This window comes from Rhinoderma darwinii, chromosome 12 (genome assembly GCF_050947455.1).
Source record: "Rhinoderma darwinii isolate aRhiDar2 chromosome 12, aRhiDar2.hap1, whole genome shotgun sequence".
NCBI classification, from domain to species: Eukaryota; Metazoa; Chordata; class Amphibia; order Anura; family Rhinodermatidae; genus Rhinoderma; species Rhinoderma darwinii.
In genome coordinates this window covers 76,168,317-76,456,674 of record NC_134698.1, presented here as the reverse complement: position 1 = coordinate 76,456,674, position 288,358 = coordinate 76,168,317, and the positions used below count along the sequence as shown (strand labels likewise).

Here is a 288,358-nt window from a genome sequence, read left to right as displayed (position 1 = left end):
GGTCCAGGCACCTGGGCCATGCACAGACCGTGAAAACCACGGTCGAGTGCATGGGCCCTTTGGAATGAATGTGGCCGCAATTCTCCCGTGCATTATGAATATTTTCTTTTACATGTGAATGTATGAAACTTTATATTATATCATATTAGGGGATCCAACTTCTTCACCTTCCAGCAGCGTGTAGATCTCCCTTTCCCTGCCTATAGGCTCTTTTTAAATGTTCAAAAACATCCAACGTCCCCCCAAAAACACTCTCCAGTTTAATGCAGTAAATACAGGAGAGAGGAGGGAGATGCAGCTGCAGTTTCTCACGGTTTTCGTGAAAAAGCATGCTGGGGTAGGTGGAGCAGTAGCAGATGGAGACAATTGATTGGGTGCGCAGAGGGGGAAGAACTGATTATCTTGTGATCTGAGTAGTCGTTGCTCCCAATGCAAAATCTTTAACCAGACCCCCCAACTATCATTCCTCATTTAGAGCACCCCTTTTCGATTATGTGGCAAAGAAGCTAATGGACCCAGGTGCGACTGTAACCTTAGTTATGCCCCTGCTTGTGATGCCGCTGTAGTGTCAACATAGCCCATCGAAGGGTCACTTGCCCTATTCAGGGACAGTTGCAGTCAGTTTACAGTCATTGTGAGCAATGCTAACGAGTTAAAACCAGACGACCTCTTATTGTACTCAAAGGCAGCGCTGTATTGTCCTGTACATCTTTATTTGCATGCCCTGCTGGGAGTTGTAGTTTTGCCATGTCTCCCAACAGTCTGGTTTCTCGCCAAATTATCCCGCAAAGCGGGTCTTGGATGGGCGGGGCTTATGCAAATGTCCACCATAATGGGCGTCTCTGGGAGGAGTCCTGTGAATTCATGAATTGATCAGGGCGGGGATCCAAGTGTTCGGAGTTATGGTTTTGCAACAGCAGTAAAGCCACAGGTATAAGACCACTACCCTAGATAGTAGAGGCCCGCGAGTGATTTGCCCCTTCTGGAATAAAGCCCTAAATATAAATATGCAGGTTTACACTCCCTTTCTTTTACTAGCTCTGGTATTCTATTCATGAACCATGAAGCTCAGGATGAGCGGTGCTATCAGCCCTATGCCGAGAGGAAAAAGAAAGAGTTTAAATAGTGAATATAGTCTATAAAATTAAAGAAATATCCAGAGTATCCAATGGGTTTGCAATGTACTGGAGCCTCCGGGAATTCTGCTTGTAAATTTTACAAGAGCACACTGCCCTCCAGTGGCTGTTTGGTTCTCCGGCAATATGTCAGTACAGTTCATTTACTAGAAATCAAGTTCATTTTAACATATTTGTAGGGCACCTGGAACCCCCACTATCGGCTGTTTTGTTTAGACGCATATTTCTATTAGGGACCCCCATCTATGGTAATACATAGATGGCGGTCCCTAGTAGGGATTCACTCTAACATCCATATTCTTAACGGGCAGCTCACCTCTGGGACCCCTGCCGATCCCATAAATGTAGGGACAGAGGTCCCTACAGCATTTGTTATTCACAGCAGCCTGCTATGCAGGGAAATGCAACACAACTTCACATCCTAGCAGTGTGTCATCACTTCCTTCAGTGCGAAATTCAGAAGCAAAATTCTTGTATATTGGGTCAATATATTCTAGTCAGATGCACATTTACTGTGTCTTATCCTAGATCGGTAGTCTGTAAACTGTAGCTCTCCAGCTGTTGGGGGACTACAAGTCCTAGATTCCATCTGTCAGCATGCAGGGAATTGCGCTACCCCCCCCCAAAAAAATCTGCAGACCACTGTGACGATCTCGAAGTAAATGTGCTCTCTCCTCCACCTATTGGTCATGAATGGTGCTGCAGGTTCTTCTGGCTTGTGAGATTCCCAGCACCTATATTTTGGCCCTCAAAAATGCCTATGAATTTGTTGGAAGGTGGAGAAATGTTAACATCTGTGTATGCTCCCTGTACAAGAGTGGACACCGTAATATCCGTAATAATCATCATTCGGCTCCTAATCTAATCCAGGATGATAGTAAGTGGTGCCGGCTCCTTATTGTCCATCATAACTTACTTACAGATTCTCTACATAATGTAAATTGCATTTTTGTTTGCTGATTGATCCCTGAGAGGAAATTATATTTTATATCTCCAAGTATTTCTCAGAGCTAGAAATTATAATTATATATTTTTTTGTTTTGTTACTGACTGCACGACCATAAAGTCGAAATCGCAATAATCCTCATGCACATGTCATCTGTTCTTTCACTTGATAAAACGATTCTGATAAATCTTTGTGAGAAAACTGTATGAAACTTAGACTATGTACACCCTAGAAAATAATTTTTATAAAATAAAACAGTCAGTGATTGGTGCAACTTTGTAATTACTTTTTGTTCAAAATGATTTTTACTTTTTGAGATACAGCTGCTTTCTATCCTGTATACAGGGCAGCTGTATCTTGCTCTGAGACCTGAATCCGTCAGGTCAGTGGCACTGACGGGTCCAGTAAGGCTGGGTTCACACGTGGCGGAATTTCACTTGAATTCCGCTGCGGACACTCCGCAGCGTTAATCCGCAGCGGAGCCGTTTCTCCATTGACTTCCACTTAAATTTAGAAGTGTTCGTTTAGACGATGCGTAAAATTCCGCTGCGGAGCATAAGCTGCGGAGCGGAATTTGGTGTCCGCAGCATGCTCTGTCTGTTGCGGAGCAGTGGCGGACTCATGGCGGAATTTCTCCATTGACTTCAATGGAGATTCTAAATTCCGCAATGAAGTCCGCAGCTGTCATGCACATGTTATGTGTGCTGCGGATGCGTCTTTCTTTTTAACATGACATTTCTTCATTCTGGCTGGACCTATGTATTTCTAGGTCTACAGCCAGACTGAGGAAGTCAATGGGGCTCCCGGAATTACGGGAGCGTTGCTAGGAGACGTCAGTAAATAGTCACTGTCCAGGGTGCTGAAAGAGTTAAGCGATCGGCAGTAACTGTTTCTGCACCCGGGACAGTGACTACCGATCCCAATATACAGCAACCTGTCAAAAAAATAGAAGTTCATACTTACCGAGAACTCCCTGCTTCTGTCTCCAGTCCGGCTTCCCAGGATGACGTTTCAGTCTAAGTGACGGCTGCAGCCAATCACAGGCTAATAACAGGCTGCAGCGGTCACATGGACTGCCGCGTCATCCAGGGAGGTAGGGCTGGATGCCGAAAGAGGGACGCGTCACCAAGACAACGGCCGGTAAGTATGAAATTCGTTTACTTTCACTAGGGAAAGTGCTGTCCCTTCTCTCTATCCTGCACTGATAGAGAGAAGGGAAGCACTTTTTCCGCAGTCCGCAGCAGCTAGTCCGCATCAATTTACTGCACATTTTGGGCAGATCCGCAGCCGTAATCCGCAACCCGGATTAGGTGCGGCATTGATGCGGACAGTTGCGGAGGAAATCCGCCACGTGGGGGCATGCCCTAAAAGCGAGAAACGCAGGATCGAGCTGTTACCGATCACATCCAAGTTATGTACCCGCTGTCCTGACAGATTCAGGATTCAGCGCTAGATACAGATGCTCTGTATGCAGGATACAAAGCAGCTGTATCTAAAAAAATAAATGTAAAAAGTAATTAGAAATTCGCACCAAACACACCGATGCAGTTTTACAATTTTCAAAGGTGTACATAGCTTTTTCTGACAGTTTTCACCTGGTGGTTGCTTTTTCCAGAACACCCAAAAAAGTAAATGGAAGTTACGGAAACGATGTAGCAAAGCGCGCTCTGTTGTTAATGGAAAACCCGGCCACCTCGTCGGTCAGTGGCTGGAGCCCAGAGGTAGTGGCAGAAGATAGGACAGGGGTCAGAGGGCCCCGTTCTAGAGATAGGTGCGGGTCCCAAAGAGACCCGCATCTAGCGGACATTTATGGCATAACCGATGGATATGCCATTTATGTTTGAGATGGGAATACCCCTTTAATAATAAATTTATGATTTGGAAACTATATATATATATGTAAAAATAGATGGGTACATTTAGGTCATGACCACATTCCGATTCAAGCTTTTTATGACCGTGGCAATGTGCAGTCCTTTTGAAAATTTCGAAAAGGTGTATAACATTCCCCGTGGTTTGTTTTATCAATATCTTCAACTTAGACACTTATTACAATCAATGAAGTTCCCTGCTAAGCCCCTCAATCTCTCGCCCTTTCATACGTTTTTATTTCAGTGGCAGGGGGACGATAAAGGACTTTCTTGTAGCTTTGATCTGCTCTTGAATAAAGATGTCTCGGGAAAGTCTGCTAATATGTTGAAACGGGAACGAGAGTTGGGGGATGTGTTTTCGGTTGAACAATGGATGAAAGCCTCTGGGTGGATTCTCCGACCCTCTAGTTGTATTAATCATATTGAGCTCATACGGAAAATTCACCTTAGATGGTATCTGGCGACGTCTAGATTCGCTCACTTCTTAACTGGTAGTTCCAATATTTGTTGGAGGGGTTGTGGTTCTATTGGATCCACTCTACACATGTGGACTGTTCAACGATTAAAGTTCTGTGGGCAGAAGTCTTTCATTTAATTCTAGATCTCACTGGTGTATCTATTCCATATAAACCACAACTGGCAGTCCTTGACCGTGGAGGATGTTCCTTCCGTCTTTAGGGTACTGGTGCATCACATTTTCATAGCCACTAGACTGGCCATAGCCAAATCCTGGAAATCTCACATCTCGCCTTCTCTATCAGAAGTAATTAATAGGGTAAACGTTAATTGTCATCATGAAACTCTTTTATTGTAAAACACTTCCAACCATAGTAAGAAGATTTGGATGGACTCAAAGTATTATCTGTTATGTCATGCTTCACTAATTATTTTATAATTGCTATTTTTGGTACAGCACTGTTATATGTTTGTGCATGTAGAATGTGTTTCTTTATGATGTTTTACATGTACTTTATGCACTACTTTCTGATGGGTTCATGTTCTATGAAGCAAAGTTCTGTTTTGAACTGTTGAAAAAAGTTCAAAATCTTAATAAAAACGTATTGATTTAAAAAAAAAAAATAACAATTCTGTCTGTACCACTAGAGGGAGCTCACTGTATACTGTTAATACATTAAACTGAATGATAAAGCAGTGTGCAGTAAGCTCCCTCTAGTGGTGGCTACAGATACCTAGATTTTCTCATTTAACTCTCTGAGCAGGGGATCTGGAGCTGTGTACTAGAAAATCAGAGCTTCAACCACTATAAAGATTTATTAAGAAATTCAGCACCAAATACTGGACTTAAAAAAACAAAAACAAATGTGGTTAAAAGATCAGCATTCACGTTAGTGGTTGTCAAGGATTAGAAAAAATGCTTTTTTTCCAGAAACTGCGCCACGCCAAGTTGGCATTCAAATAATCGTCATTTTTTTTTCTAGCCAGAATGCACTAAATAGCAATTCCGCATTTTTTGTCATTTTTGCTATTCGCCGGTCAACCTAATGCATTAACTTTATTGAATGGGTTTTTACGGAGATATTAAATATATTTATGCTGGCTTATATATTCCTATATGCCAGCACGTTATGCTTGTCCATAATAAAAAAAAAAGCGTATTTTGCAAGAGATTTACAAGCGAAGACGTTGCAGATTTTCAAATTCTGCACCGAAAATCTGCTACAATTTACAGTGCAAAATATGTGGATGGGGTTTTTGCTGACTCCCTCCCTCCCTCCCTCCTGATGCCGAAATACCGCAGATTTTCACCACGTATTTCACCCTATGGGCTACATGCTCACGTTGCAGAATTTGATGTGGAAAATCTGCATTAAAACCGCAGATAGACGCAGGTAATTCTGCAGGTAAAATCCGCACTAAATATGACATTTTTTCTATGAAGATTTTACATTTTGTTGCGGAAACAGGTGCAGATTTTATGCTGCGGATTTTGGTTCATTATAAACTTGTCAGATACATTTTTGAGACAAAACCGCAAGATAAATTGACAAGCGGTGGATGTTAAAATCCGCACCGCAGATCGATTTACGTGCAGAATAATTCCACAAGTGTAGATGAGATTATTTGAAAATCTCATTTACTTTGCTGGTACTGTATTACGCTGCGGATCTGCAAATCGGCATGTTATACGCATTGTGTGCAATGCAGCAGGAAGAAATCCGCAACTAAATCCGCAGGTGCATCACTATTCAGGGGACTTCTGGTTGTTCTAGGATTTTTTGCTGTATCTGTCAGTACAATGAACATGTATTAGACAATACGTGGGTGAATTTCTTTGCTTGCATGAAAACTTGTCTGAGCGTCCGTAGTGAATGATCTAGTCGGCCATACAGGGTCAGATCCTTGAGGCCGTGGACCGAGCGGCCGCAATATCTGTATAATTGTGACAAGTTCCTGCTGTCTGGGGTTAGTCAGAGCATCTGGATCTATTCCGCTTGTTAATTATTTTTAAGATAAAAACATCTGCCGCATGTTCGATAATGACCTTGAAAGTCTTATAATTGGACATTGGGGTCATTTGGGAGTCACGGCCTCATTCACTTGAATGGGCTCTGCTGCAGTTCCTTCACAGCGGGTGGCTGGAGAGCCTTCATTCTCAGGATCTGTGGGGGTCCCAGAAGAATCAGAAAGTGATGACATATCCTAGCGACGTTGGGAATATCCCTTTAAGTACACCCCAGTATTATAAATGACACATGGTAGGTGGGGGGGGGGGGCACTGTTACAGATATTGCTTTGGGGGCCCAGGAGTCTCTAATTACGCCTCTGGAAACAGCTAAGCAACGTGATGGAGAATGCCACACGCATCTGATGAGAACTTTCCTCCACTTTACCTCCCTTTGCGGCAATGCCCCATTGTCCCAATCAGTGGGGGTCCCGATAGTGGTGCCAATGCCGTAAATGTCTATTGTTGGAATACCCCTTTAAACATTAGAAGTTCATACAATGTGCACACTTTCTAATATACTTACAGCCAGAAGTGCATACACAATATTTCCTGCAGAAGTTTAGCCAGTTTTGGACAATCCCTTGGTCTTCTGGTACTGGGCTAGTTTATTTCTAGCTCCAGGTATGTTTACTAGCTACAGATGTAGCAGGGCTGAGTTGGTGAACTAACCCGTTGATATAAAGAAGTTATCTGGTTCAGAAAACCCACTTTCAAATATTATTAAGACTTATTGTGAATTAATAGGGGAGGTTTCCCCGTTCAGAATCGTCTATTAGCTACAGTGGAGAGCGGCTACAAAGAGCGTCTCTCACCCTGGAGGACCCAGCATGTCCATGCATTACACAGACAACACGTATTTTCTCATTTTACCCTCTGGTGACGCTGCACGGGAGTCGAACCGTTGCTGACCGTTTCCCCCACAGATCACAGCTGATTGTTGGAGTCCCAGCTGATTGTTGGAGTCCCAGCGGCACCATGTGACCAGCTTATTGTTGGGGGTCCCTTCTAACAAAAGAGGATAATCCAAAGTGGAAAACCCCTTTAAATAATAATTATGAACCCATCTATATATGTTCTTTGGTTTCATTCCCCATGTAATAACAATTCTGAAACCTATTTAATAAGAACTCAACATTATGCGATTCCTTCATTATTCCGCCTAGAAATGTGTGAACAAATTGACAACTGGGTGTTACCATTCCCCTTGTCAAAGGGGCGTGTCCTTACAGTCTCATTCTGTCAGCACTGATTGGACAATGTCAGTCTGTGTAGGGACACACCCCCAACTGGTAATAACCATTTGTCAATTTATTCATTCGCTTCTAGGAGGAATAACAGAGGAACGGCACAAAGTAGAGTACTAACAAATGATGCTCCAGAATTATTTCATAGGGAATATTAATTATTTACTAAAACAGACGTGTCAGGAGAGGTGAAAGGTCCTCTTTAAATCCACTCCACACTGAAAAAGTTGAAAGCTTTAGCTGCATGCTGGTCAGAAGAGAACACGTTAATTAACTCTTTCAGTTTTTAGCCTTTTATTGCAAGCGTTTCCTGGAAGCTGCTGTCCTGTTCCCTGTAACTTCTTGTTTTCAAATGACTAAAAGTAAGTGAGATGGGAGGCAGAAAAACCCCAATGGTCTCTGTGGTAGGAGTAGAAGATTATACATCAATATAAGCTCCACCAAACTGTGTTTTCAGCATCTGGATGGAGTCCCCCTTTAAGTAATTTATATATAGTTTCTGCAACTTGTTATTGCCGGAATTATCTTATGTGTTTCGGTCTAATGTTTTTCTTGAGTGAGCTGTTTAGCATTCTAGGTAGTGAACGGAAAAGAAATTAGAGTTCCTCCATACCAGCTTGCTTGACTTTCATAGACTTGTGTCCTACTGGTTACGTTCGAGTAAGCATCAGGCACCACGGGATATACGAAAGCCTTCCCAGTCAAATATACGATTGTAAGTCCAGTTACGAACAAGTCGAAAATGGACTTCATGTTCTTCTTTCCATTTAGCTTGTTCTTCATTGGCCTGGAAAGAGCGGTGACTTTACCCAGGAGACCAGTAGCGAACGGCAGAGAGCTCGGTAAACCATAGTCATCTCCTGGACGATTCTGCTTGAAGAGCTGCTCTCCTCAACCAACTTTATCTACCGGTCCCTGAGAGCCCCTTTAATTGCGGAGCAGGATGATGTACAGCGAGGGGTTAACCAAGAACACTAACAACACAGTGTGCATAAGCAGATCAAGAGCTGTTTGCTCAATGACGTTATGTGAATATGTGATTTGATAGTGGGAATGAGTATCGGGAATGTATTTGTTAGTGTCTGTGCAGCCCGTAAAGGAGAGCCAATCAGTTAAAAAAAAAAAAAAAAAGTGCCGAAACGGGAATTAACCTTATCTACTGGTTCAAACCATCGATTTCCTGGTGTTTCTTGGCCGCTCCACGTTCCCACGATCAGGACCATTTGTGGGCGGCACAGTCCCATTGTCACTCACTCCACCATGCGCGCTCCTGATAATTCTGTATGTTTCGGGGGAAAACCCGCAACACGAAAGCAAAAACGCCTAGCAGTGCGAAATACGCTGCAGATTTTCTGCAATTAAATCAGGAAAATCTGCAGTATTTACACCAAGTGCAAACTTATTAGAACTTCGCTCTGAGATCACATGGAGCTAAACTGCTGTCTGTTTCCAAGGGCAACCAGCAGAATTTTGAAAGCAGTTATATATACATAGTAGCTTACTTTCCTTGACTTAGTTTTTCAAACACATACTCCTGATTCCGGTACCCCTGTCTCCGCAGGCCAGAGGTTGTGGTTTTGGGACGTGGTTAATGTATTTGAGTGTGGAGGGAGGAGCTTATACATAAATGTTATGTCTGACAAGCTTGTTGACTGTTTCCACCGTGTTTGGGCACATACTTTTAGCCATTGTCCTCAAGAGTTAGGTGTTTGTGATGGTTAATTGTTCTTGGATACACAGTCCGAAGTCTTGTGTACTTTGGCAAACTTACTTTCCCCATTTATCTTAATCTTCAGTCTTCCTTGTTACAAATCGGGTAGCTTCCTGAAAGTTTATCTTGCGGTGTGCTAAGTTTCCCAACTTCTGTATTAAAGACCAAAGCCAAAGGTGTAACTGTAGGGGTCGCAATTGCGACCGGGCCCCGAAGCCACGGGGGGTCTTTGGTCCCCCGCACCACTTCAATGAAAAGTTACTATAGCAACTAGGGCCCATATAATAAACTACACGGGCCTCGTTCCTATAGTTACTGACATTACTTGCATTCCTCCTTCCGGAGCGCAGCGTCGGTCCTGACGTCACAACGCTATTCGCTGCGCACATCTCGACCCTGCATGAGTCAGGACCTCCACTGTGGTCGAAGAGGAGGGTAAGTTTAATACCACTGTCTGCTGGAGCTGATGGGTCATGGTCCGACCCCCGCCAATAAGCTGTTTTGAAGGGGGTGCAGCGTTCGTACGAGCGCTACTTCGCCTTTATTCCGGTCACTTTTTCACACTGAATCGCCGACAGACGTGTCAGCGATTCACAGTGTGAGCAAGTAAGGGAAATGAAGGGGAAGCAGCGCTCGTACGAACGCTTCAAAATCGCTGATTGTCGGGGGTCCCAGGAGTCAGACCCCGACCCATCAGCTATTGATGGCCTGAGGATAATTTTAAAAGTTGAATTTAAAAGCTTCTGCATGCTGGGAGTTGTAGTTTTGCAGCAGCTGGAGAGCCCCAAGTTAAAAACTCCTGTGGAATGAGGCATTTTAAACTAAAAACTCTAGGGTGCGAAGAACTCTTATACAACTTCCAGAACCAGAGATTGGGCAGACTATTACCTGTAACTAATGGTCTCCAAAGACAAAATAATTATTGGGCTAGGTATTGTTCCAAGGAACATCCTCCCGAATGTATTGGTAGGGCAACTCTATAATATATATATGGACATAGAAGAAATAGAGTCTGTAGCCAATATATTATCGGAAAATGTCAATACAAAACTTTATTAAATATACACGATGACAAAACATTTAAAAAGGTATGTATAACTGGAGAAACTCAATAAAAAATGACAGAGACACATCAGGAGAGCCAGAGTTTATGTATTAAGCCCTTATTATATAGGTTTACAGTAGGACTAACACTGGTATAACATATGGTAGTTTAGTCTTAATGCATATAATGATACTATTAAGGGACATAAATGGTCCAGAAAAAAAGGATCAAGTGATGAAAAAAGTGTATCTAAACCATACCCTAAAATACAGGAATAGCCAGGATAGTCTTACCCATAGAAAGTCCTTGGCTGGGTCCCGATGGTCACTGTGTGCGCCCCCGTGACCATCGGGACCCAGCCAAGGACTTTCTATGGGTAAGACTATCCTGGCTATTCCTGTATTTTAGGGTATGGTTTAGATACACTTTTTTCATCACTTGATCCTTTTTTTCTGGACCATTTATGTCCCTTAATAGTATCATTATATGCATTAAGACTAAACTACCATATGTTATACCAGTGTTAGTCCTACTGTAAACCTATATAATAAGGGCTTAATACATAAACTCTGGCTCTCCTGATGTGTCTGTCATTTTTTATTGACTTTCTCCTGTTATACATACCTTTTTAAATGTTTTGTCATCGTGTATATTTAATAAAGTTTTGTATTGACATTTTCCGATAATATATTGGCTACAGACTCTGTTTCTTCTATGTCCATAGACTATTACCTGTGCCTGTCATCCAGCTGAACAAGTCTTATGGGAGGAGCATTGTGGGTAGAACCCAGTCTGTCCGCTGCTGGCAGCCAATCGGCTGTGTCCTGTGCTTGGCATCCAGCTGAACAGAACTTTTGGGAGGAGCATTGTGAGGAGAAACGGTCGTCAGTACTAATCTGGTGCATCTATGATTAGAATAGGAAAGGAAGGGGTTGATCTTGTTTTTCGATATGTTTTCTCATGTTCTAATTTTTGTGTCTAGGTTACTTTTGTTGCTTTTTATTACAGTCACTAAGGCCTCGTACACCCGACCGTAGTGTTTACTGTCCGCAAATACGGATCTGTAGTCATCCGCAAGTCAACTGCATATCTGGCACGCTGTCCACAAATACGGTTCAGAAAACATCCGTATTTACGGATCTGCAAAAAAAACCTGAGGCTACAAATTATGTCACCAACGTCCTAACCCCTTGAAAGGTGACTTGATCGCTCAGGTGCTATTTTCTTTGGGAATCCCCTGCCATCGCATGTCAATGCTTCCGCACTTATGTACGGCTACAGATGCACATCTGTAGCCGTTGGCAATTTTGCACGCGCTCATGGTCTTTTACGGGCGAGTCCGTGCTGCAATTCCAGACAGGAATAGGACATGTTCTAGGTTTTGCGGATCATTTCTATGGCCCGGACACAAATCCATAGACATACGGAAAGATGTCCGTGGCCAATAGAAATGAATGGGTCCGCAGATTATCCATAATTATGGATAAAAATCGGTTGTGTGCTTGGAGCCTCAGACTCCCCTTCTGCAGCTGTACTCTATTGCTTCAGAAAATAGATTGAAGTAGGATCATTAGTGAGCGAGGATAGAACGGCAGCAGAAGAGGAGCTCATCATGTGAGTGCCAGTAACCTGTCCATTCGTTTAGTAATAGTATAGACCGGGATTAATGTAACAGCGGTGATGTCATGTTGTGAATAAAGAAATGGAGTCCGGTAGGAAGCCACAGGCTGATAATAGAAGGTACAAGGCTCCCAGCAGCATATAATATTTTAGGAGAGGCGTCTGCTGATTTGGTTGGTGTACTGTGTCTTCCCCAAAGTTGTGCTGCCAGTCATATCAGTAGGTATTCATTCAAGGGATTGTCTTAATATCTCATGGAAATGTAGTCTCGTCTCCTGGCCTTCTCTTTACAAGTCGTAATTATATGGTGATTGTTGAGGAAGGTCCCGGCAGGGCACTAGGTCAATATTTGTATTATTGCACAGTCTGCAGAACTCAACAAAACTTAAACTCTGAAACAAAAGTACATAAATTAGCCTAGCACTTTTTTTTAAATTTATTTATTTATTTTTATATATAATATATATATATATATATAACACATATCATATTTTTTTGGCTCTAATTGCTGGATGTTTGCTTTATCTACTTAAAGCGCCATGAGACAGTGGTACTTTAGCTACAGGGATCTATGAGATGTTAGGGTTAGTTAGAACAGGTGCAGAGCCAGAGTAAGCCACTCGCTCAGTCCTCTTAAGAGGGTAGGTGGGCCATACTTCTGGAGGAGAGCCGCTAGAACGGCCAGAATTGGAGAAGTGCCTCTGGGCCCTCCTCCAGATGCATAGCCCACATGGCTTGGTTGACTGAGCGAGTGGCTTAAAGCACTTCGGTTCTGGGGTATGTACATCGAGCGCTCTGCTTAGGACCCTCTTCGACAAACCTGAGTAAAGATCTACTGAAGAGAGCCACTCCCATTATTACCAGAAAGGGGCGCCATGTAATACTACAAATGAGCCGCCACCAGACGCTTTCTATGGAAATAGCAACTGAACCCCGGGGGTTAGAGGAGCCGCACCTGTGGCAATGAACTTTATATATTCAGTATAGGGTTATAGATTGACATGTTTTATTAGTGCTTGTTGGCATCTATTTTGTTATCCAGGTAGTGATAAACAGGTGAGATTTCCTTAGTCCTAGTAAACTGGGCTTATCTCTTACCTCCAGACTGTGTTTCCTGTCAATTAGTCTGTGATATCTGCCATGATTACCATGAATGATGTTCCCGGTGAGATCACGTGTAACCACCACTTTGCATTACAATTTTGGTGTTTTTGTTTTGTTTTTAGAAAGGGTGGATCTATGTATACCAAAGGACCATGAACATGGAGTTACCAGAATCAAAAGGTTTCATCGCTGTTGATAAAAGGAAGGTTTTAGAGCTTACTCCTTTTTATTTACCTTGCTATGTCTGGGTGTAGGTTATAAAAGAGTTCTCCAACTGACTGCACAAAAAAAGTTACTATGGACGACTACTCATTTATCTTGGTTTATCATGACCCATGTTATTCTTCTTCCCATTTCGTACCATGCTATGGATGTTCCTATTCTTTTTTCTCGCTATACTCTACTTTGCCCCCAAGAACATGAAAATCCCCTTTTAATGGGATTTAAAGGGGTTGTCCACCGAATAGGTCATTAGTCTATCATCAGTGCTGGTCCAACACCCGGGCCCCGCACCGATAAGCCACTCCGGTGGACACCGGATGTTATGGCACATTATGCTATGTACGGTGGCGAAAGCAGTTGGCTCCGTACATAGCATAGCGGCCGTGCTGCAGAACTGCAGCTCTGCTCCTATTCACTTGAATACTGCAGCTCGGCCGCTATTCCATGGCCGGAGCCAGCTGCTTCCGGCATGTACGTCCGGTGTAAGGAGGCCACTGGAGCATCTGACCAGTGCGGGGTCCAGGTGGCAGATCCCCACAGATCATGGACTGATGACCTATCCGGGGGATAGGTGATCAGTTGTCCGGTAGTGGACAACATCTTTAAAGTAAAACTAACCCAACACGCTTATGGTGGGTCCGTCTGACTAATGTGTATGAGGGTGTTCTGACCCTCCCCCCCCCCCCCTCACTGACGGCAGATGTCAGGGGAAAGAAGATTCAGGCAAGTTGGATTTCAACATGCCCATTTTTTTTTATTCCAGTATGGTCTGGTAACGGCTTATTCCTCGCTATCCATTGGAATAAACATGTGTGTTTATGGTGGAGTCAGCAGAAAGATTATTCTGCCGACATCTCAAGTATATGTCACCTTTAGTTCTATTCAAAATGCCTCAATTTATATTTGAATGGTTAGAACTTCACTAGACTTCCTCCACAGGTCGTCTCCAGACCCCAAAAATAAGTACTTATCCTGTCATTCGCAATTAACATGTGGGTCCCAGCCACCATCCTCCACTATTGGGTCCCAGCCAGGTCTCAAAGTTTTATCAGCAGATGTGAATATATGCTACCAGCATCACAACATAAGGGACAATGCCGGATCTCCACAGGAATCTAGACATCTGTCATAGTCACATAGTCATCTGGACAAACTAATGGTCATTTGGAGTCATTCCTTATCCCTATCACTCAATGCTTCACTCATCCACCACTGACGTTTTAGGATCCTGCACAATCTACACACTCGAAGGTTAAAACCTTGAAGAAAATAGTAGAGCTGAAAATGCAACCCTTAAAAGATAACTAAGCTTTCAGAAAACTTCTGACATGTCAGAAGTTTTGATTGGTGGGGGTCCAATCACTGAGACCACCACCGATCGCTAAAACGAAGCTGCAGAAGCGCTTGAGTGAGCGCTGATCCACTTGGTTTCTGATCGGCTTTTCACGGAAAGCCGAGCAGTTTGTGTACGGACTCGATAGAAAGTCTGTGAACCCGTACACCAACTGCTCGGCTATCCGAGAAAAGCAGATCAGAAACCAAGTGGCCCAGCGCTCACCCCACCACTTCTGCCACTATGTCACTATAAAATATTATACGTTTTTTAAAAGTTTAGTTCTCCTTAAAACACTATTTTGAGGTCCTTAGAGACTCCTATAGTATGCAGAAAAAAATGCTTGTCTGACTTGGATGTGATATCCAGGTGTATAGCTATAAGGGGGTGCAGAGGTAGCAGTCGCCTCAGGGCCCTGGTGCCGAAAGGGGCCCAAAGACTCCTCTGCCGGATAAGAAGATGATAGCATTATAAATGGCACATGGTAGATGGGGGCCCTGTTAGAAATTTTGCATGGGGGCCCAGACGCTTCAGGTCAAAGTTCCTATTCTCCCTAAGTGGAAGAAAACATTACAAATATACCAATAGACACAAGACTATACAGGATAGTTGCTAATACAAATACACCAGCCACATGGATGGCTTCCAGATCCGTCTTACACAGTTATTGATGCAGATCGAAGTGAAAATTATGGGTGCAAATAGAGCTGTACTGAAGTGCTCCTTGAGCTTCCGTATTTCCGGGCCTCTGAACTTAGTAGACTTTATAGAGATCTCCGATATTTTATTTGGTGGTTTGTAGAATTTTAAATTTTTTTTCATTTTACATTTGCAATTTTGCTTTTTACTGTACCTTCATATCTAAAAAATTAATATCTAAGAAATTGTGACGTACCATAGCATGCCGTATTCTGTAGCTACTTTCCACTAGAAACATTGCTCCGGAGGCACATAGAGGGTCCGTGTTACAAAATAGGGTTTCGGTGTGCCACTGTACAGGGTCTGTTCACACAGCTTTCATGTGGATCTACCACTCTTGTCCATGGTTGTCTGGTTTTCAAATAGATCAGACTGAGCTGCAATAATACCAGTCACCGCCAGTAGACCAGAGTGGCGCTGTTTTTGAATAAAAAGCAGATTCTTTTTTCCAATCTCATACAATCCCTTCAAGTGGCCATAGGGAGAAATTGCAAAATCTAGTAGTGTAGTGCAGTTGTAATTTGTTAGAAATTGAGGAATCTTATGCGTTTAAAGTGTAACTAAACCCTTGAAAAACTTTTGACATGTTGGAAGTTTTGATTGGTGGAACTCTTACCGATCGCTAATACGAAGCGGCAAAAGTGCTCAGGTGAGCGCTGTGCCACTTCTTTTTTGACCGGCTTTCTTTGGAGCGTTGTATGGGCTTAATAGAGTCTTTGAGTCCGTATACTGCTCGCTTGACTTTCTGAGGAAAGGCGATCAGAGATAAAGCGGCACAGTGCTGACTTGATCGCTTCTGCCGCTTCATTTTAGTGATGGTGGGGGTCTCCAGTGCTTGGCCCACCACCGATCAAATCTTCTGATATGTCACATGTTTTTTAAAAGTTTAGTTACCCTTTAAAGACACTTGCCCAGTTTCGGTGGTAAATGTGTAACTGCACGGCCTTGGACAGTGCCGCGTTACCGAGTAGTCCTCGTTTCTTTATGATCCGACTCTTATTCAGTGTTTGGTCAGATGAGACTTGCACGCTTCTTACTTTCTTTTATATATGAGGGCAGGCATCTTTGTAATATTTTAAATTGGGTTATTACAGCCAATAAAGTTTTATGATGCTTTTATTCAGAACTGGGGCTTCAGTCTAGTGTTGTGCAACGATCCAAATCACAAGCGCACCAGTGATGTTTCTACAACACCGCTAGAAGAGCATGAAGAATTCTCTTCTAAAGAGTACACCCCCTGCCTCATTTACTTCTTATACAAATACAATCTGCTCACATGGAGACACCTATGACCAAATCAAAGTTCAACTTTAACCGGTTAAGGACTAGGCTGTTTTACAGCTAAATGACCAGAGCAAATTTCACAATTTTGCTATGCGCTTCTTTAGATGACTATAACGCTGCAGGTGAATAAAGTTCATCTTTGAATTTTACACTCTTTTTAAAGGACAGATAGGGCTTTGTTTTAGTGGCATTTGTTAGTATATATCATTTTTATTTTTTTCTCTAAAGTGGGCAAAATTGGAAAAAAATGCAAGAATTTAGCAAATGCGTCAGTTTAGGCTAGCATTTTTCACACACGGTATAGTCCACGGACAAAATTCATCTCCTTTCACGTTCTTCCACTTCTCCCGTGCATGGGGATACCAAATATGTGTGCCTTATTTGCTGTGCGGGCATGTGCCAGGGCTTGGCATAAAAGGAGGCTTTTTGGCCTTTTCGGTCCAGGAATTTTGCATTTGATTTTATAGCCGCATACTGTTTTCTGGGGGGCCTAATGCTGCTGAAACATTAGAAACACCCCATAAATGACTTCATTCACACAAGTAGACCCCACAAGGTTTCCTTCAAGGGGTTTATCATATTTTTAGCCAGTCCAGTTTTCTTCTGAAAGTTTCTTGAATAAGATGGAACAAAATAAAATCAGCACTTTTTTAGCAAATGCGTCAGTTTAGGCTAGTATTTTTCACACACGGTATAGACCACGGCCAAAATTAATCTCCGTTCACATTCTGCCACTTCTCCCGTGCACGGGGATACCAAATATGTGGCCTTATTTATCACATAGAGATGTAGGAGGGCGGAGGATAGAAGAAGATTATTTCACATATCGCTTTTTTTCAAAGCTGGTTTTACAAAACTCAACAGAGTTTCTATAACACGTCCAAAATATCTGCTCTTGAAGCAGAAATCCCAAAATATTCATCTAGGGGTATAATGGGAATTTATTTTTTGGGGTTTTCTAAAATAAGAAATTGCAGGTTAATGCAAATGGACTCTCCAGCAGATGAACTTTAGAAAACATCAAACATGACATCCACCCCCCACCCATTCCCTCCCTCAGCCTTGGAGTAAAATCATGGGAAAAATAAAAACGTAATGTAGGGCAAATATATTTTCAACAAATTAACTAAAATCTAATAATTCAGAACAGTGTGGTATTTTTTAAAACATGGCTCAATGCACAGGCCTGGTTGCGAGGGACATGAGGGACAGAAATATCGGGAATCTTTGCGGTGCCCGTCTTTTCTGCAGACGCGGCACTTTTTCTGGGGGTTGCTTCTGGTTGCTGTTGGGGGAATCCGACTGATGAAGTGTCTTTCAGTCAGTCGCGTGACATCCTCAGACTGGGGGCATTCTCGGGTGTCCTGAACATCAAAAATGAGGCCTTCAATAATTTTTTCCTGGAAATCCAGGTATGTGTCTCTGCCTCTGTTTTTTTTTGTAGAGCACAAATGAATTGTGGATTGCCACCTGTAACAAATAAATGGCCACCTTTTTGTACCAGGTTTTAGTTTTGCGTTTTACTAAATAGGGCTGTAAAACCTGGTCGCTTAAATCCACCCCCCCCCCCATGTACTTGTTATATTCGGACACGCTCACTGGTTTGTGCTTGTCCGATGTTGCCCCTCTTTCCCTCACTGCCACTGTTCCTGCGGTATGAATCGTGCTTAGCACATACACGTCTTTGCGATCCCTGAACTTGACCGCCAGCAATTCTTCAGATGCATAAGCACAGGAGTCCCCCTTTACCATGCGCTTCCCCACTAATTGCTGTGGAAAACCAATTCGGTTTTTGCGCATGGTACCACATGCCCCAGTCCTTGCAGCATGCAAATGCCTAAACAGGGGCACACTCGAATAAAAATGATCACAGTACAGGTGGTACCCCTTGTGAAGCAGAGGCTGCATTATCTCCCACACGATCTTACTGCTGGTGGAAAGATCAGGGGGGCATCCAGGAACATTTATTGTGCGGTCCCGCCCTTCATAAATTCTGAAGGCGGTGGTATATCCTGACCCGCTTTCACACAATTTGTAGAGCTTAACGCCATATCTTGCCCTTTTGGAAGGTAGATATTGGCGAAAGCTAAGTCTGCCATGAAAGTTGAGGAGGGATTCGTCCACACTTACATTCTGCTCAGGGGTGTAGAGTTGCAGAAATAAATTATTCAGGGAATTTATTAGCGGTCTTATTTTGAACAACCGATCCCGGTTTGCATCGGTACTTGTGGGGGCCTGTGCGTTGTCATTGAAGTGGAGGAACCTCATTATTGTCTCATAACGAGACCTGGGCATTACTGCAGAATATACTGGGGTGGCTTGGGCGGGTCTTGTTGACCAGTAAGACCTAATGGAGGGCTTTTTGACAATACCCATATTTAGGGTGAGCCCCAAAATTTTTTTTAATTCCTGCAAATTGGTGGGCGTCCAATCTCTGGCATGGGTGGATGAAGGTTTCTGCCTTATATATTGCGTGGCATATAAATTTGTTTCGTGGACAATCTGATTTAGGATGTCGTCCGTTATAAATAAATGGAAGTAATCCATTTGGACAAAATTTGTATTGTCCACGGTTATGCCAGGAGTGGCCGTAAATCCGTGGATTCTAGGCCCAAAAGATGGGGCAGGTGCCCATACAAGAGCCTGGACTGGAGGGACCAGGCTGTCCCGTGCTACAGCGCTACTTGGCCCTGCGCTTTCATGTTCTGCAGTTTCGACTGCATCAGGGACAACGTCCCCTGAAGATGAACCTGAAGTGACGCTGTCATCGTCACTACCTAAAACAGGTTCCATCTCGGACGCCATCTCTGATGCGGTCTCCGACTCCGACCACAGCATGGCGTATGCCTCCTCGGCGCTAAACAACTTCCTCGCCATAACGTAACTAACACTAACTAAACAAATTTTTTTTTTTTTTTAATAAAACACACAAACTAACTGCTATATATATCTACACTACCGCTAACAAAAAAATAAACCGCTATTGCTATATATATTATATATATGTGGATATATATATAATTATATACTCCCTACCTGCCTATTCTAATAGAATAAAAGAAAGAAAGGTAGATAGATAGAAAAAAAGATAGATGGATAGATAGATTGTATAGATAGATAGAAATCTATCTATACAGAGAATGTTTTAGAGTGTAACTGTATTTTTTTGTAACTGTAACTGTAATCTTCTGGCAGCAATTCTCCCGAGTCTCTTCTTCTCCTCAAACTGAAACAATGTTTGAGGAGAAGAAAAGAGGCAGGAGATTTACTGCCAGAAAAGTCAAAATAAAACAAATGTGGTCGCTGTGATAGGTTTTCACAGCGATCACATGTTCAGGGACCATCAGATTGGTCCCTGATACTCTGCCCAGTGCCCAGAGCTGTTGGTAACAGCGTGGGCACAGGGCTGTGTGCACGCGATCGCGTGCACACTGTTTTATAAGCAGGAATGCATGTGATCGCTGTGATTGGTTGTCACAGCGACCACATGTTCAGGGACCATCAGATTGGTCCCTGATACTCTGCCCAGTGCCCAGAGCTGTTGGTAACAGCGAGGGCACAGGGCTGTGTGCACGCGATCGCGTGCACACTGTTTTCTATGCAGAAATGCATGTGATCGCTGTGATTGGTTGTCACAGCGATCACATGTTCAGGGGCCAAAAGATTGACCCCTGACATTCTGCCCAGTGCCCATGGCTGTTAGCAACAGCCAGGGCATAGAGCTGTGTGCACGCGATCCCGCGTGCACAGTCTCTGAAGTGCGGCCGTATATATACTATACGCCGGACTTTAGAGACCCTGACCGCTGGCCGTATATTTACGGCCAGCGGTCGGGAACCTGTTAACTTGGTCATAAACCAGCCTAATAGATCTTTCAGTCGAAAAAAAGAAAGGAGCTAGAGAGCGAGCCGTCTGACTGATTTAACTGTGAACGGCTTTCCGCATCTCGCAATGTACTGCAAATTTTTATTTATAATGAACAATTGTAATAGTATTTTTTAGCACGTAATACAACCAATCCAAAAAAAAGTAAAATAAAAAATAGCCTCAAAGATGTCCATAGCCTGTAATGGTCTGGCTTGTTATCCACGGCAGTCTACTGCAATAATGTAAGCCTATACGCTTTTGGTTAAATTACACCGATTTTGGGAGCTATGGACCAATTTCACTATGCCAAGCATTGAGGTCACCGTGGGCCGCAGCTGCTGTCGGTCCTGATAGTTGAAGGGTCCACACACATGCAGGAACGTCATTCCTTTTCATGGGTATAATCAGGACGGTGGATGTCTGCGATCTAGCACTACTATATGGGTTCTCCTCTGATATGACACGACATCCCAAGATGATGATAGCTACAGTTTACTCTACTATGAACTTGTTGGTGACGGCCAATCTGGAGGTCACCCTGTTCTAATATTTATGGGACAACATGTGGACTTAAAGGGGTTTTCTAAGCAAATCTCATTTTGGGTGACTTTTAATATGTAAGTCAGTGCTGCTCCGGTGGGCAAATGCGCCATACTGCCCCGTTCCACCGTTCTCTTCAGTCACATAGCCACCAAGTGCCGGTTTGAGTAGACTGAAATGGGCGGGCCATGAAACACAACCTGCCCAAAACCCTCCCTCTCTTTCTCTCCAAGGTGACGCCAAAACTTCTCCCTCTTCTCCGTGGCGGACACGTGGTTGTTACCACTGACTACCAATGTAGAGGAGTGGTTAAGCGAATCACATGACTGCGGGTGAGAACGGGTCAGAACAACGCATCTGGCTGCTGGAGCATTGATCTATATGTAAGTAGTCCTGACTTACAATATTTGCCCGGAAAACCCCTTTAAGGTGGCCAAGCACGTAGATTAATGCCGACCAAACTTGCCGATTTTGGCAGGATCGGCCAACCATCTAATGTGTATGGGGGCCTCCTGACTATCCCTGGATGGCAGATGTTTGGAGAGAAGGATTGGGCTGTTGGATTTAAACATACCCGATCTTGTTGTTCTCAGGAGGAATAAGTCGTCACCAGAGGTGTCCGGCAGCTGCTTATCTTCCTCTATTCATTCAGAATACATGCATACCCAGCTGAGCTTGTGTATGGGGAATATTGTGAGGAATAGCTGTTGGCTGAACGAGCATTCAGCGACCACTATCTAATGTACAGGGTGGGCCATTTATATGGATGCACCTAAATAAAATGGGAATGGTTGGTGATATTAACTTCCTGTTTGTGGCACATTAGTATATGGGAGGGGGGAAACTTTTCAAGCTGGGTGTTGACCATGGCGGCCATTTTGAAGTCTGACATTTTGTATCCAACTTTAGTTTTTTCAATGGGAAGAGGGTCATGTGACACATCAGACTTATCGAGAATTTCACAAGAAAAACAATGGTGTGCTTGGTTTTAACGTTACTTTATTCTTTCATGAGTTATTTACAAGTTTCTAGAGGAATAAAAGAAAGAACGGGTGCTTTCCAGGCGCTACCGATCGGGGTGATCATCCGTAAAACGTAAAATCCAATTTCCTCAAGGATGAAATGGTACTAAAAAAGGATTTATTGCAGGTATATAACACAACAGTAAACTGTTTCACAGCGAACTGTTTCGAAACCGGACCGGTTTCTTCCTCAGGTAGCATATAAATGAGTAGATGGGTGGGGTGTCGGTTAAATAACTGACTTAAAGGTCAGTTTGAGGCAAGAACTACCGGGTCGGGTGTACAGGTCAAAAGCTGAAACAAACGTATCAAACAATACACATGATTATACAAATAATTATAAACATTTAAATAAAAATATCTATTAAAACAGTGTCTGCATTGTATTAAAACTTGATTTAACTTCGAAGGATAGCTAACAATTAAAAAGAATCCTATATTAATCAGGTTAAAAATGTATATGTGTATATTTTTATATCTTAAAAAATTCTGTATAAGTTGCTAAAATGAATAAAAATCTCTTGAAAAAAGCTTCAATAGTTTTCTTATCATTTGGGATCTCTATATAGTGTAAAAAATTGTTTATTTAAAAAATTGTTTATTTCACAACCGTGGTTATCATAGAGGGAACTTAACTTACAAATGGAGTATCATCTTATTTTTTGTTTATTAGTCGTTTCTAAGGATTGTGCTAGAGGGTAAATTCCCCTTTTGCTCATTTTATTCTGTTTTTATATTTAATAATAATATAGATTCGTAGGTGTTAAACTGAGAAGATTTCTGTGTATATTCTATGCATATATATATATACATTTTCGTGTGCGTTTTTCTTATAATTGTGCTGTTTTCTTAAAAAAATGATAATATTGAATCTTTTCCCCCTCTAGTATTGATGTTACTTTCCAAATTTTTTCTTTGAAACGAAGTAATCATATTTTGTAATTTTTGACGATATATGATCTCTTTTTTAATGCGATCTTTGCCGGTTTTTAAGAAATATATTATAACATTTAACAAATTTATTGGTTGTTTAGATACAATGGACCTCATCTAAAGTGAATTTGTTTTATTAAATTATGATCTCTGTAATTTCATTCAGACCTTCATGTTTTAGGGGCTTGAGTTTGTATATCCAATAAATTTCCCTTTTACAGAGTGAATCGAATCTATCCACTCGGCTTTCATTTATGTATTCAATGGGTGTGATATTAAAACATTTAAAATCATCATTGTGAAATAGAGTACAATGTTTGGAGATACTATGTAGAAGGAATTTTTTTTCTACAATTGGAACGATGCTTATTTAACCGACAGTGTAAAGGTTGTATGGTTCTTCCCACATATTGGAGACCACAAGTACAGTTGATGAGATATAGGACATAATTTGATTGACAGTTTAGATGTGTTTCAATTTGATACTCATTTTTCGTTTGGTTTGATCGAAAAATGTCTGTAGTGGGTATGCTGGAGCAGCATAAACATCTCTTTTTTCCACATTTGGAACTCCCTTTTATATATAGACATGAATTCATAGTGTTTTGTTGAAATATCTTTTGTTTCTCAGCAAAATTAATCCTACTTGGTGCCAAAATGTTCTTGACAGTTTTTGCTCTCTTAAAAGTGATCATCGGTTTCGTTGGTAGACTGTTTTTTAGGAAGGGGTCAATATGTAGAATGTGCCAGTGTCTATTCATAATGTCTTTTATATTTTTGTGTGCTGCATTATATTTGGTTATAAAGTTGAAAGAAAAAATGTTTTTTTGTTTTTCTTTCACTTTTTTTTATATCTATTGTATCCCTCATTTTAGTTACATTTGATATTGTGTCATTGGGAGGTAAACATTCCTCTTGGCTTAAAATCATTGTTTTTTTATATGCATCTGAGAGAAGTGTCTGTGGGTAATTTTTTTCTTTAAATCGTTTTTGCAAAATGCGGCTCCGTTTGTTAAAATCTTTATTTAATGTACAGTTTTTTCTAATTCTCTTGTACTGACTATATGGTATATTTTTTAACCACTTGTGGTAATGACTGCTCTTATAGTCTAGGTAGCTATTGCTATCAACTTTTTTGAAATGTGTGCGGGTAATAATTTTGCTTGCTGTTTTTGCTATTGTGAGATCTAAAAAAATCAATTTCAGTTGATTTGTATATTAAAAGTGAATTTTATCCCCCAGGTATTATTATTTAGTGTCTGACAGAAATCAGTTGCTGTTGTAAAATCACCTTCCCAAATCAGGAACAGATCGTCTATGTATCTTCTAAATAGTAAAATATTAGTATTTGCCCATGGATGTTGCCAAATGTGTTCTTCCTCAAACATTCCCATGAAAATATTTGCATAGCTAGGTGCCCCCATAGCTGTACCTTTTATTTGGTGATATAATTTCTGGTTAAATGTAAAAATATAATTTTTTAGGATAAATTCCATACTCTTACAAAAAAAATTGGTTTGTGCAGATAATAATTCGGTATCCCTCTCTAGTCTTATTTTCAGTTTTTCCAGGCCTAGTGTATGTTCAATGTTGCTATACAGTGCGGTCACATCTAAAGTAATAAATAATAAGTTGTCTCTAGTTGAAATTTTATTTAGATCTCCTATTAATTGTGTTGAATCTTTAACAAAACTTGGAAATTCCATCACATATTTTTGTAAAATTAGATCCAGATAATGAGAAAGATGGCAAGTGGGAGATTGCATACCTGATATAATCGGTCTCCCTGGGGGATTGGTTGGATTTTTGTGTCTTTTTGGCAAGTGATAGAAAAAAGGCATATTGGTATTTACTGGGATCAGATAATTTTTTTCATTTTTGTTAAGAATGTGATTGGAAAAAGCTTGGTTAACCATGATTTTATGATCTTCCATAATTGTCAGTAGTGGATTATCTGTAAGATTAATATAATAATTCTTGTCTGATAGAATTTTCATGGCTTCTGCATGATAATCTGTGATATTTTGTACTACTGTCCCCCCTCCCTTGTCTGCTGATCTAATGACTATTTGGTCATTACAACACTTTGAACACATTTTATAAGTGGTCAGAAACTTGTAAATAACTCATGAAAGAATAAAGTAACGTTAAAACCAAGCACACCATTGTTTTTCTTGTGAAATTCTCGATAAGTTTGATGTGTCACATGACCCTCTTCCCATTGAAAAAACTAAAGTTGGATACAAAATGGCCGACTTCAAAATGGCCGCCATGGTCAACACCCAGCTTGAAAAGTTTCCCCCCTCCCATATACTAATGTGCCACAAACAGGAAGTTAATATCACCAACCAGTCCCATTTTATTTAGGTGTATCCATATAAATGGCCCACCCTGTATATGGACAGCCAAGGACCTGAAAAACATGAGACCTCCTGCTCAAGGACATGGCCCAGAAGAATTATAGATGGAGCTAGATAGATGTGGTAGGGTTTGGTTAAATTCTACATTAGTTCCCGCATGTATTATTTTTGATTTCGGTAGTAACTTTATTCGGTATTCTGCAAAGTTCTGCAAAAAGCCCATGAATACTACCTATGGCCCATAGGCCCGAACTTAGAGAACCCGACGTGCACCTTGTAACCATATCATGAGCTGGAGGTTCATGTCTTGTGATGTAGGTATCTTATAATCATCTATGATGGGTAATTACCCCCGTAAGAATCAGCACAACATAGTGGAGACTTTATGATTGAATGGCATCATTGGACATATATTTAGTTGTGTTCATGCAATTGCCATATAGTATATGAGTAAGTTACATAGTATTATTTTCCTGTATTACCATGCACAGTGGTATTGACCAAGGACTAACCTTTCCTGGGGCCCATTTACTTGGTTGTATCTGAAGTCCATGTTCACTACTGGGATTGGATCTTAGCAGAGGGGAAAATCTATTCCCAAAGGGATCCTTACCAGTTTTTGGTAAAAAGAGTCAATATGGAGAGTTGAAATGACTTGTTCTAGTAACCGGGCCACTTTATATTGTTCTTGTATTAAAACCTTCATACTTTATACTTTTTATTATAACCAAAAACCTTCCAACCCCCTCCATCCTGTAGAGATAACCAGATACATCTGCTATTATCTCCTTTTTATCTACTCATCATACCACTCACTATTCTCTGTCTTACCACAGTAACCATTATCTACTACTACTACTCTCACTTCCCACCTCTCTATAACTACTGATAACCAGCCCACTTGTCTTTTAAAGTAGTTGTACAGAATAATAAAAAAACAACATGGCTGCTCTCTTCCAAAAACAGTGCCACACCTATCCACAGGTTGTGTGTGGTATTGCAGTTTAGCTCCATTCGTTTTAAAGAAACTGAACTGCAATACCAGAAGCAACCCATGGGCATGGGTGGCATTGTTTTTGGAAGAAACCAGCCACGTTTTTGTAATCCTGTACAACTCCTTTGACCTCTTAAAATCTAACAGACGTCTTTATGCTTATTGAAAGTGTTGAACTTGCCCATTGGGGTAAATCGTCTGGGGTCCAATGGTCTAATATATTCTTATTATGTATAGCCGTGTCTCTTGTCTCGCTGCCAATCACAAAGCAGGATAGGGCTGTCTTTAATAAATAGAGTGACTGTCATCATCTTGTATTGAACAGAAGTTTTCAGCCTAAAGCACTAGATAACCGGGATGGGCCTGGGTACCAAACCCCTTGACACCAGGGACTAGAGTAGTAAACCAATGGCCTCCAAGGACTATTGCAAACAACCACACAAGAGGTATCGGCACTCAAGTGAAGGATCTATTGTCAAGGAAACTTTCTATGATTAGCCCGATGGCTTGTAGAGAATGAGCTCCTCTGTTGTGTCTCTGTGCTCCGGCCTCCACCATATTCTTCGCACCCCATATTGTATCTGATTCATCATCTTGACTAACATTTATATATATTATATCCAATATTCACACTTTCGTTATAATTAGAATTCACACGTTTGCCTATATTTCACAGATATATACGGTGAATATACCGGTTTTCTATCATTCCTCATGTCGTAACTGTTGAATCCTATTACAACATTTTTTCGCGTTCCATCATTTCACCAGATGGAGCTTCCTGGACAAATGTCCTCATTGTTTGTCATGAATCAAGAATGCGTGTACCCGGCTTGCAATATCTTGGCAGCATTCATTGCTTTTCAGTAGATTTATTTATTGTAAATACGTTCGAGAACAGAGCACATCCTCAATGAAAGACCTTCAGCCACCGTGTAAGTCAATTTTTAAAATCTTGGCTACCGCAGTTCACTTTTAGTGGTCTCGTCTAGCAGTTGGATCTGCCCGTTGCTTGTAGAGTGAATTCTGCTGCAAATACTATGTACATGAGTGTGAAATCTGGATGTCCTGCAGATGATAAAAATCCATGGATCCACTATTGAATTCATTGAGAGAAATCTCAAGACTATAAGGTCGGCATACTCGTTCTTCCCTTCTGAGAAGGCACCAATGTAGGCTCTGACCTGGGGAGGAGAAGATGAAGACTGGTTAATAGGGTCACCTATTGGAAAGAATTTCTTTAGAAATATATTGATATTAAATAAATCTAACTAGTATTGTCAATAATTACAAATTTTGATATTTTAGGAAGAATTTCCCTTGACCATAGATAGATACAACCAAGTTGCCAGTAAATATGTGTTCCTCAGTAAAAAAAAAATTCCCTTTACATTTTATGAAACCCTGTTTCTTAGATCTAACTGTTTTTATGACATCTGGATGCCAGTCAATATGGCCATTTACATCCCCCCCACAGAAGAAGTCAACCGTTCCTTCCTACAATGGGTCTACCTGCCTAGTTATACAGTGATATATCCCATGTCTCCATATTGATCCCTCACCAGTCAGATTGGCCATTCATGAAACTGGGAAGGCAGGTAATTCCACATGTAGCTGTAATTGTGGTTTTCAACCTGCTGTGACAGAAATGCATGTGACTGCCCATATATTTGGTAAGAGTCGGCCGATTTGAGCCATTTCAGATGCCCATCGTTAGGAAAATGTACATGAAAAATCACTCGCGGTGGCTGACGTTCGACTCCTGTCTGCCAAAAACATGATCTGCCAGGTTTCAAAATTTCGGCCGAAACTACAGGTGTATGGCATGATCTGCCGAATTCGGCTGATCCTTTGCCACATTGCGCCAGTCCCAGGGAGTCCGTTTCTTTTTTTTTTTTTTTTTTTAAGCACTCCCTCATCGGCCAGTTTAGTCAGTCCTGCTGTTGTTAGGATCATTTATTCGGATGGTCAATCATTATCTTGTGAGTTTAACTGGCTTAAACATAACTAAAGACTACTCATCAGCTTCAATATGGACTTGAGAAAACTAATTTAGATAAATTAAGTCAAATGGAGGGGTCCTTCTCCTCTATTAGCCAGAGCGGAAAGCAGCTTGCTGTGGAGGACCTAGCACGTCTTTGCATTACGCGGACGGCCTATTGATTTGAATGGGAGCTGTGTAATACTTAATTTCCCCTGCAGTAGTGCTGTAGGAAAAAGGACCACTTGTTTTCGTGTTTCCTTACCGATAGCTGATTGCTAGGGGTCCGAATAATGTAAGCTGTGATCAGCTTCTTGTTAGGGACCTTTCTAACAAAAATGAGAAGGCCCAAAGAGGGCAACCCCTTAGAGTAGGGGTTAAGATGCCCTAGCAAACAAAAGGTAGTAGGGTTATGTGTGGAGGAATGAAAGTGGGGCAGTTAAAAGCTTGTGATCAATATTTTAAGAAACTATCCCAAGCCATATCGGCCATAGAATTATGTTCACGTCACGTAGACTTGTGTGGGTTGAGGGAGACCCACTTGGCTATCAAATCAAAGGGCCAGTGAGCCATTTGGCGGAAGCAGAAAATACTATCGATACCCTTTATAATACAAGTGCAACAACCATGATATTGACACCCAAATAGGAGTTATCTCTCAATTCAATGAGTTTAATGGACAGATTATATTACCCAGTCCTGTACTAAAATTTATGGTTTGCTTTTAGGAGGAAAAAGAATGGATGAAAAGCTGCCAAAAAGTGACATTGCTGTGTTCTTCCAAACAAAACAAAATTCAATACAAGAATAACTCCATTCATCAGTAATGTTGGAACAAGCTCCAATAACATGTTTTGTAATACATTATCGAATTTCTCAACTGCAGGTGAGAGGTGAAGAGATGTTAACAATGAATGTACATTATTAGCATGAAAGATCAGGATCGATCATTTGTAGGATTGAGGGTGTTTTTTTGGCTATTCTTTCATATGTGTCTCTTTAATTTCCCATGAATTTCTATGTAGTTCTATTTTACACTGGATAACCTTTCCTTTATTGGCTTGGGTATGTTTGTAAATACATTTTTTTGCGCATATTTAAGTGTCAGAGCCATAACGAAGAGGGTTTTATGGAGTGCCCTATCAGTCACATTTTTGTAATACTTATGTGGCATTTTTTTCTCATTAAAGGGGTTGTCTCCTCAGAGAACTCCCCTTTCCAAACAGAGCCACCGTGGCGATCAGCTGATCACTTCAGGCACGGCGCCCAGGACCCCTTAGCTGATTTTGCCAGGGTAAGCTGTGTCAAATGTAAAATTACATGGCACCACTCAGATGACAGACCAGCTCTCCCACTATGGACCCCCCTCTATGACATCCATTTGCCCTAATAGAACATATTGGCAGTGGTTGTCTCCATGAGGCAACCCTATTAATGGACAACTACTTCTCTAACTGAGGACCCATTGGCAATCTGCCTCGGGTCCGGCAGCTGTAACACCCGGTGATCAACTATCATCACCAGATGCTCTGGCCCCCTGCATGTTTTTTTACAGCAGTGGCCGCTGCAGTAAATATGTTGTATTATAAGGCACCCATACAATAAAACGGGTGACCATGAAATATAAGGTTGCGCCAGAGCGTTGAGTTTCTGCAGTGGTTCTCCACTTCAGCTGTTAGATGTCTGATGATCTCCATGTGCCCGAATAGGGCCAACCTTCTAGAAGACCAGACTTTGGAGGGCTTAGCCTGACTACATATTACATCTTTGCCCATTCATTTGAATGGGTACCATGTAATACTGCATTTGCCCTGCAGGAAAAGTGGGGCCTGGGCTCTTGCTGGGGAGGCTTTATTTGAGTTGAAGGCCATGTAAACCTTTTGAAGGCCAATTTTTTTTCTTTTTTTTTTTTTAAAAAAAAAACCCCATAAAACAGGTCAGTGTTTTTGGAGTAACTTTATAATTCGTTTTTAATAAAAATTTGTTTTACATTTTGAGATACAGCTTCTCTGTATTCTATATACAGAGCAGCTGTATGTAGCGCTAAATCCTGTTCCTGTCAGGTCCACGGGACTGACGGGTTCAGTGACACCTGTGATCTATCACATCTAAGATCATAACTGTGATAGATTAGATATGATAGATTACAGGTGGATCCTGTGTGTCAGGGACATGCTGGACCCGCTGACACTGAACCCGTCAGGTCCGCAGGACTGACGGATTCAGGATTAGCGAACGATACAGTTGCTCAGTATAGAGAATAGAGAGCAGCTGTATCTCAAAAAGTAAAAATAATTTTTAATAAAAACGAATTATAACGTTACACCAAACAAACTGACTGACCCGTTTATTATTATAAAAAAAAAAAAATACCTGTAAAGGATCTGCCAGGCACAACTTCTGTGTATACGCCTATAGGTAATCGGTCTGCACCTGAGTCTATGTCTCTGAGACTGACTCCATCTTCCACCACTCAGGGTGGCAGGCTTAGGAGCGGGAGAGCCTATCGCAGCTTCGCCAGACGGAGCTAGCTCCCGCCCTCTGTCTATTTATACCTGCCTTTCCTGTTCCTCCTTTGCTTGTGATTCTTCTCGTGTGGTTTCCTGGCCCAGCTACAGCTTCTACTATTTGATCCTGCTCCATACTGACCCTGGCTTGCTGACTACTCTCCTGCTCTGGGTTTGGTACCTCGTTCCCTCCTGGTTTGACTTGGCTCGTTCACCACTCTTGTTGCTCACGGTATTGCCGTGGGCAACTGCCCCATTTCCCTCAGCCTTGTGTACCCTCGTCTGTTTGTCTCGTGCACTTACTGAGCGTAGGGACCGCCGCCCAGTTGTACCCCGTCGCCTAGGGCGGGTCGTTGCAAGTAGGCAGCGACAGAGTGGCGGGTAGATTAGGGCTCACTTGTCCGTTTCCCTACCCCCATCATTACATAATCACAAGCCTAGAATCTGCCCGGAGGCTTAACTTGAGACAAGCTCGATGGGCGCTATTTTTTACCAGATTCAACTTTTTGGTTACCTATAGGGCTGGGTCTAAAAATATTAAGGCTGATGCACTGTCGCGTAGCTTCATGGCCAGCCCTCCTTCGGAGGAAGATCCTGCTTGTATTTTGCCTCCTGGTATAATCATTTCTTCTATCGATTCTGATTTAGTCTCTGAAATTGCGGCTGATCAAGGTTCAGCTCCCGGGAACCTTCCTGAGGACAAGCTGTTTGTTCCCCTGCAATTCCGGCTAAGGGTACTTAGGGAAAATCATGACTCCGCACTATCTGGTCATCCAGGCATCCTGGGTACCAAACACCTCATTGCCAGAAACTATTGGTGGCCTGGGTTGCCTAAAGACGTTAAGGCCTACGTCGCCGCTTGTGAGGTTTGTGCTAGGTCCAAGACTCCCAGGTCCCGACCAGCGGGCTTACTACGTTCTTTGCCCATTCCCCAGAGACCTTGGACCCATATCTCCATGGATTTTATCACCGATTTGCCTCCATCTCAAGGCAAGTCGGTGGTGTTAGTTGTAGTAGACCGCTTCAGTAAAATGTGCCACTTTGTGCCCCTCAAGAAACTACCCAATGCCAAGACGTTAGCCAACTTGTTTGTCAAACACATCCTGCGTCTCCATGGGGTCCCTGTCAATATTGTTTCGGACAGAGGGGTACAATTTGTTTCATTGTTTTGGAGAGCCTTCTGTAAAAAGTTGGAGATTGATCTGTCCTTCTCCTCTGCCTTCCATCCTGAAACTAATGGCCAAACTGAGAGGACTAATCAATCCCTAGAACAATATTTAAGGTGTTTTATCTCTTACTGTCAATATGATTGGGTCTCATTCATTCCCCTCGCCGAATTTTCCCTTAATAACCGGGTCAGTAACTCGTCAGGGGTCTCCCCCTTTTTCTGTAATTTTGGGTTTAATCCACGGTTCTCCTCCGTTTCACCTGGTAGTTCCAACAATCCCGAGGTAGAGGTCGTTCATCGGGAACTGTGCACAGTCTGGGCCCAGGTTCAGAAGAACCTAGAGGTGTCCCAGAGCGTACAAAAAACTCAGGCTGATAGAAGACGTTCTGCTAACCCCTTGTTTATGGTCGGGGATCTGGTGTGGTTATTGTCTAGGAACTTGCGCCTTAAGGTCCCGTCCAAGAAGTTTGCTCCCCGGTTTATTGGGCCGTATAAGGTCATTGAAGTCCTCAATCCTGTCTCCTTCCGACTGGAGTTGCCCCCATCTTTTCGAATACACGACGTGTTTCATGCCTCCCTCCTTAAACGCTGCTCCCCGTCCTTGGCTCCCTCGAGGAAACCTCCTGTTCCCGTTCTCACCCCTGAGGGGGTGGAATTCGAGGTGGCCAAGATTGGGGACAGCAAGATGGTCCAAGGCTCCCTCCAGTACTTGGTCCATTGGAGAGGATACGGGCCTGAGGAGAGGATTTGGGTACCCGCACGGGATGTTCACGCTAGGGTATTGGTCAGGAAGTTCCACCTTCGTTTCCCCAATAAACCAGGTCCACTTAGAAAGGGTCCGGTGGCCCCTCATAAAAGGGGGGTACTGTAAAGGATCTGCCAGGCACAACTTCTGTGTATACGCCCATAGGTAATCAGTCTGCACCTGAGTCCATGTCTCTGAGACTGACTCCATCTTCCACCACTCAGGATGGCAGGCTTAGGAGCGGGAGAGCCTATCGCAGCCTGGCCAGATGGAGCTAGCTCCCGCCCTCTGTCTATTTATACCTGCCTTTCCTGTTCCTCCTTTGCTTGTGATTCTTCTCGTGTGGTTTCCTGGCCCAGCTACAGCTTCTACTATTTGATCCTGCTCCATACCGACCCTGGCTTACTGACTACTCTCCTGCTCTGGGTTTGGTACCTCGTTCCCTCCTGGTTTGACTCGTTCACCACTCTTGTTGCTCACGGTGTTGCCGTGGGCAACTGCCCCATTTCCCTCAGCCTTGTGTACCCTTGTCTGTTTGTCTCGTGCACTTACTGAGCGTAGGGACCGCCGCCCAGTTGTACCCCGTCGCCTAGGTCGGGTCGGTGCAAGTAGGCAGGGACAGAGTGGCGGGTAGATTAGGGCTTACTTGTCCGTTTCCCTACCCCCATCATTACAATACCCTTCAAAGGTGTACATAGCCTTTAAGTTACAATCTAAGCTCCATAGTGTTGCAGGGCAGCGAGTCATTTCCCCCCTGTGAGTTGATGCTAGAAGAGCATAGTACAAACTCCAGCTGGCCATACACATGAGAACTGTGGGCCGAATGCTCGTTCGGCTGACTATTTTGCCTGACTCCACCATAAACAAGCACTCTTGGACTCGGTGTGAAATCTCACATGCCCGATCCTTCTTTTCCCTCATCTTCCATCAGGGGAATAGTCAAAAGGCCTCCATACACCCTAGATAGTTGACCGATCCTCCTAACTTTTATTTAATGTGTATGGCCAGCTTTACAACTTACAACTGAGTGTCGGCTAGAAAGGTAGTAGGTTACATTTTCAGTATCTATCGTGAATTGGGCGAAGGAACGTGCAGAAAAAATGATGGCTACAGTCAGATTTGTTTGATCGGTCCCATATAGGACGGTAGGACCCAGCGGTAAATCTCATTATTAAAGACACATAGTTTAAGGCAGCGACCCATGATCTTTTTCAGCTTGGGAACCAGATTTTGACTGGGAATTGAAACTGGATATGAGCCAGACACACGTTCAGAAAAAGAAATAAATCTGATTTCATGATTTATTTAGCCAGCTGCCCCTATGGGTTAAAGGGCCCGTCTCCAGATTTTTGTATTCTGATTTCTTAAAGTTTAGCTTAGTTTAGACTTTCTATTGAGTCTGTACACCGATACATTAATTTCCGGAAAAAGCCGAACAGACATGAAGCTTCTGAACACTCACACGAGCGCTTCAGCTGCTTTGTTCTAGCGATCGGTGGGTGTCTCAGTGCTCGGACCCCCACCAATCCAAACTTCTGACATGTCACTATGACATGTCAGAAATTAGTCAAACGTTTAGCTACACTTACATTTTCTGCAGCTTGAAACCACGTGCCAGGGTGAAGTCACTTTGTACTTTCCAAAGAAGGTGTTTCTGTGGTTTTAACGGCTTTCACAATATATTTACTGTAAGTACACTTAAAATAGTTATTTTTATGTGGTTAACATTCATCTGAGTTGGCACTGACAGAGTTAACAACGTAACTGAAGAGATTCACAGAGAATGTAATCTTCAGGGAAACATTCAATTTGTGTCAATGTGCCAATTAACATTAGCAAAAACTAACTAGTTGCTCGGTGGTATTACAGGGGTCTCATTCTATTGGGAAATGCTGCGCAGACCCACTCAGACCGTCTGGAAAGCTCATTGGTGTGTCTGAAGTATTCGCTAATGAAGAATTACAAAAGAGAAACTCTGGAGTTCCCTTTTAACATATTAAGGCAACCTTTGCTCTCAATATGTAAATGGCTGTGAAGTTGTCAGAGCCCCACCCCTATTTTAAAGGGGTCCTGTTGAGGAACTGGTACACAAAGTCAGAACAGGGTGTATACTAGAAAGTTGCACCCCCATCTTCATAGAATAAAAACCCTTTAACCCTTGGGGTAGTAACTAAAAGTTTAGCTTGCTAGTCAACATCTGAATGAGGTGACTATGGTAACCTTCTACAGTGCAATCTATACAAAGTTGATTATGTGCATTGGGCAAGCAAAGATGGCTACCAGTCCGCATCACCAGATCAGGGAGTATGTCATTTTTTTTTTCCTTTTGTCCCCAACTCTCCATTAAACATGTCTTCTTGGCTCGATTGGGCAGACATGTTATTTCTATGAAAGGATTAAAAAGCAGCTTCATATAGTTCCAATGCCGCTTATCTCCTGGAAATCCATAGGATTGGATGTGTTGAAACTCAATTTGTCTGTACCCTATGGATCCACATAAAACCGCTTAAACATATTCTTACCCCCAGGCTCCACTATTATTATTTTCAGCCAGTCAGTTGGACTGTACTCTATGCAGCTTAGTAATAAATTACACCTCTACAGATTAAATATCACTCCAATATCTTGGTATGCATTAAAGGGACATTTATGGCATAACCAAAGGATGTGGCATAAATGTCCGATAGATATGGGTCCCACCTCTGGGACCCCCACCTATCTCTAGAACGGGGCCCCCTAAACACAATTCTACCTTGCTCGCCTCTCGCTGCTTCCCAACCACTTCTTGATTAGATTGTGGGGAGTTACGGAAACAGCAAAGTTCGCCGTGGGCTATTTCCGTAACTCTAGTTCACTTCTATGGGAGTTACAGAAACAGCATAGCTTAGTGAGCTCGGCTGTTTCCATAACTCCTGACCACCTAATCAAGAAGTGGCTGGGAAGCAGAACTAGCCAAGCATTGTAGAGCGGAGTTTAGGGGGCCCTATTCTAAACATAGGTGAGGGTCCCATAGGTGGGACCCAAATCTATCGGACATTTATGGCATATCCTGTGGATATGCCATAAATGTCCAAGATGGGAATACACCTAAAATATTTAAAACACTTTAAAGGCCCCCAATTATAAAATGGGTTGTCATGTGCAGGATGGAGATGGCCATGCCATCTAGAGATCTACCTCCTGGTGAGGTTCTTGGTTTCGACTATAGGACGTCCTTGTATCCCAATGTTACTAAGGACACATACCCTAAAGGTCATTTTAAAGGGGATCTGCCAGTGGTCCGGGTATGTTGGGAGGACATTCTACCCATACACAAAGGAAAAAGAACAATACAGAGACATAACTTGAAGGTCCTGGCCCCCAATACAAGATCTGTAACAGGGTCCCCCACCTACCATGTGCTATTTATAATACTGGTCTCTTCTTATATAAAATATAGGTCTTTAGACGCCCCCAGGTCCCAGGTGTGACTGCTACCTCTGCACCCCTATAGCTATACAATGACTTACAGATGCTTACTTCGGGGTTATGTTTTAACCATATCCAGCTGCCGCTTCCATTCTCCCAGGAGAGGGTAAAACATTTTAAGTTAAGTTAATTCCCCTACAGAGACAGGCATGTCTCTGAAGGGGAATTAACTTCTTGACTTAAAAAAATCATACCCTCTCCTGGGAGAATGGAAACCCCTTTTTTCTTCTTAGACAGGGCAGTAAATGGGGGGTAAGGAGCCTCCTGACCATTTATGACCAACCACTTTCTCTTATTAACGTTACATGGCAAACATTCTGGAACATTGGCGAGATCCTTGGATTTTACACGACCATTAATGTCGATTTTCCGTAGAAACTTGGCATATTAAAAGCCTATAAACTGGCATCATTGTCCTTCTGGTTTCTTGCTAACTGCATTGCTTGTCTTACGATTCCCAAGTAGAGCCCTCCCTATAAATCAACAATCCCAATATACAAGTGTAAACCTCACTTCTGATAAGATGCATTAGCAGATGGATGTTCTTAGTCTGAGGTCGGCGGTGTGGTATCTAGTAGATCAATAGTTCTGGAAGATGAAAATTGGTAATTCTTCGTAATGTTTCAGACAATTTACAGTAGCATTAAGTTTCTTAAGATTCATTATCTGCGGGCTTTTATGGTTCTCTGATTTACTGGCAGCTACTTAGCATTTTACTGCACGGTTTTAGTGTACTTTTACCAAATTGTACAAAATCTGTGTGTCTACAATTCTCTATTGCAAATACAGGACACTACAACTCTCAACATGACCCGCCCACTGGACTTGACCATAATACAATTCTATTATACTCTATACATAGAACACTACAGCCCCCAACATGACCCGACCTCTGAACATGTGCTTTATACTATACAACCCCCAACATGAGCCGACCTCTGAACATGAGCACTATACTATTCTATTATACCCTATACGTAGAACACTACAACCCCCAACATGACCCGACCTCTGAACATGTGCTTTATACTATACAACCCCCAACATGAGCCGACCTCTGAACATGAGCACTATACTATTCTATTATACCCTATACGTAGAACACTACAACCCCCAACATGACCCGACCACTGGACATGAGCATTATACCCTATACGTAGAACACTACAACCCCCAACATGACCCGACCACTGGACATGAACATTATACAATTCTATTATACCCTATACGTAGAACACTACAACCCCCAACGTGACCCGACCTCTGAACATGAGCATTATACTATTCTATTATACCCTATACGTAGAACACTACAACCCCCAACATGACCCGACCTCTGAACATGAGCATTATACTATTCTATTATACCCTATACGTAGAACACTACAACCCCCAACATGACCCAACCACTTTGCTAATTCTGCATTTTGGAGTATTTGATGACTAAGGCGGCATATTATAGACAGCTGTGTCTGGGGCCTGGAGCTGTTGATGAGTCCCTAACATGTCTCTTCTGTCTCTGTATATTGTTTTTAGAAGTCATTAGGAAAATTAGACTGCTGCAGTGCCAAGATAACTACCAGGTGGTACATAGATGCCTACCAGCAATACAGGCGGTTTAATTTGTAGTGCACTTTATTTTTGGCTGGTAGCCAAAATATTTTTTTATCTCTCCGAAACTTAGAGGTCGTCCAACTCTTGTTAGTTGAGAACGGACTGCGTGAGGGATCGTCTGTAATCTGTGGGGGATCACGTTAGCAAGTGTTGAATTTACCTGCAGCACAGCCACAGGGGAAATGAAGCATTACACCGTTTTAAAATGAGGCCATCTATGTGATGCATGATATGCTGGGTTCCTCCAGAGGTAGAGATACCTTTTTTTGTCGCTATTCTGTGCTTTGGCTGATAGAGGGGGATCCTGAACAGGAGACCCTTTCTCATTAAAACCGTATTCCCTGGTATGGTATTAGAAATTGGGTTTTCTAAACCAGACCACACCTTTAAAGTACATTACCGTCAACCATTACCTGTATGACCACATGGATTCTATACCACAAAAAAAGAATCCCTGAAGCGTTTCCTTCATTAACAACGAAAATGCTGGACGGTACTTTTTATCGCTATAATAGAATGACGTGTAATGTAAATGACCCGTAATGTCCAGATTATTGGCATAATATCCGTCATTGCATCCAGATGTTTTCAATTACGCTGACGTCTTGGCTTTTCTTAGGAATGGCCCCACCTTACAACCTCACAAAGGGCTAAATCAATGTTATGAAAGCAACGGAGCGCAAAACACATAAAAAAAGGCTGAAACCTCCGATCTGGTTTCTCTGGATTTCTGGTATAGAATTTCACACAATCAGTACGGACGTGTCTGTGTTTATTTTGGCAGTTTATGACCTATTGAGCTGCGTCACTTTAATATCTTAATTACATTTTTATGCATAGTGATGTGTGTCTAAATTGTTAGTAATAGTGCCGCCATGAACACCGTGACGTCTTGAATGCAATAGATTAAAAACAGGAAAAAAAATACATTTCAATGCGCTTTCTGCTGTGTTGTCCCAAATTTAGCCTAATTTGGCAATAAACCATGACATGACCGCTACATGTGAATATACCCGTATGGAGCATGGGACATAGAAGATGTCAACGGTCTCAACTTTCTTGAGGGAAGGGATCGCTTGGGGGCATTCTCTTCACTAAAGTTGTACCTGAGCTGGGGCGCCTGCATGGCTGAGCTGTACATTATAACCCTGGAGCACACCGGCACCTGCAGAGTGAGTGGGGGGGAGGGCACATGTCCCCAAATAAAAGGCCACAGCAGACGATCGTTCATATGCGGGGAGCCCCTTAATAGGGACAGCCTATGGAGGGAGCGGGGTGGGGAGAAAGGGGGGCGGCGGCTCATGGACTCCGCTGGGTGCTGGCCACTGATCTTGCCCTCATGAATGTCAAATGCCTCAACACAGTGTTTGTCGAGAGATCTAAGGACTTTGTGTGCCGGGTCCTGAAGGATCTGATGTGACCATTGCAACTGCTGCGACGCCTATAGCTACGTCCCCCGGGGCACTGAAAAGTTCATGCACTTTCTCTGTAAATATCTTGTAGGACACATTAAAAGGGTTATCTGAGATGTCTTTTTCCAGAAAAAGCGCCACCCTTTTTCATGGATTTGTCTGGTATTTCAGCATTCCTTTAAATCAACCCGAGCTGCAATACCAGACACAGCCCATAAAAGATGGGGGGCGCTGTTTCTGGGGAAAAAAACAAAATTATTTTTCTTTTTTCTAATCCCAGACAATCCCTTTTATTCCCAAATTAGATTATTTGTCTAATTCTACAGAAATAATACTTTATCACTGATATGTTTGCATATATCTATCTTGTAAGATACTTTTATTATAAAGCTAAAAATAAAAACGTCCTATAAAATTAGCCAAGAAATGAAATGTCGGGAACCGCAAGGAATCGAGAATACAATCTAAAAATATTCTAGAGAATTGGCGCCTACACAGAACCCAAAAAAATGTGACTAATATCCAAGACTTTTATTCCTTCTCTCTTTTGCTTCATCTGGTGTAACTTATCTCACATATTTGTGTCTGAGTTCACTTATTGTTACTTTTCAATACTCTTAAAGGGCACATACACATCAGATGAAAGTTAGGCGAACCTGCCGATGTGGGTTTCCCGGCTCTCCCCCGACGTCAGGAGAAAGAAGGATTGGGTTAATTGGATTTTGACATTCCCGATCCCTTGTCTAACATTTGCGTTTTCCCCCAAACTCCATTGAAATAAACATGCAGGCTTGGCCGAGCAGAACGTGCATGTTAACGGTGGAGTCTAGATCAATTACATTTCATACCAAGTCCCCGAGATTATAAGATGCAATGACTGATGGATACTGCACTACTTTAAGGGCCCATTCACACCTGAGTTGGAGGCTCCGTTACTGATCTGGCCGGAAATACCGGAAACCATAGGGCAGCATGTTGGGGTATTGTTTCCGGTAAAACCATACGCACGCTGAAGGAACCCATTAAAGTCAATGGGTTCTGTCTGGCGCCATTGGTGTCCATCATACAACAGAAAGGGAAAAATGGTACTGTGACCAGAGCCTTAGCGGATTACCAACTGTGGGTCACAGACACCCCTTTACCCCCATGCCGAACTTGGAGATAATTTTCCATGCAGGCCACTGCAGCATAATAATAGACCATCCATTGGAGGAGTGTAGCCCTATTTATATACACATACCTATAGAGGCTGCTATATGGGTGGTATGCATACACAAAATAATGTATGCATCACGCCCATAGAGTACCCCATATGAACCGAATGTAAACAAATAGTACCCCATAAACAATGGTGGTCCCTGCAGTCAGCACTCTGATATTACAATTACAGATCATGTTTATTCAAGTGATTAAGACTGAGCTGCAATACCAGACGCAACCATTAACAAGACTGGTGCTGTTTCTGGAGAAAAATAAGCAGACCCTTTTTTCCCCAAATCTGGACTACCCCTTTATTGGAGATGCCCTATTCTTTCCTCCCCCCATGTGGTTTCCATCTACAGATTTGTATTATTGAGTTCACTGTTATATGTTCTCTTCTTGTAGAGTAGCTTTGTTACATTTCTCAGGGCAATGAAATAAACAGATCTTATATTTGAGGACAGAAATAAGAAAAATTCATGAACTTGATGGACCTGAACATTATGGGAAGTGACTGCAGAAGCCCTACTACAAACGAATGATTTGATTTATATCCCTTATATATATATGGTGGCCTTATATCCCATATATATATTCTTGCACTCCACCCACTCTGCCCTGGGTGATTTTAATTAGTTTAATGCTGGTTCCTACCATCCCCAGGTATATATGTAGGCTTAGTCCCAGTTCTGGGTGTATTGCAGCGTAGTTTCCCACAGAGGTCGCCTTGTCGTGGCAGGTGGGCAAACACTTTTTGATCAAAATGTGCACTAAGAACCTCCCTATTTGTAAGTAGATTTAGCTTTGGTGCATATTTATTTATATTTAGTGGTTTAGGTGGCATTAGTGTTCACAGCGTGCTGTCCCCATTTCTTTTTCTGCTATATATATAGTGGTCCTCCCCCTCCTCTTGCCTCGAATGACAGGTACCCAAAAGTGCTGTTACCTTCTCACATTCTTACAAAAAATTTTGAGTTAACCCTTACAATATATGCTTAGTTTCCGATACATTATCCCTTTCCGATACATTATCCCAGGGGTGCAAAGTTTATAGATGCACCCGTGTCTTAGTGATTGAGGGGACCGAGGTTCCCCCGTCTGCTACATAAGAGGACACCACTATAGTAAATGTCACGTGATAGCTGGCGGGGAGGGTATCCTAGAACAGATTCTTTATTAAAGTCTCTTGTATTTTACCCTTATCCTCCGTTGAGTGATGGGAGTTTCTCATCCCACCAGGAGTCACCAATGACCTAACCAACTCCTCAGTCTCTGTATGTATCTTAGGAACACACCTGCATTGTGCTGGGCTTGGGGTATTGGGATAATCTTTAAAATTTGTTTTGTTTGGTTACCTAAAATTAGGGGCAGATGATGGGTGAACCCCAGGAAAGTATCATGTAGCGGTGGGAGATCTAGTTAATTTCTATCCAAATGTAATTTTTGAAAGGGGTTTTCCAGGATTAAGCAACTTTTGGTTCCTCAGTTGAGATCTTCAAGACCATGATTGTATGGATGGTGTTCGTGTACGCACATATATCTACACGTTGCTGTATATACACATTTGTACAATGCCCATCTACAGTGCTTTATGGAAGTCAACCTCTGCAGACGCAGCCCCAAGGAGCATTACTGTAGGAGGTGCAGAGGCTGCAGTGGCACTCGGGTCTTGATGTCTGACGGGTTCCAAAGGGCAATCGGCCAAATATTAGTTAGGGGACCCCATTAAAGATTTTGCATCACGACCCAGGAACTTCATTCTATACCTGTGGTGGCCCCAAAGATCTCAGCTGGAGAACAACATTTCAGTCACTGTCAACCATAAAGCTATTTGGTAATCCCGTAGAACCCCTTTTAAAGAACGTTATCCAGCTATATGCACACAATACACACATACAACTATGCTCCCGGTCAGGAAACCACTTTGATGTCACAATGAATATTTTGCCGTGTAACCGCAGAAGAAACTTGCACAACAATTTGCATATACATTTGGCAGATGTGAATACGTACAGTTAAAGGAAGGGAGCAAACCGAAAAAAGGATTGTCATGACTGCCAAGAGGATTAGGTGATCTAGCGCCTCCATGCCGCACTGCTTAACAAATTCTACCTTGGGTCCAACTTTGATGGAATTCCTCTGGTTCTGAATTTGATACATCTCATAAAGTCGTCTCATGGTACCCACATTGCAGATGATGATGGCTACCACCAATAGTCCCATAAGTGTACCATACAGTAAAGAATAAGCAATGACCTTAGGCTCTGAGCCCTCCACAGACATTTGTATGAAACACCAAGTTCCCGGACAATACTGTTCAAATTTCCCAATACCGAAGAATGGCAAAGAGCAAAAGACCGCGCTGAAGACATACACAACAAGCGGGACCAGCACGGCAAATTTTTTTGTGATGTACATATGGTAAAAGAACGGATGTGCCAAAGCAATCCAACAATCCAGAGCCATGGCCAGAAGAATAAGCATTGGGGCCAAGCCAAAGAAAATCATGAAGAAGCTAAAGACATTACATAAGGTCCGGTCTTCAACCATCTCCACCAGGGTTTGGTTTTTGGAGTAAGCAGCGGACACCATGGGGCTCACCAGACATTTTCCCAGCAGGTTGGTCACGGTCAGACCAGTGACCAAGATATAAAATACTGAGGTTTTTTTCCTTGAGCGTAACTTGTGTTGCCATAGGATGTAGATGGCGATGACATTTCCTAGTAGACCGGCAGAAAACAGCAAGGAGCTGGGTATCACCGAATAATCACCTTGGATGGCACGGCTATTAGAACATGGGTATAGCTCCATGTGAAGATTCAGTATGAAGCTAAAACTTGTCCAGCAGTCAGAAGCCGACGTCCATGAGATATGAACTCCTGATTTGTCTGAAACTTGCTTTTCTTTAAATGTGGTTCAGCTCCCAGGATATCTAGAAGAGGCGGAGAGCAACAATTGACATGTAAAATAAAGAAGTCATGAAAAGGCGTATCCTATTCCGCTCTCACTGGACGCATGCCAACAAAGTAGAGTTTACCAAGAGGAAGTGTTATAAATCTAACCAGACGTATTTTCTTGAGCACTCTGAAAACCGTAATATCGGATCACGATGCTTCAGACCCTAATGACATGATGAGATTGCTATGCTGGTGGTTTCTGAAGGCAGATAATGTATTTAGAGACCAATATAGTATAATAGAAGAGGAGTTTTGGCATTTCCAAGAGGGATATTCATCACTAACCGGGTTCTTTCTTTCTTAATGGCTGTAATGATGTTATCTGAGGCTGCTTGAGATGCTCACGAGGAGCTCAGTATGACAGGTGCACCCAGATAATCCTATAAATACCTTTATCAAATCACTGCCTGCCTCCCACGTACCCCTGTATAAATAGGAGTACCCTCATATATCAGGGACAGCATTATGGCGCACCTCTGCCTTGCAGAACTGAGATTCTGGGCTCAAATCCAACCTGCATGGGGTTTGTAGGTTCTCCTTGTGTTTGGGTACGCCGGTTTTCTCTCACACTCCAAAAACATACTGATATAGGTAAGACCGGCTCCCGACGTATATGCTCAACGTATCCGTAGGGCTCCATGACACCGACGGATGTCAAGCGTGTCCTTTTGGTCTCCCTCAGGCTGGTGTATGTTGTACGTTTTTATAGGTATGAAATAGCGTAGTAACTACGCTATTCCATATAACGGTATGCCGCCCAAAAAAAAACCATACTGCGTGGTATGTTTTTTTCTGTATGGGAACCTACGGCATGACGTATGGCAAACCACATTAGATTGTGAGCTCATTGGGTAAAGGGACTGATGTGAGTGATAATCTCTGTACGTCGCTGTGGCAGCTGTATGTAGGCAAATGGTAAACTGTGAGGGCCCCTATTACCATGGGCCCCATAGCTGTCGCATACCCTGCATCTAAAATGAAGGTACGTCTACACAGGCAAAGTTTGGCCGGTGCATTGATAGCCGATCAACGAGACCGCTCGTTGATCGGCGCTCTTTTGCGCCTTTCACAAGGATCGTTATTCCGATCGCTCGTCCCCATATGTTATTAATTATACTTTTTTAAAACCATATGATCGGCAGATGAACAAGCGTTTACTCGTTCATCTGCTGATCGCTGCCCTGTTTCTTTCTTAGCCCTAGTTCTGATAAATCTATGCCTTTTTGTTTCAATTGTTCAGCATTTTGCAATATGTCTGCTTGCTGTCATTAAATGGGAACATTCTTGTTTATATCCAGAGGCTGAAAACATGTACAGACCTAATTACAGCTGAGGGTCTGTTACATTTGTATCCAGTCTAAATAATTCTGTATGATCTAATTACATCAGCAGCACAAATATCTCTCTTTTCCTGATAGTTTGCTACAGTGTATCAGTGTAGGTAAAATGTATCAGACTGCAGTCCAGGTTGTAAAGCTTGCAGAGGATTGTCTAGACTGGATACAATTGTGATGTGCCGAGCTGACAGAAGTATTCGGTCACTACAGATTTTCAGTTTGGGGATGTAAACAAGAATGCTTGCGCTCACTTACAGCAAGCTGAGATTTTGAAATGGGGTTAAATAGAAGCACCATGTATACAAAGTGTATACTTTGTTATACAAACATTTTTTTTAGATAAAACTAGAAAAACCTTTTAAAGCAGTGGTCCCCAACCTGTGTGTCTCTCCAGCTGTTGCAAAACTACAACTCCCAGCATGCCCTGACCGTATGCAGCAATAAGGGAATGCTGGGAGTTTTTTTAAGTTTTGCAACAGCTGTAGAGCCACAGGTTGGAGAACACAGTTTTGAAGAGTAACTAAATACTATACAATCCCAGTATCAAAATGTCCCATTTCATCTGTAACTTTGTGTTTTGCTGGTGAACTGCTAAGGAAATGCTGTTTCCTTTTGATAACCGGTCAGAAAGCAAACATTTATTTTTTATTGCTCAAATGCCTCTAAAATGGAAAAAAAACCATTAAGGAACTTCAGAAATTGAGAAAAAATCTCTTACCCTTTTGTGTATTCAGCTTCTATGCAGATCTGTGTGTCTCCATGGTTACAGACAGCAAGCAAACTCTGCGTAGTCTGATCCTGGAGTCTTGTGCTACTCTTCACCCTCTGCCACCTCTACTTCTTACTAACCGACAGACAGGAGAAGAAACGGCAGAGGGAAGAAAGTAACACTAGACTTGCAGGATCAGACTACACAGGGTTTGTTTGTAGTCTGTAACCATGGAGACACAAAGATCTGCATAGAAGCTGTATACACAAATTCAGATTTTTCGTCAAGGCTTTGCAAAGTCTTTTTTTTAATTTTAGAAGCATGGCGTAATTAAAAAAAGAAAAGAAAAAAAGCTTCAAATGTATACATACGTATAAGGAAAAAGTTCCAGGAAAAAATTTGACCTAATTTCAACCCTCTGTAGCTGCCACATTGTGTACATATGAGGCGCGCTTATTTCCTATTTATAGGAGAAGTCTCTAAAGCTGCTTCATGCATTTTCCAGAAAATAGACTTTTATGGCATGTCGCGTCCCTTATTTTTATGGAAGCTGACTGCGCGTGTCACGCCACCTCTCTATTGAATTCAATGGAAACCTATGGCAAAGATCCAGCCGCCCCGCTAGTGTAAGGGTTTATGCACACTACAGTATTTAGGGTCTTCCTTAGAGTTGTGCCAGCTTTGTGGTCGCACGGGGCACATCACCGCTCACTACGGAGGGGGGCACAACTGACCCTGTTGGCCTGGGCACCCAGAGCTTGCACCCCCAATCCCACACTTGGTGCCCAAACCTTTGAAAAGGCGGCTACAGTACATTCCCTAGTTTATTAATTGGGCATATCGGTGTTATTTGGCCACTGTATAATTGTATTATTTGGGCACTACATGGTACACATGTACGCTTGCTGGGGGAGAATATCTCCATAGTGCGGTGCCATAGATATTCCATACAGGCACTGTGCCTATGTCGCTGCCATGTCCATGAGGACGAATCCTCCCAAATTGTTTCCAAATATCATCAACACCATCCGGTTATAAACGACTTCCCCTCTACCGCCATTGTTTTATATCTATATTATGCTTTGCGTTGTGCCTATTTGTATCTCATCCTTCTTCATTGGAAGATATTCATTCATTTTCATAATGTGTTATATAAAAATCAGTGTTTTGTTTTTTTGTAGCCTTTTTCTGTTGTTGGGCCGGTTTCATTCATAGGAAGCTACATCGTTGTAATCTATGTTTGCCAAGTGTCATTCCACGCCTGCCGTTCCTGATATTTCCTTGTTATTTGCGTACTTCGTTGCTATGGTCTTCCATGAATTTGCGTTATGAGGCCTATTTTTTATTTTCCGGTGAATATTTATTTTAATTAGGTTCTGTGTACATTCACGCCTGTAAACTAGATAGTGTCAAAATGACCTTCATTTATAGTCCAGGTGATCTGCGTCCATCCAGTTTATAGAAAGCTGATAATCTGGTTTCCGGGCCAAGACAAATAATAATCAGTATATAATTTTAAAAAATGTAGGAACTTTCTTATGTACTATATTTTTTGTGTTAATGTTTTTTATGTGTTTCAAATTCTTTATATTCAAGATCTATGCTTGCTGTCAGTGAATGAGAAGACAATTGTTTATATGCAGAGGCAGAATCCCTGTACAAAACATAATACGTCTCACGGTTGTATGCAATTTAAAAGTAAACAGATGGTCGTGCGGAGTCCACCAGAGCAGTAGTAACTCTTTGCAGCAGCTCTTTCTCGCTCTATGACGTCTATGCTCCCTAATAGATCATATAGACAAGGGTTATTCAATTGGGACATGGCTGCTTTCTTCCAGAAACGGAGCAAAACCTGTCCATGGGTTGTGTCTGGTATTGCAGCTCTGCTTCATTAAAGGGTATGGAGCTGAGCTGCAGTACCAGGCACAACCTCTGAAGAGCTGTGGCGCTGTTTTTGGAAGAAAGCAGCCATGTTTTTTATCTAATACTGGACAACCCCTTTAAATGCGCCCAACCTTAAAATTATACTAACTTTCTCCCCACTGTTCCGGAAATGTGGGGGGGGGGGTGACTACGTCAAATGTGTGGCTCCTTAACCACGACTGCAAGCGTATTAAGTATATTATTTTTTGAGCTTACGGTGGCAGAATTGAATAGCGTTATTATTTAGATACATTTTATTGAAGTGTTTTTTTGGGCAACATACGGTATGGCACTTGATTTGTACATGGTATGACATTATAAGATATTTGGGGAAAGGGGGGCACCAATATAGGGCACTGAACAGGGCACCATCCAACGTAAGGCTGCCCCAGTCTCTAGGGGCCCATATAACGGACAGTATATTTTTCTATGGGGCACAATATTCTCCCTGGATGCAACTATGTACGAGTCCTTATAAACCGGAGGCACGCAGAGGTACAGTACGGTCCCCCATATCTATAGGCACCCTATTACATTTCTGTGATACGGCCTGGTGCATGAGGCCTAGAAGAGAGACTTTCATTATTTCCCATAGCAGCCAATCACCATGCAGCTTTTTCAGAGCAGAAATGAAAGCTGAACTCTGGTTGGTTGCTATAGGCAACGGGACAGTTTTGATAAATGAGGCCTGTTCATTTTCTCCCTAAAAGTCCTGGAAATACAAGAACCCACACAGGGCGCAGCTGAGGAGAAAGCGTCTATGTCATAAACAGGAAAAGATACAGTTGTAAGAGATCATGAACGTCACTGCGATTATATGCCACGAAGCATATGAGGCCTCATGGGATCATTCATTGGGTGCGTTCCTGCGGATAGATTTGTGTTTTATTTGCGCCTTTCGCGTCAAAAGTGAGAACGTATCCCAGGAAATGTTTTCCCGTTCTGTATGGCAACCCTTATCTATTTGCCCTATTACCTTATATGGATGCAATGGGGGGGGGGGGCCCCTATTATCCTTATCAAGAGCCGATGCGAAGAGAAGCTTTACCTCTGGAGGACCGGATCGCAATGGTCCGTATGTACAGCTTTATTTTCCATACTGCTCATATATTGGGGGGGATATTATGTATTACAGACCAATGATGGTCAATAGAATACAATAGAAGAATAGAAAAAAGTGCGGGAGTAAATTTAGTAAAATTTGCGAAAACTTTCTTTTATTGAATTAGATAACTTCAAATTTATAACGTTTACTAGAGTCACTCAGGCTTCTTTTTAGGCCTTGTTCACACACAACGGAATGTTGACGCTGATTCCGAAGCGTGTCACAAGTGACATGTTGGTGGGGCTACAATGGGTACATTTCCTATCGATGTGAAGAACTACAGTTCCTAGTTCCTATGTTCTTCGAAAAGTAAGAGCACCTGGAGGTTTCCTCTCCCAATAAGGTAATTAAAGGGGTTCTCCACTTTGGACTATCCCTGGGTTCACATGTAGCAGTCAAAATGTTTTCTTGTTTTTTTTTCACGAATGCGGTAAATCCGCGCCGTTTGGCTGCAAAATGGTGAGGTGTTTTTTTCACCACAAATCGCACCAAAAACAGATTTTGCCTGCGTTATGAAAACCCAGTCCTAGAAGGGTCCATTGACCCCAGCGATCGGCTGTAATCTGTGAGGGAACCTGGCAGTATGTGTTCAATTTCTCTGCAGCGCCACCACAGGTAAAATTAAGCATTTCCCAATGCCCATTCATATCCATGTGTTGTCTGTGTATTTCAGGACAGGTCAGGTCCTCCAGAGAAAGAGACGCTCTGTGTAATCGCTCTCTACTTTGGCCAAGAGATGACGACCCCTCTCTATTAACTCAGAATTCCTTAATAGGGTGGATGACCGCGAGTTTTCTAAACTGGACAGAAGCTAGAACCCTGTAGATTACCAGGTGCCCTAAGCGGCCCCACCAGCTTTGATGCTTATTTGCCACGTCATAAATTCTCTTTCAGATTATTTACAGAAGGTCAGAGAACCTCTTTAGATATTGGTCAGAAGCAGAAATATGTACGTTGACGGGCAGATGTTTTCACAACTGTCTATTGTAGCTCTGGTTACAGTGTCGGCTATAGGATGTATTGTACAATAAACACACTGACCACAGGGGGGCAGCGTCTACTCAGAGATCAGCAAATCTTGATCCATTCTGTTCTCAATTGATTCGCTGTGAGTCTAAAACTCAGAGAATGTTCTTGGCAGGGCCAGCCTTATATTGTATAATGCCCTGTGCAGTACACTCGGTTGGCAACCCCACCAATAGGGTATACGGTCATACAGCGCACAAATAACTATACCATACAGTGCTGATTAGTAAGTGCCATAAAGCATGGTAGCCAAATATTCGAGATACACAATGGCCAAATAACACTTTTCATACAGTTGCCTAAATAACTATGCTAACCACCATGGCCTGCCGTAGAGTACCGAAGCAGCAGTGCCGCACAATGCCTACCACCATTTAGCTCCACAAATAATACCAACATACAATGACAAATAACTGCTCCATACATAAAGCGCTCTAATACCAGTGCTATACAATGTCTCTTTAATACTTCTATTTGAAGCGCCCCCTTCAGCAGGGGTGGCCGATAGACCCTGTACGATTACACAGATCGCCACCGTTAAGGCCGGCCCTGCATCTTGATAACTTACAGACCGTAGAACATTCGGTAGATGGAAGAGAGTAACACATGACTGCAGGATCACATTACACTGGTATGTAACCATGGAGACCTATAGGTCTGCATAGGAGCTGCATACACAAAACGGGAGGAGATTTTTAATTCAAGACTATTTTCTAAGTTGATTCATCTTTTTTAATGCACAAAAAGCTACTCATACCCTTGATTGACAAAACTTCCTCTTACTTCCATGGACATATGAAAGCCCGATAAGAAGAATTATTACTTTGCATGTGTTCTGCTGTGTAATTGTTAAGTGTCCAGTGCTTTTGTTGCATATTTTTAGCATTTCTCATATTTTGACCCCGATTGTTCTTACAGCTTCCGTCTTCAGTCTTCGTCTCGTTCTTGTCTCCTACTATTGAGATTTATAAGGACTAAATATCTACATTACGTGTCTATTCTTAGCTCCAGGTTTACTGTGGTCCGTATGTCACAATTGTAACTGTGGCTAAATTTATGGTTTATTTTCCCACCTCATTGTTCATTCCTTGGTCTCGGTTTTCCTCTGTTCTCGTCGTCTCCTCATGCACTTGAGACTTGTCTGAAAAATACTCTCTAGGATCTTGACTTGTGTATTGATTGAGATCCCTCCATTATCTTGATCAGTTCCTGGGCAGGCAGCTGCATAGAGACACACCTGGAATTGGCTACCTGAAATTATGTGTAAAGCCCCTTTTACACGGGCCAGTGATCGGGCAAACGAGCATTTGTATGAAAGCTCATTCCTGATGCAATGAAGAAAGACAAAAATGGTGTATCCAGCACACTAGCAAAAAAAAAAAATCTGCTTTATTTGGACATTTTTAAAAAAACAGAACAATTAAAATGAAAATCCCGGGACCATGCTTACGCGTTTCCAACCTCTGGGGTTCGAAACGCATAAGCGTGGTCCCGGGATTTTCATTTTAATTGTTCTGTTTTTTTAAAATGCCAAAATAAAGGCTATTTTTTATTTTTTTATTTTTTTTACTAGAGTGCTGGATACACCATTTTTGTCTTTCTTCATTGCCTTGTATACATGCTGTCGATTCAGGATTCTTCTTGGGATATTTTTGAGCACCTGTGTCATTGAAGACGTGGAATCAACGAACGCATGAACAAACGCGGTGAGCAAGCCTTTGTAATCACTTTTTTCGCTCATTCCCGATCATTGCTCTGTGCAAACAGGAAAACGATCAGCAGATGAACAAGCAAACTCTCGTTCATCCGCTGATCGTGTCGTTTATTCAGCTAAAAATATTATCGCTCGTCCCCATACATTACTGATCATAGCTCCATGTGAAAAGAGCAAATGAGTGCCGATCAACAAGCCGTCTCGTTGATCGGCGCTCCTTTTTACGGCCCATATTCGCCGGTGTAAAAGGGCCTTGACTAATGGTCACTTGAGGGGAGAGGGGACATTCCGGGTTTTGGGTGCTGCTTATTCGTTACATTGATCTCGACAAATGGAGAATCTCCTTTTAAATTGAACCTCTTCCATTATGGAGATTTTAAAACTGATTGGGCAGAACCAATTTTGTAGAAACTTTTTATTGAAAAAGATGGCGTCCGAGCCAAACGTCATATTTTTAAAACTGCTGCACCATTTCTACGGCACTTATAATTGTGTCTGAAAAAGCAGGAGGGCTTCAGGGTTGTCTGACTCTCTTCTACTTAGAAAAGTGTCGTAAAGCATTCCCGGGTCCACCCGGCTTTGTTTTAAGACTTTAGTAAATTCATCAAAATGGGTCAGGCCCTGTTGGTTAATCTGACGCACCCTGCACTGGGGCATGGAGTGCCAGTATAAATAAGTCTCCCCCATTATATAAACCTCACTATTTATTCAAAGGGTGCTGTTTATATCCATCTAGAATAAGCTCCCCCTAGTGGCGGCTGCAGGCAGATAGAATTTTAACATTTCATTCTAGGTCTATGCTGGGATTTGGAGTTCAGATCAGAAAAATGGAGCTCCGACCCCCATAAAGATATATTAAGAAGTTAATTGATACAGATTTTGGTCCTAAGCAAGAAATGATTCTTAGTTGGAGGTAACTTAATTTAAAGTAGGAAACTTTTTCTTACTGAAAATGTGCAGATGAATCAACGGCCTAAAATTCTATATGGAAGTTGTACTGCCCCGACCGCTTATTGTCTAGTTGGCTTGTATATTCAGTGGATATAATCCATTGCACATATTAATATACGTTTTATTGCTTTGGGGCTGTGTATAATTATAAAGTGTATGGGATTTTTATAAACGTGGCCCCTTTATAGAACCGCCACCTGACACAATGATCTATCGCTCTATACAGTAAACACGACACGTGATTTATGATCCTGTATCCCTCTCCTACTCTGCTGAGACCTTACAAGGCATTTCCAGTAGAAAACTTTCCATCTATCGCCGCAAAACGATCTGTCACCTACAGCATCATCGACATGAATATTTCAAGAATGTTCGCGAGACCTGGACCAGGAACGAATCTTCATGCCGAGCATCACACACAATCCTGTCAAAAGCTTCCTTGATGCTCACTTTGCTAACTTGATCCATTCACGCATAATATATCGTAAATTACGGAAATACTAAATTACGTTGCCCATATGCAGGTAATACCAGATCGTCTAGCACCCTCTTTACTAACGCTGGGACATTTCTTCGGTTAGTTGCTTGTAGTTTATAATCATCCTATCCTTGCTGTAATGAAAATCGGCTCTCCGTGCACTGACTTCCTACAATCAAAGCTGCAGTGTAAAGCATGGTAGAAATGGAGCTGCAGCCTGATCCCCTGATGAGATCAGATCAGCTTAGCTTAGACAAAAGTAAACATAATAGCTTAGACAGATGTGAACATAGAAGAGAGGAGGCCCAATAGCAAGGATCAAAACGCCCCCCCCCCCCATTATGGTGACTCGTTTCCCACCCAGGTCAGAAGGGCCTGTTGTTGATTTCCCCTCCACGCATTCCTTGGGCCAATTCCCCCTTCCTCGCTTGTTATAAGGACTGATTTGAGGAGGCTTTCTTCTCCCTGTAGTGAAGGGGATGGGACCAACCTGGGCTGGGGCACCTATGTCCAAGGGTCTCCTAGATCTTAGACTCGCAACTAAACTAGAACTATATATATAATCACTACCTCTTGGTGAGAACTCCCCCTGTTCTCACCAGGAGAATCTGGTGGCAAGTCACAGGGGTCCCCACAGGGGTCCCCCGTCTATTACATTGATATGCTCTAACATGGCATATGTTTAAGGGGTTGTCTAAAGTAGACAACCCCTTTAAGGCTTCATGCACACACGTGGTTGCATTTCCCTGCTGCATGGGTCAACTGTTCTTGGGGTCTGCTGTAGCTTTCAATGGTCTTTGGTGATAAAACCTGTAACCAGTAGCATAGCTATATAGCATGGCAAAGCAAAGGTCGCGACATATAACCCACTCCATCCTTGGCCACAACAAATATTTCAATGAGCCGGAGACCCCTCAATCCTGGATAGCAGGTACTGTGGCCACAAGGTGGAAGTCTCTCACCACTTATTATTGAAGAAAGAGTCGGGCACAAATCTTGTATCGGGGACTTGGACCGTAAAACTAATTCTCTGTTGTACGTGACAAGAAGAAACGATATAATTTGGACACTTGAATGAAACAGCAGGAAATATTTTCGAATTGGTGCCAATTTGCTTGTTGGGAATGTGAAGCAGAAGTGGAGGCCAAGCAGCGGCTGCTCTGAGATGAATTCTTCATTGTAATTTCTTGGTTTTCCCTTAACCTGCGACTATGCAGAACTGGAATAACCTTGGAGCAGATTACGACTATGTTAGGCCTCCGACACTCATAGGGCCGTGTGTTGTGGGATGTCCTATTAATACGCCATAAATCCATCCATCCTGACGACAGGAAGTTGTAACTCTCCTCCCTCTTCCGTCCTCACACAAGTTGTAACTCTCGGTTAGACATTGGCTCTTTCTTCTGCTCTGTGACTGTTTTATTGAAGGACTGCAGGTGATGTTCAGCTTCAGAGGTATCAGTAACAGCTGTTACCGGATCCGTCAACTGCAGAAACTCCTGAAGCCAAAGGCTGATGAATTGCAGAACCGCTCAGATTTGGATTTTATTTAGTGCAAGGCAAAGGGGCAATGCAAAATCTGTAACAGCCGCCCATAATGTGCCATTCATAATACTGATGTCTTTGGGCGTCCTCAGGCCCTAGGGTCAGGGTGCAACTACTTTATCTGTGATGCCCGGTACAGGGCTTTCATGATCCGATACTACTATAGGTTGAGCGATTTTACCAGAATAATCCACTTTTTCGTCTTTTATTTTTTTTTATTTTTTTTTGGGATGTGTGCAAACATTTTCTTTGGCACACAGCCTTCAGTGTTCTGTATTAAAGGGGTTTCCAGTCTTATGTAAATAAAGCTTAATCCTTGTATAATGAAAATTGTGCAACTTTTAATATACTTTCTCGCCATAATATAATTTCTCACCATTTCAAGAAGTCTGCTTGCTGTCAGAGAATGCGGTCATTCTTGTTTACATCCTGAAACTATAAACCTGTGTAGACCTAATACTTCTCACAGCTGAGGGTTTGCTACAACAGTTACCAGTCTAGGAATTCATCTGTGAGATAAACAGCCTGGACGTTTCCACCATATATAGTTTACATAGAGTTCATTAAAAATAATGGGCGACCATGTAATGCGTGGTTGTGTCGAGTCTATTATAGTGGAAGCCGTTCTTTGCGGCAGATCGCTGATCTGCTCCCCCCTTCTATGATGCCCATGTGCACTTAGGGCACATGGGTAGGTTATACAGATGGGGCAACTCCTTTAAGATTTAGATAATGCCTCAAAGATGCAACGTCCGTGGCATCATGGCCAATGCATCTACAGTTACACCCTCAGAAGTCCATAGACATGATCAATTGTGTTATAAAAGTTGGGCGACTGTAATCCCAACATAGGAGCGTGTACTGGAAATGGTGGTTTATATTATATACACAGTGAATGAAACCTTCCATGGTCCACCATGACTGATCTTCTCCTTCCACCACTTGTCTCATTTTCGATCTTGGTGACAGAAATGATTTGCTCCAGGATATAGGGGGTACATATGGATTTGTTCTGCGAGAAACATGTGCAACCGGTTTTATCCCTTTTAAATAGTCCACAATTTGGCAGGTATAGAAAACACGTGTCCGGTTCACAGGGCAGAATGAAACGTTTGAAGATGGGACATCAAATAGACAGTGTGAACATTTAGCTTCTCATGGAAGTGATTCACGGCTATTAGAACATCTGCTGACTGATTCCAATATGGAAAGAGGCACAAGGTCAAGGATACCTCCTCCCAGCCAAAAGTCATAAGAAAAGTTGCAGCATCACTGGAGGGTTTTCTTATAGGATTTATCGGATATTCACACGTCTCTATGTGGAACACATCTGGATCAATTTCACCCTATAATCTCTATATACAGTGGAAGCTTCCGAGAACAGCGGACGCCTAACAAATTAGGAATCCCCTCACAACGTTATGTGCCATGTGTCAAACCAGACCTGCCACTGAATGTCCATAGACCACCTGATCATCTCACAGTTGGGCGAGATTTGTGCTATGTACAGGCTTCCAATGTTGAATATTGCACCACCATGAGGTTTTCCGCCATGTTGGGGATTCGCCATGAAATTAATCTCGACCCTTTCCTTATTGAGTCTTGATGAGGTTTATGAGATGGTTCCTAGGTGGCCTGAGGACAGTCAGGCTCCTCACTTGCCAGAAGTTGTGGTAGGATATTTTTCTATCTACGACTGGCCTTGAGTTGGTTTCAAAACGACCATTTGATGGACCCAAACCAGCAACTCCTACATACAGATTTCATTGATGGGTTAAGGTCAATAGCCCCATATAGCTCTAGCTCACAAACAATAGGTGTGAGGAGGTTATTGCAGGTATTGGCCAGTTTATGGCGGCTGTTTAGGAGGTTCCAATAGTCCTCAGTGCCTTGTATGAAGAATGTCCTCCATTAAAGCCATCAGTCCTAATGACAGGTCTGTTGTATTAAGTGGTGTATCGTAAAGTCGTAATGAGTGTCTGGCTCCTCACGTGGGATGATAGAAGGTATTCCCCTACATTTTATGCTCTCCTAAAACCTTACTAAGTCCCTGGTCGCACCCATTGATCTGGAACTCAAAAATAGAAGTAATAATGAGTCCTATTAATTCCAATGGGATTTGCATGCACAGAAGTATAACTCCGAGTCGTAGCTTGGCTTTAGCTAGCTTTGTATTTAAATATCTTGGCACCCCCCTTGGAGCCCGGGGTACATGCCCGCCAGTCACCCTATTATAGTCTTTCAGTTTTGTAAACTAATTTGCTGCCAATGATGCTCATGGCAGAACGGGCCCTTACTTTGGGGCCTTGTGGTTAATTGTTACATGCCTGGACCACACATCTAGATGGTACCACTCACTTAGGCTCCTCTTACACGGCTCGACATGGGCCGTGCAAACGAGCGCCGATCAATGAGACAGCTCGTTGATCGTCGCTCGTTTGCTCCTTCCACAAGGAGCTATGAATAGGGACGAGCACCCGTTACTACGATCGCTCGTCCGCGTACATTTCCATCATGTTGGCAACGCATCTCCCTATTGCTGCCGACAACGATGATCGTTATTGCTGCATAGATGATACAATCAGCTGCTGAGTGAGCGTTTGCTCGTTCATCGGCTGATCGTTGCCATTGCAGAGCAATGATGGGGAAGAACATTCTACGAATGCTCGTTCGCCCGATAATTGGCCCGTGTAAAAGGGGTTTTAGCCGTAGATATGACACCATAAATTAGTGTCATTTGTCTGTAAGGTCGAAGCAGCCTCCTTTCATGTGATGTGACTGCGGATTAGGATTTGATTATTTATTTGACTCGTACTCTCGCTATCAGACCTGTCATGAGCATTGCAAGTATTTGATAAAGTGACAACCTCCCAGCGTGGTTTTTATTCTCCAGAAATATAAATATTTTAGTCCTGCATCCTTTTGGCTTGGCAGCCTGAGCGTAAAATACCAACTGGATTTTTCTGATGGAGATTAATCGCGATGCCCTTTGTATTTGATGGAAGTTGGGTTAGCCAAAGTTTAAGTGAGAACTTGGCGTTGGAGAGAAGTGGTTGTACAAGCTTCAGCTTGTTGAGTAAAAACAAACTCGCAAAGTTTTTTACCTCTCGTATCACTTGTGTCGCTGGGTCATGCAGCACTAAGAGTTATATTTCTATATGTGCAAAAGTGCGACTGATCTGCACCAGTACATAAGACACTCTTACTATCAATTCCCAAAATTAGTTTATTGGCAATGGTCTTTTTAAAAAATAGTGTGATACGATAATTCTGCAGGGTAAGAGGGGGTTAAACTTGCGACCACGGCCCTGCAGGCATCATCATCCAAACACAGGCTCCATTTATGACTATAAACTGCCAATGGGCCACTCATGCCAATGGGCCACTCATGGAGGCTGCCCACTGATATCAATGGACCAGCAGTGTAATGCGACCTCCACCTTTGTTGACTCCGAATGCCCTAAAAGCATAGTTGCCAACGGTATCAGAACTGTCCCTATTTTTAGGGGCAATCTGGCAATTTAATTTTTTTAACTTAGTTTTTTTTAAATCTGAAGTTATCTATCTAATTAATCTAATAGTAACGGCTGATCTCAATTACTCACCTCTTCTCACGGATCCTCTTCTGCGGGCCCGGCTCCTCTCTCTGGCCAGTATCGTGACAATATGTGCGTCAGCACTGGGAGAGAGGAGAGGTGAATCTGAAAGGTGTCTGATATGGGGTTTGAAAATTTAGGTGTAGTCTGGGTTATGGTCTAAGATCTAAATATTGGGGTCTGGTCTGGGGTCCTTATTTAGAGGTCTGAATTCTGGGGGCTGAATATTGGATTTGGGCCTGTGGTCTGAACATTGGGGTCTAGTCTTGGGTCTGAATTTTGACGTAGGGATAATTTTGGGGTCCAGTCTGGATTAAAGGGGTTATCCTGGATTAATAAAAACCTGTAATTTTAACAGCAAATAGTGTCTGAGATCACTGTTGTGATCAATCCCTCTATACTGTCCTCACTATAAGGTCCTTAAAGTGTGGACGCTATGCAGGGAATATTTGGGGAAAAATTTATATCCTGGCAATCCCCGCCCCATAAAAGCTGCACCCCATTAAACCACACCCTGTCAATGTCGAAGTTTCCCAGGAAAACATTTTCAAATTTTGGCAAATATGTAATAATAGTGCAGGGGACGTAAGCCACTAACCCCCTTAATAAAATTTCCCTACGTAAGCTCCAAACTGGAGTGTCATTTTATGGCTACATTTAGAAGTGTAGCTTTAAGTTCCTTTGTCCAAATGTAATATCTGTAACAGCCCCCCCCCCCCTGTCATTTGCCATTTATAATATTGGTGTATTCTTATGTGACAGAGAGGCCTTTGGGCTCCCTCAGGGTTCGGGTGTGACTGCACCCCCCCCCCCTATAGCTGTACCCCTGGCTGCATTCACATAGGTGTAATGTGAGAGCCCAATACTTGCCAAAAACAGGATGGAGTCCTGTCATGAAAATGCAAGAAAGCTAGATAAATTGGGCACTACGGCCCATTCGGCTGGAGGTAAACTAGCTGGTCTCCCTATGATACGTCAGGACAGTCATAACCTAGGCTGGATCAAGGTCTATGGACGCCTGAGGTGGGGGCACCTAGGTTTTTTGGAAAAAAGTAAAATTGACATGATCTTCACAAAACCAGGCTATAAGCGGAAGATAAAAATCGCAATAAATGACTTACAAGCCGTAGAACAATCAAAATAACTCATTCTTATTAGTTATGGTCTACGTCTACATTTATGGCCATATTGAATATTATGAATTTTATTCCCATTCCATAAGACACAGCAACGATGAACCTGTAAGTATATTGTGTGTCACAAACCAAACAAGCCGACCCCTCCAAATCTCGTGACTCGTGCCGGTTCCGGCATACACAGGAATGAGTCATATTGTTCTAGAAGTTTTAGTTCATGTGGTTTAGGATAATATACCCCATGCTGCACGTACGGCTATTATCAGTTGACTTTGAAGTTCTGTCACCAGCATGAAAGCTCCAGCATTCGGATGTCTTTGCGTGGCCAATTAAAGGGGCTCTACAATTTTGGACAATCCCTTCTAAAATTGCTATTTACAGCTTTGTTACCTAATAAGAGGACCCCTTAGGGATGTTGTCTTCAGGGATGGCAGATTAGGTCTGTCTATAGTAAACAATAGAGTTCCACAAGCTTTATTACTTGTCTGGTGGTGAGGAGTGTTCTCAGTTGGAGGTCCCATTTCCCGTCCGCTTCATATTATGGACCACCGCTTGTCTAAAATGTGACAATATGTTCCTCCATGACTTCTTTACCTGGGTGCTTGGCTAGACAACCGTGATTTTTGCAAGTCTTCAGGGTTAGACTGGAACTCCACTAGAGCTGCAGCTGATCCCAGGTTGTCCCCTGCGGCTCCTTCTCTAAAGCTGGCCATACGCCAGAGATATCTATGGGCCTCTTGAATATTTGCTGATCGCAGATGTTGGCGGAAAGTGGGATTTGTCATGTTGGATTTCAACATGCCCAATCCTATGTTGTCGCAGGAAAGGGCAGCCTTTTGTACCGGACTAATTTTATGGAAGGCAACTGGAGCCAAGGGATCCCCAAAGTATGTAAATGTTCACAGCCCTGAGCTACCAGGAACTTTGACATTTTCCCCTTCACTATTTAGGCATTCCATGGTGGTATAATTTGGCATTGTATGGCAGTATTGTGTGGGCATTGTATGAAAGCGGGTATAAACATTCAGGTAAGTAGTGAATATGCCGTTATTGGCATGGGTTGGGGGTGGCTATGGGGTGAGAAAGTAATATATGTAATTTTGTATGTACATTTTTCCATTTTCTCTAATAAAAAAAAAAAAAAGTAGTGCATATGTATCCATGCTTCATATATATGTTTTCGAATGAGAACAGCGGTCGTAAAGTGGTGAGCCAGGGGGCACTACTTTACTTGTTGCTCGTGCCCCATTTTCTAAAATGGTCCCTGCTTATTGTCCCTCCATCCTAAGTCTCCAGGGCCCGGATGCCTGTGTGTATCCCAGCTGTAGATCCATAGTTGAGCTAGATGGATATATATGAAGTAAGTTTCTGTCCTCTTGCCCCCTGTCTAGAAGTGCCAATTGGTAGTGTATGGGGGCATATATTTTCATGTTATGCCATACAATACATGCATTTGTTGCTGGGTGATTGAATTGAAATCCAAAGCAACTGCAGAATTTTCCTCAATTACCAGGTTGTTAGCGTCGCTGTGTAGAATGTCACCATGAAGAAGGAGGCCTGCATCTGTTTATACCCAAGCGAAGCTGCTCTTATAACAGTCCAGCCATTCACTGCGATAGTAATATACAGACAACTGTGGCAGCAGCTGGTACACATCTGTGATATATGTACTGAAGAATCAGATATCAGCAGGTTATTCCAAGACACTGGAGCAATCGTTTGTCCCATGATTTGCAAAATACACCCCATTTTTCTGTACAATCATTGGGCTCGCTCACATACTGGGTCAGACAACCCCTTTGGATATACTCTATTAGAACCTGTTGACATAATAGATAGGACTCTCCTGGTCAGGACTCCGCTCTGTTAGGAGGTGAGAGATGAATCATGCGTGGACACTTTTTGCCAGTGCCCATGTTGGGAGTTGTAGTTTTCCAATTAAGATCACTGCCTTACAGAGTAGTCCCCTCTGATCATGTGGAGGCTCCAGCAGCAGCAGCCTTAGCTTTCAGCTGCAGTTTGAAAAGGGGGTACCCTAAACATTACAGACCCTTTAAGCCAACCAAAAATCTTCTATATAATTGCTGGGAAAAATCTTATAGCAGTCAGAGAGTCAATTCTTCCTGTTACCTCCTACTCTCTTCTTACACTAACATGCATCTTTATTCTATAGGGTGGAGGAAGATGGGTGACTACTACAACCACTGTGACACGTCCTAAGCTTGAGGGAAGTGGGGTGTCATAATAGAAATGTGCAGGACCAGCCCTGTAGAACCAATAGAAATGGGCAGGACCAACCTTGTAGAACCAATAGAAATGGGCAGGACCAACCATGAAGAACCAATAGAAATGGCCAGGATCTACCCAAGCAAAGTCATGTTTTGCAAGACATCCACCCGCTATTGGTTGAGAGCCTGGCAACCCCTATAGACGATACATTATCAGCAGGTCCTGCTAACAAATATGTCTATTGCCAATTCTAGTATATTTAGGGAAGTACACTTATCCTGCCCCCAAATTCCCAGATCAAACCTTCAGTACATCAACTAGTATCCTGACTCTCATGACATTCCCTTTACGATAGCACTCCTTGGTGACCACGGCCATCAGACGGACACATGTATTTCAATGAGGCCGTTCACACGGCCGTTGTTTCAATGGAGCATGTGATGGGTCTGTAGAAAAATGATAGGACATGTCCAATTTTCACGCATCCCTCCATAGGCTCTAGACTATGGGAAACTGCAGTTTTTCATGTCCGAGGTTGCCCGCATTCGTGTGAATGTAGCCTTAGGACATAGAGCCCTCTCAGATCTAGAACGAAGACAGATGACTACTTTGTCTTTTTATGGTACCATACTGGTTCCACTTATTTCCCCTTGCTCCTCTGTTTTTGCTAGCATTCTCTTAATCTTAGGTCATGTTTGTTGGTAGATCCATCCAATTGGGGTGGGATCTGCTAATCTTCTAATGTCTATAGTCCACTTTACTCATGAGTGTCAGCAGATCCAACCACAATTGGGCAGATCTTCCAAAAAACGTCTTCAGTCTGTAACCATCTTATGTTCCTTCAGAGCGCACATACTTAAGTTACTTCCACCATTCTGTCCTAGTCAAGTGAAGGTGCCTGTGTCTCCCCCCCGCTGATATCAATTATGGGATATACGCACTTGATGGAGACACCCAACAGCTGTCGGAGATCTGTGCTTGGGGGCGAGAGAAGCCGGTGTCTGATGGCCTACAGAATCCATGCATAGAGCCCCTATAGCGGCAGCTGCAGCCTGTACAAGGCACTCTCTATGGAGGAAGACATGTTACAACAGTTTATGTCTTATCTGACAAACGTAAATAGCTTCTCTCTCTCCCCCTTTGTAAAGATCTGATTAAAAACCGTCTGCTGCCAACATCAGGTTTAATATGTTCTTTATGTAGTTGAGAAAAACCCAGGCTTTGAGGTTATGTCATAGGGGTGACAGCTGCTCCTATCCTGATGGAATTTATGTGATGCGGCCAACATTCCTTCTTCCTCCTCCTTATTTTACTCACAAATGTATTGGAAGTGTTACAAAATAAAAAATTGCAGCTTATTTCAGCAATATTCTACATTGTAGCTCAAACAGGCGACTCTATTGTTACCGCAGAGGAACCCAAACAGCGTCTCGTAGGGCTGGGGCCCCCTGCAAGGGCTATGCAGAAAAACACCCTGGCAATTATACTGTTATTATGGAAATACAATCGCTACAAAATGTTTCCTGTCATGGGAGTAGTTTGGAGGTAAAACCATTCTGTAAGCGTCCGATCACTGAATACTAAATGATGTGAACGCTGTTTTACAGTTTATATATAGAATTAATCTACATTAAAAAGTGGAGTAACTTTTTGAACACATGAACAAACAAATGTGTATTTTTGTGCATTCTGTAGCACGCCTACAATATAATATATGTTACTCTATTAGCGGATCAGTTTTACAACTTTGTGAATATATGACGTTACTTATTCTGTACTGATCCTGAATTACACCCTGTATTATACTCCAGAGCTGCACTCACTATTCTGCTGGTGGAGTCACTGTGTACATACATTACATTACTGATCCTGTACTGATCCTGAGTTACATCCTATATTATACTCCAGAGCTGCACTCACTATTCTGCTGGTGGAGTCACCGTGTACATACATTACATTACTTATCCTGTACTGCTCTGGAGTTACATCCTATATATACTCCAGAGCTGCAATCACTATTCTGCTGGTGGAATCACTGTGTACATACATTACATTACTTATCCTGTACTGATCCGGAGTTACATCCCGTATTATACTCCAGAGCTGCACTCACTATTCTGCTGGTGGAGTCACTGTGTAAATACATACATTACTTATCCTGTACTGATCCTGAGTTATATCTTGTATTATACTCCAGAGCTGCACTCACTATTCTGCTGGTGTACTCACTGTGTACATACATTACAGTACTTATCCTGTACTGATCCTGAGTTACATCCTGTATTATACTCCAGAGCTGCACTCACTATTCTGCTGGTGGAGTCACTGTGCACATACATTACATTACTTATCCTGTACTGATCCTGAGTTACATCCCGTATTATATTCCAGAGCTGCGCTCACTATTCTGCTGGTGGAGTCGCTGTGTACATACATTACTTATCCTGTACTGATCCTGAGTTACATCCTGTATTATACTCCAGAGCTGCACTCACTATTCTGCTGGTGGAGTCACTGTGTACATACATTACTTATCCTGTACTGATCCTGAGTTACATCCCGTATTATACTCCAGAGCTGCACTCACTATTCTGCTGGTGGAGTCACTGTGTACATACATACATTACTTATCCTGTACTGATCCTGAGTTATATCTTGTATTATACTCCAGAGCTGCACTCACTATTCTGCTGGTGTACTCACTGTGTACATACATTACAGTACTTATCCTGTACTGATCCTGAGTTACATCCTGTATTATACTCCAGAGCTGCACTCACTATTCTGCTGGTAGAGTCACTGTGCACATACATTACATTACTTATCCTGTACTGATCCTGAGTTACATCCCGTATTATATTCCAGAGCTGCGCTCACTATTCTGCTGGTGGAGTCGCTGTGTACATACATTACTTATCCTGTACTGATCCTGAGTTACATCCTGTATTATACTCCAGAGCTGCACTCACTATTCTGCTGGTGGAGTCACTGTGCACATACATTACATTACTTATCCTGTACTGATCCCGAGTTACATCCCGTATTATATTCCAGAGCTGCGCTCACTATTCTGCTGGTGGAGTCGCTGTGTACATACATTACTTATCCTGTACTGATCCTGAGTTACATCCCGTATTATATTCCAGAGCTGCACTGACTATTCTGCTGATGGACATACATTCGTTTTCTTGTACTGATCCTGTTGTAGCATGATTCTTTCCAAATGTCAGGATGAAGTGTCCTTATCTTGGTATTTGGGTTCGTGTCAGCTGTGTTTGTGCACAGACAATGTGCAGATCTGCAGTTACAATGCCCCTATAATTAATTGTGGACTTTCTGCTGGATAAAAGACCATATTTCTGTCTCCTCCGCTTGATATGGTGGTTGTCTTGTTTTGTCTGTGCTCCATAGACCCAACAGATTGTGTGGTGCGTTCCACAGGGCTTCATCTCTACAGGTTCCCAGGCTACTCCGCATTGCATGACTCTTTCCTATGAAAAGACCTCGAAAGTTAATGTCAGGCGGCTGTAATACAGCCACATATTATGGTCTGTATTATAGCTGTGAAAAGCTTTGGTGAACACATGCATGAGGGGGTGGAGGGTTCTGGGTCTTGCATTGTAATATAGACCCTAAAAGGCCATATTACATCTGTCTAAGTTTGGCTAAAGGTAGATCAGCTCTGTGCTTTTAACATTTGGGATGAGACTCCCAAACAATGTGAGCAGAGAGTTTCCAGAAAAAGAAAATTAAAGTGTAACTAAACGTTAAACATACTTCTAACATTTTATAAGTTTTGAATGGTCGGGGTCCGAGCACTGAGACCCCCACCAATCGCTCGTGTGAGTGCTCAGCCGCTTCGTTTCTGTTTGGCTTTTTCCGGAAAGCTGATGTAGCGGTGTATGGGCTCAATAGAAAGTCTATGAGCCCGTACTCCGATACAAAGGCTTTCCGAAAAAATCCGAACAGAAACGAAGCAGCTGAGCGCTAACACGTGCACTTCTGCCACTTCATTTTAGCAATTGGTGCTAATTGGTGGACCCCCACCAAACAAAACTTCTGACATGTCACTATGACATGTCAGAAGTTTGTTGAACGTTTAGTTACACTTTAAGTTCTGTTATTGATTTTGGTAGTAAAGACCGGAGAAATCCTGCACTTTGACATCTTACCCTCCTCATATTTTGTCTGTTAAGTAGTTTTCTGAACATAATGCTGTATGACTTACTAAAAGGATCTGACCCTTGAGACCCCCACGGAACCTGAGAATGGTCTGATTTTAGTTCTGAACCCAATGACGTGCATGGGTGACATGAATGACAGAGACTGAAGTGACATTTTCAGTATCTCCCTTCTGTGTCAATGGGGAGATACCTGGTTTCTTTTGGGAGCGAAATGAAGTAGAGGCACCAGCTGTTTAAGTCAGATCTCCATAGCATAGCTCTATAAAGGGGGACCTGGTGACATTAGATTTTATTGTGTTAGGGGAGGGTCCAACACTGAGCAAAAGTGTACTGATCCTGAGTTGGAGCCTGCATTATATTCCAGAGCTGCATTCACAATTCTGCTGGTGGAGTCACTGTGTACATACATTACATTACTTATCTTGTAGTGATCCGGAGTTCAATCCTGGATTATACTCCAGAGCTGCACTCACTATTCTGCTGGTGGAGTCACTGTGTACATACATTACATTACTTATCCTGTACTGATCCTGCGTTACATCCTGTATTATACTCCAGAGCTGCAATCACTATTCTGCTGGTGGAGTCACTGTGTACATACATGACATTACTTATCCTGTACTGATCCTGAGTTACATCCTGTATTATACTCCAGAGCTGCACTCACTATTCTGCTGGTGATGTCACTGTGTACATACATTATATTACTTACCCTGTACTGATACTGAGTTATATCCTGTATCATACTCCAGAGCTGCACTCACTATTCTGCTGGTGGAGTCACTGTGTACATACATGACATTACTTATCCTGTACTGATCCTGAGTTACATCCTGTATTATACTCCAGAGCTGCACTCACGATTCTGCTGGTGGAGTCACTGTGCACATGCATGACATTACTTATCTTGTACTGATCCTGAGTTACATCCTGTATTATACTCCAGAGCTGCACTCACTATTCTGCTGTATGTCATTGGAAACGTTCAGTAAGCTTGCTGACCGACACCCCCTATTGCTTAGTTGAGCTCCTATAATTCAGGGTGGCGGGGGTTGTTCATTTTTCCTACGTCAGATGACTGTACAGTGTCTGGTTTCCAGAACGCAAATCTCCAGAACAAGATTTTTGCAGACGCCGAACAGGCAGGGAATGTCCTATGTAACAAGTAATTAGCAAATACTTTCTAGGGTTTTTGTTGGACAGCCTGGAGCTAGGTATTGTACATCCATTATTGCGCACTGTTTATTTTATTGTTTTGACATAGATGTAAGAAACGAATTAGGGCGTTTTAAATAAACCGGGAGTAAAATAATCACTGTACGTACACACATATGGCGGGAAATTTAGTCTGGATACGTTCCAAGAAGCCATAAGATGTGACGGTTGGAGTCCGCATCAGTTCAGAGCGCCTCACCGCACAGAGATACGCTTATCCCTTGGACTTGTGCCCAGATTTGAGAGGAAATACCCATTTATGTCTTAAACAATGAAGATTTACAGGAGATTCACTGACCTCCACCACACGGCAGTGTACAGGATCATAACCGTATTGTACTGGGGTCACTATGACATAGTAACGACCCATAATTGCACAGCAGTGTAAGTTCATGTATGGAGCGCCTCTACTTCTATGGAAGGGAACTGCATAAATAGCAATTCCCTAATATAGGCTAGTAAAACCAGGGGAGCGGGGGGTGAATTCAGATACCCTGTGGCTTTTCTGTCAGCCTGCTGACAGACAGATGTTTTACGACAGCCTGTTCACTTGAATGGGACCACACACCTCCTCTCTCATATGTATGGCGCAATGGCTGTGTAAGCAATGAAAAACAGAAGGAGACGCAGTTTTTTGTTGGAGCACGGTGGCCACTTCATTGTGGTGATCGGCGGGGGTCCTGGAGCCATGTGCATGAATATTTGTTATCGGGGTTAGCCTTACGTTGTGCGGTGACTTCTGCGGACACCCTCCCCCCTCTGTTGTACGGTCATATTTGCATTACCATTGATTTAAATGGTTCTGCTTCTAGTCGACTACGCTATGAAGTCCGCAAAAAAAACGGAAACCTTACGGAACGGAGACAAACGGAAACCATTAGCAACGGAGGCATTACCATTGAAATCAATAGTAATACAAACGGAAAGCTATGGTTTCCATTCATGGCTTCCCCTGACGGAAAGGTCTGACGGAACCCATGAACGGAGCCCCGATGCAGATGTGAACGAAGGCCCAACGATACCGTAAGGTCCCTTATTATAAGTGTAATAAAGAATGGTGCCCAAATTGTTATATCGTACATTGGACAAATACAACTTTGCCTTAGGGATTGCCATTTTTTGCGGATATCGTGCAGTGTTATATCTCCCTTCAAGATGTTTCTTGGGACAATGGACGGACGTGACTACATCTCACCATTTGTTTAGTTACAGTGATTGTCCACAGATTCTCCCCATGATTGTCTATTATCAGTAACTACATGTGATATGATTGGCATCAGCTTCAGTCTGCACATCAACGAGAAGTTGTAAGAGTTCCTCATAGTTACATATATAATGTTGGCAGCTCTGCTATGAGGTTCTGCATCAGTTGCAGTTAGGGATTCCTCGTAGTTACATATATAATGTTGGCAGCTCTGCTATGAGGTTCTGCATCAGCTGTAGTTGGATTCCTCGTAGTTACATATATAATGTTGGCAGCTCTGCTGTGAGGTTCTGCATCAGCTGCAGTTGGGTTCCTCATAGTTACATATATAATGTTGGCAGCTCTGCTGTGAGGTTCTGCATCAGCTGCAGTTGGATTCCTAGTAGTTACATATATAATGTTGCCAGCTCTGCTGTGAGGTTCTGCATCAGCTGTAGCTGGTTTCCTAGTAGTTGCATATATAATGTTGGCAGCTTTGCTATGAGGTTCTGCATCAGCTGCAGTTGGATTCCTCATAGTTACATATATAATGTTGGCAGCTCTGCTATGAGGTTCTGCATCAGCTGCAGTTGGATTCCTCATAGTTACATATATAATGTTGGCAGCTCTGCTGTGAGGTTCTGCATCAGCTGCAGTTGGATTCCTCATAGTTACATATATAATGTTGCCAGCTCTGCTGTGAGGTTCTGCATCAGCTGCAGTTGGATTCCTCATAGTTACATATATAATGTTGGCAGCTCTGCTGTGAGGTTCTGCATCAGCTGCAGTTGGATTCCTCATAGTTACATATATAATGTTGGCAGCTCTGCTATGAGGTTCTGCATCAGCTGTAGTTGGATTCCTCATAGTTACATATATAATGTTGACAGCTCTGCTGTGAGGTTCCGCATCAGCTGCAGTTGGATTCCTCATAGTTACATATATAATGTTGGCAGCTCTGCTGTGAGGTTCTGCATCAGCTGCAGTTGGATTCCTCATAGTTACATATATAATGTTGGCAGCTCTGCTGTGAGGTTCTGCATCAGCTGTAGTTGGATTCCTCATAGTTACATATATAATGTTGGCAGCTCTGCTATGAGGTTCTGCATCAGCTGCAGTTGCATTCCTCGTAGTTACATATATAATGTTGGCAGCTCTGCTGTGAGGTTCTGCATCAGCTGCAGTTGGATTCCTCATAGTTACATATATAATGTTGGCAGCTCTGCTGTGAGGTTCTGCATCAGCTGCAGTTGGGTTCCTCATAGTTACATATATAATGTTGGCAGCTCTGCTATGAGGTTCTGCATCAGCTGTAGTTGGATTCCTCATAGTTACATATATAATGTTGGCAGCTCTGCTGTGAGGTTCTGCATCAGCTGCAGTTGGATTCCTCATAGTTACATATATAATGTTGGCAGCTCTGCTGTGAGGTTCTGCATCAGCTGCAGTAGGATTCCTCGTAGTTACATATATAATGTTGGCAGCTCTGCTGTGAGGTTCTGCATCAGCTGCAGTTGGGTTCCTCATAGTTACATATATAATGTTGGCAGCTCTGCTGTGAGGTTCTGCATCAGCTGCAGTTGGGTTCCTCATAGTTACATATATAATGTTGGCAGCTCTGCTGTGAGGTTCTGCATCAGTTCCCAGACTTTCCAGGCTGTACATCAATGATTGACTATAATAACCCATCCTGCTGGGAACTTTCCCAACCCCCCGGCTGCCATGCAGAGGGTGGGCAGGAGCTGACCAGCCAGCTGTTCTATGGACCCTCACCAGTCCCCCCTCTCCCCGCCCTGCTCCCCTCCCACCCTGAGAAGTGCTTGGGGTCGGATGTGGAAGGTCCCGGGTCAGAATTCCTTCAGTATAGTGGGGCGCGGTGCTGCATTCTCCTCCACTCATCATGCGGGCCAGGCTGCTCCCTCTGCTGCTGCACGGGCTCTGTCTGCTGGCCTGCACTGCTGCTATCTCCCGGCAGGAACTCTTCCCCTATGGGGAGCACAGGGGGGATCTGCTGCTGCCGGACGGGGACGACGAGACGTCCGAGGTGCTGCAGCTCTCACAGCCCATTCTCTTCTATGAGGCTGAACTGAAAGAGCTCTATGTAAGTATAACTGGGACTGTATAAAGGACTGTGTGACTGTGTAGAGGACTGTGTGACTGTGTAGAGGACTGTGTGACTGTATAGAGGACTGTGTGACTGTATAGAGGACTGTGTGACTGTATAGGGGACTGTGTGACTCTATAGAGGACTGTGTGCCTGTATAGAGGACTGTGTAGAGGACTGTGTGCCTGTATAGGGGAATGTGTGCCTTTATAGGGGACTGTGTGACTGTATAGGGGACTGTGTGACTGTATAGAGGACTGTGTGCCTTTTATAGGGGACTGTGGGCCTGTATAGAGGACTGTGTGCCTGTATAGAGGACTGTGTGCCTGTATAGAGGACTGTGTGCCTGTATAGGGGACTGTGTGCCTGTATAGGGAACAGTGTGACCATGGAGGTCAGTGTGAATATATAGAGGACTGTATAGAGTGCTGTATTACTATAGAGCACTGTATAGAGGACTGTCTTACTGTATGGAGAATGTATGTGACTGCTGGCAATGAAATGTATGGCTCTATAGAGGACAGAATAGGGGACTATATTGAGGAGTGTTACTGTATAGGACTGTACTACTGTATAGCGGACTGTATGAGGACATATATATATATATATATATATATATATTACTGTATAGAGGACTGCATTGCTGTATAGCAGACTGACTGTGTAGGTCCCTGTGATTTTGTATAGTGGATTGTATGGGTGCTTAGATATCAGTATTACTGTATGAGGAGATAGATCCCTGTATTACGGTATAGCGGACTGTATGAGTGTATAGATCTCTATAGATCCCTGGGTAAAGTATGAGTGTACTCTGTTGTAGAGCTGTATGAATGGATAGCATGCGATGCATGTCATTGTGTATACATTTACGTATCACGCAACATATAGATGAGGGGTATATATCGCTGTATAGAAGCCAGCGCATGTCACTATAAGTAGATTGAGGACGTGTTTCGCTGTATGAATGATTTGGCTGCACTACTATAAACATGTTTAGATAGCAGCGCCTGTTTTATTGTAATAATCTGTATGTTCTGTGTAGAATCCAGCGTAGTTCATTGTACATATATATAGACTGCAGCACTGTATGTGTGACTCACAGTATGTAAACCAGAACACATCAATGTCTATAATGCAGATCATCTCATCGTATGTCCGGAACGCAGTGCATGTCGCTATGAATGAATGTGAATACAATGCACAGACCTGTTTTCTCATATACGTCCCTCTGCGTTGCTCTATATGGAAGTGCTGCTCTCTATAGGAATGTATGTAATCCATCACACTGTGACTGTATGGGAGCCCACAATGCATCTCCTGTATAAAGATCACGTTCTAATTATTCGCTATGTAATGTACTCATGAAGTTTATTTATTCCTCTATAAGAATCTCTGTACAGTAATTCTATACATCTATAGACACTCTCACTCCCTATTGCTACAAGATCCTACTTTATTGCTCTGGGTTTAATAAGCCTGGTGCCCCCATAACACTTATATCAGCAACCGTGCCCCCCCAAAAATATGCAATGGTACCCCTAAAATAATCATAGAGGCCCCATGACTGTCATAGCTGTCACAGAGACCCCATAACTGACAGTGGCCAGGGAGCCCCCTTAACTGTGACAGTGACCAGGGAGCCCCCTTAACTGTGACAGTGGCCAGGGAGCCCCCTCAAATGTGACAGTGACCAGGGAGCCCCCTTAACTGTGACAGTGGCCAGGGAGCCCCCTTAACTGTGACAGTGGCCAGGGAGCCCCCTTAACGGTGACAGTGGCCAGGGAGCCCCCTTAACGGTGACAGTGGCCAGGGAGCCCCCTTAACTGTGACAGTGACCAGGGAGTCCCCTTAACTGTGACAGTGACCAGGGAGTCCCCTTAACTGTGACAGTGACCAGGGAGCCCCCTTAACTGTGACAGTGACCAGGGAGCCCCCTTAACTGTGACAGTGGCCAGGGAGCCCCCTTAACTGTGACAGTGACCAGGGAGCCCCCTCAAATGTGACAGTGGCCAGGGAGCCCCCATAACTGTGACAGTGGCCAGGGAGCCCCCTTAACTGTGACAGTGGCCAGGGAGCCCCCTTAACGGTGACAGTGGCCAGGGAGCCCCCTTAACTGTGACAGTGGCCAGGGAGCCCCCTTAACTGTGACAGTGACCAGGGAGCCCCCTTAACTGTGACAGTGACCAGGGAGTCCCCTTAACTGTGACAGTGACCAGGGAGCCCCCTTAACTGTGACAGTGGCCAGGGAGCCCCCTTAACTGTGACAGTGGCCAGGGAGCCCCCTTAACTGTGACAGTGACCAGGGAGCCCCCTCAAATGTGACAGTGGCCAGGGAGCCCCCATAACTGTGACCCTGTATAGAGCCTTTTATGATATTGCAGTATTGGTGTGCTGTGCCGGTATCAGTGGTGCCTATTGTTGTCTCCCATTCTTTGTGATTACACGGAGGCGCGCTCATCGGGCTCCACCACTGGCAGACGTCCATGTTTTATGCCTTGGGCTTGTTTTACTGCATCTTTCTCCCACTCTTATTCTTACACTATAGACGCTGTTTATAAAATGTTCTGCCTTTAGTAATATTTCTTGGATGCAGTAAAAAGAGGGAATGTTGTGTGTGGTCTCCTCGTATAGTAAAGTTATGCAGCATGTAGTCTCCTAGTTGTAAGACCATATATTTCATGGACGAGCGGAGTAAAGGCCGATTATTTTCACTCAAACACCTAGGATCCCAGGTTAATGCCGACTGACCATACTAACACTGCCGATGCCATATTGAGTCGAAGTCAATCGCTCGCTAGCCCTAGTTGTTCCTGCCAAATGGCATTCTGGCACATGGGGGAACAAGATCAATGGCACACTGGTTCTTGATATTGTCTAATGGCACAGTAGTGTTTGGGCTCTCCAAGCAGTGGCACAGTCAGGTTTGGGTTCCCAGGCCAATAACTTGCTGACACTTGGGGTCCCGGTGAAATGTGGAAAGCTGACACGCAGGGTCCCAGTCCAATAGACCGCACAGACACTCAGGGTCCCAGTCCAATAGACCGCACAGACACTCAGGGTCCCAGTCCAATAGACCGCACAGACACTCAGGGTCCCAGTCCAATAGACCGCACAGACACTCAGGGTCCCAGTCTTACGGCACGCTAACACTTGGGTTACCAGATCAATGGCACACAGGCTCTTGATGTTCCTGTACAAAGGCACACTGGCACTTTGGGCTCCCCAACAGTGGCACATTCAATTTTGGATTCCCAGGTCAATAAAATGCTGACCCTAACCCAGTAGATTGGGGCACGCTCACACTTGAGGTCCCAGGTCAATGGCACACTAACTCTTGATGTTCCTGTCCAATGGCACACTGGCATTTGGGCTCCCCAACAGTGACACAGTTAGTTTGGGGTTCCCAGGCTAACAACATGCTGACACTTGAGGCCCCAGCCCAATATGGCATTGACTTTTGGGGTCTCCGATTAGTGGCACGCGTACACTTGGGGGTTCCAGAACACTGCGGACGTGGACTTTATATATGTAAACCTGCTGTGTCCGGTATTCCAGGCAGGTTAATAATTCTATGAGCCGGGTCCTGGGACAGTCTGATCTTCTGCACACAATGAGAGTCTATGTAGTAATTGAATCACTCGCTGATTTAGCTCCAGTTTGGATTTTCCTGCATTACAATCTAGAAATGGAATTTTTAATTCTGGAAGGAGGGCACATTTCTACATGAATGATGCGGCGGGTTGTGTCTGTGTAATTACATCACAAGGACTCTCTGTCTTGTTTTCTGATCGTTTGTTGACATGGAGTTTGGTTTCTAAGGATTCCTAAATCCCACTCGATGAGAATCAAAGATGGTTGGACGAACGGAGTCATGTCGTTGTCTATGTCCAATATACAAGTCTTCCCGTCCTGCTAGTAAAATTGTCAAGTTTAGTAGAATTTGAGATTTAAGGGGGGAAAGCCATAATTAACCATTGGCCATGAGATTGACAACCTCAAAGAAGTTTGTCCTGCTTGGACTCTCAAGGTCTAACTTCCACCAAGGTTGTAGGCTATGGTCTACAGGACAACCACTGTGGTAGAAGGTCTCCCATTGAGAAGGTCATTGATGAGTAGAAGATGTCAATCATTCATGGTGCATTCTTCCCAAGCCAAGACATAGCAGAGCATTGATGACCGAGGTAAATTGATATCCGTGACCTCCACCGATGGAACTCATCCACCAAGTGGAAACCGCTCTCTGAAATTGTGACTCCACCGTGGCGATCTACTCCTCTCCAATTATTTACTTTTACCCAGGTCCTTAATATTCAAGAATTACCAAAAATTCTTCACTTTAGAAACCGTGTTGATGGACCATGAGTGCGTGTGTGTATTTTTTTTATTAATAGGGGGCACTGTTGGAGTGGTCATCATAGGAAAATTAGTGCTGCACACCTTTTACAGCAGCTGGGGTAAAGAAAAACGACCTGTATATTAGTAAATCAGAAGTTGAAGCAGCAGCCGACGTTTGGTAATTATGTTCCATTTACCTGCGGAGATATTGGCTTTTTGGTTGCAGCGGCCATTTTTACCAAAGGAAATGCATCCATTTCGGTTGTCCCCTATGAATTTTCTCCTCAGAAACTGATGGTTTTCTTATGTCAATGTATATTCTCAATAAGATTGCGTTAGTTTACCCTCTTTTAAAAATGACAAGCAAAACGGCCATCGCAACGTATCAGAAAAATGACAGTATCTCCGTAAAGAAAAGAAACATTATTACCGGTGTTTACTGCTGCTCTAATTTCTGACTTACTGATATACGGCCATTGCTACGCTTTAGGTGGAAATCCTCCTTATAATTTACAGTACAGTGAGCTGCCATACCACACACAACCTGTGGACAGGTGTGGCGCTGTTTTTGGAAGAAAGTCATGTTTTAATCCTGTGCAGCACCTCTAAAGCTTGTCCGCTCTCTCTCCAGCTGAATTACAGACGTCTGATTTTGGCACTAGACTATAGTACAATCTGTCCTTCCAAGGGCACAGTGCTCCAGAGCAGCCCCTCAATAACTGGAACAATGTGTTTAACATGTGGGAACTTAGAATTTTATTGTCTGTGTTTCTGCTTTATTTGTAAACACTACAAGAGAGGGAAAAATTGGAATACGAGAAAAAGTAGAATTAATCTCCACTCAAGCAGGAAAAAGTTCAGATGAGGAGACCATAAACCTCGGGTCTGATGAGTTGCATAGAAAATACTCTCTTAGCTGATCGTGTAGAATGTGCTAATGCTTGTGCTCTGTGTGTAAACAAGAATAGTTCCGTTCACAAATGGCAAGCAGAGATCTTGAAAATATAAGAAATTTAAACATAAAGTACATCAGAAAGTTGTATAACTTTCCATGATGCAATGATTCAGCTTTATTTACCGAACACAGGAAAGCCCCTTTAAACTCTTCAGATGGGTCATGAACTTGACGATGACTAATGTTTGTCCAGTAGGACTTTTCTGTTTGGATTTAGTAGCACAACATGTTTACATATCTCATGCTTACCTCCCCACCAGGGGGGATCGGGGAGCCGGTGACCCCCGATCTGGAGAGTGGAGCGGGTCCCAGACATAAATGTCTAAGCTGGGAATACCCCTTTAAAGTTTGATCGGTGGGGATCAGAACTGAGCCGCAGCCGCTGTGCCTGAATGAGGAGTTTACCGTACTCACTGGCGCCCTGTTCCTTCCACTGTTGGGCAGGGGTCCTGAGGGTTTTGGTTCTTTGCAAATCCCTTTAAGTCCGGACTTTACACATTGGGTAAATATTAGGGTACCCACACGGAGCGGATTTGTTAAGGATTTTCCGCAGCGTTTCTGCAGCAAAATCCGCACTTGTTACGTGTGGATTTAGCTGCCGATTTTCACCCCTTTAACATTCAAAAGGGGGAACATCCAGAACAGAATGATCCTACTGCAGATTTGCAAATCCACAGCATTCTCTGATTTCCGTTTGGAAAATGTTTAGCAGCATGTGGATGAGATTTTTTTTAAATCCGTCTTTGACTGCAAATTTTCCACTCGCAAATCCGGACGGAAAATCTGCACCAAATCCGCTACGTGTGCACGGGGCCTTATGCTGGTTTACTACTCTCCAAATCTGCACCAAAATCTGTGATGATATACTCCTGTGTTACATGCAGATTTTGGTGCAGATACAGCCGTGGATTTCGCCCATTGCTTTGCAATTAATCAAATCCACGATGAAAATCTGCGGCATTTCCACAACAGACCGGACATGCTACATATTTAAATATCCATTGCATGTCTAGAATCTACTGCAATGTAAGGGAATGGGGTTTTTAAAAAAATAATGGCACTGTACTTTGTTGCAGAATTCCAAAACAGATTCCGCAACTGAAATTCTGCGACAAATATGTGATGTGTGTTCCCGGCCTAATAGGGGAGGGGCTGTGACAACCCATATTGTTAAAAAAACAAAAAACTATAATCGCATTTGCAAAAATGTCCATCTCACACAAGGATGAATGTAGTGTAATGTGGCCACACAAGTAAACCAAAAGTAACCTGAGAAAATTTAGGGGAAATATGTTGTTAAAATGGACGGACTGTTTTAAGACTTTTCTTTTTTTTTTTTCATTTTTCAGGTAGGGACCAATGGAATCATCTCCCCTCAAGACTTCCCCCGGGAAACGCAGTATGTGGACGATGGCTTTCCCACCGATTTCCCGGTGATCGCCCCGTTCCTGTCTGATATAGACACAAGTAACGGCAGAGGGAAAATTTACTACCGACAGGACAATTCCCCCGAGGTTCTCAGTACTGCAGCCAGACAGATTGAACGAGGCTTCCCGGAGGCTGCCTTCTCACCTATCAATGTTGTCTTGGTGACCTGGGAGAACGTGGGACCCTACGAGGAGGTGACGAGACATTCCGAGTCTTCCAATAAGGTAAGTGTCGGAAACGACCAGAATCTACATTGAAATGTTTGTACATAAGAATCCTTGGTTGCTATGGATACACAGCCGAATAACTATAGTCTATTCAGGGAGGTTGTCCCGCATCAGTCACTAGAACCGCATTACTCAGGACTATTACTGGCTTTGGTACCGATAAATGTGGCTGTCCGGTCCCCTCGTCTTTTTAGATCTGCTCTGCTACATAAGTGACTGCATTGTTTATTGGGAATCCAGGGTAGTCCGAAATCCACCTTCTGTCTCATTATTGGCGCAGGCAGCTGTCTATTCCTTACATTCTGCGCTGCAGCTCTGCTTGTTCAGATCGGCTCCTGTGTATAAGCACAAGCCCACCACAAGCTCAATCGAAAGCCAGTTTGCACAAAGTTGATTTTCCTTACAGAAAGGATAGTATGATCAGGAATTACAAGAAAGTAAACCAAAAGTAAAAAAAGATCATCAAATAACCACTACACAATAAGGCAAATGAGCATCGGTAAAGTGGATCCTCCCTACGGGTCAGCTCACTCTGTTATAGGGATTTGCTCTCCGTTTCATCTTCTGGGTTAGGGGAAATTTCCTAGAGTTAAAAGGGGTTGTCTCATCAGGAAAATCCTGGCCCGATTATAGCATAAAGACGTCATAAAGGGGGGGGGTCTCCTGCTACAACCAACGTCTCTGACTCTCGCGGACTTGGGCCGTCTATTACATGGTCGGATATTTGTTTGAAAGGCCGACGTGTAATATTACAGACTCTGCAGGGGATGTTTCCGGCTGGCAATGGCTCCCCCCAGCAAAATCATCTGTTTGCCAGGGGTCTTGGGAGCCAGATATGCGCCTCTAAAGTTTGAGGAGGGTATTTGTTCCTATTTTTGGTCACCCAATGTTGAGTTCTTCTGGGAATGACTTGGTTGACACCATGGGCCATATCTTTATGATATGCCGCAGTCAATGTGCGGTCGTCTTTAATCTAACCCCTGCCTGTCTAGTGAATGTCTTCTGGCCACAAGACCTCACTTTATCCTTCCGATTGCATTTTTTTTTCAATGCCGGCATTTGACGTTCCTTACTACTTCGGGGAATTCGACCCTTTACAGTCTGTTATGAGCTCTTGTTGACTCAGCTGTAAGTGTCTCCATTGAAGCCTCAGATCTGGTTGGTGTGCCGTTATCCTAAAATCCCATAGGCAAACGTAAAGTGCAATACTACTGTTGCATGCAAATTTCCCAGCATGCTTTGTTTTGACAGATTCCATCTTGTTCCCATTTGCGCGGATTTAAATTGGCGGTCCCCCTGAGAGAGAGCCCGCAGTGAATATTTATACTGTCATTTCCAAACGGAGCACATACTCTGCTACATGTGTTACTGAAAGAGTCATTACAGTATTCCCCCCTACCAGGATCAAGTGCAGATCCTCCAGTGGGGGTAAATTTTCGAGATCACATTAAGTTTATTTGTACAAGGATTTTTCCTAAACTAATTAAAAAGGGTCTTTGTAGCTGCAGGAAAGTTTCGTGTGTTTTTAAAGAAAATACCAGTTTGAGGACAGTTGTTTAAACTGGGAAAAAAAAAAACCTTGTAAACCGGGTTCTATGGTATGAAAATGTTTAGCTTGTTAATGTGAGATCATGACACAGCTGCACGCATGATGTAGGAATAGGACGGTCCTCACATCTCATCCGACATATGGAAGACATTCTCTCACATAACCTGGTGAGCGTAGCTAATGGCGGCCATTCCAAATTATTGCCACTGGTCCGTCGCTGGAATGTTTGGGGGGCAGGGATGAGTAGATTTTGATCCGAAAGGGGTTGTCTGGTTTAGAAAAACCAATGGAAATTCAGAGTTAATAGAGGACGGTCTCCCATTCAGAAAAGTAGCTTCAAAGCGTATATTGCGCTCTGGAGGACCCTCCACTTCCGTGCATTACATGGACAGTCCATGGATTTAATTGAGAACTGTGTAATGCTTCATTTCACCTGTGGTGGCACTGTGGGGAAATTGAGCACTCACTATCAGATTCTGCCACAGATTACATAAACTCAAGGACCTTCTTACCCAGGCTACATAGTAGAGGGCTGGTCCTTCCATATGCTGACACTCTTGAATATCCATAGTCATAGATTTCTGGAAGGACACTTTCTTGGACCAAAGTTATGACCTCAAAGGTTGCTGCTGATTGGCTGTTCAAACATGTTTGGCATGCAAAACTTTTATATCCTATCTTAAAGATGTCCAATGAGAGAGAGGTTTGTGGTCAGTTCTAAATACATAAATAAATATATATATATATATATATATATATATATATATATATATATATATATATATACAGTGAAGGAAATAAGTATTTGATCCCTTGCTGATTTTGTAAGTTTGGCCGCTGTCAAAGACATGAACAGTCTAGAATTTTTAGGCTAGGTTAATTTTACCAGTGAGAGAGAGATTATATTTAAAAAAAAACAGAAAATCACATAGTCAAAATTATATATATTTATTTGCATTGTGCACAGAGAAATAAGTATTTGATCCCTTTGGCAAACAAGACTTAATACTTGGTGGCAAAACCCTTGTTGGCAAGCACAGCAGTCAGACGTTTTTTGTAGTTGATGATGAGGTTTGCACACATGTTAGATGGAATTTTGGCCCACTCCTCTTTGCAGATCATCTGTAAATCATTAAGATTTCGAGGCTGTCGCTTGGCAACTCGGATCTTCAGCTCCCTCCATAAGTTTTCGATGGGATTAAGGTCTGTAGACTGGCTAGGCCACTCCATGACCTTAATGTGCTTCTTTTTGAGCCACTCCTTTGTTGCCTTGGCTGTATGTTTCAGGTCATTGTCGTGCTGGAAGACCCAGCCACGAGCCATTTTTAATGTCCTGGGGGAGGGAAGGAGGTTATCACTCAGGATTTGACGGTACATGGCTCCATCCATTCTCCCATTGATGCGGTGAAGTAGTCCTGTGCCCTTAGCAGAGAAACACCCCCAAAACATAATGTTCCCACCTCCATGCTTGACAGTGGGGACGGTGTTCTTTGGGTCATAGGCAGCATTTCTCTTCCTCCAAACACGGCGAGTTGAGTTAATGCCAAAGAGCTCAATTTTAGTCTCATCTGAGCACAGCACCTTCTCCCAATCACTCTCAGAATCATCCAGATGTTCATTTGCAAACTTCAGACGGGCCTGTACATGTGCCTTCTTGAGCAGGGGGACCTTGCGGGCACTGCAGGATTTTAATCCATTACGGCATAATGTGTTACCAATGGTTTTCTTGGTGACTGTGGTCCCAGCTGCCTTGAGATCATTAACAAGTTCCCCCCGTGTAGTTTTCGGCTGAGCTCTCACCTTCCTCAGGATCAAGGATACCCCACGAGGTGAGATTTTGCATGGAGCCCCAGATCGATGTCGATTGCCAGTCATTTTGTATGTCTTCCATTTTCTTACTATTGCACCAACAGTTGTCTCCTTCTCACCCAGCATCTTACTTATGGTTTTGTAGCCCATTCCAGCCTTGTGCAGGTCTATGATCTTGTCCCTGACATCCTTAGAAAGCTCTTTGGTCTTGCCCATGTTGTAGAGGTTAGAGTCAGACTGATCATTGAGTCTGTGGACAGGAGTCTATTATACAGGTGACCATGTAAGAGCTGTCTATAATGCAGGCACCAAGTTGATTTGGAGCGTGTAACTGGTCTGGAGGAGGCTGAACTCTTAATGGTTGGTAGGGGGTCACATACTTATTTCTCTGTGCACAATGCAAATAAATATATATAATTTTGACAATGTGATTTTCTTTCTTTTTTTTATATATATAATCTATGTCTCACTGGTAAAATTAACCTAGCCTAAAAATTCTAGACTGTTCATGTCTTTGACAGTGGGCAAACTTACAAAATCAGCAAGGGATCAAATACTTATTTCCTTCACTGTATATATATATATATATATATATATATATATATATATATATATATATATATTATACACACATATACAAAGATGAGCGTCATGTTCTTCAGCATACACATAGTTTTTTTTTGGCTGACGTGTTTTCCTGCTGGGACGTATCCCTGAGATGCAGTAAACATAGGGGTAATGGACGGATGCACCTGACCATTGTCCAGAAATGGAGACATTGAGTCATAGTAAAATTGCCACCAAGGGACCCAACACGGAGAATATTCTTCCCTCCATCATTCCACTAGTTTATTGTTGCCAGGCTTGATGGCTTCAGACTATATAGTCTTTATCATAGATCCTCTCATGCCACAAAATGGTTCAACAGATGCATATAATTTTTTCCAGTTCTTCCACGAGTGACTGTATATCTTCATCCGACCATCACCACATCTTTTTTATATCCAGCAAAAGAAGAACCTACCATAGTGTAACATTTTTATTGATATTTGGCAAATTTTGGTAGTGATGTTTACCCACTCTCGGGAGTCATGTAGCCAATTGACCTAGAATTTTGAATTTTTAACGGACACCTAAATTTTTGGGTTGTTTTTCATTTATGACTTGGGAAGTTTTCCTTACCTGGCTGCTTATAAAAGTCGAATATTCTTTTGGAGTGGTCGAACTGGCTTCTAAAATCTCTGAGCTTTTGTCCACCCCCGTGGACTTTCTGCATTAGCAAATGGTGATAAGGAACGATATAATTCATGACCTTAATGTTTTAAAATCGGGCCAAAGAACGAGATTGATGGCTGCAAGTGGATCTGTGGGAACTCTTTCCTAAATATAAGATTCCCCACTATCATCCTCCTCGTTGTTTTGGATGACAACAGATCTTCCCTCCACAAATTTCCTAAGCATTCCTCCGCTACATTCACACGAGCGTGACAGATTTACCCGCGTAAAAACCGCTTGTAAATCTCCGCGCGCGTTGCGTTTTCTCATCAGTGTGCTTTGCGCATGGCATGTGTTTTTCACGCACTTGCAAGCACTTTTTTTTCCAATGTAATTGATGCGTGAAACACAGACCGCACACGGATGTGTGTCCATGTGCTGTCCTTAATTTTCACACACCCATTAACTTCAATGGGCGACTAGGTTCGTGACGACGCACCGATATAGGACATGCAGTGAGTTTAACGCAACGAACACTCGCTGTGTGAAAACCCAAGCATTTGTGAATAGCCCCATTGAAAACAATGGGTCCATGTGCTGCTCGCTGTTTCAACGCAACGCACACGGACGAGAATCGCGCTGGTCTGAATGAGCCCGAATACTGAGTGGGAAGGATTTCTACTCCGCTGTCCATCCCCGATATGGGATTCATTCAGATGTATCTGTAGGGGCATTGCTAGACTCTGATAACACCTTGGTGAACTGGTTGCCAGGGGATAGTATGCTGTACCTGAGGACAGGATGCAATTAAAAGAGGAAATGGTAGCCTGGGGCAAATGGCAACAGACCCCACATGCCTGGGCCTAAGGATTCAACCGATGTTGGAAAAAAACGCTATAGACCGTACAGTGTCTCCGGCAAATATCTTTTGACACCCTCAGAGGTGAACTCGATCCTTCCTGTTCCAGGTCAAAAAACTAAAAATTTTTGAAAAACTACTTTATATCGACATCTTCCGATGGTTGGAAGTTCAATATTGGTCTATACAATTAGTTCACGACCGACCGGCATTCTATGTTAGAGGGAGAACCCTTTCAAAATGCCCCTTTTTGCAAATGCAATTTTTGAAAATTTTGCAACGTCTTCAGAACTTTTCTTTTATGTCTTCCAAGTGTATTGTTCTATATGGAAGGATTATTTTTGAATACGAAGGGTGTGATAATCTGACCATGAGCTCTATTATATAGTCCAGATTATTTTAGCAGACTACACTGATGCAGGAAGGATGTTATTTTTTAGTGTCGGACCCCGTGTGAAACATCTATTTGCGGAGTTTTTGGCACTTTAACTAGCCCCTTCAAGCTCCTGGTGTTTAGGGCCAGTAGTGTCCTCACTAACGGAACTCTCCCTACGAACGCTCTTTGATCCATTGTTTGAGGGACTGTGCAAGCCGCTCAGCAGTTTAAAATAGTGCAACGACGTACTAATGAGGAGTACGGCCGCCTGCTCTACTCTGTTTGATTAAAATGAACATTTCCAAGAAGTATTTTGGCAGCAACATTCTTTTGGCCTACAATCGCCTTCCTGAGGGCTGCCAATTAAAGGGATGCATTTTTGTTCTGTGCTTGTTGCATCAGGACAGCCCATTCCCTAGGCAAATTTTTAAATAAACTTGCAGTGTTGGGGGTCTAAAATTTCACATATAATCAAAAGGCCTGGTTTACACACGGCTTTTTAAACCCTACTTGACTTTTTGCTTCAAGGATCAGTCCCAATCCTTACAAGGTTAAAAAAATATCTATTTGAGAATGACAGAAACAAAAACAAAAAGTAATTTTCTTTTCACAATAATTTAGTTACTAGGGGGCAGTATAGTGTCAGAGGTACTGTAATACCATCTTTTAATTGCTTATTTTTTTATATAGTTTTTTGTAACAAGTTCTTTTTATAGTCTTTGGGTGATTAGATGCGTTAAACGGATGCCTAAAAGTGGCAACCATCACCCATAGACTATAATCCGTATCCGATAGCTCTCCTGAGCTTTTCCCGGCGTGTACATAGAAACGTAGACCAAAAAAACGTGCTGTGAAGAAGCGTACTTGTGTGGCACTGTACAGTATATTTTTGTTTCAGTGGCCAACGTATGACACTGGTTTTTAGGCACCATCCTGTATAACCCTGATAATTCAGTCCCGAATAATATAGTTATTTGTGCCCTGCATAACCGTAAACACCTTTCAGAAGGGGTGCTAACAGACAGTACTGCATAGGGTACCATTTATAGAGATGGAGGCTTATTTTGCCCATCGTACATGACCTAATGCAAAAAGTAGTTGAAGACTAAGGCCTCTCATGCACACGACCGTAGCCATGTGTACGGCCCGTGATTGCTGCACGGACGGTCGCAGAGTGTCATCCGCTGGCCGTCCGCAAATCACGGACCGTGTACACATACATTTCAATGAGCCCAGACCGCAAATGTGGCCCGCAATATGACATGTCCGTTCTTTTTCCGGTCCGGGCTCCCGGCCAATGCACGGACCATGGAAACCACGGTCGTGTGCATGGGCCCATAGCAATAAATGGGTCCGCAATTCACCCACAGACTTTTGGGTGAATTGCGGACGCAAAAACAAGTTCGCTTTCATGAGGCCTTAAACACCTGATATTTCCCATTCAATTCAAAGGCATCGGTAGACCCATGGCTACCTTAAATTTTATAAGCTAACTTTTTTCAATGGCTCATGACTAAAATCTCTTTTTTGTTTCTGCAGTTTAACACATTCCAGGCTGTGCTGGCATACGATGAGTCTGACTCCTATGCCATATTCCTGTACCCTGAACATGGAGTCCAATTTTTTGGAACCAGGCCTAAGGAGTCATACAATGTCCACCTTGAGCTACCGGCCAGAGTGGGATTTAGCAGAGGAGATTCTGAAATGTTAAAAAGAGAAGCTCCTTTTTACAGCGTCACCAACAGTGAACAATCTGTGAAGAATCTATATCAGTAAGTGTGACCCTAATCCCATATCATTTTGGCCGCAAAATTATGCCCTACCTACTGGTAAATGTGGCCTACAAGAGACTATTCAATGTGACGTACTTTGTTGATTTACTGTCTGATAGTCTGGACAATCCATAGTCTTGTTGGTTCCAGACTATTGTATTCTTCTGGGAATATTTAAGTAGTTTGTGACGGGTGGGGTGGGCCGGCGATTTTCCAAATATAAATGGTTGTTTCTTCCTTTTCTTAGATCAAGTAATGTTGGTGTTCCAGGAGTTTGGGTTTTCCACATTGGTAGCATTTCGGAATTAGACAATGTAATACCAGCGAAAGTGATGAATGCTCATGCCCAAGAAAGGTTCATTCCACTGATCAACTCCCACAATGACTTTCCTGAACGTCGAGAACAAGAAAACGACTTAACTGGGGAGAACAACTATGACGAGAATTACGATGATGGGGACTACCCTACCGGCCAGACAACAGAGCAGCCTACAACAGATCACGCCAATGTCAACCGTGGATTCTTGGACATTGATGATCCCACCACATTAGTAACTGGCGTAGAGGAGGAAGAAGAGTCATTGCCCTACAATCGGTCCAACAACCATTTACCACCATCTCAAGAAGAGCCCAGCTGGACACCATACGGTAGAGTGGAGGAACCTGAAATCCAATCTTCAGTGAATAGACATCTTGGCAATGAACCGTCCTATGAGACCAGAGAATATCCACCTGAGCCAATAACAGAGGACAATACTGATGCGACACAAAATCCGCCGGTCGATCAACAGAATTCTGATGTCTACAGGAGAGGTCGTGTTTATGGATATGATGAGGATGGTGGATTTGACACTGATGGTAAGGCTCACCTCAAAGTACAAATGGCTCGTCTTCTACTTCATATCTTTTTCTTGGGGGGTTTTCTGCAATTTTATGATGATGACAAAACTCCAAGCTATTAGGGGTTCTTTCTTTTCGTCTAGCTGCTCACCAGATATGCACCCCACAATTGTCACTTATATAATTTTCCAGTTTTCCGAACATAATGAATATAATTGGGTCAAGGGATTTAATATAGCTTGTCCTTACACGTAGATGTAGATAATGTAACTGGAGGCACTATGGATGACGGGCAAGTAGCAAGTGCCCACGGGGTGTAGAAGTGGCCATCTTGAGTAGTATCTTAAGATCTTTAGTGTTTTCCTGTAGATATAGGTAAGTTTGAGGTATCTCGGTAAAGTAATGTCTAAGAGTTCAGACTTTTTGTTATCCAGGTAATTACAAAAAATTTAAAAATTTTATTTTCACCATGAAGAATATTCTTCATGGCCTTCATGCTTGCAATTAATGGCTTTTACAAAAAAAAAAATGTCCCACCCCACAGAATGGCTTCCTGCATTGTGAATACGAACATGTTCAATTCACTTTAACCGCGGGGGTCCGGTTGTTGCGGCCATAAGACGGGCGCTAAAATGCGACCACGTTACGGCCATCTGAATGTGGTCTAAGACTTTTTTAGATCTTTTTGTTTGATTTAATGGAAATGAATTGACCTTTTTCTTCCATTGTCACCATTTATAGTGCTTCCTTTTAACCCTGTGAGTAGAGAGACCTGCGAGAGGAAACTCGGTTATTGTTCACAATACGCCTACTGCACGGACTACGCTACGGGATTCTGCTGTCAGTGCCAGGATAATTACTACGGTAATGGAGTGCACTGCTTACCCAAAGGTAAGACTGTTGTGGTGTATGAGACCCTGCATGCTGGTAACCATTCATGGACCCGGTGGATATTTATTGAAGACCACCTTCTCATTAGGACCTAAACGGCAATCTGTTCTTTTGTTCATTTCCATAAGAGTGAATATGTCTGAGTACCTAAGTTTTTTTGTGGACAGACCCTACGGATCTCATGTCTATGGTGGCCAGGAGATTGTCCCCTGACATCTTCTGTTAACAGGGTTTACCCCCAAGATAAGGGGTGCCAGGGGTTTTTGACAATAGCTTCGCTCTTCTCTCACCAACCCGCACAGGCATGTCTAAGGTGGAGTTGAGGAAGATAGTTGTTGGGTTGGCCAATTGGTATTTCATGTGTATGGTCTGTGTAGAACCTTTATCACTTCATACAAAGGGGGGTGTTAAATTTATGTTACCTATATGTATAGGGAGGGTTGATATAATTGAACTTGGAGGATCTCTTAAGCTGGCCATAGATTTGAGATATTTATTGGCAAATCCAGACAATTTTGGTGGAATCTGCTAGCAAGCCAATGTCTATGGCCCACTGCGGGCATTAGATTGGTAGGATTGACTCAGGTTTTGTTTTACCGATAACTATTGTTTCCCCTGAGCTAAGCCGGCGCCACAGTCCTATTCAGGTGCTAACACTTAATTTCATGTTTTTTTTATCTTCTCAGGTGCTCCAAACCGAGTCAATGGTAAAGTAAGCGGAAACCTCCTTGTGGGACAAAGGCCCGTCAGCTTTGATGGCATTGACCTGCACGCGTACATAGTGGTGAATGACGGAAGAGCTTACACCGCCATTAGCCAGGTTCCGGAGCCTGCGTCCTGGTCACTGACTCCATTGACTGCCATTGGGGGACTTTTCGGTTGGCTCTTTGCACTCGAAAAACCCGGACATCAGAATGGTTTCAGTATAACTGGTGAGTTCATGACACATACATTACATACAATGTCCTATACATATAATAGAGATGGTAATGAATATAACGTGGGATGGCTCACACAGCAAGTGTTTACTTAATTATTATTTTTTTTAATGTTTCTTCAAAAATTACAGATATATATTTTTTTCATCACATCCGATAAACATACATTTTGTCAAGAGGGGTTTTTCGTAAATGGGCACACATATGCACATACGTATACATACGAATACACAAGTACATAAGTGAACACATGTACACACTTGTGCACATACATATATACACACACAAACACACACACACACACTCACACCTACATACGTACACTCACACCTACATACGTACACTCACACCTACATACGTACACTCACACCTACATACGTACACCCCTACATACGTACACCCCTACATACGTACACCCCTACATACGTACACACCAACATATACGTACACCCCAACATATACGTACACACCCCAACATATTTACGTACACACCAGCATATACGTACACACCAACATATACGTACATACCGCATATACGTACATACCTACACATACGTACAACTCCATACATACATACGTACACAGAGATACATACGTACACACATATATACTACGTACACTCTTATGTACATGCCTTAATATGTACACACCTACATTTGCATACATACATACATATGTACATACCTACGTACACACCTACATAGGTACACACCTTCATACGTACACACCTACATTTGTACAGACCCATACATACGTATGTGCACACATGCGAACACATATATATAAACACACGTACGTACACAAAGACATATATATGTATATTAGTGGAATTTCTTTATCTAGCACCTGATAATCCAGAAAGTCTGATAATCTGGCACTTGTTTCCAGCACAGACAGACCATATAATATCAGCTTTCACAAGACCTGAAGTAGGTGACTGAGCAGGGAGAACAAGTTTGGAAATTTTCAAATGATAGTAGCAGATTTCATATTGGTTCATTTAGTCAGGGTCTTTCTTCCTGAAGGTTCTCAACCCTTACAAGTGAATTTGATCTGCTTTTCTATGAATGATAAACCAGCACATAGCAGGTCCCACTGATGCTGGACTAAAGGACTGTTACATTGTGCATATACACATAGCACATATACTCACACACAAATACACACAAATGTAAAGTAAAGCGCTTTCACGAAGCATTCCCAAGTTGCAGTGAGAAGTGCGCCCCCCACTGCCTGATTTTGCTTACTGTATGTCTCAGCCTCCAGGGGGAATGTGCGACCCTTGACTGCTGTTATAGTTTTGGGACATGCTGCTCGTATCCAGGACACAGACCCCAGATGCTGAGTATTGTCAATGCTGCAGGAGGGGGATCTGCCCCTGTGACCCCTTCTGTCCGTTTTGCACATATTCCCATTATTAGTGGGGTCTGGCTATGATATGATGCTCTGACTTTTCTTGGTTCTTCTTCCTTTTCACATAGGAGCGAAATTTGTCCACAACATTGAAGCCGTATTTTCCCCAGGAGAAGAAGTCGTTCACATCACACAAGTTGCAGATGGTTTTGATACCGATAACTATATCCATTTAAGAACGACCATTAAAGGGAGAATTCCATTTATCCCCGAGAGCTCAACGGTCCAGATTAACCCTTACTATGAGATCTACCAGTACTCTGGTTCAGGTAATGCAGGATACCTGGTGCACCACGTCTGAACGATGCTTAGGTTGATAGGGAACATCCTGCAAAGCCTGGAGTAGCTGCGATCACCTGTTGTAATAAAGTGCCACCTCTCAGAAATCAATCACAATACAACTGTACAGCGCGGTATACGTTTTTTTAAACATGGGAGCCTATTGTATACGTCACAGGCATATGTTTAACATATACATCATTAACTTTTCAATAGCTTTTAATGATGTATATGTTCAACCGACACAATTATAGTCTAAGGGTGACGGATACGTTAAGCGAATGCCTAACCGTGGCATCTGTCACCCAAAGACTATAATGATATCTGTTTCAAGATGTCATGATCTCTCATGACTCCAGTTCACGTATGTTTAACGGATACCATTAAAGTCTATGGTGATGGATGACACTAATAAGCATCTGTCACAGCCTGTGTTTATCATATACATTGGAAGCTTTTTCCTGGCATTTATGTTCAAAGTATGGGCAAAACATGATGTGAACAGGGCCTTACTTACATGCATACATGGCAGACTTCTGTTGCGTTGGTAAAAGTGCCGGTAGGCCTTTATTTTTCTCGCTGACAGCTGATTGTATTAAAGCACATGTCGACCTTTGAACACCATTTTATAGTGAAATCACTGTGTACATACATTACATTACTTTCTCCTGTACTGATCCTGAGTTACATCCTGTATTATACTCCAGAGCTGCACTCACTATTCTGCTGGTGGAGTCACTGTGTACATACATTACATTACTTTCTCCTGTACTGATCCTGAGTTACATCCTGTATTATACTCCAGAGCTGCACTCACTATTCTGCTGGTGGAGTCACTGTGTACATACATTACGTTACTTTCTCCTGTACTGATCCTGAGTTACATCCTGTATTATACTCCAGAGCTGCACTCACTATTCTGCTGGTGGAGTCACTGTGTACATACATTACATTACTTATCCTGTACTGATCCTGAGTTACATCCTGTTATATACTCCAGAGCTGCACTCACTATTCTGCTGGTGGAGTTACTGTGTACATACATTACATTACTTATCCTGTACTGATCCTGAGTTACATCCTGTATTATACTCCAGAGCTGCACTCACTATTTTGCTGGTGTAGTCACTGTGTACATACATTACATTACTTTCTCCTGTACTGATCCTGAGTTACATCCTGTATTATACTCCAGAGCTGCACTCACTATTCTGCTGGTGGAGTCACTGTGTACATACATTCTATTACTTTCTCCTGTACTGATCCTGAGTTACATCCTGTATTATACTCCAGAGCTGCACTCACTATTCTGCTGGTGGAGTCACTGTGTACATACATTCTATTACTTTCTCCTGTACTGATCCTGAGTTACATCCTGTATTATACTCCAGAGCTGCACTCACTATTCTGCTGGTGGAGTCACTGTGTACATACATTCTATTACTTTCTCCTGTACTGATCCTGAGTTACATCCTGTATTATACTCCAGAGCTGCACTCACTACTCTGCTGGTGGAGTCACTGTGTACATACATTACATTACTTTCTCCTGTACTGATCCTGAGTTACATCCTGTATTTTACTCCAGAGCTGCATTCCAGAGCAATCTCTGTGCGGACACTAAGCATGCAGGGAATGCTGTTGAGTGCAGCTCTGGAGTATAAGATAGGCTGTAACTCATGAGCTACTTATGCCCTTTAATGACCGCATGGCTTGCCACAAATACCCCTCCTTACTATTCACCCTCTCTTGGTCACGTTTTTCTGGCTCCCTGATTGGCACTAATTTTGGCTCCTTTTATCCAGTTGTGACATCCACAGCATACCGGGAATATACTGTGACATCAGCCAATAATGAAGTCCAACAACTGTCGTACCGATTAAAGCAGAATATTACGTATCAGGACTGCGGCCACTCCCAGCGGTACCCACCCACCGCTCAGAAACTCGCTGTGGATCGCATGTTTGCCCTATACAATAAGGACGAGAAAGTTCTCAGATTCGCTATCACCAGTCACATCGGCTCAGTTCACGGTAAGTAAGAAAGTTCTAAGTTGGGCATTTCCATTCTGTTGTATACACAGGGCTCACCGTATCTAAAGCTTAAAGGAACACTCCAGGTAAAACTAATATAATGTGTTATGCCTAGTGGAGGGCCTGAGGGGGCGGGCCATAACACAGGCATTCTCTCTTTGGTGCTCTATGAATCTGTGTCATGCTCCGCCCCCTCAGGCCTTCCACTAAACATAACACATTGTATCAATTTTGCCTGGAGTGTTTCTTTAATCATTGTAAAATTAGAACTTTCTCATATACTTTGTGTTTCAATTCCATACCACTTTCAAGATCTCGGCTTGCTGTCAGTAAATCAAAACATTCTTGCTACATCCAGTGGCTGAAAACTGCCAAACAGACTTAGGACTAGGGCTACATAACGACTTTGGTTGCGCATATGCAATTTAATTTTGCATCAGTTTGCATCACGTTTTTCTTCGATTGCCTATGGTTTGTTTATTTTTCCCGTCCATAAAAAAAAAAACCCCAAAGAATATCCTGAATTTTCCCATTACACTGAAAACACCCCCAGAATGGTCACGCTATTTTTTATTGCTTATAGCACAGTGAGATATTTCTTCATGCGTATTTTTGGCTTCTGACCATGTTTTAATTCAGGGCCACACTGTTCCGGCTCTACTTCCTGGTTTCACTTTTCGGGTGTCTCCAGGCAACCTTCCGTGAAAAACGGAATGAATAACCCCCGCATGGGGTCTGTTTTTCACGCAGACCCATCTACTTCTACATGACTGCATGAAAAACTGACTAAGATAGGACATGCTGCGGGTTTTTTTTTTTATTTTTTTTTTTTTCATCACGGTTGGTTAGTCCATAAAAAAAAACCTGACGGGTGAATTGGCCTTTTAACTATAATGGGTCAGTGTTCAGTCCTGGTGTTCACCGTTCTACACCCGGACGTGAAAATCGTTCGTCTGAATGAGCTCTTATACAGTGGTTGGGTATGGTAAATAAAAAAAATTTAGAGAGTCTCAAGTGTCTCCCCTCCCGTCTTATGTTTGACCTTCAGATGTCCTTCAGTAAGTTTCCTCTGTTTTACATTGTGTCGTGTCTTGTCATCTTTGTTCTATTTCACTCCCTCAGCAGAATGTTTTTCACCGGCCTCTTTCTAGGCGCTCGTGTCCTCGGGGTGGGCGGAGAAGGGTCTCCTTAGCTTCTTTTTCATGCAACAAAGCCCCTTTTCTGTTCTTTAACTGCCTGAGTAATTTGGCGGCAGCTTTCGGGTCAGGAAGTCAAGCAACCTAATGTGCTCCATAAAGTCTCCTGAAGAGGGGCGACCACTATTCATTAGCCAAACACAAAGAGGAGCAAGATAAAGATCCCTTTGAGAATGTCACAAGTACAAAGCCGCCTGTAGGACGTTTTGGGGGAAATTACAAGCTTGTGAAAATCAATCTGCTGCCTTCATTTAGGGGCCTAAGGGGGGGGGGGGGTAAAGCCGCAGTAAATTAGTGTGGCGTTTCGGAATAGCAGCTTTAAGATCAGCAGTAGTGGCCAGTGAACAGTGTCAAAAGACTTAACAAGGCGCCGCACCTCCCACCTCGGAACTGGTAATGGTCTAGAGCTGACGGAGAACGCAGATGTGGCGAGAGAGAAGAACGTAATGGGAAAGCAAATACATAAAACACAACCATTGTATAATGAAAAGCTCAGCAACTTTCTAATACACTTTTTGTGTTTCAATCCACCTCTGTTTTCAATATCTCCGCTTGCTCTCAGTGAATGGAAGCATTCCTGTTTACAGTCCGAAGCTGAAAAGCTGCACAGACCTAATACTTCTCTCACAGTTGAGAGTTTAATATATATTCAGTCCAGATAATCTTCTGGGAGGTAAACACATCCATAGCACAAAGCTATAATGAAGGTCCCCCACAACATGGTCACCTAGAGATCAATGGTGGCCCGAGATTACTTCACCAGTGTCCTCTTCTCACAAGTATCGATGACCTATCAGAAAATCATTGTGATTGGACTTCCCCTTTAAAGCTAAAGCTTCCCCTTAGACATTACATCAGGGGTCGGCAACCTTCGGCACTCCAGCTGTTGTGAAACTACAATTCCCAGCATGCCCTAACAGCCTTTTGCTAGTATACAGGGAGTTGCAGTTTCACAAATGCTGGAGTGCAGTCCAATTTTTGAAAAAGAAAAAAATAATAACCCCTGACGGTAGGCGCTCCTGCATTTGTAGATTGAATTTCAACTGAATTCCCAGTCGGGACAAGACCTCAAATAGGAGTAAAAATGTTTTACTTTTTAAGAGACATACATGCTGTGTCATAAAATCGAAATAAAAGCTACGCGTTTCGACCCTGAACCAGGGTCTTCCTCAGGCTTGAAAGAACTGAAGAAGAATTCTTTCAAGCCTGAGGAAGACCCTGGTTCAAGGTCGAAACGTGTACCTTTTATTCAGATTTTATGACACAGCATGTATGTCTTTTAAAAATCGGGGGTGATTATTATTTTATTTTTCACAAATTGGACTGCATCTACATAGACTACCACTGATTACTCAGCTGCCGGTGTTCACCCAGAGGGCCAGCAGACTGCGCACACACGTAGTATTGAGGCTCCATCAGTTTAATTATAGAGTTGTGCCGACCATCTAGCACAACTCAAAAAGGTGAGTGAAAAATCAAATTTCAAGTACACTACTGTTGACCACACAACAACTACAGCAATACCCCAAGGAGCTGTGTCTTCTTTTTTCTTTCCACATCACTGCCACAAATGCTGGAGTGCTAAAGGTTGCGGACATCTGCATTAGATGTTAGTAAGTAGAACCCACAAAATTTTATAGGATCTGTTGACTGTCAAATATCTATAGGGGCCTCCAGGTGGACCCCAACATATATGGTCAGAGGAAGGTTGGGTTTTACCTTCTACCTGTCAAAGAGATTTAATTAACTTGAAGATAAGTGGTGCCACAGGTGTCTGCGATCCGCTTATCTCCTATTGCTGCTGTCGACCACTTGATTGACCGTTATCTGTCAACCCATTTTCAAGTTGTGGGTCCCCTACCAGGAAGCATTGGGGGTCTCACTGCTGGGAATAGTGGGTACAGTTAGAAATAGACTCAAAAAGCTGAATGGGAAGTTTTTCCTACAAATTAAACTATTTGCTATTTTACCGACAGATTCTTCTCAGGAGCCAACACCTGTCAGCCCCTGCTACGATGGAACCCATGTGTGCGACACGCGGGCCCAATGTCAGCCTACGTCAGGACTGAATTACACCTGTGTCTGTGCATCCGGATACCAGGGAGATGGCAGAGATTGCACTGGTAAGTCTGACTGCTCCGATCTCTGGCGATCACGCTGTATAATGAGTCAGATTGTATGACAAATTTCTAAATTGTGATCACGTTTTGGAGGTGTAAATCACTAGCTATCCTCAAAATGCCTCAATAGTGGTCTGAAAGTGGCTTCAAGAGATTATAAATGCATAGAGGGGGTCCCCTATTCCGGTTCTTCATCTAGTAGCCGGAGTGAAGAGCAGCTACAGAGAGCGTCTCTCACTCTGGAGGATCTGGCACGTCCATGTCCATTGATTTCAATAAGAACGGTGTAATGCTTCATTTCTCCTGTGGTGGCGCTGCAGGGGAATTGTACAGTTCCTGCCACGGATTATAGCTGATTGCTGGGGTTTCAGCAGCAGGACCACCCTCTGATCAGCTTATTGTCAGGGGACCCTTCTAACAACAAGGGATTGTCCGAAGCAGACATGCTCTTTTATACCAATAGTACAGCAATCATTCATGTTTTTATACAAGGTGAGTCTTTGGCTTTTTGTTAAATAGGTTTGCTCATTACAATTTTGTATGGCTTCTATCACTCCCATCATGCCTCAGGATGGAGAAGAAATGTTCTCTTTTTCCTGGGAGGAATATACTTGATATCAGCTTCCAAGAGAAGTGGGGGAAGCGGGAAACAAGTTTAATATCTTTACTTAACCAGCACGAATTAGTCTGTTAATCTGGCACCCAACAGTCCGGAAATCGTCCTGATCTGATTTGAGATATGCATAGTCCCATGCTGGTTCAGTAGGAAATTTCCTCGGAGGTTGAAGGTAGAGGTGGCAGGCGGCGGGTCAGGGGGTAGCACGGAGTTGGCACATACTGAATCGATGATCCAGCACTTGTTCTCAACCATGCTGGATTAATGGAATTGTACTAAAATGCTGCCCTATGGGAGAGAGAATTCATGTAGCTGGAGGTGCTCTTTACATTTAGTTCCCTGTTGCGCTGATTCTGAGATTTTCATAGATTTTTATAGCGCTGCCGGGGGACCGGAAGTCTAGTTACAAAGCCTTGTTTGATGACCATACGACTCTTCATCAAGTGACCGACCCCGCTGTACTCTATGTACAAGCAGGAGCAGTAGTAGAGCGAGTACATAGAGTATAGCGGGAACGGTCGGTCACATGATGAAGTCGTATCGTCATCAAAGAAGACTGTAAAAGTCTATGAAAATCTCAGGATCCGCGTGACGGGACCGAATGTATATTAGCGCGTGTGCTAATATACTGCAGAGACTACACGGATAATAATTTTTGGTCCCAACATAACCGTTTTTCAGCATTTTGCATAGTGCTATAGATCCTAATAAATTTCTTCTCCTGTCCGACCCTTCCAGCCACATGTGAATGTTTGTCCGCTTATAACGGAGCTTTGCACTTGTCTCCTGAAATCTCCCGGCTGTTTCCTATTTTACTCGACCAGATGGTTTTCTGGTAACAGGAAACCTTGATCACATAGAATGAAATCCCTCAGACCTCATCGTACAAATCTATCCTGTTCCTATGATTCCCACACCATGTACAGTGTGTCCAGAGCCGCTAATATGGGTCATATGGATCATACAAAGCCATCCAAGTTCTTATCCATGAGAAGATGTTACAGGAGCTGGTACAATATACAGTAAAAACATCAACATGAGCAGAAATCTTTGTTCCTAGAAAACCCCATTAGAGGCCCCAAACAATAGAGCAATGAAGCCCCCTCTTTTCCCCCTTTGCAATGGATCTTAGCTTTTCCACCCATTTAACAGTGACAGCCATAGTGAAAGCCACAACAGCCCCCATAACCGTGATGGTCACAGTGCCATTACTTAACAGTAAGAGCCACACTGCCCCTGTAACGGTAATGACAGCTGGCGATGATGCAATGGTGATGACCTATTGCCCCACAACAGTATCCGTGGCTGCGATGCCCCACAAAAGTGGTAGTGGCAGCAGGGCCACCATAACAGGGATGGCCATAGTTCCCCCTTCACAACAGTAATGACCACTGTGCCCATTAAATGGTGAAGGCTACCATGGTATCCGTTTAATGGTGATAGCGTCCACAATTTCCCCATAATAGAGCCAGAATATCCACTGGTCTATCTTGAGCTATGATTGGCTGATTACAATAAAAATGTCTCATTGGTTCGCACTTACTCATCAGACTCCACGTCTGAATACCTGGAGCTCAGGCCTGTGCATGTGGTGTGTTTAGAGAGGCTGAACTAAAGGGGATAGTGTGCTAGAGCTTAACAATTGTTCAATATTTGTCATTATTCTAGAACTCAACAATTGTCATTGTGCCATTCTTTTAGATGCAAACAAAAGCAATTGTGCCATTATTATAGAGCTCAACAATTGTTGAACAACAATACTCATTATGCTTCTAGATTTCAACAATGCTCATTGTGTCATTGTTCTAGATTTTAACAATGGTCATTGTTCCATATTTTAACAATGGTCATCGTTCTAGCTTTCAACAATACTTATTATGCCATTGTTCTAGATTTTAACAATGGTCATTGTCATTGTTCTACATTTCAACAATGCTCATTGTGTCATTGTTCTACATTTCAACAATGCTCATTGTGTCATTGTTCTAGATTTCAACAATGCTCATTGTGCCATTGTTCTAGATTTCAGCAATGGTCAATGTGCCATTCTAGATTTCAACAATTGTTCAACTATGGTCATTAATCTATTATTCTAAATTTAGACAATGGTAATGGTGCCATTGTTCTAGATCAGCAATGGTTATTGTGTCATTTTTCTAGATTTCAACAATGATCATAGTGCTAGATCAACAATGGTCATTGTGCCATTGTTCTGGATTTCAACAATGCTCATTGTGCAATTTTTTAGATTTCAACAATGGTCATTGTGACATTGTTCTAGATTTCAACAATGGTCATTGTGCCATTGTTCTAGATTTCAACAATGGCCATTGTTGTAGATTTCAACAATGGTCATTGTGCCATTGTTCTAGATTTCAACAATGGTCATTGTGCCATTGTTCTAGATTTCAACAATTGTTCAACAATGGTCATTGTTCCATTGTTCTAGATTTAGAAAATGGTCATTGTTCTAGATTTCAACAATGGATATTGTTCTAGATTTCAACAATGGGTATTGTTCTAGATTTCAACAATGGGTATTGTTCTAGATTTCAACAATGGGTATTGTTCTAGATTTCAACAATGGTCATTGCGCCATTGTTCTAGAGTTTGACAATTGTTCAATAATGGTCATTAATCTATTGTTCTAGATCAACAATGGTTATTGTGCCATTGTTATAGATTTCAACAATGCTCATTGTGTCATTGTTCTAGATCAACAATGGTTATGTTTGCCAGTGTTCTAGATTTCAACAATGGTCATTGGTCCATTGTTCTAGATTTCTAGTTTTCAACAATGCTCATTGTGTCATTGTTCTATAGTTCAACAATGCTCATTGTCATTGTTCTATAGTTCAACAATGCTCATTGTCATTGTTCTAGATTTCAACAATGATCGTGCCATTGTTCTAGATTGCAACAATTGTTCAACAATGGTCATCGTGCCATAGTTCTAGATTTTGAAAATGGACATTGTTCTAGATTTCAACAATGGGTATTGTGCTAGATTTCAATAATGGTCATTGTGCCATTGTTCTAGATTTCAACAATGGTCATTGGGCCATTGTTCTAGATTTCAACAATGGTCATTGGGCCATTGTTCTAGATTTCAACAATGGTCATTGGGCCATTGTTCTAGATTTCAACAATGGTCATTGGGCCATTGTTCTAGATTTCAACAATGGTCATTGTTCTAGATTTCAACAATGGTCATTGTTCTAGATTTCAACAATGGTCATTGTGCCATTGTTCTAGATTTCAACAATGGTCATTGTGCCGTTGTTCTAGATTTCAACAATGGTCATTGTGCCGTTGTTCTAGATTTCAACAATGCTCATTGTGTCGTTGTTCTAGATTTCAACAATGCTCATTGTGTCGTTGTTCTAGATTTCAACAATGTTCATTGTGTCGTTGTTCTAGATTTCAACAATGCTCATTATGTCATTGTTCTAGATCAACAATGGTTGTTTGCCAGTGTTCTAGATTTCAACAATGGTCATTGGGCCAGTGTTCTAGATTTCAACAATGGTCATTGGGCCATTGTTCTAGATTTCAACAATGGTCATTGGGCCATTGTTCTAGATTTCAACAATGGTCATTGGGCCATTGTTCTAGATTTCAACAATGGTCATTGGGCCATTGTTCTAGATTTCAACAATGGTCATTGGGCCATTGTTCTAGATTTCAACAATGGTCATTGGGCCATTGTTCTAGATTTCAACAATGGTCATTGGGCCATTGTTCTAGATTTCAACAATGGTCATTGGGCCATTGTTCTAGATTTCAACAATGGTCATTGGGCCATTGTTCTAGATTCAACAATGGTCAATGTGCCATTCTAGATTTCAACAATTGTTCAACTATGGTCATTAATCTATTATTCTAAATTTAGACAATGGTAATGGTGCCATTGTTCTAGATCAGCAATGGTTATTGTGTCATTTTTCTAGATTTCAACAATGATCATAGTGCTAGATCAACAATGGTCATTGTGCCATTGTTCTGGATTTCAACAATGCTCATTGTGCAATTTTTTAGATTTCAACAATGGTCATTGTGCCATTGTTGTAGATTTCAACAATGGTCATTGTGCCATTGTTCTAGATTTCAACAATGGTCATTGTGCCATTGTTCTAGATTTCAACAATTGTTCAACAATGGTCATTGTTCCATTGTTCTAGATTTAGAAAATGGTCATTGTTCTAGATTTCAACAATGGGTATTGTTCTAGATTTCAACAATGGGTATTGTTCTAGATTTCAACAATGGGTATTGTTCTAGATTTCAACAATGGGTATTGTTCTAGATTTCAACAATGGTCATTGCGCCATTGTTCTAGAGTTTGACAATTGTTCAACAATGGTCATTAATCTATTGTTCTAGATCAACAATGGTTATTGTGCCATTGTTATAGATTTCAACAATGCTCATTGTGTCATTGTTCTAGATCAACAATGGTTATGTTTGCCAGTGTTCTAGATTTCAACAATGGTCATTGGTCCATTGTTCTAGATTTCTAGTTTTCAACAATGCTCATTGTGTCATTGTTCTATAGTTCAACAATGCTCATTGTCATTGTTCTATAGTTCAACAATGCTCATTGTCATTGTTCTAGATTTCAACAATGATCGTGCCATTGTTCTAGATTGCAACAATTGTTCAACAATGGTCATCGTGCCATAGTTCTAGATTTTGAAAATGGACATTGTTCTAGATTTCAACAATGGGTATTGTGCTAGATTTCAACAATGGTCATTGTGCCATTGTTCTAGATTTCAACAATGGTCATTGGGCCATTGTTCTAGATTTCAACAATGGTCATTGGGCCATTGTTCTAGATTTCAACAATGGTCATTGGGCCATTGTTCTAGATTTAGAAAATGGGCATTGTTCTAGATTTCAACAATGGGTATTGTTCTAGAGTTCAACAATGGGTATTGTTCTAGAGTTCAACAATGGGTATTGTTCTATATTTCAACAATGGTCATTGCGCCATTGTTCTAGATTTCAACAATGGTCATTGGGCCATTGTTCTAGATTTCAACAATGGTCATTGGGCCATTGTTCTAGATTTCAACAATGGTCATTGGGCCATTGTTCTAGATTTCAACAATGGTCATTGGGCCATTGTTCTAGATTTCAACAATGGTCATTGGGCCATTGTTCTAGATTTCAACAATGGTCATTGGGCCATTGTTCTAGATTTCAACAATGGTCATTGGGCCATTGTTCTAGATTTCAACAATGGTCATTGGGCCATTGTTCTAGATTTCAACAATGGTCATTGTGTTATTGTTCTAGATCAACAATGGTCATCGTTCCATTGTTCTAGATTTAGAAAATGGGCATTGTTCTAGATTTCAACAATGGGTATTGTTCTAGAGTTCAACAATGGGTATTGTTCTAGATTTCAACAATGGATATTGTTCTAGATTTCAACAATGGGTATTGTTCTAGATTTCAACAATGGGTATTGTTCTAGATTTCAACAATGGTCATTGCGCCATTGTTCTAGAGTTTGACAATTGTTCAACAATGGTCATTAATCTATTGTTCTAGATCAACAATGGTTATTGTGCCATTGTTATAGATTTCAACAATGCTCATTGTGTCATTGTTCTAGATCAACAATGGTTGTTTGCCAGTGTTCTAGATTTCAACAATGGTCATTGATCCATTGTTCTAGATTTCTAGTTTTCAACAATTCTCATTGTGTCATTGTTCTATAGTTCAACAATGCTCATTGTCATTGTTCTAGATTTCAACAATGGTCATTGTTACATTGTTCTAGATTGCAACAATTGTTCAACAATGGTCATCGTGCCATAGTTCTAGATTTTGAAAATGGACATTGTTCTATATTTCAACAATGGTCATTGCGCCATTGTTATAGATTTCAACAATTCTCATTGGGCCATTGTTCTAGATTTCAACAATGGTCATTGGGTCATTGTTCTAGATTTCAACAATGGTCATTGGGCCATTGTTCTAAATTTCAACAATGGTCATTGGGCCATTGTTCTAGATTTCAACAATGGTCATTGGGCCATTGTTCTAGATTTCAACAATGGTCATTGGGCCATTGTTCTAGATTTCAACAATGGTCATTGGGCCATTGTTCTAGATTTCAACAATGGTCATTGGGCCATTGTTCTAGATTTCAACAATGGTCATTGGGCCATTGTTCTAGATTTCAACAATGGTCATTGGGCCATTGTTCTAGATTTCAACAATGGTCATTGGGCCATTGTTCTAGATTTCAACAATGGTCATTGGGCCATTGTTCTAGATTTCAACAATTGTTCAACAATGGTCATTGAGCCATTGTTCTAGATTTAGAAAATGGTCATTGTTCTAGATTTCAACAATGGTCATCGTTCCATTGTTCTAGATTTAGAAAATGGCCATTGTTCTAGATTTCAACAATGGGTATTGTTCTAGAGTTCAACAATGGGTATTGTTCTAGATTTCAACAATGGGTATTGTTCTAGATTTCAACAATTGGTATTGTTCTAGATTTCAACAATGGGTATTGTTCTAGATTTCAACAATGGTCATTGCGCCATTGTTCTAGAGTTTGACAATTGTTCAACAATGGTCATTAATCTATTGTTCTAGATCAACAATGGTTATTGTGCCATTGTTATAGATTTCAACAATGGTCATTGTTCTAGATCAACAATGGTTGTTTGCCAGTGTTCTAGATTTCAACAATGGTCATTGATCCATTGTTCTAGATTTCTAGTTTTCAACAATGCTCATTGTGTCATTGTTCTATAGTTCAACAATGCTCATTGTCATTGTTCTAGATTGCAACAATTGTTCAACAATGGTCATCGTGCCATAGTTCTAGATTTTGAAAATGGACATTGTTCTATATTTCAACAATGGTCATTGCGCCATTGTTATAGATTTCAACAATGCTCATTGTGTCATTGTTCTAGATCAACAATGGTTATGTTTGCCAGTGTTCTAGATGTCAACAATGGTAATTGTGCCATTGTTCTAGATTTCAACAATAGCCCTTGTGCCATTGTTTTAGATTACAATGATGGTTTAACAATAGCCATTGGTCTAGATTTCAACAATGCTCTTTGTGCCACTGTTCTAGATTTCAACAATGGTCATTGTGCTGTTGTTCTAGATTTAGACACTTGTTCAACAATGGTCATTGTGCCATCGTTCTAGATTTCAACAATGGTCATTGTGCCATTGTTCTAGATTTCAACAATGCTCATTGTCATTGTTCTAGTTTTCAACAATGCTCATTGTGTCATAGTTCTATAGTTCAACAATGCTCATTGTTCTAGATTTCAACAATGGTCATTGTGCCATCGTTCTAGATTTCAACACTGGTCATTGTGCCATTGTTCTAGATTTCAACAATTGTCCAATGGTCATTGAGCCATTGTTCTAGATTTCGAAAATGGTCATTGTTCTAGATTTCACCAATGGTTATTGTTCTAGAGTTCAACAATGGTCATGGTGTTATTGCTCTAGATCAACATAGGGCATTGTCATTGTTCTAGAGCAACAATGGGCATTGTGCCATTGTTCTAGAGCAACAATGGTCATCGTGCCGTTGTTCTAGATCAACAATGGGCATCGTGCCATTGGTCTAGATTTCAACAATGGTCACTGTGCAATTGTTCTAGCTCAACAATGGTTGTTTGCTATTGTTCTAGATTTCAACAATGCTTATTGTGCCATTGTTCTAGATTCCAACAATGCGTATTGTGCCATTGTTCTAGATTTCAACAATGCTCATTTTGACATTGTTCTAGATTTCAACAATGCTCATTGTGCCAGTGTACTAGCTTTCAATAATGCTCATTGTGCCATTGTTCTAGATGTCAAAAATTGTTCAACAATGGTCATTGTGCCATTGTTATAGATTTCAACAATGCTCATTGTGTCATTGTTCTAGATCAACAATGGCCATTGTACCATTGTTCTAGATTTCAACAATGGCCATTGTGCCTTTGTTCTAGATTTCAACAATTGTTCAACAAGTCATTGTGCCTTTGTTATAGAATTCAATAATGGTCATTGTGCCATTGTTCTAGATTGCAACAATTGTTCAACAATGGTCATTAATCTATTGTTCTAGATCAACAATTGTAATTGTGCCATTGTTCTAGAACACCACAATTGTTTAGCAAATGTCAGTTCGCTGTTGTTCAAGATCACAGTAGTACCATTGTTCTAGATCACATTTTCCAGTGTCATTGTTCCAGAACTTCCAATTACCAGTGTGCCATTGTTTTGATACTCACGAATGTCAGTGTGCCAGTGTTACATTGTTCTCGAACTCAGATTTTCTGTGCGCCATTGTTCTAGAACTTGCAATTGTCAGTGCGCCCTTGTTCTAGAACACCTATTTGCCAGTGTGTACTTGTTCTAGAGCTGCCAGATGTTGGTGTGTCATCGTCTCACCCCAAATGTCAGTTTAGAATTGTTTTAGTACATAATCCTAGTGTCCGTGTACAGTTGATCAAGGATGCCAACAATTAGTTTATCACTAACCGTTAGACGTACTCCCCAAAGCAATTGTGTTTTTTTTTTTTTTTTCTCGGCATAGACAGATGTAGAAGTTATATCTTGGCTTAATGTGACTGAAACTATTTAATTCCTGTGTATTATTTTGTTCTCTTCCAAGATGTTGATGAATGTGAGGCCGGACTCGCCAACTGTGGCCGCAACACTCAATGTCTGAACCTTCCTGGCAGCTACAGGTGCGAGTGTCAGCCGGGGTATGTGTTCTCAGCAGATGGACAGAACTGCGTATGTAAGTAATGTGAACACAATAGAGGCGACTTACATCACAGTGTTATACTCCTCATGTAACACCATGCAGCTTACCATAGACACTACCAGTATTCTTTTTCATTTCTTTATTGGTCAGTATTTTTTATTATGGATTCCTCTGCTTACTCAACACTTCCCATCAGTAACTTATAGTGAACCTCCATCTTTTCCATACTGTGTTATTATGGAGGTCAATGTATAATCAATATTCAGTTAGCTCCCCCTAGTGGTGGCTGCAGACAACCAGAGTTTCTAGCTCTGTGTCTATGTAAGGGATTTGGCGCCCACTATCAGAAAAATGGATCTCGTACAAAATGGTGTTTGAGGTTGAACATTCACTTTAAGGGGTATTAACGGCACCATAAGCCATAGCAACTAAATATGAACGCTCCTATGAATGAAGACTGTATTTTTGGTATGGCATCATCCTCAATTATGGGGATCTTAAATTTGCCCTTTTTCCTGTATTGTAATCTGTCCTGCACTATTACCCTGTCAAGAATTTAATCCCTTCAAGTAACGTGTCATCTGCCATTGTGAACATGTCCGGTGCTATACAAATACTGCAGTCGGTGTAATTCTTGATTATCAGGCCTAGACATTACATGTATCTATATTGAAGGCCTCTTTGTGCTCTTCATAAAATTTAAAAAAATTACATATTCCTGCACCAAATTTTCTAAAATTAAACAAATTGCCTAGACTTTGTTACATTTATCATGTTATGGTGTAAAGATGACACTTCCCAGAATGCAAATCATCATAATAAGCTCTATGCAGAACACGCAGGGAAAGCAGCCCTGAATCCTGTAGAATTGTGAATGCAGCTCTGGAGTATAATACAAGTTCTGATTCTTCTGGGCGCCCCTCCACTGCAGTCAAGTCTGAAGATTAACACAAGGTTTTTTTTTTCCAGAGGTTCTCCTTGTGTAGCTGCATACAATATAATAGGGAGATATGTGTAATAACACTGTAGTTCGGTAAACTCCGTACTCACACTTTTGTCTCCATTTTTAGCGGGCGGCTCATTTGGAAACCCTTGTGAGGATGGCACACATACCTGCGACACAGCCACATCCCAATGTGTTCCACGTGGCGATGGCGTCTTTACGTGTGAATGTTTCCCTGGTTACACGAGGAGCGGGCAGACTTGTATCGGTAAGAATATGTCTATCGGATAATGTGTGCGGTGCGGGTGTTGTTTTGCGGGTGCTATATATGAGCCTATATTATCTATAAGGAAGTATTTTTCAGACTACTCTAATGCAGGGGTGCACAGCCTGTGGTCCACAATGCCCTTCTGAGCGGCCCCCAATCAGGACGTAGACATTCTTGCCAGTGTCCAGATGGTTAAAAAAGTTCTTTTGACAGCCGCATCCTTCTGATGTAGAGAACAGAGTCCTTGGACGACATCTCCGTTCTCTCTTCCCTGCACGGACTCTGGATATTAGTGCAGGACCTGGAAGATACATGTGAGTGCCCTCTAGTGGCTGCTCACCTGTATCTTTCATGTCAGATATAAGAGGAGTGGCGCACCATGTGGGAGTCGGGACAGGTAAGTACGAATGGTACACCGTGTGTCTGGCACTGTTATGGGGAGATCTGTGTGTTTGGCAGTGTTATGGGGTTGTGGGGGGGAACTGCACTAGGCATAACACAGTGCGTCAGTTTTACCCAAATTGCTCCTTTTAAATGTTTTTTTCCCATCTGAGACATTTATGGCATATCCACGTGATCTACCATAAATGTCTGCCCCAGAGAAAAGGAGACGAGGTGGAACACCCACTTATTAGACATTTATGGCCTACACTGTCTCAGATGGGAATACCCCTTTCCGTTTTCTTCTGCCCCTCCGGTGTGGTACAATTTGACCTTCAGACCAAAAAAGATTGTGCGCCCCTCCCTGCTCTAATTAATATATTTTTTTAACCATTTACACTGTTTAGTAATAGAAAGTATGAGGCCAAATTGTCATTGACCTCACCAGTGGCTGTTTTTACTTCCACAGGGGCAACACTAAATCTTAGGTGTACCTTGAACCTGACGACCCCCCTTCCCCCTCCTCTTTTCCAGTATGGTCATTGATAAAGGGCACAGGGGCGAGGAGGGCTCATCACTAGCTGCTAATAACATTGTCTAGACAGGGAGCCCGCACATACATACTACATGTCACACCGGCGCTCCTGCCGCCTTCTCTTGTCGGAGCTTTGAGCCCATTTATTAGAATTCTCGCCGGGTGACTCAGTAGTTCTGCATTTCTGTTGTCCCTTTTCGCATTATATATTGTACATTACATACTGTGTTACCGGCAGCAGTTAAATCTCCCCACAGTCCTGAAGGGGTGTATGCCAGACCGCCAATTCCTCTTCCCTTCGACCCCACCTCCCCATTAGTGACGTTTTTAGGGAACCCACTAGATTCCCTGATTTACAGATCTGTCTGCTCCTCTTTTTAAAGCTGGTAATGACGCTTGAAGATCTGAATGTTCTCAGTGATGTCACATCAATGCTCACACTATTGCTTTATGGTATCAGCCAGCCTACTCGGTTTTATAGGCAGCTCCATGTAGGCAATGATTAACCCTCTCCATCTTGTTGTTCAGTAATAATTAACTTCATGTCGTCAGCCTTGAATGTGACTTCTTGTCCCGCTTACTTTATTACGCAAACTTCAGAGTTCAGCACGCTGGGGTAATGGACCATAGTAACCCATAGCTGCCAACTTACAAGTACTGGCCGTGCCCCACAATAATTGCCAGAGCAACCCCTTTAACAGTGCCAGGCATAGCACCCTCACTTACAGCGCCAGGCATATCACCCTCACTTACAGCGTCAGGCATAGCACCCTCACTTACAGCGCCAGGCATAGCACCCTCACTTACAGCGCCAGGCATAGCACCCTCACTTACAGCGCCAGGCATAGCACCCTCACTTACAGCGCCAGGCATAGCACCCTCACTTACAGCGCCAGGCATAGCACCCTCACTTACAGCGCCAGGCATAGCACCCTCACTTACAGCGCTAGGCATAGCACCCTCACTTACAGCGCCAGGCATAGCACCCTCACTTACAGCGCCAGGCATAGCACCCTCACTTACAGCGCCAGGCATAGCACCCTCACTTAAAGCGCCAGGCATAGCACCCTCACAGCGCCAGGCATAGCACCCTCACTTACAGCGCCAGGCATAGCACCCTCATTTACAGTGCCAGATAGTTCTCCCTATACAAATTGCCAACCAGTGCCCCCATTAATAGAGAGAGTAGTGTGCCTGGAAATAATGTTCACCCATAGACCGGACATACATGTAAGGCAGAGTGCCCGGTGTATAAAGCTTGTATAATGACGGGTCTCCTTTAAGGAAACTTCCAGTGGAAATATCGTGAAGTCAATCATCCATCAAAGCAGCGAGGTGTTGATTTCAAACAAACCCGCAGCACGGCGGCCATTGTCCTCCAGTTCCTGTGTGATAAGACGGCGTCCTCATCTTTAGGCTTCTTTCAACTTTAAATTGGTGGCCTGGAGGCTCACAAAGAAAAAAATCAGGTGACGATCAGGCTGCGGAGGTTTGTGAGTCACTGACCGGGGCCGATGTGGTGACACCAGAGAACAGAAGTGCAGCTCATTATTTCTATGTAGCTTCCAGTCGGTGGACTCCAGCCTGTGGCTCTCCAGCTGCCGCAGCAGGTTGGGGGTTGTAGTTTTGCAACATCTCGAGAGCCACTGGTTGGAGTCCATTACTGAGGTAGTGATTTATTTATTTTTATTCTCTGTCACTATCTATTCTCAGAATGCAGAATATGGTCCGCATTGCTTACGCATGCATAAAAGTTTGTGTAAGGACGATACAGCCATGTCATTATATCATTTGACCACTAGGAGGAGACATGGTCGGCCATTTTGTATACATATGGCTACGTATTAATACAGTCATTAGGGGCGTTTGGCAGTGAGTGATGCCGGGACCACCCAGTCTTTGTTCCCTCGCGTTCTCCATGTTCCACATCGGGTGTTAGGGCCCTAAGATGAAATGATGTACTAATGAACAACATCAAAAGTCTCATTGGCTATCGGAGTAGGTGACTAGGTGACACATATGACTGTCTAAGGCCCCGCCCACATCCACAGCCGATATTGAGATGCATACTGTATATTTAAAGGGAATTTCCACTTAAAATGTAAGTAGCCAAAGTTTGGTAATTACGTTTCATTTACTTAGAGATATTAGCATTTTTCTGTGTGGTTGTGGAATGACGACAGGAAGTGCCGCCATATTGGTTGTCCACTTTGAATGAGTTTCCCTCTAAATTGTCACTTTGTTGATTGAACCGGTTGTAAGTTTCTTAATTCAAAGGCGACAATTTATATGGTTGCATTTCCGGTTGTCACTTTTCCAAAAATGGCCGCCACAACCGCACCGAAAAAATGCCAATATCTCTGTAAGTAAACGGAACAGAATTACTAAACTTTGGCTTCCGCTCTACCACTAGATAGACCACGTTGTATCTCAAGTAGAAATCCCCTATAAATATATGTATATCCATATGGGTTGCGGACAGGGGTCCATGGACAGTCCTACGTGTCCCCTACACTGCTGGTCAGCGAGACCTCTGCCCGTCCTCAGATCCCCCGAGCAGTGAACACTCAGTATTATGGCCGGCACTTGGCGCCTCTTCTCCATCCATGACCCATTTCTCGGCTGTGTGGCCACCATAACTCTCCTCAGACACTTTATAAACAAAGCTTTGTATTTTTTCTCCCGTTTCCTTTCATCTCCGGCTCTGACTTACTAATTGCACATTGTAAATCTCTTCAAAGAAACTGTGTGAGCGTTTAAAGGGCCCACGTAATAATTTTGGGGCAATTCTGTATGGCTTTTGTTCTGCAATAGAAGTTTCTTTATGATCGATGCTAATTGTAGGTGCACAGGGTACAAAGAAATTGGTCGCTTGTTATTAACTGTAGCGTGAGGTGGAAATTATAAACTATTTCAGCACAATTATTTAAAGGGGATGTCCACAAACCTAAAGTGTATTGCACCTTAAAAATAAAGATAAGACATTTTGACCCACGCGTTTTGCGCAAAAAAAATAAATACAAATTCACCTATATATTTTCTATAATTTATGCCAAAAATTGACTTAAGTTGTAGGGAAAATCTACACCAGCTCGTGGCATCCGTACATTTTAGTCTACGGTGCACAGACAGACCAAGATGTACCAAATTTATTAGGAGCCGCGATCCCTTTCATTCACTCATGACATAATAGGACCTGCAATGCTTAGAAGAGCTGTCAATCGCACTCTAACTCCACCCCCTTGAGCTGCACAGCAGTGTAAACTATGGGGTTAATCTTGTATAATACAGAACTACTCCCTTTTAACAATCTTTTTTCTGTCCGGTCGGCCTCAGACTCCTTTTTCAGCTTTGTCTGTTCTGTAAAGGAGTCTGGATAACGTCGCCATCACCCGTGTACTGCTGTTTCCCATGTCCTTCCCCCGGGATTTTGCTTTCATGCTGTGAGGTGAAGTTGTGGCCACATCTGTAGGTTATAGAAATAAGAATCCTGTTTTCGATCTCATTTCCAGATGAGGATGAATGTTCAGCGCGCAGGTGTCACCCAGATGCTACATGCACCAACCTCCCCGGTTCATTTTCCTGTCGGTGTAACGACGGTTACACAGGCGACGGCTTCCAATGCACAAAGGCCCCAGGTACGGAAATACTAATATCTCGTCCTCCACGTGTATACAATTATCTGGAGATGTGTAACATGTGAGGATCTGATGTCATTATTTTACGTCGTTCGTGGTTTCCATTCAGTTGTGGGGTCGCCATGTTTTCGGGGGCAGCCAATGTTATATTTTGCAATGAACCACAAATATTTTTTTTTTCTGACACACTTATTATTACTCCAATATATTATATCTTTGTGTATATTAAAATGTGTGTTTGTATATAGGGACAAATGATAGCATAAGCAAAAGGGGGGCAAATGCCCTTAATTTACCATTTAGGGGTCAAACTTCCGCTAAACTTCCATGAAGGTCAAGTCCTATTTATAGCAAGGCAACAGTTCTGGTATTATTTTCAGTGTTATTTGGGTGATATATGGCACTATTATGTGGGCACTATATGGGCATATTATGCGGGCACTACTTTTTTTTATTTTATTTAGCTAGTGGAAGACATATTTATTGGTGAAGTGCTATGGCTATAGGATCGGTATGGGTGGGCTTTCTTATCATTGACTAAACTGGCCACATGAACACATTACATTTCACTTGTCTCCGTATACAGATTACAGACCTCCTTTTGTTTCTTGCCTGGAGAAACGTGACAGCCTCTTAGGATCTGCTCAGCCTAGAGGTCCTCGTCCCGGTCTCTTTGTCCCTGAGTGCGACTCCGAAGGAAATTACGCCCCTCTGCAATGTCACAGGAGCACAGGCTATTGTTGGTGCGTGAACAAAAATGGAGAAGAAATTGAAGGTACAAGAACAGCACCAGGCAGAGGACCCCCCCAGTGCGGAGTACCAGGTAAGTGGTGGTATAGACAACTCAAAAACAATACTCACCTCCATAAATAAAAACTAGAAACCCCCTATTTTATGATATAGGGTCTCTGCGAATTTATAACTAAATAGGATTCTGGTTGCCTTCAGCTGCCACTAGGGGGAGCTCACTGCATACAGATTTATACAGCTGCTATTAAATCCGGATGGCGTGAGCTCCCCCTTGTGGTAGCTGCAAGCAGATAAATTACAATATTCCAAGCCTCGGTTTTCTTATTTTTGTGCATTTTCCCCATTTTACTTCAATGACGTACCCTAAAAATAATGCGGTTTACAAAATCCCACTCCCTGTAATAATGGCTTTTGTGGTCAGATGCGTTTCCTTATAGGTTCAGGATATATATGGCTGTGAAGCTTCCCCGTATAATACTTCGCTGAGAGCAGGAAACCTCATTCTTCTAATGTGAATTACAAAATACCCCCTGGTGGTAACACGTTATATAATGAGATCGGACCATCCCTATCCTTTCCTGCTTGGTGTCACTAGGAATTAACTGTTGTCTCTGTCCCTTGACCAGAACCCACCCAGAGACCCCAGACCATGTGTGAGAGATGGAAGCAGAGCCTCGTGGATCACTATGGTGGAACTCCCTCTGCAGAGCATTACATCCCTCAGTGTGACGACTATGGCGACTTCACTCCTCTACAGTGTCATGGGAACAGCGGATATTGCTGGTGTGTCGACAAAGAGGGTAGAGAGATTGAGGGGTCCAGGACGCAGCCAGGGATGACGCCAGCTTGTAAGTATTGACCACATCACTTGTGCCGTACGAGTCCATCTAATATAATGTTTTTTGGTGTTTGTCCTAATTGTATAATTTTTTTAATGCCTATTATGAACTCGGGCTTAACCAATCACTATTTGCTTAATGCAGGTTTACCAAGTGTAGCTCCACCCACTGTGAGGCCCAGCCCTCGTCCTGATGTAACCCCTCCCACTTCGGGTACCTACCTCTTGTACGCACAGGGTCAGCAGATTGGATACTTACCACTGGATGGCGTCAAGTTTCGTAAAGAGAAAGCGAGGACGCTGCTGTCACTACACGTGAGTAACGTCTTACAGCTGTGCTCTCCTGCAGAACTAGAACTCCCAGCATGTCCTGACAGTTTATGCAATTCCTCACCATTTTCAAAGTCTCTGCTTGCTGTCGGTGAATTCTTGTTTACATTTGAGGACTCACAACCTGTATAAAACTAGTACTTGTACATTTTACCTGCACTGTAGCAAACCCTCAGCTGTGAGAATTAGATCTGTATAGATTCCACCATCCCCCTTTGGATGTAAATGTGTTCTCTGACAGCAAGCAGAGGTCTGAAAAATAGTGAGGAATTAAAACAATATATATGTTTGATTAATATTCCATTCTAATAGTAGTTACAATCATTTTGGATATATTGCAGTGTAAGCCCCTCTACCGTCCGACCTGTGTTCTGAAAAATTGCTGAATCGGGAGCTTCCCGACTTTGTGTATGTTAAAAAAAACACTCCGGCCAAAACTGCTAAATTGTGTTATCACTCGTGTGGGCATGACGCAGGGATTCTATGTTTTGTTTTTTTTGTTTTTTTATTTGGCGTCATGCTCTGCCCCTTCAGACTCTTCGCTAGGGATAACTCAGTATAACGTTTTTTCCCGAAGTGTTTCTTTAACCGCAGAGAAACCGCCGGGTTTCTTATGTTGCGTAAATGCTTCGAAAATCCGGCAGCATTTACAGTAGCGGCAAAGTGAATGAGATTTAGAAAATCTGAGCCACACGCCGCGGAACAAAAAGCAGAAAAGTCGTGCGCAAAGTGTTCTGCGGAGCGACTTTCAATTCCGCAGCCGTTTATGCCGTGGTTTCGGTGCCGGGATTCTGCGTCTTTGATCCATAGGCTTCAATGGAGACCATAAATCCCGCAACAGAGGAGTCTTGTTGCAGTTTGTAATGTGGAAACGCAGGAAAAAACCATTGAAAATCCGCAGGTGCACATTTACTTTGCTATAATCAATGCTTGAAACTAAATCCACTTGTAAAACCGCTGCGGAAAAACCTCAGCAATTCCGTGACAGAATACATTTTTGGGAGATTTTCTGTTGCAGAAACTCTGCATAGTATCCTGTGTGTCGGAACATTTCCTAACACGAATAGCGTTCCAACAGCCAGCTCATAAAGCCTGTGTCCCCCTCAAGTATTCGCCCCCCGACTGCCTCAGGTTCCGGCTTTCGGTCATTATGTGTGTTCATGTCAGAACGACTATCGGAGGAGCCGAGTAAAACAGCTGCAGGCTCAACTCCCGCAGATCCACAGGGATCGAGGACTATCTGATGGAGAACTGACCAGAAAAGCAAGTGTGTCTGCAACTTCTACCAAAGCGGCCTGTCAGAGCATGCTGGGGGTTGTAGTTTCACCGCAGGTTGCAGACCACAGCAGTAGAGCATTTTGGCTGGACTTTATTATAGCACATACACAAGGTCCCTTTGGAACGTCTTGTAAACCGCTTTACCCCGTCCATAAAACGGACGGCTGTAACTTCAGTCCCCGCCACTCGGTTAAACTATTCAGCAGCTTTGCCCAGCAGAGGCAGGAAATGGCATGGACGCTGCGGAGATAATTACAGCCAGTATTATTACTGCACAAAACCCTCCATTCCCACAAGAAACCAGATCTCGTCCATGTGTAGGTTGTAGCGGCCGCCGGCCAAGTCTGCGCGCTCAGCCCACGGGAAGGCGGAGGTCGGCAGTACAGCTGGGTCTCAGCTGTGTGGGATTCATTCCACATTTCTGCTCCGGAGAGAACAACCTCAATGTTGTTATTTATTGAAACCCTGGGGATTTACCTAGGCTGTCATACTACTCCCCTCCCCCACCCCTGGTCGCCCCCATAGGCTTCTTCTTCCTTGATGAGAATCACTTGTGCAAATAAGAGAAGGATGTTTAAGAGGGAAATAATCTCCAAAACATATCTAAGGGGGGATGTCGCCAACATCAATCTGGAATATAGATTCTAGAATGTATTTGTTGTAGGAGTATGTGTGAAGGTGGGGGAGGCCTCCATGGTGCCTCAAGGCTCTATGAGAGCACTGGGCAGGGACAATACTCCAATATTGGGCCCCATGTCACCAGAATGGAAGGGTTATGTTTATTATCCTCTTTCCCTTTCATAATCCCCTTCCTCCCCCCGCACTCATTCCCACCCCCTCCATTATTTAGATGCCTCCGCTTTTTCCATGGCTGCAACATCAAGATCACTACTTCTCTCCAGTAAGGCACCGTGATCAGTGAAGCCAGGACCCCCTTTAGCTGCTGCTATGCTCAGTACTTGGGTCGTTGTACTCTTGGCTCTAGACTTAAAGAGGACCTGTCACTAGGTCATATAAGTTGAGCTGGTTAACTGATCTGAATAGCGCGGTCTCCCTGATTCCAGCGCTGGTTTTCTTTTTTTCCTAGACCCTCCCGTTCCAGAGATATGGCCCACTGTTGTGTTGGCTCCCTATATGCTAATTTGCTTGTGGGGTGGGGCTAGCTTCCCTGCCTCTGATGCTGACCAATCCGCACAAGGCAGCTTGAGGGTAGTTCATGCCCTGTTGGCTAACTACGGCAGATTAGCATAGAGGGAGCCAACACAACAGTGGGCATATCTCTGGAACGGGAGGGTCTAGGAAAAAAAGAAAACCAACTCTGGAATCAGGGAGACAGCGATATTCAGATCAGTAAACCAGCTCAACTTATATGACCTAGTGACAGGTTTTCTTTAAGTCTAGAGCCAAGAGTACAACGACCCAAGTACTGAGCGTAGCAGCAGCTAAAGGGGGTCCTGGCTTCACTGATCACGGTGCCTTACTGGAGAGAAGTAGTGATCTTGATGTTGCAGCCATGGAAAAAGCGGAGGCATCTAAATCCGATGTGGTCCTTCGGGAAAAAAAACGTATAAAGAGGGTCCCGCTATTGGGACATATTGCAAATCAGCTGTCATTGTGGGGGAACTGCAGGAAAAACACCCAATTGTGACTGGCGGTGGCACTTGCTGTAGTTTTCTGCTGTCAAGGGGGCTCCCGTCTATTACAGCACAGATAGAACCCTGTTTTTAATAGTCTAATGATGTACCTGAACCTGAACCGTAGGTTTATACGCATTGTGCACTTTACAATTTCCAAGTTATACTGAAAGGATCCCCATCTCCTGTAAATCCCCTCCAGCCATAGAAGTATCAGGAATACACAGGTTGTGTTGATTAAATTTGCACAATATTAAGGCCCCACGGCGCACACGACCGTATTTTTCATCCGTAATTATGAGCCCATTAATTTCTATGGGCTACGAACACCTTTCTGTATTTTTACGGATGAGGTGTAGAACACGTCCTATTCTTGTCCGTAATTACGGCACGGACTCCTCATAGAAGTCTATGGGCACTTCCGTAATTACGGACGGCTACGAATATGCACCCGTAGCCGTCCGTAATTACGGAAGCATTGCTAGGCGACGCCAGGTTTGCAGATGTTGCACATCATTTGCGGCTTTATTCTTTTTGCGGATCCGTATCTACGGATGCACGACAGACAGTATTTGCAGATACCATTCCATATATGCGGATGACCACGTGTGCATGGGGCCTAAGATGTTGATAGGAAAAAGTGAAAAACAACCACAATTGTGCATTCAGGATAAATAGAAGTCAATGTGAGTACAAGATCCCGTAACCCATCCCTCACCTTCTCCTGCAGGGCTCAATAGTAGTGGGCATTGATTATGACTGTCAAGAGAAGAAGGTGTACTGGACAGACGTTGCTGGGCGCACAATCAACCGGGCGAGCCTAGAGCCTGGTGCGGAGCCTGAAGTGATCATTAGTACAGGTGAGTTATGTCCGCTACACCCAGACATGTATGACCCGCTAGTCAGCGCCGCTACTTTGATGCAGAGATTTTCTCTAGATACATAAGGGAGAGCCGACTGAAGATTTATACAGCAAGTACCGGACAAAAACCCTGTGTAACTCCATCTTCAGTCTGCACCCCCTAGTGGCCGCCCGACTCTAAATATATACATTTTTGCAAAGGGTAACTGAACTCTCAAAACACTTGAAATTTTATAGATTTGATCGGTGGGGGTCCGAGCACAGAGACCCCCCCACTGACCGCTAAAATGAATCGCTCGGGTGAGCTCTGTGCCGCTTAGTTTCTGATCGAGCGAGTGATGTCCGGACTCATACTCTCTATTGAGCTTGTACGCCACTTGCTCAGCTTTCCAAGAAAAGCCGATCAGATACTAGGTCGCACATTGCTCACCCAAGCGCTTCTGCCGCTTCGTTTTAGCAGTCGTGGGGGTCTCTTTGGTCGGACCCCCACCAATCAAAAAATTCTGACATGTCTAAAGTTTTTTTGAAAGTTTAGTTACCCTTTAACAAATCATTTCATAGAGCGATCAAAAAAACACTGCCTCTTATAATATAGCATTAAATCATTGCAATTTAGACACAGCACTCTAATTATCCAACTATTAGGCTGAATTCACACGAGCGCTGTTCGGTCCGTAATTCGGCCGCAAGTCCCGGATCGAACTCAGTGCAGGGAGCCGGGCTCCTAGCATCATAGTTATGTACGACGCTAGGAGTCCCTGCATCGCTGCGGGAAAACTGTCCCATACTGAAAACATGATTACAGTACGGGACAGTTGTCCCGCAGCGAGGCAGGGACTCCTAGCGTCGTACATAACTATGATGCTAGGAGCCCGGCTCCCTGCACTGTGTTCGGTCCAGGACTTGCGGCCGAATAACGTTCCGTCCATTACGGACGTAATATGCTCGTGTGAATCCAGCCTAAGATTGACTGCCCAGTTGTGCGCCAATTCTTTTTTAAGTCCCTAATTCGGTGTCTAATAAATTTTATAATGGATCTTTGTTTTTCTTATGATAAAGCTCCAAATCCTCTGCTTTCCTTCACAGCCATAGAGTTGTTATAAAAATGCTGATCGCCTACTGTCACCACTAGGGGGCGCTTACTGGTGACATCACATGTTCAATGGAATCTGTATGCAGTGAGCTGCCCCTAGTGGTGGCTGCAGGCAGATAAGTGAAATGATAACATTCTATGTGTCTGCAGGAGGTTTGGAGCACTGTACCAGAAAAACCGCTAGAAAGATATAGCATGTTCCTCTACATCCCAGTTACTGAACTTTTTTACTTTCCTGTTAGATTTGGTGAGCCCCGAGGGCCTGGCAATAGACTACTTGCGGAGAACCATGTTCTGGACAGACAGCGGCACAGATAAAATTGAGAGCTCGCAGCTGGATGGCTCAAATAGGAAGACATTGTTTGACACAAACCTGGTGAATCCACGTGCCATCACCATAGACGCCGTGCGAGGGTAAGAACCGCTGACCACCTTTATAGGGTTTAAATGGAATGTACAGGACACAATAGAAGATTACGTATGAAGACAATAGTGATGTCACCACTTCACACACATTCATGCGGCTATGTCCCGGCTCTCTCAACTCAATGGAGGCTACGGAAACACACGAGCAGCCATGGGGAATTTAAAGCATACATCTACTTTAAAGAATATTTCAGTTTGAATCTACATAAAAAGTTGGGCAACTTTGTAAAAATACTTTGCTTTATTAATGTAAACCAATATAAAATTAATAATTTCATATATATTGTTGCTTTCAAGATTCTGCTGGTTGCCCTTGGAAACCGACAGCAGCTTAGCTCCTCCCCGATGTCAGTCATGTGACCTAACAGTCCTGTCATTGGTGCTCTAACAATGTATTGCATTAGGAGGCCAGCAGAAGTCTGAATTTAGCTTTAAACCTGAATAGAAAACATCATGTACGTAAAAATCAGTACAAGAAGTTAAAGCAAAGTATTTCCAAAGTTACTAGACATTTTACGTCGATCTCAGCTGTTAAATTGCAGTTCAGAAGAAGTTCAGATGATTTTGTGTCCGGTTCTCTTTACCATTTGTTAGAACTGATGTAATGAGAGGTCTGATTATCGGCATTAATATACGTTGTGTACTCTGTCGCCCCCTGCAGGAACCTCTACTGGACAGACTGGAATAGAGAGGCCCCGAAAATTGAAACCTCTTATATTGATGGCTCAAACAGGAGAATTCTGGTCAATGACAATATCGGATTACCCAATGGATTGACATTTGATCCATTCTCCAAGCAGATCTGTTGGGCAGATGCAGGTGTAGTAATATTTTATAGACTTTTATATATTGGGGGGCACAAGTAATTTAAAGAGGTATTCTCATGTTGCATATAAACAGGACCACTCACCTCTGGAACGGGGCTACCAAAAATCCCTTTTAAACCTTGTTTCGCTGTCGATGCTCTCCGGCCACTGAGTTATGGAAACAGCCGAGCTCATAGAAGTGAATAGGAATTACGGGAACGGCGTAGCACAGCGAGGTTTCCGAACCTCCTATTCACTTCTATCTGAGCTACAGCAACAGTGTAGCTCAGCTATTTCCATACTCCCGGCCAACTCGTAACATAATGCGACAAGGTAGGGCTAGGGATCCCCCTGTCTAGAGATAGATGTTAGGGATCCCCCTGTCTAGAGATAGATGTTAGGGATCCCCCTGTCTAGAGATAGATGTTAGGGATCCCCCTGTCTAGAGATAGATGTTAGGGATCCCCCTGTCTAGAGATAGATGTTAGGGATCCCCCTGTCTAGAGATAGATGTTAGGGATCCCCCTGTCTAGAGATAGATGTTAGGGATCCCCCTGTCTAGAGATAGATGTTGGGGATCCCCCTGTCTAGAGATAGATGTTAGGGATCCTCCTGTCTAGAGATAGATGTTAGGGATCCCCCTGTCTAGAGATAGATGTTAGGGATCCCCCTGTCTAGAGATAGATGTTAGGGATCCCCCTGTCTAGAGATAGATGTTAGGGATCCCCCTGTCTAGAGATAGATGTTGGGGATCCCCCTGTCTAGAGATAGATGTTGGGGATCCCCCTGTCTAGAGATAGATGTTGGGGATCCCCCTGTCTAGAGATAGATGTTGGGGATCCCCCTGTCTAGAGATAGATGTTAGGGATCCTCCTGTCTAGAGATAGATGTTAGGGATCCCCCTGTCTAGAGATAGATGTTAGGGATCCCCCTGTCTAGAGATAGATGTTAGGGATCCCCCTGTCTAGAGATAGATGTTAGGGATCCCCCTGTCTAGAGATAGATGTTGGGGATCCCACTGTCTAGAGATAGATGTTGGGGATCCCCCTGTCTAGAGATAGATGTTAGGGATCCTCCTGTCTAGAGATAGATGTTAGGGATCCCCCTGTCTAGAGATAGATGTTAGGGATCCCCCTGTCTAGAGATAGATGTTAGGGATCCCCCTGTCTAGAGATAGATGTTAGGGATCCCCCTGTCTAGAGATAGATGTTAGGGATCCCCCTGTCTAGAGATAGATGTTGGGGATCCCCCTGTCTAGAGATAGATGTTGGGGATCCCCCTGTCTAGAGATAATGTTAGGGATCCCCCTGTCTAGAGATAGATGTTGGGGATCCCCCTGTCTAGAGATAATGTTAGGGATCCTCCTGTCTAGAGATAGATGTTAGGGATCCCCCTGTCTAGAGATAGATGTTAGGGATCCCCCTGTCTAGAGATAGATGTTAGGGATCCCCCTGTCTAGAGATAGATGTTAGGGATCCCCCTGTCTAGAGATAGATGTTGGGGATCCCTTGTCTAGAGATAGATGTTGGGGATCCCTTGTCTAGAGATAAATGTTGGGGATCCCGTCTAGAGATAGATGCAGGTTCCAGAGGCAGGACCCACATCTATCGGATATTTATGGTATATCCCGGTGATCTGCCATAATTTGGCAAGATGAGAATATGCCATTAAATGTGGCTTAATTTCTACTGAATGTGCCCCCAAAAAAAAAAAAGCCCTAAAAATAGTCCAACAATTTATATATTGTCATGAAAAATTTTACAAGATCGATTTTATTTGCTCATCATTATTTAAAATTTTGTTTTTCTTAATAGGAACCAAAAAACTAGAGTGCATCTTGTCCAATGGAAGTGGAAGACGAGTGATGCAGAGTAACCTGAACTATCCCTTCAGCATCGTGGCTTATGCCAATCATTTCTATTACACAGACTGGAGAAGGTGAGGGACGACGTTGCTGCAGTCATTTGCCCTTTCTTAAAAGTTTCATTTTAATAACCATGGCAGTTATATTAACCCAAAATGTTTAAGGACTACGGAAACTTTGGCGCTACTTTATCATTTGCTTCCTCAATGTAAACTTTAGCCACTTTCTAAATAGTCTGCTTTAAAAATGTTCAACTGTTTTGTTGATGTGAGTCTGTACATAGAAGCAGTGGCACCGCCCGCTGAGATAGATCTGCCAGGACACAGGGGTGATGCCATCTGCTCTCCCCCCTCCCTTCTCTCAAGGTCCGATACCGGCGGCGAGGGTAGGCGGTTGTACACAGAGTAAACTATAACAGAGAGGGGGGGCGATCACAAACACCACAGGGGCTGTAATAGAAGGGGACAGCAGTACAGGGATGAAGCTGTGACAGCAGCATCAGATCTCACATCCAGCATGTGTTATGTTACTAGGAGAGACACATCCACGTGAGAAAAGTCTGAAACAGAATATCATGGGGTCTAAAAAGAAATGAATAGTGATGGAAATTGCAGCCTGCAACTTTAACTCCATGTAAGAAAGAAAATGAATGTCAAAAGGTGTCCACTGCCTCTTAAAAAGGTGCTGCCCAATCAGGACAACTCTGAGAGTCTCTGGTACATAAAATGTAACTAATGGGTGACTACACTACGTGGTTGCACAGAGACCTCTATGATGACGCCCTTGTGTCCTATGTAGAGAACCCCTTCAAACACCATTTAAGCTTAATTTCGTGTAGTGCTGAATGGACAGTGAAGAGATTTTCCATGCTTGTCCTCTTATCTAATGTTTTTCTGTCTTTGTTTGGTAAACCTGTATAAAACGCTCCTGGCCTTTCGCTCCGCCGGGCACTACCACACAGCCCTAATCACTGGAATTTTTTGGGGGGGGGGGGGGGGTGTGTGTGTGTGTGCGTGCAGGGAATAAGCCGAATTGAACTCAATCCCATTCTTCTCGTGATCGGCAGGGGTCCCAGATGTCAGTCCCTCCAAAATCCTCAATAATATTATTAGACGGGGACACCACATTAAAGGGGTTTTATGTGACTTCAATATTGATGGCCTAATACTGAGGATCTGGCCATCAGTATTGATCAGTGGGGCTCATGGTGTTGCTGCAGGCGACACGTCCCCTTTATTATTTACACAGGCACATCGCCGTATATACGGTTATGGCTCTGCCTGCTATTGCAGCTCAGTCGTATTCATCCTGCTGAGCGCCAGAAGTCCTGGGATTGAACCTTCACGGATTGAGACTGATCGCCTATCCTAAATGTGCCCATACGCCTCATATGACAGTTGGCTGAAATGGCCAATTATTTAATGTTTATGGGGGTGTCCTCGTATTTTTATTTTTTTCCCCCAACAGCAGATATTAGGAGAAGGAAGGATCTGGAATGTCAACATGCCAGATCCTTTGATTCCCCACGAACCAATTTAAAGACCCAAATACTCGGCTGAGTGTTCACGTGGAAAGAATAGCTGTTCAACTGACCGCCATCGTGTACGGCCAAGCCTTAAGAAGCTTTTACACGGGCGAATGAGCGCTCATTGAACTACATAAACAAGACCACGATCAGCCGATGAGCAAGAAACCGCTCGCATCGGCTGATCGCATCTTTTATGCAGCACAAAATATTAACGTTACCGGCAGCTCACGTGTAAAGCTGGAGACGCTGCCGACCTGGTAGAAATGTAAAGGGACGCGTGATCGTAGTAACGAGCGCTCGTTACCATATTATTGATCCTCGTTGATCGGCGCTCGTGGTCACAGATGGTATCGTGCCGTGTAACAGGACCTTAAGCTGTAAAACTTCAATCCCTTATTTATTTTTCGTACAGGGACGGCGTGATATCTATAAATAAGGATAACAGTCAAATAACAGAGGAATATCTCCCGGAGCAGCGCTCACACCTGTATGGAGTAACCGCAATCTACCCGTATTGTCCTTCTGGTGAGTTCCTACATATGATAAATCTCCCTGTCAGATCACAGGCTTGTTTCCTGATAAAGTGAAGATTAGTCACCGCTGCTCACATAATGGAATGACATTTGCAGCAATTACCGAATAGAAGTCTTCGCAGAATCCCGTGTTTGTGAGGGGAAGCGATCAGACTATGTGCACGATTTTCATAAAACTGCACCATGGAGACAAGTAAAAGGGGAAATCTCCCTCATCTGCTCTCCCTGGCACCAATAGTATCCGGTCACTAGAGACGACATCCGTCGTGATTTCTCTACTCCTGCTCATAGAGGGATTGTTTTGCAGCGTGCACTCGGTTAAACTTTTTCCTTTCCAATCTACTAATGAGGATCAACGAGCCCGATAACAGCGGACGGGAACAGCGGTGGTTTGTGCCAATGACTATCTTATAGGGAACTGGCGGTAAAACGGTCGTCCACCTTTAGCAAATTGTTATTTTTTTTTGTCTAACTTTATACATTTTTCAAGATCTCTGCTTGTTGTTATTTATTAGGTAACTTCAATGTTTACTTCGAATGGATAAAATTATGTCCTGGCCATGTGATTGACACAGGTGCATGGCTCGTGACAGTATCTATAAGAGAGTCGTGTCTAACAAGCCCAGCACACGTGTGTCCATCACATGACCAGGGACAGAATTACATCCGCTAGAAGTTAATGAATGTTTCTACTAAAAATAACAGCAAGCAGAGATCTGTATACTGGAAAATTGTGTAACTTAACTATGCAAGAAATAAAATAAAAGTTTCTGAAAGTGGACAACCCCTTTAATGTCCTAATATATAACAATTAAAAGGGGTGTGTTATGTGATGCTGACTGGAGCTTTTACCATGATTTTTTTTTTTTGGGGGGGGGGGGTGTGTGTTTACTAACTTATCTATTCATTCAAATGCCTAGAGACTTCTCCAATTTAAAGGGTTAATCCCATCCAAGATATCTATGGCAGATCCACAGTATATGCCATAGAATTCCCATAAGTGCGGGTCCCAGAGCGGTGACCTGAATCTATACGGCATTTGTCCCATGGATCGGTCATAAAAATAGAGAATTGTTCCTGGTATTTTAATTGATTAATGACAAGCAGGTGAGACTTCATCGCCGCTGTATAACGGTTCTTGATATGTTTGTGTTGCAGGAAGGAAGTGATCCCACAAAACCCAACCACCAAAATAAGCCGCCGTGAAGAATCTGCTCTGGTTCCGTTAACAAGGATCGACTCAAATTACGCACGGCCAGGAACAGAAAAACGAACAGATTTCAATACAAAAAAAATCTAAAAAAGTGTCAAGTATTTTTTACCTCAGTTTTTACTACTGTATTTTTTTTTAAAGAAATATTTGTACCTGTAAAGATGAATGAGATGCGACCAGTAACCGGTGTAGCCGCAGAGGCGTTGTCAGACACAAGACGTTCTCTCAGGCCAAAGAGGGTCATCTGAACTGTTCTGCGTTTACTTTAACTCGAGATTTTAATGGTGCCGATTTTTTAAAGAGTTTTTATATCTTTCCTTAATAATATTTAGTTTTCAGTTCATATTAAGAAAAACAAGATGTCTACTGTGAAATGGCTAACTGTATATGGCTGTGTCATACTTATACCAAACAACAAGCTATAGAATAACTATAGACTCACGTGATCCGCAGAAGTCTCTGTCTGTGCCATGAAACACTTCACATAATTCCAATAAAACCTTTTCTTTATAGAGTTTGTGGTCATCGTATAACCAGGTTCTGGCGGGGATGTCAGGCTTGTGTTACGTTGTTACATGAGGACATGCAAAAAAAAAATCTACCCTTATCTTCAACTGATCAGACTTAAACGTTTCTCGCCATGAACCGGAGGCAAAATCCACGTTTGTTACAGGTGGATTTTGCTGCAGATTTTAACCTTTGAATTGCAAAAGGTGAAATCCGCAGTCAAAAGAAGCAACTTTTTCTCTGGAAAATTTGCCACGTGCCCTGATTTACACACTCTTTTTCCGCTACACATGGATGGCGATTTAAAGACCTCATCCATTGTACCATGTATGAATGTGCCTAACAGGAACGCTCCAGGGAAACCAGATACCGAGTTATACCTTCCGCAGAGTCGGAGGAGACGTCAATGATACAAAATGCCAAAGACAGAAGTCACGCACCCCCCTTAATCCCCTGCACTAGGCATAAACACAGGATTCGTTTTCCTCCAGGCTATAGTGCTCGCTCCATGGTGGCTTTTGGCTGCACGTAAGTCGCAATCAGGGAAAATGTTGCAGGTGACTTTGGCTCGAATTCTTCCAATCACTTCTGGAATTATTGTGATTGTCATGTAACTTTTTCCCCTATAGAGAAACACCGAGGTCACTGTGGAGCATTGGCTTTAGGCTCTGTCACCACATAAGTGGCCTATATTGTACATGTGATCGGCGCTGTAATGTAGATCGCAGCAGTGTGTTTTATTTAGAAAAACGATCATTTTTGACAGAGTTAAGAAACTCATTAGCATAAAGCTAAAATAGGTCACAACGCCCAACTGGGCGTGTTTCTTTTTGACCAAGTGGGCGTTGTACAGAGCAGTGTATGACGCCGACCAATCAGTGACCAATCAGCGTCATACACTTCTCCCCATTCATTTACACAGCAATCGTGTCCTTACTAGAACACGATGTGCAGCCACATACACTGTTACTCAAGTGTCCTGACCATGAATAGACATTACCTCCAGCCAGGACATGTGTATTCATTCTCCTGACCACTTCTGTAGCGTTTATGGTTGATTTGCAGCAGAGCAGGCGTAGTCTCGCTGTAAATGACAATTTACAGCGTAATCTCGTGAGACTACGCCTGCTCTGCTGTAAATCTCACAGACGCTACAGAAGTGTCAGGATTCTGAATACACATGTCCTGGCTGGAGGTAATGTCTATTCACTGTCAGGACACTTGAGTAACAGTGTATGTGGCTGCACATCGTGTTCTAGTAAGGACACTATTGCAGTGTAAATGAATGGAGAGGAGTGTGACGCTGATTGGTTACTGATTGGTCAGCGTCATACACTCCTCTCCACAACGCCCACTTGGTCAAAAAGTAAAACACGCCCAGTTGTTAATTGAGAAACTCATTAGCATAAAGCAAAAATAGGTCATAACTCCCCCAAAAATGATCGTTTTTCTAAATAAAAACCACTGTTGTGATCTACATTACAGCGCCGATCACATCATGTACAATATACAGGGCACTTATAATCTGGTGACAGAGACTCTAAGGCCAAGATAACACAAAGTTTTGATGCCGTATTTAGCTCCAAACACAGAAGTGGACACAAAAGAAAGGAGCTGCATTAGTCTTTACTTTATACCTTTCCTTCCTTCTGGATCTGATCCTGGCCTAAAGGGCTTTTCTGTGACATTGGGAATTTTTTTTTCTTAGGCTAAATTTTTTGCTAGAGACCTTGGAGTCACATAAGGAGGACAAGTCACCACAGCCATATTTACATAAAGCCAAACAGATTTATTTTTTTGAACAGCTGAGTTTTTTTTAATTTAAAAAGGGATATTCCCATCACATACATTTATGCTATAAATATCTTACCGATGTGGGTCATGCAGTTAACTGGAGAGGTGGCCGCTGCATCTAGGCAGAGAATAAGGGGAGCGTCGTGGGGGGGGGGGGGGGGGGGGGGGTCTCTGCTACGAGAGTTACAGATATAACCGCGAGCTTGTTCTGCTGTTTCTGTAACTTCCGCAGGACAGAATGGAAAGCCGAGCACATCTCTCTATTCATTCACCGCCTGGATACTGCAACCACCTCACCAGACAGATCAGAGGGAGCCCGTTCTCTAAATGGGTGCGGGATCACATCGATCAGGCATTTATAGCATAACATGTCTGATGGGGATAACCCTTTAGCCCAACTTCTAAGTACACAAAAAAGTCACCGAAAACAAACTATAATCCTGCCAGTCTTTTTTTAGCTACTACAATTGTTCGCAATCTTAACAGTAACTGACGGGGCCAAATATTATTCTAGATTATCAGATGACAGAACAGCAAACATAAACTTAGAGGCCAAACTAACCTTGACATTTTGCATATTTTACTTAACCACTTTTTTTTTTTTAAATCCGGATTCTTCGCATTAGTTCTCCAATTCTGTAAGATTCCACATTGTCCGGCTGCTTTACAGGAAAGGATGAGCGGATAGATACGGTCACCCCCACCAATAGCCGGAGTAAGGAGGCTGCAAACTTCCATCTGCTTCATTCTGGAGAGATCAAGATGGCCGATAGACTTTCCGGAATGAAGCAAATCGGGTACAGTCCTTTGCAGTGCAGCTTATCCCTCAATGGAGGTCACAGAGGACATGAACGCTACACTGTAATTCCACATTACTAAATGTCCCCAATTATGCATGAGCCCTATGGAGCTGTAATAGGGAACCCATTAAAATATATAGGCCTATACTTTCATTCCTCAGTGTGTCTGTCGGAGGGAATCTGCGAGAAAATTGTGGCAAGTTCTATAGCATGTGGTACTATGGAAGTATTCCCCTCCCCCCCTAGACGTGCGCTATGCAGTCACAGAGTGTAAACCGTACCGAAGCTGCAACAATAACGTAAAAAGAAACTGGAGCTGCTATGATGAGTTTTATTTTACCTCGCGATACGTGAGTGCGCACTGCATGCTGGGTGACTGGCAGCAGGTTTGGAAGGCGCACACACAAGTCCAGCTGTTCTCATCTCCCCACTTTTCCCAGTCTGTGGTCAGTCTTGGGATCTGCAATAATCGCCTGCACAGCTACTATGGCCTCATTAATCTTGGTCTGAAGTTCTCGGAGTTCTTCAACATGAAGTAATCGGAGGATTCGGGCAGCATCGTTCAGGACGGCGTCTGATAAACACACAAGGAAACCGTTATATAGAGGCGTCTGCCTGGAGGACTTTGTTCAACAGAAAAACTTATCACTAAATAATGGAAATCAGGAGGTTTGCAATTCGCAGAAATCCACCGTCACGGTTTCCAATTTTCACATCCTTTGTGTTCACCTCGGATCACTAATAACGTTTTATGTAGATTCATTCTAGATGTAAACTTGGTAAGTAACTCTATAAATACGTTATCTTATACTGATCCTGAGTTTACAGCCTGTATTCAACTCCAGAGCTGCGCTCACTATTCTGCAGGTGGAGATATAATGTACATACATGACATTACTTCTCTTCTACTGATCCTACGTTACAGTCGGAATTATACTCCAAAGCCGAAATCTCCCAGCAGCCCCTGCTTGTTCAGTGTCTGCACAGAGCTTCCTCTAAAGATATTCGTTTTTTTTCGAAGAGTCTTTACACCGGGCACTGTACAGTAATCTCATATAGGAAACAAAACCTAGCGGTTTCCCTGCATGATAGGAGGTTAGCTAAACTGTTGGGGAGGGGAATCATCTGGCAATCAGCTTTTTGACTGCAGCACATAATACAGACTAACTCAGGATCAGGTCAAGATGAGACGTATTCACAAAGTTACCCAACTAGAAGTATTATATAAATGGTGTTTTAGAGGTGAAACTACTCTTTAAAAGAAAACCTGCCTGCTCTCCTGACAGGTCTGTGTGAGGCCCCATGCTCACGACCCTAAAAATCGTCCGTAATTGCCGACCGCAATTACGGACAAATTCACTTCTATTGTCTACGGACATCTTCCCGTTTATTTATGGGAAGGTGTCCGGGCCGTAGAAGTGTACCGCAAAATATAGGACATGTCCTATCTTTTGCTTTTTACGGTCCGCGCTCCCATACTTTGTATGGGAGAACGGGCCAAAAATGCAGGTGGCCGGCCGTGTCCGCAATCGCAGCCTGCGATTACGGGCACGGCCGTGTGCATGAGGCCTACGTAAATATTTATATTCCTCATGAAAAAAATCTCTGGAGCATCTTTTCTTAGATTTAGCTGTTCCTCTGTTATTCCTCCCGGAAACCTATGAATAAGTTGACAACTGGGCATTACCATAACCCTGGTTAATGGGGCGTATCCCTGATTGGGACAGTATCAGACTATGTTGGTCCCATTGACCAGGAGAATAGGAACGCCCAGTTGTCAACTTATTCATACAAAAAAGTAACAGCATTACTAGAGGGCAAGGCGTACAGTAGAGGAGACTTACCTCCAGTGTCAAATCCAAGTGTGTGTTTATCCAGCGCAACAGGAAGACCCTTCATAAAAAAAATTAGACCATTATATATGTTGAATGCAGACATTTCCATAATTAAACGAAGTATTTTTACTCAATACATTATTTTTACAGCTTTGACCACAATCGAACCACCATCTACTGCAAACCCATCATCGTGGACTGTTCCAGTGGCTTGTCAGGCTCTCCAATTGCAGCCCCCTAGTGTTTAACTGGGTATATGAAGCCAATTTTGCACCACTTCCAGGCATATAGTAAGGCCCCATGAACTGACCGTAGTTTACATCTGTAATTATGCATGAAATCGCAGACTCATTCATTTCTACAGGCCAGTGACCTTTCCATATATTTACGGATGTGTCCAGGCTGTAGAAGTGATCCGCAAAACATAGAACATGTCCTATTGTCCGCAAATTGCGGCACAGACTCGCCCATAGAAGTCTATGCAATTTAGTTCCCGTATTAGCGGACAGTAAAAAACATTACGCTCGTGCACATGAGGCCTAAACTTCTATCTGCTCATAGTCCAAAAAAATTGAGACTGCACCTGAGACGAGCACAGTACACAACTAAGCAGGTGGCAAATTATTTAGAAGAGCTGTGTAAATCCAGCAAGGGGGGGACAGAGCGTGTTTATAACGTCTGCCTGACTTCCCGTTTATTTCATATAAATCCAGCCATATGGAAAACAGATAGGAGAGCATCTGTTTTTTGCATATAAGTGAAAACTCAGATTTTGGGGAAAGGGAACAGATGTCTTAAGGGGTCATTTGAGACAAAAAAAAAAAACCCCCACAAACACATGGCAGCTTCCTACCAAGAACAGCCTCTTGTGTATGGGTTGCATCTGGTATTGCAGCTCAGTCCAAAAATCAATTGAATGGGGTTAAGCTGCAATACCAGTCACAGCCCATGGATAAGTGTGGCGTTGTTTCTAGAAGAAAGCTGGACGACCGCTGTTTTTTTTTATTATAACTTAGACAGCCCTCTTAAGATGAGGCTTCACAAAACCAGATATTCAGATCTGCAAGAAGCAACAGTAGTGAATATATCAGGAGAGCAATGCTGTTAGGCTGCCCCTCTGTGTCCAGGACTAAAACTGCCCTGTTTAGGATCAGTGGTGATCCCAAAAGCAAGGACCCCCCTTAAATTATTGTCAAGTCCTCTCTCTCTAGAACAGGTCCCTCTGACCCGCAGACCTACATTCTCTTTCTTTCGCTGCTCTCCAGCCACTGACTGACGACGTAGTTGGAAGTATGGAAACCGTGTAGTACAAAGAATTCGGCTGTTTCCATACTCCCGACGACCTCGCCACTCAGTGGGGGTAGAGCAAGAAAAAAATAGGATGGGGGGCTATCTAGAAATAAATGTGGGTCCCAGAGGTGGAACCCACATCTATCAGAAATCTATGGCATATCCTGTGGATATGCCAAAAATGTCCAAGATGGGAAAACCCCTTTAATTGCACCAGAAGTTGGATGAACAAAACTTTCATTTTGCAGCAGGAACCCAGCCTTGTATACTCAGCCACGCGAGGAGTCCGGGCATCTACAGGCGACAGCTTGAGGAAGTAAGAAGCATAAGGAAACTCACCTCTTTCGAGCTGTTGGATTTAGCTACGGCCTCTGTAGACAGTCGCTCCTGGACAAGAATCCTTATGGCCTGAAGAGGGAATGGAATTAAAAAATACAGACTAAATAAGATCATTTGTTAGACCAATGGACTAAATACACGGGCCCCCCCCCCCCCCAAATCCTCAGATATTACAGCTCATGCGCACGACCGAATGCGCCGTCAGTGATCCGAGGAAAAATAGGACATGTTCTATCTTTCCTCGGATCGGAGACTCCGACCATTTTTCATGGACCCGATTCACCCGCTAAAGTGAATGGGTCCGTGAAGACTATCGGGTGCCCCTCGGATCCCGTCAAAAACGGCCTGAGTGGCACAACAGTCGTGTGCAAGAGACCTTAGGACAAGGCTCATGAGCACCAGAGTCCCATTTTAGAGAGTGGTAGATTTAGGTCTACATACTTAGACATCCGAATATCCCCAAGTCTTAAGGCAATGAGGCTTCCTTCTAGCAATTGGTGGGGGTCACATGGCATACACACCGTGGACAACCTGTCAGAAGAAGTTTGAATGTGAACCTTCCCTTTAAATTAACCCTCTGGTTTGCATGAGCTGGGACCCCTTTGATTTCTAGAATCAAGTTGCCCGGCAGTCTTCTCACCACTGAGCCCCTTCAAGTTTGGGATTCTGCGCTCTTCTGAGACAGTTTTTATAACTCTCTCATAGATTTAAATGGGACTGTAACGTACAGGTCAGAAGTTTGTTAAAACTTCTAAAAAAAAGTTACTAAAAAATAAAAAATAAAAATACTGTCGTAAACAATACTTCTCACAGCTGAGGGTTTGCTACAATTGTGTCTAGTCTAGAAGATCCACTAAAGGTTTGTTACAATGCATCAGTGAATGTAGAATCAGCCCGGAGTCAAGACTGTTGAACGCAGTGGGTTGTCTAGACTGTCTACAATGGAAGCAAACCCTCGTCTGTTAAAGTTATTAGATCTATAAGTGTTTCTGTCAGCCCCATGATGTAAACAAAAGTTTTTTCCACTTACTGACAGCAAGCAGAGATCTTGAGATTGGTGGATTAAAAAAAAAAAAAAATAATAAATAAATAAAAAAAGTATATAAGAAATAAAAAAAAGTTGCAAAAAAACTTGCGTGATCCTTACATAAAACTGGAAAACCCATTTAAAGTGAAGTTTTACATGACAAACAACGTGACTGCGCAGAGCGAAACAGACATGACCCCAGACGGCGCACCATTTGCAGACATTACCAGAGAGGAGGTAGCAGTGATGAGAATGGACTTACCTTCAGCATCACCAGGTAGTCATCGTGCCTCTGAATCTGTAGGAGGTTTGCTAAAGCCATCACACCAGCTTTGAAGTCCGGATTATTCACTATGAAAAGATAGAAACATTTCACACACTGGAAATAAAACATGTCATTGACAGATATTATTATCTACACTATAAGGACTAAAGTATTGGGACAGCTTATGATCATTGAATTCAGTCCCATTCCCCCAGGTGTAGAACATCCGGCGCTCGCCATGGTCGCCTTTACAGACAGTGATAGAACGGGTCCTTGTAAAGAGATCACGGAATTCCAGCGCGGTCCGGTAATAGGACGTGACCGGTGTAACAAGTCCGTGAAATGTCTTCCCTCCTAGATATTCCGCCATCTACTTTGAGTGATATTATTGTAAAGTGGAAGGAACCGCAGAAACTCAACCACAAAGAAACTTAAAAAGTTAGAGCGCGGCCGCTGAGGCGCATAGTGGAGAGAAGTCGCCAACGCTCTGCTGACTCCATAACTGCGATACAGACCCCTCCTCGGTCATTATCAGCACAAAAACTGTGTGCCGGGAGCTTCATCGCATGGGGACCGACTAGATGCATGCCAGCCTTACATCACCAAGCGTCAGATGGAGGGGTGTAAAGCCACCGCCACTGGGGCAGTGGAAACATTCCCAGACACTTTAAAACCCTGTAGAAAGCCCCCGAAAGAGTGGAGGCGGTTTTACTGCAAAAGGGGGAAACGGCTTAATGCCTATGGATTTAGAATGGGATGTCATAAAAGCTCCTGTAGGTGTCCCAATACTTTCGTCCATACAGTGTATATTGCTGGTTCCACCCGCCTATGACCTCAGAGAAAAGACGGAATGTCCTGTATGTAGGAAACTGTGCAAACCGCACGCTTATAAACCAACAGGACGACACCAATCCATTCCTGGGACCCTCCGGGAGGATGAACAAGGCATCCGACCTCTGGAAGGAAGCAGTGACAGAAAGGTAAGTCTCCGGGGCGCGGACGAAATCCAGGTTGTGGAGGGAAATCTCCCTTGGATGACTGGGAGATGGACAAAGACGTTAAAAAAAAAAAAAAAAAAAAAAAAAAAAAAAAGATATCCTCATTTATGTTAGAAGCCAAAAAAGACGGCCCCATTTGGAGCACTGCCTTGTCCCGATGGAGTCAGAAATGGAGAACAGCAAGAGGGCCGCCAATTCAGAGACCCTCCAGATGGAAGTCACAACTACAAAAAACACTTTCCAGGAAAGAAGACGAAGAGATTTCTCACAAGGGTTCGAAGGGAGCCGACTAAGACCTCAAACAAATTTGAGATCTCAAGAAGGAATTTGAGGATTATAAGAGGGGAAACCATGTGAACAACCCCCTGTAGAAATCTGAATAGATTTAGATGCCAACAGGCGACCAAACAAGATGCTAAGTGCCGACACCTGTCCCTTCAGGGAACCGAGGGCCAAACCTTGATCCAGGCAGAAGCAGAATCCTGAAGGAAGAAAAGAACTCTGGATAGATAAAATTGCAAGTGGAGGAAGATTGAGATCCTCACACCAATGAAAGGAGGTTTTCCAGGTACGATGGTAAAATCCAGCTGGGGACGGCTTCCTAGCCTTGAGAATAGTGAGAATCACACTGACAAACTGCGAGCCCTCGGAATGGTTTCAACAGCCACGTAGCGACCTTACATTTTGGTGCTTGAGAGGTACCAGAGAGAGGAGGTCGAGACGGAGGCGCAATGGCCACGATGGCTGGCAGGGACAAGGCGTCCACGTACCAACGACGACACAGCCAATCAGGGGCCAGAATCCCCTTGGCCTTGAGCCCGTGGAAGAGCCAAGGCAGGAGAGGGGGGGGAGACGACACGTTCAAGAGCCTGAAGTTAATCAACAGAGCCTCAAGATAATCTACGGCACAGTGAATCAGGGAACCTGCCAATTTAACCTGGAAGCCGTCAGGTCCACAGCCGGCTGGCTCCATCTGAGGCAAATCTGGTTGAAGACCTACTGGTGGAGGGACCACTCCATGGGAACCACTTTTTCGCACCTGAGAAAGCCACGACAGTTATCCATCCCGGGAATGTGCACGGCCATTAGCACAGGAACATAATCTTCCGGCCAGACGAGAATCTTTGCGGCCTCGGCCATCACTGCGAGTTTTTCCCTGGTGATTGAGATAAGCCACGGACGTGACATCGTCCGTTTGAATTCGCACCAGATGTCCCGTGCAGCAGGCAGAGCAAGATGGCTCAACTCCAGTAGTTTGATGGAGAGAGGATTCCTGTGGAGACCACATCCCACCAACCATGAGGTTCCGAAATGTGTCTCCCCACCCCTTGAGACGGACATCCGTGGAGAGAATCTGCCTATTCAGCGGAAGGAAGGAGCGACTTCGGAGAACGGCCAGGGAAGAAAACCCACCATCGAAGCAATCGACAAACTGCAAGGGGGAGGAAGAACATTTGATCCAAGGAGTCCAGGGAACGGCTCCACCGGGAGAAGATTGCTGGCTGTAGGGGACACGTGTAGAACTGCGCAAAGGGGACGGTCACAGAGGCCACCATGGTTTCTTCATGCAGAGGTGGGGCGAGGTCGGAGCAGCCGTCCTTAAGGAGCGACGGACAGTAAGAACACTTTCGCAGACAGTGTGTCCAAACCCAGGAACACGATCTGCTGGGTAGGAGACGGTTGATAATCCAACCAAACCAACACTCAGGGGCCACAGTGATCTGAAGCAGAGACGCATTGTCCTCCCTGGATGGAGATTTGATAAAAAGGTCTTTCAGATGCGGCACAGGCTCTGAAGGAAAACTGGTAAATTAAATTTTGGAGCCAGGGTCAGAAATGTGAGAAAGTCAGACGTCCTTGAAGGGCAGAAACCTGCCTCCCAATCTAAGTGAATCCAGCGGGGGTGCACGAGGTGCTGGCAATTGGCCAGAATGCATCACATAGGGAAGAGGGCTGACCACAAGGAAACTTAGTCTATTATGCATGCTCTAAATGCAGGCTCGGATATGGCAGTAGAGCGGGTCACACACATATAGGAGAAAAAAAAAAAACATGGGGTAGAGAAGCGAATAAATCCACTCAGGTACTGCGCAGCAATAAACTACTACCGAGGGAGAGGGAGAGAGAGAGAGAGAGAGAGAGAGAGAGAGAAAAAAAAAGAGCGAGAGAGAGCGAGAGAGAGAGTGAATAGTGCACTGGAGCACTATAGGATGAGCAGAGGGCCGCCGCAACCCCCGCCTAGTAACCCACTCACCCTCCATCTCCCAGATGCGTGACCAGCACTCCCTCGGTGCTTCACCCTTTACTAAGGGGACACTGGTGAGAGGTGCCCCTTTGGCAGGTAACAGAGGGGCTGATGATCTTGTCTTCATAGGCAGGTGGTCAACGGCACATTTGTAGTAGGACACCGCCGGAGGCCCGTCCGTGAGCCGGGCTTCGTGTCAAGCCCGTTGTGGTAACAAATCATCATACCCACGGTCTGTGTCCCCCAATGTAACGAACAAGGAGTCCATATATCTGAACAGATTCTGGCCTCTTACCATCCAGGTTGATCAGGGGTTCTGCAGGCTTCTGTACTCCGCCACTGATCGGCTTGGCGTTCTGGTATTTAGCAGCTGCAAAAAGAGACAAAGACGTGTCAGTGATGACGTCATCACGTTACATACGTTTTACAGCTTCATATGGATACATTATACATTAAGGGACTGGTTTTAGCAAATAAAAAAAAGGTTATTTGCTGTATAATGAAAAGTTATTACAAGTTTCCAACATACTTTGTATATCAAGTCCTCACGGTTTTCAAAATCTCCGCTTGCTGTCATTCTGTATGAACCCTTATTGTTTACTTTCAGTGGTTGAATATTTGTCTCGGCACAGAGGCGCATGGGGCACAAGACACAGCTCTGCTACATGTACTGTAATCAATCCTGCAAGTGTCCATCACATGATCATGGACATATCTTTATCCACAGGAAGTAAATGAAGGTTCCTACTTTAAGCCAGCAAGCAGAGATCTTGCAAATGGTTTAAAGTAGAACCAGAAAAGATATTGAAAAATGTTCTAACCTATATTTGCTGAATCCGAAATACCCCTTTAAACGTACTGACTGACTAAAAAAATGAGCCAAGCTTGTTGACGGTTTCCAATGACAACCAGAAGGAAAGAAGTTTTTTTCTGTTTTTGCCTTCGAGCATTCCTACAGCTATACTTTTTTTTTTTTTTTACATTGACAGAGCTGTATGAGGCCTTGTGGTGTTTTCGGCATCATTGCGGCCTACATATTGGTTGGCATTGTATGGGTTTATCTGGTTACCAAGGTCACTAGATGTCATGTGCTATTTGGTGACTTTAATAAAACTTAGTTCTATGTTTTTTTATCTTTGTTATCTGTATTTAAAGGGGTATTCTCAACTCGGAGCGTTATATTATATCACTAGGAAAGGTCAGTTTTGAGATAATCAGGACATATATGTACACACACGTCAGATTGTGGGAATGTCTCCCCCCTGTAATGTGCAAGTATGCACACCATTGTAAGAAAGGGTTAAACTAAGGAAACCATTTAGGCCACATTCAGACCTGTCAGATTTGTTGAAGATTTTTAGTGTGTGTCCGATGGAACCCCCACAGGAATGGAGCGGTATTGCACATGCTTGACAACCGCTCCATTCATTTCTATGGGGCTGCCGAGCGCCATCTTCAGCAGACCCATAGAAGTAAATGGAGTAGTGGCCGAGCATGTGCAATACCGCTCCATTCCTGTGGGGCTCCTAGAAACGGTAAGATAAGCCCGTTCTTGTGATCATGGGGGTACCAGCAGTCGGACCCCACCCATAAAATATTTATCACCTATCCTGTGGAAAGGTCCATAAATATCGATTATGGAAAAACCCCATTAAAGATGAGAACGCTTTATGACACGCAGTAACGTGTTGTAGTCTCCATCTTTACTGAGAATTATGTTCCATCCGTTACCATTTACTGATCCAATTCTTCCACTCTGGGAGTGACTATAAGGCCCTGTTCACACAGTTTTTTTGGCGCTGTTGTTGAAGCAGAAACCGTGCCAAAAAAACTTCCGAAAATGCCTCCCATTGATTTCAATGGGATTTGGAAGTGTTTTTATCCCGCGAGCGGGGAAAAAAAAACTTTTGCAGGAAAAATAAACGTCATGTCCTTTCTTTAGGCGTTTTTCTGGCAGAGAAAACGGTTATTGCTGTGTTTTGCCCGCGTCCAAAAAACGCCGCAAAAAACGGCAAAGTGTGCAGGTTGGACAAATGCTAAAGGAATTTTGAGGAAGATTTTTCCACCTGCAGAAACTGTGTGTGAACAAGGCCTCACACTGAACAAGTCCCACGTAGGGTCACTTACCATTGTCTCCATACTCCAGACGTACGGCGAGGCCCAGCAGCCAGTCTATGGCTTCCTGACGCTCCTCTACGTTGAAGGGACACGTGACGTCTTTTAAATACTGGGAAGAGAATCGCAGCGTTATACAACAAAAGGAAGAGCAAAACTCTGATCAAAATCACATGACCTGAAACAATTCCTACACAGGGCGGAGGCAAATCATATCAAGTCCTCGCGGTGGTGGTAGTCGTAATGCGAAAGTCGCCAGCTACGGGCGACTCTTGACATTTACTTATTTCTTTAGCTCTGTTCCATGGGACACAGCTATGATCAGTGGCTCCAGTGTAACTGCAATGTCTATGGGAGTCTGAAATCCACCTGCTACATCCATCCCCCATGCTTTGCACTGCAGCTCTTACTCAAATAAGCGGTGTATAAAATGCGCTCTCGGCAGGATTGGGCCCAGACAAGAACATTTTGGAGTTCCTCATAAGATTCGGCTAGAGATTCTTCTGGAAAGCCCCTCCCCCTCCCATCACTTAAGAAAGTATGACAGTCTTATAACCCCATGATCACGACTTACCTTTTCATACTGTTTCGGCCATTCGTCGTTTTGTATATTTCTTAAGTTTCCCCGATCTTCAATTTTGTAGTGTCTGATTTTCTGATCTTCCAACCAAACGATGAAATTTCGGAATTCAGTTTCCTCTGTGAGAAAGAATCAAAGTCAAATTTGGTCCCTGCCGCGACGACATCTATACAAAATCATACAAGAGGCGCGTCACACGGCGACAGGCGCGCACAAAGCCGTAAAAAGACGTCGTCCTCTTCTGTCAACCGCTGGAAAATCTCAACAGTCGTCATCCGTGTCTGGGGAAGGTGGGTGACAATATGGCCTCCACTACATCTACCCCACCCTGCGTTCCTATACATCACTACGGGAGCGTGTTACGGCATAACTAGACAGATTGCGTGACGAGTAGGTCTGGAGCGGCAGCCATATTTGTTATAGGGATTATTTACGGTAAGAAGAAAAAAAAAAGTGGTATCCGAATGTAGCAGAGTTATACATCCGCTCACACAATGAAACGAAGGGTCGGACTTCACTTCTGTGGGTCACAGCAACGTAAAACGTACGTCCACTTGCGATCTTGAGCGGGCATCAGGCGTGGTGAGACACTCCTGCACGCTGGGCAGTATAGTTGCCATGGCAACCGCACGATGCCAGGAGAGTATTGTGCACTGGTCAAAGAAGGATTTTTATGTTGCGGTCAAAATGCATTTTTTTGCCGCAATTCTCTGCAAACCGCACCATTTTTGCCACGATTCGTAGACAAATTTATTTTGACCGCGACGTGTGAGCCCAGCCCAACATGACCGGTGCACAATACTCTCCAGGCATACGGTTGCCACGGTAACTGTACTGACCAGCGTGCAGGAGCGTCTCTCCATGCCCGATATTATAGGACAATTCAACAGAGGAAATCCTTAATTCTGCCTGGACATCGTAAAAGATCAGACATCTGCCAACTAAAGCTAGAGGAGTCTGTGTCGCCATCTAGTGGCAAAGAATGGTATTTTGTGTCTTTTGTCACAGATTTTTAGGTTATAAATCAATATTCTCTTCCAAATATGGAATTAAAGGGGATTTGCAAGACCGTAATATTGACGGTTTACCTTCAGAATAGGAAATCAAAATGACCGGCGGTGGGTCTAATGTCCCGGCACCCCTAATGATCAGCAGCTTAAAAAGGGTCGCGCACAAACCATTAATATTACAATAACCCTTTTATATTACTTTTTTGTGGTGCCCTTTTTTTAAAAAAAAATAATTGGGTGTAAAAGGGCCCAAGGGGTTTCCGCATCCTTGCACGAGACTGGAGTAAGGCTTGTAGACTTGTTCAGAGGTTTGTGACCAATCACATTCACAATTTAGGGTATGTGCACACAAAACGCAAAAACTTCGGAAAATACGGAGCGGATTTCAGAGAAAACAGTCTCTGATCTTTCAGGCGTTTTGGAAGCTGAAGATGAAGCTGCTTTTGAGGCGTTTTTCATTGTGTTCAATGGAAAATCAGCTCCAAAGAACGCCTCATGAAGTGACACGCTACTTATTTTTACGGAGCGCCTTTTTACGCTCCGTTTTTTAAAACAGTGGCATAAAAATATGCCCCGTTTGAACTAAATGCTGTTTTTCCCATTGATTTCAATGGGCAGATGTTTGTAGGCGTTCAGCTTCCATTTTTTTCAGGTGTAAACACCCCAACATACGCCAGAAAACACTGCGTGTGATCATACCCTCTCTGCAGTGTCAATGTCCCGAGAGGGGAGTCTCAAAAATATCAACTATCCCAAGAGATAAACTGCAGCATTACAAGACGATCCCTCCATTGATAATCACATTACAAACAATCAAAACTCAAATGAATAATATATAATAAAAAAAAGAAAAAAGTAAACCCAAAAACTGGAATGACCAACCACAGCGAGTAGCTGACCGTGGGTAACAAGGACATTGATAAGAAGGGTCTGGTGTACAGTGTCCCCAACAACCTAATGTCATGAGGCCTGGTAGACATGTTTCCTGTCCGTCTCTTTCTCCAGAGATCAGCGACATCAGAGGTAAACGCAGACGCTCATCTCTCTATGGAAATAACGTACTCCAGTCACTTTTGCATGAAACTTCTCACAGCTGAGGGTTTGCTTCAATTCGATACAATTTAGACACTCCTGTCTGAGATCAGAGTCCTGGTCTCCAGACTGATACATTGTAGCAACTATCAGAAGAGAGATTTCTGCTGATGTATGTAATTGGCTCACAGAGGATTGTCTAGACTGGATACAATTGTATCAACCCCTCAGCTGTGACAACTACTGATCAGGTGAGGTTTTCAATATAAACAGGAATGTGCCCCTTCACTGACAGCAAGCACATATTTTACAAACAGCGAGGAATTGAAACAAAGTATATTCTAAAGTTGCAGAACTCCACATTATACAGCGATTCGACGGTCCCATCTGTCCCAGTTTTGCTGCGTTTTCCCCCCATATAGATTATAAGGGTATGTTCCCATGGATCGGTTCCGCTACATTAAAGTGTGCAACGTATCGGACCTAGAACCCGAAGGAATTTTGTCTGAAAAACCGCACCAAACTGATGAAAATTTACGGCCAGAAACTTCGCTGCAAAAAATATTGCTGATGACACTACATGGAAACCTGGTCTAATGGGGGAAACCTGCAGCATTGAAAAATTCTCTATGGAAGCTTCTAGAACATTCTAGAACCGTCTCTAACAAAATAACATGCACTAATACTAGTTGTGCTGTTGTTTCCAGGCAGTGATTTGGTGCACACGTTCCGTGTATATGCTACTTTATACATGAGGCGCTTGGAAATATATCTCATTTCTATTGGGTACAATTTTCCAGTTCTGTGATACAGCCTGCAGTGTAAAGAATGGAGGGTTCCATTCTGCACCTATGTAAATCTCTGTTCACATCAGTGCTGGCCTTTAAAGTGTGCTCTGCAGCGCTATTATCGCAGACGAAAAAAAAAAAAGAGGAGATCGAAACACAACGGATCCCGTTATACGTCAATGGGATCCTTTACAATACAGTCACATAACAGTTGCCATAGATTTTTTTAAAGGGGTCCTCCAAATACACCGCCGGTGGCATCTCCCACCAGAAGTTTAAATGTTGGAAGCCTCTCATATTGTTGTATGATTGCCTAAACAACTGGACCGCTGCCACTATAAGGGTATGTTCACACGAGGGCGAGCCTGAAAACATCCCCGTAATTTCAGCCGTACCGGCATGTGCAGGCGCTTGAACGCCGCGTCAATTACGGCCGTAATTAGCGCTGCTATTCATTGGAGTCAATGAATAACGGCTCTAATTACGGCCAAAGAAGTGACAGGTCACTTCTTTGACGCGGGCGTCTATTTACGCGCCGTCTTTTGACAGCGGCGCGTAAATATACGCCTCGTGTGAACAGACAAACGTCTGCCCATTGCTTTCAATGGGCAGATGTTTGTCAGCGCTATTGAGGCGCTATTTTCGGGCGTAATTCGGGGCAAAAACGCCCGAATTACGTCCGTAAATAGGCCGTGTGAACATACCCTTACAGTTCTGGTGGGAGACTCGGTCGGCATTATAACTGGAGGACTCCTTTAATGGAGCCACGGCGCAAGAGTGAACAGAGATACATCTAGTGCTTGTATACGAGTCTATCTAGGACAGGGCAGAGGAGAAAGTGTATTATATATATATATATATATATATATATATATATAGTGGTAGAAAACAGCAGCACTTCGTGACTGTCACTGTATAGGTTGGTGCTATGCGAACCTGACCTTAATCCAAAACGGTCCTATGTGAAGAAATGATCGCAGCGCTCCAATAGATTGATGTCAAACAAAAATGTGGTTTATTGTACCATGTTTCAAAGGATAAGCTACGTCTCAGTCCTCTCACAGGACCTTTTTCAAGCTAAAAACGTAGCTTATCCTTTGAAACATGGTACAATAAACCACATTTGCACAATGAAAATAAATATATATAATTTTGACAATGTGATTTTCTGTTTTTTTGTTTTTATATATAATCTATCTCTCACTGGTAAAATTAACCTAGCCTAAAAATTCTAGACTGTTCATGTCTTTGGTTCCCGTTAGTTTCAGTTTGGATTCCGTTCATGGGTTCTCCTAATGGAAAAGGTCTGACGGAACCCGTGAAGGGAGCCCCCGACGCAGATGTGAACAGAGCCTTACATGCGGAAAAGTTCTGCATCGTGTAGATGACTTGACGAATTATTTACTTTTCCGGTACTGTAGATGACGCCACGTAACCCACTCCCATCTCTAAAAAATAAATAAAAAAAAGAAGGCCCCTGGTTTCCCTGAAACAGCTGATCGCATTTTACAGGAACTCCCATAGACGCTAATGCCATTACGGAAACGGCGCAGAACCGCGAGTGACGCTGTTTTCATAGCTCACGAGTCCCTGAACCAGCGCAGCTTGCCGCACTTTTTCCGTAACTCCCATTCACTTCTACGGAATGTCCTAAAAAAGCCACAGGAAACCGCACTCGCGCTCAGCTGTTTCCAGAAAACCCGGACACTCGCCCTCCCCACGGTCACCTATAGCAAAATGGGGATCACAGGACCCCCCTCATTCTCACAGCACCCCTATCAGTTGTTTAACCCTATATGGTCCTGCCAGGATCCAATTGGGTCAGAGGTCGTCACCCAGCTTTCCCACAATCCTGTCAGCCAAACCTTCCTACCACTGGGTTTATCAATAGGCCATTCAGGAACCAGAAAACCTGGGTGACCACCCTCGTGGTCCGCCATATTGGTTATCACTCAGCTTTGCTAGACGTAAACAGGGAACGGTGGAATAAAAACTTGCACGGACGTGAGGAGAGGACGCTCCATGTACGGATGAATTGTGCGATTTATATTGGAAACGCATAATAATATCTCCGACAAACGCCACATATGAACCGTACACGCCGGAGAGGAGCCGGAAGATGGCCGCCGACACCTCATTTCTCACCTTTACAGTTGAAGCCGGCAGGGTTGGGATAGTCCAGCGCTTGCAGTTTCCTTCGAAACATGGTGTCTCGTCACCCGGTTACCTGCCACACTGCAGCTGGCAGACAGCTCTTCGTAAGCCGTCAGTGCGTAACCGCACCGCTCGTCCAATCATAATCCTCCTACGACGTTCCGTCCAATCACAGGAAACGCACAAGCGTTCGCTCAGCCAGTTAGAACGGGTAACACGAACAATCGGAACACAACGCACGAATAACCAATCAGGAGCCGAGAACAGGAAGCGTTTGACCAATCATTGGACGAAAGAGCCTCTGGTAACGCCGCTTTATGGTAACGTCGTAGCCGTATGAGAAACGTAGGCAGGGGGCGTGGTTTAGGCTTATTAACAAAACGTCCATTTTGGTTGAGGGCTGTTTGCCAGTGTATATATTATAGCTGTAGATTTGTAGATTCATAGAATATATTTACTAAAATCCTCCCAAATTATGTACAATTTATGATGCTGTGGAACTACAAATCGTATACTACCAAGAGTGCTCCCAGATACACTTAAAGGGATTGTACAGGATTAGAAAAATATGGCTGCATTCTTCCGAAAACAGCGCCACACCTGCCCATGGGTTGAGTCTGGTATTGCAACCTCACAGAGTTTTTTTTAAATTTTAGCAGGAGGGCAGGGAAGGGTATAAATGAATAAACAAACTGGTGCTCACCCTTTAAAACGAACCCCGTTCATCGCCGCTCTGGTCCCAGAAGCTTCTGCGGTGGTCATATGCTCTTCATGGCAGCATCAGCATTAAGGCCAGTGATTGGCTGCAGCTATAGCTTCTGGGAACGTTGTGCCAGTGCTGGAGCAGAGGGTGTTCCAAGGGGCGAGTATCCGTAAGTTTATTATTTTATACCCCCCGCCCTCCTGCAAAATTGGAAAACTCCCAGATAACCCCTTTAAGGGTATGTGCACACACACTAATTACGTCCGTAATTGACGGATGTATTTCGGCCGCAAGTACCGGACCGAACACAGTGCAGGGAGCCGGGCTCCTAGCATCATAGTTAGGCGGGATTCACACGACCGGGTCGTTCCCGAGCCAGAATGTCGGCCGGTAAAATCGGCCATTTTACCCGGCCGGTTTGCATTAAGTTTTGCATCCGTGCCGGGCCGGGCAGATCCGGACAGTGACATCAGCGGCAACTCCTGAAGGGGAATCCCCAGGTGTTCGGGGATTCCGCTTCAGGAGTTTCCCCTGATGTTACTGCCCAGATATGGACAGAGACATCAAGCACTCTGTCCAGGAGCGGAATCCCCGAACACACGGGGATTCCGCTCCTTCAAGGAGCTAAAGTGCGGCTAGCACATAGCAGAGCGGGGAGATACCTCCCCGCTCTGCTATAGTGGCGTCGCTACAGTAGTAGCAGCCGCAGCAGCAGCTGCTAGCGGCGCCATGGAAGGTGTCGCCGGGCCAGGGCGCTTTTAACAAGCAGGGGAAGGGAGCCTGCGCAGCGCTCCCTCCACCTGCTGTACACCCCGGCCCTGCCACACAGTGTACAGCGTACAGCCAGTCGTCCGAATGGCATCAACTCCTCCTCCTCACATGCACTCTGCGCTGTGAGGAGGAGGATATAGAGCGCAAGCGCCGGAAAACCCGGCCATCACTCGGGACACATCCCGGTGATGGCCGTGTAATACCCGGCCCCATAGACTTCTATGGGAGCCGGGCGGCCGGGTACCCGGGCGAAGATAGAGCATGTCCTATTTTTTGACGGCTGGTTTTCCCGGCTGTCCAAAAATCGGTCGTGTGAATAGCCCCATTAGGGGTCTATCATTCCTAATGCAGCCGGGTGCCGGCCGATTTATGAACGGCCGGCACCCGGCCGGGAAACCCTGCCGTGTGAATGAGGCCTTATGTACGATGCTAGGAGTCCCTGCCTCGCTGTAGGACAACTGTCCCGTACTGAAAACATGATTACAGTATGGGACAGTTGTCCTGCAGCGAGGCAGGGACTCCTAGCATCGTACATAAGTATGATGCTAGGAGCCCGGCTCCCTGCACTGTGTTCGGTCCGGTACTTGCGGCCGAAATACGTCCGTCAATTACGGACGTAATTAGTGTGTGTGCACATACCCTAATTCTCAATCCATTTAGGGTGTATTTGCACGAGTTTTTTTTGTCACGTTTTTCAGCAGTAATTTTGGTAATCGTGGCAAAACGTCACCATTTTTTGTATAAAAGAGGTTATCCTACCAGAACAACCGCATTCCTAAATTCATCCTCACCCCAGCAAGGCAACACCTTTAAAAAAGTTGTACAAGATTAGAAAAACATGGCTGTGGTCTTCCAAAAACAGCGCCATGCCTGTCCACAGGTTGTGAGTGGTATTACAGCTCAGCCCCATTCACCTCAATGGAGCCGAACTGCAATACCAGACACAAACTGTCCACAGGTGTGGCGCTGTTTCTGGAATAAAGTAGCCATGTTTTTCTAATCTTGTACAACCCCTTTCCATATTGCAATTTAGTAATTTAGTAAGGGGTACTGGTGGGTTCAGTGTAGCGGATCCTGCAGGTCTCTGATACGCAGGATCGAGCTGTTACCGAGCAAATCTAAGTTCATAACTTACATGTGCAGGATTGCTGACACTGAAACCGTCAGTGCCGCTGACCTGACGGATTCAGTATATACAGGATACAAAGCAGCCGTATCTCAAAAAGTTAAAATAATTTTTAATAAAAACGAATTAGAAAGCTGCACAAAACACACTGATATATATATATATATATAGCTTTCGAAGGTGTACATAGCCTTTAATTTCCACATGCAATCTGCTTCTCTACCAGCAGAGGGCTCTCTACTCCAGGGTATTTTATTCAGTCCATAATTTATAATGAGCTCAGAAATGTTTCTGAGTAACGTGTCAATTATATAATAACAGGCGTAACATGCATCATGGACAGCTGCTCAGGTGCGCACGTTGTATTTTCCTTTTTTGCGCACTGTATACATTTTGGGAACCGACAGCAAATGAACAGGACTGGAATGTCCTGAATGTTCTCCCTCTCTCTGCTGCAGATGATCGTCCAGTCACCAGTGTCCTGCATAGCCCCTACATCAAGTGCAGCTCTCTGCTCCGGGGGTCTGGGCATCCACAAAAAAAACAATGCGACACTGCAGGGAAATCAAACATTTACCCACCTGCTTGATCATAGTGCGCCCTTTAAAGGGACCCTCCCCTTATCGTCTTATCCTGGGGGGGGGGGGGGGTCCTGCAATCAGAAAATTATTTTTTTAAGCTAGCGCTCTGCATATTTCGTTGTGGAATCTGCATTGAAAATCGACGACAAATCCGCGATGTGTGAACTCATCCTAAAGGTGCCCGTACACGTAGCAGCCGTGTGTAGTATTAATGCTGCACTGTAAAAATCGCACACGGTTGGAAACCGCATCTCAAATCTGCGGCAATTGGTGGTAAAACAGTGTGCAGTTTTGCCGCGTGGCACATTACCGCCACATGGCCGCTACATGTACGGGCACCCTTGGTGTAAAGGCGTTTTATATAAATGAAGATTAATCACTGTATAATCAAACATTCTGCAGCTTTATTTTCTACATTATGTTTCAATACCTCACTATTTGCAAGATCTTTGCTTTCTGTCAGTGAATAGAAATGTTTTTGATTAAATCTAGTGGCTAAAAGTCGGCCCTGGTCATATCCAGCTGACACAGTTGCATGGCTTGTTACAAGAGACAGCTCCTTTATACTGTAGCTCTGTTTTGTAACAAGCCGTGAAACCGTTTCAGCTGGATATGATCAGGATCAAAGTGTATTCACACGGTGCGGTCATATTGCGTTTTTTGCACAAAAGAAAAACACGAAATGACAGCCCCGTGTGAATACACCATAAGGAGCCCTGAAGCTGTTGGACATAACCAGGATGGGTTTTTAACCTTTGGATGTTAACTATCCATAGACAGCAAGCGGAGATCTTGAATTAGTGAAGAATTAAAACAAAGTGTCTTAGAAAGTTGCAGAACTTTCCGCTATACAAGATTTTCCTGATGCTGGCGCCATGACCCAGCCGAGTGCGAGTGACCAAAACTGATCATCTGATATTCCATGGAGACCTAATAGATGATGACATTGCCGGACTCAAAGACTGATAGTGGAAGCAGGATGCCTCAACAGCACAGAGTGTTTCAGGAGACTAATGGGCTGATTGTGTGGAGTCAGTGACTTGTCCACTCAGGAGCAGTCATGATGTAATAAAGGGAAGGCACATTTAAAGGCCACAGTCTGATCCTTGAAGGAGTGGTGTCCAGAGCAGCCCATAGTATGTCACGAAGGCCGGATTCACACGAGCGTTGCGCATCTCACATGAGAAACGTCCGTTTTTCACGTCCGAGGTGCATCTGTGGTCTGCGCTGCGGGGTGCGATATCACGCATCCCCCACAGACTGGAGTCTATGGAGCGATGCGTGAAGCGTTAAAAAATAGGACCTATTTCTCACGGACCCTTCACACGGTTCGTTTAAACAACGGACGTGTGAACGGCCCCATTGAATTATATAGGTCCGTGTGATGGCCGTTGTTTTGACGGCTGTCATACGGACGACGTATTTGTGTGAATAAGGCCTAAGGCTGCATGCACACATCCGTCGGCCGTTGTATGGCCGTTAATGACGGATCTGTGAAACACGGACCGCACACGGATGGCTTCCGTGTGCAGTCCGTTGTTTCACGGACCAAATCATTGAAAAGGCCGAGACTGTTCCGTCAAAAACTTGCAGGAGTAGGACCAGCACTACTTTTGATGGAACGGCCTCATTGAAATGAATGTGTCAGGGTACTATCCGTTAAAAAAACGTATAGCACCCTGATGACAAAAAACTGACGTGGGCATGAGGCCTAAGGGTAAGGCCACACGGTGCGTCGTTGACGCAGTTTTGTTGCGTTTGAAAAACGCATGCGGTCAACTGCATGCGTTTTTTGTCTCTGTAAGTGAGGATATACACGAACGTGTAATACGTCCATGCAACGCGCAGGCTTTTCACGCGGGTCGCACGGACCTATGCTAGTCTATGGGGCAGTGCAGACTGTCAGTGATTTTTGCGCAGCGAGTCCGCTGCGTAAAACTTACGACAGGTCCTCTATTTCGGCGTTTTTCGCGCAGCACGCACCCATTGAAGTCAATGGGTGCGTGAAACAACAGCAACAACTTTGGCAGCGCGGTCATTAACTGCAGGCGGTCGGACATCATGCGGTTAACTGCACAAAAAACACATTGTAATATAATAGCAGCCGTCTGTCCATAACAAACATCTCACCATTGACTTCTATTGAAAAATGACTTGCTGCGGTTTAAAAACGCAACATAAACGCAACTTGGCCGCACCGTGTAGCCTTATTCACACGAGCGTATTTCACGTCCGTGTTACGGGCGTTAAAACAACAGACGTCACACAGACCTATGCAATTCAATGGGGACATTCGGTGTTTTTCCCGCAGCGTGTCCTATACTTGTGCGTTTTTTGCGCATCGCGCACCCATTGAAGTCAATGGGTGCGTGAAAATCACCGACAGCACATGGACGCACATCCGTGTGCTGTCCGTGATTCACACAACAGTTGCTAAAGAAATGATGAGAAAAAGAAAAACACCTCCTTCAGTTTATTTTGCTGACGTAAAAAACGTAAAGACACGAAGCGGCTCAGCGATCGCACGAGGGCTTCAGCTGCTTCGTTCTAGCGATCGGTGGGGGTCTCAGTGCTCGGACCCCCATCAATCCAAACTTCTGACATGTCACTATGACATGTCAGAAGTTTGTCAAACGTTTTTAAAAACGCATGCAGAATCTGCACTGTGTGTACACAGCCTTAGGCCTCATGCACATGGCCTCCGCCATTATTTTCAATAAGCCCGGACCGCAGAACACGGCCGTATAAGACATGCCCGTTCTTTCTGCGGTGCGGGCTCCCGGGCCATGCAAGGACCGCAAAAACTACGGTCGTGTGCATGGCCCCATAGAAATGAATGGGGCCGCAATTCTCCAGTAGATTTTCGGGGAAATTGCGGCCGCAAAAGCACGTTCGTGTGCACGGGGCCTTAGTGTCGTGTTCTTCAATGGGAGAAGTGAAAGGTCCAAACAGAATAATACAAGGAATCAGTTTTGATATTAATCCAAAAGTTTATTGAAAACAACTACACGGAGATTCACTTGGGATTTGAGATGACGGTGAGACATTCGCTGCATTCAACGGTTAACAGTCCCTCCTCACCAGCCATGTGACGTATAGCGGCGCTCCGGAGCGCAATGTCCGACACAATATTCACTACATTTTGCAATAAGATTTGTCTTCCTACCACCAAGAAATAATGGAGGGAGACACGTCAAATAATCCTAAAATGTTCTACAAAGTATTTTCACGATGTTCCTCATCCCCCTGGACTTATCCGTTCTTATGTAAATTCATGGTAATCATTGTATAATAAGAAGTTCTGCAACTTTCCAATATACTTAGTGTTAAAATTCCTCACCATTTTTAAGATCTCTGCTTGCTGTCAGTGACTTGTTCATAAAGACTGTCAACCTGTACAGCTATTCAGACGTGTGATTTTTCACGCTGCGTGTGTCCTTTGTGTGAGACTCACTGCACGTCCTATAGTGGTGCGTTTTTACGCATCTAGTCGCCCATTGAAGTGTATGGGTGCGTGAAAACCACGGACAGCACATGGATGACATCCGCGCGATGTCCGTGTTTCACGCATCGGTTGTTACTGAAATGCTGAGAAAATATATATAAAAAAAAGAAGTACTTGCAGAGGAGAAACACGGTTGTGAAAAACGGATGTCACACGGAACTGAAATGCGTGAAATACGGTCTGTTTTTTGCGGACGCAAAATAGACGCACTCCTCTGAATAATGTATCAGTGCAGGTAAAATTTGTCAGGCTGAAGTCCAGACTGTTTAGCTCAGGATTGTTCTCACTGGATACAATTGTAGCAAACCCTCTGCGGTGATAAGTATTAGGCTGGGTTCACACGAGAATGTTCGGGTCGTAAAGGACGGAACGTTTTTCGGCCGCAAGTCCCGGACCGAACACACTGCAGGGAGCCGGGCTCCTAGTATCATAGTTATGTACGACGCTAGGAGTCCCTGCCTCGCTGCGGGACAACTGTCCCGTACTGTAATCATGTTTTCAGTACGGGACAGTAGTTCCACGGAGAGGCAGGGACTCCTAGCGTTGTACATAAATTGGATATAAATAGGGATGTTCCATTCCCTGACATCAAGCAGAGATCTTGCGAATGATAAGGATTTAAGCCTTACTTACTGTTTATTTACATAACAATAGACAATTGCTTAAAATATGGCTTCGCCCACACTGCTATGGCCATTGGCCAGTGTTCGGTCCGGGACCCCATGAGCCATTTATGGCAGCCTGTAGTTTTTTAATATATTCCAGACCACAGGCTGCCAAAAAGTATCCCATGTCCGCTGACGGCCCTTTGGGGAAATTAAATCTCCTTAAAGTAAAGTATATGAACTTACTACCCAATGTAATGTACAAATGACATTATAAAATAATAATAATAATAATAATAATAATAAGAATCTCATTGCCTGTGCACCACCCGGTGGTGATTGGTGGTATTACAGTTTAAGAATTTGGGGATAATGGAGCTTTGTAAGCACTGGTATTTTTTGTGACTTCACAAAACCCGAGCTTATTGGCGATTGCTGAAACCTACAATGTCAAAAGACAAATGCAATAAAATACAAGGGAACCTGAAATCCCATGCTGCCCTCCAAGCCTCTCATTTCTAGATGGATATAGTATATATGGACTATAATGTGGTTATTACAGACACGTTTAGGTGAACGCATTCATTCCAGACCCTGCAGGTTACAATGTGCAATTCTTTATGAAGCGGAGACACTCCGTAGCCTGTAAATTGCACCAAGGCAGATATTGTGAATTAGGCCGTATAGCCTGCAAGCTGCGGGAGGTTACGAAAGTGCGTCACAAGAGGACTCGAGATTTACCCTGAGCTCAAACCACAGAAAAAAAAGAATAGTAAAATAAAAAATTCCACATTTTCCAGCCATGCAAAAAAAAAAAAATCGGAAAAATCTTTAAAAATGTAATGAGCCGCCAAAAAATAACAAAACGTTAGAAGAGAAAATACCATAAAATAACCTTTTCCACTATTTACACAGCGGAGACGACCACCATGACCCAATCTGGGAGATTTATTAAAACGGGGAAAGTGGAGCAGTTGCCAATAGCAACCAATCAGACTCCAGCTCTCACTTCAAAGAGAAAATGAAAGCAGCCACCTGATTGGTTGCTATGGGCAACTGCTCTATTTTTCCTTTGCACCAGTTTTGATAAATCTCTGTTCAGGTAACATTATTACCTTCCGTTAGAGGAGGATTTTCCGGCATATTACTCCGATGGACGGCTGCGTCGTATGGCACCGTATAGGCATATAGTGGCATAGGTCGCTTATAGGCTCCCATAGTAAATATTAAAAATGTTTTTTTTCCTATATCCCTCTATATAGAATTCATAGTTCTACGAATACTGACCCGGCGTATGTATAAAGAACACGCGGAACGTAGGGCTGGAACGTTATGTGACCACAGGCTTTGTGACCTCCTTACTAAAAGATTGCGCTGCTATCAGAAGAGGCGCTGCAGCGGTGCGTGCGAGTCCACTGTAAGGCCGGGTTTCCACGGGTCGGATACGCTGCACAAATCTACGCAGCGGATCCGCGCTAGAACCTGCTGCACATTCCGTACGAAGAACCACACCACATAGTGCAGTATTAAGTTTGGAATTTGTTGAGAAAAAAAAAAACATTCATACTTACCCCGGCCGTAGTCATGGCGACAGGGGACCTGTACGTGCAGTCGGGCCTCCTGGGATGATGCTGCAGCCCATGTGACCGCTGCAGCCTGTGATTGGCTGCAGCAGTCACATGAGATGAAACGGAGGCCAGCCTGGAAGAAAAACAGACGAAAGTGTCGCTATGACAACACCCGGGTGGTAAGTATAAGCTTTTTTTTAGTCATTTTATATCAGTTGCTATTTTTGCGATGGAATTTTTTTCTGCAGCGTGGGCCTGAGATTTTCTAAATCGCATTCACTTTGCTGCTACTGTAAGAACTTATTTACACGAGCGGATTTCTGGTCCGTGATACGCGTGTGAAAATCACGCACGTCGCACGGACCTATGCAAGTCAATGGGGCCATTCAGACATTCCGTGTTTTTCACGCAGCCTGTGTCCGCTGCGTGAAACTCACTGCATGTCCTATACTTGTGCATTTTTTGCGCATCTCGCAACCATTGAAGTCAATGGGTGCGTGAAAATCACGGACAGCACACGGACGCACATCCGTGTGCTGTGCGTAATTCGCGCAACAGTTGCTCAAGAAATGATGGAAAAAAGAAAACCACCTCCTTCATTTCATTTTGTAAACGTCAAAACCGCGTGACATAAGGATGCCATACACACGAAAAATTACGCAGACACGCACCAAACACTGATGACACAACGCACGCAAAACGCTGTGCTTTTTTACGCGCGCAAGACGCACACGTTTGTGTAAATAAGGCTAAGGGCGGATTCACACGAACGTGAATTGCGTCCGTGCAGGCCGCGTGGTTTTCACGCAGCTCGCATGGACCAATAGAAGTATATGGGGCAGTACAGACAGTCCGTGCTTTTTGCGCAGCGTTTGTCCGCTGCGTAAAAAGCGCAACATGTTCAATATCTCGGCGTTTTTCGTGAATCACGCACCCATTGAAGTCAATGGGTGCGTGAAAACCACGCAGGTCGCACAGAAGCACTTCCGTGCGAACTGGCTGTTTCGCGCACCAGCTGTCAAAAGGATGAATGTAAACAGAAAAGCACCACGTGCTTTTCTGTTTACAAACATCCAAATGGCGTGTTATAATGATGGCGGCTGCGCGAAAACCACACAGCCACGCATCATATGATACTGCCACACGGAACTGTCAAGTGGCTTTTGCGCATGCAAAACGCTGCGTGTTTTGCGTGCGTAAAAACGCTACGTTCGTCTGAATCAGCCCTTAAGGGGACGTCCACACGGCGGAATTTTAGCGGCGGTTTCCACCGCAAAATTCTGCCTCCTATTGATTTCATTGAGAGCCTGATGCTTCTTTTTCCCGCTGGCTGATTTTTTCAGAATGTGGAAAAAAGATGCTCCCTGCTCGATCTTTGAGCGGTTTCCGCCCGAACCTCCCATTGAACTCCTCGGGAGGAGGAATCTTCCTGTTGGAACCCGCCGTTCACTATCCGCCGTGTGAACATACCCTAAATGCTGCAAAATTTCCGCACAGAATTCCGTTGTGAAAATTCTGCAGCATTTCCGCTACGTAGGAACCCGGCCTTGGGCCGGTATGAGACTGATGTGATATGGCCACATTTTAGCGTCTGGATTATGGACATTACACCCGGACCTCCCCGTGGTTCTAGTACACAGAACTTAAATCAAATAGGATTCTCTGGTTATCTAAGTTTGTAGGTCCAGGTCATAATATGGGACGGTAAAATGCGGCCATATTACATCTGTCTGAATCCGACCTCAGACTCAATATACACAGGAGACCAACAATTTCCTGATAATGTGTCTTAGAAATGTGCAACTGTGTGCCAAATATATACAAGCACTGTCCAGAATACCGGGCTGTGTATATATTGTGACATCTCGGTGCATTCAGGGTCTGGATATTTTAAAAAGAAGTGAGTGTTTATGTAAGGAGATCGGTCTGTAAAGTTATTTCTGTATTTTATTTGCATTGAATATCGAGCATTAAAGGGATTGTATGAAATTTCTTCCAAGAAACAGCGCCACTTTTGTTCATGGGCCTTGTCTGGTATTGCTGCGCAGCCACACTGCAATACCAAACACTGCCTGTGTATAAGAGTGGGGCCGTTTGCAGAAAAAAAACCTGGCCCTTCTCTCTTATCTTGTACAGCCCATTTAAAACGCTACACACAATGGGGTCCTGTTCTTTTGGGAAAAAGAATTTTCCCTTTGGACTGTATAAGAGGCAATATGGTTCATGTAGACTGATCTTCTGTGGACAATGAGGCTCCAGAAGACTACTATTTTTTTTCAGGGGGCTAAAATGTACCAACTAGATCACGGAGCACAAAATAGGGGATGCTATACCCCAAACACAGCAGTCAAGGGGTACAGAGGTCTCAAAGCCAGGGCAGAAGATCCACCTAGTATAGGAGACATTTATCCCCTTGTTGAAAAGCATCATGGTCCTGAATTTCAGTCACATGACATAATTTTTTCCATCATTTCTGCTACGCGCAATTTTTTTCTTTTAGACGGATCTTCCCAAAATGTACAACTAAATTCTACATAAAAAGCTGAATTACTTCTTTTTAACTTTGTTTTTTAACAATGTTTTCTTCTCATTGACAATTCTGTTCACATCTGCGTTGGAGGCTCCGTCAGGGACCTCTGTCGCAGATCCGGTAAAACCACGGAAACCCAACTGAATCCATTAAAGTCAATGGGTTCCGTCGGGCGCCGGTTATCTCCATCGTTCAATGGAACCTGTGCTTCCGGCATCTTTGTTGTTCTGCTCCAATGACGGAGCAGAACGGAAAGCTGAACAGGCCTTTAGGCCTCTTGCACACGACCGTAGCCATGTAAATGGCCGTGATTTTCAGGTCGGCTGGCCGCGGAGTGTCACCTGCGAGCCGCCCGCAAATCACTGGCCGTGCACATGGCCGTGTCCATTATTTACTATGAGCCTAGACCGCAGAACACGGCCGTAATAAGACATGCCAATTCTTTCTGCGGTCCAGGCTCCTGGGCCATGTACGGACCGTGAAGACCACGGTTAGGTGCATGGGCCCATAGAAATTAATGGGGCCACAATTCTGTGGATTTTCGGGGTAATTGCAGCCGCAAAAGCACGTTCGTGTGCATGGAGCCTTAGGATATGTTCACACGACAACGCCAAATACGTCTGAAATTACGGAGCTGTTTTCAGGAGAAAACAGCTCCAGAATTTCAGACGTTTTTACAAGTGCAGGCGTTTTTCACAGCGTCTTTTACGGACGTAATTGGAGCTGGTATTCATTGGAGTCAATGAAAAACGGCTCCAATTACGTCCCAAGAATTGTCCTGCACTTCTTTGACGCAGCCGTAATTTTGCGCGCCGTCTTTTTACAGCGACGCGTAAAATGACAGGTCGTCTCCACAGAACATCGTAAGACCCATTGCAAGCAATGAGCAGATGTTGGCCGACGTATCGGAGCCGTCTTTTCAGGCGTAATTCGAGGCGTAAAACGCCTCCATTACGCCTGAAAATTGGTCGTGTGCACATACCCTAAGTTTGCAGTTACCGGAGAGCAATGCCCTGTGGGAGCTTTGATAACAATAACACATGTCTGACAGCAGGTGGAGCTAAATGGCTGTCTGTTTCCAACGGCAACCAGCAGAATTTTGAATGCAGCTATGGATAGGAATGGCAAATACGGAATAAAATAACTCAAAATCAGTAGACAAACAGTAAAACGAAATATCAGCAAAGTTATTCAACTTATTATGTAGATTTAAACGCCAAAATGTTGTTTCCACACGTTTAGGCAAGGTTAAAGGGTAATTCCACTTTTACATGGGCATTAAATCAGAGAAAGTTTGCACTCAATAATAAAATATTGATACAATATCCTCGAATTGTACATGACTAGTATCTGCATGCAAGAAAATATATATTTTTTTAAAACAAAAAAAAATCCAGAGGCACATTATCTAAAATCATTTTATAATTTCCTTACAAAAAGAAACGAAATATTTTAGAGCGGATATTTTACGTTACCACCTTCGATTTTGGATGGCACCATAATGTTGCAGCTCAGGGGGAGGCATTAAGGCTAAGGTCGTCAGTACTCCAGCAGCAAAATGGTTTAACTACACCCATATACCCCCTTTAGGGTATGTTCACACGAGGGCGTCCGTAACGGCTGAAATTACGGGGATGTTTTCAGGAGAAAATATCCCCGTAATTTCAGCCGTAACGGCATCTGCAGGCGCTTGAACGCCGCGTCCATTACGGACATAATTGGCGCTGCTTTTCTTTGGAGTCAATGAATAACGGCTCCAATTACGCCCCAAGAAGTGACAGGTCACTTCTTTGACGCGGGCGTCTATTTACGCGCCGTCTTTTGACAGCGGCGCGTAAATATACGCCTCGTGTGAACAGACAAACGTCTGCCCATTGCTTTCAATGGGCAGATGTTTGTCAACGCTATCGAGGCGCATTTTTCGGACGTAATTCGGGGCAAAAACGCCCGAATTACGTCCGTAATTAGTGTGTGTGAACATGCCCTTATAGGCAATGGAACAGTCCTCTACAGCTTATTCCACCAGGGTTTACGTTGCAATTTTTTTTTTATATATATTTTTTTTATTTCCATGCAGAACGCCTTTCAAAATAGTCACAAAAAATTGATAGAAAAAAGACAACACTAGACAATTCCATATATTTGCAGAATTAAAAAGCCAAGTTAAAAAGATTAAAAACCGATCAGGTATTTTCCCTTTTTTTTTTTTTACATTTCTAGTGAGTAATGGCGCAACGCTGGATAACGCCTGGGTGCACATTGTGAAAGTTGACTGCAATATATCGAAGATCCCCACCGCGAAAATCATCTTTGTGCTACTCTAAATGCAATAACACACACAAAATGACATATAAACACCATTGCATTTTTTTTTCTGTGGCTAAAAAAAAATTATAAAAAATTACAATTGAAATGAAAAAGGTCAGGAAAAAAAAAATCAATATATAAATCACACTGTACATCCTTTAACATCTGCAGATGGAATATTTTTCCCCAACCATTAAAAAAAAGTATATATTGTTAAATTAATAAAAAAAACAAAAAAACACAACAAAAAATGTACAAGCAGGATATTAACTGAACGGTGATACATAGCGATTTTTTTTTTTTTTTTACATGTTTTCTACAAGCTGGAAAGGACAAAAAGTCTCGGTGCAGGTTTCCAGATCGGTGCCATGTTTCCTCAGACTTGCCCCGCCGTTTTCCAGACGTATTCTAGATTAACTATAATTATTAGTGATCCTGCACACCATAAAAATAGTCCCTCGATGTCAAAAATTCTAAATCGGTGTTCAGGTAGCCTGACCGCACCCCAGACCGGCCTCGCTCCTTATTACAGGATGGCACAGAAAAATTTCTTCTCTCTGAAGGGGTTTTCCGAAGCGGGCACTGGAGTCAATAGAGGGTCCTCCTTAGAGTGGGCTTCACAGTACGCCATCAGATCTGCGGCTGCTTTAGATACCTTGAAGAAAAAGAATAGTTCTCAGCCAGTCTGCGGATTTACATAACTTTCTTCTTACAACAGTGTACGCTAATCTGTGGTAGAGGAACTACAACTCTCAGCATGCCCTGACAACCTGTGTCTTTCAATCCCTCGCCATTTTCAGAATCTCTGATTACTGTCAGACATTGAGAACATTCTTTCTTAGGCCCCATGCACACGACCGTAAAAAATCTCCGCAATTACGGACCCGTTCGGTTCTATTGGGCGCGCATAGCTATCCGTATCGCTACGGATAGGTGTCCGTGCCATAGAACCGTGCCGGGAACTATGGAGCATGTCCTACTTTTCGTATTTTATGGGAGCACGGCCCGAAAATGCGGCCCGTAGCCGTGTACATGAGGCCTAAGGGTAAGAACCAGGGGCGTGACTAGTAAGACTGGGCCCCATAGCAAACTTTTGACTGGACCCCCCTTCCTCTGGGTGCCACACACCCACACACTTGTAGATAGTGCCCCCCTGTAGATAGTGCCCACCTGTAGATAGTGCCCACCTGTAGATAGTGCCCCCTGTAGATAGTGCCCCCCTGTAGATAGTGCCCCCCTGTAGATAGTGCCTCCCTGTAGATAGTGCCTCCCTGTAGATAGTGCCTCCCTGTAGATAGTGCCTCCCTGTAGATAGTGCCTCCCTGTAGATAGTGCCTCCCTGTAGATAGTGCCTCCCTGTAGATTGTGCCATACAGCTCCCCCTTTGCAAATAGTGCCCCCTACCTCCCCCTTGTAGATAGTGTCACACAGCCCCCTGTAGATAGTGCCCACATCTCCCACTTGTAGATAGTGCCCCTTACCTCCCACTTGTAGATAGTGCCCCCTTGTAGATAGTGCCTCCCTGTAGATAGTGCCCCCCTGTAGATAGTGCCCCCCTGTAGATAGTGCCTCCCTGTAGATAGTGCCTCCCTGTAGATTTTGCCATACAGCTCCCCCTTTGCAAATAGTGCCCCCTACCTCCCCCTTGTAGATAGTGTCACACAGCCCCCCTGTAGATAGTGCCCACATCTCCCACTTGTAGATAGTGCCCCCTACCTCTCCCTTGTAGATAGTGTCACACAGCCCCCCTGTAGATAGTACCCACATCTCCCACTTGTAGATAGTGCCCCTTACCTCCCCCTTGTAGATAGTGCCCCTTACCTCCCCCTTGTAGATAGTGCCCCTTACCTCCCCCTTGTAGATAGTGCCCCTTACCTCCCCCTTGTAGATAGTGCCCCTTACCTCCCCCTTGTAGATAGTGCCATACAGCCCCCCCCCCTTGTAGATCGCGCCCCCACATCCTGAGTGTTTGCTACAGTTGTTCCCGACCTAGACATGGACAATCCTCTGTGAGTTACAGGTTGGACTCCAGTCTGATACATTCTACCAGCACTGATACAATGTAGCAAACTCAGAATAGGAGAGATATATCCACTCCCAGAGGATTGTCTAGACTGGATACAATAGTAGCAAACTTTCAGCTGTGAGAAGTATCCGGCTTATTCAAGTTTCTAGCCTCTGGTTGTAAACAAGAATATTTTCATACGCTGACAGCAAGCAGAGCTCTTGAAAATGGTGAGGATTTTTTTACATAGAGTATATTGGAAAGTTGCAGATTCTACAATGATAAAGCTTTATTAACAAACATTTACATTTTTTTTAGCATTTTAGAAATGACAGACAGGACCTGTCCCCAGAGAGGAGGAGAATTGACTAGGCCTTTCTATTGCAATATTTCATGGATAAATTTACAGGAGAATCCACAATGAACAGCAATCAAAAGGGCCAGTAGAGCGGGCTGCGGTGCGGCAGAAGATGACGGATTCGCTGCGTCAGGCGGCCTCCATGTGTCATTTTGCCTTGTATCAGCAGATTTCAGCATTAATTTGTTGTCCTGTCCATCACGGTCAGCAGGAGTGCGAATAAAGACGACGACGGGGACCTGGAGGTCACGAGTCATGCGCAGCTTCAAACATGGGGTTATTAAAAAAGAAAAAAGACGCAGCACAGCGTGGGGGGGGGGGGGAATAAATTGGTTCAAACATTTAAAGAGAAAGCGCCTGATGGATATTCCTCAATTTAGCAAATCAGTGGGAGACCAATACATGTCACAGCTGCTTATCACAAGGAACAGATGTAGCAGAGCTGAATTTGTCATTGAATCCTCAAGGTCTGCATAGTGCTCATTTTAAATTAAAACCGAACGATCGTTATAAATCAGCACTTGCGATATGGAATTCTGTACTATATCTTATTAGGGCAAAGTAACATCTTCCTCACCGACAGCAGCCTGTACTTTCCATTTCCCTGTCTGCGAACTCCCTGTGAGGGTCCGTGCACACGTAGCGTAAATGCTGCGGATCCTACGCAATGGATTTCGTTATGGAAAATCCGCAGCATAATAAAAACGGCAGTTTTTCATGTCCGAGATGCGCAGCGCTCGTGTGAATCAGGCCCTAGAAACAGGTTAGTCTCCTCTACATTACCCTGGTACTAGTTTAACTCGGACATTCTGCTGAGAGACCCCCTTTAAGCCTTTGACACTACTATAATTTTTGACTGATTTGGTTATACAGATGTGATGGTCCAATAAGAACCTTTTATTCTTGCATCAGGGCACAGCTGCATTAAACTGATCTGGAATCAGTCATCAGTACAATATATCTATTATTCAACAGATTGTGGCTGCTCCCTGCCTGCGCCTTGAGACCACTCAGCTGCTCTGAAAAGGCACATTTTGTGACCCCCTCCTGGTAATTAAATAAAACCTGCACTCCCTCCCCAGGCTTCAATGTTACACACATGATCGCCTATTAAAGAATAATCCAGTCCATTGCTTGGTGCTGTACTTTATATTGCATCCATAAGGGTATGTTCACACGCCCTATTTACGGACGTAATTCAGGCGTTGTACGCCTCTAATTACGCCCGAAAAAACGGCTACAAACAGTCTGCAAACATCTGCCCATTGAATTCAATGGGTCTTACGATGTTCTGTGCAGACGAGCTGTCATTTTACGCGCCGCTGTCAAAAGACGGCGCATAAAAAGACGCCCGCCTCAAAGAAGTGCATGTCAGTTCTTGGGACGTAATTGGAGCCGTTTTTCATTGACTCCAATGAAAACCAGCTCCAATTACGTCCGTAAAAGACGCCGCGAAAAACGTGTGCACTTGTCAAAATGTCTGAAAACAGGAGCTGTTTTCGCCTGAAAACAGCTCCGTAATTTCAGACGTAATTGGCGTTGCCGTGTGAACATACCCTTATAATACAGCCCAAACATCCGCTACTTAAAAGGGTCTTAATCATTGTATGGGAAAATGTTGTGCAACTTTCTAATATACTTTGCGTTTTAGTTCCTCACAGTCTTCAAGATCAATGCTTTTCATCAGTGAATGGAAATAGATTTGTGATGCTGATTTTACTACACAGAATTGCCTACAGGGATACATAGTAACACAATGCATCTATGTAAAACTAGGTCGTTTTCAGGCTCTGATTGTGACAATCATGTTTCCATTCACTGACACCAAACAGATCTAAAAATGAACGCAAAATATGTTTCAAAGGTGTATAACTTTTAATTATAAGATGACTGAGCTTTATTTACATAATACTGTTTTATCCAGTTATGTACACTGGAAAGGGTCAGCAGAGTTATCTTATTATTAAAGGGTGAGGTCAAGGGAGTTATCTTATAATAATTAGAGGGTAAGGTCAGCAGAGTAATTTCATTACCATTAGAGGGTGAGGTCAGCAGAGTCATCTCATTATCATTAGAGGGCAGGGTCAGCAGAGTCAACTCATCATTAGAGAGCAAGGTCAGCATAGTCATCTTATTATTAGTGGGCAGAGTCAGATCTCCATATCCTTAGAGGGCAAGGTCAGATGAGTCGTCTCATCAATAGAGGGCAACGTTAGCAGAGTCATCTTATCATCATTAGAGGGCAAGGTCAGCAGTGTCATCTCATTATCATTAGAGGGCAGGTTCAGCAGAGTCGTCTCATCATTAGAGGGAAAAGTCAGCAGAGCCATCTTATTATCATTAGAGGGCAGGGTCAGATGAGTCATCTCATTAGAGGGCAGGGTCAGATGAGTCATCTCATTTTCATTGGAGGCCAGGGTCATATGAGTCATCTCATTCGAGGGCAGGGTCAGATGCGACATCTCATAATTAGAGAGTGGGGTCATCAAAGCCATCTCATTATCACTAGAAGGGAAGGTCAGCAGAGTCATCTTATTATCATTAGCGGGTGGGGTCCACAGAGTTATTATATTAATATTAGAGGGTGGGAGATTTAATAACAGCTTTGTTGTACTGCTGGAAAACTAGATAAGACAGGATGGCAACATAATATAGTATACATACAGATTCAGCTCCCATGACCATTGCCTGGTCTCTGGGGGTGGGACTGTACCCCATTTCTTCCCAGAGACTGTATCGGACATCTGAATACTGAGACTAAAATGAAATACATGAGACATTCCCTTTAAAATATTTTGTTATTGGCGTCTTGAGAACGCACCGAGAGTTAACCAGAGACTTAATGACATTAATAGCCGTCAATATGAGAACAGCAGGGAGTGTTGGTTTATGAAGAATTCAGCCGGGCTAATGGCACAAGGCGCATCTTGAGGTTTTAGATTATCCCAATACATCTGCATCTTCCCATCTCTACCCGTTTGATGTATTCAGCTCCATTATTCATAGCACCATGGGTGGGAGCTGCGTGCACACAAAGAAGTCACTTAATTCTAGAAAATCACATTGTGCATTAAATCCGCTGATGAAGGAAAAGTTCATCTGGATTTTTTATTTCCGTTGTATTAATTTTTTAGCAGCGTGCGGAGGTGACGAAAATGTTATTTAACACAAGGATAAAAAAAAAAAATCCAGAACGTTGACAAGCCAGGCAGGGTTAGGGAGGCTGAAATTAACAGCATTGTTGGGATGAATATAAATGACTAATCCCTAATATTCCAGATTCAAATCATGACTGGCAAAGCTTAATCATTATAGAATAAATAGACATTATAATGTGTGCGGTCATCCAGTATGGCATATAGACCCTAGGTGACATCATTGGCAGTCGGGGTAGACTCAGGCATGGCTTCTGCACCTGGGTCAAGGGAATAGGTACAATTAATGAAGCCGATGTGGCTCCAATGGGGCACTTGGGTGTCTTGTTCACATGGGTGGGTTTAATAGGTAATGAGGCGAAAAAGTACTTGAGTCGCAGAAATGTGATCGGAGCACTAGGACCTTCTGTGACAAGTGGTAAGGAGTGTGTTGGTGTCAGGCAGCAGCTGAAAGCAGGCTTATTTTTATCATTGCTATGGAATCCTCTGTCATTTACGTGCATAACTGACTGGGGCCCAAGAGATTCGGCCTTGATATATTGTACAGGATATTTTACGAATATTCATGTGACTTGTATAATAGGATATATAGTCATACCTTTATTCTGTCTATATTGGCTTCCATTTTCAGTTGTTCTACCAGCTTTCTGGCTTGTGCTATGTTGGCTGTATTATTGCTCGCCATTAAGCTGCCGACTTGGCTTCTGAGGTGTGCTGAAAAATGAAAAAAAGGGGGAAAAAAGAATGGTAATTAGTTGATAAGATGGCTGCATTATTTATAAAGTGCATAAAGAACGTTACAGGATCTGCATTAGGAAATAGGTGAAGGCAGGACCAGATGTTAGGGAGGGCACGTGCACTGAGCCTCCACCACCTTTGGGACCTAAGGTACCTCCACCACCAACTCTCCTTGATGGGCGTTCGGTGATTCTTTCCAGCTGAGAAGACGTGGAAAGGTGGCCATGAGTGTGACTCGGTCTTCTGTAGTGTAAGGTAGTCAGTGGCTCTTCTGTTTCCATAGATCTCAGTGGAGAGGGCCACCCGTATGCGTGACCACCACTCATATAATTGGCTAATAGAGGGTAAGGTGGTGTCCAATAATTGGGATGAGGGCCCCGAGCAATTTTTTTTCCTAGGTGCCTCTACCGACCCTAATCCAGACCGAAGCGGTGGTGTATATAACATTAAATCGCCAACCACAGAATTTTTGATCCTTTTTTTCCAATTATAAAAAAACAAAGTCTATTTAAATTTTATGGAAACATTATAGGAAAAGGAAGGTTCCTCTGCAAGTTCCTCGTATTAGGTGGTCAGGGCGGCCTGGAATATAGGATAAGAGAGGTTCAAGTAACTGGGATTCGGTACATGGGAGGCGAAACGCACCTGATTTCACAGGATCAATAACACTGGTGTGACCTTTCCATTTTTAGAAGTATTGATTTTTGAAACCTACTACAGTCAGTAGTATATGAGATGTGGCAGCCAAAGCTGAGCTGTTAGAACTTGGGATAGAAGTCGTGCTGTGACTTCGTGCCAAAGGAAAACGGTCAATGCTGCGGCAATCACAAGCCACCCCGAATACCCAGGGATCTCAAAATGTAGCGGCACAATACTGGGCAGCCCCAAAATAACCTCAAGGAAAAAAATAATTGCACATTTTTAAAAAATTTCCAATGCCCTTAGCAGATGTGTGCGTTATAGTCCAACATCTCTTAGCAGAAGTGAGGGTTCTGGTCAGGCTAGGAGAGCCCTGTGCCGAAGCAACAATTGATTTTTATAGGGAAACTTTAGGTGTGAAAATCCTCCGACATGTTAAGGTCAATGTGTTTTTATTCAATTCTCAATGTAGCACACTCATTTGGTTTAAAGGGGTTGACTCATGAGAGACAATCCCTTTCATATCAGCTGATTTTGCTGGGGGAAGCGATCTCTGTCCAGACATTCCCCATGCAGTGGCCACTACAGGGCAAATGTAGTATTACATGGCGACCAGACATATAAATGACCGTCCAAGTATTACATGGACAGCTTAATTCCACAGAACGGGAGTCGCTCTTCCATAGCAGCTCTCTGTTCTGGTTCACAGAGGGAAGTCCTAATCAGGGGACCCCCCCCCCCTGTATGACGTCTATAGGCCCTAATAAGGCATATGGACAGGGGTTGCCTTTACGAGTTAAAATAAGGTTGTTCAGACTGATCATTCTGTCTCCATTGATGTTTATTATCAAAATTTGTTAGAAACTTTTTGAAAATTTTTGGATTTTTATTTATTATTAGATAATATGAGGGGTCGTTACAAGACGAGACAGAGGGAGGGTTGGCTCATACAGGAAAGAACAGCCCTATGGGCCACTCATATGGACGATGCAGTTTCTTATTCTGTGGGATGTTTCCCATCCATGTGCACAGAGATAAAATTGTAAAGTAAGATTTTTTTTTTTCCACATTTGGCCGAGAATCAACATCATGATTACATTTTGAGTAACGCATGCATTTTAATGAGTACAATTTAATGTGCACCTGTCACCTTCACATAGCACAGGCAGCCATTTTGAAGGCTCATCCTATATTCATGACTTTGCAGCACATAATTACACCGGGAACCAGTGATTGAGACTTACCGGGCCTCGTAGAAAAAAAAAATTGCGCAGACAAAAAGTTGGACAGTTGCCCATAGACACCAATCAAATAACCTCTTATTTTCTAACCAGTACGAGAGAGGTGGGAGCAGTGATCTACTCGGTTTCCATGGGCAATTGCCCCATTTTCTAACTACACTGGTTTATATACACACGGCCCACTTTCTAGCTGTTCTATCACATCATGTTTTTTACATTTCCAAGTTGCTCAAAAGTATTGCAGGGCTGTGATCATAGGGGGGGGGGGAGGAATGTCCGGAGATTGGAACTAGAGACCACTAAATGGGGTCGTCTTCTACTTGACCTTTGCGGCCCATTATTGTGTCACAGCCTGAGCCCAACAAATGCCTTTCTCTATTTCTGGTGGGCCAGTCCGACATAGGAAAAATACAATTCCTTTAATCTGGCATTTAATGGCTGGTAATTCCTATAATCCAGCACAAAATTGCCTGGTAATCTGGATGGAGAAACCAATTAGAGTCATCTATTTCCATAGGTCTGCAGGTCTCTCTACAGCAGTGGTCTCCAACCTGTGGCTACTCAACTGCTGCTGTGAAACTACAATTCCCAATAGGCTCAGACAGCCAGCGCTAGGCTGTCAGGGCCTGCTGAGAGTTGTGGTTTCCTAGGATCTGGAGGGCCACAGGTTGGAGACCACCATATAGAGGAATATAGAGGATTTTCATCCTTGCAATATGATTCTATGTATGTCTGATAATCCAGTATTTGACATGGCGGGTCCATGGCTGATTAGGACGGTGGTGTGCAAAATAATACATATTAAAAAAATAATAATTTTAGATTTTTTTTTTTAAGAAAAAAAAATAAAAGGAGTTTAATGCCTTCCCGCATCCTCCACCAAATGATATGATATCTTCCTACAATGGTGCCAGTCTCTCGCCCAGTCAGCCCTCTGCTAATTCCCAGCTGCCAGGTTGAGAGAAGTCATTGTATTGCTCTGGGTCTATGCAGATTACAGATCTACACATTCGATCACCCGGTTCCTGAAATAACAGGCAGCCTTATAATTTATCCTCAATGGAGAAAATCACAGCCCTCTATTCTCCTGTGACACACAATGGCTCCTGTAAGAGGCAGCGACATGAGGTCTATACAAAAGCTTATTAAAGGGGGATCGCCTAGCTGTTGACAACTCCTTTTTAAATACCCTTTAAGGGAATGCTTAGCTGACAGGGGTGGTGAGGGGATGGGTACGCCGCCCTTGGACCCCCCTCTACAGCTACAAGTCATGTCTAGAGCAGCTCCCAGCACCTGATGGCAATTAAGTCCTTTCATAAAACGCGTGTCAGCATCTTATATCTTGCAGCTTATATGTTTATATGGTCCTCCAGTCTCCTGTAAAGTTCTGCAATATTTTACTATACCATGTGTTTCAATACCATTTTAATATCGCTGCTTGCTGTCATTGAATGAAAATATTCTTGTTTACCTCCAGAAGCTGAACACCTGTACAGACCTACTAGTTTTCACATCTGAGGGTTTGTGTAATGGCAGAGGGTAGGGAGACGGACAAGTGAGCCCTAATCTACCCGCCACTCTGTCCCTGCCTACTTGCAACGACCCGCCCTAGGCGACGGGGTACAACTGGGCGGCGGTCCCTGCGCTCAGTAAGTGCACGACAAACACGACAAACATACAAGGAACACAAGCAAGGAAAAGGGGCCGTTGCCCACGGCAACACCGTGAGCAACCAGAGTGGTGAACGAGCCGAGTCAAGCCAGGAGTGTGCGAGGTACAAAACGAAAAGCAGAAGAGTAGTCGGTAAGCCAGGGTCTGTATGGAGCAGGATCAAAAATAGCAGGAGCTGTAGCTGGGCCAGGAAACCACAAGGAGGGAAACACAAGCAATAACAAGCACCGAGGGACAGGAAGTGCAGGCTTAAATAGACCGAGGGCGGGAGCTAGCTGAGTCTGGCCAGGTTACGATAGGCTCTCCCACTCCTAAGCCTGCCAGCCTGAATGGTGGAAGCAGGAGTCAGTCTCAGGGAAGTATTCTCAGGTGCTGACTGATTAGTTCTGGGAGTTAACCCCGCTGTGCCTGGCAGATCCTTTACAGTACCCCCCCTTTTATGAGGGGCCACCGGACCCTTTCTAAGTGGACCTGGCTTACTGGGGAAACGCAGGTGGAACCTCCTGACCAATACCCCAGCGTGAACATCCCGGGCGGGTACCCAAGTCCTCTCCTCGGGCCCGTATCCTCTCCAATGGACCAGGTACTGGAGGGAGCCTTGGACCATCTTGCTGTCCACAATCCTGGCCACCTCGAATTCCACCCCCTCCGGGGTGAGGATGGGAACAGGAGGTCTCCTCGAGGGAGCCAAGGACGGGGAGCAGCGTTTGAGGAGGGAGGCATGAAACACGTCGTGTATCCGAAAAGACGGGGGTAACTCCAGCCGGAAGGAGACAGGATTGAGGACCTCAATGACCTTATACAGCCCAATAAACCGGGGAGCAAACTTCTTGGACGGAACCTTGAGACGCAAGTTCCTAGACGACAACCACACCAGATCCCCGACCATAAACAGGGGGTTAGCAGAACGTTTTTTATCAGCCTGAGTTTTTTGTACGCTCTGGGACACCTCTAGGTTTTTCTGAACCTGGGCCCAGACTGTGCACAGTTCCCGATGAACGACCTCTACCTCAGGATTGTTGGAACTACCAGGTGAAACGGAGGAGAACCGTGGATTAAACCCAAAATTACAAAAAAAAAGGAGAGACCCCTGACGAGTTACTGACCCGGTTATTAAGGGAAAATTCGGCGAGGGGAATGAAAGAGACCCAATCAAATTGACAGTCAGAGACAAAACACCTTAAGTATTGTTCTAGGGATTGATTAGTCCTCTCCGTTTGGCCATTGGTTTCAGGATGGAAGGCAGAGGAGAAGGACAGATCAATCCCCAACTTCATACAGAAGGCTCTCCAAAACAATGAAACAAATTGTACCCCTCTGTCCGAAACAATATTGACAGGGACCCCATGGAGACGCAGGATGTGTTTGACAAACAAGGTAGCCAACGTTTTGGCGTTGGGTAATTTCTTGAGGGGCACAAAGTGGCACATCTTACTGAAGCGGTCCACCACCACCCACACCACCGACTTGCCTTGGGATGGAGGCAAATCGGTGATAAAATCCATGGAGATATGTGTCCAAGGTCTCTGGGGAATGGGCAACGAACGCAGTAAGCCCGCTGGTCGGGACCTGGGAGTCTTGGACCTAGCACAAACCTCACAAGCGGCGACGTAGGCCTTAACGTCTTTAGGCAACCCAGGCCACCAATAATTTCTGGTAATGAGGTGTTTGGTACCCAGGATGCCTGGATGGCCAGATAGTGCGGAGTCATGATTTTCCCTAAGTACCCTTAGCCGGAATTGCAGGGGAACAAACAGCTTGTTCTCAGGAAGGTTCCCGGGAGCTGCACCTTGATCAGCAGCAATTTCAGAGACTAAATCAGAATCGATCGAGGAAATGATTATACCTGGAGGCAAAATACAAGCAGGATCTTCCTCCGAAGGAGGGCTGGCCATGAAGCTACGCGACAGTGCATCAGCCTTAATATTTTTAGACCCAGCCCTATAGGTAACCAAAAAATTGAATCTGGTAAAAAATAACGCCCATCGAGCTTGTCTCGGGTTTAGCCTCCGGGCAGATTCTAGGAAAACCAGATTCTTGTGGTCGGTAAGGACCGTTACCTGGTGCCTAGCCCCCTCCAGGAAGTGGCGCCACTCTTCAAATGCCCATTTAATGGCTAAGAGTTCGCGGTTGCCAATATCATAGTTACTTTCAGTTGGCGAAAACTTCCTGGAGAAGTAGGCACAGGGGCGGAGATGGGTGAGGGAGGTGGTACCCTGGGACAAGACAGCCCCCACTCCCACCTCAGATGCGTCAACTTCCACGATAAATGGCTCCATTTGGTTGGGCTGAACCAGCACCGGGGCCGAGACAAAGCACTTCTTAAGGACCTCAAAAGCCTGGACAGCCTCAGGAGGCCAGTGGAGGAGATCAGCACCTTTGCGAGTGAGGTCCGTAAGGGGCTTAGCGATGACCGAGAAGTTAGCAATAAATCTCCTGTAATAATTAGCGAACCCCAAAAAACACTGTAACGCCTTCAGGGAGGCAGGTTGGACCCATTCCGCCACAGCCTGAACCTTGGCGGGGTCCATGCGGAATTCATGAGGAGTGAGGATTTGACCCAAAAATGGAATCTCCTGTACCCCAAACACACATTTTTCGGTTTTGGCAAACAGTTTATTTTCCCGAAGGACCTGGAGCACCTTCCTGACATGCTCCACGTGGGAGGACCAGTCCTTGGAAAACACCAGTATGTCATCAAGGTACACTACCAGAAAAATCCCCAGGTAATTTCTCAAAATCTCATTTATGAAATTCTGGAAGACCGCAGGGGCATTACACAACCCAAAGGGCATGACGAGGTATTCGAAATGGCCTTCGGGCGTGTTAAACGCAGTCTTCCACTCATCCCCCTCTTTGATGCGAATAAGGTTATACGCCCCCCGTAGATCCAATTTAGAAAACCATTGGGCCCCCTGAACCTGATTAAAGAGATCAGGAATCAAAGGAAGGGGATACTGGTTCCTTACCGTGACCTTATTCAGGCCACGGTAGTCAATGCATGGCCTAAGACCACCATCCTTCTTCCCCACGAAGAAGAAGCCAGCACCTACCGGAGAAGAAGAGGGACGAATGTAACCCTTGGCCAGGGATTCCTGGATATACACTCTCATAGCTTCACGTTCGGGACAAGAAAGATTAAATATCCTACCCTTAGGAAGCTTAGCTCCTGGTACCAATTCGATAGCGCAATCGTATTCTCTATGAGGAGGTAACACTTCGGAGGCCTCCCTAGAGAAAACATCAGCGAAGTCCTGAACAAACTCGGGTAGCGTATTCGCCTCCTTAGGGGGAGAAATAGAATTAACAGAAAAACATGACGTACAACATTCATTACCCCATTTGGTTAGCTCCCCAGTATTCCAGTCAAATGTAGGATTATGCAACTGCAACCAGGGAAGACCTAGAACCAAATCGTACGATAATCCCTGCATCAACGGTACAGAGCATTGCTCCAAATGCATGGAGCCAACAAGGAGTTCAAAAACAGGGGTATGCTGTGTAAAATAACCATTAGCAAGAGGAGTGGCGTCGATACCCACTACCGGGACAGGTTTAGGCAAATCAATAAGAGGCATAGCAAGGGACATAGCAAATTCCACAGACATGATATTAGTAGAGGACCCTGAATCCACGAAGGCACTGCCGGTAGCAGACCTACCACCAAAAGAGACCTGAAAGGGAAGCAAGATCTTAGTACGTTTCATATTTACTGGAAATACCTGTGCGCCCAAGTGACCTCCCCGATGATCACTTAGACGCGGAAGTTCTCTGGCTGCAACCTTACGCTTAGGACAGTTGTTCACTTGATGCTTGTCGTCCCCACAGTAGAAGCAGAGACCATTCTTCCTGCGGAATTCTCTACGTTGTTGGGGGGACACGGAGGCCCCGAGTTGCATAGGTATCTCTGAATCTTTCGGGGAGGAACGAAGCAACGGAGCTTTGGGAGGCATCATGGGGGAGTCGGAGGAGAAAACACATAAACGTTCACGTTGTCGTTCAATGAGACGTCGGTCAAGTCGTATCGCTAAAGCCATAACCTGGTCTAGGGAGTCAGAAGAGGGATAGCTAACTAGCAGGTCTTTCAGGGCATTCGACAGACCCAACCTAAACTGGCACCTTAAGGCAGGGTCATTCCACCGAGAAGCTACGCACCACTTCCGAAAGTCAGAGCAATACTCCTCAACAGGTCTCTTACCCTGACTTAAAGAGGCTCTGTCACCAGATTTTGCAACCCCTATCTGCTATTGCAGCAGATAGGCGCTGCAATGTAGATTACAGTAACGTTTTTATTTTAAAAAAACGAGCATTTTTGGCCAAGTTATGACCATTTTTGTAGTTATGCAAATGAGGCTTGCAAAAGTCCAAGTGGGTGTGTTTAAAAGTACAAGTCCAAGTGGGTGTGTATTATGTGCGTACATCGGGGCGTTTTTAATACTTTTACTAGCTGGGCGCTCTGATGAGAAGTAACATCCTCTTCTCTTCAGAACGCCCAGCTTGTGACAGTGCAGATCTGTGACGTCACTCACAGGTCCTGCATCGTGACGGCCACATCGGCACCAGAGGCTACAGATGATTCTGCAGCAGCATCAGCGTTTGCAGGTAAGTCGATCTTACCTGCAAACGCTGATGCTGCTGCAGAATCAACTGTAGCCTCTGCTGCCGATGTGGCCGTCACGATGCAGGACCTGTGAGTGACGTCACAGATCTGCACTGTCACAAGCTGGGCGTTCTGAAGAGAAGAGGATGTTACTTCTCTTCACAGCGCCCAGCTAGTAAAAGTATTAAAAACGCCCCGATGTACGCACATAATACACACCCACTTGGACTTGTACTTTTAAACACACCCACTTGGACTTTTGCAAGCCTCATTTGCATAATTACAAAAATGGTCATAACTTGGCCAAAAATGCTCGTTTTTTAAAAATAAAAACGTTACTGTAATCTACATTGCAGCGCCTATCTGCTGCAATAGCAGATAGGGGTTGCAAAATCTGGTGACAGAGCCTCTTTAAGGTCACCAGCTGACTCTCGGCAAAGGCAGTCCTGTCAGTCTCGTCATAAATAAGTCCGAGAGCAGAAAAGAAACAATCAACGGAGGAAAGTTCAGGGGCGTCAGGAGCCAAGGAGAAGGCCCACTCTTGGGGCCCTTCCTGGAGCCGGGACATAATTATACCCACCCGCTGGCTTTCAGAACCTGAGGAATGAGGCTTTAAATGAAAGTAAAGCCTACAACTCTCCCGAAAGGAGAGAAAAGCCCTCCGGTCCCCTGAGAACCGGTCGGGCAACTTGAGGTGGGGTTCAAGAGGTGCGGTGAGGGGAACTACCAGGGTAGCATCAGGCTGGTTGACCCTCTGAGCCAGGGCCTGGACCTGTAGGGAGAGACCCTGCATTTGCTGAGCCAGGGTCTCACGGGGATCCATAGTTGTGTCAGGGACCAGGGGTAGACTAGGTATGGGCTTGTTATTATGTAATGGCAGAGGGTAGGGAGACGGACAAGTGAGCTCTAATCTACCCGCCACTCTGTCCCTGCCTACTTGCAACGACCCGCCCTAGGCGACGGGGTACAACTGGGCGGCGGTCCCTGCGCTCAGTAAGTGCACGACAAACACGACAAACATACAAGGAACACAAGCAAGGAAAAGGGGCCGTTGCCCACGGCAACACCGTGAGCAACCAGAGTGGTGAACGAGCCGAGTCAAGCCAGGAGTGTGCGAGGTACAAAACGAAAAGCAGAAGAGTAGTCGGTAAGCCAGGGTCTGTATGGAGCAGGATCAAAAATAGCAGGAGCTGTAGCTGGGCCAGGAAACCACAAGGAGGGAAACACAAGCAATAACAAGCACCGAGGGACAGGAAGTGCAGGCTTAAATAGACCGAGGGCGGGAGCTAGCTGAGTCTGGCCAGGTTACGATAGGCTCTCCCACTCCTAAGCCTGCCAGCCTGAATGGTGGAAGCAGGAGTCAGTCTCAGGGAAGTATTCTCAGGTGCTGACTGATTAGTTCTGGGAGTTAACCCCGCTGTGCCTGGCAGATCCTTTACAGTTTGCTACAATTGTATAGAGTCTAGACAATCCTATATAAGCCAATAGTCTGTCGTGCTGTTCACACTGGTGTCATGACTTCATGCCATGACGGATTTGACCGATCTTTTTTGCATTGGACCCCACTGAATGAATCGGTCAGGTTTCCCTCAGGCTTTCTTCTTTTTCTACTGGATAGAAAAGCACAGGATGCTGAAGAAAGACCCTAAATTATTAGGGTGTCGACAGACAAGAAGATATATCATAGGCACCGATGGTCAGTGGGACACCTGCCCATCTCAATACACGGGTGATATTTTAGAGGGTTTAATGGTATTACACGGGCACCGCCTTTCACATCAGCTGTAGATTTTACAACATGTTGATATTTGAGACAGCTTTGCCAGGTAAAATCACTAGCAATCATTTATGATCGCCGGGGGAAAGCTGTGAGCACAATGGACACTACAGGAGAAATGTGGGATTACATGGCGCACATTGAAATTACTGAGCGACCATTTAATAAAGGGTTACCCTGAGTCCTCAAGAGCGGGAGCCCCTCTTGGTAGCGGCTTTCTACTCTGGCTAGTTGAGAGGGGGGTCCTGAGCCTTCCTAATAGGGCATATAGCTTTTACTCCTCCAACATGGTTCAATACCAATCCGATTATTGCTACAATGTTCTCAGTAATGACCATTGTATTACATTGGCTCATGTCAATGGCATGTACAATCATTTCCGATCAAGGGAAATCTTTTTCATCCGTTCAAAATGAACCGTTCTTGTTTTATTTTTATATTTTTATGATTTTCATTCCCATCAAAGGAGAAAAACCGACCAAGGCCCCAATAACAAATGATCAATACCTTCATTGTATCCAGGACAAAAACATCCTGAATAAACTGACTGCACGAGATAAGAAATCAACATGTGAGATCGTATCCATAGGGGGAAGAAGGCGATGAACAATCCCAACACTAGATGGCCTGAGGGTGTTTTCCAGATAAAATAAATATTAGCGTTCTAGGAAGGGGATTACTGTGTGCGAGGTATTAGAATAACGACGATATAATAGGGAGAAAAACAAGGTTCTGGGGGGCGGATAAGCCAAAAAGAGGAGTCAGGAGAATGACAATATACTAAGGATAGTGATCCGTCATGCCCAACATGAATAAGAAAGATGGGATAATGGAAAATAAACGCGTAAGAATTTGGCATTAAAAGTGAAATTCCTTTAATCTGGCACCTGATTTTCCGGAAGTTCAGGGATTCGGCACTTGTTCTTTGCACAGGACTGTTAAATTGAGGTCAAGCAACGATATAAAGACTCAAGAGGTTAAAAAATTCAGATGTGGCTTCAGTTAACCCCAAACAACCATCTCGAGCATATCAGACCCACTGCTACAATTTTTGATTACATTTTTGATTTTCGTATCGTCATCACAGAAGACCGTGCGACTAGAAATTCGGTCCCCCGCCAGCGTTATAAAAATCAATGAAAATCTCAGAATCAGCGCGACGGGGGACCGGATGTATATTAGCAGTGTACTCACATACTGCAGAGACTACATGGATAATAATTTTTGGTCCTCACATCTCCGACCGCAGCCCTCCACCTAACCTCCATTGACTTCTCATGTCACTGTATCTATTGATGACGAGCTATATAGGATCTGTATACATTATATAATATATTCATTTGTATAGAACGACGGCAAGAAGTCATTGCTTCACTTATAATCCTGCTATGGGTCCTCAAAGTGTTGGGGCTCAGTTGCGATTACTGCCTCTGCAATCCCTAGCTACACCTCTTGTCATAATGCACGCAGGAGGACTAGGGGACCGCAAAGGAGATATCTTATTAATAGAATACACAATGGGGAGGGGGTTTATAGCTAAATGTGAATGGTGCTCTTCTCTTTGTGCGGTTTGTGTCCTCGGACCTCACTTCACAAGATCAGTAGATCGGCATCCCCTGTAGTTCGGCTGATCCTGAGACGGGAGGGGGCGACTGTAAACCGACCCTTATCTATTGCAAGGGCCGGCTCCAGGTTTATGTGGGTCCTTTGGCGACACAGACTTAGTTGGCCCCTTTGTGGGGGAACTCAAGGCAGCAGTAAAACGTCAGAAAACAGAAGTTTATGCCCCCATATAGAAGTTAGGCCCCCAATCTGTGCCCCCATATATTTAGTGCACTCTGTAGATAGTGACACACAGCCCCCCTCATAGATAGTGACCTACAGCCCCCCTCCTTGTAGGTAGTGCCACACAGCCCCCATCCCTGTAGGTAGCACCATTGGGGCTCCCTCTAGGAGTGGAATCCCCATCCAGGGCATTGCCAACGCTGTGGCTGGGGATTCCTTTCCTAGAGGAGCCCCTGACGTTACTGTCCATATATGGACAGTGACGCCAGGGGCTCCTTCAGGAGCGGAATTACCGGCCAGTGTCTCGGAAACACCCTGGATGGGGATTCCACTCCTAGAGGGAGGTTCCGCTTAAGGAGAAGACCCTGATGTCACTGTCCATATATGGATAGTGACGTCAGGGGATTCTCCAGGAGCGGAATCCCCGGCCAGAGCGTCGGAAACACTCTGGGGGGATTCCGCTCCTAGACAGGTGCTCCCTCTAGGAGCGGAATCCCTGGCAAGAGCATAGGCAACGCTCTGGCCGAGGATTCCACTTCTGGAGGAGCCATAACGTCAGCACCAGGTGGTCGAGTGGGCCACCCCAAGGGTAGTGTGCTCTGGCACTTGCCCGGGTTTACCGGGTGGTGATGCCGGCCCGGTCTATTGCCAATTCTGAAATAAAAAAAAGAAAGAAAAGTTGATGTCGGCAGCTAATATCTCTACCAGGTTCACTAAACTGAGTTCTGCTTAGCGCATAAAATGTGAAACATCAAAAATGCAGAAGAGCTTATGATCCATTTAGCCAGAACTTCATTTTTTACTAAATGGATTGAAATTTCATCTAAACAAGTGTCAGTAATATGCTATTATTTCTTTCATTCACATTTGATGAGATCAGTCGGACTACTGTGAATTAAAAGGGCTTTCTATGATAAATAACGATGGTGTATTAGTTCCATAGGCCATCAATGTCTGTTCGTGGAAGTCCGACTGCCCCAAATGATGAGGAATTAATAAAGGGCATGTCCAGGATTAGAAAAACATGGCTGCTGTCGTCCAGAAACATGCCACACCTATCCATGGGTTGTGTCTGGTATTGCAGCTCAGCTCCATTGAAGTTCAGCTGCAATACTACATACAACCTGTGAGCATTTGCGGCGCTGTTTCTAGAAGAAAGCAGCCATGTTTTTCTAATCCTGGACAATCCTTAAGCTTGTTTCTGAAACAGCGCCACCCTGGTATTGTGTAGTAAAATTCCTTCAATCAGCTGGACATAGAGATGTAAGGAACAATACTTGCAAGGTTAAAGTGTAACTCTGCCGGACCTGACATCGGGAGATAAGCGGCGCTACTGCTACTGCTCACTAGGCGATACAGTTGCCATGGCGAACAGATAGTGACATGCACAGGACTAATAATATAAGGTTTAGCTGTGACTAAATTAAACCCTAATACTACCCACCTTGTAGATAAAGCAGCTAAACCCCCGCAAACAGCTCCTCATGTCTACACTGCTAATAATTTTTGGTCCCCAAATAACCCCTTTAAGGGAAACTAAACGTTCAACAAACTTCTGACATGTCATAGTGACATTTCAGGAGTTTTGATTGGTCGGGGTCCGAGCACTAAGACCCCCACCAATCACTAAAACAAAGTGGAAAGCCAATGTAGCGGAGTACGGGCTCATAGACTTTCTATTGAGTCCGTACACCGCTACATCGATTTCTGGAAAAAGCTTAACAGAAACTAAGTGACTTAGCGCTCACACGGGTGCTTCTGCCGCTTCGTTTTAGCGATTGGTGGGGGTCTCGGTGCTCGGACCCCCACCAATCAAAACTTCTGACATGTCACTATGACGTGTCAGAAGTTTGGTGAACGTTTAGTTACCCTTTAAAGCTCCCTGGCCCCAATGCAAAATGTGCAACAGGGCCCCCCACCTGTCATGTACTATTCATTATCCTGGTGTCTTAAGACAGGGGGGCTCTTGAGCCCCATTGGGCAGCTCCGGTATAGCGTTTTCCTCCGTATAATTCATCAGATCTTGTGCTATGGAGCCCTCCTCGTTACTTTATGCCCAGTTTATGATATTACAAGTCCTGGGTTTTATAAGAAAACATGAAAAATGGGCCACACCCAAAAAACTGAAAGAACAAAACCAAAAACATTTACTAAAATGTATGAAACTTGTACGAAAAACCAATTACCAATATAGGGGTCAGAATTCTTCTTAGAGTCGCTCTTCACCAAACTCTTCTAGTCTCGTCTGTCAAAAGAAAAAATAAATGCAATAAAATATCCTAGAATGACGGATAATCACAGTCACGTACGGTAACCCGTGATTAAAACCAATTACAATACAGGTAACGAGAGGGAAGATTTATCAATAGTGTTAAAAGATGGGGGTAAAATGGCGTAAATTGCAACAAATGTATCCAAATGGCGAACGTGGCGTAACTCACTAGGCATATGCGGTACAATTTTTCTCTTTTTAAGACACATGCAGCTTTATAGACTTGTCTGGGAAATATGTTCAGTGGTGCCATGCCAAACGTAAAGCTCTAAAGGTAATGTGAACAGAGATTAAATATGGCCATGCACATTATAGGCTATGTACACCAAAAAAAAATCAAAAACAGCCTATCAGTGTGTTTGGTGCAACTTTCTTAATACTTTTTATTTAAAATTATTTTAACTTTTTGAGATATAGCTACTTTGTATCCTGTATACAGAGCAGCTATATCTGGCGCAGAGACCTGAATTTGTCAGGTCAGCGGGACTGACGGGTTTAGTGTCGGCGGGTCCTGCGTGTCTCGGACAGTTCATAACTTAGATGTGATGGATAACAGGTGGATCCTGCAGGCTCCGCTGTCACTGAACCCAGCAATTACCGCTGACCACTGGGGACCCCCTTCCAAAGGCCCCCCCTCTCCACCAAACCTAATGAAAAGGAGATGTCCAAACCCCTTAAAAAGAAGCGCTACTGTTCTCTGCTAAAATCCAGCAACCTGTGGTTCTCCGGCTGTTGTGAAACTGCAACTCCTAGCATGTTTTGACAGCTGCATGATGGGAGTTGTAGTTTCACAACAGCTGGAGAATTAGTTAAGAGACTCCTGCTGTAATGAATCGGGGTAGGGAGACGGACAGGTGAGCCCTAATCTACCCGCAACTCAGTCCCTGCCTACTTGCACGGCCCGTCCTAAATGACGGCGTACAACTGGGCGACGGTCCCTATGCTCAGTAAGTGCAAGACAGACAACACAAGACAAGGGCACACAGAAGCAAGGGGGGGGGGGTTGGGGCAGTTGCCCACGGAGACACCGTGAGCAACAGGGAATGGTGAACGAGCCGAATCAAACCAGGGGAGTACGTAGTAAATCAGAGCAGGAGAATAGTCAGGCAAGTCAGGGTCAACAAGGAACAGCGGTCAATCGGGTGAATAGCAAGAATCGCAGAGCCAGGAAACCAGACAATCACAGGCAAGGAGCATGCTGTAAGTGAGGGTATAAATAGACCAAGGGCGGGAGCTAGAACTGTCAGGCCAGGCTGTGATAGGTTCTCCCTCTCCTCAGCCTGCAAGCCTGAGTGGTAACAGATCGCGTCACTCTAGCAGACCTTGGAGCTGATGAGGGCTGATTAACCCCGGGCGTCGACACAGAACCTGTGTCTGGCAAACCCTTTACACCTGCTCTGGAGCTTTACCATTGCCCTCTATGGAGGATAAAATGCATTAAACACATTCAAAAATATATATACTAGTATTAATTTGGCAAATTCAAGATTTTTACATGATAATTAGATACAGTGATCACAACTTTCTGCATTCTATAAAAATCTACAGCAGCCTAAAATTATAAAGAAATAGTTCTGTACACTAATTAAGAAAAAATTGCACTCCAGATAGCGATTGTTTGCAAGTGCCCAAGAGAGCGTATCTTATAGATAAATACATTAAGACGCAGGGATTTGCTCGATAACACCTGTCCGCCGTGTATCTCTCCATGTTAATGTGGATATTATAGATCCCTAACACTTCACTGGACATTGACCTATGCAAACCAGTGCAGACTAGACAGGATTGCTTGGTTACAGATGTCATCACGTACAGACCACATGTTCCATACTCCAATTAAAATGCTATTAAAACCGTTTCCTGGAGCATCGGTGTAAACGGGGCGATAACATAATACAGCCCGGATATGATATGCTGGAGTACGGGCGAGATGTTCTCAATAAATGGCTGTAATACGGAAAAAGGAGACGTAACATGCACATAGAAGTATATATGGGATAGTGACCCCCTACTGTAAATTTTAAGTATATTAAAGTCATGACTAAAAGCATGTGGCCGCAGCCCGAGTACATACTTGCCAACAGTCCCGAATTTACAAAGGCAGTCCCGGCAGATTACTGTCCCGGGACATGTCCCGGCAACTGCTACACTCAATTGTATCTGCATCCTCAGGACGCAGATACAATTGAATACTATAGCAGAGCAAGAAACTATCCGCTTCCTGCTCTGCCGTTCACTCCTTCTGGAGCGCTGGAATCCCGGCCAAAGCGTTGCCAATGCTCATAGACAGAGCCCCTGACGTCACTGTCCATATAAAAGGGCAGTGACGTCAGGGGCACCTCCTGCAGCGGAATTCCTGACCAGAGCATTGCTGATGCTCTGGCCTAGGATTCCGCTCATAGAAGGAGCCACTGACGACGTCACTGTCCATATATGGAGAGGGATGTCAGGGGCTCCTCCTGGAGCGCCGGAATCCCCAGCCAAAGCGTTGCTGACGACCTGGCCGGGGATTCCGCTCATAGATGGAGCCCCTGAATTCTCTGTCCATATAAGGGCAGTGCCGTCAGGGGCACCTCCTGCAGCGGAATCTCCAACCAGAGCGACGGGAACGGTCTGGCTGGGGATTTCCCTCCTAGAGGGAGCCACAATGGCTCTATCTTCAGGGGAAGTATGTGGCACTATCTACAAAGGGGGGATGTGTGGCATCAGCTACAGGGGGGGCTGTGTGGCATCATCTACAGGGGGGCTGTGTGGCATCATCTACAGGGGGGGCTGTGTGGCACTATCTACAGGGGGCTGTGTGGCACTATCTAAAGGGGGCCATGTTGTATTACTTACAGGGGCACTGTGGAATTATCTACAGGGAGCAGTGTATTGCAATACTTACAGGGAGCAGTGTGTGGCACTATATACTGGGGGCAGTGTGGAGCACCATCTACAAGGGGCACTGAGGGCGGCACTATTGAAGCTGTTTTTTACGCTGCCAGTAGTGGTCAGCACATATCGCCTAGCCCTAGTGATAAAGTGAGATATCACCTGCCTGTATACAACCAGATAACAAGAGAGAGATACCGGCCACCATAGTAGTTGTCAGCCAAACTAGTCAACACTGTCAGTTCCTGAAGGAAATTTTGAGGCAGATTTTTTGCCTTACAAAAAATGCTGTGTGAACATACCCTAAGAGTGTAGTGCTTGTTTTTAGCAGTTTTCTTTTTTTCTCGAAACAATTCTTGGTAGGGGCGCCCTGAGGAAATTTTATTTTTCCAGTGCTGCCTCGAGTCCGAAAAGGTCGGGAAACTCTGTACTAGGCTACAGGATCACACCGGCCTATGCAAGGATCCCGTCGTGGAGCAGCTCAGTTCCTCGTGGGCCTAGGGGAGTAACAATTCTTTTTTTGTTTGGGGGCACTGTCTACCAGGGGAGGTGGGGGGCTATATGGCAAGATCTACAAGGAAGAGGTGGGGATTATGGCACTGTCTACAGGAAGGCTGTATGGCACAATCTACAGGGGGGCATTATCTACAAGGGGGGGGACGACTGTGTGTGTCAGCCAGGGGAGAGGGGCATTGTACAGTGTGGGGGCCACCAAGCAGACATTATACTGTGTAGGGGTACTACAGGGGGCAATATATGGTGTGTGACACTTAAGGGGCATAATACTGTGTGCTTGAAGGGGTTATAATATATTATTAAATATTATTATTATACTGTATGGGGGCACTAAAGGGGCATTATACTGTGTGGGGGCACTATATAGGGCATTATACTGTGGGGGGCATTATACTTTTTTTTTTATGCGGCCGAGGCGTGTAAGGAACTCACATTGGTCCCTATGGGACTGATAATCTAATTTCCCTACCTTATGCACGCACACCAGGGACAAGTTCATAACAAGCCAATTAACCTAATGTTTTTGTTTAAGAAGAAGCTAGAGCATCCAGAGGAAGTCTTTGTACCTTGCTTGTATTTGAGCCCAGGTCACCATTGGTACAGGGCAACAAAACTAATGAATTCCACCTGAAGATAATGGATGCAACATCCTGGGTGATACTGCATGCGATGTGGCAATGGAGTCCAAGCTGTTTAGCTCAAAGATCAGACAAAATTGTCACCTCAGCTTTAAAGAGGCTCTGTCACCAGATTTTGCAACCCCTATCTCCTATTGCAGCAGATCGGCGCTGCAATGTAGATTACAGTAACGTTTTTTTTTTTTTTAAAACGAGCATTTTTGGCCAAGTTATGACCATTTTTATATTTATGTAAATGAGGCTTGCAAAAGTCCAACTGGGCGTGTTTAAAGTTAAAGTACAAGTGGGCGTGTATTGTGTGCGTACATCGGGGCGTTTTTACTTCTTTTACTAGCTGGGCGTTCTGACGAGAAGTATCATCCACTTCTCTTCAGAACGCCCAGCTTCTGCCAGATCACGCTGTGACGTCACTCACAGGTCCTGCATCGTGTCGGACGAGCGAGGACACATCGGCACCAGAGGCTACAGTTGATTCTGCAGCAGCATCAGCGTTTGCAGGTAAGTCGATGTAGCTACTTACCTGCAAACGCCGATGCTGCTGCAGAATCAACTGTAGCCTCTGGTGCCGATGTGTCCTCACTCGTCCGACACGATGCAGGACCTGGGGCAGGAAGTGAGTGACGTCACAGATCTGCACTGCCAGAAGCTGGGCGTTGTGTAGAGAAGTGGATGATACTTCTCGTCAGAACGCCCAGCTAGTAAAAGAAGTAAAAACGCCCCGATGTACGCACATAATACACGCCCACTTGTACTTTAACTTTAAACACGCCCAGTTGTACTTTAGAAAGCCTCATTTACATAAATATAAAAATGGTCATAACTTGGCCAAAAATGCTCGTTTTAAAAAAAACAAAAACGTTACTGTAATCTACATTGCAGCGCCGATCTGCTGCAATAGGAGATAGGGGTTGCAAAATCTGATGACAGAGCCTCTTTAAGTATTACGTTGATATAGGTTTTCAGCCTCTGGATGCTAAGACAATGTTTCCATTCCCTGAGAGCAAGCAGAGATCTTAAAGATGGAGAGGAAATGAACCGGAACAGTGTATTAAAAAGTTGTAGAACTTTTGATTTTGTCCCAACTTCCATCAGCTTTCATATTCTCAGTGAATTCAGGTCCAAAGTACAAAGAGGAAAATATTGTCAAGGTCACCCCAACCTCTGAACACACATTAGCAGCAGCGAAGATGAAATGAATAATCACAGTGTAAATACTCACATTATTATATCCTGCATCAGTGCAGCAAAGCAACAGACGGCTGCAAAATATATTACAATTCTATTAGTTCTTGACTTCTGGGTCACATTTTTTTTGCATTGTGACCCAGGTCACCCCAAGACCCTATATAAGGAGTTTTAACATTGTCCCATCACTCCAGACACTTCCATTTCTGCATATGGAAAATATCCGGACCACTTGCTGTCTAATTTTTCCTATTTTATGGAAATAAAGCTTAATCATTGCAGAATTAAAAGTTATCCGACTTCCGAGTATACTTTGTGTTTCAAATCCCTACCAATTCCAAGATCTCGGTTTGCAGTCAGTGAACGGTAGCATTCTTGTTTACCTCCAGAGGCTAAAAACCTGTACAGACCTAATTCTACTCACAGCTGAGGGTTTGCTACAATTGTATGCAATCTAGAGAATCCTCTGTGATCTAAATATGATACAAAGTATCAGTGCAGATAAAATGTATCAGTCTGGATTGTCTAGACTGGATTTATTGGTAACAAACTCAGTTGTAAGTATTAGGTTTGTACAAGTTTTCATCCTCTGGATGTTAAAAAGAATATTCCTATTCATTGGCTGCAAGCAGAGATCTTGCAAGCAGTGAAGAATTGAAATACATATTAGAAAGTTGCAGAGCCTTTAATCGTACAATGATTAAACGTTATTTATGATTGGTATAGACATTCTCTTTCCATCAGGATCCCATCTATTAGCCAGAAAAATAAGCAAGTCTAGCTCTAGAGCAGGGGTCAGCAACCTTTGGCCCTCCAGCTGTTGTAAAACTACAACTCCCAGCATGCACTGACAGCCAAAGGCTTTATTATGTACAGTTGTCAATTGAAATCAAGTGCATTGATTTCAATGGGTGCAGTGTAAGGCTCCATCCAGTGGCGTAACTACCACTGTAGCAGCCGTAGCGGCTGCTACGTGGCTCGCGCCATGAGGGGGCCTATGCCGTCCGCCAATACGGCCACCCCCATGCCCGATGGCGCCTCTAGCAGCTGTCATGGCTGCTACAGCGGTAGTGATGCCACTACGGGGCCCACGCTGCCCAGCCCCTAACATTTTTGGGCCGGGCAGCACAGGCCCACTCATGCCCAGTGACGTCGCTAGTACCGGAGGGGGCCCCGGTGCTAGCGACAGTCACATTCACTTGTATCTGTGCCTTCAGGACGCAGATACAAATGAATACTATAGGCTGCAGGCCACATTAGGCCTGCAGCCTATAAGGCGCTGGGAAGATTCTCTGCGCAGGCCGGCGTGATGACGTCACTGCATCACGCTGGTCTGCGCACGCGTCCCACTTGGAGGGTGTGCAGAGCTCCGTCCGTCGCGGGAACGGGGCAAGGTAAGTACAATATTTTTTTGGGGGGGGGCTGTGTGGCAATATACAGGGGGGGCAGCAGGGTGGCACTATATAAAAGGGGGAACAGGATGGCACTATATACAAGGGGGAGCAGGATGGCACTATCTACTTGGGGGGCTGTATGTCACAATTTACAAGGGGGAGGGCTGTGTGTGGCACTATCTACTAGGGGGACTGTATGGTACTATTTACAAGAGGGAGGGCTGTGTGTGGGCAAACTACAGCGATCTGTGTGTGGAAGAATCTACAGGGGTCTGTGTGTGGCGCTATCTACTAAGGGGGGCTGTGTGGTACTATCTACAGGGGGGCCTTATGGCGATATCTACAAGGGGGATGTGGGGGGCGCTAGCTACTAGTGGGGTATGACACTGTCTACTGGGGGGCTGTATGGCACAATCTATAGGGGAGCAGTATCTACAGGGGACACTATAAGGGGGGCTGCGTGTGGCACCTAGGGAGGGACCCAATCAAAAGTTTGCTATGGTGCCCAGTCTTTCCTAGTTACGCCCCTGGCTCCACCCCCCTGAAAAGTAATGAGAATACAGTGAACGGTTCTCAGGGTGACAGCAGTGGCCCCCTATCCTCACCACCAACCATTTTTCATGAGGGACCTGCACACTAAAGCTGAACAACTACTTTATAATAAAATATTTCCCAGTAGCATATACTGTATAACTAAGAAACAAATTTTGAACATTATCACAGAAGAGGACAACGATTTAAGAACTTGAAGACCACCCCTTTTTAAATTGAAGACGGCCCTTCGATCAGCCATGGGTTTAGCATCAGAACTGTGGACCCCCCTTTATGACATCTATATGCCGTAATAGAGCATTTAAAAAAGGGTTGTCTTCATGAGACATCCCCTTTAAAGAGGACCTGTCACCTCTCTTGACATGTCTGTTTTAGTACAAGATTGTATTCCCCTTAAAAAATATAATCTGGAGCATTTCTTCTTAGAACTCTATGTTGTGCCGTTCCTCTGTTATTCCTCCTAGAAATGTATGAGTTAATGGACAACTGGGTGTTACCAGTTGGGGGTGTGTCCCTACACAGTCTGACAATGTCCAATCAGTGCTGACAGAGTGAGACTAAGGACACACCTCTTTGACAAGGGGAATGGTAACACCCAGTTGTCTATTGAGTGATACATTTCCTGGAGGAATAACAGAGGAATGGCACAACATAGTTCTAAGAAAATATGTTCCAGAATTTACTACATACATTTATTAAAATAGACATGTCAGGAGAGGTGACCGGTCCTCTTTAAAGTGGAAAAGCCCTTTAATCCTGATGAGAAAGACATCACATTGCTCCTATGTAAGCAAAGAGGTGATAGAGTTGCTGACCCAACTTCTTCATAGACTTGTTTTTCCCTACAGTGCTGACTCTTCACTTGTGCGGCAGGTTTGACCTTGTATGAGATATAGATCTGTATCCCCCCCCCCCCCTCGTATTACACTACATGTAGGAGCCTTCACCCAACCAGGTAGCACATACGTCCCATATCATTATCACCACTGAAATATGGGCCACAAATAAGAAGTTTTCCAAACTAGCGCAGAACACCAGACTGTCATCTCGTATCATCTACAATCCAAGTGTGAAACAAGCCTCACGTACATTCTAATTGCCAACGGTTCTGCCACGGCAGATGGGCACTCTTCTACAATACTGACTCATTATCCAATTAAGTGTATCTAAACATTTCCTTCGGGAGCGTTCATGCCCCAGTGATTCCTTAAGATGACTATAAGATGCTACAGGACATTAACATATTTCAATTCTTCTTAGAGATTCCTGGGGAATTTTGACCCCTTCATTACTTCATTTTTAAAATCATGCCTTTTGATTTGATCTGTAAATAAAGGACTTATCATGCATCCTTCGTAGATGTCACATTTTTTTGCTCATATTTTGCTGCAGTCACAGCCAGGAAGTGTATGTGGGGAGGAGGGGGGTGTAGCTGCAGCTTCTGTGTGTTCTGAGACAGCATTGCTGTGAGAGGGGAGGGGGAGCCGTAAAAGGAGATATCTGATTGGCTTAGAGCCCACAGCACAGCTCTGACCTCATCCTAGGAAGGGTCAGCCCAACTCAGTAAGCATGGAAGTAGAAAATAGGAATGAAAATACCCAAAATATGCAGATTACACACCATGTCTGACTCCACTATTTATAATACACATCTACAGCTACCCTACGTTGCGCGGGCGTCCTTCTTGCAGTGAAGCTCATACACTACTATTTCCTGTGATAAGGTCAAATTCAAGGTACCCAAATATGTGGGAACAGTCAGCAATTTGCGAGGATGCTACTGTGCAAGTTCATCAAGATGTTGGATCAGCATCAGGAAATGAGAAGTGACTTCTGGAACCAGGATCCCCTTTACCCTTCTATGATTGGGATGATGTCAAAACAATTATCATTTTGTTTCTTGGCAGACATGTAGAAGGAGGTCACTAAGGAGACATTGTTCCAATAGACAGAAGCCTGACAGACTCTAACAAGGGGTGACAGAGTGTTGGGTCTCTTAGAGAGGCAGAATTTGGGACACTGTATATTCGAAAGTTGTTCTCCATCCTTATTGCTTCATATTGGGCACCATTTGCTTACATAGCCTCCTATTGACTTTAATTGCTACAGCCTGCAGATTGCCCCCCCCCCCTAGTGGCAGAAACAAGATAATACATTTGTACTTGTATGTGTATGGGAGAATAGGGGAAAAGTGATAAAGACGTAAAATGCCATGGTGCCACATTTTCGAGCCAATAAAATGGCATTTAGGGGTAAAACTTTAGTGACTAATTTAAATTATATCCATACAGAAGTATGTGCACGGGAGGAAATGTAATGCTAAGAGGAGATTACAGGCAACACATGGAAAACAATATTTACACCAATTCCCCATTGTGGTGGAACCCAATGATTCGAAAATGTATCGCAATTTTTGTTAATCTTCCAAAATTAGTCCAATTCCACCATGCCTCAGACAACCTCTTGTAAATGGCCTTTTAGAAATGTTGACATAGAGAAGAGTGGGCCCCATAACAAGAGCAAAATGGACTACCTCTGGTGCTGGTTCCGGGTTAGAGGACAGTCTAGTGCATGTTGACCCTTCTAACAATCTTTTGCAGAACAAAATGGACTTGTGGCCCTCTGGCTGCTTTCTCCTTCACTTATTTGGAGGTCCCATTGGAGAGGGAACATTTTAAAGAATCACACTAGACATGGATAAAAAGGATGGGACAATCGGATTTGTGTCCCCTTCCTCCGTGGACGCTGTAGTACCTGCCTTGGCTGCCTTTATGATATACATTCCCTTGGCCCTATTAGGACATTTATAGATAAGGTCCGCTCTTTGCTAGCCGTCGCAGCAAGCCATTGCAAAGTGTGGTTCTTGATGTGGAGGACTTGGCACATCCAACAAAATGAATGGATGACCCATTGACTTCAATTACACAACGTATACTATTGTTTTTCAAGAAATATTCAGGATTCCCCACTGATATAAGCTGATCGCGGGGAGTCCCACCCACAGGACCCCACAATCAGCCAATAGTCAGGGCACCTAGCAAAAGAAAGGATGTGCCACCCCCTTCAGGATGTGACCAACAATGCGATATGATCTGCGGTCATCATTGTTTTTCAGCAACTTCTCCTGCAGTACTTGCTGGGATCATATATGACGCCTGTGCTTCTCCCTCTCCGCACACTTGTTCTAGATTTAAAAAAATTCTGTTTATAGAAAGTAAATCATACACAGCTCTGAACGCTTACATTATGGCCGGTTCCCCATCCCTGGCTTCAATTCCTAGAAGTAGATTATCTCCCTGTATCTGGAATGTGTCCGGGAGCTGCTCGCTAAAGCACAAACTCATTTGCAGAATTTGTGCCTGGAGTATCTAAATACTGGAAGTATGCCACGTGTATCCAAGCAAATGTGGTGGGTGGGACAAGGTCATCTGGGGTACATCCTTAAAGGGTAGGTACACCTTTAAACACCAATATATAATCTACATCAAAAGTTGAGTCACTTTGTAAACATATAGCTTATCTTATACTGATTCAGAGTTCCGTCCTGTATTATACTCCAGAGCTGCACTCACTATTCTGCTGGTGGAGTCACTGTGTGCATACATTACATTACTTATCCTGTACTGATCCTGAGTTACATTATGTATTATACTCCAGAGCTGTACTCACTATTCTGCTGGTAGAGTCACTGCGTACATACATTACATTACTTATCCTGTACTGATCCTGAGTTACATCCTGTATTATACTCCAGAGCTGCACTCACTATTCTGCTGGTGGAGTCACTGTGTACATACATTACATTACTTATCCTGTACTGATCCTGAGTTATATCCTGTATTATATTCCAGAGCTGCACTCACTATTCTGCTGGTGGAGTCACTGTGTACATACATTACTTATCTTGTACTGATCCTGAGTTACAGCCTGTATTATACTCCAGAACTGCACTCACTATTCTGCTGGTGGAGTCACTGTGTACATACATTACATTACTTATCCTGTACTGATCCTGAGTTACAGCCTGTATTATACTCCAGAGCTGCACTCACTATTCTGCTGGTGGAGTCACTGTGTACATACATTACATTACTTATCCTGTACTGATCCTGAGTTACAGCCTGTATTATACTCCAGAGCTGCACTCACTATTCTGCTGGTGGAGTCACTGTGTACATACATTACATTACTTATCCTGTACTGATCCTGAGTTACATCCTGTATTATACTCCAGAGCTGCACTCACTATTCTGCTGCTGGTGTCACTGTGTACATAGATTATATTACTTATCCTGACTTTCGGTTTGTATTATTAGAGTCGTGCGTCTCTTAATAAATGATGCGCATTTAACTCCAACTAGCTGCTGTTTGAAATGTGTCTCAATAAATCCCACTTTGTGTTTTAATTTCTCACCATTCTGCTTGCTGTGAGTGAATGGAATTATTCTTGTTTACATCCAAAGGCTGAAAACCCATACAGACCTAATAGTTACTCACAGCTAAGAGTTGTTACAATTGTATTCAGTCTAGACATTCTTCTGTGAGCTAAATACATCAGCAGCATAAATCTCATTTCTGTCCTGATAGTTTGCTACAATGTGTCAGTGCAGGTGAAATGTATCAGGCTACAGTCCAGACTGTTTAGCTCACAGGAGGATTGTCTAGACTGGATGCAGCTGTACCCTCAGCTGTGAAAAGAATTACGGTACATCTGTAGAAGTTTTCTAGCCTTTGGATGTGAAGAACGTTTCCCCGTTGAATGTTGACAGCAAGCAGAGTTCTTGAAAATGGTGAAGAATTGAAAAAACATATATTAGAAAGTTGCAGAACTTTTCATCATACAATTTGCAGCAGTTTAGTTTTATAGCTCAAATGCATCATATTTTTTTTAAAAGAAGTAACTTTGCAGATAGTCTTGATAAAAACAAATCTTCAACCATTTAGGTCTACAGCTCCTATGCAGACCTATGTGTCTCCATGGTTATAGACTACGAAATAACCCTGTGTGTAGTCTGATCCATCAATCATATTTCCTTACATTTGTCCCCTACTTCTTGCTAACATACATTTGGTCAGTTAGCAAGAAGTAGGATTCAGAAGAGCGAATGACTGCAGGATCAGACTACAAAGGGGTTTCTTTTTGTAGTCTGTAACCATGGAGATACACATGTCTGAATTAGAGCTGCATACAAAAAACAGAACATTTGCAAAGTTGCGTCCTTTCTTATTTTAGATGCACTGGAGCAATGCAAAACAAATTGGTTGCAAAAGTGAACATACCCTTTAAGCTTTATTTATATAAAGTGGGAAATCCCTTTAAAGGAACTATGGGGCGAAAGAAGGAAATAATAGTATCATGTAGCCATAAAAGTTCTTCATGTAAATTAGGTTAAGAATAAACACCATCATATTTAGTATACCCTGATAAATGCAAAATATTAAGAGAAAATAAGAATAAATGGGACTCCCGTCCCTTTAATTGTGGTGCAGATTTTGTGCCGTCTTTAGTGGATGTAGTAAAATTGCATTTGACAGGCAGAGTACATGAGTACATGCTACTAATTTCCCTTCTGCTGTGTGTTCTATCGCTGCAGTGAATCCCACTCTCTGTGCCCACTGGCTGCAATGCTGGGGGCAGAACCCACCTCACATAGTGTGTGCCCTCATCCTGAGGATAGAAGAATTGTCCTTATTCCTCTCTGCAGATGTCCATTTACATACAGTTAAAATATCAAAACACACGCAATGTTAAATTAGATCATATAGTTCAGGCTGATTATTCATAAATGCAAATGTGGCGCTGGAGAAATACAAAATAACATCTGTGCTGCCAGTTAATGACTCACAGCAATCAGCCCTCAATTATCGTTGCGTTTGTTCCTGCACTGATAACATGGGCCGTATAAGAATAGACTGGGGTATCAAGGCTTCTATGGTGGGTACACGTCACGTCTATTGGCGGTACTTGCAGTGTGCTTTTAACAGCACAGTGTAGGATTATAGCCTTAGTGGTACATCGATACTTGTTTTAGGATTAGGACCATTGAGAAACACTGGTCTAGATGATTGATTGATCGATTGATCGATCAATAGAATAGCTGGGGAGGGGCTGAGAGCAGAATCAGTCACCTTCCCTTCTTGCAGCGGACAATATAGTTCCTTCTTACTTCCCCTACAGAAGGAATCTCCTCCGCTATGCTGCCAGGCTACTGCAGAGGCTCTGCTCCTTCCCTGACAAGCAGGCCAGAAAGCTATTTCTATTGGCTGCTCTGCAGTGAACAGAGGATCACTCTACAGAGACCTGACTATGGAGAGAGTGAGTGAGCATGCGTGTCCACCATCACTTATTACATAGCTATACACCTTGAACTCCAGGTGGCGCCATACTATGTAAGGGAATGTCATAACTCTTCACTGGGTCATGTTTTAACAAAATGGAAATGTCAAACATTGTTATTTCTTTATGATCTATGCAAAGAATATTATATTTAATGGTGGGACAATTATATATATATTTTTTGCATTATTCAGTAGTACATGTAAATATGTGAAACTTTGCAAATAACTTATTAGGGGAAAGTAGCATCTTTCTGCCTTTCCAGCAGCCTGTAGTTCCCTGTCTCTGTAAGTGATCAGAAACCTAAAGTCATTCTATTCTAAAACAGTAACTGGAAGACAAGGAGGAGGGGGATGCAGCTGCAGTTTCTCTCTACCTCCTGCATGCACGTATGTGATTTCTGTGAATATGCTACATAACGTATGCACTATTCTCACAGACTGAAAATGTATCCCATAGGGTTTTAATCACCAACTGGCTTCAATTCAGCTGAACTTAAATGAACTTACAAAAATGTTTTGAGCGTTAACCTCTGTGTTTGATTAGTGGTAATTAAAACAATACTGAATATTAGTGCGATGACCTGAAGAACTCTGCTATAAAGCGCGCACCACACTATGCTGTACAATAACTCCAAACACATCTGTGATTTCTAGATTATTTGTGTCCCCATTGCTGACCACTGAATAATGGAGGGGTGGTAGTGGCGCTGAAGGCCGGTGTGCATCAGTACATGATCGGTGCGGGTACGACACCCGGACCCTGCACCATTAAGCCGCTCCGGCTGTCTCCGGGCATCGGACGTCTATGCCGGAGGCAGATGGCTCCGGTCATGGAATAGCGGCAGAGCTGCAGTACTGAAGTATTCAAGTATTCGGCAGCTATGCAATGTATGGAGCCAACTGCTTCCGGCTCCGTACATTGTATAATGTGCCATAACATCCGGTGCCTGCAGGCCACCAGAGCAGCTGATTGGTGCGGGGTTTGGGTATCAGACCCGCACCGATGATATACTGATGACCTATCCGGTCATCAGTTGTCCGGGAGTAGACAACCCCTTTAAGGGAGAAATCAAAAACCCTTTCCTTGGGGTCCTTAAAAAGGAGCCTGAAGATTGACATATCGCAAAGTCTTATAGGGACTCTAAAGGACGCCCTTATGAATAATTACAATCAGGTTTTTTTTGTATAGGAGTTTACTTTAAGGCCTCATTCACATGACCGTGTGCATTGGCCTATGGGATAGAATGTGTTTTATACTATCCGCAATTGTGGATTGTATATGGCCGCAAATGCACGGTCGTATGCATGAAGTCTAAGGATAGTTGAGTGGTTCCTGACTTTTGACTCCTATATACTGTATCTACAGTATATATTTATATACTTAGACACTGTTCAGTTTGCTTTGAGGCATCTCTAGCTGTATTTTGCAAACCAGTTTAGGGAAGTGGTTTTGTGGGCTGTGTTCAGCCTTTGGATCGCTGAAATCAAATAATATTAATTTTAAAGGGGAAGTATCACTACTGCTGTGCCCTTCCTCATAATAAAATGCTGCATACATCCATTCTCCCTTGTCCAACAAACCCAAGTAGTATATTGCATGCGGTCTACCTTAAAGGGGTTGTCCACTTTAGCAAATCCCTTTTCATATTTCCTCTGTTCAGGATCCACATCACTTGGCCAGAGTGAAGAGGAGTTGCGCTCTGGAGGACCTGTCCTGTCCTGTATTACACAGATAACACATTGATATGAATGATCACTGTGTAATGCCTCATTTCCCCTGTGGTGGCGCTGCAGGGAAATTGAATACTTACTGTTAGATTTCCCCCATTATGGGAATGGATGTGCCTCAAAGTTCTCAACATACTCAAGCACAGCAATGATGGAATAGTTAGATAGTAGAGTTTCTGTATGACGTTCTTAGGGGACTACTAAAATCCCAGATAAAACAGATGCGCATCCATGATCTTGGTAATCAGATGCAATAGGCGTCTATATCTCTTTAAAGAGGCTCTGTCACCAGATTCTGAAATCCCTATCTCCTATTGCATGTGATCGGCGCTGCAATGTAGATAACAGTAACGTTTTTTGTTTTTTTTAAAACGTTAATTTTTGGCCAAGATATGAGCTATTTTATATATATGCAAATGAGGTTTGAAATGGGCAACTGGGCGTTTTTTTTCGTTATGTCCAACTGGGCGTGTATTGTGTTTTTAACTGGGCGTTTTACGTGTATGACGCTGACCAATCAGTGACCAGTCAGCATCATACACTCATCTCCATTGATTTACACAGCAGCGATGTGCAGCCACATACACAGAGATTAACGTTAATCAAGTGTCCTGATAATGAATACACATGAAATCCAGCCTGGATGTCATGTGTATTCAGAATCCTGACACCTCTGAATCTTTTCTTGGAGATTTCTAGCACGGGAAACGAAATCTCCCGAGATTTCGGAGATAAACGATATTTCGTTTCCCTTGCTGCAAATCTCAAAGAAAAGATTCAGAAGTGTCAGGATTCTGAGTACACATGACGTCCAGGCTGGATTTCATGTGTATTCATTATCAGGACACTTGATTAACGTTAATCTCTGTTTATGTGGCTGCTCATCTCTGCTGTGTAAATCAATGGAGATGAGTGTATGACGCTGACTGGTCACTGATTGGTCAGCGTCATACACGTAAACACGCCCAGTTAAAAACACAATACATGCCCAGTTGGACATAACGGAAAAAAAACCGTTACTGTTCTCTACATTGCAGCACTGATCCCATGCAATAGGAGATAGGGATTTGAAAATCTGGTGACAGAGCCTCTTTAAGCACATATAAAAAGTTTAGAGAAGAATGTGAGGAAGCGGGGCCCTTCCGAGATTGTTTTTATATCATTCCGTGTCTATGCCGGCTGCCACCCACTGCGATCCCTGGGAGGATCAATCCTCCTTGCAGGAGTCAAGTTGAAGATAAAGGTAGGATAAAAAAAATGCAGAGATTTACGGTATCGGCACCAGGCTAGTAGAGAAGGACTGGCCCCTTAATAGACCTGGGTCCAGAAACGCGTTGTCATTTTAATAAAGAAAACCTTCTTCAAGAAACCATCTCCAAATACCATCCCTCTCTACTAGCCTGGCGCCGATACTGTAAATCTCTGCATTTTTTTTATCCTACCTTTATCTTCTATATTTTTAAGAATCTGTAACCCTCGAAGAGCCAGTAGACCAAAAATACAAGCTGATTTATGTAAAACAGCAAGTGATGACAATCTGGAAGATATTTCCCTAAACACACGAGACTTCCTGTTTAGTAATCCCATTAAATAGACACTGCAGTCCCTTTCATTAATGCAACTCGATATGTCCAGCTCCAAATACAGAATGCACAGTGCTGAGGAGGTGATGGGGGAAAATGCTCAACAGGACCTGGTGAAGTATTAGAGATCTCACTGAGCAGAGAGACCACATAAAGGCTGGGGGTCAAGTGGTGGACCAAGTAGTTGGGGGGGTCTAGTGGTTGACAATGGAGATTGTAAAGGATCTGCCAGGCACAGCTTCTTTATCAACGCCCATAGGTAATCAGTCTGCACCTGCTTCTAGGTCTGTGAGACTGACTCCATCTTCCACCACTCAGGATGGCAGGCTTAGGAGTGGGAGAGCCTATCACAGCCTGGCCAGACGGAGCTAGCTCCCGCCCTCTGTCTATTTATACCTGCCTTTCCTGTTCCTCCTTGCTTGTGATTCTTCTCAGTTGGTTTCCTGGCCCTGCTGCAGCTTCTTGTACTATTTGTCCCTGCTTCGTATTGACCCTGGCTTACTGACTACTCTTCTGCTCTGCGTTTGGTACCTCGTGCTCTCCTGGTTTGACTCGGCTTGTTCACTACTCTCCTGCTCTGCGTTTGGCACCTCGTACTCTCCTGGTTTGACTCGGCTCGTTTACTACTCTTGTTGCTCACGGTGTTGCTGTGGGCAACTGCCCCGTTTCCCTTAGGTTCTGTGTTCCCTTGTCTGTTTGTCTGTCGTGCACTTATTGAGTGTAGGGACCGTCGCCCAGTTGTACCCCGTCGCCTAGGGCGGGTCGTTGCAAGTAGGCAGGGACGGAGTGGCGGGTAGATTAGGGCTCACTTGTCTGTTTCCCTACCCCCATCATTACAGAGATAGTGGGTTCCAGCAGTGGACTATGTAGATGGTAAGTTCCAGTGGTGGACCAAGTAATGGTGGGGTCCAGTGTTGGATCATGTAGATGGTGGGTTCCAGAGGTGGACCACATAAAAATTGGTGATCAATTGGTGGCCCACCATTAGTAAGGTCTAGTGGTGGATTCAGCACATGGTGGGAAGCCAGTGGTAGACTAAACAGATGGTGGGGTCCAGTAGTAGACATGTAGATGTGGGAGCCAGTGGTGGACCATGTAGATAGTGGGTTTCAGTGGTGGACCACATAAAGGGTGGTGGTCAGGCGGTGGTCCACATATTTACTGGGGTATAAGGGTGGACCAAGTAGATGGCGGGGTTCTAGTGGTAGGCTAAACAGATGGTGGGGTCCTGTAGTAGACCATGTAGATGTGGGGTCCACTGGTGGACCACGTAGATGGTGTTATTCAGGGGCTAACGCGTAAATGAATGGGTCCAGTGGTGGTCCTGCACCTGAAGCAGACATTGGAACGTATTACCTCTGTATGAAATCCATAAAGTTTGGGCTGTCACTGTTCATTATGGCTATTATTATTTTATGAGTTGGAAGGAGAACCCATGCAAACTCCAAATGTCCGGATATTTCTTCGGCTAAGTACCTGCACGTTATTAATTTATTATTATTTATTTGCCTTGGTCCAATAAGCCTAGAAAGATGCAAATATACTAATAAGCCTCTCATTCATAGCCACAAGACTATTTCCTGTCCTTGTGAAAGTCATAGACCACGCAAATTACCGTTAATGGAGTTTTACTAAAGGCTCTAGACTGCAAGATTATATTTGCTAGGCAGTCAGGACCCCTCTTCCGCTCTGTATTTTTTGCTTTTGTATGGGCGGGGTAGTTAAGATTTATACAGCTTTATTGCTATCCTAATAATGTTACCATACAAAATCAAATACCAGTACCATACAGTGCACATATAAAAGTTCCATACAGTCACTACATGATAGTATCATGAAGTGAACAGCGAACAGTACCCAAATAATAGTTTTATATAGTACCCAAATAAAACCTCTGCTGGCACCATGATGCAAGATGAAGAAGTGTAGAGTTCCTAGTGATAGGGAATTGGAGGTCCCTTGGGGTAAATGCCCCTTTGACCATGGATTACTTACAGCTAGTATGGTTAACCTGGATTAAAATGGAGGATTATATGGGTGGAAGTGGCCAAAGCTAACCAAAATAAATGACCTGGGCACCCTACTCCATGTCCAGACGTGGTTATGTTGGCACCTGCATAAGGAAATAGTGACCCCCCAAGGGTTGTCCTCCGGCATTGCTTTATTCCTTATTCAGAGACTTGACTCCTATGTTGACTCAATGGCAGCTCCGATATCTAAACATAAAGATAAGCAATTTCTGGGGTTCCACATAAACAGTAATGAACCTGATTTTCCTATAGGGGCCCATTTGATGTATAGCGGGTTCCCACCATATGGTAACATGATGTAGAACGCCTGTCTGTTGAGCCCCTATTATCGCTACAATTTTTCATTGCAAAGTAAACATATGCCATTGGTCCCCGTCTCCTTGCAGTAGGTGTAGAATCGGAAAACCATTAATTTGGGAAGGTGAAGTGAGGGGGCGATTTATTTTCCCGCTATAGAGGAGATATTCTTTATCACTAGTGAGACATTAGCGCCAGGCAATCCATCCTGGAGAAGGAGGGCCTCTGTATTCAGAGCCTCATCTGCAACTTGAATGACTAATGTGTTGGCGTTTTTTAACAAAGATTTGCAGCAAATATACAGAAACCACAGTCCTGGAAGCAGAGAGTTTTAAATTCGCATTTCTTTCAGTAGTGGCTGTACACATTATCCGTGCCAGGCCTGCAGAAAAACAACATTTGGTGTTCTGCGCTCTGCAGCCAACATCCTAGTCATTTACAAGGCTTACAAGAAATGTATCATTAACTGTTTCCATTTCATTGGGCTTTGAACAGGTCAACACATTCTGCACTCGGATGTAGCAGAGCTGAGAGTGTCAGATGTAGAAATGCTGTGACCGTCCAGATGTCTCTGTGCTGTCAGATATAGTAGTATTAAGAGTCAGGTAGCAGAGCTAATACTCTTACATGTAGTACAGATAAGGTTTTAATTTGGCACATTTTCCATGCATGGGGGAACTCTGGATGACACAATTAGTAGGAGCACTCTGAATGGCACTTATTATGGGGATACTCTGAATGGCACTATTCAAGAGAACTATCTGGCATGTACTATTCATGTTGGCACTCTTGCAGGTATTATTCATTGTTGGCAATGTGGCAGACACTATTAATGGGGGCACTTCTATGGATGCCACTATTCATGGGGAATACTCTTCTGGGTGTCACTATTTATGGGGACACTACCGGATGTCACTATTCATGGGGACACTACTGGGTTGCACTATTCATGGGGACACTACTGGGTGGCACAATTCATGGGGACTCTTCTGGGTGGCACTATTCATGGGGACTCTCTTCTGGGTGGCACTATTCAAAGGAGCTCTCTGACAGGTACTATTCTTGGGGGCATTATGGCAGGAACTTCTCATGGGGGCATTGTAACAGGCTCTACTCACAGAAGCACTCTGACAAGCACTATTCAGGAGGGCACTATTCATGGGGTTCCTCTGTCTGACACATTGTGGGGGCACTCTTCTGAATGGCATTATTCATGAGGACATTCTGACTAGTTGGTGCCCGCCTGGGCACCTAGCACCCAGTGGATCGACTATATTAATTAACATTGCTCGCGCCTCGTGCATTGTAGGCATGGGGGTACTCGGGCTGACAATTTGTAGGTGAAACTCCTCTAGTTGGCACTATTCATGGAGACACCCCCCCCCCCCCCCCCGGCTGGCGCTATAGGAGCATGGTCAGTATTTGAAGGCTTTTGTATGTAGCATGCTGCATCTATGGGTTATAAGGATATGTGTTGGTCTCTCTCTAGAAATAACCTTGAGATCCTCATTTAATAGCAGGAGTCTCCACTGACAGAACCCAGATGTCCTATGATAAACTCAATGTTTGGAAGCGAGATCCCCTAAAAGGCAAGTCATGCCAAGGAGACATAAATACAAGCCGGTGGATAAGCGGAGGACTCTTCCTGCATGTAGAATATAACACAAGCCATATATTCCTACACAGTTTATGGAGATGTAAAGTCCTACTAGTATTATACTGCGGAAACTACACCCTACATCGCCCCAGTAGAGGAGGAGGGGGTCTCATTACCTGGGTATAATATATCCTTAATGTCCTTTGGCCACAAATTAAAGACCATAAAGTTCTGGACTTAATATAAACACATAATAGTGTCGCTTAGCCTGGGGGCAAAGATTCAGCGGGTTGTCCACTTTGGGCAATCCCTTTTGTAAGAAGGTTCCCCAGTAAAAAAAATTGATCACAGGGGGTCCCCAGCAAACAACTGTTATCTGTGCAGAAACGGGTTAGGCAGAAATTGTTCAATTCTCCTGCAGCACTACCACAGGGGAAATGAAGTATTACACCATTCTTATTAATGCGGTCTATGTAATGGACAGACATGCTGGGCCCTCTAGAGAAAAGATCTTTGAATTTGGTCCCGAATGAGGTAATGCTCTCTATTAACTTCGCATTTCCAAACAGGGTACTTGACAACCACTTTCAATTCGCTGCCCTACCCTGTATCTGAATACCTTCGCCAAGGCAGAGTGACTTGTTGGTGCCCCCTGAGAAAGTAGCACCCATGACAAATGACCGGCCACCCTTCCCTAGCTACTTAAAAGTGGCAAAATACAATAACCATCTGTAATGACAGGGTAGGGAGACAGACAGGTGAGCCCTAATCTACATGCCACTCAGTCCCTGCCTACTTGCAACGACCCGTCCGAAGTGACGGGGTACAACTGGGCGACGGTCCCTACGCTCAGTAAGTGCAAGACAGACAAAACAGACAAGGGGTACACAGAAGCTAGGGAAACGGGTCAGCTGCCCACGGAGACACAGTGAGCAACAAGAGTAGTGAACGAGCCGAGTCAAACCAGGAGAGAGCGAGGTACAAAACGCTGAGCAGGAGAGTGGTCAGAAAGCCAAGGTCAATAACAAGCAGAGGATGAGTAGTACAAGCAGCAGCAGCAAGCCAGGAAACAAGCATAGAAGAATCACAGGCAAAGGAGGAACAGGAAAGGCAGGTATAAATAGACAGTGGGTGGGAACTAGCTCCGTCTGGCCAGGCTGTGATAGGCTCTCCCACTCCTAAGCCTGCCATCCTGAGTGGTGGAAGATGGAGTCAGTCTCACAGACATAGGAGCAGGTGCAGACTGATTGCCCACGGGCGTCGACACAGAAGTTGTGTCTGGCAAATCCTTTACACCATCCCTCCAAGGTAAGGTAAAGTATGGATCGACTATCCCAATTAAGACGTCTGGAGCTTCGTTCATTGTACATACATAACATTCATTAAGGCAATTTTCCATCACCATGAAAATGTAAAATCCTAAAATATCATTATCTTCATTGCTACCTCTGGCAGACCCCATGAGGTTGAACTGTCCCGGTTAGGCGGTTTGGGTTCTGCGGAGGGTTTGTCATTAATCTCCGCCTCCACTAATTCAATTAAAGAGAAATACTTAAGAGGATCGCTGTAATATCTTTATTTCAATGTCTTTGAGAGTATAAAATACAGAGGCGTTTTTGTAGGATTTTGGCCGCATTATTGGTTACAATTTGACGGCTATCGCGATATGATGATTTAGCAGGCGCCATCACTTGTGGGCCCCATGTGTCTGCATGTGGCAGCCAGCAGAATTTGCAGGGAATAGAAACATGTGTGGGATCTAATGCTTTTGCAACAAGATTTGGAGAAGTCAATGAAAATCGTATACCGCTGCTACATGAAATTTCTGCAACTACGACAAATCTTATTAAAATAAGAGGATCAGTACGATATCCTAAAAGTCTATCTGCCTACAATAATAATTTTTGCAGTGCTGTCCTGCAAACCCAACCAAAACAAGGGTAGAATTTATGCTCATGTGCATCAAAATGGGCGGTTCCGGTGTTTTTATTGCCGTTCCTGTTTAGAATAGGGGCGGGGTTTACAATGTCCAGCAATTTGCTTGGTCAGTATGAGATGATTCTACTAGTCGGCACAATTATACATAGTAAGCGCCCCCCCCCCCCCCCAAAGTGCCAAACAGTTGTGGGGCTGAAAAGAAAGCACCCTGGTCTTGAAGAGTCACATGATCGCTCTCAGCCAGTTAGCAGCTCTGATGAGACATACACGCCACGAGAAAGAGGAGTCGCAGTCTGCATCAAATGATCCATTTCAGAACGGCTGACTAGCTGAGCGGGATGATGTGATATATTATGTGACTTCACAGAACTAGGGTATCACATCGATGACGTTATTTTCATAGGTCTGTCATAGAGTTATTTTTAATGGGGTTATCCATTTTGGACAATCGCTACTTGTTAAAAGGATCCCTTGACAATAAGCTGATCACAACGTGTCCCCCTGCTGTGACCCCCAATGATCAGCTGTAATCTCTGATGAAACCAGGCAGTAAGTGTTCAATATCCCTGCAGTGCCTCCTCAGGGGAAATTAGGTATTACACACATGTGTAATACAGTATAGGATTCCTCCTGATCGAGAGATGTTCTTTGTAACTGGTCACCCCTCTGGCCAAGAGATGAGGATCCTGAACGGGGGACTCCCCCTCTATTAACTCAGAATTCCTTTATAGGGTGTATGAAAATGGGTTCTCTAAACTAGACAATCCCTTTATTATTGGTGTTAGGGATCTGCCAGGTACTTCATCTAGCTATACTCCTGGGATTAATCAATCCACACCTGAGGCCAGACCTGCTCGACTGACACCATCTCCCACCAACCAGGGTGGCAGGCTCAGGAGTGGGAGAGCCTATCGCGGCCTGGTCTCTCGGAGTTAGCTCCGCCCCCTGCCCTTTATTACCTGCCCTGTGCTCTCCCTCAGTGCTTGTAATTCTTTTGGATTCCTGGCCCCACTGCTGCTTGCTCCAGCCTGCTTCTGCCGTGCTTCTGCCTTGCTGCAGTTCTGCTTGACCTGCTTGCTTGCCCTGGCTTGCTTCTGTCTCCGTGCCTGCTCGGGTGTACTCACTTCGTCCTGGTCCTGACTGTTCGTTCGCCGCCCCGTTTCCTCGTGGCGTTCCGTGGCTACTGCCCCTTCCCTTGCGTGTTCCCTGTTTGTCTTCCTGGGCACTTAGCCAGCATAGGGACCGCCGCCCAGTTGTACCTCGTCGCCTAGGGCGGGTCGTTGCAAGTAGGCAGGGACAGGGCGGTGGGTAGATTAGGGCTCACTTTCCCTTCACCTCCTTCCTGCCATTACATAATTACAAGCCCTTACCTAGTCTACCATTTCTCCTACGCTGACGCTATCATGGACCCCCTTGAGACCCTGACCCAGCAGATGCAGGGCCTCTCCCTACAGGTCCAGGCCCTGGCCCAAAGGGTCAATGAGGGTGACGCTGCTTTAGTAGTACCCCTCACCTCACCTCTAGAACCCGACCTCAAGTTACCTGACCGGTTTTCAGGGGACCGTAAGACGTTTCTCTCCTTCCGGGAGAGTTGCAGACTGTATTTCCGCCTAAAGCCCCACTCCTCAGGTTCCGAGAACCAGCGGGTGGGTATCATCATATCCCGACTCCAGGAAGGGCCCCAAGAGTGGGCCTTCTCCTTGGCTCCTGATGCCCCTGAACTTTCCTCTGTTGATCGTTTTTTCTCTGCCCTCGGACTCATTTACGACGAGACTGACAGGACTGCTTTAGCCGAGAGTCAGCTGGTGACCTTACGTCAGGGTAGGAGACCGGTTGAGGAATACTGTTCTGATTTTAGGAAGTGGTGCGTAGCTTCTCAGTGGGACGATCCGGCCCTAAGGTGCCAGTTTAGGTTAGGATTATCTGACGCCCTGAACGATCTGCTGGTTAGCTACCCCTCGCCTGACTCCCTTGACCAGGTTATGGCCCTAGCAGTACGACTTGACCGACGTCTCAGGGAACGTCAGCTAGAACGCTTCAGTGTGCTCCCCTCTGACTTTTCTGCGATTCCCCCCGAGGTCCCGTCTCCTCGCCCCTCCACGGAGGACTCGGAGGTACCTATGCAACTCGGGGCCTCCATGTCCCCTCGACAACGTAGAGAGTTTCGCAGAATGAATGGTCTCTGCTTCTACTGTGGGGACGACAAGCATCTACTGAACACCTGTCCCAGGCGCAAGAATAAGAAGCCGGAAAACTTCCGCGCCTAAGTGATCATCGGGGAGGTCACTTGGGCGCACAGGTATTTCCCGTTAATGTGAAACGCAATAAAATTTTGCTTCCCTTTCAGGTCTCGTTTGCTGGCCGGTCTGCCACGGGCAGTGGTTTCGTGGATTCTGGCTCATCTGCTAATATCATGTCTGTGGATTTTGCTATGTCTCTAAAGATGCCTTGTATTGATTTACCTTATCCCATCCCTGTAGTAGGAATCGACTCAACCCCCCTTGCTAATGGTTATTTTACTCAGCATACTCCTGTTTTTGAACTCCTGGTTGGCTCCATGCATTTGGAGCAGTGCTCTGTACTGGTGATGCAGGGATTATCGTCTGATCTGGTATTAGGTCTTCCCTGGTTGCAGTTGCATAATCCCACATTTGATTGGAATACTGGGGATCTCACCAAATGGGGTAATGAATGTCTTATGTCATGTCTTTCTGTTAACTCTATTTCTCCCCAGGAGGAGGTAAACACGCTTCCTGAGTTTGTTCAGGACTTCGCCGATGTGTTTTCTAAGGAGGCCTCCGAGGTGTTGCCCCCCCATAGAGATTACGATTGCGCTATCGATTTGGTGCCTGGTGCCAAGCTTCCTAAGGGTAGGATATTTAATCTTTCATGTCCTGAACGTGAAGCTATGAGGGTGTATATCCAAGAATGCCTGGCCAAGGGTTTCATTCGCCCCTCGACTTCTCCTGTAGGTGCTGGCTTCTTCTTCGTGGGGAAGAAGGATGGTGGTCTTAGGCCGTGCATTGATTATCGTAACCTGAATAAGGTCACCGTAAGGAACCAGTACCCACTTCCTTTGATTCCGGATCTTTTTAATCAGGTTCAGGGAGCCCAATGGTTTTCTAAGTTCGATCTACGGGGGGCATATAACCTTATCCGCATCAAAGAGGGGGATGAGTGGAAAACTGCGTTCAACACACCCGAGGGTCATTTCGAATACCTGGTCATGCCCTTTGGGTTGTGTAATGCCCCTGCTGTCTTCCAGAATTTTATTAATGAAATCCTGAGAGAGTACCTGGGTAATTTTCTTGTTGTGTACCTTGATGACATACTGGTGTTTTCCAAGGACTGGTCCTCCCACGTGGAGCATGTCAGGAAGGTGCTCCAGGTCCTTCGGGAGAATAATCTGTTTGCTAAGACTGAAAAATGTGTCTTTGGGGTACAGGAGATACCATTTTTAGGGCAAATCCTCACTCCTCATGAATTCCGCATGGACCCTGCCAAGGTTCAAGCTGTGGCGGAATGGGTCCAACCTGCCTCCCTTAAGGCGTTACAGTGTTTTTTAGGGTTCGCCAACTATTACAGGAGATTTATTGCCAACTTCTCGGTCGTCGCTAAGCCTCTTACGGACCTTACCCGCAAGGGTGCCGATGTCCTCCATTGGCCCCCTGAGGCCGTCCAGGCCTTTGAGACTCTCAAGAAGTGCTTTATCTCGGCCCCCGTGCTGATTCAGCCCAACCAAGAGGAGCCATTTATTGTGGAGGTTGACGCTTCCGAGGTGGGAGTGGGGGCCGTCTTGTCCCAGGGTACCAGCTCCCTCACCCATCTCCGCCCCTGTGCTTACTTCTCTAGGAAGTTTTGGCCCACGGAGAGTAACTATGATATTGGTAACCGCGAACTTCTAGCCATTAAATGGGCTTTTGAGGAGTGGCGGCACTTCCTGGAGGGGGCCAGACACCAGGTAACGGTCCTTACGGATCACAAGAATCTGGTTTTCCTAGAATCGGCCCGGAGGCTTAATCCTAGACAAGCTCGGTGGGCACTATTCTTTACCAGATTTAATTTCTTGGTTACCTATAGGGCTGGGTCCAAGAATATTAAGGCTGACGCTCTGTCACGTAGTTTCATGGCCAATCCTCCTTCCGAGAAGGATCCCGCTTGTATTTTACCCCCTGGTATAATCGTCTCTGCCACGGATTCTGATTTAGCTTCTGATATCGCGGCTGATCAGGGTGCAGCTCCCGGGAACGTCCCTGGGGACAAACTGTTTGTTCCCCTGCAATACCGGCTGAGGGTACTCAGGGAAAACCATGACTCCGCTCTATCTGGTCATCCTGGCATCTTGGGCACCAAACACCTCATTACCAGAAACTATTGGTGGCCTGGGTTGCCTAAAGATGTTAGGGCTTACGTCGCCGCTTGTGAGGTTTGCGCTAGGTCCAAAACCCCTAGGTCCCGACCTGCGGGCCTACTACGTTCCTTGCCCATTCCCCAGAGACCTTGGACCCATATCTCCATGGATTTTATCACCGATTTGCCTCCATCTCAGGGCAAGTCGGTGGTGTGGGTGGTAGTCGACCGCTTCAGCAAGATGTGCCACTTTGTGCCCCTTAAGAAGCTACCTAACGCCAAGACGTTAGCTTCTTTGTTTGTGAAACACATCCTGCGTCTCCATGGGGCCCCAGTCAATATCGTTTCTGACAGAGGGGTACAATTTGTTTCCTTATTTTGGAGAGCTTTTTGTAAAAAGTTGGAGATTGATCTGTCCTTCTCCTCCGCCTTCCATCCCGAAACTAATGGCCAAACGGAAAGGACCAACCAATCCCTGGAACAATATTTAAGGTGTTTCATCTCTGACTGTCAATTCGATTGGGTCTCATTCCTTCCCCTTGCTGAATTTTCCCTGAATAACCGGGTCAGTAACTCGTCAGGGGTCTCCCCGTTTTTCTGTAATTTCGGGTTTAACCCAAGGTTCTCCTCCGTCTCCCCTGGTTGTTCCAATAATCCTGAGGTAGAGGAAGTTCATCGGGAACTGTGCACTGTCTGGGCCCAGGTTCAGAAGAACCTAGAGGCGTCCCAGAGCGCACAAAAGATTCAGGCGGATAGTAGACGTTCTGCTAACCCCCGGTTTGTCGTCGGGGATTTGGTCTGGTTGTCGTCCAGGAACTTGCGCCTTAAGGTCCCGTCCAGGAAGTTTGCTCCCCGATTTATTGGACCTTATAAGATCATTGAAGTCCTCAACCCTGTATCCTTCCGTCTGGAGCTCCCCCCATCCTTTCGCATACATGACGTCTTCCATGCCTCCCTCCTTAAACGCTGCTCCCCGTCCTGGTCCCCCTCGAGGATACCTCCTGTTCCCGTTCTCACCCCTGAGGGGGTGGAATTCGAGGTGGCCAAGATTATGGACAGTAGGATGGTCCAGGGCTCCCTCCAGTACCTGGTCCATTGGAGAGGATACGGGCCGGAGGAGAGGACTTGGGTACCTGCCCGTGATGTTCACGCTGGGGTATTGATCAGGAGGTTCCACCTCCTCTTCCCCACTAAACCGGGTCCCCTTAGTAAGGGTCCGGTGGCCCCTCATAAAAGGGGGAGTACTGTTAGGGATCTGCCAGGTACTTCATCTAGCTATACTCCTGGGATTAATCAATCCACACCTGAGGCCAGACCTGCTCGACTGACACCATCTCCCACCAACCAGGGTGGCAGGCTCAGGAGTGGGAGAGCCTATCGCGGCCTGGTCTCTCGGAGTTAGCTCCGCCCCCTGCCCTTTATTACCTGCCCTGTGCTCTCCCTCAGTGCTTGTAATTCTTTTGGATTCCTGGCCCCACTGCTGCTTGCTCCAGCCTGCTTCTGCCGTGCTTCTGCCTTGCTGCAGTTCTGCTTGACCTGCTTGCTTGCCCTGGCTTGCTTCTGTCTCCGTGCCTGCTCGGGTGTACTCACTTCGTCCTGGTCCTGACTGTTCGTTCGCCGCCCCGTTTCCTCGTGGCGTTCCGTGGCTACTGCCCCTTCCCTTGCGTGTTCCCTGTTTGTCTTCCTGTGCACTTAGCCAGCGTAGGGACCGCCGCCCAGTTGTACCTCGTCGCCTAGGGCGGGTCGTTGCAAGTAGGCAGGGACAGGGCGGTGGGTAGATTAGGGCTCACTTTCCCTTCACCTCCTTCCTGCCATTACAATTGGAGAGAAGAACAAGTACTAGGACCGCTCATTCAGTATGGGTAAACTTCACAGCTCCCAGGGCCAACTGATAGGACTGAAAATGTCTAAAGAGGCCGTTGTTGGAATACCCCTTTAAGCTGACTATAAGGACGAGAGAATGACGTCTTACGGAAGTAAACAATCTCCGTGCAGAGGCAATTACGTTTTCCCCACTTTTATGTAAATAAATCTTAATTATTGTGTAATGAAAAGTTCTGCAATATACAATGGGGAAATTCATTCAAACGGTGTAACAGGAAACTAACTTTATTGCCCATAGCAACCAATCACAGTGCAATTTTAATTTTTCGAGCGGACTATAAGAAATGAAAGCTGTGCTGTGATTGGTTGCTATGGGCAACAAAGGCAGTTATTATGATTCTCCCTCTTTGTGATTCAATTCCTCACCATTTTCATTATCTCTGCTTGCTGTCAGTGAATGGGAGCATACTTACTGTTCCATTGTAACAGACTATCAGGGCAGGAGAGAGATTTGTGCTGTGTTATCGCTTATATTGTTTATCAGTCTCATACCAGACATTTTATGAGGATTGTGAAGCTGCTGGTTAAATCTCGGGTGATGGTGTCTATTCACACCGGACATGACTGCAGAGTCTCTGGACGCGATTTATCTGGAGGGAAAACCTCAATATGCAGAAGAGGACTTTTTATCCTTAATGATGAGCGGGATTAGCAGTCCTCCCTGTAGATGTGAAGGAAACTCATCCCTAGAACCTACACCATGTCTCGTTTGCAAGACTGAATCCATACTCCAACCTTCAAGTATTGCAAAGAGGGATAAAAGATGCGGCACACTACAATTTTTTTTCCACTAACCCCGCCCAATCCCCACCCATACACAGCCGGTACAGCTCACACAGGATAATGCCCCCATAGAACCCCCACACAGTATAATGCCGCTATAGCTACCCCCCCCCCCACCCAGTATAATACCCCATAGTGCCTCCCACACAGTATAATTCCAAATAGCTGCTCCCGCACAGTACTATGCCCCCATACAGTATAAAGCTAACACAGATGTCCCCATACAGCGTATTTCACCCATAGCCATCCATACAGGAAATTGTCCCATAGCTGCCTCCATACCGTATAATGCCCCATAGTGCCACAATGCCCCTGTAGATAGTGCCAGTGCCCACTGTAGATAGTGCCCACATAGATGCCAGTGCCCACATACCACCACAATGCCCACATAGTGGAACAGTGGCCACTGTAGATAGTGCCACAGTGCCCACATATTAAGTGCCAGCGCCCACATAGTGTCACAGTGCCCATGTAGTGCCACAGTACCCATGTAGATAGTTTCACACCCTCCTTGAACATAGTGCCATCCTGTCTGTTGATAGCGCTAACCCCCCCTGTGGATAGCACAATTGGGGCTCCCTCTAGGAGCGGGTTTCCCAGTCAGAGCATGGGCTGTGGCTGGGGATTCCAATCCAGAAGGAGCCCCTGACGTCACTGTACATATATGGATAGTATTGCCAGGGGCATCTCCAGGAGCGGAATCCCCAGCCAGAGCGTTGGGAACGCTCTGGCAGGGGATTCCGCTCCTGGAGGGAGCCCCTGATGTCACTACAGTGATGTCAGGGGTTCCCTCTAGGAGCAGAATCCCCGGCCAGAGAGTCGGCAATGCTCTGACTGCGGATGCCGCTGCAGGAGTAGCCCCTGGTGGCACTGTCCATATATGGACAGCGTCGTCAAGGGCTTTTCCAAGTCAGGAGTCCGCGACCAGAGAGCGTGCGATGCTCTGGCCCGGGACTCCATAGCTGAATGCTGAAGCAGGGAGAAGACGGTTCCCTGCTTCAGCATTGGATTCAACTGTATCTGTGTCCTGAGGAGGCAGGTACAGTTGAAACCGGGACATACCACTGACCGCCAGTACACCGCCCGGAATCCGGGACAGTCCCGCTAAATCCGGGACGGTTAGCAGGTATGCTGAGTCACTCTTCACCGTTTCTTAATTATATCCGTTTCTGGGATTGCAAGGTGACAACCAAAATGGCTGCCATTGAGGTCTATCACCATGTTAGTTCTCTCAGGGTCAAGAAGTAGTTACAGACTCATATGAAAATACGGACACGTCACTGCATAACTAGGGAGATTTGCCATTTTGGGAAAGCTGGGTGATAAGTTGTAATGGCAGCCATATTAGTTGTAACTCAGCTTTCTCTAATAAGGCCCTGTTCACACAAAGTTTTTGATACGTTTTTTTGACACGTTTTTTGACACGGAAACCGCGTCGGAAAACGCACCTAAAACCGCTAAAAATGCCTCCCATTGATTTCAATGGGAGGCGGACGCATTTTTTTACCGTGAGCGGTAAAAAAAACGCTCGCGGTAAAAGAAGCGACATGTCCTATCTTCAGCCGTTTACGCCTCTGACCTCCCATTGACATCAATGGGAGGCAGAGAAAGTGTATTTCACAGCGTTTTTGCCCGTGGCACTCAATGGGCGCGAGCGAAAAACGCTGCGAAAAACGCGGCAAACGGTGTGCAGGCAGATGAATATCTGCCTCAAAATTCTAAACTGAATTTTGAGGCAGAATTTTCTGCCTGCAAAATGCTCAGTGTGAACTCAGCCTTTAAGTGGCACTGGTAAGCTCCTGGGCCCCAGTGTAAAAGCTACACCAAGATACTTCATCTGTCATCTTTGGTTAAACATGTATCCTATATCGGACAGTCATAGAAAAATATATATGAGGGTAGATAACATTTTATGTCACTCTCCTGGAGGTTATCACAAAATCTGCACACAAACAGTTTTACTTTATCCAGAGAAATTTCCCCATTGGTTTATGGTCTGCATAGAGCTTGGTCATTTGCATTCTGGGAAGTGCCACCTTTTCAACAGGCACTGTACAGTGATCTAATATGGGAGAACCCCCCCCCCCTGCGTTATAGGAACTTAGCTAAGCAGCTAAGGGAATGCCTGACAACGAGCTTCCAATAACAACCAGAAGAATAGTGAATGCAGCTCTGGAGTATAATACAAGCTGTAATCCAGAGCTGCACTAACTATTCTGCAGGTAGATTCACTGTGTACATATATTACATTTCTTATCTTGTACTGATCCTGAGTTACATCATGTAAATAATGTATTCTATGTACACAGTGACTCAACCAGCAGAATAGCGAGTGCAGCTCTGGAGTATAATACAGGATGTAACTCAGGATCAGTACAGGATAAGTAATGTAATATGTGGGGAACATATGGCGCTAGAGTAAGATACATCTAAGCGCAAGGCCCTTAAAAATGTTGGCACATCTCTAGGGTATAATTCAAACTTTAACTCCGGATAAGTATACAATAAGTAACGTACGTACACAGTGACTAACAGCAGAATAGTGAGTGCAGCTCTGGAGTATAATACAGGATGTAACTCAGGATCAGTACAGGATAAGTAATGTAATCTATGTACACAGTGACTCCACCAGCAGAATAGTGAGTGCAGCTCTGGAGTATAATACAGGATTTAACTCAGGATCAGTACAGGATAAGTAATGTAATCTATGTACACAGTGACTCCACCAGCAGAATAGTGAGTGCAGCTCTGGAGTATAATACAGGATCTAACCCAGGATCAGTACAGGATAAGTAATGTAATGTATGTACACAGTGACTCCACCAGCAGAATAGTGAGTGCAGCTCTGGAGTATAATACAGGATGTAACTCAGGATCAGTACAGGATAAGTAATGTAGTGTATGTACACAATGACTCCCCCAGCAGAATAGTGACTGCAGCTCTGGACTATAAAACAGGATGTAACTCAGGATCAGTACAGGATGAGTAATGTATGTACACAGTGACTCCACCAGCAGAATAGTGAGTACAGCTCTGGAGTATAAAACAGGATGTAACTCAGGATCAGTACAGGATAAGTAATGTAATGTATGTACACAGTGACTCCACCAGCAGAATAGTGAGTGCAGCTCTGGAGTATAATACTGGCTGTAACTCCAGACATAAGTACAATAATATAATGTATTTACAAAGTGACTTTTATGTAGGTTATATCTATATATAAATTATATATATATTGTATATGGTGGATATTTAATTTCAGTGTCTTGGTTCCTGGCCCAGCATATTACACAAAAACACACATATGCACAAAATATCACTCAAAGACTTCAGTACAACACAACTTATTATGGGCAACCACAATATGCAAAGCTACAGAATTTACATAATCGAATCTAACTTGGGTTAGTGTTGGGGTTACCCTAGCCCACTAGTTTCTTGTGATACAGGTAGTAGGTTAGTTACATACTATGTTCTCCCAGTTAGATTTTTTTTCTGGGAGGATGTTGGAGAAACACGGAGTCTTATATCATATGCCCTGATTGTAACGTCTGTATCTATGCAACCGGCAGGCCCGGGATGATGACTCTGATGATGACTCATATTGTGCCTTTTGCAGCGGAGATCAGAGACAGCTGCTCAAGGTACAGGAAAGAAATGGAGGAAACGTGATTTTAATTTGCCCACAGAACACGTAGCTGCTGCTTAAGTGACAGTGATAAGACCTGTGCGGGCGGTTACGTTAGCGTCCATTATTTAGGTTGTCACCTCTCTATAGGCCTCGTACCATGTGACAATGCAGAACTCTAATAATGGTCCACTATGCAAATCCAAAAAGGTAGTGTTCCTCTTTAAATAACCCTGGTACTTATCTTACGTATCCTTTTCAATTTCAACACCCATTGCTCCCTACTTAGAGGGATCTGCGCCGTTCTTATAGTAGGGATGACCTAATAAAGCGGTTCTAACTGGGCTAATGGCTCCTGCAACAATGCAATAGAGAAATATGGAAGAAGATCATCAATGGTCAGAAGGATCTCCCCCAATATGGCCACCAACACCCGTGGGTGCCTACAATGAACTATTGGGCTTTAACATAAACCTGTTTTCCCATCTTATAATAAAGGTTAAAGGGGATGTCCAAGAAAAACTTGAAAAAATTACGGCTTATCCCTTTAGCATCGGCCATCAATACCTGATTGGTGGGGGTGCAACTCTCTGCACCACCGCCGATCAGCTGTTCTGAAAGGGCTTCGGCGATTGTACGAGCGCTGCTTCCTCTTCATTACTGTCACTGCTTGTATTGTGAATCACTGACACACTTGTAGCGGCGGTTCACAGTATTACAGCCTTCTCCTATTCAAGTAAATAGACTAAAGCGCCTATTACACCGGCCGATTTTTGCCGATGCAGTGAGCGCCGATCAACGAGACAGGTCGTTGATCGACGCTCGTTTGCTCCTGTCAAACGGAGCTATGGATGGGGATGAGCGCTCGTCACTCCGATCGCTGGTCTCCATAAGTCACTATCATGTCGGCACCCGTCTCCCTGTTTACACACTAAGATGTGCCGCCGACAACGATAATGTTTTACTTTTTTTTTTAAACGATACGATCAGCAGATGATTGAGCATTTGCTCGTTCATCTGCTGATCGCTGCCCTGTTTACACAGGGCAATTATTGGGAATGAGCGTTATATGAACGATTCTTTGCCCAATAATCGCCCAGTGTAAAACCCGCTTAATACTGTGTACGGCCGCCACAAGTGTGTTGGTGATTCACAGTATGAGCAGATAAGGAATGAAGGGGATGCAGCGCTCGTACGAGAGCCGCGGCCCCTTCAAAACAGCTGATCGGCTCTTGTGTGGAGAGCCGGACCCCCATCGATCAAGTATTTCTTGCCTATCCGGAGGATAGGTCATCAATTATTTACGACTGGACAACCCCTTTAAGTACCTACATTATTCTAGTTACGATCCGTCCTAGGCACCCTAGTACACTACAGGCACCCACTGATTTTAACTGGCGCCGTGTAATGCTTCACAAAACCATGAAAACGCTTGAATTATCGCAAACCACCTCGATGAAATCTGCATAAATATGGCCTTAAAAAGCGCGAAACATATATACAGGTCTTCTGAAAAATGCTCACAGCGCTATACCCGCTTATTGGAAGTGAAAATACTACAATTATGCAAGTTTTACCGAAAATTTCACAATATTGGTTTACAAATTCAAATTATTTGCTAGAAAACAAACAGTAAAACACGTGACGTGTCAGAATGACGGTAGATTTCCAAATAAGAAAGACATTTCCAAAAGGGAAGTTGACCAACTGTTTAAGTATCTTCGCCCAATTAATAAAATCCGCTGTACTCATCATGAACGCCCCTCTTCTTTTTTTAATCTGCAGTTTTTTCACTTGTTAGAGCAGCGGTTTGTGCTCCACAGCTGCTGTTCTTACAAGAGGTAGTACTAGTATTGGGGGAAGGGGACACAGGACATCCACATGGCAACCCACATGCACACGCTGGGAGTTAGAAATGCAGACTCTTCCTTTTAGAGGTTTCTATAAGCAGCAGTGAGGAAGAAGACATCTCTGTAATATAAAAGCTCATTTATGGCGAGATGATAAAAATATCGGAAATGTCGCAGCTGTGAGCGCAGAAAATAACAGCACTACAAAATGTTTTTGATAATAGGGGGGCCCAAGTTATAGATTTTACATAGGGGTCTAGGTTACATCAAGCCCCCTATCCATGTATAATGGCATTCGGATGTTATGGAGGTCCTCTTATATGGAGGTACTCTGCTCAGGACCTTCTCGATGAGCCATAACCACCCAGCTCCCGCTCTAGTGGACCTGGTCCATCCATATATTACATGGTGACCCATTTATTTGCATGTGATACTATAAATATACGGGCGGATTATAATTCCGCTGGCCATAACAGCTGATTGCCGGGAATCTAGGTGACCCCTGAGGCTACAAGCAGCACTGGAAATACAGCACTGACCAAGATTTACTAATGGAATTAAAGGACACAATGACGGTGAATGCCCCAACCTGGGGGTCTCGTCTCAGCTGCACGGGGCTTTGTATGGTCATGGACCTGATGGCTGCACTCGCTCAGTGAGCTGGTCTTTGAGTTTTGGGCAATCACTGACACAGCTGTTTTCTATACAGAATCTATAATTGAATGATTTCATTCCAGACAAAGACCAGATGGTTGCAAAGAGGATTAGATTATCATTTCTGACTATGATCCAGCCAATAACCCAACTCTAGCAAGCCGCCCGCCGTAGCCCGATCCCAGTGTTACCATGGATGCATCTGATCAATCAATCACATCCCAGATCACAGGAAGTCGTACGTGTGAATCTACTCATATCTAGAGCATACAAGCAGCTGTTCTGTAAGGCCGGGGCTCAGCGCATGTATCACATGGGTATTGTGTCCAACAGGAAGTGATGTAGAGTTTTATGGTGTATTTTTTTGTGGTGTTTGTAGCTTTTGGCGCAATTGTGGAAAAACCACACCAAAAACGGCCACATTTATGAAAATTGCGGCAAAAAACGTGCCAAAAAGGACTTGTGTAAATACACCCTTATACTTTTTCTTCCTTTTGGATCGTATCCAGTTTGGGCTAAAAGAGTAACATGTACCTTGACCATGGTGTAAGGATCCTGCCTTATAAACATAAGTAAGTATGTACATAGTGACTCCACCAGCAGAATAGTGAATGCAGCACTGGAGTATAATACAGGATGTAACTCAGGATCAGTACAGGATAAGTAATGTAATGTATGTACACAGTGACTCCACCAGCAGAATAGTGAGTGCAGCTCTGGAGTATAATACAGGATGTAACTCAGGATCAGTACAGGATAAGTAATGTAATGTATGTACACAGTGACTCCACCAGCAGAATAGTGAGTGCAGCACTGGAGTATAATACAGGATGTAACTCAGGATCAGTACAGGATCAGTAATGTAATGTATGTACACAGTGAGTCCACCAGCAGAATAGTGAGTGCAGCTCTGGAGTATAATACAGGATGTAACTCAGGATCAGTACAGGATAAGTAATGTAATGTATGTACACAGTGACTCCACCAGCAGAATAGTGAGTGCAGCTCTGGAGTATAATACAGGATGTAACTCAGGATCAGTACAGGATAAGTAATGTAATGTATGTACACAGTGACCACCAGCAGAATAGTGAGTGCAGCTCTGGAATATAATACAGGATGTAACACAGGATCAGTACAGGATAAGTAATGTAATGTATGTACACAGTGATTCCACCAGCAGAATAATGAGTGCAGCTCTGGAGTATAATACAGGATATAACTCAGGATCAGTACAAGATAAGGAATGTATGTACACAGTGACTCCACCAGCAGAATAGTGAGTGCAGCTCTGGAGTATAATACAGGATGTTACTCAGGATCAGTACAGGATAAGTAATGTAATGTATGTACACAGTGATTCCACCAGCAGAATAGTGAGTGCAGCTCTGGAGTATAATACAGGCTGTAATTCAGGATCAGTGCAGGATTAGTAATGTAATGTATGTACACAGTGACTCCACCAGCAGAATAGTGAGTGCAGCTCTGGAGTATAATACAGGATGGAACTCAGGATCAGTACAAGATAAGTAATGTAATTCTATATGTAAATTGATGATACCCCATCAGCCAGATGTGCAATGTTACTGAACTAAAATTTGCTAATTCCTATCCACACATTGCAGTATTGAGGCGACTTGAATATGAACTGCAGCCTGCTTTGGGTCTCATGTTGTTACTTCAATGGAGAATGCTAGTTTATGCAAATCAATTTAAGAAAGCCACAGGAGATCTGAGACACCAACAGATGGAGAGGTCAAAAAGGTACACATAGGCCTGACTGAAATCCTAGCCGTTTACTGACATATGTATTGAGAGAGTGATATTTAGGGCTTTCTGATAATCCGGCATTTTAAGACCTTCAAAGATGCCGGATTATCGGTACGGAATATACATCAGGCACCCTTTACCACAACTACACATTTTCTAGCAGGTTCTTATCAGTTCCATACTGGCATAGTCAGACTACAATACAGTAAGGTGGATGACGCCCCCAACCTGATCTGATGATGCTAGAGTAGAAGTACGTCAACATCAGAACATGCATTGGGGTCGAACCTAATCCTGATCTTCAGGAGCTACACACACTATTTATTTCAGTTACTTATATAGCGCCAACATATTACGCAGCGCTGTACAGAGGTCCTCTTTTACTGTCCCCATTGGGGCTCACAATCTAAATTCCCCATTGGTATGTTTTTGTGTGGGAGGAAACCGGAGTACCCGGAGGAAACCCACCAAACACAGGGAGAACATACAAACTCCATGCAGATGTTGGCCTTGGTTGGATTTGAACTCAGGCCCCCAGCGCTGCAAAGCACCACCATGCTGCCCATACACTAGTATGTACACTATATATATATAGCGCGATAAATAGATCATAGAAAGATAGATAGATAGATAGATAGATAGATAGATAGATAGATAGATAGATAGATAGATATGAGATAGATAGATAGATAGATAGATAGATAGATAGATAGATAGATAGATAGATAGATATGAGATAGATAGATAGATAGATAGATAGATAGATAGATAGATAGATAGATAGATATGAGATAGATAGATAGATAGATAGATAGATAGATAGATAGATAGATAGATAGATAGATAGATAGATAGATAGATAGATAGATAGATAGATAGATAGATATGAGATAGATATGAGATAGATATGAGATAGATAGATAGATAGATAGATAGATAGATAGATAGATAGATAGATAGATAGATAGATAGATAGATAGATAGATAGATAGATAGATAGATAGATAGATATGAGATAGATAGATAGATAGATAGATAGATAGATAGATAGATAGATAGATAGATAGATAGATAGATAGATATGAGATAGATAGATAGATAGATAGATAGATAGATATGAGATAGATAGATAGATAGATAGATAGATAGATAGATAGATAGATAGATAGATAGATATGAGATAGATAGATAGATAGATAGATAGATAGATAGATAGATAGATAGATAGATAGATAGATAGATAGATAGATATGAGATAGATAGATAGATAGATAGATAGATACATAGATAGATATGAGATAGATAGATATGAGATAGATAGATAGATAGATAGATAGATAGATAGATAGATAGATAGATAGATAGATAGATAGATAGATAGATAGATATGAGATAGATAGATAGATAGATAGATAGATAGATAGATAGATAGATAGATAGATAGATAGATAGATAGATAGATAGATAGATAGATAGATAGATATGAGATAGATAGATAGATAGATAGATAGATAGATAGATAGATACATAGATAGATATGAGATAGATAGATAGATAGATAGATAGATAGATAGATAGATAGATAGATAGATAGATAGATAGATAGATAGATAGATAGATATGAGATAGATAGATAGATTTTTTTCTGCGCAGAATACAAATACTTGTGACTTGGAGGAGGGGGGTGCAGTTTATCGCCATCATAAATTAAATGCAGTGACACCACACACTGTTACCATGACAACAGTCCTGAAATAGCTTATGGAGGATGCTGTATACGGTGCATGGAACATACAAGTGTATAGAGACGGACGTATTAAGGCTGGACGTCATTTTCTCTATTCTCTATTACAGCCGCACGCCTGTTCACAGACACCTCACTATGAAATCACAAGAGAATAGTCTTTTTTACAGAAGACGACTGATCGAAGAATATTTATTTTCATCCTGAAAGCAGCAGTTTGCAAAATGTCTGCTAACCCGAAGCCTTACAGAGGGAGCATTGTATTTATGAATGGCATTAAGAAAGAAAAATCTATAAAGAACAACGTTAGTTTAGCAAAACCAATCACTGGGTCTTTTTATCCCCTCTGCTCGATCTGTGCACAATGGCACGCACTGTACTCCACACACAGTTAAAGCCCATATGAATTTTTACATGAATAGAAGGGGTGGATTGTCTTTTTTAAATGGCGCCTTGATATAGCGAATAAACATCAATTACTTTGTTGTAATTAATCATTCAACGGAAATATAATTGCACCCTAGGAGTGCCGGTTTATAACTACTACACTCATCAGCTATCAAAAGAAATGTATTATAATTTCACCCTAAACAAAGGGTGCTCACGGTCAACATGTTGTGTCAGGCAAAGTGTTTCTAGAACTACAAAAAAGGGTATGCTTTTTATTTCTCAAGAAACGGCGCCATTCTTGCCAGTGGGTTATGTATGATATTGCACCTTAGTCCCATTCAGGTGAATAGGGCTGAACTGCAATACCAGGCACAACCTCTGGACACAAGTGGCGCTGTTTCTGGAAAAACACAGCTGACACCTTTTTTGTAATCTTGGAAACAAACCCCTTTAAGGCCAGAGTCACACAACGCAGTGGCGGCGTAGTTTTCAAATATTTTTGGTTTAAAGGAAAATTGTAAAATGTATTCCATAGAGAGGAAAAGTAGTTTGAAGCTTTCCTGTATAATTGCTTGCGCCAAAGTGGTGCCATAGCACAGGTTGCACCCAGTTTGTATGTTATAATGTAAGAGAGAAATTGTGTAAATGATGCAACGTATCAAGACGCCTTAGAGTAATGCAATATAGCATACAAAATGGTTAAATAATACAATATATTAGAGAAGCATGGGGAGAATACAAATTGTACATGGTTTGGAAAGAACATAATGTATACAATGTGTTACAGAAGGTTTAGAAAAGATACAATGTATTATAGAAGGTGTAGAAAAGATACAATGTATTATAAAGAGAGTAGAAAAGATACAATGTATTATAAAGAGAGTAGAAAAGATACAATGTATTATAAAGAGAGTAGAAAAGATACAATGTATTATAAAGAGAGTAGAAAAGATACAATGTATTATAAAGAGAGTAGAAAAGATACAATGTATTATAGAGAGTGTAGAAAAGATACAATGTATTATAGAAGGTGTAGAAAAGATACAATGTATTATAAAGAGAGTAGAAAAGATACAATGTATTATAAAGAGAGTAGAAAAGATACAATGTATTATAGTGTGTAGAAAAGATACAATGTATTTTAGAGAGTAGAAAAGATACAATGTATTATAGAGAGTGTAGAAAAGATACAATGTATTATAGAGTGTAGCAAAGATACAATGTATTATAGAGAGTGTAGAAAAGATACAATGTATTATAGAGAGTAGAAAAGATACAATGTTTTATAGAGAGTGTAGAAAAGATACAATGTATTATAGAGAGTAGAAAATATACAATGTATTATAGAGTGTAGAAAAGATACAATGTATTATAGAGAGTGTAGAAAAGATACAATGTATTATAGAGTGTAGAAAAGATACAATTTATTATAGAGAGTGAAGAAAAGATACAATGTATTATAGAGAGTGTAGAAAAGATACAATGTATTATAGAGAGTGTAGAAAAGATACAATGTATTATAGAGAGTGTAGAAAAGATACAATGTATCATAGAAGGTGTAGAAAAGATACAATGTATTATAGAGAGTGTAGAAAAGATACAATGTATTATAGAGTGTAGAAAAGATACAATGTATTAGAGAGTAGATACAATGTATTATAGAGAGTGTAGAAAAGATACAATGTATTATAGAGTGTAGAAAAGATACAATGTATTAGAGAGTAGAAAAGATACAATGTATTATAGAGAGTAGAAAAGATACAATGCATTATAGAGTAGAAAAGATACAATGTATTATAGAGAGTGTAGAAAAGATACAATGTATTATAGAGTGTAGAAAAGATACAATGTATTATAGAGAGTGTAGAAAAGATACAATGTATTATAGAGAGTGTAGAAAACATACAATGTATTATAGAGAGTGTAGAAAAGATACAATGTATTATAGAGTGTAGAAAAGATACAATGTATTATAGAGAGTGTAGAAAAGATACAATGCATTATAGAGAGTAGAAAAGATACAATGTATTATAGAGAGTAGAAAAGATACAATGTATTATAGAGTGTAGAAAAGATACAATGTATTATAGAGAGTAGAAAAGATACAATGTATTATAGAGAGTAGAAAATATACAATGTATTATAGAGAGTGTAGAAAAGATACAATGTATTATAGAGTGTAGAAAAGATACAATGTATTATAGAGAGTGTAGAAAAGATACAATGTATTATAGAGAGTGTAGAAAAGATACAATGTATTATAGAGAGTGTAGAAAAGATACAATGTATTATAGAGATTGTAGAAAAGATTCAATGTATTATAGAGAGTGTAGAAAAGGTACAATGTATTATAGAGAGTGTAGAAAAGATACAATGTATTATAGAGAGTGTAGAAAAGATACAATGTATTATAGAGTGTAGAAAAGATACAATGTATTATAGAGAGTGTAGAAAAGATACAATGTATTATAGAATGTGTAGAAAAGATACAAGGTATTATAGAGAGTGTAGAAAAGATACAAGGTATTATAGAGAGTGTAGAAAAGATACAATGTATTATAGAGAGTGTAGAAAAGATACAAGGTATTATAGAGTGTAGAAAAGATACAATGTATTATAGAAGGTGTGGGAAAATATACATTATATCACATGAAATGTCTATATGATACAATATATCACACACAGTGGTCAACTGTATCATAAAATGTATTCAAAAGATACAACATATCATCGATTGTATTAAAATGATAAAAAGTATCATAAAAAAGGTGTAAAAGGATACAACGTCTCATGCAAAGTGTTAACAATGATCAGCCATCAGAATCCTATATACATTGTATGGAGATTTTACCTTTCAGTCTTGCAGGCTGTATAGATGATATCCAGTCCCTGTGTGTAGCTCTGTAGGAAGCAGAAGAGAAGCTGTGTGAAAGGGAGCAGAAGCCCAGATACAGAGAAATCTCCACCCATCGTTTTACTCAGTCGTCAGGAAATTAATGATCACCAACTTCCTCTACGCTGCAAAAGGGGCTACTTGCCTCTCACATCTGCCGGCCTCGCTTGTTGCATGCTAGCTCTGCAATGGCTTCTTGCTTCCTGCAGCTTGCCCTGGAACGTACAGATGTAGCCAGCATCAATCTGTCATTTCACACTGGGCAATGGGATTTTTTTGCATTGTGCCTCAATAAGTGATCTGTGTTTTACATAGGACTGCCGGCGAGCTAAAACTGGCCATAGACAATTCTAACAACAGTTGTTGATCAGCTTACAACATATAACCTTTTACTCTGTATATTTTCATACTGCAGACATAGGGAACGTAGCACCCAAAGAAGAATATACAAAAAAAATACGCAAAAAAAATGGAAAATATTTTATTAAATACAATATACAATGACTTCGGAGGTGAAGCCAGTCTGTAGGGCGAAACGCGCGTCGAGGCGTTTGTTTTTTCTGCCAGTACCAGATGTTGCCTGTTCTACCCCCCACCATGTCTCAGGGTATGTGTTACATTTTTGCTATGCTGTATTTTTGGATCACATCACTTGTATTTCTTTATTTGGATAATAATTATATTTTTTCATGCTACCCATTGAGTTTGATATTATATTTGCTATACCCTTAGACAGCACTACCATATATATATTCTCATATGTGGACACATTATTATTGCTATTGCCCACGGAGTATGTTCTGATCGTCGTGGGTTATCGGAGTGGTTCTTGGCTACTGATGGCTGGTTGTTTCTGTAGGCCACTAGGTCTTTGACATCTGACCTTACTGCTTCACACTCCTCGTATGGTCCATCCTTTTACTCTATATTAGGTCATTGTATTTAATAAAATATTTTCTATTTTTTGTATATTATTCTTTGGGTGCTGTGTTCCCTCATCGTTTGTGTTTAGGTTGTTTACTTGTATTTTAGGGACCCCTTCTTTACGCCTTTGGTTTCGTTAGAGGTTTTTTATAGGTTGTTCGTTTGTTTTCATACTGTACCCATACAAGCTATTAGCATGGGTATACGTATAATGGAGGTAGCTCAGGTGGCTCCTATGGGGCCCAAAGAGATGGGGACCCAGAAGAAGTTTAGCTTTACGGGTACAAAGGTAGCAATCACACCCAGGCCCTGGTACCTGAGGGGCCCAAAGACCCCTCTGACACAATACTATATGACACAAGTTGACACCAATACTATAAATGGCACATGGTAGGTGTGGGGCCCTGTTGCTGTTTTTGTATTTGGGCCCCGCTTAGGCTGGACATATCCTCCTGTGGGTGATGGGAACTTGGTCTGGGTCCCCACCCTGCCAATAGTTGGCAAACAAGGGAGGAGGAGAGTGGAAAGTAAACGGACATCTGGCCCCAATGGGCTGTATGTAAAAAGAGCAGCCCCTGTCATTTTTCCCATTGGGCCTCCTCTTGTCCATGTACACCACTCCATTGAGCTCCATGTAGAAGTGTGTGTCGTGTCTAGGTGAACGGTGCTGACAAAAGATGAATAAAATTGTGTTGTTCTGGATTTTTCGCAAACTTGGCAGCCAATTTCGAATTGCATCAAAGTTTAAAACGTAGAACTGCGATTAAATCAATGTTTTTTCGGCTTCTTTTTTGGTGGCTGCCACCTAAAAACCCTTTGTTCCTCTACGGAGAGCCCCAATAACACCGAGCGCACTTGTGTGGATATACAGACAAACGGCAGACAATTACCGATGTTTCCTGCCTGCTAAAAAAAAATAGTTTTTTCGTGTCCCCCAGAGAGAACCCCAGCACCCCTGCGCACCTGGTGGAGATTATAGTTCTCGCAGGACAATGACACACAGAGGTTTTCTTTAGCACAGCCTCCAGACTGCAAATGGCGCCAGAAATTATTTCCAGCGTTTTATATATTGCTCCAGCGTCACGTATCTTATGATTGATCATGCATGGAAAGAAAACTCCTGATTGGCTGGTTCAGTTTTCGCCAGACCTCGCTAATGTCCCCATTTCGCCATATGTCTAGTGCGGACTAAAATATAGAACAGCTGTGCCAAAGTTATAAAAAAAAAATGGCACATTATGACTTGTTTAGTCACGCTCGTTTTATCAGATTCAGATTACAAATTGCGCATGTCTTTAATAAATATAGGGCAGGCAATTTTTTCAACACACCTTATGCTGCTTTTCTGAAATAGTTCACACGTAGCTGAAGTGCTGCAGCCAATCAATTCTGTTGCGGCTTATGTGAGAATTTGTTACAATGAAATCCACAAGCAATCAAGTGTTGCGGATTCTGCGGCTTCTAAATTACTGGAAATTTGTTTTTGTTTTTTACTTTTCTTCAGCTTCTAAGTAAAATCTGCAGGAGACGGCAAATCTGCAACAAAATTCACACGATTCTTGGTGGATTTACTGCGGAAATAATCCCCTGCAAATCCGACAGCTATGGATTTAGCCTCAAAAGGGTTGTCCAGGATTAGAAAGTCTGATTTCTTCCAAAGACAGAACCACAACTGTCCACAGGTTGTATGTGGTATCCCATACACTTCAATGGAGCTGCAATACCAGACACCACCTATGCACAGGTGTGGTGCTGTTTTTGGAAGAAAGCCGTCATGTTTTTCTAATCCTGGACAACCTCTTTAAGGGTATGTTCATACGGCAACGTCCGTAACGGCTGAAATTACGGGGATGTTTTCAGGTGGAAACATCCCCGTAATTTCAGCCGTAACGGCATGTGCAGGCGCTTGAACGCCGCGTCCATTACGGACGTAATTGGCGCTGCTTTTCATTGGAGTCAATGAATAACGGCTCCAATTACGCCCCAAGAAGTGACAGGTCACTTCTTTGACACGGGCGTCTATTTACGCGCCGTCATTTGACAGCGGCGCGTAAATATACGCCTCGTGTGAACAGACAAACGTCAGCCCATTGCTTTCAATGGGCAGATGTTTGTCAACGCTATTGAGGCACATTTTTCGTACGTAATTCGGGGGAAAAACGCCCGAATTACGTCCGTAATTAGTGTGTGTGAACATACCCTAATGCTCATTCATTCCGTTTTTTCCACATTGAAAAAGCTCTGATAATACTTTTATTCGCATTTCCGTTTCTTTATATGCGCTTTTTTTTTTAAGAACTTGCCGATTTTTTCAGTACACAGCATGCTCCAACGGATCCCTACAAATGCCATTTTTAACCCATAGAAGTCAATGGGTTGAATTAAAAAAAAACAAAAAACGCCTGATTCATATTTGCACCGTTCACACATGCACATATATTCGGTTTCTTTACCATCTGTATTTCTCCAACATTACACAACCAGCTAAAAAAAACGGATAATGGTTGTTCACATCTGCGTTGGAGGGGTCTCCGTCACAGATTCCGTTGTTTTTGCTGGCCACAATAGCTCTTATGTCCAGTAAAATAATGGAAATCATGACGGAGACCCGACAGAACCCATTCAAGTCAATGGTTCTATCGGGCGCTGTTGTTTCCTATCCTTAATGCAACAGATCCCGAGCTTCTGGTATCCTTGCGGTTCTGCTTCTATGACCGAGCAGAAAAACGGAGCCTATTACGCAGGTGTAAACGAAAACTCAGAACACAATACGGAACAAATTGGGAAAAACGGTCTTTATTGCGCATCCGTATTTTCATACGCACGTGCGAAACGAGCCCTTAGGGTGCATGAACGATGCCACGTGATGAAGTGCCAAGATTTATTGATGAGGTCTATTATATCAGTGCTGAGGATTCGGGACTGTGGGCAGAAGCTTCTGTCTTCTTACCTCCTCAGGGACGTCCTGCAATGGCAGACATTCTCATTTTCTTTCCTGATATTCCTCCCCCCCCCCCTCCAAGTGCCATCTGCTGTGTGCAATGGGTGTTCCCGATTTGGACACATGAATGATTAAGACGCACACAACCCCCATCATCTGCTTGGAAATGGGATTTCTTTTTCTTTCTTCAGTCCCCAGATTAGAGATCTGCGTTCAGTGATTAAACCCTCGCAGGACAATGAATCTCTGGCACCAGGCAGCTATTGTCCTGGCGGTGAACAAAGGCGATTATACGGTTTACGCTCTAGACTGAACGCCTTGGCTGACACATTTCGCATTCAGCCCTGGTTCGAATTAATCTGACCATAGACGCGGCGACAAAACGTAGCGATCCGATCGTGAATACCGTTATGTTTCTGCAGCTAAAAACGATCGTTCATTACTGATGAAACGCTGCAGTTGTAGCGAGACTATACACAATACAATATTTTGAGTCAATTTAGTAGTAACTTTAGGCTGGAATCGCACATGCAGTTTATTATTATTATTATTTTTTTGCCAGGAGTGTATTCAAAACGAAAGGGCAGGATGTATCTGGTGGATCCACTCCTGGCTCATGCTCAAAAAACTGCATGTATTATTCCAGCCTTTTAGGGTATATTCACACAGGGCCGTTTTGGTGCAGTTTTTTTTAAGCCATAACCAAGAGTGGATTTAAGAAATATGAAGTAGAATCTTTCCTATATACTTCCCTCCTTTTATGATGCACTCCTTCTGCACTAAAAATCTGCACCAAGACTGCAGTGTGTGTATAAGGGTCCATTCACATATTGCGGTTGAGGTGCAGTTGGAACCACATAGAACAAAAACGCAACCTACGTACCTGTTGGGTGACTGCAACATTCAGGGTATGTGCACAAGACCAATTTTCAGTAATGGAGGCGTTTTACGCCTCGAATTACGCCTGAAAAGACGGCTCCAATACGTTGGCAAACATCTGCCCATTGCTTGCAATGGGTCTTACGATGTTCTGTGCAGACGAGCTGTCATTTTACGCGTCGCTGTCAAAAGACGGCGCGTAAAATTACGCCCGCTTCAAAGAAGTGCAGGACACTTCTTGGGACGTAATTGGAGCCATTTTTCATTGACTCCAATGAAGAACAGCTCCAATTACGTCCGAAAAAGACGCAGCGAAAAACGCGTGCACTTGTAAAAACGTCTGAAATTCAGGAGCTGTTTTTGCCTGAAAACAGCTCTGTAATTTCAGACGTATTTTGCGTTTGCATGTGAACATACCCTAATGCGGATTAGTATTTTACCCCCCCTCCCCATTTTCTGCTCCCCTTCCCCCTTCCCCTCTCCCTGTTGTACTAAGAATTTGTCAAAACAAATGAAAACACTTTGAAAAAAACGCATCCAAAAAACCCAATTGCGTTTTTACTTCAATGTTGTGCATTTTTTCAATGCGGTACGTATAGACTTTATATTTTTTTTCAACTTGCTGAATTTGCTGCTAAAACCCAGCGCCAGCGCAGCAAGTTCCGCAAACAATGGTATTTGTTGCAGAATTTTACTTCCCAATTGAACTGAATGCAGGAATTCTGCAACAAGTCCGCATCTAATCCGCAGCATCAATTTACATGTCGCAGGTCAATTTATGGAGTTATTCTGTGCAGAAATTTCGGCAGCGTTTGGATGAGATTTGTTAAAATCTCATCCACTTTGTTGCTATTGTAATACACTGCAAATTTTCTGCCCACAAGTCAAGACGGAAAATCTGCAGCGAATACGCCACGTGTCCACATACCCATTGGGTGGATTGACACTCAGCATATTTTGTTGCAGAAATGTCAAAATTTTTTGCAGAAAATCAGTTCCATTCATCTGAATTGTGCTGGTAGAAATCCATGCACCTGCTGCAGAAACAACCTTATTCAGATGAAAATTCATAAATTTCTGCAACAAAATCTTCCGCATGTGACTGCAGACTTAGGTGGTATTATTTGCGTACCATATACCAGTATTAGTACTGTATTGCCCTGTTAATTGGAATCTATATAGCGGTATTATTTGGGCTCTGTTAGGTGGTATTATTTGAGTGCTGTATACTGGTATAAGTACTGTATGGCGGTATTATTTGAGTGCTGTACACTGTATGGTGCTGTTAATTTGGATCGATATGGCGGTATTATTTGGGCACTGCTAGGTAGTATTATTTGAGTACTGTATACCAATTTTAGCATTAGCTACAAGTAACATTTTTTTCTTTATGTGCAGTGGTATAGCTATAGGGGATACAATTGTTCTTTGGGGGCATAGGTGTAGATTTTGTACCAGAAGTATCCTATTTATGATCTATTCATACTTTACATTACCTATATGAGTGCTGTTTCCTAATTTCATCTGAGAACATTGACCAGTGGTCGTTGCTGTGTTGCTGTCATATGTGTTCGCATGAGATATAATTAGGATCTTGTTGTGTCCCAGTTTCCCAACAGCAGCATCACCCCCCCCCCCCACCCCCCAGGGCATTTTATAATGTGGAATCTTTATTTTCCTAGAATGTATATATGGATAACGTAAGGTTATCATCTTAAAATACTATACCTACTACATATAGGATATTTTATTGCTTGGCGACATCGGACGTACTATTACATTGGAGGTACACCATTACAATACGACGTGGCTCAGGAGCGGAGCCCGCACCAAACGCGTGGTGGTTGCCGGCTGTTTCAAACAGCTGACACTCACCTGCCACTGTTACCTCTGATCCCTGTCATTTAATTCCTCAGATGCCGCGGTCAAATAAAAATAACCAAAAGTAAAAAAAAATAATGAAGAAAAAAAAAAAAAGGCCTTTCCCCAAAAATTAAGTAATAAAATAAGTAAACATAATTGGTATCGCCGCATCCATAAAAGTCTGAACGATTAAAATATCACGTTATTTAACCCACCGGGGTGAACGCCGTAGGTAAATAATTTACAATGCTGGTGTCGCTGTTTCGCCGAGCTTCCCACATAAAATGAAATAAAAAAGGGACTAAAAAAAAAGCTACAGTTCGTCCCGCAAAACACAAGATCATACGTCGCTCCATCGACGGAAAAATTCAAAAAGTTATTGCTCTCAGAAGATGGCGACACAAAACTATTTTTATTTTTAGCAAATAGTTTTTCATTGTAAAAATGGTAAAACATTAAAAAAAAGATAGAAATTTGGCATCTCCGTAATCTTATTGACCCGCAGAATACATTCAACATGTCGTTTTTGCCGCAAGGTGAACACTAACAACAAAACCCAAAAAACAAAGGAGGAATCGCTGTTTTTTTTCTGATTCCACCTCACAAAGATACACGTCCATTGGTTGTGTATAATATTGCAGTTCAGCTCAATTGACGTGAATGGGGCCGTACTACAATACCACACACAACCCGTGGACAGGTGTGGCCCTGTTTTTGGAAAAAAAAGCAGCCATGTTTTTTTTTTTGTTCCTGGACAACCCCTTGAAAGGGAATGCACAGGATTAGTAAAACATGGCTGCTTTCTTTAAAAACAGTGCCACACCTGTCTGCAGGTTCTGTCTGGTATTGTAGCTCAGCTCCATGGAGTTGCAAGACCAGACACAACTCATGGACTGGTGTGGCGCTGTTTTTGTAAGATAGCAGCCATGTTTTTCTAATCATGTACAACCCCTTTAACACTACAACAAATGTAAAGTAAGTCAAACACGTCGAGGAAATCATTCTCACTGCCATGCCTGTTTTCGCAAAGATTGTAGAAATTTCCTAGAAGACAGCAAAACCAATATAAAATGGCTTCTCTCCTCAGTTGCCTGGTAACGGTGAGGCAGCTGCTTCCTGTGGGTTGCCATATTAAGTGCTGTTTGTGATTTCTACCTCAGGACAACACAAAAGAATCGGCTATGAAAGCGAAGCACTTTGCTGCCAGGAGACCAAGCGCATTCAAAGGACAAGATCGGAGAGACTTAAAGGGGTTTTCCACCGGTTTGGCGAGGGTTTGGCCACTCGGGCCTCCAATGATCTTGAGAATATGGGGCCTGAGTCCTGTTTTTGTCATTCTCATTCAAATCAATGGCCCTTTGCTTAAATATCAGATTTCCAGAATCAGAAATCTCTGAGCAGCGCTCCGAGCTCTATATAGAGCCCTTACTTTCAAGAGATAAGGGTGGTCCGACCCCTCCTAGACTTCCTCTTCTCACATATATCTATAACATATATTAATAAAGCTCAGTCAATGTATAATGAAACATTCTGCTATTCCCGAATATACTTTGTGTTTCAATTCCCTATCAATCTCAAGATCTCTGCTTGCTGTCAGACTGAAATAGTCTTCTTTAGATCCAGAGGATGTTCAATTGATACAGGAACGTGGCTTTTAGTACACCCCCCTTACCGATTTCACACTTTTCCTATACCACCGGTCTCCTTGAACTCCCTACCGTCTTTGTTAACAATCCTATACGATGATGTGTCCTCTAATTGCTGCCTGTCGCAGCTTTGCTAAATCAGGGTCATATCTTCCTATGGAGCTATTCACACAGCCGTATTTGTACATATGCATATTGTTAGGCGCACTCCATATTTTTATTATATTATATGGATAATCTGGCTGAATGGGTAACCCTTTTTTCCAGAAGGGTCTCCTCACACTTCACTCGAGTGTTGAAGAAGTCCGTGTGAAGGGTCCGTTGAAGAATAGAACATGTCCTATTTTGCTCCATTTTCACGGATCCCCCCCCCCCCCCCAGAGGCTCAAGTCTATGGGGATCCTTGAAAAACATCACGTTTATCACATCCGAGTTTTCCCACGCTGCTGTGAATCTAGCCTCCCGCTGTCCTGCTTTTTGGTCAGCAGCGATCACCTGTACTTTATAGGGGAATCTGGCAGCGAATGTTCAATTCCCCTGCGGCGGCGCCACCACAGGTGAAATTAATGTCCAGGTTTTTTTTTTTTGTATTATTTATTTGTAGAATAGAAAATCATACAATTTTTTAATATACATCTATTAATGGGCGGATTGGGTATTTCTGCGGCCCCAAACAGAGTTATGTATTGGGACCATAATGAAAGACACCTATATGTACACAGTGCCTTACACATTCCCCCCTGTACATAGTGGCACGTACACGGTACCCCCTGTAGATAATGCCGCGCACACACACAGTGCCTCCTGTAAATAGTGCCACACACAGTGCCCCTTGTAGACAGTGCCACACACACAGTGCCCCCTATAGAGTGACAAACAGACACACACACACACACACACACACACACACACACACACACACACACACACACACAGTGCCCCCTATAGAGTGACAAACAGACACACACACACACAGTGCTCTTTGTAGATAGTGCCATGCAGTGTCCCCTGTATATAGTGCCACATACACACAGTGCCCCCTGTAGATAGTGACACACACACACACACACACACACACACACACACACACACACACACACTGCCCCCTGTAGATAATGCCACACACACACACACACACACACACACACACACACACACACACACACACACACACACACACACACTGCCCCATGTAGATAGTGACACACAAAGTGCCCCCTGTGGATTGTACCACAAAGTTCTCCTTGCAGATAGTGCCAAATGTAGTGCCTCTTCTAGATAGTGCCACACAGTGTCCCTGTAGATAGTGTCCCTAAACAAATAATAAAAACTTATACTCACCTGCCCCCATTCCCACGATGAACGTTGCTGCACAGCAGGTCTCCTCAGCCACGTTAGGCCTGCAGCCTATGAGATGCCAAGAAGGGACCCTTGTGAAGCAGGGACGTCATCGCACAGTCCTGCGCAGGGATCCTGTCCCAGCATCTCACAGGCTGCAGGTCTAATGTGGCCTAGTGAATGGTATTCAATTGTATCTGTGTCCAGAGGAAGCAGATACAATAGTTTGTGTGTTGGTAAAAACCACCAATGCACGTACTAGAAATTGTATTCACATACACCGCACCTTTCTTATAACAGCGTCTCTTCACATCAGAATGGTATAGCCCACAGATTAGTCCTGTGTAATGTACCCATCAGCTAACTGAATAGGACTAAACATGGAGTCAGTCATGTGACCCCTCCTACATACACACATCATGTGACCCCTCCAACATACACACATCATGTGACCCCTCCTACATACACACATCATGTGACCCCTCCTACATACACACATCATGTGACCCCTCCTACATACACGCATCATGTGACCCCCTCCTACATACACGCATCATGTGACCCCCCCTCCTACATACACGCATAATGTGAACCCTCCTACATAAACGCATCATGTGACCCCTCCTACATACACGCATCATGTGACCCCCCCTCCTACATACACGCATCATGTGACCCCTCCTACATACACACATGTGACCCCTCCTACATACACGCATCATGTGACCCCTCCTACATACACGCATCATGTGACCCCTCCTACATACACGCATCATGTGACTCCTCCTACATACACGCATCATGTGACCCCTCCTACATACACGCATCATGTGACCACCTCCTACATACACGCATCATGTGACCACCTCCTACATACACGCATCATGTGACCACCTCCTACATACACGCATCATGTGACCACCTCCTACATACACGCATCATGTGACCACCTCCTACATACACGCATCATGTGACCCCTCCTACATACACGCATCATGTGACCCCTCCTACATACACGCATCATGTGACTCCTCCTACATGCACGCATCATGTGATTCCTCCTACATACTCACATCATGTGACTCCTCCTACATGCACGCATCATGTGACCCCTCCTACATACACGCATCATGTGACCCCTCCTACATACACGCATCATGTGACTCCTCCTAAATACTCGCATCATGTGACCCCTCCTACATACACGCATCATGTGACCCCTCCTACATACACGCATCATGTGACTCCTCCTACATACTTGCATCATGAGACCCCTCCTACATACACGCATCATGTGACCCCTCCTACATACACGCATCATGTGATCCCTCCTACATACACGCATCATGTGACCTCTCCTACATACACACATCATGTGACCCCTCCTACATACACGCCTCATGTGACTCCTCCTACATACACGCATCATGTGACCCCTCCTACATACAATACACGCATCATGTGACCCCTCCTACATACACGCATCATGTGACCCCTCCTACATACACGCATCATGTGACTCCTCCTACATACACGCATCATGTGACCCCTCCTACATACACGCATCATGTGACCCCTCCTACATACACGCATCATGTGACTCCTCCTACATACACGCATCATGTGACTCCTCCTACATACACGCATCATGTGACTCCTCCTACATACACGCATCATGTGACTCCTCCTACATGCATGCATCATGTGACCCCTCCTACATGCACGCATCATGTGACCCCTCCTACATACACGCATCATGTGACTCCTCCTACATACTCGCATCATGTGACCCCTCCTACATACACGCATCATGTGACCCCTCCTACATACTCGCATCATGTGACTCCTCCTACATGCACGCATCATGTGACCCCTCCTACATACACGCATCATGTGACTCCTCCTACATACTCGCATCATGTGACCCCTCCTACATACACGCATCATGTGACTCCTCCTACATACTTGCATCATGAGACCCCTCCTACATACACGCATCATGTGACCCCTCCTACATACACGCATCATGTGACTCCTCCTACATACACGCATCATGTGACCCCTCCTACATACACGCATCATGTGACCCCTCCTACATACACGCATCATGTGACTCCTCCTACATACTCGCATCATGTGACCCCTCCTACATACATGCATCATGTGACCCCTCCTACATACACGCATCATGTGACTCCTCCTACATACACGCATCATGAGACCCCTCCTACATACACGCATCATGTGACTCCTCCTACATACTCGCATCATGTGACCCCTCCTACATACACGCATCATTTGACCCCTCCTACATACACGCCTCATGTGACTCCTCCTACATACACGCATCATGTGACCCCTCCTACATACACGCATCATGTGACCCCTCCTACATACACGCATCATGTGACCCCTCCTACATACACGCATCATGTGACTCCTCCTACATACACGCATCATGTGACCCCTCCTACATACTTGCATCATGTGACCCCTCCTACATACACGCATCATGTGACCCTTCCTACATACACGCATCATGTGACTCCTCGTACATACACGCATCATGTGAGTCCTCCTACATACACGCATCATGTGACCCCTCGTACATACACGCATCATGTGACCCCTCCTACATACTCACATCATGTGACTCCTCCTACATGCACGCATCATGTGACCCCTCCTACATACACACATCATGTGACTCCTCCTACATACTCGCATCATGTGACCCCTCCTACATACATGCATCATGTGACCCCTCCTACATACACGCATCATGTGACTCCTACATACTTGCATCATGAGACCCCTCCTACACACGCATCATGTGACCCCTCCTACATACACGCATCATGTGACCCCTCCTACATACACGCATCATGTGACCCCTCCTACATACACGCATCATGTGACCCCTCCTACATACACGCATCATGTGACTCCTCCTACATACACGCATCATGTGACCCCTCCTACATACACGCATCATGTGACCCCTCCTACATACACGCATCATGTGACCCCTCCTACATACACACGTGACCCCCTCCTACATACACGCATCATGTGACCCCTCCTACATACACGCATCATGTGAACCCTCCTACATACACGCATCATGTGACCCCTCCTACATACACGCATCATGTGACCCCTCCTACATACACGCATCATGTGACCCCTCCTACATACGTGCATCATGTGACCCCTCCTACATACACGCATCATGTGACCACCTCCTACATACACGCATCATGTGACCCCTCCTACATACGTGCATCATGTGACCCCTCCTACATACGTGCATCATGTGACCACCTCCTACATACACGCATCATGTGACCCCTCCTACATACGTGCATCATGTGACCCCTCCTACATACACACATCATGTGACCCCTCCTACATACACACCTGACCCCTCCTACATACACGCATCATGTGACCCCTCCTACATACACGCATCATGTGACCCCTCCTACATACACGCATCATGTGACCCCTCCTACATACACGCATCATGTGACCCCTCCTACATACACGCATGTGACCCTCTAGTATTCCGTTAGTAATGGGGTTACATAGCATGACTGCCTGTCTCTAGATGATGTTGTCATGTTGTTAATAAAGTTATCTGTAAAAAAAACAACTCACACAGAGGAGACAGAAAAAGAAGGTAAGAGCTGCTCCTCACAGACATGATTTGCTCCTCAGTAAAATACTGTTCACCTGTAATGTACCTGGACAGTGTTACCTGACTGGCAGCGGTCACATGATGTGCAGGTGGGGGATCATATGATTGCCGCCATCTTTAGTCTATTCAGTTATGCTATGGATATATATATGGTGGCAGATGCCCGGGAGCTTGGAAACCTCTTGGCCTTTTGACTTTGCTTCCATCTAGTGGTAAATAAAAGGTACTGCAGGAGGTCCTCTACAGACTGGGGAAGGGTGAAGCAGGGGCATCATACACTATCATGATAGAATAGAAAAGGGCCGAACCCCAAACCGTTCCCACAACATTGGAAGCTACATTTGTCCACAACGTCTTCGTGTGCTGAAGAATTAAAAAGTGCAGCTAAACGTTTAACAAACTTCTGACGTGACATGTCAGAAGTTTTGATTGGTGGGGGTCCGAGCACGGAGACCCCCACCAATCCATAAAACTAAGCGGCAGAAGTGCTCATGTGAGCGCTCAGCCGTTTCGTTTCTGTTTAGCTTTTTCCAGAAAGCCAATGTATCGGAGTACGGGCTCATAGACTTTCTATCCGTACAACGATACATTTATTTCCGGATAAAGCCGAACAGAAGCAGCTGAGCGCTCACACAAGTGCTAAGTTGTGTTTGTTTTTTAGTCTGAAGCAATAAAAAAAACAAAGAAGAAAAAAAACTGTCTGATTGCACATGGACATTATACTTGATTTTTCATTTTTTGCTGGATTTTTAAAAATTCTGAACTATCAGATGCTGGATTAAGGGAATTTTACAGAAGATGTAAAACAAAATATTGTTAAAAAAAATAAATTATAATAATACTAGTAAACCCTCTGTGGGCTTAAAACATCAGCAGTAATAATCTCCCTTCAGCCCTGATCTCCAAGCTGTTCTCTACACAGATATATAAATAAAACTGCCGCTGTGTGAGCAGGACTAGGTCACGATTCCAGCTTCTCAATATAAACCAGAAGGTTTCCATGTACTAACAGCAAGCAAAGATCTTGAAAATGTTGAGAAATTGAAAACAAAGTATATGATAAATTTGCAGCTAATAGAAGGGGTGTCCTGAGCACGGTCCCCTCCCCCATTAGCTATAGATCATATAATAAAGCGTGACAAAGCAACAACCCCTTTAACTTCATACACCCTCATAAACATATTAGCATCACATAAGGAATGTGTGCACCCAATCTCTGTCAGTAGATGGCGACACAGAACAAGAAATGAATAAGCAACTGGCATCCAGCCCAATGGATGGCATTATGTAAAAACTGTAAGCTGAGCTCTGATTGGTTGCTAAGGGCAACACGTTTTGATAAATGAGAACCAGACAAAATACACTGGGACTATAGTTTGATAGGAAAACTCCAATATTAATTATTCCCATTGTAATTATTGGGATTCTAAAGTGAGAATATTTGTTTCCCCCCCCCCCCCCCCCGCTATTTTTAGTATTGATCTTGAGTTACATCCTGTATTATACTCCAGAACTGCACTCACTATTCTGCTGGTGGAGTCACTGCGTACATACATTACATTACTTATCCTGTACTGATCCTGAGTTACATCCTGTATTATACTCCAGAGCTGCACTCACTATTCTGCTGGTGGAGTCACTGTGTACATACATTACATTACTTATCCTGTACTGATCCTGAGTTACATCCTGTATTATACTCCAGAGCTGCACTCACTATTCTGCTGGTGGAGTCACTGTGTACATACATTACATTACTTATCCTGTACTGATCCTGAGTTATATCCTGTATTATACTCCAGAGCTGCACTCACTATTCTGCTGGTGGAGTCACTGTGTACATACATTACATTACTTATCCTGTACTGATCCTGAGTTACATCCTGTATTATACTCCAGAGCTGCACTCACTATTCTGCTGGTGGAGTCACTGTGTACATACATTACATTACTTATCCTGTACTGATCCTGAGTTACATCCTGTATTATACTCCAGAGCTGCACTCACTGTTCTGCTGGTGGAGTCACTGTGTACATACATTACATTACTTATCCTGTACTGATCCTGAGTTACATCCTGTATTATACTCCAGAGCTGCACTCACTATTCTGCTGGTGGAGTCACTGTGTACATACATTACTTATCCTGTACTGATCCTGAGTTACATCCTGTATTATACTCCAGAGCTACACTCACTATTCTGCTGGTGGAGTCACTGTGTACATACATTACATTGCTTATCCTGTACTGATCCTGAGTTACAGCCTGTATTATACTCCAGAGCTGCACTCACTATTCTGCTGCTGGTGGAGTCACTGTGTACATACATTACATTACTTATCCTGCACTGATCCTGAGTTACATCCTGTATTATACTCCAGAGCTGCACTCACTATTCTGCTGGAGGAGTCACTGCGTACATACATTACATTACTTATCCTGTACTGATCCTGAGTCACATCCTGTATTATACTCCAGAGCTGCACTCACTATTCTGCTGGTGTAGTCACTGTGTACATACATTACATTACTTATCCTGTACTGATCCTGAGTTACATCCTGTATTATACTCCAGAGCTGCACTCACTATTCTGCTGGTGTAGTCACTGTGTAAATACATTACATTACTTATCCTGTACTGATCCTGAGTTACATCCTGTATCATACTCCAGAGCTGCACTCACTATTCTGCTGGTGGAGTCACTGTGTACATACATTACATTACTTATCCTGTACTGATCCTGAGTTACATCCTGTATTATACTCCAGAGCTGCACTCACTATTCTGCTGGTGGAGTCACTGTGTACATACATTACATTACTTATCCTGTACTGATCCTGAGTTACATCCTGTATTATACTCCAGAACTGCACTCACTATTCTGCTGGTGGAGTCACTGTGTACATACATTACATTACTTATCCTGTACTGATCCTGAGTTACATCCTGTATTATACTCCAGAGCTGCACTCACTATTCTGCTGGTGGAGTCACTGTGAACATACATTACTTATCTTGTACTGTGTCTGGAGTATAATACAGGATGTAACTCAGGATCAGTACAAGATTTGTACATACATTACACTAGTAAACGCTTTATGTAGATTCATTCTATATATAAACTGTAAATTTTTTTTTTTAATGGTGGTCGACTGTGGACATACCCTTTAAACATGACAAATCCACTCTGAAACATTGTATTGTACAGACAGCCAGGATGTATTTGCAGGTTGAAGATCCACAATAAATAACAGCTTTATACAGTGTCCATCTCTACTATAAACATTTTGGACATACAGAACATTGTAACATGATATAAATATAGAGTTTTTTTTTTTTAATGTTTTTGTTTTTACTATTATCCCAAACGACATCTCGGATTCAAAATATCTTCTTAAAATTGTATTATTTTCAGATACACCATATTGACAAAAATAATTGTGTGTCTTACAAAAGGGAGTAAAACACGCAATGATGGTTGCAGAATTGACTTTTTCCTGCAAAAATTCTTAATCTAATCAACGGGTTGAAAATATTTAAAATCTGCGGTCTGACACTTAATTTACGTAATTTTTTATACAATTACGTAAAACTTTTTAGCAGGTCACCGTGAATACATCCCTCATTTTACTTTTCCTATTAGATTTTACACTTACCATAGGGATTCACATACTGGTATAAAAAAGAACAAAACTGTTTAAGCACACTAATACATAGCCGTTCCATTAAAATAACTGCATAATGCGGAGTTGATCTATATCTTAAGAATAGGTCTGCCGCTTGTGATGAATTTTTTATAAATAGTATTAAAAATTAAAATTTACTTGCAGTATCACTTTCCACCACTGAAGGCAGCAAAGGCACTTTGCAAATACTAGCGCAACAGCGCCACCTGCCATAAATCAAGAAGTCAGTAAAAACACTACTATTTGAAATGTAATAACTTTGGAATAAAATATTCCTTAGAAATTATAGACTCCTCATTTTTCTCAGCAAGATGAGCTTTACAATATATTTTTTTCAGCACATTATGCAATACTGTCCCTTTAATTATCATCTACATCAAGGTGGCCAGTATGAAATTAGTTACAATTCATCTATTCTCATTATATACAGAAGTTTCTTAGAAAAGGGCGAGAACAGGAATTTTATGTATATAAACCATTTTTTATGAAGTAGCTATAATACTATATTACATGTGTGTGTGGTGTGTGCGTGTGTGTGTATTATACACTAAATGACACCATCGCTGAAGCTGAACATTATTTTGTCCAGGAAAAAAAGTAAAGTTTTTTTTTCAGTAAAAAATGTGAAAAATATTAAAAAAATATGAAGATATGGTAAAAATTGAATAGGATATATAGTCAGTAAAACGAGTTTGTTTGTTTTTTAAGAAATGGGTGTTCATAAATTATAGTTTTTTTTACAAAATTGGCTGTTCGGTATAGAGGAAACGGTTAGAGGAAGGCGATTTTTGTCTTAGGCCGAATTCAGACGAACGTGGAGAAACTCGGACGTGAAAAACTGCCGTTTTTCACATCAGAGTTGCCCCCGTATGGGTCCAGTTTTCACGGATCCCCATAGACTTGAGTCTATGGAGAGATCCTTGTAAACGGAAGAAAATAGGACATGTTCTATTTTTTTAACGGACCCTTCACACGGTCCATTGAAAGGACAGCCGTGTGAAACCTGGCAAACGGAAAGCAACTGAAACGAAAGAATTACCATTGAAATCAATGGTAATTCTAACGGAACCGTTGCTTTCCATTTAATCTTTCGATCTGCTCTTCCTCTGACGGAAGGGCGGCAAACGTATGTTACCGGTAGTGTGAACACGGCCTTACAGTACCGAATATCACTGTGAGATAGCAACATATTAGTCTGGCTTGAAAATGATATATAAATGCATTAGTAGTAACACTCATAAGGCAGAACTTTAAACGACACTTCACCCATTAAGATAAAAAAAAAACAAAAAAATCCCCTAAACGCTCCTTGTAACTTTTTTTATGGTTTGGAAAAATTCAAGACCACAATGCAGCAGATTTCAGCTACAGAACAGGGTGCGTCTTCCACAGAAACCTAGGAAGTGTGCGTGAGGCAGGGGCAAATACTCGGAGACATTTTGGAGCCCCAGGGCCATTGCCTAAGGAGGACACTAGTTGTATTCAGGAACTACATAGTGTACACCAAACCTGGGGCCCTCCAGCTCTTGCAAAACTACAACTCCCAGCATGCCTTAAAAGCTTGCTGCAACCAGGGAATGCTTGAGAGTTGTAGTTTTGCAACAGCCGGAGGGGCCACAGGTTTGACACCAACTGTTCTACACCTACTCACATGTCAATTGCAAATGGAATTGCCCTTTAATTTTCTGTAAAAAAACAAGGCAAAAAGGAAAAGGTGTAGGGGGGGGGGTATATACGGACCAACATGTCTGCCTTTTATTTAGTCATGTAGAATTTGAATACTTTGCTGCTTTGATCATCTGCACAATGAATCGGTTACATAAAACTTCTGGTATTTTTGTATGTTTTATGTTTGTAAAACTGCAATAAAAAAAAACTTATCTGATTTTAAAAAGACAAATGTAGAATTTGTACTCAAGTTGGCCTCTTTCAAGTTGGCAGAAGGGTAAAGTGGCATTTAACACTGGTACATCCATAGATTTAATATATAAATAGTGAGATCAATCTAATATCGTAGCAGATGTCGCGCTTTGGACAATCACTTTTTTTTTTTTTTTTAAAAGGTTCTCCCAAAAATATGTGGATTTTAGATTATCCTGCGGCTTTGACCTCCAGCGATTAGTTGTAATCTGTGGGGAAACCTGGCAGCAAGTGTTTAACTCCCCTGCAGCACCACCACAGGAGAAATTAAGTACTACACAGTGTCAAGAGAGACAGAGACAGAGACAGAGAGAGACACAGAGAGACCCTCTTTGAAGTTGCTCCTCGCTCTGGTCAATAGAGGCTCCTTAATTTAGGACCCCCTCTATTAACTGATAATTTTCCAATACAGTATTTGAAAATTATTTTTCTAAACCAGACAATCCCTTTAAGATACACGGTTAGGCCCCAGGCAAACGACCGTATTTTTGGTCCGCAATTACAGACCGTTATTGCGGATCAAATTACGGTCCCATTCATTTCTATGGCGCACAAACACTTTCCCGTAAATTTTTTGGGAAGGTGTCCGGGCCGTAGAAATCATCCGTAAAAAATAGGACGTCCTATTTTTTTATTTTCTGGACCGTTCTGCCATACTTTATAATGGGAGCACGGCCCGCAAATGCAGATGACTGTCCGCGGCCGGCCATGCCCATAATCACGGACCATGATTATGGGAACGGTCGTGTGCATGGGGCCCAAGTTGGATGGTCCCTGACTTTAGACTCACCCCATACATCCCTCTATTGGGTAGACACAGAATATATTATTCCTGCTGCAGAGCGGACAGCTTTATGATGAACGTACACAGCTATTGTGCTCGTAACTGTCACATATATAATGTGTTACAAAGTCGTCAACAGCAGCTGTGGAGCCGGCGCTGACTTCAGGGCATCTACCGAGACAATGGCAACTGTTCAGTCACATCATTCCCCATACCTTGTGGTGACACGCCAGGCACCCTCACAGCTGGGTATGACAATGTCCGCCACTTAACGCTTACAAAATGCCTTGTGCATGCGTCCCGCTGCTGCACCCCACAAATATTTCCATTTGTAAAAAGAGACAAATTTAAAGAGACAGATCCCTTTAAATTAGGGACTCTATTATTCACCTCCATAGCACCCACTAACTTACTGCTATCAGGGCAACTAATAGATGAACCCTGCTTTCCTTTCGTCCCGAACTTTGGATGAGGATGCATCAAGAGTTTGCGCTTTATGTTAAATAGCTGGTCCCTCTCTGCTGATTGGCTAAGATGGAACATGTGACAGGCTCTAATTTCATGAAATATTGTCATGGCCAAATCAACCAAGAGGGACGAACTGTTTAAAATACCAAGAAAAAGTAACTAAAGAAAATCAAAAATTTTGAACATGATTTTATGGACCTTCAAATCCAATGTAGCAATTAAAGTTCTGCTGCTTTTCTGTTAGCTCTCAGGCTGCACTACCTCACTGCTGCCCCCCAGAGGTTCAAAGTCTGCACACTCTGCACTGATGCTCTGTGGGTGATATAGTACTTACGTTGTATTGTAGAAAATGTTCAGAAAAAACATCCCATAATGCATTTCCCCAGAGTGCATGCAACAGAGGATCTAATTAAGATTTTTAGGTGTACATTTGTTAGCACAGGGATGCAATTTTTTTTTTTAATCCCAGAAATTTAACAGCAGCTCTGGATGTGACTGGAGTATAACGCAGAACATTGTACTAGTTCTGATAACCCCTCTCTTACTTATCTGACATTGATCTTTAGTTACGTCATGCCAAAGGAAATGTGGAGCTGTTGCCCATAGCAACCAATCAGAGTCCAGCTCTTATTTTTTCAGAAGCCTTTTATGAATTGAAAGCAGTAACCTGATTGGTTGTTATGGGCAACTGCTCCACTTTCCCCTTGCACTAGTTTTGATCAAAATAATATTGCTCAACATTGAATGTACCTTTGAAATGTTTATTTATGTTGAAAGTAGAGCGTAATTTTCAGGCCCCAATATAGATGGAGCTTTTTCTTAAAGGGTACGTACACCGTCACAACCATTTAAAAAAAAAATAAAAAAATGTTCCAATGCATCTAAAATGCTAAATAAAATAAGTTTGCATATAGTCTTCATTAAAAATCTCCTACGGTTTTGTGTCTACAACGCCTATGAATCTCCATGGTAACAGACTACAAACAAACACTGTGCTGTCTGATCCTAGTCAGTCATTCTCTCATCCATCTGTCACATACTTCTTGCTAACCTACCAAATGTATGTTAGGAAGAAGTAGAGGACAGATAAAAGGGAGCACGACTGCAGGATCAGACTACACAGGGTTTGTAGTCTGTTACCATGGAGACGCATTGGTCTGTATAGAAACTGTAGATACAAAATGGTAGGAAAATTGTAATGAAGACTATTTGCAAAGTTGCTTCATTTGGGAATTTAATTGGTTGCAATGTTGGACAGAGCCTTTAAGGGGAAGTCTATATCAGGGTCTGAAAATAACTCTCAGCAGGGGTATATATGGTTACGGTCACTTTAACACAGGACATGACACAAAACCATTATATAACCATGAAAGAAAACGACAAGAAAGACAAATAATCCATTAAATTGCCACATGTTCAGAATAAGAAAGTATAATTGTAACAAAAAAAAAAAAGCATGTGATACAGGTTTGACACAAACATGGACAATTCCAAAAACAAAGTCAAATTAAAATGTGAACTGACACTTACCCTTCCTCACATTAATAATACAATCAATTGTATTTCGGATTTAAAGGGACACTAAACCTAATGTCGTCAGCTTATAAAAGTGCAGCCACCAAATAAGACGATCCGCCGATACCAGTCACCGGAGATCGTGACAAAGTAGGGACCATGGGGGCAGGGTTTTTACTTGACTTCTAGTTAGTTATGCCAATAATAACACTATATTCAGTCAAAAATGACTGATAACAGAGGACAATGGACTGTATTCACCTACACAGCAAATGGAAGGAAGAAAGTCTTTTAGGTTTAGTGTCCCTTTAAATGACCATTCATACCTTCGCACATCGTGGGTCACTCATTATAAGCATTTTATAAAATCATCAATCGCTGAGACATAGAAGCCTCGTGCCTCATACCTCGCTCGCGTCCCTAATCCTAACATGGGATCGTTACCTACCAACACGTGGATAATAGACTCCGTATAGATTTTGTGATAAATTGCGTCCATCTACCTGTACAAATAATGGATTGTCTGCACAATGCATGGAAAATATATTATCCCTTTAATTGCATACAAATGCTTAAGGGGTAAAATAGGTCACTTTAATAAAGGATCTATAAGACCCATAGGTATATACATATATACTACAAGCTATTACTCTGCAAACTACAGTATATTGTAAAACACTGCAGGGTTGTGGTGTGCATATAATAAAAGAGAAGGATGAAAGTGTAAAGGGAGGTAACCATGTCCAAGTCCAATATATATGTATACAGACTGAGCCCTACTTCTTAAAGTAAAACTCCACCTTTAGTTACCATTGACCCTATAGTCACTTAATGTACAATCCAGCATATCTGTAATATTACCTTCTCTACTATTTTTACTCATTATTCCCGGTTTTCACTTGGAAACCATCAACAAGCTGATGTTGATGGATCTTTAATTCCGTTTAGGTGCCCGTATTTTACTCTCTCAGTGCATAATGGCCTCATTTTACCCAATGCATGTATAGGTCATAGGCAGGGGCGGAATGAGATTGATCTGGGACCATTGGTATTAAACCACTATTGCCACGCTACACCTTTGGTCATGGGCCCTAGAGCACAGCCCTAATACCCAAATGTCTTTCCACCCCTGGTTATAAGATAGATCAGCATCAGGTTTTTATGTATTGAATGAATTTGTCTGTCTTGGTTATGGTAATACAAATCAGTATAAAGTCCACTATCAGCAGCAGTTAGTCTGCTTGCTGATGGTTTCCAGGTAACAGTTTGTAATAATGTGTAAATTCGTTACAGAGAGACTGGATCTTCCATTTGCTGCCTATGCATTCAAGGTTCTTCAAAAGGTGAAGTATCACTTTAAATTACCCAGCTTTGCATTATTTCCTACCAAATTCAGTATTTATTAATTAAAATAAATATCCTACTGGCAAAAATATTTTTTCTTGCCAGTCTATTCGTCTTTTGCATATATTGATAATATACACATCCCATATATAATGTATATGGACGATACATACATTTACTGTCACTTCATAGTCCCATCATGTGATGGGTAAGCCATCTCTATGTGCAGTGACCCAATGTAACACAAGGACCCATGCTTTTGACAGCCGGAAGGTGGGAGAGGTAGCAAATACCTAAAATTACCATGAAAAACATGAACTTTTTTTCTTCTTAATTTACACAATTTTAAGAGCTATAAACTAAGAGTTATTTCCCTTCTAGAGAAAATATTGGCACAATGATAATGAGGTCTGGCACAGATGTGCACACTTGTAGCCTCTAGGTAGGTCTTCAGACAAAAGGATGGAGCATACAAATCACTTTACATTGGATCTGCTGTTAAATCAGGGATGTGGACACTCTGACAAGACCATTACACCCTACAACAACCTGAGCGGTCATTCTTTTACTTTATAGGAGAATTCTTTAGTAATGTTCCTAGAAAAAGACACCTAGGTGGCGCTGCTGCAATCCTTATGGATCTAAATGAACAAACCTTTTGGCACATTGAGAGAGATATTTGTATGTGATCGGGAGAAACTCAGGGGCGGACATACCATATACAAAACCTGCACAGCAGTTCAGCAGGCAGAGGGCCCACTGCCACTTTCAAAAAATAGTATAGCGCTCCCTACTGTCCATTAGAGTGAATGCAGGAGACTAAGCTTATGACTTCCTTCCATGGCTCTATTACTAGTGGACTGGAAGATTTTCTGGAAAGCCATAAAGGAGGCGCTCTATGACTACCACCCCTCTGGCATCAAACTAGCAGTTGGGAGGATAAGGGCAGAGGCAGAACGGCACATGGGACCCTATCATTTAATAATTTCATTTACTAATCTATTGCTGGTCTTTTTTTTTTTTTTCCTTTAAATACATTTCACCCGCCATCATCATACCCATGTGGACTATAAACCTCTTTTGTAGATGTGTCTACCTGCTGCCATTTTATTGGAGACCGCTGATTATCCATGTATCACGGCCACCATTTTGTAGAAGACCATTCTTTGGCAATTTTGCGTGTGTGGGTTTCTCTGTACATATAAAATAGTACCTTATTTTGTTCCGATATAATGCCAACAGCCTCTTGGCTTAGTTGATTTTACACAAAATATTAAGCTGTACACAAGTAAAGTCCCAATGGCTTTCATTTTAGTATCAAAATATAAAAAAGGTTAAAAAAAAAAAGTAGAAAGATACAATCTTCCTATAGGTCGCAGACATCCAGGCCTGGGAAATATCTCTCTGTATATTATACTTCAGCTTACACTACAAACTCGGGGACTTCATCATGGGTAAGGTCCAAGGAGAAGTATTTGCTGGCTTTCTTGGCTGCGAAGGGCTCTTGCATGTTGACGCACTGCTGGGCAAGGCATCCGTTACAATAAAGGCCTCTGTTGTCTCCGTCATGGCCGCAGCCAAAGGTGTAGCTCTGGGCAGTGTCCTGGCACAGGCTGGCAATCTGAAGAAAGTCTTTCTGGTACAAGCGGATGTCATCAAGACTCAAGCTGTGCCGATCGGTCGAGGTCTTTGGTTTCCTACATACGGTCTTGAAAACAATATAGGTGTTAAAAACTTTTAGGGAGGGTTATTAAAAAACTATTATTACGTTGGGATAGTAATATATCACATCAATGTCCAATCGGTGGGACTATGACCGCTGTGATTCCCACCAATCGGACATTGACTGCTACTGAGACCACGCCCTTTAATGTTCAATCATAGAATCAATGACCCTCAAAACTTTCTAGGGCTCTGTTCACATCACCGTCATGGTTTCTGTTATCACACGATGGACACCAACAGCACAAGACTGACCCCATTGACTATAATGGGCCCCCGTCATGGTGTCTGTCGTTTTGACGGGAAGAATAGAGCTGCGTGTTGCGCTAAATTTCCAGTCAAATATGACGAAACTGCCCCTGACGGTAGTGTGAACTGAGACTTACGGTAAAACAATCTTTGTTGCCCATAGCAACCAGTCAGAGCTCCGCTTTTATTTTTCCAGAGCAGTTTGAAAAATGAAAGCAGAGCTCTGATTGGTTGCCATGGGCAACAAGGACAGTTTTACTGTTCGACATGGTGACAAACCAATTGGTTTCATCCAATAAATTATTTTTTTTGCATTTAATTGTAGGACTAAAGGAACAATGAAGCCAGGACTTCGGATAGGCCATGAATATTTTAATCACTGGGGGTCCGACCTCCACCAATCAACACAATGAAGGGATAATGGAGCTTCTTGTTTGGACGGGCACCATGAATTTATCCATAGCAACCAATCAGATTGCTGCATTCATTTAAAAAAAAGCCTATTAAATAAAAAGCTGAAATCTGATTGGTTACTAGGGGCAACTGCTCCACTTTTCCCTTAGTCTGTAAGAAGGTTGTTTGAACAAAAAATAAAATGTAACGATACAGCTTCATCGTGTGAACACTGCCTTACATACCTTTTGATAAATCTCTTTCAGAGTGTTTATATTTCTCACTTCTATCACATATCCAAGTTACGACGAAGGTTAGTCCTCGATTTACAATAGTGCATGTAGATAACCAACTACTGTATATGCCCAGTGCCTACAACGGTTTTGGGCTTGTTTGGCATCACCAGTGCAAGATATGGAAACAATGGGCAAGATTCATGAAAACGATCTTGGTTTCCCATAGCAACCAATCACATCGCAGCTTTAATTTTTCTAGAGCAGTGTAAGAAATGAAAGCTGCACTGTGATAGGCTGCTGGCAACAAAGACAGTTTTTATAAATCTGCCCCCATGGCTCTATGGAATAGTCGGAGCCCCATCCTATAACTCACCTGTGGCAAGGAGTCTATGCTCTGACCACGCAGCTTCACCACGGTTTCTGAGGAGCTTGAGGTTGACGAGTTTACTTCTTTTACTACTAATCCTACAAGGGAGAACGAGGTCTTGTATTAATACTACATACATGTGTAAAATTCATAAATTTAAAGAAGACCGGTCACGTCACAAAAAAAAAAAAACGGCAAACCATAATATTTTATTGTCCCGATTGTAGACCATATCTTTTTCTTTAGGTGCCCCCGTTACCCCCTGCAATCAGTGCTGTTACTTTCTACGCCTGATATGGTGAACTCCCGGCAGGGACGTAACCCAGAACTGCCAGGGCCCCCCCCTCTTCCCGAAAAGATCAGACCCCCCCCAAAAAAAGTCTTTGCTCACTGCTCCTCGGATCCCCTCAGGCTGCCATATAAGACCCGGTCTGTGCTGGGCAGCGTCAGGACCTTGTATGCACCTTGGCACGGATTGCCAGATGTGGCAGCCTGAGGGGATCTGGCGCGGGCCCTCATCCCCTCCGAGCCAGGTCACACATCCTACTACACCACTGGCTCCTGAGTCCCCCCTGCGCAGGCTGCTGTCAGAAGAGAGCGTGATCTTGCCAGGTGGAATCTCATGCGATCACGCTGCTGGACCGGATAGGTGCCGGAATATGAGTCGCTCATAGAAACGTATATATGACACTCACTTGTAAGGGTAGAGAACCTTCCGGAAGTGGAGTCCCCCATAACACAACATGGAGACTCCTCTGTAACACTCACCAGAATATCCATTCGTTTGCTGCGAGATCAACATTTCTTCCGTGATGTAAATACACAGATCAGGGCTAACGTCCAAAGGCAACTCAATGTCCTTAGGGTCGTCCACCAGCATCTCAATCTCTGCAAAAAAAAATCAACACATTAAGAAAACGTAAATGTGCAATTATTTTATTAGCCAAGTATTAAACACAGAAAAGCTACCTGTAGTAAAATGGCTCTAACCACTGACACAACGGGGAAAGTTTTCTAAAGGGTTACTTATTTGCCCAATTATCGGTGCACAAAAGTTACGACCCAATGGCTTTCCAACATTTTCTGCTCTGGCAGTTCAGTGTTATCCTAGGGACATTGTGTGAATACGTGTTGACATTGCGGAGACCCCACCGATCACTAGAACTAAAAAGGACACAAGCAGTAAATTGAGCCTCGTGCCTAATTTGCTCCGATTGGCTTTTTCTGCTTCTCCTGGGACAGGTGGGTCAGCTAAATACATTCTACTAGCCCATACATTGATCTCCTTTTCAGAGCCGGGTTTACGCACTATCATTTTGCATTCAATCCAATCCATCCGAACTCGGCCTTTGACAGTCCCATAGAAGGGTTTAGGGTCAATGTTATGTTCAGGCCCATGTTATTAGCAGTGACGGTGAGTTTGATCGGATGCACGGTATGGTACAGACAATACAGAGTGTCACTATAGATAGATGTAAAGGCATTGAGGCAGCAGGTCTATCACTGGAGATTACCGTCATCTTGCGAGTCATCCTCCAGCCTGTCCTTGCCAGCGCTCTCTGCCCCGGAGGTGTGGGAGCTGCTGCGAGAGGTCATGGAGCTGCAGGTTTTCAGCTTGCGGTGCAGCGATGTCCCGGAGAAGCTGTCCTCTGCTCCTATGTCCCTGTGCTTTGTATCCGCTTCTATCCCTGAGGTGTGCGAGCTGCTGTGACTGGCTGTAGAGTGCCGGGAGAGTCTCTTATGTTTAACGCTCCCTGCGCTGCTCCCACTCGCCCTCGATCTCTTCTCCATCTGATCCATGTCTTGATCCAACGTGTCGCTGATGTACGACTCCCTGTATTGTTTCTTCTCTACAAAATAAAAATATTACAGCAGATCTTAGACCAAGTCTCCTTTCAATTTGAGCAATAGATATAAGAGCACCCACTAAATGGCCCATAACTATCGAATGAGACGCCACAAGAGAGAGTGCTGTACAGCACATCCTTCATAGGGATCAGGTGACTAGCACCATGCGGAGGGCCATACAATGGAGGCTACAGAACCCACTAAGATGATCCCCTAATGGTGAGAGAGTCTCTTTAGAAGGGGATGTCCCGTCAGGACAACCCCTGGCCATATGACCTATTAGGGAATATGGCAGTCATAGAGGGGAGACCCCACTCGAGACCTCGCTCTATGGGCCAGAGTGGCTCTTGCTTTAGCGGTCTGGGGCTATCCTTGTTTTACAGGGATGTCCATTCATCAGGATTGCCGCGGATTCCCCTGGCAAAATCAGTTGTTTGTAGGGTGTTTCAGGAGCTGGTGAATCCCATATTAAACGTGTTGTCTGTGACAAGTTTTCCCTTTAACTACACTGTAAGGGGATTTAAGAACATTTCCTCCAAAGACCAAGGTAAAATCAGTAGTCATAGTTTTTGTCCGATCCGATTGTTTAACCAAAGATCTGTGGCACTACAGGTGTCTGGTGCCCGCTTACCTCCCCCTTTAATAAGCTGGTTATTTTTTCAACAGTTTCTGCGTGTCTATGGAAAGCAGAAAATCCTTCCCCCGTACCCATGAGGTCAAACAAAGCCTGAACAGGTTTTTGAAGAACACCGCTCTTCTATCTCACCTTCATTTTCCTCCAGTTTCCGGACTTGCTTCAGGACAGGTTGGAGATTCATATATAATCGATGACTATTGCTGAGCAGCTGTAGGAGGTGTTGAGAACGCGTAGAACAGCCGGTGTAGTACATTAATTTCCGGGCTGAGGGTAAGCCGTCTGGTAAAATTTCAAACTTCTTGCCCTGTAAAACATAAGAAACGAGAAAACATGTTAACCAGAAACATTGTATCACCAAACCATTGGATACGATTGTCGATATTTAAATATTTAAAGAGCCAAATACCCCCACTCTGAAATTACAGGGCATAGCTATAGGGGTGCAGAGGTAGCAGTTGCACCCGGGCACTGGAGCCTGAGGACTCCCAAAAGTCCCTCAACCGCATAAGAAGACACCAGTATTATAAATTATATATGGTAGGATGGGGCCATGTTATAGATTTTGCATTGGGTCTTGGGTTACGCCTCTGGGTCCTTGGTTCGAATCCAACTAGAGTAATAGCTACATAAAGTTTGTATGTTCTCCCTGTGCTCTCATGGGTTTCCCAACACATGCCAAAAACATACTGTTAAAGGGTAACTAAACTTTAAAAAAACTTTTGACATGTAATAGTGAGATGTCAGGAGTTTTGATCGGTGGGGTCCGAGCACGGAGACCCAACCGATCGCTAAAACGAAGGGGCAGATGCGCTCACTGACATGTCAAAAGTGTTTTGAAAGTTTAGTTACCCTTTAAATTAATGGAGTACCTATCAACCTGGTCATAGAATGTAGGAGATAACCAATTTGATTGTGAGCCCCAGTGGGTAAAGGGACAGATGTATTTTCTTTATATAGGACTATAGAATATGTTAGAATGATATGAATAACATAAAATTAGACATATATATTTTAGGAGCTAGATATGATATATTAAAATATTAGATAGAACGGTAGAATCGGTAGACAGAACAAACGATCGGTAGACAGAACAAACGATCGGTAGACAGAACGAACGATCGGTAGACAGAACGAACGATCGGTAGACAGAACGAACGATCGGTAGACAGAACGAACGATCGGTAGACAGAACGAACGATCGGTAGACAGAACGAACGATCGGTAGACAGAACGAACGATCGGTAGACAGAACGAACGATCGGTAGACAGAACGAACGATCGGTAGACAGAACGAACGATCGGTAGACAGAACGAACGATCGGTAGACAGAACGAACGATCGGTAGACAGAACGAACGATCGGTAGACAGAACGAACGATCGGTAGACAGAACGAACGATCGGTAGACAGAACGAACGATCGGTAGACAGAACGAACGATCGGTAGACAGAACGAACGATCGGTAGACAGAACGAACGATCGGTAGACAGAACGAACGATCGGTAGACAGAACGAACGATCGGTAGACAGAACGAACGATCGGTAGACAGAACGAACGATCGGTAGACAGAACGAACGATCGGTAGACAGAACGAACGATCGGTAGACAGAACGAACGATCGGTAGACAGAACGAACGATCGGTAGACAGAACGAACGATCGGTAGACAGAACGAACGATCGGTAGACAGAACGAACGATCGGTAGACAGAACGAACGATCGGTAGACAGAACGAACGATCGGTAGACAGAACGAACGATCGGTAGACAGAACGAACGATCGGTAGACAGAACGAACGATCGGTAGACAGAACGAACGATCGGTAGACAGAACGAACGATCGGTAGACAGAACGAACGATCGGTAGACAGAACGAACGATCGGTAGACAGAACGAACGATCGGTAGACAGAACGAACGATCGGTAGACAGAACGATCGATCGGTAGACAGAACGATCGATCGGTAGACAGAACGATCGATCGGTAGACAGAACGATCGATCGGTAGACAGAACGATCGATCGGTAGACAGAACGATCGATCGGTAGACAGAACGATCGATCGGTAGACAGAACGATCGATCGGTAGACAGAACGATCGATCGGTAGACAGAACGATCGATCGGTAGACAGAACGATCGATCGGTAGACAGAACGAACGATCGGTAGACAGAACGAACGATCGGTAGACAGAACGAACGATCGGTAGACAGAACGAACGATCGGTAGACAGAACGAACGATCGGTAGACAGAACGAACGATCGGTAGACAGAACGATCGATCGGTAGACAGAACGATCGATCGGTAGACAGAACGATCGATCGGTAGACAGAACGATCGATAGGTAGAACATTCGATAGGTAGAACGATCGATAGGTAGGTTTAACTTTCTATATACCAGTAGCCACTTCTTCCCTCTTACCCCAGAGACCTAGTCAGTCATTTGAACATGTAAATCCTCATTAAGTTCTCATGAGCTGTAATCCTGGCATCTTGTTGTGTTAACATATAATGACTTCTTTGTTAGGGGAGTATAGACTTCATCTATAATAGATGATCCGGAACAATAATTATGTTCCCCATCCAGCTGCCCGTTCTGTTTACTTACCACGAACACTAACTTTCCTACATTAGTCCAGGGGAAATCATACAGAAGCTGCTTCTCATCACCTGAACTCTGGAAGACAACAAAAGTGATAAAATGACTACATTAAAGTGATATTATGAGTCACGGTAAATTGTATTCTATATATTAGTTTCGTTTTGAGTAATTTTGAAAAACTTTAGGGGTTTAAACTTCATGAATGCACAGGTCATTACTTGCAACAAAATCAGCACATTCATCTGCTGAAATTCTCTGTGCTGCTGGGGACCCGATCCTTCCCATTGTGACCTCCCACTTTTCTCCATTCTTATCCTCCTCACATAATGACACCGCCTCTGTCACATGCAGCCCTTTCCTCACTAAGACATGAGTTCACAGATTACTTACTAAGACAAAATCAGTGCAACCTTCCCCTGAAATATTCTGTGCTGCTGGAAGACCCTACCTCGACTGTGACCGCCCACCTTTTCTAGTCTCCTAATCAAATCATGACAGTGTCACTGTCCTATGCAGTCTAGCCTTGTCCTCGCTAACATAACGACATAAGTGGGCGAGTCACGTTCTCCCATAGGACAAATACACTTCTCTCCTGAAATACTCTGTGCTGCTTGAAAACCCTGCATCCATTACTTGTATGTGATCTCCTACTTTTCTCAGTGTTTCCCTTCTTATCTAATGTCCTTGCCACATGTAGCCCTGTCCTTAGATAATTACAGGAGTAGACATGTCGTGGGCTGGCACAAAATCAGTATGCTCATCTCCTTAAATACTCTGTGCCGCTGCCAGCTTTTCCATCATCGGATTCCATGATCTTAAAACAAAATACATATGGAAATACACCTGTAGGGAACCTAGTGTACCTTCTGTTCCTCTGTTTTGTGTTCAGTTTTTAACACCATAAAACAAATGACAATCATCATCATCGGTACTGACCTGGAAGATCTGGATTCCTCTTAGGGTAAGTCCAAGGATCAATGAGGCTTCCAGCTCTCTTTTGTCCTAAAAATATTTAAATGTTTATGCCAAATACAAGCAAAAAGCAGGAATTGTTTTTGTCCATTATGCCAATTATCGGAACTTCCCAACTGTTTAGTGAAAATAATAAATCAAAACATCAGTGCTTAATATTATGGAGCCAATGCCTGCAGCCCTTCTCCTCATGCTAAAAAAACAACAATAAATCTGGCAAGTCTTCAGAAATGGATCAGAACATGGGTAAAAGGGGTATTTGCCCCGGGGGGGCCCCCACCACCTTGTTCCCATCATGAATGGACAGTGCTAAACTTCCTTTCTTAGGTTAAATGTACATATTTTCCCCCGGCTGTGGTATTATTTAGGACTGACTCCTTTCAAAAAATGGGAGCGGACCCCACTGTTGATCTGCCCATGGGGGCTTCTTTGTGTGTGTAAATTAAACCATGTCACTCACCTTGTACAACCTGTAGTAATGGACAGCAACATCCTCCAGTCTTGCTGCCTCTTTAATATACATAAGATGTGCTTCCGACACGGTCAGTGCAAATTGGTCGCGGTGGATATTCGGAATGTGCTTTAAGATGTAATCTTTTCCCCTCTTTTTAATTACCTGTAGAAAGGTGAAAGCAGATCGTGAATAAAACTCCCTTGAATGTAAGCAGCAATATTTCTGAAAATTATATTACTTAACAAATATATGTTTTATTCATTATTAAAGGGGGTGTCTGGTTTAAAAAAGAAAACATGAAATCCCCTATTAGAGAATTAATAGAGGGTGTGGTCCCCTTTAGGACCCTCCTCCATTATCAAGAGTGGAGAGCGGCAACAAAGAGCATCTCTCTGTAGGACCCAGCACATCTATATATTACATGGACAGCCCATAGTTTCAGCATGTAATGCTTCATTTTTCCTGTGGGGGTGCTGCAGGGAAACTGAACACTTGCTGCCATTTAACTACTGATTGCTGGGATCTAAGCAGCGAGACTCGCTGTAATCAGTAGATTCTAACAAAAATTTGCCGACAACCCTTTTGATACTCTAAGGCTGAGTTTAGATGCAGCAGATCTTACCCAAGGGGGGAAGTAGGCCTCTGGTTCAAAGTATTTTCCATAGTGCTTGTTCCTTTTGAAGTTACCCAGGTCCGCTTGTAGGGCGAAGGCGGCCAGCAGAAAGTAGGCTTCCTCCCTCGTAGTGCTCTGGGAGAGCAGGACTTGTTTCCTTAGGTGCCAATAGTAATAATATCGGGCTGTTCGGTCACTAGAAAAGGACATAACCAAAATTAATATACAAATCCTATTTAAACCCCCCACACCCTTGACGCTCTTTTATAAGTCAGAGAAAGATAATCACCAGTGACCACAGTGTCCCCTCCATGTCAAAAGCAGCATGAAGACCCTGCAAACAGCTCCACATAGCTCAGCTTCCTGCACCTCTCTGATTATGATTGGAGGTAGTAGGATATCAAGTCACACCTAAGAGTATTTGGTGCCTTCAATATACTCAATTTCTCCCATTTTATCTTTCTCATTTTTTTTTCTTCCGACAATGCATTTTATTTATTTGATTGAATCCAGATGCTTGGAGGAGTTGGGGGTTAAATAACAAAACGTGCCCCACCCAGGACACATCTGCGGGGCAGGGACGTATGTAATCACGTTCAGATGAGGCCAGAATCTCTTATTGTACCATTAGTCTAAACGCAGTAGATTTATATACTTTTTTTCGTTTTTGCTTTCTGAAAGGACAATCCCCATAGAATTCAGAATCCTCTTCTTACCCATAGAGGGCAGTATGATAATAGTTCTGGGGTAGTAATGATATTTAGCTTAGTTTGTCAGGCCAATGGATTAAAGGGGGTTTTCCAGCCACTAAGAATTGATGGCCTATCCTCCGCATAGGCCATCAATAGCTGATGGGTCGGGGTCCATCTTTTGGGACCTCTGCCGATCAGCTGTTTTAAAGGGGCCGCAGCGCTTGTACGAGTCGTTGACACGCATTTAGCGGCAATTCACAGGTATTACAGCCTTTTCTCCCATTGAAGGGAATAGGAAAAATGCGTGCCTACGATTCACAGTGCGCAAGAAAAAATAGAGGGGAAGCAACACTCGTATGAGTGCTGCGGCCCCTTCAAAACAGCTGATCGGCGGGGGTCCTGAAAGTCAGACTCCGACTCATCAGCTATTGATAGCCTATCTTGAGGATAGGCCATCAATTTTTAGTGGCTGGAAAACCCCTTTAATGGTCTTAACCAGCGACAACCAGTTTTCTATGTAAAAAACTTGCTCAGAACAGTTGTCACTACCCTTCCCCCACACCCACTTAGCGGCTCATACAGCGTACATTACTTAACTTACCTGTTAGGGAATTAGGAATTAGTAAAAAGGGTCCTAACTTTAAATCCTCATCTATTAGCTAGAGCAGAGAAAAAATACAACGACGATGCCTCTCTATGGAGGACCCAGCCCGAAATTTTGAATGGGAATTGTGTAATATTTAATTTCTCCTGTGGTGGCGCTGCAGGGAAATTAAACACTTGCTGCCAGGTACCCCCACAGATAGTAGCAGATTGCTGGAGGACCCAAGAGTGGACACAATGTGATCAGATGATCATTGAGCAATGCCTTCTTTGTTAGTAGTACCCCCTCAAAGTGGATAGCCCCTTAAGACAAATTCAGTGTTACAAAGTACTACAATAAAAGCATCACAACTAAGACACGCACGGTATTCTTCGTGACAATCAAGCTCCAAGTTCTTGCTTTTTACCTTATTAATCGGCCATTTTCGACATAGTATTGAACTCGGAAATGAATGATCATGGGAGGGCCAAACTGGTCAATACCCTGAAGGAAAAAAAAATTATCATTAATACTGTAAACCTTGTTAATGCTGAAGATCTCTCTGACTGAATGCCTTTTCATGTGACAAGAACATAAGTCATGTAAGATGGTGTCCGTATCACATATATACAGGATTTGTTATCTACCACTGTGACTTGTTTTGTTAAGGGAGCACCGTGGCCGACACCGTTAAGGGAGCACCGTGGCCGACACCGTTAAGGGAGCACCGTGGCCGACACCGTTAAGGGAGCACCGTGGCCGACACCGTTAAGGGAGCACCGTGGCCGACACCGTTAAGGGAGCACCGTGGCCGACACCGTTAAGGGAGCACCGTGGCCGACACCGTTAAGGGAGCACCGTGGCCGACACCGTTAAGGGAGCACCGTGGCCGACACCGTTAAGGGAGCACCGTGGCCGACACCGTTAAGGGAGCACCGTGGCCGACACCGTTAAGGGAGCACCGTGGCCGACACCGTTAAGGGAGCACCGTGGCCGACACCGTTAAGGGAGCACCGTGGCCGACACCGTTAAGGGAGCACCGTGGCCGACACCGTTAAGGGAGCACCGTGGCCGACACCGTTAAGGGAGCACCGTGGCCGACACCGTTAAGGGAGCACCGTGGCCGACACCGTTAAGGGAGCACCGTGGCCGACACCGTTAAGGGAGCACCGTGGCCGACACCGTTAAGGGAGCACCGTGGCCGACACCGTTAAGGGAGCACCGTGGCCGACACCGTTAAGGGAGCACCGTGGCCGACACCGTTAAGGGAGCACCGTGGCCGACACCGTTAAGGGAGCACCGTGGCCGACACCGTTAAGGGAGCACCGTGGCCGACACCGTTAAGGGAGCACCGTGGCCGACACCGTTAAGGGAGCACCGTGGCCGACACCGTTAAGGGAGCACCGTGGCCGACACCGTTAAGGGAGCACCGTGGCCGACACCGTTAAGGGAGCACCGTGGCCGACACCGTTAAGGGAGCACCGTGGCCGACACCGTTAAGGGAGCACCGTGGCCGACACCGTTAAGGGAGCACCGTGGCCGACACCGTTAAGGGAGCACCGTGGCCGACACCGTTAAGGGAGCACCGTGGCCGACACCGTTAAGGGAGCACCGTGGCCGACACCGTTAAGGGAGCACCGTGGCCGACACCGTTAAGGGAGCACCGTGGCCGACACCGTTAAGGGAGCACCGTGGCCGACACCGTTAAGGGAGCACCGTGGCCGACACCGTTAAGGGAGCACCGTGGCCGACACCGTTAAGGGAGCACCGTGGCCGACACCGTTAAGGGAGCACCGTGGCCGACACCGTTAAGGGAGCACCGTGGCCGACACCGTTAAGGGAGCACCGTGGCCGACACGGTGATTGGGGCACTGTGACGCCAGCACATGCATAAACGCAAGAAAAAGCAGAACCCAGCCCACGGAGCCCCAATGAGACTGCCACGGAACCCACTCTGGGAAACACTGGTCTATAGCATTACAAAGGCCTTCGAGCAATAAATAAGGCAGCATACTGTACATCACCATATTACACTCAGAAAGTCTTGGCTGTGTGACAGGTCCTAACGCTCACAATTGTGTAATAAGACAACCACGTCCGCAGCCAACAGCTGATCTCGTACTTGTGATTCATTCCCACAGGCGGTGACAGTTGGCGTGGAGCTAGTTCTCCCCTCTCAGAAGCAATAGGACAATGTGAAATACGATGCCCCCAGTACTAGATGTTATATGGTCTCTGGATTAATAACATAAGTGTCTCAAATGTATGCGGCATGTAAATCACAGATTCTCACAGAGCAATTATATTCAGCTAGTGCGATCAACAGTATTTCGAAGACATTTAAAGTGGACCTGTCCTGTTATGCAGCAAAAAAACAAAAACAAATCTGCTACAGTAATATTCACTACGTTAGTTTGGTCAGTAGCGTCTAGTGCATGTATAGGCTGATAATGGGTTAAGAAATAATAATAGGTTAATAATGCCCTAATAATTATAGGCAAGTTGTTCCTCCTACCACTAGAGGGAGCACTAGTGTAATTTGATTCACCTTGTGATCCTCAGAACTCACCATAGTAAATTATTAGATTAGTTGGGCATATTTAAATAAGAAAACAATGATATATATTATATTCTGCTATTCACTCTTCATTTCCCAAAAATTTTGCTTGGAATATCTGAATTATAAAACTGTACTTTAAATACATGCACTAACTACTAGGCCCCCAACAACATCCTACCTGACATAGTTGGCACTAGTATGCCCTGGGTAGCCTCATATCATCATGTTTTGACTAGAGCTATAAATCAACCTGTCCTGGTGCCTGCATTGCTTGCAGGAGCACTGCCGTTTTTGGTGGTCCTGAATAAGAACGTGGCACCGGCTATATTCTAGTACATGGCTTATATATACACAAAGCGGTCTGACTTTAGAATGAAATACGTCTCATCCGGATTATGCCCACAGCAAAATTCCTCAGCAATCCCGGCCAAGATAAGCGTTAAACAAACACACGGTCACCTGACTTACTTTGCTGGCCTCCTTCTTCCACTCCTTTGGGCAGTATTTATAAAGCTTCTGGGAAAGTTCCATGTATACATGTTCATTGTCTGCACAGAGAGGAAATACAAGAAGAGAAAAAAGTGAAATGAAAATGTAGTAGGAAATAGAAAATTATTTGAAGAAATAAATTACAGAAACTGAAAAAAATAAAATAAATAACATAAATAAAAATAAAAATAATAATTACCAAATACTAATAAAGAAATAAAATATATAAAACAACATATAATAATAATACTAAATACTAAGAAATAAAATCATAATAAAATAGTGATAATAATAATACAAAATACGAAAACAAAAAGCAAAATAAAAATACAAAATACTAAGAAATAAATAAAATAATAATAATAATATACATAAATTAGGTATTAGAGACATGGCTGAGCTATGACGTGCAATGTGCTCATACACTTTAGATATCTGTCGCATCGTTCGGCCTACAGCTATTTCCACCGACTCCCCTGTATACAGTATACATGCATACTTGACTTGACTCTGGGGGTAGGGGGTGGTTTAGCTCCCACAGGAACAAAGGATCAGCATGTTTAAACCCAACATGCCCAATCCTTCTTTTCTCTCAGACATCTGCTGTTGGTGGAGAGTTGGAGTACCCCCATACACAGAGCGCTAGTCTCGTCAACTTTTATCACCTTTAGTTATAGTCAAATTACTTAGGAGTGACCCACAGTATGAATACCATCTCTTATTCTTTGTTATGGGGCTGACTGTAGTTGTTCTTCAATGGGATGACGGACACAAAGTTCAGAATAGTCCCTGCCCCCCGTTACCACTACTTTACCCCCAGTTGTGAGAAACTCCAAGAAACGTACATCCACGTATATAACGGATATTAGCTGCTCACGTTATACCGCTTCTGCACTTTTGTAAGCTGCCGACTTAAAGGGTAACTAAGATTTAAAAAAAAAATTTTGACATGTCATAGTGACATGTCAGAAGTTTTGATCAATGGGGGTCAGAGCACTGAGACCCCCACCAATCGCTAAAACGAAGCGGTAGAAGCGCTCGGGTGAGTGCTGTGCCGCATCTTTTCTAATCGGCTTTCCTCGGAGCGGTGTACAGGCTCATAGATTTTCTATTGAGCTCATACACCGCTCCGAGGAAAGAAGAGAAAAGCCGATCAGAAACTTAGCGGCATACTACTCACCCTAACGCTTCTGCCGCTTTGTTTTAGCGATCGGAGGTTGTCTCAGTGCTCAGATCAAAAGTTCTGACATGTCACTATGACATGTGAAAAGTTTTTTAAAAGTTTAGTTACCCTTTAAATCTTTAAAGTTCTATTTTGTATTACACAAAATTACTTTCACGTTCCCTTTTAAATCCGACTCATTTGACAAAAACCCGCTGTGACTCTTTAAAGCCTCCATGTTTATTTAGTTGACCTGTTCCTTTAAGTTTTTTAAGCACATTTAAAAGAAATCAGAGCTCTTGATGTCCGCGCTTGTTCAGAAATTTGAAGGCTGAGGAATGCGAGTCGTGCAGAAGAGGCATCTAACAGGCCCCGTCTCAGCTGTCCCCATCCATCACACTAAACTCTGTGTTATGCGGTTACTTTAAAGAAAAGTGAAAGCAGGGAACGGCATTAGAGCAAGGAGTTTTGCTTTTAAAATAGATTTAGTGATAACGTCGCAGGGGGCGGGTCCTGTGCCATGTAAAAACGGTCATTAGTTCGAGCAATATCTTCGACAGGTCTCTTTAAATTGTTCCGTGACTTATAATATAGGTCTCTAACACAATAAGTTCTTACACAAGTCCACTTCTGTAGCAATGAACAAGCCATGCCCCCTTCACGTCAACACGTTTGTTACTGCTGACGCATTTCGGAGCCACATATATTTGATATTGAACTGTGTTATACAGAGTGCACTTTATAGGACAGATTCACAGTGATTACCTGTCTTTAGATCATAAATCCTGCCCAATTGTGTTCTTATTTACATTAAACCACGCCCATTTCCCCATCCCCTTCTTGACTTTGAAATAATGTTTATTTGTTTGTATTCTTGATCTAAAGAAGGAGTCCAATACGTCATTAAAAAAAATGAATTATTACTAAAACGGTCGAGGTTTAGGCTCTCTTGTTTAGGTGGTCTATTAAGAGGTAAAGAATCATGGAGCTGGTCAGATGATCCTTCTCATCCAATCAGCTAAGTAGAAAGTGTTGTTTTACATACAATAAGCTCCTTCATATAGCAGCTGGCCTTAAAGGCGTTGTCCGCTTTGGACAGTACCTACATATAAGAAAGGGTCCCTAGACAATAAGCCGATCACACAAAGTGTCCCCCTGCTGGGACCCCTAGTGATCAGCTGTAATCTGTTGCAAAATCTGGCAGTAAGTGTTCAGTTTCCCTGCAGCGCCACCACAGGAGAAATTAAGCATTACCCAAAGATCATTCATATCAAGGCGTTTGTATAATGTAGGACAGGACAGGGAGAGCTGCTCTATGTAACCACTTTTCACACTGGCCAAGAGATGAGGATCCTGAATAGAGGGAATTCTAAGTAAATAGAGGGGGGTCCTAATAGGGTGTATGAAAATAGGTTTTAGTACGTTATAGTTATGCCTAGTGCCCAAATAAAACTGCCCAATCAATAAACTACAAAAATGTATCTGCGTGATTTGCAGCGGCCTTTCCATAGTTTCGGACCTAAAAGGTGCATAGGCTCAGTGGGCAAAGCACCAGGGCTTGTGGCGTCTTCCTCAGTCATGATATGCGATGCCCCCTGTCTGGCCCTGCACAGAGTAGAAATAGGACTATCCGAAAATATATTGGGGAAGTCTATTGCCTTTATACAAGTTGCTAGAGAACCCTTCCATTCCCCTATTTTACTTTCTGGCGTTGGTGTCTGGTCCTTATTAAAGGGGTTTTCCCATGAAGGACATTTATGACATATCCACACGATATGTCATAAATGTCAGATAGATGCTGGTCCCACCTCTGGGACCTGCACTTCTCTCTAGAGCGGGGCCCCCTAAACCCTGTTCTAGTTTTTTCTGCTCACTCGTGGAGCTAAGCTGTTTCCGTAACTCCCATAGAACTGAATAGTAGTTCCGAAAACAGCGTAGCTCAACGAGTGAGCACAAAAAGCTAGAACGGGGTTTAGGCGGCCCTGCTCTAGAGATATATGCGAGTCCCACGTCTGGGAGCTGCACCTATCTGACATTTATGACATATCCTGTGGATATGCCAAAAATATCCTTCATGGGAAAACCCCATTAAAGAAGATTCCCCCTGATAGATGTAAAAAAGTCTTCCACTTGCATTTCATAAACCAACTCCAAGAAACCACCCTGTTGGGGTGTTGGGGTGTTCCTTCCCTTCATACAGAGAACTATCTCTATGGACTTGCATTTGGCTTGAGTGGATTTATTTGCAATAGCTATAAAACATTGCGCTGTGTGGGTGACCCCATAGAGGCGTCCCTCATAACATAGCCCCCACAGTAATTACCTGCCTCTACATCATTAACCCCCTCCTCCTCCCCATTAGGGGCTGTTTGTACCACTAAGACGAAAAGTGAGAAGTAAAGATCCCATCTCTGTAAAGTATTTGAACTTGTCAGACTGGCATGACTGGAGAGCTGGCGGTGCGATCCAGCGCAACGATAAGAAGGGGCTCGTATAACCCAGATACTGGACATGTTCAGACTGGAAAGCCTTGACCTGTGTGATGGGAGAGTTCAAATAAATCCTATTGTAATTAACTTGCGGACTGCAGCGTTGAGGAGGTTAATGCGTTGGTTGTTATTCTGTCCTTGGGTTGACATTTAATTGGATGATAGTATTTTTTTTTTACAATACTCATACATACATACATACATACATACATACATTGAGGGGTTAGTAGAGGATAAGGGTTTGGGTTTATGAGGGTTATAAAGCCTTATAAGTGAGTTGTATATACTTTTCTATGACTGTCCGATAATTCGGAATAATTGATAATGTGGCGCACTTTAGGTGCCCGATTAAAGGAATTTTTCTGTATTATAGATCTGGAGTAATTTGTAAAAGAAATCCCTAGACTTTACATATCAAACAGTGGAAACGAGCAGTTAATTGTCACTTACTTTGGATAACGCTGAGCCCAAAGAGATGGCAATCTTTCAACCGGAGGAGATCGCAGATCTGTTGCAGTAACTCCTGACAAAGTGCTTTAACCTGGAATAAACAAGGGACTATTTACAGTGGTCACAGTTCAGGCCCTAACTTACCCATAATTCACAATGCCCCATAGTCATCATCATCCGCTTCATCCGGGGGTGTACTTACATTAATGATTATATTCAGAGTGTCATCATTCGGTAGGAAGACACACACGCTCCGCCGATCCTGCATGACTCTGTTATTCTGGAAGCCAAACTTGTTCATTTTTGTTTTGCCCTCTTTTTGGGGTCACTGTGCAGCGCCGAGCCCCCTGTGACCCATCAAATGTCCAGCATTGACCGATCGGCCAGAGTCCATCATCATCATCACCATTTTGGGCGAGCTCTTCTGTACTTAGGGAATCATCGCTGCAAAGAAACAAAAAGGGATGACAAGGGTTAATAATGTTAAAAAGCAGCCAAAAAGCATGAAATATGTCCTTAATCCGTGCTCTTATGTCAAGCTATTCAAAATTATTTTCAGCCGTTTCTGGGAAAGAAACAAAATGGCCACCCATCTTTCCCACACTCCAGAAGGGTAAATCTGACAATACAGCAAAAAATGGTTGACAGAACGTATCACTTCATAACTACGAAGATCTATGCTGAAACTAATGGGGCAGAGCTGCAATACCACATACAACCTGTAGACAAGTGTGGCACTGTTTTTGGAAAAAGGCAGCCATGTTGTTGTTATCCTGGACAACCCTTTCCAGAGCTACTAACTGCTGGAATTTTCCAGGCTCGGTTTATATGCTTAGGTTCCTTTCACACTACCGTTAAGCTCCCTTTAGGTTTCTTCCATCAAAGTAAGAGACGGTTCCGTTAGAATTACCATTGATCTCAATAGTAATTCTTTTGTTTCGGTTGCATTTCATTTCTCCATTTCCGTTTTTTTTTCCCACCAAAACAAAAAAAGTTTTACAGACTACACTTTTGCTTCCGTCAAAAAACAACAAAAACGGAAACCGAGCGAACGGAGGAAAACGGAAAGCAACAAACAAAAGAATTACTATTGAAATCCATAGTAATTCTAACAGAAGCGATGCTTTCCGTTTGGACTCTCGTTCATCTCTTCCTCTGACGGAAGAGAGCTAAACGTAGCTTAACGGCAGTGTGAATTTAGCCTTAGCGTTTTTTTAATCTCTACATCAATTTGGCAAGTCCAGCACCCACAAAATGTTTCGCTCTGTGAGGTTCCTCAAAATATGCCCTCATCAGTCCAAAATGGACCCAGTTAGTATAGAATAGAAGCCTGGTATAATACTGGGAAATGTATAGTTCTGTATGTAGACTGTCCAGATACCCCAAAAATATCAGATCATTACTTGGAACGGAGATACATATTTTGTAATCAAGGTCAAGCTCTACAGAATCAGAAACCCAAAATGACGCACAAGGTTGGAGACTGGTTCATACCACAGAGGGTCCCTGGGCTTGTTTGCTGCCACCTCCCTCCCATTCCTTATTGGAGACATGGGTGGTTTAACCAGTACTTATACCCTTGTCCTCTAATGTATTCCCCTCAATAGTTGGAGCCACGCTCGGTTTCACACCACTCATGGTGGAGGTGGATAGATCCAACATGGGTGCCCCCTCCATGGACCTCTTAGCGGGTGTAGTGGCTGCTCTTGGTTTTAGCCTAGGTTATCCTACAGACAGAGCGTCAATCACCCCATTATCTCTGTGTTTTTCTTTCTCTTTGTAGAAACATACGAAGGACCACAAGCAGATGACTTCTTGGTGAACCCGGTTTCAGAAGTTGTTGGTCTTCTCCAGTCTTTATTTTATTAACTTCTTCAAAGCAGTATTTTGTCCTTTAACATAGCAGGACATCTTTTCAGCACATGAATATGTCCAGAATGCCAATGCTCAAAAAAAAGAACTTCGAATATTCATGATCTGGATTTCAAAGAAAGTCGGTGCTCAGATCCCCAGTCATGTCCAATTATATTATGCAAACATATGTTTTAAGTCCTACTTGAAGAATTTTGCTTCTTCAATGTAAATATTTCTGCCAATGCTTTGAGGATTCGGGGAAATGTCATGGTCTGGTTATCACTGTAGGGCAGCCGGTTGGGTCAGTGCTTAACACCGCTGGCTTGCAGTTCTGGGGCGAAGGCTCAAATCCAACATCTACAGGGTCGTTGTATGTTCTCTTCATACTTACGTGGGTTTCCTCCCGCCAGGCAAAAACATACCGGTAAATTGAATGGCTTTTTAGGAAATTGTCCTTCGTGTTTTTGAATTTACACTGAGCCCTAAACGGACGCATTGTTTTTTACTATATGCGTTCCATGCTTTTGAATATAGAATGCCTTGAGAAGAACCTTCATTTATCACTTGGTGCATGTTATTATAGGGGTAGCTTGAAGCTTTTTGGCTCCAAAGCAAAATCTGTACCAGGTCCTTCTGAATCATCAAATGGCATTTAAAATATTGGTGGGCACCTCAGGTACCAAAGACTTAAATTCAATGGCACGCCCTAGATCTACAACACTGCATGGAATAGTGCTTCATGTATTCTAGATGTATGTAGTCATATGTTTGTGACTTGCCGTATGCAAAGATCTTAACTTATTTGGATCACGGCTGTTATCACACCACCCAAGGACATCATTCCTCATCCACAGCTATGTCACCCTTTATTGTTTGCAGTAGGTGCCATCTCCCACATATTCTATTGTGAGGGTATTGTTACAGCACAACGTAACTGACAGAACTCTGCCAGGAGGCAATGAGATTGTGGGAAGAAGAAAGGTGTCAATGGACATGACTCAGACAATAGGTTATGTAGGATGACTTACTAGTACTGTCCAAGAAATAGGAGTATCATGTTAGGCTGGATTTAGACAAGATGATTTATCGTAACATAGGTTATTTTGTGGTGTATTAAATATCGCCATTATGGCCCTTTACACCAGTCATTTCAGGATTAGAACATCTCCACTAGACCTCATTTGCATTGGTATAGTAAGTACCTCATCCTAAGGTCTTATATGGTAAAATGTACTAATCCTATACCCTCATACTATATAACCTCTACCCTAGTACTGCGAGACCTCGTCTTCCTCATATTGTAAAACCTCCTCATCCTCTACCCTAGTCCTGAGAGGGCTCCTCATCCTCTACCCTAGTCCTGAGAGGGCTCCTCATCCTCTACCCTAGTCCTGAGAGGGCTCCTCATCCTCTACCCTAGTCCTGAGAGGGCTCCTCATCCTCTACCCTAGTCCTGAGAGGGCTCCTCATCCTCTACCCTAGTCCTGAGAGGGCTCCTCATCCTCTACCCTAGTCCTGAGAGGGCTCCTCATCCTCTACCCTAGTCCTGAGAGGGCTCCTCATCCTCTACCCTAGTCCTGAGAGGGCTCCTCATCCTCTACCCTAGTCCCGAGAGGGCTCCTCATCCTCTACCCTAGTCCCGAGAGGGCTCCTCATCCTCTACCCTAGTCCCGAGAGGGCTCCTCATCCTCTACCCTAGTCCCGAGAGGGCTCCTCATCCTCTACCCTAGTCCCGAGAGGGCTCCTCATCCTCTACCCTAGTCCCGTGAGGGCTCCTCATCCTCTACCCTAGTCCCGAGAGGGCTCCTCATCCTCTACCCTAGTCCCGAGAGGGCTCCTCATCCTCTACCCTAGTCCGGAGAGGGCTCCTCATCCTCTACCCTAGTCCGGAGAGGGCTCCTCATCCTCTACCCTAGTCCGGAGAGGGCTCCTCATCCTCTACCCTAGTCCGGAGAGGGCTCCTCATCCTCTACCCTAGTCCGGAGAGGGCTCCTCATCCTCTACCCTAGTCCGGAGAGGGCTCCTCATCCTCTACCCTAGTCCGGAGAGGGCTCCTCATCCTCTACCCTAGTCCGGAGAGGGCTCCTCATCCTCTACCCTAGTCCGGAGAGGGCTCCTCATCCTCTACCCTAGTCCGGAGAGGGCTCCTCATCCTCTACCCTAGTCCGGAGAGGGCTCCTCATCCTCTACCCTAGTCCGGAGAGGGCTCCTCATCCTCTACCCTAGTCCGGAGAGGGCTCCTCATCCTCTACCCTAGTCCGGAGAGGGCTCCTCATCCTCTACCCTAGTCCGGAGAGGGCTCCTCATCCTCTACCCTAGTCCTGAGAGGGCTCCTCATCCTCTACCCTAGTCCTGAGAGGGCTCCTCATCCTCTACCCTAGTCCTGAGAGGGCTCCTCATCCTCTACCCTAGTCCTGAGAGGGCTCCTCATCCTCTACCCTAGTCCTGAGAGGGCTCCTCATCCTCTACCCTAGTCCTGAGAGGGCTCCTCATCCTCTACCCTAGTCCTGAGAGGGCTCCTCATCCTCTACCCTAGTCCTGAGAGGGCTCCTCATCCTCTACCCTAGTCCTGAGAGGGCTCCTCATCCTCTACCCTAGTCCTGAGAGGGCTCCTCATCCTCTACCCTAGTCCTGAGAGGGCTCCTCATCCTCTACCCTAGTCCTGAGAGGGCTCCTCATCCTCTACCCTAGTCCTGTGAGATTCCCTCATCCTCAACCCCAATACTGAGACATCCCCATCCTCTACCCTAGCACTGCAAGACCTCCTTATCCTCTACCCTCACTGTAAAACCTCCTCATCCTCTACCCTAGTACTGTAAACCCTCATTTTTTACCCTTGTACTAGGAGACCTCCTCGTCCTTTACCCTAGTACTGTGAGATATCTTCATCCTCTACCCTTGTTCTGCGAGAACTCCTCATCCTCTACCCTAGTAATGTGAGAGGTCTTCATCCTCTACCTCAGTACTGTGAGACCTCCTTGTTTTCCATCTACATACTGCAAAGCCTCTTCATCCCCTGCTCCAATACAGCAAAATCTCATCACCTACCTCTTTATACAGTTAAAGGGCCCTTTTACACAAGCCAATAAGACCTCCTAAACCTTTGTACTAAATTATAGTACTGTAAAACCACCTCATCTTCGGTTCCCATACTTTAAATCTCCTCATCCTCTACCATTTACTGTCCCATCTCGTCCCCCATCTTGTAAAACCCCCTAGTCTTCTGTACTCCTCCTGATTGTATGTACTATATTGTAAAGTTCCCTTATTCCGTCACTGTAAAAAGTCATCTTCTGTCCCCATACTTAAAACCTCCTAAAATGTTTTACCCTCTATCCCCATATTATAAGACTACCTCATCCTTCATTTACAAGCTGTAAAGCCTCCTCACTATAAAATGTACTCATTTTCCATCTTCTTACAGCAAAACCTCATCATCCTTCATGTTCTTCCTTTGAAAATCCCACACACATCATCATACTACTTTTAAAAATATCACGTCCACTGCCCTGATACTGTAAATTACCTTTATCCTCCACCATCTACATCCAAATTATATTTAAAAAAAATTGCCCCAGTAATGAAAACCCACACGGAACCACAAAGAGAAGGAATTTCTAAACCGCCCGAGTGACAATCCCTTCCCTCCTGTCGGCCATTATGGACTGGTATGGTGGAATAGAGGACTGCTCACGCACCTTCGGATGTAGCCACGTTTAATCATTCTTAGCCAGACTAGTTAGTCATGGTTCTTGTGGCTAATGCTAAGTTTTTATCCCCCATAATCCCCAACCCTTCGGTTTCCCACACAAGTGGAACATCTGTTGGTCACACCCAACCGCCAGCGCGTACATGGCTTCAGTCCCCGGCTCTGGTGCCAGAATGAGAGGCTTGGGAGCGACCATCCCACATTACATAACCTTTCTCGTGTTCATTGCCTTCAGCCAAGAAGAAAATGCAAACCTTCCCAGGAACAGCGAAAGCTAAAGCAAAATGTCTTAAAGAGCAATTCTAGTCAGATCAAAAATATGTTTAATTTCAACCCCAACCCTGGGCAGATGTCAGCATCCACGGGTTGGAGATCTTGGTGAACAGGGTGATCTTCGTAAACATGATCTATGCTTATCAGGCCAAGGGTGGAGTAGACAAGGGGTCCTGATGCACCTGGAGCCGGCTCTTGGCAGTATAGTAGCGCAACTATAATAAAACATAGTATATTTTGCTTACTATGGGCCCATGGTGGAATGGCCCCAAGGAGTGACAACTATTGTATGTTTCTAAGACAGAAATGTGTTGTCACTTCACTTCCCCCACTCCTAGAAATGACCAGGGGGTGTCAACGAGGACAGGAGAAACCTCCTACCGTGATAATGAGAATATGACATTTGTGCTCCATCCTGAAGCACGATGGAAAGGACGCAAGAAAAATTTACCAAAATTGTAAAGGTTTTTACCATATAACTTGGAAATGTTTACAGCACTTTTGATGTGGCTATACATTAGGATGGAAATTGCCATTCAAAAGGGGTTGTCTCAGGATCGACATTAATGGTATATTGCTAGGATATGCCACCAATGCCCGTTCGGTTCTGCTCAGCAGAGGACAAAGTGGCATGGCACTTTCCTAGTGCCGCTGCCACCTTGGCGCTCGGCAGGGGTAACATTTGTCGGACCCTTGCCAATTGGGCATTGTTGGCATATCCTAGAAATACGCCACCAATATCTATCCTGGAAAAACTGCTTTAATGTGTCTTTATTGTTAAAGGTGTGATAGCGCAACATCCCGTGGATGCTTTATGGCGCTCAGGGGTATAGGATAATCTTCCCCTGAGGTCCACAATGGACTTCTGTTGTAATTCTTTCCTTTTCCCACAGTGCCTTACACCTTCTGACATTATACTTGATGTAGAAGCGGCTTTAAATAATGCATTATAACGCTCGCTCTCCAGACAGATCTCAGCGAGCTGCAAGTAGAGTGAGAATTTTACCTCGCATCTGACTGTCAGACTGACATTTTTGTACCAAACTGTGAATAATCAGATGTTATTAGTTTGATATATGCCTTGTATAAATCTCAAAGCTTTTTCTTTCTATTCCTCTGCAATCCGAAGACATGTCAGATTCAGCGAGTAAGCGTGAAAGTTTCTCTCGTTTGTGATGCGTCAAGCAGAATGTTCCCAGGAAAAAAAATAAAAAATGCTTGTGCACGGAATTTGTTATACAAAGACATTAGTCTGCATTGATCACTGGGACATAGAAATGACTGTGCCTCCCGTCGAACGGTCCGCGCGAAGCACGTCCACCAGAAAATACGTGATTTTCTTTAGGTTTAATTTTTATTATCACAAAGACCAAACTACTGTACATAAAAAACATTAAAGGGGGTATCTGGGAAATGAATTTTTATTCTTATGGGCTGCAAATGAAACGAAAAAAAAACCAAAAAAAGCAATACTTACCTATCCTTGTCCCCCTGGCGATCCAGCGCTGAGGCTCCGGCGGCAGTCCCGATGCTGGTTTACACGTAGCATGTGACCGCTGTAGACAATCAGAGAGCTCAGTGGGGCTCTCTGTTGACGAATCGTATTTCTGGTATAATGACAGAAATACAACATATGGCAGCTGAGCCCTCTGATTGGCTGCAGTGGTCACACGCTACGTGTAAACCAGCATCGGGACTGCCGCTGGAGCCTCAGCGCTGGATCGCCGGGGTGGGGCTGACATATAAGATATAAGGCTCCATAGTCCTGGCATATATAGAATACTACAATCCCCAACATGACCCGATCAGTGGACATGACCATAATACAATTCTATTATACTGTATTCATAGAATACTACAACCCCCAACATGACCTGACCATAATACAATTTTATTATAATCTATACATAGAATACTACAACCCCCAACATGACCTGACCGCTGGAAATGACCATAATACAATTGTATCATACTGTATACATACAACACTACAACCCCCAACATGACGGGACCAATAAAAGTGTAACACCATGTATACAGATTATAGTCCGGACAAGCGGGTAAACATTCCCTGTGACGGGTGACTGTGCCGCCAGCCAAATGCGGTTCCAAGCAATTTTCCAAAGGCAACACACTTAAATCCTCAGCTCTCCGGAGGCTCAGGAATGGCGTCCGTACAGCTGCGGGTAAATAGATTTCTCTTCATCTATTAGAAGTATATAATGGATTATTTGCTGGCACACAGAGGTGTAACATGAATCTCCTGGGCCCCATTGCAAAATCTTTAACAGCCCCCCCCCCCCCTACCTAGTGGCATTTATAATACTGGTGTCTTCTTATATGGTAGAGGGGCCTTTGGGCCCCCTCAGGCTCTAGAGGCCAAGTGCAACCTCTGCACCACCTAGAGCTACACCTAGAGCTAAATAATTCAATTACATTTATTCTTCAGCATTTTTTAGGCAACGGTTCTACATCAAAACCACTAACGGAAGCCGATATTGTACTCATAGGGGTTGTTACTCAGCTTTCCACAGACCCCGAGTGGCATAGGACTCCGCATTGATATGAAGTTACAGTTCTTTGCTTCCAGCTCTCATTGCTCTGCCTGTGTAATGGTCAGCCTTCACTGCCATTTTTTTTTACAAACCAGGAAGCTCAGGATGAGCAAAGCTATAACCTCTCCCCCCCCCCAAATAGTTTTTAAACCAGTTCAAGAAAATCCTTCATTTAAATGATAGAATGAATATATTAAAGTTGATCAGTATACCTGCATAAGGGAGCGTTTGTCACATTGTCAGGGGCACTGCTGCCTGAGCCAGAAAGTTAAATAGTGCCCATTATTTATATTGGGTATTGAAAAGATGAAAGGGTACACATGGCATGCACAGGGTCACATGAAAAGTGATGTAAGCTCCCCTTAAATACTCTGCTCACACCTTCTAGACCATTATATACACTAAAATAATACATTACGAACAGTGTCCTTGGTAGTTCCTAGTAGTGTTGACTATAATGCCACTCTCACAGTACTTTCCATAGTACAGATGTAGCACTGATATGTGTAGTTTCCATAGTACCAACCTTGTAGTGATAGTAATGCCCATAATGCCACTCACCGTAGCTTCCATAGTACCCACCTTGTAGTAATGGTGATGCCCATAATGCCACTCACCGTAGCTTCCATAGTACCCACCTAGTAGTGATAGTAATGCCCATAAGGCCACTTACAGTAGTTTCCCTAGTACCCACCTTGTAGTGATAACAAAAACGCCACTCTCACAGTAGTGCCAGCCTCATGGTAGTCCCTGCAGTTGGAGACTTATTGTACGGTCTATAGCGGCAGCCACTTTTGCTAGGACGTTGCAGGGCTCAGTGCAGGAATGGCAGGATGGCACATAAGGTGAAGTGCCCACGGGCCTTATAGATGGTAAATCCCACGCCTTATAGATGGTATATCCCACGCTTTATAGATGGTATATCCCCGCATATAGTGTCATTTTACTCTGCACTTTGATGGAAATCCCAGTTTGCACAAGCCCTTTTACATCAGAAGCACCCCGGCAGATGATTGTGGGGGGTCTCGCTGTACCCCTAATATGACCAAAACATTCCCCACGTATTACAGGCTGTCTTCAGATATTAAACACTTTTCATTTATAAAACTGGTGTCTTCTTATGTGGCAGAGGGGCCCCACTAGGCACCAGGACCCGAAGGTGATGTCTGCCTATGCACCTTCTATAGCTAAACCCCTGTATTGAGCCACTTCGATTAAAAAAAAAAAAAAAAAAGTTCTTTCTAGGATAGTCACGCAGTTTCCTACAATCCTGAATGGCAGCCCATCCCGTTATACCGCATTATATCATTACATAACTGAACAAACTTGCATACAAGAGACTTGAAAAGCTGGGTGACAACCCCGGTGGTGGCCATATTATATTTTTGGATTGCTCCCTTTACAAAAACAGTCCAAATTTTGCTTAGCATGCAGAAGGAGCGCTCGCCGTGCAGGTAGTAGATGTTATCAAAAGCAACAAGTCCCCACAAGATGTAGGAACAAATGGCCGGCTGTCTGCAGGTACAAGCTGCGGCCGTCGTAAGATTACAACGACATACTTTACAAGTTACTAATGACTTCTTACACCCGGGATCACTGCAGGGACTGTAATACAGCCCCACGTCGCGCTGCCCCCCAATTATCCAGTAATCCGCCGGTGAACTGATGTCACACGCAACACGTCTCTGTGTCTCAATGAGTCAGGAGCATCTCTACCTGAGGATGTGATGAAGAATATGACCCGATAATTAGGTTAACATCTCATATTAAGTAACCTGATATGACTCAGTCCCTGACATTCCTACGAGAGTCGTCCACAGTCCTGCATCATCCCAGTCTAGTCAGGCAGTAGTGACTTAATAACAGAGGTCAGGGTAAGTGCATGGCATGAAATGGGCAAAGTAAGGTGTATATGTAATATACAGGGGTGTAGGACATGTAAGGGGGCACCACCATTGTGTATCTTAGGCCGAATTCAGACGACCGAGTGCAAACTTGGACGTGAAAAACTGCAGTTTCTCACGTCCGAGTTGCACCCGTGAAGAACACGTTTTCACGGATCCCTCATAGATTTGAGTCTATCGAGGAATATGTAAAAACTGAAGAAATGACATGTTTAATGTACTGCCCACGAATACAACCCCCCCCCCCCCAAAAAAAACATACAAAATTGTATTTATATCAACAGGCAAAAGTCATAAGCCAAGACAGGTTTCCTGAAAAATACAAGATCTGGCTCTGCTACATTCACAATCAATGCTGTGTAAGATGTTGTGAACGTGAACCTCCAGTTACTTATATTGTCCTACCTGATTTTTCTAGCTTTTTACTACCACAGGGTCATACATCACACATTACACTGAATTCAGTATAATATCTAATAGGAGGAGCTAGAGAGAGAAAAGGGGAGGGGCAGAGGAGTGAGCAGTGGCTATGCATTTCTATGAAGCCTGGGTGACTATGATTAAATCATACCTGTAAATGTTGGCTATAACTTTGATACTTTCTGGACACCGCTATTAGAAGAAGAAGAGGTGAAGAGCGTAACAAAAAGTTTAATCAGATCCCCAAAAAACTATTTTGGGAATAATTAAGTCATTGACAGCGTAAACATCAGTCAATTTCTTGCATATTCATCTTGGCTTATCCCAGGGACAAGGAGAAAATGTAACCTGTTGGATTTCTCCTATCTCCGATTTCAGCCAATGGGTGAGGATCTGGCAGCCCCTATAGATTTTGGCAGAGAACTATAGATTGCGGGGATGGTCTGCCGACTAATATCCAGTAAATATGGCCAGCTATAAAACGGACATGCATTAAGAATTTGTCTGTTCCCTCTCTAAGATCAGTAAATACATGGTACCTTCTCGACCAATAATTTTTTTATATTATATTCCAGGGAGACCCATTTCTGCTGTTACCGCTATGTTCCCCGGTCCACACCTGCAATGTCTCCTTTTACACACACATTTCCTGATGGAAATTTTCCAAAATACGGATATGTTTTGGGTTTTTTAACAGATACAGATTTTCCATATTGAAATATCTTCATTCGCAATTGTATGATAAAAACAAAGACACAATGGAAATTGATGGAAAATTGTCTCTCTCTCTCGAGACAGAAACCGAGACGACTCTAGACCAGAGTTTCCCAACCTTTTCAGGCTTGAGGCACCCCTGCAAAAAAATAAAATTCCTCGGGAAACCCCTACCAAAAATTGTTAACAAAAACGACAAAAGAAAGTGCCTAAAAACAAGCATTACACTCTTAGTGTATGTTCACACTGCGTTTTTTTATAAGGCAGAAAAATTCCTTTAGGAATTTTGAGGCAGATTTTGAATTGACCGCGTTATTTGATGCTTTTTTTTTCCGCTGTGTTTTTTAGCAACATTTTTTTAAGCTAATGCAAAAACCGCAGGCAAAAAAAAAAATCACCAAACAAGCGCCGCAGGTATTTTCAGCCCCCCTCGCTGTAAAATGACCATCAGTTCCTCTAGTAAAGTGACCATCACAGACAGAAAGTGTGCTTAAACCTGGGGAAGGAATAAATAAGGAGGTATAAGAGGAGAGAACTACAACTCCATGCATGTCCAGGCTGTTATTATGGGATATCAGAGGACATTACAAGGATGAGGTATAAGAGGAGAGAACTACAACTTCCAGCATTCCCCTGGCTCCAGTTCTCACACAATTGCTAACAAACTATATAAGAAATACTTACCCTGCCCAGGGTTAATGGCTCCTCTCCCTCAGTCAGGCTCTTCTAGTGGGAAGTGGTGGGCGGTACTTGTAGCAGATGTGCGTGCGTCACGTCTGCTACAAGCATAGTTAGAGTAAGCGTCAGGGGCGGAGCTTGCCGCGGCACCCAGGTTGGGAACCACTGCTCTAGACCATTATACAAAATGCAAAGGATATCCACTGTAAGCATATTATATTACATACCTCCCAACCGTCCCGGATTCAGCGGGATAGTCCCGGGCGGTCTCCCACTGTCCCGGGCAGCCGGGGGTATGTCCCGCTGTCAACTCCATCTGCGTCCTCAGGACGCAGATACAGTTGAACCCAATGCTGAAGCAGGGAACCATCAGCTCCCTGCTTTAGAATTAGTTCTGTGGCCGATGATCTGGCCGGGGATTCCGTTCCTAGAGGAAACTTCTGAGGTCACGAAAATATATGGACATTCATGTCAAGGGTTCTTCCTGGAGCAGAATCCCCGGCAAGAGTCGACAACGGGGATTCCGCTCAAGGAGTAGCCACTGACATAACTATCCATATATGGACAGTGACATCAGGACTTGACTCTAGAAGTGGAATCTCTGGCCTAAGCTCTGGCTGGGGATTCCTAGAGGGAGTGCCAATGGCGCTATCTACATGGACACTGTGGTGTTCTCTACAAGGGCACTGGCACTAGGGGCATTATGCTGTATAAGGGCAACTATGGGAGCATTATGCTGTATGGGGGCAGATTTGGGGCATTAAACTGTATGGGGCAGATTTGTGGCATTATATTGTATGGGGCAGCTATGGGGGCATTATACTGTATGGGGGCATCTGTATGGGCGTTACACTGTATGGGGGCATTATACTGTGTGGGGCAGCTATGGGGGCATTATGCTGCATGGGGGAATTTGTTTGGGCATTATAATGTATGGGGGCATCTGTATGGGCATTATACTGTATGGGAGCATCTATAGGGAGCATTATATTGTATGGTGGCAGCTTTGGGGGCATTATGCTGTGTAGGGGCAGATATTTGTTATTATAGTGTATAGTGCGCGCCGCATTGGTTGTCTCTCTTGGTGATACTTGAAAGTTGGGAGGTATATTATATTATACTATACATATGGTATATTTATAGGGGTTCTCTCAAATAATATGGATACAGCTAAAAGAACAGAGGACTTCTAAAAATTCACCTAACTAATATAAGTAATCTTAAAATTTGCTGTTCTTGGGCCCTACAGCTACACAAAACATACCTTGTTTGTATGGGAGTCCTGCAAGATCGATTGGTCATGTCTGCTCTGCATGAAGGGACTCTGTATGAAAAGCAGACGTGACCAATCTATCCTGTAAGATGTTAATGTAGTGAACTTTCTGCAGACAGAAGGGATATTAGTAAACACACTAATTTCTGCAAAATCCCTGATGACTCCTACAATCCAACCCTTTGTCCTGGCCCTCATCTTCTTTTAACGGGCACCTAGGACCATAAGAGCTGATGGCACATGTGAAATGATCTAGTATATGATTTATAGAACCTTTACCGTGCTTACTACTGACCAATCATATCAGATCTGCTTATGTTATTTCTAAGGGTTTTTCTAATGACCACTCAATATAATCAAAAACTTCGCCATCTCCCAGAATAAAAACTGCTGAACTCAGTAAGGACAAAAGAAAAAAATAATAAAAGAAAAACACAAAAACAAGATGGAAATAAAACTTTTGGAATGTGCAGATTTAGTAACCACAGATAGATGTCTGCATTTCCCATCTGGGGTCCCGGCATCGACAGAAAACCAGCTGAGATCATCCGAATGTGAAAGTCAACGACAAATCCACATCTGTTACACATTAAGGATAGTTCACATTTGGCTTCATTTTTCCAGCTCGTACTTGATACACTACATGTCTACAGGACAAATAAATACAAACACCCAACTCATTCATTGGCAGCGTATTCTTCTAGGTGCGATTATACTTTGTAACATAATATAGAAGATCCCTATTGGGAAAAGTACAAACCTCATTAATAAGGAATGAACAGAATCATATATAACCATGGCGTAAAATGTCAAACACGTCCCGCTAAGGTTATGGTTGGCAAATTTAAAGGGTTAACAATTGCAACCAATTTTTTATGCCATTTAAAATGAAAAATGAGGCAACTTTGTAACGAGTGTGAATGAAAAACCTCTTCTTGTTTTGAGTCTATTGCTTCGGTGTAGACCTATAGGCTTCCATGGCAACAGACAACAAATAAACCCTGTGTAGTCTGATCCAACAGTTATATGGCCATCCACCTATCCCCTACCTCTAGTTCACCTACCAAATATATTGGTGAGAACAAGGGGACAGAGGGAAGGGAGTATGATTTTACGAGCAGACTGCAGAGTTTGCTTACAGTTTGTAGTCTGTTACCATGGAAACATATGGATCTAAGTAGGAACTGTAGACCCAAAAAGATACTAGATTTTTTTAAAGTTGCTTCACTTTAGATGCATTGAAACAGTAAAATAAAAAGGTTGCGAAAGTAGGCTTGCCCATTATCGACGCATTAAACAGTGATCTACCTATGGCTCTCCAGTTGTCAAAAACTACAACTCCCAGTATGCCTTGACAGCCGCAGTATCTTTTTTCAGCAGATCTAATGTGTCCTCAGGTCATAGACATTATATTGGATGACAGTAGTTATAGATACGGAGCATGTTGGGTTGAGCTTACTGGTCATGTTAATGGGGCAGTTAGAGAAGCGGTCTTATTTCTATGGCCACCTATACCCCAAAGCTGCCTTTTTGTCCCTCCATCTTAAAGGCCAATAATGCCCAAACATTTTACCATGGGGAACCCCTAAGTAAATGTTCCCCTCTTGGGGAACCCCTACTACCCCCTCCCTACAATAAAGGCGACATCTCTCGATGTTGCCATCTTCCAGAGAGCCCCTAACCAGGTTCCAAGGAACACCAAAACCCCGGTGGAAAAACAATGTTCTAGGCACCGATTAGTAAATTGCCCCCCCCCCCCCCCCACCACCACAAATACTCTCTTCAGCACAAAAGGCCATTATGTATGAAAAGTAATTGCACCATATGTCTCCAGCCATCACAACTGGCAGGTGTAAAAAAGGAGAACATGAGAAGATGATGTGATAAGATAAGGTATCTTCATGAAGCAGAAGACACCACTGACACCTAAACAATGGAGTCAGAAGATGACAGGACTTCCACGCAGGATGGCGCTTTGTTCCTGGACCGGTCTGAGGGCCTGAAGACATATCTGTAACCACAGGGCTCGTGCTAAACAATAGGGTAAGATTTCTAGGCTTCCTGCCTCTATCCCAGAAGGGCTCATTCAGACGAGCCTAAAACTCGTCCGTGTGCGGTGCATTGAAATCACTCAGCACGCGGACCCCCATTTATTTCAATGGGGCTGTTCACACATGCAGTGAAACTCACTGCAAGTCCTATAGTGGTGCGTTTTTACGCCCCCTAGTCGCGTGAAAACCACGGACGACATCCATGTGCTGCCCGTGTTTCACACATCAGTTACTAAAGAAATGCAGAAAAATAAGAAAACAAAAAAAATGAAGTGCTTGCATGGAAGTGAAAAACGCATGCAACACGCAAAGGACACTGATGCCAATACGCAACGCACATGAGATGTAGGAAAAATGCTGCGTTTTTTTACGCACGCAAAGCAGACACGCTTGTCTGAACGTAGCCTGAGTTTATTTTCTACTTGTAACTTGGCCTCCTAGATCTATGATTTTGCAATTGAAGACTAATATTCTCAAAATTCAAAACATTTGCAGTAAATATAGATCTTCGACACTGTTCCTACGCAACTGTGCGGCAAAAATTCCCCCTGCTCAGGAAAAATCTACGCCCATGCAGATGCCCTGGTCCTCCTCCTTGGTGAATAGGGCTAAGCTGCAATACTAGACACAGCCAATAGGCATAAGGAGCACGGTCCCTGGAAATAAAAAATAGAAAGCAGAGCCTTCTATAGGATTTGCCATAAATCTCTAAACAGTTGGGACCGGGACCCCCACTGATAGGGAGAACAGGGGCCCTATGCACCAGAGTCTATGGAGAATGATGGAAACAGGCGAGCGATCCTGCTTGTCTGTTCCATAGCTTGGATTTAATTTTGTGGGAGATAAGGTGGGCTTTGCTGTTCGCCTACTCTCCATAGACTCCTATGTAGACTGCCGCACTGCCCTCCTCCCCTCACTTTGGTCAAAGTTTTCTCTGTAGTTAATGGTATCTCTCAACTCATTGGCGAAATATATTAAGCCTGATTTTCAAAATGCCAGTCTTAAACTAATTAAAGTTGGCGTGAAAAGCGCCAAATTTATTAAGAGGTGCACACCCCGTAATAAACTTGGATCATCTTTGGCTTTCCGTGCGTCAGAAGGGCTTATGGGTGGAGGGGACCAAGAAACTAGACTCCAGATCCATAACAGATCATGTTTGCCCCACCCTTGTTTTAAAGGGGTCTTCCAGCCAGAAAGATGTATCACCTATCCATTGAATTGGTCATGAATGTTAGAAAGGTGGGGGTCTGACCGCTGGGACCCAACTGATCGCTAGAATTTGGGACCCCAGTCCCCCGTTCCTCCCAGCCGCAGCTAGGAGGAGTTTAAATAAAGCGGCAGTCGAGCTCTGAATGGAACCCTGTTGCTCCATTCAGAGTCTATGGCACTGACGGAAACCGGTCATGACATTGATAGGTCTTGAGTAAACATGGTTGAAGTTTGGAGATAAAGAATTCACACAGTAACTACACGTGTGGAATCTGGAGCAAGGTGAAATTTTAATTTTTCGCTCGAGGTAGTTTTTGCCCTACCCGCTTGCACCGCCATAGTCAATCTTTCTATCCATTTGTGCTGCCCTTTATCATTTTTATTATTTACTTTTTCAAAAGAAAACTTTCTTTTATACTAATATCACACTATAAATAAAGTTCAACATTGGCATCTTTGGGATATTGGTCATATTTGGCAGGACTTGGTCTTATTGTGGTAGAGTTGGCATGACAATAAATGAGCTGGTGCCTGCGATTGCCCTCGAATGTTGGCACTTCCATCAGGACTTGGTCTCCTTACTTTAGCCGTCATTCCCAAGACGTGACAATTTCCAGTGTGACAATTTTTGAAACTTTTACATACTTGCCAATAGTTCTGGACCTGAAAAGGGGTGGAGTTTATGCTAATTTGTGGAGCGGTCTGGGTTTAAACAAGGGTGGGGCTTAAAAATATCCTACAATTTGGGGTTCAGTTGATATGCATGCTTTTGGGGTGTTCTGGAGACCGGGTGTAGGGACTTTCAATTAAAAGTCCAGCAAAGAACTACAAGTCCCATCATTCCATACAAGCTCGCTGCTAATAGAGATGAGAGGGGGCGAGAGCTGCAACACATGGGTTGTTCAGTTGGGTCCGGAGCCAAAACCTCTTCACCCAAAGTAGTTCAGTAGCGGATTCTGAAACTATTAACTAGTGGGACGTGATCAAAACCCACAATTCACGATCATTCAAACCCCCCCCCCCCCCCCCCATTGCTTCCATTAGGATTTTGCTGCCTTTGAAAGAGTTCCCATTAACCCTATAAAGGGACAACGTCGATAATACGCTCCAAATGTTGTTTTTTAACAAACAAGTCGTAAAGTTGAGCAATTCTGAAAGAACGCTTCAATATCCCAGATGTACAGAAGAAAAAACATTAGGTTCGGATTTAACGCATCAGGGCAGCAACGACTTGGGAGGAAATGACTGACATTCTTACTGCGTGAGACGTTATTCTCAGGGATTAGTAATCCAGCAAGCATCGCCCTGCGGCTACACGAGTATATGCAACAAACATCAACGCCAGATCAGCCATTTGTATGAAAAAAAACACAAATTAATTGAATATTTTCTTGAATTTCACAAAAAAAACACATCATATTTAAACAACAATTAAGGCCCTATGCACACGTCCGTATTTTTCGTCCATAGTTATGGTTCGTAATTACGGACCCAATTAATTTCTATGGGCTATGGACACCTTTCCGTATTTTTACGGATGGTTGTCTGTGCCGTAGAAATTTTAGAACATGTCCTTTTTTTTCTGTAATTATGGCACGGACTCTCCATAGAAGTCTGAGTTGAGCTTCCTTAATTACGGACTGCTACGGAGGTGCACCCATAGTCGTCCGTAATTACGGAAGCGCTGCTAGGCGACGCCAGGTTTTCAGATGATGCATATAAATTTGTGGTTTTCTTTTTGTGGATCCGTAAATACGGATGCACTACGGACACCGTTCCGTATATGCGGATGATTTACCGATGACGATTAATCCGTATTTACGGATGGATGAAATCTAGAGTCATGTGCATGGGGCCTAAATGCAAGAAATGTAAAGAAACCTTTGGAAAATTAATACACAGCAAAATTCCTATAGGGTAAGGCCACATGGAGCGGCACGGATTTGGCTGCGGTGTGGCCAACCACTCCGGCACCATGTTTGGCGTGGCTGTCTAAATGCACACGTAGCGTAATTTAACGTGGAAAATCTGCATCAAAACCGCAGGTATACGCACGTAATTCCGCAGTTAAAACTTCTTTTGATGCTTTTTCCAGGTGCGTTTTTTACATTTAGGTGCACTTTTATGCTGCGGATTTTAGTGCTTTTTTCTGTAAAACGAGTCACATACAATTCGCAAGGATAAATTCACATGCTGCGGATTTTAAAATACGCACCGAAGGTCAATTTACGAGCAGAAAAATAATCTGCACCGTGTAGATGAGATTTCTTGAAATCTCATTTACTTTGCTGGTTCTGTATTACGCGGCAGATTTGCCGCATGAAAATCCGCACATAATACTTAACGTGTGCATTCAGCCTAAAAACACTGTTTTGAATGGACCCTACAATGGCAAGTCCCCGCGTAGACGTAGAAGATGTTTTCCGCCATTTTCACGCAAATCCCCATACATAACATTACATACCCGTAGTATAGTCCATCAATGTATGGTTGTAGAGGACCCTCGCAACCCCTTCATTGCAGTACTTAACACAACAACATCCGTACGTGTCTGTCTGTCAGAGGATTGCAAAGACTGGATAACATTGTAGCACACCTTCAGCTGTGACAAGTATTATGGTATATTTAACATTTTTTTTTGCAAAAAAAATTCCATAAAAAATTGCAGATCCGTTCCTACAAGTCCAAAAAAAGTCCAATGTTTTCATGAAAACCGCTATATATATATATATATATATATAGCGCAATAGTCACCCACCCCCCTCCATGCGTGGGCAATTTGTGCTAATCAAGTTAATTAGGACCAGCCAAATAGCCTAGAGAGCTTCATGCCATGGCATTGCATACAAAACATAGCGGGGGAGGGGTAACATGAGACTCTTGAGAAACTACAAGTCCCAGGATGTCTTCTCAGCCACATGTTTCCCAAGCCATAAAAGCCATTTCTACACAACGCTCCATACAACAGCCTGAAAGGGAAAATATTGTAGGAAGAAAGGGACGGAGCAATTGAAGGAAAATAAATCTCACAGAGGACAATTCCAAGGACCTATAACTACCCCCATCAGGCACTTGTGATGTGTGAAGTCCTATAGGAAGCACCAAACCAGAAAATGTTCTCCTTAGAAAGGGCCAGTTGTCCTCAGTTTGACCCGGTCAGACCCAGATCCAGATCCATGTGATCTTCTCTACAGCAGATCAATTACCTCCAGAAATGAAATCTGGATGCAAAACTAAATGCATTAGTGTCACTCTTGAGGAATGTCGACTAAATACAGAAAAAAAAAAACTGACCCTCCCCCACCTTATGTTACTTTCCCAATCACTTGACCCCGGTTGTCCAACATCAGCAGGAAAACACCGGATACAGTCTGTAAGTATTATAACAATATAATGTTTAGATGTACTGATACCTGCAATGATGGTATAGACCACTAGGGCGGCGAAAACTAAACTAGTCGCCCTAGGTTACCTCTATGTTGCAATTGGAAATGTAGGATCATAATCTCTGGAAACTAGTAAAGCAATGTGCTGAAGATGAACAAACCCTTTAAGCTTAAAGGGGATGTCTAGTTTAGAAAACCCATTTTCAGGTACCCTATTAGGGAATGCTGAGTGGGGTCCCTCATTTAGGACCCTCGTCTGTTAGCCAGAGAAGAGCTACAAAGAGCGTCTCACTCTGGAGAATTTCAGACGTGCATTAGACCATTGATTTTAATGGAATCTGTGCAATGCTTCATTTCCCCTGCGGTGGCGCTGCAGGGACAGTGAACCCTTACTGTCAGGTAACAGATCCCTACAGATGGCCAGCACCAATGATCAGCTTATCGTAAGTAACATTCTGATTGCTTTTTGGTAATAAACACTGAATTCTGGTAATATTATTATATAGTCTGTCCCTTTAAATCTTAAAGGGGTTCTGTTGTGTGTCAGTTTTTTTTTTTTTATATTACTGTTCGTATACTATGTATAAATATTAGTTCAGAAAGTGCTGATGTTGGAGTTTTTTGCTACGCGAGGGGGGAGGACAGAATGTTTACCTACAACTGGGCCATAGACCAGGTGTATGTCCATCGGGAACTTTGTAAGTAGGGATCCTATTCATATGGAAGATTATATATAAACAAACAGTCCCTTCCCCCGCTGCATTCGCCAAGATTAAAGTCTGAATTTTGACATACGGTAAAAGCATGTTCAGTAACTGGAGAAAATTAGATTTTATATATATATATATATATATATATATATATATATATATATATATATATATATACAGACACACACTTTTGAAAGGAATACTCTGGGTAGAACCGATACACTAGATGCACAGGAATTGAAAGAATACCAAAGATAAAATCCCTGTGTCATGCCCCGCCCCCTAAAAGACAAGCACTAAGCATAACGCAGCGTATCTGTTTTACCCGGAGTGTCCCTTTAAGGTATAGGTTTACCTAGGTGAATTTCAGGGAACTGCGTGCATTACAGCTTGGGGCAAAACCAGACGCAACCGATGACCCAGAGTGGTGCTGTTTGCGGATCTTTTTGTCTAATCTCATGCATGGTCCATTTAAATTATAATGGTGAGGATTATCCTTAATTGAAAATGATCGCTCTGGGTTATTTACACGCTAAATTTATTATTAAGGATGCCCGTATAACTATCGGTAGTGTGTTGCACGGTCCAAAAACATTTTCACTGGAAATACCAGATTTTTTCTACTACGTGGCTTTTATAGGTAAAACGGGTGTGATTGGGTTTCACCTGTAAAAGACGTGCGTCCAAAAACCGCAGCGACTGACTGCATTGTGGCCGGTTTCATACAGTTGTAATTTAGTGTACGGCCTCAACACCAGGACCCTCCGCGATTCTACTGAACCAAATCACTATAGGGATCAATGGTGATCTAAGGTCGGTTCAGTAGGACCATGGGGGTTCCATCTTTTCTTAATGTTGGTTACTTCATGTATATACTATGTATGTCTGTGTCTAGCAGTATACACCAAGCTTCACTCCTTGGTTCATTTCACCCCGGCCCGCTCCTCTCTATATTGTAAGAGTCACATACTGCAACAATAACAAACCGATCCTATAATTACCAGGAAGGAGAATGTACAAGCTCAGCGCTGGTATAATTACCCAGGAAACATGGAGTCAAACCGCTGGATTTTAACGGCTCTGGGCAGCGAAACGTTTCCCATGTGCTAAGTCATGCAATTTCTTAATATAGTCCAGAAAGAAATTTGGTTGTGGACTGATTTTTGAAAAAAAATATTAAACACGGCAATATTCCTTATGGCTATCAGGGCATGCTGGGAGTTGTAGTTTTGCAACATCTGGCGATCCACAGCTTGGAGACCACTCCTCTCTATGGGTCATACACAAAAGTGTAATGCAATACACTGACTTGGAAATCTTACGACCTTCCTTTAGGCCAGGGTCACACAGACAGTTTTTGGTGCAGTTTTTGAAGCCAATGCCAGGAATGGATACAACAGAGTCTTTTCTGTATACTTTTCTTTCCTATTGCATCCACTCTTAGTTTTGGCTAAAAAAAAAAACCTGTACCAAGAACTGTATTAAAACGGAATGTGCGAATCAAGTCTTAAAGGGGTTGTCCACTTTGGACAATCCTTTTTTTGTTAGAAGAGTACCCAGATGATTAGTTGATCAGTTTCTCCCACTGCTGAGATCCCCAGCGATCAGTTGTAATCTGTGAGAGAACGAGGTAATTCCTCTGCAGCACCACCGCAAGGGAAAATGAAGAATTATACAGTTCTCATTAAAATCAATTGGTTGTACAAGTAGTGCATGGACATGTTGGGTCCTCCAGAGCAAAAGACCCTCTTTGTAGCCACTCTCCGTCTTGGCCTTGACCATTTATCAGTACAATTACAGTTTTCTAGCACAATTGCTCTGTAAAGAATGGTGACCAGGTTGAGCGCTATATTTAACAAAGTTTTGGAAGAAAGGGATGTGGCCTGTAAGTCACATGCTGTGCGACTTACAATATTTACTAAAGATTTCCACCATTCGTCTACATGGAAAAGGGACACGTCAAGCTATGGCAGGTTCAACATGGCATTGGTCAATAGGCACGCCATATTCGTATGTGGCATGTTGATGAATATGGCGCATGCTACACTACAATTCCTTATTCGCCGGGCAGCAGTACACCAGCGTTAATAAAAATGCTCCATTGTATTATATAGTCACGACACAAAGGGCTCATAAAACCCAACCAAAATACATAACAAATGCCGTTCTAGTAGTGCCCGGGCATTGTACAATAGCGGTGATGAAGGGTGTAAAGGAGTCAGAGATGCCACAAATAGATGGATAGGACATAGATTTGAGATAGATATTAGATAGATATGACATGGATAAATACATATGATATAGATTGTTGAGATCATGCATGTGGTAATGGCAACAAGTGGGTATCAGTGTCACAAAGAGGGGCCCCAAAAAACCTGGACATCTCATTACACCCCACCCTACAACCTTTTGACATCCGCTACTGATCTGACACCAGGTAATAATTCACATCATTGGATGTTGACTTAAATTGTTGGTATAGACAACATGACAAACTGGTAATTCAACCAACACGCGTGTATATTGGGCACACATCGGGTAATGCACACAGAACAGCTTGCCTCTGAAAATGGAGGAAATCCACAACTACTGTATATTCAGTCCTATATATTGTATATTCAGGGAGTATAAAACATGAACATCTGAAAAGTATCAAATGGAACACGTAGAATGATGTGAACACTGCCTGGAAATCCAGCGTAACTCTATGCATGTAGCAGAGCTGAGTCTGTCATTTGGCACAACTCATTGCGGTATCTACGGAACTGCAGGAAACCGTATTATCACAGGGGTGCACAGACTTTAATGCACACAACACACTGTCTTAAGACATGCTGGAAATCTTGGGTTACACTATAGATATAGCAAAGCTGAGTTTATCTGGCACAGCCCATCATGATATGACAATGTCCTATCTGTGAGCTTACCTAGGACTGCAGATAACACTACTGTATTATGAGAGTATAGGCTCAAAGAGTTAAATGAAAGATCCAGCTCTGCTACATCTGTATATCCAGAACACAGCATAAAAAAAAAGATAATAGAAACAAGAATGCATCATAGGGGCGCATAGACTAATAAACACAACATACTGTCTTGTAGCATGCTGGGGTTACTCTATGGATGTGGTAAACCTGAGATTGTCATTTGGCACAGCTCATCATTATATGACCAAGCTCTGTTACATCAGCCAGATCTAACATAACCGTATAATTTAGATTGTGCGTAAAGAAGTGATAGAAGGCATAGGTAATAGTAACAAGCATGGGGGTGCACAGACTTTTGCACACAGCACACTGTCTTGTAACATGCTGGAAATTTAAGGTTACCCTATCGATGAAACAAAGATGGATTTGTCATTTGGTCCTGCCGATCATGATATTACAATGTCCTATTTGTGAGCTTACATAGGACTGCAGGTAATCCTACTGCATTTTTGAGAATGCAGGTTCAAAGACTTAAATGAAAGATCCAGCTCTGCTACATCATTATATCCGAATTTAACATAACACAAGTTGGTTTGTGAATAAAGGGCATAGAAGACATGAGGGGTATAGGGGCGCACAGACACACAACACATTGTCTTGTAACATGCTGGAAATGTAGGGTTACTCTATAGATGTAGTAAAGTTGAGTTTGTCATTTGGTCTAGCTGGTCATTATATGACTTTAAACAACCGAGCCAGCTCTGCTACATTATCCAGATCTAACATAACCTTCTAATTTTCGATTGTAAGTAAAGCAGACGGGGGGTACACAGTTAAAATGAACACGAATGTTTCATAGGGGGGCATAGACTAATGCACACAACACACTGTCTGGCTACATGTAGAGTTACTGTACAAACAAGAGATGCTCATTCACTTACTTTAATCCTCTCTACAAGCTGAACTGGCTGCATGTCCAAGCCCTGGGATAATCCTTAGTAAAGCAAGCAGAGGTTTACATCAAATACATGGGAAATTGCAGAAAAAATAAAAGTTCAGGTCAGTCCTGTAGTGAGCCAGTCCCTGTGTCTCCCAGATCTGCTGCCTAAACCAGTGTGAGCACTTCCACACTCCCCAGATCCTATTGAAACACCCCCTCCCTCCCTCCGCCATATCCTCCCTCCCAGCACTCGGCTCTGGAATGAAAGCATCGCTTACTACTTTTTTTTTTTTTCTACTCCTTTTTTTTTGTACTTGCTTTATTGTAACAGAGAAAAAAAAAACAATGAAATTTGCGTTTCGAAAAATAACAATGTATCGTACAAATATCCATATAGAAACAATGTTACAGTCACTCACATATTTGCCGCTCCGGTTATGAAAATAAATCAACTAATATTGTTAATTGAATTAAAATATTTTTTCATTTGTAATGTACTTATAGGGGATGTATATTTTTGCAACCAGTACTTTTATTGTCTCAATGTATCTAAAATGAAAGGCGAAGCAACATTGTATATCATCTTGATTAAAAATCTCCTACCGTTTTGTTTCTACAGCTCCTATGCAGTGCTATGATTCTCCGTGGTTACAGACTACAAACAAACCTTGTGTAGTCTGATCCCACTGTCACGTGTTACTTTCTTTTATCCTCTTCTACTATAGGTTATCAAAATGAGCAGAAAGCAGAGAGAGAGGAGTAACACTTGACTGCAGGATCAGACAACACAGTTATTTGTAGTCTGTAACCATGGAGACACATAGGAGCTGTATACACAAAACAGTAGGAATTTATCAAGATTATTTAGAAAGTGGCTATTGATTTTAGGTACATTGGAACAAGAAAACAATTGGCTGCAAATGTAAATATACCCTTTAAACCAGAACTTTAGATTTTTCCCATAATGCACCGACTTTCTGCTAATCTTGTTTTGTGGTTCTGCTTATATTCCGCAGCCAATCTCGAACAAGCAGTCCTGCAGTGTAAAGCATGGGGGAGGAGACCTAACAGCAGCCTGAGCCTCAGATAAGACAGGAGGTGGATGTCAGACTCTAAATCTCTGCTTAGACAACGCAGCTAATGGAATCGCTGGTCATAGCTGTGTGGAAATTGGGCACCTTGTATACTGTTGTGCAAACAGTATATATTTATAGATTCATACCTCTTCTTTATACAAATAGTATTTACCTCGATGTTTTTAAGTTGTTCATAAATATTATTATTGTGTAGAAAAAATATAGATAAAACAAATATATAAAACAAAAACAAACGTGCCCAAAACAGTTAAAATAAGGCTATAGGAAATGTAAAATAATACAGATGTAGCAGGCGCTACCAGTAGTTTTGCATGGGACTGCAGGTAAACTATTGCATTGTCTCTGATTTTTTCCATCACAGTGCACAGATAATGCAACCTCAAAAACTTGAGGGTAAAATCACACACAGAGTTTTGATGCAGTTTTTGGTGCAGTTTTTTCTAACCAAAGCCAGAAGTGGATCTAAAGGAAAGAAAAGGTGTATAGAAAAGTCTGATGCCTCTCCATTCTTTGGTGTCCACTCCTGTGTTTGGCTCAAAAAACTGAGCCCAAAACTGCATCCAAACGCTGTGTGGTCCTGGCCTAGATGACAAATTCAGCTCTGCTACATCAGTAGTTCATTATTTTTTAAATTCAGTTCCACATCTTATTCCTGTGACACTTTGTGACAGCAGATTTCAGCTGTGTTCTTTGACATCCGGACATGTCTCTCCCTCCCTCATGGAAATACTTGGATAATTCCATACATGCTTGTAATTCTTTTCGACAACATGGGGGATGTAACCCGGAGTGGTGGAGCTGATTCCACCCCTGCAAGGATTATGCTTAGAGGGAGGGGGGTAAGACTTATAGACCCCAGCTCTCAGGGGGGGGGGGGTAGTCTATATATCATGTGATTTGGGGTTGGTTCCTGGAATTTCAGGGCAAATTACAACATGAAGGAACGTCCAGTACAGGGCTAGTAGACCAAAAGGGCTTATATTTAACACAATCCGGCCAGTTAATCCAATACCTGTGAGTCTGTGACTTTAACAGATGCAGACATAAAAGGCGTAAAAAGATTAAACTCACATCTAGAAATTCAGATGTAGGGGTTGTCACCCAGCTTTCCTTTAATACTGAATGGCGAATCAAGTTGTGCAGCAACGTTTAACCATTCAGCTCCCATATAACCAGGCAGACTCCGCTTCAGGAAAGCTGGATGACAATCCATGTGGGAGCTGTAATGGCAGCCATACTGCTTTTCACCCAGCTAGTACTATCACCCAGCTATCCACAGGATAGGTCATCAGTATATGATCGGTGGGGGTCCAGCGCCCGGACCCTGCATCAATCAGCTGTTCCGGGCGCAGGAAGCAGAAAGCTCTGACCATAGTATTGCGGTTGTGCTGGGTTACTGCGGCACGGCCGCTATACTGTGGTCAGATCCTTCTGCTTCCGGCATTGACCACTGCATGGCTTCCGACGCCAGGATGCAGCCAGAACAGCTGACCGGTGTGGGGTCCGGGTGTCAGATCCCCACCGATCATAAACTGATGACCTATCCTGTGTATAGGTCATTAGTATAAAAAAAAAACAACCCAAACCTGGACAACCCCCAAAGTATGATGACCCATTGTAACGGCAATGAAAGCAGTCACCTGATTGGTTGTTATGATCAACTGCTCCACTTTTCTCTTGCACTAATTTTGATAAATATCCAACATGAAGTCATTCCCAAATAACGCAGAGTTATATATTCAGTGACATTGAACCGATCAGAAAGCTTCGTAGAAAACTAATTGTATTTGCTTTTTCCTGGTGGAACAGAATGAACTGGGAACAAAGTTGTCCCTCCGTTATCTCCGGATCCAAACAAACACGGAGTTCTTAAATAATTAGATACTGTGCTCATAAATTAAAGGGGAAATATGGCTGAATGTCAAGACAGGCCATGAATTCTCCGAAAATTGTCCTTCTTATCTGGGCCCAAGTACACGCCGGCCACTGACTGCACTTTACGCTCGTTCGGTTGACCGCTATTCCTCCCGGCTGCCACACGCACACTTGGGGAGAGGGGAATAACCCGCTGCCAGCCTCCTCTGGCAGCAGCTTATCTTCTGTGGGAGAAAAGGATCAGGCTTGTTGAAATCCAACAGGCCATATCCTTCTCTTTCCCTGGCATCTGCCAGCAGTAGAGTTGGGACACCGCCATACACATTTGATAGTCAGCCGGTCCTGGCAAAATTGGCGAGTTCGGACGACTGTCATCTAATTTGTATGGGCACCTTAAAGCTGGCCATACACGAGATACAAGCAAACTGTCCAATTTTTGAGAAGCAACACATGCCACACATATTAATATAGGGCACATCCCCAACCTAAGGCATTGGAATCACAAGTAGGGCATATGACCCTCTTCATCATGCCACAAGTTTAATGCGAACCCCAGACCAGACCCTCTAAAGAAATACAGACCCAGGCCAGGCTCCCTAAATTGGCTGACTAACTCATGTGTATGGGGTTCTCTCAACCATCCAGATGTTGGGGGGGGGGGGGGAATTGGCATGTTGGATTTTAACATGCCCCATCCTTTGTTCCTTGGAGAAGCAGAAGGGTCTGGCAGCAGCTTCGGCCGAGCCAAGTGTGCGCGTATATGGTGGAGTCGAGGAGTAGCTGTCGGCCGGACAAGCAATTCTCTAACTCGTATGTATAGATTGATTTACAGAAAATGTGTACAGGCGTGATTGATAGTCATACGTGATATGATGCTAGAGAGGCCGCTAATATGGAGCCCCTGGAGAGAGGGGACCCATTCCAGGTTGGTCTTATTTTGATGGGTGGTGGGAACCTGTACAGCGATTTGGTCTCCCCAGCTGCTGAAATGTTCGCAAACAAGGTAGTGAAAAATATACTAAAGTCGTGAAACTGGGATGGAGTCACCAGGACCTCTTGTTGCAGGTGGTTAGGTGTGTGCTGGTGTCAGGCAGCAGCTGAAAGGGGCCTCATTTTTATCTTTGCTATAGGGCCATCCACTGATAGCCACCCTTTTCCCCAATTTATTATTTGGTGGAAATACTGGAGAATTACCTCTCTGAATTTTCCAAATTTAGTTTTTAAAGACTATTTAGTGCCTCATTATGCTAAGAAGATAAAAGGTTTCCTCTCGGCTGTCAGTGCTGGAAGACATAGTAATTAATATGAATGGGTAATGACCTGTTTTGTGGCAGGTGTTTTGTAAAAACTGCTGAACGCCCAACAAACAAATGACCGTGCAGCACTGGATAAGCATCTCGACTCCGTGCTGGGCGCGTTCAATGTCTCCAAAATTGTACTCCCTAAAAATAGTGTCTTGGTCTTTGCTCATTGAGAAATTCAACATGTACTTAATGAAGTCACGTATGTAAAGTG

The 288,358-nt window shown here is 43.6% G+C and overlaps 5 protein-coding genes across 7 annotated transcripts; 1 reads left to right on the top strand and 4 right to left on the bottom strand.

Moving 5' to 3' along the window:
• Positions 1–26,974: 26,974 nt before the first annotated feature.
• PTGDR (prostaglandin D2 receptor) lies at positions 26,975–43,420 on the bottom strand. Its single transcript, XM_075843663.1, has 2 exons — positions 42,507–43,420; positions 26,975–27,582 (listed from the first exon to the last, which is right to left on the bottom strand). The coding sequence occupies exons 1-2, from the start codon at positions 43,302–43,304 to the stop codon at positions 27,358–27,360; spliced, it is 1,023 nt and encodes a 340-aa protein (XP_075699778.1). The 5' UTR covers positions 43,305–43,420; the 3' UTR covers positions 26,975–27,357.
• Positions 43,421–48,235: 4,815 nt separating this feature from the next.
• On the top strand, positions 48,236–122,924 carry NID2 (nidogen 2). 2 transcript variants are annotated; one of them, XM_075844125.1, is made up of 21 exons: positions 48,236–48,277; positions 76,525–76,827; positions 84,178–84,410; positions 84,658–85,268; positions 85,992–86,141; positions 86,828–87,073; positions 88,561–88,761; positions 90,576–90,803; positions 93,976–94,122; positions 103,395–103,523; positions 104,561–104,701; positions 109,130–109,255; positions 109,842–110,078; positions 110,632–110,853; positions 110,989–111,158; positions 114,816–114,945; positions 116,283–116,454; positions 117,128–117,285; positions 119,087–119,210; positions 121,077–121,189; positions 122,356–122,924. In XM_075844125.1, the coding sequence occupies exons 1-21, from the start codon at positions 48,251–48,253 to the stop codon at positions 122,364–122,366; spliced, it is 3,879 nt and encodes a 1,292-aa protein (XP_075700240.1). In that variant the 5' UTR covers positions 48,236–48,250; the 3' UTR covers positions 122,367–122,924. The 2 variants fall into 2 exon arrangements, with proteins under 2 accessions (XP_075700240.1, XP_075700239.1); XM_075844124.1 differs by lacking the exon at positions 48,236–48,277 and adding an exon at positions 69,611–69,882.
• Positions 122,925–125,828: 2,904 nt separating this feature from the next.
• On the bottom strand, positions 125,829–141,367 carry RTRAF (RNA transcription, translation and transport factor). The gene is made up of 8 exons (XM_075844120.1): positions 141,181–141,367; positions 136,200–136,324; positions 135,638–135,737; positions 133,806–133,880; positions 130,265–130,353; positions 128,976–129,044; positions 127,356–127,404; positions 125,829–126,085 (listed from the first exon to the last, which is right to left on the bottom strand). Exons 1-8 carry the CDS (start codon positions 141,239–141,241, stop codon positions 125,931–125,933), a joined length of 723 nt encoding a protein of 240 aa, XP_075700235.1. The 5' UTR covers positions 141,242–141,367; the 3' UTR covers positions 125,829–125,930.
• A 5,973-nt stretch (positions 141,368–147,340) lies between these two features.
• Positions 147,341–231,113, bottom strand: GNG2 (G protein subunit gamma 2). Of its 2 annotated transcripts, XM_075844114.1 has the most exons (6): positions 231,095–231,110; positions 217,889–217,958; positions 217,702–217,751; positions 175,041–175,099; positions 161,002–161,117; positions 147,341–155,540 (listed from the first exon to the last, which is right to left on the bottom strand). In XM_075844114.1, the coding sequence occupies exons 5-6, from the start codon at positions 161,086–161,088 to the stop codon at positions 155,412–155,414; spliced, it is 216 nt and encodes a 71-aa protein (XP_075700229.1). In that variant the 5' UTR covers positions 161,089–161,117; positions 175,041–175,099; positions 217,702–217,751; positions 217,889–217,958; positions 231,095–231,110; the 3' UTR covers positions 147,341–155,411. The 2 variants fall into 2 exon arrangements, with proteins under 2 accessions (XP_075700229.1, XP_075700230.1); XM_075844115.1 differs by lacking the exon at positions 217,889–217,958 and having other exon boundaries at positions 231,095–231,113.
• A 7,528-nt stretch (positions 231,114–238,641) lies between these two features.
• FRMD6 (FERM domain containing 6) lies at positions 238,642–284,061 on the bottom strand. The gene is made up of 14 exons (XM_075844113.1): positions 283,873–284,061; positions 259,471–259,712; positions 259,269–259,359; positions 255,147–255,226; positions 252,546–252,622; positions 250,853–251,039; positions 250,237–250,392; positions 249,741–249,806; positions 248,811–248,879; positions 246,335–246,509; positions 245,235–245,570; positions 244,489–244,608; positions 243,727–243,818; positions 238,642–242,461 (listed from the first exon to the last, which is right to left on the bottom strand). The coding sequence occupies exons 2-14, from the start codon at positions 259,567–259,569 to the stop codon at positions 242,177–242,179; spliced, it is 1,833 nt and encodes a 610-aa protein (XP_075700228.1). The 5' UTR covers positions 259,570–259,712; positions 283,873–284,061; the 3' UTR covers positions 238,642–242,176.
• Positions 284,062–288,358: the final 4,297 nt, after the last annotated feature.

Excerpts from the sequence above, each read along its gene's own strand:
- PTGDR (XM_075843663.1), bottom strand. The coding sequence starts at position 43,304 with ATGGAGCTATACCCATGTTCTAATAGCCGTGCCATCCAAGGTGATTAT. Across the intron at positions 27,583-42,506 it reads TTTGCTCCCTTCCTTTAACT|GTCAGAGCCTACATTGGTGC; the intron begins GTACGTATTCAC and ends TCTCCTCCCCAG.
- NID2 (XM_075844124.1), top strand. The coding sequence starts at position 69,682 with ATGCGGGCCAGGCTGCTCCCTCTGCTGCTGCACGGGCTCTGTCTGCTG. Across the intron at positions 104,702-109,129 it reads GAGCGGGCAGACTTGTATCG|ATGAGGATGAATGTTCAGCG; the intron begins GTAAGAATATGT and ends TCTCATTTCCAG. Across the intron at positions 117,286-119,086 it reads GATCTGTTGGGCAGATGCAG|GAACCAAAAAACTAGAGTGC; the intron begins GTGTAGTAATAT and ends TTTTCTTAATAG.
- RTRAF (XM_075844120.1), bottom strand. The coding sequence starts at position 141,241 with ATGTTTCGAAGGAAACTGCAAGCGCTGGACTATCCCAACCCTGCCGGC. Across the intron at positions 130,354-133,805 it reads ACCCCTGATCAACCTGGATG|TGAATAATCCGGACTTCAAA; the intron begins GTAAGAGGCCAG and ends ATCTTTTCATAG. Across the intron at positions 127,405-128,975 it reads AATCCAACAGCTCGAAAGAG|GGTCTTCCTGTTGCGCTGGA; the intron begins GTGAGTTTCCTT and ends TTTTTTATGAAG.
- GNG2 (XM_075844115.1), bottom strand. The coding sequence starts at position 161,088 with ATGGCGAGCAATAATACAGCCAACATAGCACAAGCCAGAAAGCTGGTA. Across the intron at positions 155,541-161,001 it reads CCAATATAGACAGAATAAAG|GTATCTAAAGCAGCCGCAGA; the intron begins GTATGACTATAT and ends TTTTTCTTCAAG.
- FRMD6 (XM_075844113.1), bottom strand. The coding sequence starts at position 259,569 with ATGAACAAGTTTGGCTTCCAGAATAACAGAGTCATGCAGGATCGGCGG. Across the intron at positions 251,040-252,545 it reads GAAAATGGCCGATTAATAAG|TGACCGAACAGCCCGATATT; the intron begins GTAAAAAGCAAG and ends GTCCTTTTCTAG. Across the intron at positions 246,510-248,810 it reads TAGGAAAGTTAGTGTTCGTG|GGCAAGAAGTTTGAAATTTT; the intron begins GTAAGTAAACAG and ends TATGTTTTACAG.